At 47.6% G+C, this 216,059-nt stretch overlaps 12 protein-coding genes, 4 long non-coding RNA genes and 2 other non-coding genes across 71 annotated transcripts; 10 read left to right on the top strand and 8 right to left on the bottom strand.

Moving 5' to 3' along the window:
* The first annotated feature begins 1,288 nt into the window (after positions 1–1,288).
* ING4 (inhibitor of growth family member 4) lies at positions 1,289–8,905 on the top strand. 10 transcript variants are annotated; one of them, XM_070619018.1, is made up of 9 exons: positions 1,350–1,414; positions 4,630–4,701; positions 5,194–5,299; positions 6,695–6,861; positions 7,040–7,154; positions 7,321–7,429; positions 7,679–7,826; positions 8,097–8,158; positions 8,267–8,905. In XM_070619018.1, exons 4-9 carry the CDS (start codon positions 6,733–6,735, stop codon positions 8,304–8,306), a joined length of 603 nt encoding a protein of 200 aa, XP_070475119.1. In that variant the 5' UTR covers positions 1,350–1,414; positions 4,630–4,701; positions 5,194–5,299; positions 6,695–6,732; the 3' UTR covers positions 8,307–8,905. The 10 variants fall into 10 exon arrangements, with proteins under 10 accessions (XP_070475121.1, XP_008512182.1, XP_008512183.1 ...); XM_070619019.1 differs by lacking the exon at positions 1,350–1,414 and adding an exon at positions 1,454–1,503; XM_008513960.2 differs by lacking the exon at positions 5,194–5,299 and having other exon boundaries at positions 1,296–1,414; positions 7,040–7,145.
* Positions 8,906–9,704: 799 nt separating this feature from the next.
* On the top strand, positions 9,705–17,583 carry ACRBP (acrosin binding protein). 4 transcript variants are annotated; one of them, XM_008513955.2, is made up of 10 exons: positions 9,705–9,903; positions 10,226–10,444; positions 10,631–10,725; positions 11,226–11,343; positions 11,973–12,441; positions 12,911–13,043; positions 15,053–15,232; positions 15,355–15,522; positions 16,635–16,718; positions 17,243–17,583. In XM_008513955.2, the coding sequence occupies exons 1-10, from the start codon at positions 9,861–9,863 to the stop codon at positions 17,363–17,365; spliced, it is 1,632 nt and encodes a 543-aa protein (XP_008512177.1). In that variant the 5' UTR covers positions 9,705–9,860; the 3' UTR covers positions 17,366–17,583. The 4 variants fall into 4 exon arrangements, with proteins under 4 accessions (XP_008512177.1, XP_008512179.1, XP_070475109.1 ...); XM_008513956.2 differs by having other exon boundaries at positions 9,748–9,903; positions 10,286–10,444; XM_008513957.2 differs by lacking the exon at positions 10,631–10,725 and having other exon boundaries at positions 9,729–9,903; positions 10,226–10,458.
* A 1,235-nt stretch (positions 17,584–18,818) lies between these two features.
* LPAR5 (lysophosphatidic acid receptor 5) lies at positions 18,819–30,917 on the top strand. Of its 4 annotated transcripts, none has more exons than XM_008513940.2 (2): positions 18,819–19,123; positions 27,076–30,917. In XM_008513940.2, the coding sequence occupies exon 2, from the start codon at positions 27,291–27,293 to the stop codon at positions 28,404–28,406; it is 1,116 nt and encodes a 371-aa protein (XP_008512162.2). In that variant the 5' UTR covers positions 18,819–19,123; positions 27,076–27,290; the 3' UTR covers positions 28,407–30,917. The 4 variants fall into 4 exon arrangements, with proteins under 4 accessions (XP_008512162.2, XP_008512163.2, XP_070475110.1 ...); XM_008513941.2 differs by lacking the exon at positions 18,819–19,123 and adding an exon at positions 19,888–25,361; XM_070619009.1 differs by lacking the exon at positions 18,819–19,123 and adding an exon at positions 21,678–21,822.
* An 11-nt stretch (positions 30,918–30,928) lies between these two features.
* LOC139083330 (uncharacterized) lies at positions 30,929–32,503 on the bottom strand. The gene is made up of 2 exons (XR_011539968.1): positions 32,363–32,503; positions 30,929–31,297 (listed from the first exon to the last, which is right to left on the bottom strand). It is a non-coding gene; the product is annotated as an uncharacterized lncRNA (long non-coding RNA).
* Positions 32,504–38,716: 6,213 nt separating this feature from the next.
* Positions 38,717–66,532, top strand: CHD4 (chromodomain helicase DNA binding protein 4). Of its 15 annotated transcripts, none has more exons than XM_070618983.1 (40): positions 38,717–39,025; positions 39,864–40,041; positions 43,582–43,703; positions 43,902–44,117; positions 44,337–44,455; positions 44,577–44,818; positions 45,061–45,188; positions 45,452–45,587; positions 45,741–45,919; positions 46,117–46,356; positions 47,002–47,205; positions 47,322–47,527; positions 47,902–48,033; positions 48,114–48,210; positions 49,155–49,346; positions 49,832–50,032; positions 50,216–50,353; positions 50,615–50,736; positions 50,863–51,036; positions 51,425–51,566; positions 51,660–51,791; positions 51,903–52,020; positions 53,174–53,298; positions 53,634–53,871; positions 54,036–54,211; positions 56,748–56,928; positions 57,013–57,099; positions 57,186–57,274; positions 57,375–57,508; positions 57,854–57,998; positions 58,113–58,278; positions 58,544–58,641; positions 58,745–58,874; positions 59,381–59,452; positions 59,767–59,904; positions 60,161–60,269; positions 60,378–60,510; positions 64,655–64,850; positions 65,569–65,732; positions 65,914–66,532. In XM_070618983.1, exons 2-40 carry the CDS (start codon positions 39,942–39,944, stop codon positions 65,929–65,931), a joined length of 5,739 nt encoding a protein of 1,912 aa, XP_070475084.1. In that variant the 5' UTR covers positions 38,717–39,025; positions 39,864–39,941; the 3' UTR covers positions 65,932–66,532. The 15 variants fall into 15 exon arrangements, with proteins under 15 accessions (XP_070475084.1, XP_070475083.1, XP_070475093.1 ...); XM_070618982.1 differs by having other exon boundaries at positions 64,655–64,853; XM_070618992.1 differs by having other exon boundaries at positions 38,762–39,025; positions 45,780–45,919; positions 56,751–56,928; positions 64,655–64,853.
* On the bottom strand, positions 46,840–49,934 carry LOC139083326 (uncharacterized). Its single transcript, XR_011539962.1, has 2 exons — positions 49,806–49,934; positions 46,840–48,364 (listed from the first exon to the last, which is right to left on the bottom strand). It is a non-coding gene; the product is annotated as an uncharacterized lncRNA (long non-coding RNA).
* On the top strand, positions 58,318–58,459 carry LOC139083737 (small Cajal body-specific RNA 11). Its single transcript, XR_011540643.1, has one exon. It is a non-coding gene; the product is annotated as a small Cajal body-specific RNA 11 (non-coding RNA).
* Positions 59,258–67,351, bottom strand: LOC139083325 (uncharacterized). The gene is made up of 2 exons (XR_011539961.1): positions 67,005–67,351; positions 59,258–59,760 (listed from the first exon to the last, which is right to left on the bottom strand). It is a non-coding gene; the product is annotated as an uncharacterized lncRNA (long non-coding RNA).
* Positions 67,352–67,354: 3 nt separating this feature from the next.
* Positions 67,355–77,015, top strand: NOP2 (NOP2 nucleolar protein). Of its 3 annotated transcripts, XM_070618996.1 has the most exons (17): positions 67,406–67,535; positions 67,824–67,933; positions 68,729–68,857; positions 68,986–69,031; positions 69,209–69,297; positions 69,477–69,706; positions 71,034–71,089; positions 71,211–71,362; positions 71,460–71,659; positions 71,810–71,899; positions 73,009–73,096; positions 73,173–73,313; positions 73,906–74,045; positions 74,196–74,285; positions 74,472–74,594; positions 74,699–74,927; positions 76,242–77,015. In XM_070618996.1, the coding sequence occupies exons 5-17, from the start codon at positions 69,249–69,251 to the stop codon at positions 76,892–76,894; spliced, it is 2,241 nt and encodes a 746-aa protein (XP_070475097.1). In that variant the 5' UTR covers positions 67,406–67,535; positions 67,824–67,933; positions 68,729–68,857; positions 68,986–69,031; positions 69,209–69,248; the 3' UTR covers positions 76,895–77,015. The 3 variants fall into 3 exon arrangements, with proteins under 3 accessions (XP_008512160.1, XP_070475098.1, XP_070475097.1); XM_008513938.2 differs by lacking the exon at positions 68,729–68,857 and having other exon boundaries at positions 67,355–67,535; XM_070618997.1 differs by lacking the exon at positions 68,729–68,857 and having other exon boundaries at positions 67,381–67,535; positions 67,824–67,975.
* A 524-nt stretch (positions 77,016–77,539) lies between these two features.
* On the top strand, positions 77,540–90,732 carry IFFO1 (intermediate filament family orphan 1). 7 transcript variants are annotated; one of them, XM_070620564.1, is made up of 9 exons: positions 77,540–78,370; positions 82,508–82,568; positions 82,706–82,801; positions 83,602–83,742; positions 84,700–84,881; positions 85,003–85,123; positions 85,391–85,483; positions 88,226–88,356; positions 89,636–90,732. In XM_070620564.1, exons 1-9 carry the CDS (start codon positions 77,598–77,600, stop codon positions 89,733–89,735), a joined length of 1,698 nt encoding a protein of 565 aa, XP_070476665.1. In that variant the 5' UTR covers positions 77,540–77,597; the 3' UTR covers positions 89,736–90,732. The 7 variants fall into 7 exon arrangements, with proteins under 7 accessions (XP_070476665.1, XP_070476664.1, XP_070476663.1 ...); XM_070620563.1 differs by having other exon boundaries at positions 77,541–78,370; positions 85,388–85,483; XM_070620562.1 differs by having other exon boundaries at positions 77,542–78,370; positions 89,632–90,732.
* Positions 90,733–91,653: 921 nt separating this feature from the next.
* Positions 91,654–96,386, bottom strand: GAPDH (glyceraldehyde-3-phosphate dehydrogenase). The gene is made up of 12 exons (XM_070620569.1): positions 95,977–96,386; positions 95,666–95,706; positions 93,792–93,891; positions 93,603–93,709; positions 93,393–93,483; positions 93,150–93,265; positions 92,961–93,042; positions 92,568–92,719; positions 92,406–92,484; positions 92,218–92,301; positions 92,034–92,131; positions 91,654–91,927 (listed from the first exon to the last, which is right to left on the bottom strand). The coding sequence occupies exons 2-12, from the start codon at positions 95,686–95,688 to the stop codon at positions 91,858–91,860; spliced, it is 1,002 nt and encodes a 333-aa protein (XP_070476670.1). The 5' UTR covers positions 95,689–95,706; positions 95,977–96,386; the 3' UTR covers positions 91,654–91,857.
* A 2,226-nt stretch (positions 96,387–98,612) lies between these two features.
* On the bottom strand, positions 98,613–126,096 carry NCAPD2 (non-SMC condensin I complex subunit D2). 4 transcript variants are annotated; one of them, XM_070618978.1, is made up of 33 exons: positions 125,607–126,096; positions 125,268–125,569; positions 124,344–124,493; positions 116,792–116,867; positions 116,455–116,513; positions 115,807–115,988; positions 115,379–115,521; positions 112,635–112,762; positions 112,439–112,562; positions 112,110–112,257; positions 110,232–110,429; positions 109,747–109,881; positions 109,561–109,648; positions 109,299–109,479; positions 107,517–107,641; positions 107,016–107,252; positions 106,524–106,698; positions 106,182–106,266; positions 104,458–104,591; positions 103,993–104,125; positions 103,813–103,897; positions 103,568–103,735; positions 103,143–103,312; positions 102,227–102,338; positions 102,032–102,155; positions 101,796–101,951; positions 101,277–101,454; positions 101,099–101,193; positions 100,561–100,641; positions 100,231–100,414; positions 99,399–99,525; positions 99,145–99,300; positions 98,613–98,939 (listed from the first exon to the last, which is right to left on the bottom strand). In XM_070618978.1, exons 3-33 carry the CDS (start codon positions 124,468–124,470, stop codon positions 98,854–98,856), a joined length of 4,200 nt encoding a protein of 1,399 aa, XP_070475079.1. In that variant the 5' UTR covers positions 124,471–124,493; positions 125,268–125,569; positions 125,607–126,096; the 3' UTR covers positions 98,613–98,853. The 4 variants fall into 4 exon arrangements, with proteins under 4 accessions (XP_070475079.1, XP_070475078.1, XP_070475080.1 ...); XM_070618977.1 differs by lacking the exon at positions 125,607–126,096 and having other exon boundaries at positions 125,268–125,585; XM_070618979.1 differs by lacking the exon at positions 125,607–126,096 and having other exon boundaries at positions 109,299–109,473; positions 125,268–125,585.
* On the bottom strand, positions 116,065–116,391 carry LOC139083739 (small nucleolar RNA U85). The gene has a single exon (XR_011540645.1). It is a non-coding gene; the product is annotated as a small nucleolar RNA U85 (small nucleolar RNA).
* On the top strand, positions 126,072–127,362 carry MRPL51 (mitochondrial ribosomal protein L51). The gene is made up of 3 exons (XM_008513934.2): positions 126,072–126,411; positions 126,496–126,606; positions 127,047–127,362. Exons 1-3 carry the CDS (start codon positions 126,333–126,335, stop codon positions 127,241–127,243), a joined length of 387 nt encoding a protein of 128 aa, XP_008512156.1. The 5' UTR covers positions 126,072–126,332; the 3' UTR covers positions 127,244–127,362.
* A 15,073-nt stretch (positions 127,363–142,435) lies between these two features.
* VAMP1 (vesicle associated membrane protein 1) lies at positions 142,436–155,736 on the top strand. 2 transcript variants are annotated; one of them, XM_008513932.2, is made up of 5 exons: positions 142,436–142,767; positions 145,762–145,888; positions 146,091–146,249; positions 146,957–147,008; positions 147,408–149,603. In XM_008513932.2, coding segments are annotated over exons 1-5 (357 nt in total). In that variant the 5' UTR covers positions 142,436–142,765; the 3' UTR covers positions 147,425–149,603. The 2 variants fall into 2 exon arrangements, with proteins under 2 accessions (XP_008512154.1, XP_070475077.1); XM_070618976.1 differs by lacking the exon at positions 147,408–149,603 and adding an exon at positions 154,496–155,736 and having other exon boundaries at positions 142,596–142,767.
* TAPBPL (TAP binding protein like) lies at positions 148,219–157,910 on the bottom strand. Of its 7 annotated transcripts, none has more exons than XM_070618963.1 (8): positions 157,573–157,838; positions 157,171–157,447; positions 156,152–156,373; positions 155,736–156,008; positions 153,110–153,448; positions 152,189–152,491; positions 150,922–151,005; positions 150,296–150,730 (listed from the first exon to the last, which is right to left on the bottom strand). In XM_070618963.1, the coding sequence occupies exons 2-8, from the start codon at positions 157,229–157,231 to the stop codon at positions 150,663–150,665; spliced, it is 1,350 nt and encodes a 449-aa protein (XP_070475064.1). In that variant the 5' UTR covers positions 157,232–157,447; positions 157,573–157,838; the 3' UTR covers positions 150,296–150,662. The 7 variants fall into 7 exon arrangements, with proteins under 7 accessions (XP_070475067.1, XP_070475068.1, XP_070475064.1 ...); XM_070618965.1 differs by having other exon boundaries at positions 156,152–156,370; positions 157,573–157,822; XM_070618966.1 differs by lacking the exon at positions 150,296–150,730 and adding an exon at positions 148,219–149,809 and having other exon boundaries at positions 157,171–157,839.
* CD27 (CD27 molecule) lies at positions 157,802–164,727 on the bottom strand. Of its 7 annotated transcripts, none has more exons than XM_008513930.2 (6): positions 162,328–164,727; positions 162,005–162,136; positions 159,233–159,406; positions 158,847–159,020; positions 158,543–158,662; positions 157,802–158,286 (listed from the first exon to the last, which is right to left on the bottom strand). In XM_008513930.2, the coding sequence occupies exons 1-6, from the start codon at positions 162,461–162,463 to the stop codon at positions 158,165–158,167; spliced, it is 858 nt and encodes a 285-aa protein (XP_008512152.1). In that variant the 5' UTR covers positions 162,464–164,727; the 3' UTR covers positions 157,802–158,164. The 7 variants fall into 7 exon arrangements, with proteins under 7 accessions (XP_008512152.1, XP_070475072.1, XP_070475073.1 ...); XM_070618971.1 differs by having other exon boundaries at positions 158,931–159,020; XM_070618972.1 differs by lacking the exon at positions 159,233–159,406.
* LOC139083323 (uncharacterized) lies at positions 158,902–189,240 on the top strand. The gene is made up of 5 exons (XR_011539955.1): positions 158,902–159,039; positions 182,706–182,823; positions 183,500–183,608; positions 183,717–184,231; positions 188,656–189,240. It is a non-coding gene; the product is annotated as an uncharacterized lncRNA (long non-coding RNA).
* The last annotated feature ends 26,819 nt before the right edge of the window (positions 189,241–216,059 follow it).

The raw sequence follows: 216,059 nt of genomic DNA, 5'->3' as shown, positions 1-216,059 counted from the left end.
CCCTGCTCTCACCAACTCTTGAAAAGGCCCTGAGCGGCCCTACCTTCATCACAGGCGTGAGAACCAGAGTCTGCTCTTTCTAAGGATACATTCGCACTCATAGCAACAATCCTATGAGGTAGGTACTGTTATTCTCATTTTATAGAGAAGGAAATAGGCACAGACATTAAATTACTTACCCAGGGGTGTGACACTTATAATTTAGAGTGAAGTCGTCTAGATTCTGTTGCTGTATCTTACCACCTGCTCAGTAGTAAACGTGGGGTTTCGCCTTATCCTTCCTCATGTATTTGGTCTAAAGTACGTGGCTGAAAACTTCCATAAAACCTGCCATGTGACACTCGTAATTACCAAGAATGTGTGCATTAGAGGTGACAGTGACCTCCCAAACACTGTCTTACTAACACCGCTGTTGGCTTATGGGCTTTGAGCTCCGTTTCCCTAGTGTGGAGGCAGCCCTTCATGCACTCGATTGCCGTCCATCTCGATGAAAAACGTGGTTTTCTTTTACTGTCGGGTGGTGGCTGGCACCTAACTGGCCCGGTTGTGACAGAGCGCCAAGCCCCAATCCTCTCAGGATCACGGGGCTAGTTAACGTCATATATAAACTCGAATAAAAGGAGACAAAACAGGAGGGCAAGACCACAAGTACTCTGTCATTTTATATGTGAGAATGTGTTCCAGTGTTCAAGGACAGGAACCCTGACAAAAGGTGTGGAGAATTATAGCTTCATTGTGTGACCTTTATATTTATAAGTAGAGTTTATAAATAGTGAATTTTTTTCCAAGTTAAAAAATAACCCTGGGGAGTTGGTGTTCGTGCGACCGAACAGAAAAGCGGAGGGTCTAAATCTCGCAACACCAGCGACACCTCCCAACTTCCTTAAGAAACTAGCTACCTTGGAGAGTCTTGATTCGTGGGACCTGCGCTGGGCACCAGATGCATATTTTGCAAAAGGGAAATAAGATTCTTCAGTTGCTGAAAAAGGATATTTCTGTAATACAATCCTAAAGTGACAAGTGTTGTTTCTCTCATTACCGCAAATTCCCGTTTTGGAGGGAAAAAAAGTTTGATACAGAATGCAAAATGGCGACCTCCAGCGACGTCATGCCCGCCGCGGTCGCGTCCTGGGGTCGCAGTGAGGGCGGAAGCGGGCTAAAGCCGCCTCAGGGCGCTTGGTTACCGGCCGTCGTGGCTCCCTACGCAAAAGGGCAAGTTTCAACGTCGGGCGGATGTGTCCGGGCGGAGAACTTAGTGAGGGCGGAAGTCCTCCTTGTAAGGGCGGAAAGGCTCTACCCCAAGAATAATAGCTTCAGCGCCCGTCGCGTTTATGTCACTTCCGGGGCGGATCGGAAGTTGCTTTGTTTTGCTTCAAGATGGCTGCGGGGATGTATTTGGAACATTATCTGGACAGTAAGAGCAGGCTGGAGGAGGGGGTCAGGGGTCATAGAGTGGTGGGGGGCATCGGGGCTGAGAAGATCTATGGCCCCGAAGTCCCGGTGGTAAGAGGGTCACAATTGTGAAGGGGTTCTGTGAGAGAAAGGGTGGGAGGCTATTAAGAAGGAGGGGGCGGGGCAGCAGGGTTGAGGCCTCGCTTTGGGGTGTAGACGAGGGAGGGGATGCGCGGTGGGGCTGAGACACGTCTCTTGAACGGGTAACGGGCGTAGCTGGGAAGATATTTGCTGTCCCCATCTTTAGGGTCTCCAGCCTCAGGATGTTTTTTGTTGTTTTTTTCAAAATGGTTCCGAATCTGTCGTTTTGGTATATCACCCACCACCATTTGGAGCAGCGACAAAGACCTGCTCGCGGCTCCTCCGCTCAGTTGTTTCTCAGAAGCGGCTTTTCATGGGGATGGGGGATTGTGAGTGACCACTGTCATGTGATGAACTGGAACGTTTCTCTACTTGGAGTAAAAATCCAATTCCCACGAAATGGAAATCTGGTGTTACGTTTGCCATTCGTGTAACCCACCCCTTCACAAACCTGTCATCCTCTATGCTTACATTTGTCTTACAGTATTGAAAGTCATTCATTCGTTCATTTATTCATTGAGGTCCTGCTATGGGTCAGACATAATGGCAGGTACTGAGGATATACGAAAATGAGTAAGACACAGCCTCTGCCCTCAAGAGCTCATAGTCTAGTAGGAAACAGATTCTGCTAATAAGTAATTATAAAACATTGTGACAAGTGAAATAATAGAAATACATTAAAAGGACAGTTGGTGACACTGGAGAAAGAGGAACTAATTACTGGGGATGTAGGTAAAGATTTTCAGAGGATGTGATGTTTGAATATAGTCTTGAAGCTTGAGTGTTTGTTTGTCAGCGTGGGGAGGGAAAGGGAATCGCAGGTTGAGGGAAGCATCAGCAAAGGTATGATGGGTTTGTGGCAAGGTCAGGGAGAAGTGAGGTCAGAGTGCTAGGTATATAAGACTCAAAAGTCAGAAGACTGGAAAGTGAGACCGGCGAAAGAGGCTAGGGCTAGATTGTGCAAGGTCTGTTAAGCTAAGAAGCTTGCACTTTAAAGGTTTTATTTTTCCTTTTTCTCCCCAAAGCCCCCCAGTACATAGTTGTATATTTTTAGTTGTGGGTCCTTCTAGTTGTGGCGTGCGGGACACTGCCTCAGCATGGCCTGATGGGCAGCGCCATGTTCACGCCCAGGATCCGAACCGGTGAAACCCTGGGCCGCTGCAGCAGAGCGCGCAAACTTAATCATTCGGCCACAGGGCCGGCCCTGAAGCTTGCACTTTAAATAGTGAGGAACCAACAGCTTTTTAAAATAGAGTGGTTTTTATAAAGGAAGACAACTAATGTGTGATACACTGGAGCATGATAACATTGGTAATAGGGAGATCAATTAGTGGTAACAGTCCAGGTCAGAGATGAGGACTTGATCTCAGGGAGTGACATATGACAGGACTGACTGAATGAACAATGGAGAGAGAAGGAAGAATCTAAGGTGGCCTCTCGATTTCCTGCTTGGGAAGTGAGGTAGACAATATATCAACAAGACAGGAAATTCAGGAGTTAACAGCAATATATTTAATTCAGTTTGGACTTACGCATAGGAATGATAATTGTATCCATGAATGTGAATGAGATTGAGATCATTCAGGGAAAGCAAGTGGAATGAGAAAGTGAGAGGATTAAAGTGTAATCTTAAGAAAAACAGCAAAGTTTAAGGAATAGGCTAAGGAAACGTCAGTGTTGGAATTACCAGAAAGTATATGATGAGATTTGGAATCCTAAGAAGAAGAAAGTTACTCGAGGGAGAGAAGATGGTAGCAACTGTTGCGACGTAATATTTAGGATAGGACTGATAACAGATCATTTGAGCTGGTAAGTTGTTGGTGACTTAATCTCAGTAAACTGGTGGTGGCAGACCTGAGGTTATAGGTTAAAGTAGTGGAGGCATTTTAAAAGTTTGAAGTGGAGTCGTGGGAAGAGATTTTTCTTTTGTGAGAGAGACTTAAGTAATTCATGCACTTATTCAGGTATTTATTGAGGACCCTCTGTATACAAGTCATAGTTCTAAACACTAGGGAAATAGGAGAGAAGAAGACAGGCATGTCCAGCCCTTTGGAGGGCCAGGGAGGCAGATACCAAATAACTAACTACACAGTTAGTTATTTAATTAGAATTGGATAAATGCCAAAAAGGGTAGAGCTAGAATAACTTGACAGCATAATCCAGGGCACTTGCTGAAGTCTGGGGAAGTCAGGGTTGAGCTGAACTTGGAAGAATGAAGAGGAATGTGCCAGAAGGTTTGGTGGAGGTGGGGTGAAGAAGCCTGGGCAGTGTAGTCCAGGCAGAGGGGGCAGCATGTGGAAAGCCGAGTGGCAGGAAGAGCCCTGGCAGGTTCGAGGCACTCTGGAAAGGGCAGTATGATCGGAGCGGAGAGAGCGCAAAGGGGCGGCTGACATGAGTTAAGGCTCCTGTGAGGTAAGCAAGGGCCAGAAAGTGCAGAACAGGAATAGGAATAGTGCAATAGGAAGTTATTGGAGGGTTACATGCAGGAGAGTGACTTGATCAGATTTGCTTTTTTAAAAAGAACATTCTGGTTACTATATGGAGAGCATATTGGAAGTATGTGTATGATGACTGGTGGAGGATACAGAAGGGTATTTCTCAGTTGTGGGCAAGGAGTTTGGAGGCAGAGATTGAAAATAAAGGAAAGAAGGGAGTGGCCCAGTGGCGCAACATTTAAGTTTGGGGTGTCCCACTTAGGTGGCCCAGGGTTTGTTGGTTTGGATCCCAGGCACAGACCTATGCCCCGCTCATCAAGCCATGCTGTGGCAGGCGTCCTACATATAACATTGAGGAAAATGGGTGCAAATGTTAGCTCGGAGCCACTCTTCCTCAAGAAAAAAAAAAAGGGGGAAGGGCTGATTTGTAGAGTAAGGTCACTGAAGGGAGAAAGAGTGGGAAAGCTGTGAAGAGGTGGAGAGGTTAGCTCTGGAGAGGGGCAGACACAGGCTGTTCTGAGAAAGGAATGATGAACACTGTCACAGATAAATCCAGCGGTTCAAAGGAGGGAAAACCAAGTCCTGTTTTGGACCTGTACTTTGAAAGCAGCTATAAGGCCTGTGCAGTCCAGTGATCCTCAGTTTCTCCTCTTCTCCCTAGGTATTGAAAACCTCCCCTTTGAACTGCAGAGGAACTTTCAGCTTATGAGGGACCTGGACCAAAGAACAGAGGGTATGTACAGAGTGAGGATCCCATGTGTATGATGATCATTTCTTTTTCTGTTTGGTGTTACCATATCATCTGGTCTGATCTGGAGAACTGTGGCTTCTCTCTCTCTTTTTAACTCTCTTGCAATTCTTAAAAGGAGAGTAATGATGATCCACATTTCTGTATCAGCTTTTCCATAACAAATGGAGTATTGCAACAATGCCTCAAGAATTCAGAGATGCTCTGTTCTCTGTGTCTCCCTCAAGAAGAATACAAAAAACCAGAGTCCACTCTAGAATCATTTCTGTTCTGCATGTTCAGTATATTTACAGGAAGACTAGAATGTTTCTACTTCACTGGATTGTTAACGTTAACTATCACAAAATTCACTGTGGCTTTAGACTGCAACTCATGTTGGTAGACAGGAGCTTTCATGTAGGAGAAGTTCTTAAAAAGAATGAAAAAAAAACCCCAAAGCAGCAATTAACGTCAGGATCTCTACACTGTATTCTTCAGCCTTACAGAAGCACTAGATACCGTCTGTGGCCTTCCTTGGACATTGAGCAAGTTTGGCTGCATTGAGGCATTCACTTGGAGCCTGAGGCTACACTGCAGTGGTCAGGTTGGTCTCTTCAAGGTCAAAGATGTCTCCTGGAACTGTCCCCCATGCCTGCTGAAGGATATATAGGTCTGACTAAGAAAGCTTCCATCCTTACATAGCCATGTTCAAGGATGTAACAAGCTGGTGTTAGAATACCTAAAGCTGTCATTTAAGTGACTCTGGGTAAGTTTATTTGTGAAAAGTGAACATCATCTAAAATCCTGGAGAACTTGTCGTCTCCTGAGAACTGCCTGGCGATGCCGAGAGCCAGCTTGCTTTCTTTGTAACACAGTTCCAGCTCCCGAGTTCGTGCATGGGAAGACCAGTCGGAAGTTACTGAACTACATGCTTTCTCAGCGTCCTCCAGGGGCCTCGAATTAAGTGGAGCATGAACATAGCGTGTGCAGATCCTTCCTGTTCTCTGTTGCTGCTCTATGTTACAGGCATACTTTTGTCTCTTTCCATCGACATTACCTATGAGTCCTACCAAATATCAGGCAGTAGACATCTCCAGTCTCACTGTCTTGGGACACCACCAGCCTTCCAATATTAAATTGTTTAGAGTGATAGCTAAGATGAACAAACAGAAAAAAAGTGATGGGAAATATAAACAAGTTGCAGATGATGAGCAAAATGGGGTGGGCAGTAAGTAGAAAAACTGTTACATGAGTAAACTTGGACCTAACTTTAAATGATGAGATACAGATGTACAGGCTTGGAAACCGGCAGCAGCAGATGACCCAGCCTGGTTTACAGCGCTCAGAGCTATTGTGGGATTTTTTTTTTTTTTTTTTTTTTTTTTGAGGAAGATTAGCCCTGAGCTAACTACTGCCAGTCCTCTTTTTTGCTGAGGAAGCCTGGCCCTGAGCTAACATCGTGCCCATCTTCCTCTGCTTTATACATGGACGCCTACCACAGCATGGTGTGCCAAGCAGTACCATGTCCGCACCCGGGATCCGAACCGGCAAACCCTGGGCCGCTGAGAAGCAGAACGTGTGAACTTAACCGCTGCACTACCGGGCCAGCCCCAGTGGGATGTTTTTAAGATGAGAAACCAGGCAGCTTTTGAGACAAAATTCATGGTTCAAGGAGCAGCAAGCCCTACAAAGAAGCACCAGACATCAACAAAAATATACTTCATATTAGTGCAGTGTACAAAGAATCCTTCATTATGTTTCAATAATTTAAGTTCCAACTATGATAGCAATGTTTTCAGCACCTGAAGCCACCTTTAAAACAAATATTGTCAATACATTGCATTACTTGAGTACATGGCACAGTACCTATGAACGCTCAGTACATTTTAGTTCGAAGGTTATGATGGTCAATGGAAAAGGCCCAAGGAACAAGAGGAAGAAGTGTATTTCAACTAGCCACTCAGGGGCCATTGTGACCAGGCCTCTGTCTCTGTTGTAGACCTGAAGGCTGAAATTGACAAGTTGGCCACTGAGTATATGAGTAGCGCCCGCAACCTGAGCTCCGAGGAAAAATTGGCCCTTCTCAAACAGATCCAGGAAGCCTATGGCAAGTGCAAGGAATTTGGTGACGACAAGGTGCAGCTTGCCATGCAGACCTATGAGATGGTATGGCCCTGTTCATGGCTCCCCACCTACCTCCCATCTATTCCTTGGGGTCTAGACCCCTCCTTCAGCTGTGTTGGGATCTGTTTTGGGTCTGGGAGATCCACAGAATCTGCCTTAGCCTCTTTTCTTTCACTGAAACCAGCCATGTACCTCTTCCTTCTCCTTCCTTCCCACCCAGGTGGACAAACACATTCGGCGACTGGACACAGACCTGGCCCGTTTTGAGGCTGACTTGAAGGAGAAACAGATTGAGTCCAGTGACTATGACAGCTCTTCCAGCAAAGGCAAAAAGAGTGAGGAGGGGGGCGGGGCTGTGAGAGGTGGGGTGAGGATTCAGAGGGAGAAGAAGCCGGCTCTTCAGCTATGAGGGAGGGGCACCAGGTTGGAAAGAGGGGGAGGAAGGAGGACTTAACCCATCTTTCTGTTTCCCTGCCTTCTGGCTTTCCCCCTCTTTCCTAGAAGGCCGGACTCAAAAGGAGAAGAAAGCTGCCCGTGCTCGTTCCAAAGGGAAAAACTCAGATGAAGAAGCCCCCAAGGCTGCCCAGAAAAAGTTAAAACTCGTGCGCACGTGAGTGTATCAGGGAGCACTTTGCCAAATGACCTACTCTCCTCTTCTGCCGCCCCACTCCCACCCCACACTGTCGCTTGCCACTTTATCTTCTGTGCCAATAACTCTTCTCCTTATCATGTTGGTGTCTGCTGGAGGTAGAAGCCGCAGATCACTTGCCCCACCAGGATCCCCTTCCACCACCTTGGAGAGTCTCAAGTTGTAGCCTTCCTTCCTGCAGTGACACTTTCTCTTCCTTTTGGCACGCAGAAGTCCTGAGTATGGGATGCCCTCAGTGACCTTTGGCAGTGTCCACCCCTCTGATGTGTTGGATATGCCTGTGGATCCCAACGAACCCACCTATTGCCTTTGTCACCAGGTCTCCTATGGAGAGATGATTGGCTGTGACAACCCTGATGTGAGAGCCATTTTGCCTCATGATGGGGTCTTCTGGGGGACGTGAAGGGAGTGGGTACAAAAGGGGAAAAAAATGATTGAATAGTGGGACTTCAGGACATGAGGAAGGTGATTAGAGTTGGTTGGCCTTGGGACCTCCAAGAATTCTTCAAAGGGATAGATTCCTTAGGAGTAGTCCCTAAGGACTCCTAAGGAATCTGTTGGGGGCTTCTTTTCTTTCCTCTGCCCCACCCTGACCCCTGACTACTACTCCTTCTATCTTCTTTTCTAGTGTTCCATCGAGTGGTTCCACTTTGCCTGTGTGGGGCTGACAACCAAGCCTCGGGGGAAGTGGTGAGTGAGAGAGTTGTAGGAGTTGGACTGCCCCGCAGCTGAGTGGTAGAGGGCATTCTCCCTTTCACCCACTTTCTCCCTCCCCTTCTCTGTCATGTTCCTTTCTAGGTTTTGCCCACGCTGCTCCCAAGAACGGAAGAAGAAATAGATAAGGGCCTTGGATTCCAACAGAGTTTCTTCCACATCCCCTGACCTGGGCTAGTGGGGAGAGGAATGCCTGTGCTGGGGCCAGGGGGCTCAGGGGGAAGTGGATGGTGCAGTCACCCCTTCTCCTCCCCCTCCCCACTCCTGGTGCTGAGGCTGCATCCACACCCTGGTAGGGAGGGGTGCCGCAGCCATAATGGTATGTGCTCTCATTCAGCCCGCCCCCTTCAGAGGGAAGTGGTCTTGCCCACTGTCCTTTTGCCTCCATGCTGAGGTTGGTGCTGTATTTCTGAGGGATGGTCCTCTGAACTCCCCTTGCTTTGTATTTAAGGACTGGGGCATGGGGGCACTCCCCCAGCCCTCCTAATTCACTCCCCCGTGGGGGCGCTATGGTGTGATAAACTTTCTTTGTTCTCTTCCTGCTTTTCCCATGGGCTCCCCAACATCATCTGGGCTGTGGCCCTAGTTGAAGGGGTACCCCTTCCTCTGTGCCAAGAGGATTCAATTCATCCTGGCCTTGTGAATGGGAAAGGGGGCAAGGTGGAATGCAGATAACTCCCATGTAAAAGAATTTGGGTAGGTGAATAAAAGCTATACATGTTGGCCTGCTGTGTTTATTCTAGAGACACTTTTTTAGTACATGTGCTAAGCATTTTTTGGCATCCTCTGGGTTGGATAAGAGGTGAGAGGATGACAAGCCAGAAGTAGAACAAGACATGGGACCAAAAGTGGTACCTCTATACCAGAATCTACAAGTTCTCAACTTGGGAAAGATGAAGCGGACTGACGGGGGTGTGCTTCAGACCAGGGGTTTCCAAAACTTTTAAAATTGTGCATCTTTTCTCCATAAAACATCTTCTACTTAATTTCCAATAAATGCGTATTTGTATTTTATGCATGTACTATTATGCTGAATATTAGCTTGATTTCTTATTTTAAACACAAAATAGAAAAACATTTCCCCTACTCCAATGGATTGTCTCTCTCACCTCCCACTTGGAAACCACTTCCTTAGGCTAAGCCGTCCTTACACAAGCTCCTCACTCAACCCTGCCCCTGTTTCCCCCTTTGGCTCATTTCTTTCCTGGAAGCTTCCTTTCTAGTTCCTACCCAGGTAGGCCGTGACTTGGTTTTGTAGTTCCATTTCTGCCTGCCCCAGAACCCTGCCTTTACTCAAATCGAGGCCTCACCACCTATCGGGCACATTGTTTCTCGAAGCCTGCGTTCCGTATCTGTAAAATAGGATAATGATATGATCCACTTTATGGGATTACCTTGGAAGTAAAGTACGGTAATACCCATAAAGAACAACCCAGGGCCTACTCCCTCGAAGGTCCTGAGTCATGATATGCCATCATCATCCTCTGGAGCTGGAACGTGACACACCTGAGGCCCCATACAGAGCCGCGTCCGTTCCCGAGGCCCCGCCCCCCCGGCCCTTTGTGACGTCCAGGCCGCGCCTTTACTCCCTGAGGCTCGCCCGCGCCCGCCGGTGCTCTCTGCCTTGGCGGTTAGAGGCCGTTTTGGTCCGGGAAACGCGGGCGGATCCCCCGGGGCCATGAGGAAGCCGGCCGCTGGCTTCCTAGTCTCGCTCCTGAAGGGTGAGAGGTCCCCGCCTACTCAGTCTTCCTGCCGGCCTCAGCCCTCCGACCCCCAGGAGCCCTTCCTTCCTTTACGGTTTCTGAACCGCTTTCTCATGATGGTCGCGTTGGGTTTGCTCCCGAGCTTCTGAGCTCCTCCCCGGTCTCCCTCCGGGGTCAGACCTTGGCCCCTGCCCGTGGAATCCCCTTATCCTGCTTGGCACTGGCCAGACACCCCCTAGTTCCTAGTTTACACGGGGCCCCCCCGCCAGTCTGGGTCTGCCCGGGCCCGGAGCAGGATTTGGAGTTCGGTCCATCCATCCCTCTGTTCCCCGCCCCGCAGTGCTGCTCCTGCCTCTGGCACCTGCCCCAGCCCAGGATTCAATTTCGGCCTCCACTCCAGGCAGCCCTCTCTCTGCCACCGAATATGAACGCTTCTTCGCACTGCTGACCCCAACCTGGAAGGCAGAGACGACCTGCCGCCTCCGTGCCACCCACGGCTGCCGGAACCCCACCCTGGTCCAGCTGGACCAATATGAAAACCACGGCTTGGTGCCCGACGGTGAGGGCCCTACGGTGAGGGCCCACCTAGTGGGGCAGTCCTGTGCTCACTTGAGACAGAGGCGGGGTATGGCTGGCATCTTCCCTGAGCCCATACTCACTGCTCTCCAGACCCAAGGAGCCCACTGCCTTCTGGGAAGGAGTTCCCCCTTGGGCGTTCACCTTCTCCACCCCTGCCCTTTCTCAGGCGCTGTCTGCTCTGACCTCCCCTATGCCTCCTGGTTTGAGTCCTTCTGCCAGTTTACTCAGTATCGTTGCTCCAACCATGTCTACTATGCCAAGGTGAGGCCCAGGACAAAGGTTGGATCTGGTGTCCCAGGGCCAAGGGAGAGGTGGTGGCCGTGAGCAGTTGAGGAAGGGCTCCAGGAGGGCCATCCTTAGATCCTCCCTCCCTGCCATTTTGCCAGTATTTGCCCAGATTATACATGAATACAGTCTCACCTGGGCATTCAGACTGTCAGAACAATCCTGCCACTGCAAGAGAAGAGGGAAGAGGGATGGGAAGAGGCAAAGAGATAAGCCCTTCCGTTTCTTCTAACAGATCAATGATTTCATGCAAGTCAAATGCAAAAGAGTGAAGGCAGGGGTGTGGCCCAGACATGGAGTTCTGTCTTGCAGGGGAACTCTTTCTCAGGTCTAAAGGCTTCCACCAGGGACCATGTCCCTTCATCCCTGCCCAGGAACTGTGAGAGGAGACGTGCTGGAAAAGGGACTGAGGAATAAGCTGGAGTAGAAGTCCGTCCTCTGGGGAAGGCGTTCCCACTTTCCCTCTTTTCTTGCAGAGAGTCCGATGCTCCCAGCCAGTCTCAATTCTCTCACCTGACAGTCTCAAGGGGATTGACACTTCTCCTGAAATCCCACCCACCACAATGACCTCCCCCATGTCATCCCACATCACAGGTGAGACCCTCCCAGCAAGCCTTCCACAAATTCCAGAGCCCAGGATTCAAGGCATCAGTGGTAGGGAAATGGGGAGAATGTTGAGCTGGGTGGGAGGTGGCAGCAGGCAGCTATTTACATAAGGGAGAGCCTGCTTTGTATGAATACAAGTTAGGCCTTTCCCGCCCCAACATCTTCTGACATTACTTACAATTCTGCCCTGAATCCATTTTTCTTAGCTCCCAAAGACAGTCCTGCCTTTGGAAGTCCTCTGGGACTTTTATAAGGTGAAGTCTTCACTCTGGAAAGGATTGCTTAGTAGCTATTCAGAACACTTGGTGTTTCCTAAGTGAGAGGGACGAAAGGTGGTGTTTGAGGTGGCAGTTAGGGAAGAGGAGCACTTGTAGTGGAGGTGGAAAGGGGACACAGCCCACCACCACCGCAGTCGCCATGGTAATACTCTTTGTTTTGATATTTGTATTCTTTTCTGTGTTTTTTACTTGACTGTGTGAATAAGTGTGCTTTGGGCTGCTTTCCTCTGCCTCTGTGTTTCTGTGTGTGTCCCTCTGTGAACAAAGACACTCGGGGGCCAGAACCTGACTGACCATCCCTTTCCATTCTCTTTCCCTCCCTCCCAAACCGTGCTGCAGCCACAGAGCGCCCGGCCTTCCAGCCCTGGCCCGAGAGGCTTAACAACAATGTGGAGGAGCTCCTACAATCCTCCTTGTCCCTGGGAGGCCAGGAGCAGGGGCCTGACCGCAAGCAGGAGCAAAGGCAGGAGCACAAGCAGGAGCAAGGGCAGGAGTCCAAGCAGGAGGAAGGACAGGAGCAAGAAGAGCAAGAGGAGGAGCGGAAGGAGGAGAGAAAGCAGGAGGAAGGACAAGGGGCAGAGAAGGCACTGGAGGCCATGCCTCGGCTGCAGACAGACTCAGAGCCCAAGTTCCAGTCTGAATCTTTACCTTCCAGCCCTTTCTCCTTCACTCCTCGGGTGCGGGAAGTGGAGTCTACTCCTATAATGATGGAGAACATCCAGGAGCTCATTCGAACAGCCCAGGAAATGGATGCAATGAATGATATATATGAGGAGGACTCCATCTGGAAAAACCAAAGCCCTGGCGGGTACAAGAAGTTCCAGCTCCCCCGCCGGCCCTCCCCTTCCCCTGCCTTCTTTGGGAATGACAAGCCCTCTTTCCCAGCTTCGGCCTCCAGACCCACTCAGACCCTTGGGCTTTAGGCTGCCTGCCTCGCCTGTTGTGTGGCCATCACTGGCTTAAGCACTGCCCTGACGCCTGTTCTCTGTGTGACGTAGTGGGATGAGCCCTGTGCCTAGAGCCACCAAGACTTGGGCTCTCCTCTTGTCTCTGGCCCTGATTAGCACTGCAACTATGCGGAAGTTACTTCCCCTTTCTGGACCTCAGTTCCTCATTTGTAAAAGGAGGTCTTGGTTGTCAGGAGGCCTCTAAGGCCCCATCCAGCATGCCGAATGTGTATGACCAAGACCGCATGCTAAGGGGAGGGGGAAAGTGGATGTGGCTTTCTGCCCCAGCCCTCTGGCCCATCCCCAGCAGCCAGCGCTGTCTTCTTGCAGCCTCCTGCAGCTGCCACACGTGGAGGCCTTGCTTGTGCTGTGCTACTCGATTGTGGAGAACACCTGCATCATAACCCCCACGGCCAAGGCCTGGCAGCACATGGAGGAAGAGACCCTTGGTTTCGGGAAGTCGGTAGGTTCCCATGCTATTTAACAGATACATGCTCACTGGGCATCCTCTGGGTCTCAGAACTATATTAGGCTTTAGGAGTGGAGGATGGGCAGGAATACAGAAAGCATGAGGCATCATCGTTAGAGAGATTTCTCCAGGTGGGAATTCTTTCTGTGGAAGTACATCTCCAGCTTATTAAAGGAGGAAGGCTCAAGACCTGGTCTGGAATCCGTTCCCACCCGGAATTCCTTCTTGGGATCCCTAAGTTGTTAGGCTTGAGTCATCTCTTGATCTTCAATACTTGGCTTTGCCTTAAATGCAGCTCTTCTTTCCAGAGGGTTCAGAAACCCATTCCAGGGATCTGTAGAGAGATTCCAGTCTCAGCACCCAGCAAGTCTATTCCCAGGAAAATATCCTTGAAGTTTGCAAATAATACAAGTTAGCAAACATTTTTTGAGAGCTAGTGTGCCATCCACTCACTCAACAAATATTGACTGGGCACCAACTCTGTACTAGGTATGTGAGATGTTAGCAATGAGTACAACAGATCCAGTCCTCTGTCCTCTTAGCGTCTAGTGGGAGGAACAGACAAGGAAACAGGCAGAACAGTGTGACGGGATGAACACTGTGATGGATAACAAAGTGCAGAGAGAACAGATGGGAGCCCGACTGTTGTCCATGTTGGGAGGATCAGAGAATGCTTCTTAGGGGAACTGATGTTTCAAAACTGAGACCTGAAGATAAAAGAAGTTAACAAGGCAAAAGAAGGGGCTTAGGAGAAGGTTCCTGGTAGAAGGAATAGTATATGCAAAGGCTCTGAGGCGAGAAAAAGAAGAAATTTCATGGGGGACCAAGAATGAGCATACTGCTCCTGCCCCCTTCCCCCACTAGGGGATTCCGAGCATTACAAAGGGAGTGTGGAGATGTTGGAGAGAGGCTTTTTTTTTCATTGTAGGAAGTTCAGGAGTCACAGGGAGCTCACTGGATTTTAGGGCTTGGTTAAGGGAGCCCATTTTACCCGGAGCAGAGCAGCAGCAGATGGAGTCAGAGATAGCAAGGGTCATGATGTGAACAATCCCAAATGGCAGTCTGAAGCGCTTGTATTTAATTTGATAGGAAAAGAATTCAACAATCTTTGGTCAGGGACGTGATCATGCCTGCTTTACATGCTGTTGTAAGGAGGAGACCGGTAACTTAAGAGATTTTGTGCACTGTGACGTGCTGTACCCAGGGATGAGGAAGGAGGATGATGGGATTAACTGGAGATGCTGCTGAGCAAGACCCTCCTGATGATGCTGAGGATGCTCAGTCAGGGCGGAGAGTCCAGCTGGGAGACCGGCAACTTCACACTAAAGAATGTCTTTCAAGAACTTGGAAGTTTTGAACCTAAGTGCTTGGGTAGAGTATAGGTTTTGGGGTTAGAAGGACCTGGATCTGTGTCCCAGCTCCACTATCCATTAAACATGTGGTTTTGAGGAGGTTACTCAGCCTCACTGAGCCTCAGTTTCCTCATCAGTCAAATGGAGATATTATTAGTAGCTGTGCTAGCATAGGGTTCTTGTCCAGACTATATGAGATATGGTGTTTATGGTCATGATGCCTAGCACTGTCAGCTCTTTGTAAATATTCACATTGTCATGAGCAGAGAGAGGGAAAGGGAGGGTTATGAGTTCTTTTCAGATAGTCTAAGGTGGGGTGATTGTAGGTCACCCGTTGGTAGACATCTGTCAGGGACTTGGCAATGAGGATTTGGAGCTCCGGAAAGAGAAGAGAACTGGTGATAAAGATTTGGATGTCACCTGCAGAGAGATGAAGATTACCTGGGAGTAGATGAATCATCCAGGAAGAGGGTGAAGAAATAGAGAACTGAGGCAAGGTCCTTGAGGAAGGAACCCTTGGGAGCGGGGCAGGGAGAAAAGCCAGAGAAGCTTTCAGAAGAGCCTTAATGCAAAGACGCTCTGCAGAGATGGCTCTGGAGGGCTGAGACGCGCCAGGCTCAGCCTCAACTCTCAACCACATTCCTGCCTCAGGTCTGTGACAGCCTTGGCCGGCGACACTTAGCTACCTGTCCCCTCTGTGACTTCTGCTCCCTGAAGCTGGAGCAATGCTTCTCAGAAGCCAACCTGCAGCGGCAGCGGTGTGACAACTCCCACAAAACACCCTTCATCAGCCCCTTGCTCGCATCCCAGAGCATGTCCATCGGTACCCAGGTACTTAGCCGGGCAGCTGGCCATGGGGAAGGCCCCAGGCTCCAGGCAGGAGCGGGCAGTGGGAAGGGAGGCCTGCAGGAGGGCAGGGCTGTGCACCTCTCCCCGTCCCCTGTGCCACACAGGTAGGGACCGCAAAATCAGGCCGCTTTCGTGGGCTGGCTTTGTACGGTGGGCTCGGCATGGACTTCTGGTGTGCCCGGCTAGCCACAAAGGGCTGTGAAGATAATCGAGTCTCCGGCTGGCTCCAGACGGAGTTCCTTAGCTTCCAGGATGGGGATTTCCCCACCAAGGTCAGAGCCTTTCGCCAAGCTCAGCTCCGCCCCACTCACCCCAGTTCCTTTTGGTTACTTGCTCTGGGTAGCCCTGGGATGTGGAAAGGGGCTTGGACCCCTGGCTTCTGAGAACTAGTCCTCACTGGGCCTCCTGCCTCTCTCCAATAGGCACTCTCGCAATAGAGCAGGAGTGTGCTTGGCAAAGGAGTAGGAAGCCAGAGGGGTGGGAGAGCGCAAGACTGGGAGGCAGGAGCCAGAGCTTCTGGTCCCAGCTCTGCCAGCTCCCTGCTGAGGGGCTTTGGTCAAGCCCCCTCCCACTGTGGGCCAAGGTCATACTCATCTCTACAACACAGGACTAGGTGATACCTGAGGGGCTGCCCACCTGTGGCCCAGTACTTCCCAGCCTCCATCTGATGGGCTCCTTCCCTGCCTCTGCCCGTGCTTGCCTTGCCCAGTGGAATCCACTTTGCTCCCTCTCCCCAGAGTGACCTCCCCTGTGGAACTGCCTGTTGTAGCTGAGAGCCATGCCCTCCCTCCTGGAGGAATAGTCAAAGCAAGGAAAAGGAGGGGCAGCTTCAGAAAGGGCTGGTAGCTGAGCTGAGGCCCCTGCCCAGCCATTATCCCTGGGCCCTAGATCTGGAAGGGGTCTCAGATCTCATCTCAGTCACTCCCCTAGATTTGTAGATGGAGGTGAGGTCCAGAGGGAAGTGATTCACCCAAGGTCACACATTAGAGATTCTCCTACCCTCTCCTTCACTTACCCATCCCCAGAAGGCTTCCTGAGATTGGACCACTAATTGGGCCCCCTTCCAATGTTCTGGCTCCTTAGTGTCCCCCTTCCCAGGTCCCCAATCCTCATCTACTTTCCCAGCAAGCTGACCAGCAGGGCAGCCACTCCTCATTCTCCAGCTACTAGCTTCTTCCCAGCAACTGAACTGTGAGTGAGGGCACAGGAAAGGTGAGGGGACAAAGGCCTCTTCCTCAGAGAGGAGACCCCACATGTGGAAGGTCTGGTTCTCAAGGGCCACACCCCGCCCCTGCTTCTGCCACTATGGGCACTCTCTGGAGGGCTGGTGTCCTGTAAGGCTTCTGAGACCTCCCCATCTCCCTATCTCTGGTTCCTGGCTTAGATTTGTGACACAGACTATGTGCAATACCCAAACTATTGTGCCTTCAAAAGCCATCAGTGTCTGATGAGAAACCGGCATCAGAAGGTGAGCCCCTCACCCCGCCCCTTCCTCCTCCACCAGCCCCTCAATCAGTCACCACAGGCGGGTCTGTTCCAAGCCCGCCAGCCCCTAGCCCAGAGCTCTCTCCTCCACTCCTCTGGGCTTGGAGTAAGCAAGGCCCTCCCAGGCCGGAGGGGCCGGAGGGGTCAGGAAGGGATGCTGCGGATAAGAGGTGAGGGCTCTGAGGCACCACAGGAAGACCCCTCCCCCCAAGCTGGGTCTGGAATTGGCTATTGAGGTCTCAGTCTGCTCAGCTCTTTCTCACCAAGTCTGGAACAAGTCACTTCCTCCTCCAGCCTCAGCCTCCTCATTGCTGAAAGGAGGGGGTTGGGCTACTTGGTGTCTCTTGCAGCTTTAAAAACCAGCATCTGCCTTCCTTCTCCCCTCTACTGCCCTGTGCCGGTGCCCACCTGCCTCTGATTCTTGTGGGACTTCTGACACCTCCCTGCCTCCACACCTCTGGCTCCTGGCTCTGTGACACAAGCTGTGTGTATCCAATCCTTGTCTAGGTGTCCCGCATGCGCTGTCTGCAGAATGAGACTTACAATATCTTGAGTCAGGCCAAGAGTGAGGACCTTGTGCTTCAATGGAGCCAGGAGTTTAGCACCTTGACTCTAGGCCAAGCCGGATGAGCTGGGGTCTGTCCTGTCCCCACCCCAGCCCAACCTTTCCACATTTGCCATCACCTTTAGACCCCATCTGTTGCTTTGCTTCCAGGCTGCCCCTTATGAGTCTCTTACCTGGCCCCTACTCATGTTTTCCTTGGGTTGGGGCAGCAGTCCCAGAGAGATCCATGAGGGGAACTCCACCCACCTTGAAGGATGTCCTTACATAAAGTGTTTATTTTCAACCTGTGTGGCCTATTTTAGTTACGATCCTATCCTCAGCACTGCCACCCTACCCTATGGGAATCGACACCCCCTTCTCCCCCCCCCAGGTTTATGGATCCATCTGCAGGTGAGAGAACCTGATGGGAATGGTACTCAGGGGAGCAGCTATTTGCCGGGAGAAGACGCCCTAAGAAGCAGGGAGTTGGATTGAAGAAGGCCATGGCTGGGGTCTTAGGGATCCTGTGGGCTGTGAGAGCGTGTATGTCTTCATTCCTGAAGCCCTGGGCCCCATGACCTCAGATGTGAGTGCAGGATTGTCCCTCTGGAGGATAAAGGCCAGAGCCTGACTGAGATCATGTCCACGGGGACCAACCCCAGGGAAATAGGGCAGAACTTGTACTTTATCAGGAGGGAGGAAACAACTGGAGCTCAGGAAACCCCTGATTTGACCTCCAGCAATGGGCCAGATGACCTGCATGTTGATGTGGTTGCATCTTGACAGCCTACATTGAGGTGTGACACCAGCAGTGGCTTTTAATAATTTGGGATCTCCCAAAGTGTGTTCTGGAGACACGTGTGTTGGGAAACTGTACAATCTTTCCCTCTTCTATAGGTTCACAGCGATTAACGGCATTAAAAGAAAAATTTGTTTATCATGGAAAAGTTAAAATATGCACAAATATAGAAAGTCTAATGCACCTCATGCACCCTTAACCCAGCCTCCCTTATCAACGTGTGATCAGTCTTTCCATGGCATGTTAAAGGCTCTGAGAACCCCTGTAATAGAGAAACCTGTTTAACCTGGTATTTCCCAAACTCATTTGACCACAATATCCTTTTTCACCTACCACTAAAAAATCTTGAAGTTGTTTTTGTGTATTGAGCATGGACAATATGCCCAGCCCTGTTGATACAGAAGACGAGGGGTTCAGCCCCAGGATAGGGAGACAAGCGGCTCTCCCCTGACCCCACCTCACTCCACCCCCAGCTCACTGCCCAGGGGAAATAGAGGCAAGGAGGAGCCGTCCAGCTTGGGAACCGCTGTGATGGAGGAGCTGAATGCACTCTGCCATGAGAGAGGGCCCAGCAGACACTGGCACACAGAGGGGCCCTGGGCAGGATGAGGTATAAGCCATAATGGCAAGAGCGAAACCATCTACCGGAACCCATAAGAAAGAGATACCCAGGGGAGACTAGGGGGTTAGTCATCTGGCGGTGGTGGGTGGGTGTGCCAGGTAGGCTTCCTGGAAACTGTGGGGAGTGCATGAGTGACAGGTGGGGGCAGTGGTTAGTCGGCAAGAGTTGGGGCTTGGATTAAGTGCCATTATCTGCTGGAGTTTCTTCTCTGGCCAGTCCGTGAAGGCTTCTGAGGGCACTGCTTCCTCCTCTCTCTCTCCCTGCCCACTACGGGGTTGGGTGAGTGCAAGGAACTGGGATTTGCTGAGATCTGCCGAGGTGGGTGTGTCCCCACCCGCCCCAGGAGCAGGTCCTACCAGCCCAGCCCAGCCCAGAGCAGGCAGCGGAAGCGGCTGGGCAGCGGCAGAGCGACAGGGAGCACAGGTATGGGGGCTCAGCAGTGGGGTTGAACCTCACAAGGGCCGGCACCCCTTCTTTAGAAATGGGGAAGGTGGGTGGGGATGGAGATGAGGGTGAGCCCTGGGCCCTAAAAGACCTTTAGGAATAGAGTAAAAAGCTAAAGGGGGCTGCCTCGGACGGATGGACCTTCTCCAACAGAGGGCACAGCCTGCAGTGCCCCTGGAAGCTTGAAGCCCCCACACTGGGGCATCGCGGGGATGCTGGGCTCTCCTCTTAACGCTTTAGGCCCCTGTCATGCTGAACCTGGGTTTCCCAAGGCCACTGAGGCCCTCTGGGGACAGTTCCCAACCTTTTCCCTCTCTCAGTTAAAACTTGAACCCCCACACCCACTCACCCGCAAGGGCCAGGCCCTCTGCTCGAGGACAGTGAATCTGATTACACTCCACCAACGGGGTCCACTGGCACAGATGTGTTCCCATTGTTGTCCCTTCACAGCTAACCAGCGTGTTTTCGTGGGGTCTTTGAGACCCACTGCCTTAACCCAGTGTGATCATCCATAGAAGAGGATTAGATGAGATGGTCTCGAATGTCCCTACGGGTCTGATAGTATGTGGCTCAGGAGTGGCATGAAAGGGATGACATTTCAGATATTGAGCACAGGTTGGAGAAATATTTGAGGGTGGGCAAGGCCTCATGATACCATTCCATCACACCCACGAGGTCAGCTGCCTACCTATTACCCATATTTATGGGGGCCTCCCACCAGGTTGTATCTCCAGCTTCTTTTAGGGTGAGCTAAAATCGTAGCCCTAAGGGCAGATGGAGGCAAGGATGGAGAGGGAAGGAGAAACTTTCTCATTCCTGAAAAGTCTCACTTCCTGGCCACAGAGACATGAAAGCCCGGCTCTGTCTGCTGCCATCAGCTGTCCCCACCTGTCACCCCCACACATAGCCCAGCAACACGGAGACCTTGTATGGCCAAACCCACAGTGAGGGAGACGGCCAAAAGGATGAGAGCTGAAGGCAACGGGGCAAAGAAAGTCCTGCCTGAGTTTAGAGCAAAGCCAAGGAGGCCAAAAGGCTCCAGGAGATTTCTCTGAGGCAGCGGGACCCAGCCAGGCCCCAAAGCAGGGGCAAAGAATGTCCTGCCTGAGTTTAGAGCAAAGCCAAGGAGGCCAAAAGGCTCCAGGAGATTTCTCTGAGGCAGCGGGACCCAGCCAGGCCCCAAAGCAGGGGCAAAGAATGTCCTGCCTGAGTTTAGAGCAAAGCCAAGGAGGCCAAAAGGCTCCAGGAGATTTCTCTGAGGCAGCGGGATCCAGCCAGGCCCCAAAGCAGGGGCAAGATGCACACAGACCACTGAGAGCACATGGCTGTGCAGGCTCATCCTGTCTGAGTGACTTCTCTTGATTGGGACATTATTTCCTCTTTTCTAGCTCTTGAAAACAGGGTGGAGGGAGATGTGCAGGTGGCGAGGTAACATCATACATCGAGGAGACTATTGAGCTGTAGGCTGCCTTTGCTTTCTGCCTTTTCCCAGAAAAGTGTTGAGAGACAGAAGGTCAGAATACCCAGGGAGGGAGAAGACATGGTTGAGGATGATGTTGGAAAGGCAGAAAGAGACAGGCTCAGGTGGGGAAGGCAGGCGAGAGGCTGGAGGGGGAATTTTGGCTGGAGAAAGCAGAGCAGGGCTGGACCAGGGAGGAGGGAGGGTGGAGATAAGACACGACACCCCGGGGCCTGGCCAGAGAGGCTCCTCTCCTTGAGAAGAACGTGGTCCCTGGGGCAGGAGGAGGCCGCCCCCTCAGCCTGGTCACCTCATGCTACCTCCACCCCACAGACCCCCCAGACCCAGGACAAGCTGGTGAGCAGGATTCATCGGTGTCCCCAAAGTTGCTCTTGGACAGAGCTGTTCACAAAGCCTTTAAACTGTGTTGAGCTTCTTCTGGCGGCTCAGCACAGTTTGCATTCATTTGGGGAGTCTGAGTATACGGATGTTGAGAGGTCTTTGTAAGTCAGCCTGCCTGTGGCTGAGGCTGCATCCTCCCCAGGTTGCCTGAGCGCAGCGCGGAGGAAGTGGGCTTTGGGTGAAGCGCCCTAGGAGGTGGGATGCTGACGGGCCTGCCTCCAGCTGTGGCCTCCAGAATCTAAAATGAGGTTGGGGCTATTGTAGAGCCCATCTCTTGGGCAAGGAGGATGAAGAGATGTCAGATTCCTTCTTCTCAAAATTCTGAATGGTGTGAATTGCTAAAAAGAGGGGGTGCTGAAAGAGCAAGGAATTTGGTGAATGTGCTGGATGGTGGGGGAAGCACCTGGAGAGGGTGGGAGACAGGAGGAAGCTGGACAAAGCGCAGGCATTCTTTTCCCCTCCCTGCCCCCATCATTGTCCCTAATCGCCTGTTCCTTTCTCTTCAGCTCCCCTCTGCGTCATTGGTCAGATGCCAGAAGGGTAGAAGCCACGGGCAGTTTGTGTGGAGGAGAGCAGGGGAATGATCGTGATCCAGCCTCCTGCCCACTGTTACTGTCTCGTTCTCACTTCCTGCCTGTGGCAGAAAATAGCCCTGCCCCTCTGGCTTATCTCAGCAAAGAGCAGTGCCCAGCCCAGCTCAGAGGGCAATGGGACATGTCTTAGAGGCCCTGAGGACGTAAAGAACCTGGGCCCGGGATGTGCACGTGGGCAGCTGAGGTTGGAAACACGGGGGAGGAGGATGGCTGCATGTGCTCTGGTATGTGAGTGGTGTGGAGGGCTGTGACGTGGAATGGGCAGTCCCCGGTGCCTCCATGTGTAGATGCCTTCCTTGCCCCTCAGTGCCTTGGAGCTGGGATCTGTTTATGCACATCTGCATGTGTGTGTGCTCCGAAAGCTGCCTGACTCTATGTGTGTCTGTGTGAGGATATTGTCCCTCAGGTAGGGGCTGTGCCTGCTTCTCTTCCTCCTTTGGCCCAGTTGTCCGTGCCTCTGTGCATGCACATATTTGAGTGTTACAGGGAGTGTATTTACATTCATTTGCATATTGCTAGGGATCTTGTGTGCACATCCCTTAGTGTACATATGCCTGTGTGTCCTTGCACGTGTGTATAATGGTATACTTATGTTACCACGTCAGTATGTGTCGATGGTACTGGGCTGATGTGGGCCTCCGTGTCTCTCCTTCTCCATGGTGGAATGAAACCCCAGTGTCTGTTCTTTTTTGGGGCAGCTGCTGTGTTTTTGGCTTCCCATATTTTCCCCACAACCTGACCTCTTTCTCAAGACAGGACTGGGGAGAGGGCCTGGCTGCCCCTCCCCCACATCTAGAGCCCTCCTTCCATTTCCTGTTTGCCTCCTTTTTGGCAGTTTTTCCCATCTTTGCCATCTGGCCTGGCGCTGTGCCCATTCAGCTCCACTGACAGGAGCCCCAGGGAAGCAGGCGGATGGGGTGGGGACCAGGGCAGGGGCCTGGCAGCTCTCCACACTCAGCTTGGGCCATTCTGTGCAAGTCTGTCAGAAAGGGGTGACTTTTTGACAAATAGGCTCCACTATAAAGAAATGCCAGGACGTCTCCCTTTTGGAACAGAGTAAGGAGAGCATCGTCATTTGCTTTACGGGAGGATTCCTAACTTTAAGTAGCAGCTCACCTAATGCATTTTGGTCTGTTTAACATTGTAACTTTGTTGACAGGAAGACTTGGGATTCTTGGAAGATAATTATTCATTCACTCATTCAGTGTGTAGTATGTGCCTCCCAGTTGTGGGGAGCTGTTGATTCTCCAAGTAATGCTTAAGAATGATAAAGTGTTATTGTAATTATAGTGTAAACTGTTGTTGAAAATTTTTTTTTTTGGAGGAAGATTAGCCCTGAGCTAACATCTGCTGCCAATCCTCCTCTTATTTTGCTGAGGAAGACTGGCCCTGAGCTAGCATCCGTGCCCATCTTCCTCCAGCATGGTGTGCTGTGTCCACATCCGGGATCCGAACCAGTGAACCCCGGGCTCCCAAAGCGGAACATGCGAACTTAACTGCTGCGCCACCGGGCTAGCCCTGTTGTTGAAATTTCAATGCAAGCTGCTTCCAAACAGACCTTTTAAGGGCCGTGGTCCTTTCCCAAGTGAGTTATTCATGTGGACAAGAGAGTCAGGAGTGTGATAAGCAGCAGTTAGTTGACTGGACTGAGAGAGAGATGATAATGGGATTACAGAATGGGTGGGCAGGGGCAGGGGCAGCCGGTGAGTATCCCAGGGGTCTGCTAAGTAGAGAGAGAGGTGCGAGTGAGCTTGGGAAGAAAAGCAGTGGGAGATGTGGTCCACAGCCCAGACCTTACCATCTAGTTGGGGAAATGGAACAAATACACACAACATGAGGAGTTCAAAGCAGCAAACTAAGAGCTGAAGTAGGTAAGGGGAGATCAGAAGGAAGGGTATATTGTGTGTGTGTGACAGAGAGAGGGTTACCAGTGTTGGAAGTGGGACAAAGAAGGAAGTGGGTTATTAAAAAGTATGTGTTTCAATTGGACAAATGAGGAAGTCAAACAATGTATCTGTGGGCACAGATTTCATATAGGCGGCTGTAAAAGGGCAAGTGCCCGGGCGGCCGCCATCCTCACATCCAGCCGTCCACTCCTGTCGGAGGCAGACCGGGACAGCTTGGACTTTGGAGCCAGGCGGTCCTGGGTTTGAATCCTGACTTTGCTCCTCACTGACTGAGCTCTCGAGCTTCTGTTTCCTTTCCTGTAAAAATGAAGATAAACGCCGACCTCGAAGGGCTCTTGGAAGGATTAGAGATGGTGCATATGAAATACCTGGGACGTGGTGAATGATCAGTAAATGATAGCTGTGATTTTTCACTCATTTATTGAGGTAGCTGTTGGGGATACAGAGACGAATAAGTCACCGTCCACAGCCCCTCCCTCAAGGAGCTCACAGTTTAGTGGGAGAGGCAGACTTAAGAACAGCCAATTACCGTGCAGGTGGGAGCAGCTCTGACAAACCTGCACAGCAAGTGGAAGTGCCAGTGGGGAGAGTACATCTGCCTTGCAGGGACGAGGGAGGGAGGGAGTCAGGAGAGGCCTCGCTGAGCTCTAAGGGATGACTGAGTGGGCCAGGCGGAAAGTGGGAGGAAGGGCTCTCCAGGTTGAAGAAACAGCATGGGCAAAGACAGAGTCTTGAAAACATAAGGTATGTGCAAAATTATTATTAGTTTGGTGTGACTGGAGCAAAGGAGCACGGGAGGTGAGGTGTGTGCCAGGAAGACATCATGGTTTTATTTGCTTTTCAGCATGTTTAAGGCTTTTTTTTTTTTTTGGTGAGGAAGATTGGCCCTGAGCTAACATCTGTTGCCAGTCTTCCTCTACTTTGTACATGGGACGCCACCACAGCATGGCTTGATGAGTGGTGTGTAGGTCCGTGCCTGGGGTCTGAACCTGCAAACCCTGGGCCACCAAAGCGGAGCGCATGATCTTAACCACTATGCCACCGGCTGGCCCCATGTTTAAACATCTTTTATTATTATTTTCATTGTTGACAATGGTATTTTGCAGAGAAAGTGTTTATTTCCTTTAACTGTTCTGCTATACCTCTTACACGTCTTAAATTGCTGGTAGTTGTGGTTGCAGGGAGAACAAATGATCCAAAAACCCACAAGAAAACTTGTTATAGTCTGAGTTATCTAGGTCCCAGGTAAGAATTTAAGCAGCTCCTTTTGAAAGGAGTAAGTCCAGTATGTTGGGATAACGGCTGAGTGTCTCCAGACAACTTCTCTCCCTAAGATGGCATGTGGACACCCGTGTTCATAGCATTATTCACAATAGCCAGAAGGTGGAAAAACCCAAGTAACCATCAACAGATGAATGGATAAACAAAATGTGATATATATGTATATGTATATACACCATGGGATATATTGTTCAGCCTTAAAAAAGAACGCAGTTCTGTTTTTTTTTTTCCTGAGGAAGATTAGCCCTGAGCTAACATCTGCCAATCCTCCTCTTTTTTTGTTGAGGAAAACTGGCCCTGAGTTCACATCCGTGCCCATCTTCCTCTATTTTATATGTGGGACGCCTACCACAGCATGGCTTGCCAATCGGTGCCTTGTCTGCACCTGGGATTTCAACTGGCGAACACCAGGCCACTGAAGCGGAACGTGCTCACTTAACCGCTGAGCCCCTGGGCCGGCCTCAAGAATGCAGTTCTGATACATGCTACGACATGGATGGACCTTGAAAACTTTATGCCAAGTGAAATAAGCCAGACACAAAAGGACAGATGTTGTATGATTCCACTGCTATGAGGTATTTAGAACAGGCAAATTCATAGAGATAGAAAGTAGGACAGAGTTTACCAGGGGATGGAAGGAGCGGGGAGGGGAATAGGCAGTTATTGTTTAATGGGTATAGAGTTGTTGTTTGAGATGTTGAAAAAGTTCTGGAAATAGTGGTGATGGTTACACAACATTGTGAATGTACTCAATGTCACTGAATTGTACACTTACAGATGGTTAAGGGGCTGACCCAGTGGTGCAGCGGTTAGTTCGCACATTGCACTCTGGCGGCCCAGGGTTCACAGGTTTGGATCCCGGGTGTGGACATGGCACCGCTTGGCAAGTCATGCTGTGGCAGGTGTCCCACATAGAAAGTAGAGGAAGATGGGCATGGATATTAGCTCAGGGCCAGTCTTCCTCAGCAAAAAGAGGAGGATTGGCAGCAGATGTTAGCTCAGGGCTAATCTTCCTCAAAAAAAAAAAAAAAAAAAAGATAGTTAAAATGGTAAGTTTTAAGTTATGTCTGTTTTACCACACACACAAAATAAATGTCATCTGGGGCTTGCCATGGAGAGGTAGCTTCTGTGACCTTATAGCATTAAGGAAGGGGGGAAGCTGAGACCCTGTCCTGTCCTCTGGCTCCTCTACCTCTTGGCCATATCTTTTCTCTGTCAGCTTTTGCCTGAGGACTGCAGCTGCTGTGGTCTGCTCTCTCCAGCAGCGTTCTCAGCGGGCGGTACTTCCTCGCCACACTGCCCCGCTCTCTGGGCTTAGGGCTCCCCTTGAGCCCTCACTGCCAAACCACCGTCTCCCCCCATCACAGCACCCCATCTGAGAAGCTCCCCAATCAGACCCTCCAAGGCAGCATCTGAGGAAGCTCAACCCACAGGGCCTTCCCCTGCCTGGCAGGACTATGCTGGTGTGCGATCAGCCTGGGAGACCCATTATATTATTATCCCCACTTTACAGACGAAGAAACTGAGAGAGAGGTCAGACAATCAGGCTGAGCCCGGGTTGCTCTGGCCACAAACCCAGCCCACAAAGGAGCATTGGTGGATGTGATGAGTGAGGCTGGGAGTTTGCACTGTACACGGGAGCTTGAACTTTATTCTGTAGATAACGGGGAGCCAGCAGGGCACCTGTTCCAGGGGAGGTGCTCCGTGGCGCTGCTCCCCGCCTGACATGGTACCTGTTTATTTGCACTTCACTATGTCTCCCTTCGGTGGAATGCACAGTAGGTAGGGGCAAGGCTTCTGTTGTGTTCACTGCTGTGAACATTCCTGGAACCTTCTAAAGGCTCAGGAAGCATTGGTAGAAGAAAGAAAGGAAGGACGGGAGAGGTATTATTAGATAACAGCAACCTAAGCACTTTTGCATACATCATCTCGTTTAATCTAACAACCTCATGAAGGAAGGACCCCTTCTCCTTTTTTCCTCTGGGCTTATCTCTGTGCAGGTAAGGAAAATGAGGTTCAGAGAGATTAAATCACTCTTCCGAGGGCAAAAGCTAGGCAAGTTGACAAAGCCAGAATTTAAACCCAGGCAGCCTGCCTCCAGAGCCTGGGCATTTAACACTGTGCTATACAGCCCTGCTGCAGAAAGCTATTCTGGCCGCAGGGAAGATGAGGAAAAGATGTGAGGCTGAAAAAAGACTCCAGAGGCCAGCCAATTTAGCTAGATAAACACTTGTGTCCTTGGCCCTGTCCTTGCATAATCTTGACTTTTGGTACGTCTTTGTATTCCAGGTCTCCACTGCTGATGAAGTTGTGACCAAAGGCATCCACCCCCTGGCAGCCACCTGGGGCTGCAGCCATAGCCCACATTCCCATGCTCTGCCTCTGCTTGCTCTGGGACTGGCTCTGTGCAGCCTCCAGGCACCACCCTGGTGATGAACATGATGCTGGGACCCTAGTGTGCCCCATGATGCCCCCAGCCTAGCTCCTCCTCACACTTTGGCAGGATGTTGGCCAACTCATTGGCCAACATTTCTACCAACGACTCTGTTACCCTGTGCCCTGACCACCGGCCCACCCACCGCCTGCACATGGTGGGCTACAGCCTGGTGCTGGCCGCAGGGCTCCCCCTCAACGCGCTGGCCCTCTGGGTCTTCCTGCGCGCGCTGCGCGTGCATTCCGTGGTAAGCGTGTACATGTGCAACCTGGCAGCCAGTGACCTGCTTTTCACCCTCTCGCTGCCCGTGCGCCTCTCCTACTACGCGCTGCACTACTGGCCCTCCTCGGACTTCCTGTGCCAGACAGCGGGCGCCATCTTCCAGATAAACATGTACGGCAGCTGCATCTTCCTGACACTCATCAACGTGGACCGCTATGTCGCCATCGTGCACCCGCTGCGGCTGCGCCACCTGCGGCGGCCCCGCGTGGCACGGCTGTTCTGCCTCGGCGTGTGGGCGCTCATCCTGGTGTTCGCCGTGCCCATCATCCTCGTGCACAGGCCGTCGACCTGCAGCTACCGTGGCCGCCCGGTGCGCCTGTGCTTCGAGAGCTTCAGCGACAAGCTGTGGAAGAGCAGGCTGCTGCCGCTCGTGCTGCTGGCGGAGGCGCTGGGCTTCCTGCTGCCCCTAGTGGCGGTGGTCTACTCGTCGGGCCGGGTCTTCTGGACCCTGGCGCGGTTCGACGCCACGCAGAGCCATCGGCGGCGGAAGACCGTGCGCCTCCTGCTGGCTAACCTCGTCATCTTCCTGCTGTGCTTCGTGCCCTACAACGCCACGCTGGCAGTCTACGGGCTGCTGCGGAGCAACCTGGTGGTGGCGAGCACCGCGGCCCGCGATCAGGTGCGCTCGGTGCTGATGGTGATGGTGCTGTTGGCCAGCGCCAACTGCGTGTTGGACCCGCTGGTGTACTACTTCAGCGCCGACGGTTTCCGCAACACCCTGCGCGGCCTGGGCACTCCGCTCAGGGCCAGGACCTTGGCCACCAACGGTGCTCAGGGGACACTCGCTGAACGGCCCACTGAGACCATCCGCACCACTGGGCCGCTCGCCGCCAGTCAGGAGCTGCTCAGGCCCTTCAACCCCGGGAGGCCCTTTACCCAGCGCCCGGAAGATTCGGCCCTCTGAACGCACAGATCCTGCTATGGCGCAGTCACCTGACATCCCTACCCAATCGCACCTCTCACACGTGCAGACTTTCAGCGTGTGCACGTGAGGGAGGTGGATTGGGCATTTGGATTTCTGGGTGGCAGCTACAGCTCATAAATGCAGAAGAGAACAGCGTATGGGAGCAAGGAGCACAGGGAAGGAAGGGTGCTGGTGGAAATGTCTTCTTTAAATTGGTGGTGATAGTGACCATGGGGAGGATCCCATCCCAGTAGGTAGGAGGTGATGCTGTGAGCCTGCCAACGCAGAGGCAGAAGACTGGATGAAATGCCCTTGAGGGGTCATGAAGCACTACTGAGAGCTGGTAGATGGAGCAGAAAATGTGTAATCTGGATTTAGGTGGACCACAGCGGACTTATCGCCATGGATCCCGCCCACTTTCATTCCCGCTTGGGCTTCCCCTGCCCAGTATTAAGGCGTAATACAAGAGTTTAATGGATATGGACAAAATTTGTTTCCTTCTTGTTTAGTGACTTGTAACAATTTAGACCTGACACCCAGCATGGAGTGGTTGGGGGCTGGGCAAAACTGAGTTACAGGGTTTTTCCTTTCAGAGATCGTGGTCCCTGTTCTCCTTTCTGGGTGGTCCCTTCTCCTTCCACCCCACCCCCTTTTTGAGACCTCCATTCTAGGTCCTAAATTCTCTGTCTCTGCTGCTTCATCTAGAATAAGGGGAAAATTCTTTGTACTAAAGTAGCAGTTCTCAAGCTTTTTGATCTCAGACCATTTTACACTCTTAAAAATTGAGGATTCCAGGGGCCAGCCTGGTGGCGCTGAAGTTAAGTTCGCAAGTTCCGCTTTGGCGGCCCGGAGTTCACCAGTTCAGATCCGAGGTGCGGACATGGCACCACTTGTCAGGCCATGCTGTGGTAGGCGTCCCACATATAAAGTAGAAGAAGAGGGGCATGGATGTTAGCTCAGGGCCAGTCTTCCTCAGCGAAAAGAGGAGGATTGGCAGCAGATGTTAGCTCAGGGCTAATCTTCCTCAAAAAAAAAAAAAAAAAAAATTGAGGAGTCCAGAGAGCTTTTGCTTATAAATTGTTCTTTTGGTACTTACCATATTAGAAATTAAAACTAACAAGTTTTTAAAACAAATACACATTCCATTAGCTGCAAGAGCAAAAATGTCATCACATTTCATGAGGCTTCTGAAAACTCTACAGTGTACTTGTGAGAGAATGACAGTGAAAAGGACAAATGACATCTTAGTAGTAGTAGTATTATGAAAATAGTTTTGACCTCGCGGGCTTCCTTAAAGAGTCGGTCCCCAGATCACACAATGAGAGCTGTACCTATACCACGTGTAACTTCTTCCCAGGGCATTATATACACTGTTCTTTATTACTGTAGGACCAGGACAGTGCTCAACAGTCAACTGCTAATTGTTCTTAAGGCTTGGGGTTTCCTGGGTGGGCTGGCAGGTGCTGCACACCCAATGGCACACTACCTTGGGCTTCCTGGAGCAGCAGCCCTGAGGTGGGGGTGGAACAGGAGGAAGGGGTGGGGCTTCTCTGGGGAGGGAAGAGGGAACCGTGCCACAGACAGGAAAGAAGAGTTTACCGGGAAGTAAGAGTGTGATGGGAGGACAGGAATAGGCTGGCTGTTCTTAGCAAGCTGGAGGCCAGGGAGATGGAAGGAGTTTCTGGGCCACCTACTGTTTCCTTCCCTCTTTACTGAGTTGGAGTCAGGGGGCTGGGAGGGCCTGCAGACTTGGCACTATGACATCTAGAGACCTTGACATTAGTAAGGGAGTTGTTGTCATGCATGTGTCCTGTACACATTTCTGTCCCCCTGTCTCTCAATGCTGTACGTTTCTGTGTGTGTGTGTGTGTGTGTGTGTGTGTGTGTGACAGTGTCAGGGTTTTCCTGTGTATGTCTCTGTGTTTTAGTTTGGAAAAAGCCTTTTGTGTATGTCTTTATGTGATCTCTCCAGATGGTGATTTACAGGGGAAAAATGACCCCTGGTGGCCAAACCAGAGAACTGACCCAGATTTCTCAGTGATAGCTGTGATGTCCGGACCTTCCACCATCTGGTCCCAGGTTAGAGCACTGGGCCAGGCTCTCACCTCCCACTGCTCTAGAAGAGGCCTGGTGGTTAGCACCTGCACCACCTTACTGCATCCTTAGGGTTCAGGACCTGTGCCCTTCCAGCCCTGGAGCACCAAAGGTCATATCCAAACTGAATTGAATTGAACACAATTTAAAAAAATTACTGGAGTATTTATATGGAGATACGTGAATGAATTCTAAAGTAATTAAAATTCACATAGCAAGTATCTTCTAACATGCTATATAGTTTACTTATTTATTTATTATAATTTGTATAGTTTATTGTCTGTCTTCCCCCCCTGGACAAATGTAAGCTCCCTGGGGGCAGGGATGTTTGTTTGGTTGCTTCTCTGATGTATCCCCAGCATCTAGAACGGCACCTGGCATGATAGAAGTGCTTAATAAATATTTGCTGAATGATGAGCAGTTGAATGTTGTTGTGAAGTACTTTATTATCTAGTGGGGACCACAGAACAAGTCAACAATAATTATCATTCAAGACGGAACATGCAAGAACACAGGGTAAAGTGTGGCAGTTAATTTAGTGGGCAAGGGAAGCCCCTAAAGCTTCTTGAGGGAGGTTTTGCTCATCCTGACATGCAGCATGGGACAGACTGTAGGGAAGGGAGGTGGGGAGCATCTAAGGGGAAAGACAGACTGGTCAGGGAGCTGTTAAAATAGTCCAGGAGAAGTGTGACCGTGGCCTGCGGAGGTAGCTGGAAATGGGTTGTCTGCAGTGAGAAATCTCCGGTGTTTACGCTCTGGTGGACTCTTTCCCCACATTCAGTACATCCAAACGGTTTCTGTCATGAGAACAGAGAGGCAAGAATAGAATAAGGGGACGCTGCAGGCAGAGGAGGAATGAACAGAACCTGACAAGTAACAGGCTGGGGAAGTTTAAGAAAACCTTTAGCCACTGCCGTTTCCACAGGTTTCCCCAATTACTGAGTGGGCAGAAGGATGGAGACAGGATGCGGGAAATTCAGAGCCCTGACCTCAAGTCCTGGAGTTACCCCATTTGAGGCTTAGGAAAACCCAAAGGAGGAAAACAAGAAAATCTTAGCTAGAGGGAGAAGAGCATTAACAAGTTTTGAAAATACTCTCTGTATGCCAGGATCTTAGTTTAGGGCTTAAAATGCACTATCTTATTTAATTATTATAATAACCCTCTGAGTTAGGGGCGATTATTATCCCCATTTTACAGATGAAACCCTGGAGAAGCTGAGGTCTTAAGGTCACACAACCAGGACGCAGCACAGTATCTATGTGGCTCCCAACCTTCTACTCTTTGCAGTAGATCCTACTGTATCTCCCTTCCTGGTACTTCCCACCTTCTCACCCCCCGGCTCTGTTACATCCATCCCTCCCTGGTTTCCTTTCTTCTCCTTCCCTCCTCATGCAGGCCACCTGTCTCGACAGCCTCTCTCGCCTTGAATCTGGCTGTCTCATCTCTGCCTCCACTCGCAGTTCTTTGTCCATGCTCCTACCCACTTAGCCTACAGCACACCTGCCCCTTCTCTCTCCACTTGTCTTAGGCCCCTGTGCAGAACACGGTGTGGTGTGTGAGCGTTGAGAACTGGGCTCACTCAGGGTTCCAATCGTGTTGGGCCCTACAGTGCACCCCAGTGAGGGCGCAGAACTGGGGAGCTAGTTGGTGGCATGCACAGGCAGATGGCTCAGGCTTTGTGCAGTTGGCCATGACTCCCCTCTCCCCGCTGGGATGTACCCAACTTCTCCTAGGCAGCACTCTCGATTGTCCACCAACTCAACTGAACAGGAGACCTCCCTTGGTTCTCCTCAAAGTCCATCTCCTCTGTAGGATGGTCCCTTCACACAGTGAGAGTAGTTGGTGGAACAGTAATAATTACCGGTCTTGAGATAGAACAAATTCAGGAGAAGCAGGGCAGAGGTACGAGTTCCCAAAGGGTCAGCGATGCTTCTCTCTTAGTCTTGAACCATCTTGAGGGAAATCCCCATGGGGTTGCTGCCTGGGTTCCCATGAAAGAAATGGGGAGATGGAGGCTAGTCTCACACTCAGCCTTCCTTCTCCATTCTTTTAGGAGACCCTGGAGACCAAGGGAGGCTCGGCAATTCTCACCATGCTGTCCTTTCAGAGGGGCACCGAAAGCACTGAAAAGTGAAGTTTCTCACCCAGCTTGGGGAATCCCAAAGGCTCTCAGAACTTTGGAATCAAACAAACCCAGGTAATAATTTCAGCTCTGTCACTTCTTGGCAATGTGACTTTAACAAGTTAGTTAACCTCTCTGAGCTTCAGTTTTCTCCTCTATGAAACGGGGATCATAATATTTATTACTGGATTGTCATGAGGGTCAATGAGATCACCTTTGAAAGGCACCTGACAGGCATCCCGTAAGGGGGAGCTCTCTTCCCAACAAGAGCATGAGGAGGAGATGCCCTTGGTAAAGTTGGTTTGTGATGTCCATGGGGAGCGTTTCTGGAAGTCAGCAAGAGCTCCAGGTGAATCCTCACCCAGACAAAGCTCTTCCAGCTATCAAAACTAGGGCCAGGGGATGGGGGAGCAAGGCAGGCTGGGCGGGTTTCCATGGTGCTGGGTCAAGTGGACAGCTTCCAGGGGCAGTGACTGGCCTGTTGCCCTCTGGGGGCTCTCTCTCCGGGCTGGGCCTGATGTCCATCCCACAGACGGAGGAGTGGGTGGGAAAGTGCCTGAAAGGGAGAGGAGAGGGGGCATGGGATGAAGAGCCAAGCAAAGGAGAAAGGGCAAGAGAGGCGGCTGGAGGGGAAGTAAGGGCCCAGGCAGGCACAGGGTGGGGCTGGGAGAGGGGCCCAGGGCAGGAGGGCGGGAGGGCCTGGGAGGGAGAGTGCCGAGGAGGGAGGAGGGAGGGACAGGCAGGGAGACCGGCGGCGCTGACACAGCCTCGATGTGTGGAACGGGCTGGGGTTTGGCCCACAGGTCAGGCGTCTGGCAGTATTATGGGATGGAGAGGCCTTAGGAGACAGGGAGAGTATTATGGGCTGGAACAGCCTTAGGAGACTGGGGAATATTATGGGCTGGTGAGGCCGGGCTCCAACTGGAGGCGGGAGGAAGGGGTGCGGGGCGGGAAGGAGGGGTGGTGGTGGAAGGGAATATTATGGGCTGGAGGCCTCCTGCGACCAGAGGCAAGAGTATTATGGGCTGGCAGGGCCTTCGGTGGCCAGAGGGGGGAGCAGCGGGGGATGGCACCGGCTGCATGTGACTGAGGGGGGGCCACGTTGGGGGGGTGGCGAGTGGGGGTGGGGGAGCATATTATGGGATAGCTCTTTGTACCTACTGCGGGGACTGCTTCTCCAGAAGATATTATGGGATGTCGTGTGTGGGAGGGGGAGTGGGGCTGGGGGGATTATTATGGGATGGTGGTGCAGAATGGGGAGGGCCTGAGGAGCGCTTCTTCAAACCCCCCCCCACCTCTTACTCTCTTGCCATCCTCTCTAAGGTCTGCCTTCTGTCTCAAACGGCCCAAGCGGAACACCTGAAATCCACGCCCCCCCGCCAACATACACACTTTGGGCATCTCAACCCATCCTAGGCATCTCCCCTAACTAGCAGCCATCTCTGGGGTACGAGGAGAAAAGGGAAGCCCCTGGGGATGGGGAGAAGGCCCCAAAGCAGGGTAGTGGTGGCCAGTGGACCACACCTCCCACCTGCTTGGAGTCCCCTTAGCTGCCTATCTCGTTGGGCTACTCTCCTTCCCCTTCTCCCTCCCTTCTACAAAGTGGGGGCCCTTGGTCCTCATCCCCTCCCCCCTCCCCTCCATTTCCTCTCCAGCTCCCTCCACAGCCGTAACCAGTAAAACAGGCGGCCAGCTATTATGGGATGGCTGCTCCGGCAGCTCTGCAGGGAGGGGGCGGTCACCGCGGAATGTCTCTTGTGGGTGGCTATTATGGGATGGCCGCCTCTCTTTTTGGGGGGGTGGGGGCTAACAAGGAGAAGAATTATTATGGGATGTGCCCCGCACAGCTGGGTGGGGCTGTCCTGGGTAGGTGAAGCTCTGGGCAGGGGGGGATGGGAAGGAAAGGAAGGAAGAGGGAGGGAAGGAGCTGGGGAGGGTGGGGTGAGCCCTGGAGCCAGACCTGAGGCCTGGCAAGAGTAACTGGCTGGAGAGGTTCTTCAATGACAGCTGTTTGAAGGGGCCCTGGGGCAGGCCAGAGCTAGCCAAATCTGAACCCTGGACACCTGGGTCCTTTCACAGCTTGTGAGCTACTTGCTGAGTCTAGGGCCTGCAGTGCTTGGCTGGCAGCAAGAACACCTGGTGATCACAGCACCCAAATACTCTTCTCCCTCTTCAGCTGCCTGGATTTGAGCCTTGGGACCATAGCTCAGGTAGGGGGTTGGGCCAGGGGAGTTTTGCTGCCTTGCATCACACCCAAGGAACTGTTGGCTCCTGAAGGACAAATGCCTGTTGGGTCACTCCCCAATCCCCTATGACCTGCATCCTGTCTGGCCATCAGAGTGCACTGTCAGGGAGGCTTTTCTTCTTAGGTTATCTTCCCAAAGCCCCTTTGCTGACAGAGCAGGAGAACACTGGTCCTTAGACCTCCTATGAACAGAGTTTCTGGGGCTCACACAGAACAGAGACAGAGACAGAGGAACTATAGAGCATGTGCTGAAATCTCCCTGGACAACCCACTCTGAGTGTTATTCTAGGTTCTTTTGTACCATGGGATGGAAACAGAACTCTAAGGTAACTGGCTAGAGAGGTTGTTCCCCTGGGTGCATTAATCAAGAGATTATCCCACCCTTAGTCTCTGTGGACCAATCATGCTAGGGGTTTATTTATAATTGATCTGGGACAGTAGCATGGGGCCAGGGTAGGGAGGGGGAGCATAGAAGAATAAAGACCACAAAAGCAACACACAAACACACACATGCTAGCCCTCTCTGGAACTCAAGAAGAGAGGAAGGGACTTTAACTTCCTTGTGATGGTATGGGAGGCAGGGGTTGTAAGAGAAGCAAGGGGACGAGTGGGTAGAACCTGCAGGGATGGGGCAAAGGGCTGTAGTGGACAGAAGTTACCAGTGTTTGTAATCACAGGCAAGAGGCTGTGACTCCCCAGTTTTAAAACTCTCTTCCTGGTTTATATTATGAATCACTGTAGTGATGTGATATCTATATGAGAAGAGAAGGCTATGGGGCAGATGGAGATATTACAGAAGGGAATTTGAGGCCCAGAGGCAGGCTGGATCCCCTAGGGAAATGGGGAGACAGGAGGGCATAATAGGTATCTGGCAGCTCTATATACCAAGGAGAAGCTTCTTGAAAGGAGGTATGTTCACATTATGGTATCTTAAAAGAGCTGCCTCCTCTCGCCCAAGAAAGGAGCACAAGGTTCATTCTTAGTACTCAGAATAAGCATGGGGGAGGGTTTGCACAAATGAATGGGGCCCAGTCTTATGTCAAGAGGATTTAATGGGTGAAATGGCCTGCACGCCACAATCGATGTGGCAAAAGGATGCCCCAGGGAGTTAAGTCAGGTAGGAGCTGGTGGAAAGACTCATCAGCATCACTGGTGCTCTGCTTGCAAGCAGAGGGATGGTGATTTCCTGAAGCAAGCTCTTGTCTCTCCTGAACTCATTTCTCCTTGCCAGTTCTCCAGTCCTGTGGTTCCCAGAGGAGGGGAGAATCATCTGGCCAGGCCCTTTCTTTAGGGAAGTGAGATTAGAAGGGCAATGTAGAGAAGGTGTGAGGTTCATCCTGCTCACTTCTGGTCAGGAAGGGCCCCTCCTAGGAGGAAGTTCCCGTTTCTCTTCAACCTGTCCCACTGCCATAGGTTTTGGACTTGTGTGGAAAAGGCACATGAGGGCAGAGGAAAACATTATCTCTGGCCTGGGGGCGCTATGGGGCGGGGGGGGGGGTAGGATGCAGAAAGGCAGTGGTTTTGGGACATTGGGTTTCACTGAGGTCCTGTTTCTCTGGGGGTCAGGAAGAGGGAATAGTGTCAGGCTTACGGGCTCAGCTTCTCCAAGGGCCAAAAGGTTTTAAGATTGTGCTCTCTGACTTTCTCAGGCTGGGTCCCCAGGGTGGCTGCGGGGTAGGTGCAGTTAGGGAAGGGGATGGTATATATTGAGAAGCTACCTTGTAGCATAATTGAATGAAGTTTTCTTCATTCTTCATTCATCCTGGAATGTTGACTTGTACACGGAGAGGGGAAGATGGTGAACATTATACAACAAAGGGTTTTTTGGGGATGGAGAATGGGGCCTCAACAAGATGAGGATGGGGGCAGTTGGAAGTATTATGAGACTTCATGAATGAGAAAGTGGCGGAAAAATATGGGACATTGAGGGTGAGCAGAATTTGGTGTTCAAGAATGAGAATAACAATTCTGGCATGTTGATGAGTCTCTCAAGAAGGAAGCACATGATGATATAGGATTTCACTATTAGAAATGCTGGATGGATGAACATTGCTTTCTAATCAAAATCCCTTAGTAGGTAGGGAACAGATAAGAGATTATCTTGATCATCCATCTACCTCGTAAATCCTTTTGGAATACCTTCCAGCCTTAGAAGAACCACTAAGAACCTCTACTGGGATCTGATCTCTCCTGAGATCAGTTGGGATTTGTTTTATTCTCTGTAACAGGAAATTGGGAAATAGCTCTCGGTTATTCTCCTTTGACACTAGACATTCTGTCTCATCTCATACTTTGGTTGTTTATGCTTCTTGAAGGGAGGTGCCTGTGGTCCTTGCATTCCCCACGGTCCATGCCCAGCTCTGTACCTTGCTAGGTACTCTGTCAACATCTGTTGAATGACAGTGAGTAGCAGTGAGTAGAGGGAGGGCAGGTCTTGGCTCTTAGTATGTATATAGCAGGATCCTCAGTTCACATCATGATGGGATGTCCATTCATGGGAGTAGCCTAGGGGTGTTGATGAAAGGACCACCTGACCTGGGGAGGCTGGGTAGGGTGGGAAGAGGACTGCTGGAATGTTGAGAAATAGTCTTTAAATGGTAGTTTGTAATTATTATGGGATGTTCTGGATGAATTAAACTATATGTAAATGGCTCATCTGGCCAGCATGGTATTTGGTTGGTCTTACTTAAAATTTAAGAGCTGGAGGTAAGCATCTGGAGAATATCTGGATTTTGGTGGGATTGGGTGTGGCTGACTCTCAGTTCCTTAGTGTCTGGAAATGATGGGATGAGGGATGCTAGGGTCCATCCTAGACATCAAGAGGCTTTACGCCAGGATACTGCTTTGGCCCATTAAGGGAGGAAGTTGTGTACAAGTTGGGGCAAGGACAGGGTGAGGACAGGGCAGTGTGTGGGTAGCCTGCTTCACACTGTCAGTTAGAATAGACTGACAGCGCCTGGAGATGGGGGAGGTATGACTGTGAATATTATGGGATGCCTGGCTGGAAAGGTATGGGGCGGTGGAGAGGAGATGAAGCATTATGGGATGTAACTCTGGGTTGTGCTGAGTATTATGGTATGTCTGGTTGACCATGGGCTCCTTGCAATTATTATGGGATGTCAGGGTGTGGGTGGGGGAGTAAAATCATGGGATATCTTTCCAGTGTTTGAGGAAAGGAGATTAGATGTTCATCTGTGGGGTGACAGTAGGGCTGCTGATCATTATGGGATATCTCTGATAGGGGAGGAGTGGTTCTTATGGGTTGTGGAGCTAGAAGGAGTGTGTGAAGCCTGGGGGTAGTGGTGTGAGGTTCCAGACCCTAGCCTGCAGGGGTTGAGGGCAGCTCCAGGGGGTTGCTTATTATGGGATGTCAGTATAGAAAGTGGAGACTGATTATTACGGGATGTGTGTGGGAGGAGGCCGAAGTGTCCTTCGACGTGCGGGGGGGGGGGGGGGGGGAGTTCTGAGTATTATGGGATATCAACCTGGGGGTGGATGAAGAGTGGTTATTATGGGATGTCTGTGGGGGGGGGATGGGGATGAGTATTATGGGATGTGAGGCCGAAGTGCTGGGAGGGGTGCTTATTATGGGATGGCCATGGGGAGGGAGAGGTGACGAATTATTATGGGATGTTAGCATTGGGGCCAAGAGTGAAGAAGTTGGCAAAGGATGGCTATTATGGGATGTAGTGGGGGGGGGGAGGCCGAAGGGTTAGTTGCAAAAGGTCTGCGATATTATGAGATGTCAACAGCCCTGGCACATATGAGTATGGAGTGTGTGTGTGTGTATGTGTAGGGGGTGTCCATGTGTATTATGGGATGGGCAGGAGGTGGGTGGTTGCCCGGGTGACACGCGCGCGCGCGCTTGAAGGGGGCGTGGCCAATGGTTGCCTGAGCGACGAGGGGGCGGGGGTTGCCCGGGAGATCTAGGGAGGAGGGTGGCGGTAGTGGAGGGGGGGTTGGAGTTGGTTGAGGTTATTATGGGCTGTCCGTGGGGGGGCGGGGCCTGTGCGGTGGGATTTCCCGGCCGGTGTTTCGGGCCCTTTAAGAGGCGACGCCGGAGACGGAGCCATTTTCCCCCCTTCGGCCGCGGCGAGGAGGAGCCGGAGCGGGAGTGACACCGGGCCGGACCCAGTGCGACCTGCGGCGGCCTCGGGGTGAGGAGAGAGCGGGGTTCCCAAAGAGTCACCCCTCTCAGCCCGACCGGCCCCAAGGGTCATCCCTCCACCTACCCCTTCCTCAGGCGTCCCTCGACCCGCGGACCGCCCCCTGCTCGCAGCAGCCGACCTTTCCCTTCCCTGCAGGGCGCCCCCTCCCCCCCGCCCTAACCCAGAGTCTGGCCCCCCGCGACTCCCACCCCGGCGCGGGCTCCCACAATGCCCGGCGCCCGCCCCCTCGCCCTTTGCTCACTTGCCCCCCAGGACACGTGGCCCGGCCCCCTGCCCGGTGGGAGCTCCCTCGCCCTCCGCGTCCCTGCTTCGAGCCCCCAGGAGTGCCCGAGCCTCCACGCCCCCTCTTCCCCTCGGCTCCTCAGGAGAACCTGAGTTGTCCCAGAGGACAGCCTTTGGAGAGCTGCCCTGTCTGGGGACTAGCCCCTCCCCAGGCGCAGGGAGGCGCCCCCCCACCCCCAAGTGACCTTGTGTCCCCGAGCGCCTTGCCGCCTGCCGCCTCCCCCGGCCCCCCCCGCGCTGCGGCCACTCGGACCCCCTCCCCCCGTCACACCCTGCTCCGTCCAGCCTGGCTTCTCTCCTCCCCCCGCCTGCACCAGACTGCCCTCGGGGGCGTCGCTCCCGCTCATCTGGGGGCTCCAGCTGGGGAGCCGGCTTCCGGGCTGCCCCCGAGGAGTGTGGAACTAAGTTCAGCCTGACTGGCTCGGGTGCCCTGCTCGGGTGGGGGGGCCGGGGTGGGGGTGGGCGGAAAGAGCGGGGGGTGTGGGGGAGGGGGGCAGTGCGCGTCACTGACTGTTCTCTCTTTCTTCCCCCCTCCCCCGCACAGTGACTCGGGCCAGTGTAGAGGGCCCCAGGCCGCAGGCAAGAGCAGCTGGGCCAATTCCCTGGCCGGGAGCGGAAGGGGATGGCGTCGGGCCTGGGCTCCCCGTCCCCCTGCTCGGCGGGCAGTGAGGAGGAGGATATGGATGCACTTTTGAGCAACAGCCTGCCCCCACCCCACCCAGGTAACATCTTCCCCAGGGGCCCAGGGCAGGAAGGAGGCATTTCGGCCCTCCCTAGTACTCTCGTGAGGCAGGGTTGAGTTTCTCTCTCTGTCTGTGCAGTCTGAGGTGGAGGGCATCCGAAGGGAGTGGTTGCCTTTGCAGAGCTCTTGTGGGGGGTGGGGGGAGCCATGTGCCTCCTGGGCTCCGCGGGCTGAGATGCAAGCCTGCTGCACTGTCTGTCTTCGGGAATCCTATGCAGTTCCCAGTTGAGGGAGCTCTCTGAGCTGGCAGGCATTACCTTGTGTGGGTCCTTGGAGGAATGCAGGTAGCTGGGACTCCTTGGAGGCTGTGTGGTGGTGGTTGGTGGTGAGGGTTTGAGGAGGCCAGCAGAGCATGGGTGCTAGTAGGATCCTGTGCTTACTGCCATGGAGAGGAAAGAGGGAGTGTTGGTTGCTGTCTATCTGATTATTTTTAGCTTTTGATCAGTTACTGGTTTTCTCTGCTGTTTGAACTGTGTGAAGTTTGAATTGCGCTCCTCAGCTGGGATCTGCAGCGCTTTTAGCCAGGCAGACTGCTGGAATGTTTTGAGTGGGGAAATGATGGGGGCTAGGAGTAGGATGTAATAGCCTGACAAATAAGACTAGGAGGAGCAAAAGAAGGGAGGCGACACCCTTTGCACCTCTCATCCCCTAGCAAGTGGACATAATCCTGGATTTTTTTCCTAGGGGCTTCTGCCTCTGTGCAGGTAGCCTGGGGTTTGGGCTGGTGGTGTGACGTGTTGATGTGGGTGTATTGGGTGTTTTGCCTATCTGTGTTGTGGAGTGGCTCCTTAGACTGACCAAACCCATATGGTTATAACCACCCTGCCTCATTGGAAGAGCCCTTGTCTGTCCTTAAATGATGATTGATGTCATGCTTCTAAGTGGATGTTTCTCTTCTGTCTGTCTTTCCTTCAGAGCCCTTGCTAAGTCACTTACTTGTTTCCTTGACCTTTTTTTCTAGGTTTCTTTTTTCTACATGCCGTTTCTTTATCCTCTTGCTTATGTTTTTCCTTTAATTCTGGAGCCTGCTGGTCCTGTTTTTGTTTCCCATTGAACATCTTTCACTTCTGCCTTCTCTCCCCTCAGCTCCCGCGGCCAGTTGAGTTCATCTAGGAGAGATGTTTCCACATTTGGCATTTTCTGAGTTGGAAGACTATTTTAACCTAAGACCACTTAGGAGAGGGGTCAGTCTTATTACTGAGTCTTCAGCTGTTGGGGTAAGAAATTTAGGCTTGAGTCTCATCACTGTGTAGGGCAAGTGGCAGAGTTCTGTGTTGTTGCCTGAGGTGGTGGTGAGGTGATCCTGTCCTTTCTGTGAGGGGCATGAGAAATAGTAGTGCTATTCAGCCAGTGTTGGTTCCACATTTTGGCTTCCCATTGGCCCCTTGGTCTGGGGCTGCCCCTGTGTTGACTGGGAGCTGTACAGGCTCCCACGGTGAACTCTGCCCCAAGCTGTAGCATGACCCAGTTTTTCCATCTGCCACACCCCATTCCTGCCCCTTTCCCAAATCTTCCTCTATATCTCAGTTTGCCACCTGCCATGTCAGCATATTATCTGTTTGGGAAGTTTGGGGGTCTTATATGGATGGAACGGTGTCCCCTTTGCTTCCATGGGTTTATCCTTGTCTCCACTTCCAGCTTTTATGGAGGTAATGAAGAGGAAGAACCAAGAGATGTAGCTGATTGGGGTGGGGAGAGCAACATGAGGATAGCTGGGGAGAAGCCTTTAAGAAAAATGATTCTTTTCTGGTGAGATCCAGGCTGGTGTTCATTCCTAAGGGAATAGGAGGGGCTTTCTTGTGCCTGGCCTGATGCTAGGCTGAGTGGGGGAGCCTGATGGTGCTTTGTCAAGCTCATGTCTCCTGTTCCCGAGTATCTGCCTCACTCAGGAAGGGCGGAGCCAGAGGCATTTCAGGCTAGTTCTGGGTGTCAGGAGCTAAGAGCAGGTGTAGGATTGAAGGAAGCATGTTGTCCACCACTATCTAGACGCTGCTCCGTTTTTCTTGGTCTTGGGCATGATGACTCCCGTATGTTGGATAGGTGGCTCCCTCTAATCTATAAGAGGGAATTAGGATCTGTGGCCTGGAGTTTGCATAGGGGTGATGAGGAAACTGAGCGTCAGAGACTTCTTGTGGGCTCCCATTCCTCAAGGTAAATCTTTTGGGTATCAGAAATTTGAGAGAAGGTTGTATGCTCTGACCACAGCTCCGCTGAGCGTTTGTTAAATTTTAGTTCTTATGATTGAAAAAGTAATTGTGATAGAGGGAGTAACCCAGTCCTTCTCGTGGTATTACCCTTCATGTTTGTCTTGGGTTTCCTTGCCTAGGACAATAGAGTGACCTCTTGAGAACTGTGTCATTCCAGAGTAGCTGTTAGGAGAGGTGGTATTTGGACCTGGGGCCAGGTAATAATTTGGGAAGTCTTGTGTGAGGGTAGTCTTTCCCCGGCTACCTCTCTCAACCCACCCCCCTCCCCTGCCACTTCCTGTCTGTCCTATGTTGGCAGCTGGGTGCCCTAGGCTGGCTTCTGCGGTCAGGAGCCATTTTCCCTCTCTTCAGTGGGTGAGGCACTCCCTCCTTCTCTCCACTCCCTTCTCCACTCCCCCCCTCCTTGGGCGGGGGTGGCTTGGGAAGGAGAGAGAAAGGGAGGAGGGAGCTGGTGTGCTGGTGTGAATGTCTGTTACAAAGCAACCTGCCTCCTGGCCTTCTCCTCCCCCTGCGTGCCCCTTCCCACCTATCCCTGCCCAGGAGCTCTCAGTATTACCCCAGGCTTTGTGTGTGCTCCCAGCCAGGGGAGGAGGTGGAGCCAGATGGGAGGAGGATGGGGGGTGGAGGAGATGGTGACAGCTGGGCTGATTTGGGCCCCTGGGGAGAAGAGGCTACTGACCCAGGAGAAGCTGGGGAGGAACAGTAGGGCTGGAGATGGGGAAAGGAAATTACGTTTGGGAGTGGATATGATGTTGGGCTGGCAATTGAACTGGGCTCTTAGAGGTTCTCGTTGTCTTGAGGAGTGATGACCCAAAGGGGTTAGTGAAGGGTGTGGTTTTTGGGAGCCCTGAACTGACACTGTTCTGAGAAGATGGTGGGGGTGTATTCTATAGTTTTGCCTTCTAGGTAGGACCTTTCATTCTCATTCCCTGGTTTATAGAGTACTTGGTGGCCAGTTACAGGAGAACTAAACTGATTTCTCTTACTTGGTTGACACTGAGCAGCTTGGTTCAGCTGCACTGGTGAACATATAGAAGACTCCTGTTAGGAATGAGGGAGAGGAGGCAGGGGTCTGGACAGCTGCCCGAGGTGGGCCTGGTTTGGCCTGGAAGGCCTATTTCGGGTATATACAGCTCTCTCTTTGTCTGTTTTTGTCCTGAGTATCAGCTTCCTTCTGTGGAGAGTATAGCAGTTCTCTTTAGTGGAATCTGGGACAAGAGGTGGGGGAATAAAGTCTAAAGCCTCTGGATTAAGCTCTAACCTTTTGCTATTGATCTTTTCCCTGCCTACCTCTCTTTGCCAAATATATGTAGAAAACGAAGAGGACCCAGAAGAGGATTTGTCAGAAACGGAGACTCCAAAGCTCAAGAAGAAGAAAAAGCCTAAGAAACCGCGGGACCCTAAAATCCCTAAGAGCAAGCGCCAAAAAAAAGAGGTGAGTGGGTGACTGGATGTTATGAGGGACAAGAGGAAGAAGGAAGGAGCTCCAAGAAGGGTTCAAGGACTGGGGGTGTTTGTTTCTTCCTCTGGAGTGGTGGGTCGTGTCCTGGGGATGAGCCTCAGGGCTGTCCTGAGGTCAGCATGTGTGTAGCATGTGTGTGTCTGTCTCCCTCTCCCCCCTTCCCTGCTCCAGCGTATGCTCTTATGCCGGCAGCTGGGGGACAGCTCTGGGGAGGGGCCGGAGTTTGTGGAGGAGGAGGAAGAGGTGGCTCTGCGCTCAGACAGTGAGGGCAGCGACTATACCCCTGGCAAGAAGAAGAAGAAGAAGCTTGGACCTAAGAAAGAAAAGAAGAGCAAATCCAAGAGGAAGGAGGAGGAGGAGGAGGATGACGATGATGATGATTCAAAGGTGCCTGGACCTCCGTCCTCTTCTGTACTGTTAAGTTCTGTCCTTCGTTTCCCACTCTACTCCCACTCTGCTGCCCCTTAGAACATTTTCTGTCCACCTATTTCTACTGATTCCCTCTCAGCTTTCTTACCCTGGACTTAGAAGCCTTAGTTTCAACTCAGATTCCCTTAGCAAGTGTGGGTACTGGGTGTCAGGTCTTTGACTTTGCTCTTTCTGCAGGAACCTAAATCCTCTGCTCAGCTCCTGGAAGACTGGGGCATGGAAGACATCGACCATGTGTTCTCAGAGGAGGATTATCGCACCCTCACCAACTACAAGGCCTTCAGCCAGTTTGTCCGGTAAATAGGAGGTCTGCGGGGGAAGGGGAGCAGCATGTTTCTATAATCTCATCTCACTTTCTTTCCCTCTTTTGTTCTTAAACTTTTTCTTCTTTTCTGTTCTTGTCCATTTTTCCACCAGACCCCTCATTGCTGCCAAAAACCCCAAGATTGCTGTGTCCAAGATGATGATGGTTTTGGGTGCAAAGTGGCGGGAGTTCAGCACCAACAACCCCTTCAAAGGCAGTTCTGGGGCTTCAGTGGCAGCGGCGGCAGCGGCAGCAGTGGCTGTGGTGGAGAGCATGGTGACAGCCACTGAGGTTGCACCACCTCCTCCCCCTGTGGAGGTGCCTATCCGCAAAGCCAAGACCAAGGAGGGCAAAGGTGAGATGGGATTCATTGCAGGGGGGACTAGTGTGGGCTTAGGATGTTGAAGACACAGAAAGCATGGGAATGCTGTTCTGTTTGCCTGAAAATAGACGATAGGAGGGAGGAGTGAATCTTGTATTTGGGAAGCTGAACATGGGGAAACCAGCTGAGATGGAGAATGTATTTTTTTTCCCCATCTTCTGCCTTGTGCTGTATATTTGGATTATATGATCTTACTTGCTCTCTCATGATTTTAGGTCCTAATGCTCGTAGGAAGCCCAAAGGCAGTCCTCGTGTACCTGATGCCAAGAAGCCTAAACCGAAGAAAGTAGCTCCGCTGAAAATCAAGCTGGGAGGTTTTGGTTCTAAGCGTAAGAGATCTTCGGTGAGATTTCAGCCCATCCCTTTGGTGAGGGGGCCATGTCTGATAGAGACGGTGTTACCTTATCTCAGGATCTAGTCTTCACAGTAGGCACATAAGAATGTGGGGAGTTGGCCGCAGAACAAGGTGACAAGGCTCCATGTATCACAGTCTTGCGGGGAGTCTGGTACCACTAGTAAGGGAGTGATCCCTTCTGATCCCTGTTCCACCACTCTCTCCTTCCCCTTGGCATGAACCTCTACCCTTATTCCTTTTCATTCTGTCAGAGTGAGGACGACGACTTGGATGTGGAGTCTGACTTCGATGATGCCAGTATCAATAGCTATTCTGTTTCTGATGGTTCCACCAGCCGCAGTAGCCGCAGCCGCAAGAAACTCCGGACCACTAAAAAGAAAAAGAAAGGTGTGTTTCTCTTCTGTATCTGTATGTGATGGGATGGGGTGGAATGATTGGTGAAGAATCTCCCTAAGGAGATAGGGGTGGGGTTTATTGTGGGGGTGGGGGTGGGGGGGAGATTTTTTTCTAATAACTGGGCTTTCCCTCTTCCTTGCCCAGGCGAGGAGGAGGTGACTGCTGTGGATGGTTATGAGACAGACCACCAGGACTATTGCGAGGTGTGCCAGCAAGGCGGTGAGATCATCCTGTGTGATACCTGTCCGCGAGCTTACCACATGGTCTGCCTGGATCCAGATATGGAGAAGGCTCCTGAGGGCAAGTGGAGCTGCCCCCACTGTGTGAGTACCCAGCCATTGTGGCCCTTTGAAACCCTCAAGAGGAAGGGTGGGAGAGATAAAGCTCTTTTGGGCCTGGGTTGGAGTAGAAATGGTGGTGTTGCTGGTGTAGGCTTTGGGAAGCATTCAAAGGAATAATGGGTTCAGACTTGAGTGGGTGGGGGGTGGTAAGGATCTGACTCTGTGGTCCTTTACTACAGGAGAAGGAAGGCATCCAGTGGGAGGCTAAGGAGGACAATTCAGAGGGAGAGGAGATCCTGGAAGAGGTTGGGGGAGACCCTGAAGAAGAGGATGACCACCATATGGAATTCTGTCGGGTCTGCAAGGATGGTGGGGAGCTGCTCTGCTGTGACACTTGTCCTTCCTCCTACCACATCCACTGCCTGAACCCCCCGCTTCCAGAGATCCCCAATGGTGAATGGCTCTGTCCCCGTTGTACGGTGAGTGACTGACCCTAGCTAGGGTGAGAGATTTGAGAAGTGTAGTCTAGCAGAAGGGTTTACGCCTTTTATATGTAGGCATCATGAGGCTGAGGTCAGAGAGAGGTCGTTGGAGAACTATGGACCTTTCAGCCCCGAGATAGGTATCTTCCTTCCTCCTGTGGTCTTGGGTTATCTTTTTCCTGGGAAAATGTAGGCCTGACTTTGAACAGAGGAGTTGATGCTTTGCCAGTTCTCTTAAGGGGGATGGAGCAGTGTTCTTCTATCCCAGAACATTCGTCAGTGGCTTGACACCTAGCCTCAGGGTCTTGGTAGTTTAGAATGGTTTAAATAGGGCCACTTACTGCTTTTCGGTTGCATAAGTGAAGAATTCTGGGCTCTAGGTCTGTGGGTTTTCTGTGCTTCCATGTTCTGGGTTATTGTTGAAGTCTAGCTACTGGCTTATTAAGCATATAGGAGTGATAATGTCACACAAATCCTGGATGACGTCCAGAAGTAGAGAGAGAGTTTTATTATTTTCTCCCTAGAAGGGTCCTGGGATTAGATCTTACTTGAAATAATCCTTTGGTAAGGTTGAGGGTGTGAGCTGTACCGTCTTTTCCCCATGGTAATGATTTGGTGTTGGATCATCTCTTTTTCTCTCAGTGTCCAGCTCTTAAGGGCAAAGTTCAGAAGATCCTAATCTGGAAGTGGGGTCAGCCACCATCTCCCACACCGGTGCCTCGACCTCCAGATGCTGATCCCAATACTCCCTCTCCCAAGCCGTTGGAGGGGCGGCCAGAGCGGCAGTTCTTTGTGAAATGGCAAGGCATGTCTTATTGGCACTGCTCCTGGGTGTCTGAACTGCAGGTAAACCTGGCATAAGCTAGAGATGTGGGGGCTACAGTGAAGAGGGTAGTGAGAAAACAGCCTTGTGAAAGAGTGAATGCAACTCCTTGGTGAGTTATTTCTCTTTCTGCTTGTAGTTGGAGCTGCACTGTCAAGTGATGTTCCGCAACTATCAGCGGAAGAATGATATGGATGAGCCACCTTCTGGGGACTTTGGTGGTGATGAAGAGAAGAGCCGAAAGCGAAAGAACAAGGACCCTAAATTTGCAGAGATGGAGGAACGCTTCTATCGCTATGGGATAAAACCTGAGTGGATGATGATCCACCGAATTCTCAACCACAGGTACCAGTGGAGTTGGGCCAGACTGGTAGTTGTCTTGGGCTTACGGGAGGTTAGGCAGCTTATCATTGGGAGACTCTTGCCAAAGGGATTAAGAAAATGGACATCACCAGTAACTTAGACTTGGAAGAGATACACGCTCAATATATTATTATTAACTGACTGAATCCTTGTATTTGAGCCATAGGAGACTATAGATTAGAGTTAATTTCTGGTCCAAAGACTGGTATAGTAGAGGTTCTGAATGTATATGGTTTGTCCTTCCTAAAGGTCTGTTTTGGAACATAGGTTATTGGCAGTTTTTGAGAGCAAGGCTGACTTAGGAGGAGAAGAGGGTGGCCTTCTGGCTTTGAGGGTTTTTCTCCTTGACCTTGCAGTGTGGACAAGAAGGGCCATGTTCACTACTTGATCAAGTGGCGAGATTTGCCCTATGATCAGGCATCCTGGGAGAGTGAGGATGTGGAGATACAGGACTATGACCTGTTCAAGCAGAGTTATTGGAATCACAGGTGAGTGACTTTGGTGAGGAGTGGAGTTGCTTCTTATTGAGAAGAACGCTAGGCAGCTGTGTGACATTTGTCTTCTTTAGGGAGTTAATGAGGGGTGAGGAAGGACGACCAGGCAAGAAACTCAAGAAGGTGAAGCTAAGGAAGTTGGAGAGGCCTCCTGAAACTCCAACAGTCGATGTGAGTTGGGGTGGAAGAGGGAGGGCACCGTTGGTTGTAGGACCATGTATCTGTGTGCTCCAGTCCAGCGATGGTGCTCTGAGTCATGATCTGCAAGTAATAACTCCATAGCTGAGACGGCTTCATACGTCTGCTTCCCCACTTCTCCACATCTCTGGAAACGAGAGAAGATAATAAGATTACTTTTTTTTTATCCTTTGAAAAATAAAAACATAGGAGGAGGTGTTTTATATGATTGAGAAAGTGTTATCAAGGGTGGGATCACACAGCCAAGCTTTTATGAAACTTATATTGGAACCTGGGTTGCTGACTCTTAATTCATGGTTCAGTTCCTCTGGGTTTTATTTGTGTAATATAATGTGAGGATGGTTAAGGTTAAAAAGATGAATCTAGGGGGACATACAATTATTTACCTGGTGGATCTTGACTAGCAGAACTATCGTATTGCTAGGGAGGCTGTGATGTATCTTTCCTCAGAGATCTGTGGGACCAAGATCTCTGCTGCCTGATAGGTTAATTGCCTTGCTGTCGTGAGGATTCTCTTGTTTTTGAGCTAACTACTGCCAGTCCTCTTGTTTTTGCTGAGGAAGCCTGGCTCTGAGCTAACATCCGTGCCCATCTTCCTCTACTTTATATGTGGGACGCCTACCACAGCATGGTGTGCCAAGCATTGCCATGTCTGCACCTGGGATCCGAACCAGCGAACCCCGGGCTGCTGAGAATCGGAACGTGTGAACTTAACCGCTGCGCCACTGGGCCGGCCCCTACAGGATTCTAAATCAAACACAAAAGTTACAGTAACAATTGGGGATCTTTTTCCCCGCAATTTTTTGTGGCTCTCTGAAGGAGCATCTAGTGAGGATGTGTGAGGACCAGGCAGCTGTTGTCTCATGGAAGGAGGCGAATTTCTTGCTAGCTCTTGACTTGTTTATTTTATCCTTCAGCCAACAGTGAAGTATGAGCGACAGCCAGAGTACCTGGATGCTACAGGTGGAACCCTGCACCCCTATCAAATGGAGGGCTTGAATTGGTTGCGCTTCTCCTGGGCTCAGGGCACTGATACCATCTTGGCTGATGAGATGGGCCTTGGGAAGACTGTCCAGACAGCAGTCTTCCTCTATTCCCTCTACAAGGAGGTAGGAAAGCTGGGGCTGTTAGTCTTTTGTGTGGGTATTTTGTGTTCACGGTCTTTTCTTACTCTCTGAGGAGAGAGAAAAAGGAAGAAAAAATTGGTCGCTGACCTTGAGGAACATGCTTGAATGACAGTAAGATAGACACAGGTGCAGAGAGAAAGATTTGAGGGAGTGGTGCCTTGGGTAGAATCAGAGCCTCAGTCCTGGGGAAATGGATATGTGTTGCGATAAGCTGAATTGTGAGTGGAATTAGTATGAAAAGACTTAATGGAAGGGGTGACGTCTTAAGCTCTCTGTAAAGGCGGGCATGGCTTCGTGGAAAGGAATAGACAGGACATATGCATGTGTGGAGAAAGGTGAGAGTGGAAGCCGCAGTGCACATGTTAGTCCTCGGCTAGCTCTTGGGACAGACGGTAGAGGTGGGCGCTGAGGCTGTAGTGTGACGGGACCCTCAGTCCTTACCTTGCTGCTTCTCTTCTTCCTCCAAGGGTCATTCCAAAGGCCCCTTCCTAGTGAGTGCCCCTCTTTCTACCATCATCAACTGGGAGCGGGAGTTTGAGATGTGGGCTCCAGATATGTATGTGGTGACCTATGTGGGAGACAAAGATAGCCGTGCCATCATCCGAGAGAATGAGTTCTCCTTTGAAGACAACGCCATTCGTGGTGGCAAGAAGGCCTCTCGCATGAAGGTATCTCAGTTGGAGGGAGACCACCCTAGAGAGGGAATTGTTGCTATGGGTTTAGTTTGCCTCCTTTTGACCTGGTCCTTGGGGTGAGGCAAAAGGAAAACAGCTGGGAGGAGGAAAAAACTCTATGGACTTACTTATGCTGGAGGAGTTGAACATTAGTGACCAGGTTGCCTTCTTATGCAGAAAGAGGCATCTGTGAAATTCCATGTGCTGCTGACATCCTATGAGTTGATCACCATTGACATGGCTATCTTGGGGTCTATTGACTGGGCCTGCCTCATCGTGGATGAAGCCCATCGGCTTAAGAACAATCAGTCTAAGGTGAGGGGGTAGGGTAGGAGGTTATGGCCTCCAGTTTTAGTTTTCTAGTACTACCTACTCATTAAGGGGAGACCTAGGAGGAGGGGAAAGGGAAGAAGTGTCTCTGCCTCCCTCCCTTGTCATACCCTTGGTGGCCAGGCCTTAAAAGAGATGGAGGTAGGGGCAGGGGGCTTAACTACCGGGCAGTGAAATAGCTCAGAGTTTTGCGGAGATATGCTGGAGCCCTCTTTTCATTGAATTTCACCTCTCCATCTTCACCAGTTCTTCCGGGTCTTAAATGGTTACTCACTCCAGCACAAGCTGTTACTGACTGGGACTCCATTACAAAACAATCTAGAAGAGTTGTTTCATCTGCTCAACTTTCTCACCCCCGAGAGGTTCCAGTAAGTGTGTGTTGATCCACAATCGGTTCATAATTCTGCTTCTCTTTCCTGTTGCCCGTTTCCTGTGTATCACTTTCCTTTCTTCCTTTTCCCTCTCCAACAACTTTTTCCTTTCTCTTCCTGAAGCAATTTGGAAGGTTTCCTGGAGGAGTTTGCTGACATTGCCAAAGAGGACCAGATTAAAAAACTGCATGACATGCTAGGGCCTCACATGTTGCGGCGGCTCAAAGCTGATGTGTTCAAGAATATGCCATCCAAGACAGAGCTGATTGTGCGTGTGGAACTGAGCCCTATGCAGAAGTGAGTCAGAAGGGACAGAAGCATTGACTTCATTTTGCAAAAACAGTTAGACATCTGCCAGTCTGCAGTGTTTCTTATTCCTCTGCATGCTCCACTTCAAGGCATCTGGTGATGGGAGCAAGCAAGGCCTAAGGAAACACCTAATGCTGTGGGGTTGGGGCCCATATTCTTATTTAAATACCTTAGCTTATTTAAAATGGTGCTGGTGGTAGTGGTGGTGGTGGTGGTACTGATAGTACTGATACTGATGGTGATACTGGTGCTTCTTGTTAGGCTTCCTTAGTCCCAAAGTGAGATATGTTGGAAGGAAGATCTTAGACCTTGGGATTGTGTTGTAAGTCACATAATAGCTCTCGAGTCTGACTTATCTTTCTATCTTGCCATGTAGGAAATACTACAAGTACATCCTCACTCGAAATTTTGAGGCACTCAATGCTCGAGGTGGTGGCAACCAGGTCTCTCTGCTAAATGTGGTGATGGATCTTAAGAAGTGCTGCAATCACCCATATCTCTTCCCTGTGGCTGCAATGGTATGTCGTGCCACCTCTCATTCATCCCTGGGTTGGAACTGCTCCATTTGGGCTTTCTTTCAGTATTTTTTTCTTATTTCTTTCTTTCCTCAGGAAGCCCCTAAGATGCCTAATGGCATGTATGATGGCAGTGCCCTAATCAGAGCATCTGGGAAATTATTGCTGCTACAGAAGATGCTCAAGAACCTTAAGGAGGGTGGGCACCGTGTACTCATCTTCTCCCAGGTATTATGTGGGCTTGGCTGGGAGCTTTAGGGAACAGCAGTAGACAAGTCTCAGTGACATGGCAAAAGGGATTTTTATCTGACTGATAATTAAACTGTGCTCCTTTTCCAGATGACCAAGATGCTGGACCTACTAGAGGATTTCTTGGAACATGAAGGTTATAAGTATGAACGTATTGATGGTGGAATCACTGGGAACATGCGTCAAGAGGCCATTGACCGCTTCAATGGTAAGAGGGAAGGACTGGCTTCAGTCCAGACATCCTCATTCACTCGTGTCTTTGGACCGGTCGCTTGTTGTTCTCATGCATTTGCTTTCCTGTGTGGTTCTCTTGGGTCTTTGTCAATGGATAGGGAAGAGTAAAGCTTTTGAATATCTTGATTGGAGGAATGTATTGGACTATTCCTAGGAGGATTTTTTTCCTTTGATGTCTTTGTCCTTTCTGCTAGAAAGAAGAGCATTTTATTTAACCTTGCTCATTTTATCTTGAGGCCCAGAAAGGGACCAGGACTTATCCAAGCTCAAATAGCAAGTTAGTGGCAGACTTGTCCCAGTAGCCACTACTTTTTTCTTTGACTTTTTATTTTAAAATAATTTTGGATTTAAAGAAAAGTTGCAAAAAATTAATACCGAAAGTTCATGTATGCTGTTCACCCAGTTTCTCTTAATAATAACAACTTATATAACCACAATACAACTATCAAAACCAGGAAATTAACACTGGTGTCATACTACTAATTGAAGTGCAGACTCTAATTGAATGTCACTAGCTGTCCTCCTAGTGTCCTTTTCCTGTTTCAGGATCCAATCCTAGATCTCACATTGCATTTAGTTTTGTCTCTTCCTGTCTGTGACAGTTCTTTATTCTTTCCTTTTCTTTCATGGTGTTGAAACTTTTGATGATTACTGGTCGGTTATTTTCTAGAATGTCTATAAGTTTGGGTTTGTCTGATGTTTTCTGATGATTAGATTGAGGGTAGGTGTTTTGGGCAAGAATATAAGCAATGCTGTGTCCTTTTTAGTGTATCACATCGGGGGAGGACATGATGTTGATGACGTCCCATTACTGGTGATGTTAACCTTGATCACTTGGTTCAGGTGGTGTCTGCTGAGTTTCTCCACTGTAAAGTTACACTTTTTCCTATTGTAATCGATAAATATCTTGAAGGATATGTTTGAGACTATAGTAACATCCTTTTTCTCCTTAAACTTTCACGCTGATTTCTGTATCCATCAGTGGACCTTGCTTACAATGATTATCACTGTGGTGTTTGCCTAATGAGGTTTTTTATTTCTGACATTCCTTCTACATTTATTAATTGGAATTCAGGAGACACTTCTAATGGTATTTTTGGTTCCTTTTTTTTTTTTTTTTTTTTTAGCACCGGGTGCTCAGCAGTTCTGCTTCTTGCTTTCCACTCGAGCTGGGGGCCTTGGAATCAATCTGGCCACTGCTGACACAGTTATTATCTATGACTCTGACTGGAACCCCCATAATGACATCCAGGTGAGCAGAGTACAGTAACTTACTGGAAGTACACAGTACTCTCTGTGAGGACTCCACCATCTGGAATTAGTTGTTTCATGGGGAAACAATGGATTCTTTTTAAGTCTTTTACCTTATTGTAAGCCAGAACGTTTGGGTTAGCCATGGCCCTATTTTGGGTAACGTGATAGAGGGTGGTGTCTGGGGCAGGGGTGCAAAAGGAAGTTTTGTATGAAGGCAAGCTGCAGCTCCTGCCTTGTGCTGGATTTAGCTTATTATGTGTAAGTCAAGGCAAAAGTGAAAGCAGGAAAATATGGTTACTTCATTTTCTGGCTTCGTTTTGTGCCCAACTCCAGGCCTTTAGCAGAGCTCACCGTATTGGGCAAAATAAGAAGGTGATGATCTATCGGTTTGTGACCCGTGCGTCAGTGGAGGAGCGCATCACGCAGGTGGCAAAGAAGAAGATGATGCTGACGCATCTAGTGGTTCGGCCTGGGCTGGGCTCCAAGACTGGATCCATGTCCAAACAGGAGCTTGACGACATCCTCAAATTTGGCACTGAGGAACTATTCAAGGACGAAGCTACAGATGGAGGTACGTTAGTCAGAAACTTGTTTTGGTGTGGGGCTTGGCCTCTCTAAAGGGTATCTTTGATACCTAGGGTCCTGAGACTTGGACCTAGGGTCCTCTGGGACTTGCTTTTTCCACTGCAGCTGCTGAAGCTGACTTTGGGGGTATGGACTCCTGATTCTTTGTAGGAGGAGACAACAAAGAGGGAGAAGATAGTAGTGTTATCCACTATGATGATAAGGCCATTGAAAGACTGCTGGACCGTAACCAGGATGAGACTGAAGATACAGAATTGCAGGGCATGAATGAATATTTGAGCTCATTCAAAGTGGCCCAGTATGTGGTGCGGGAAGAAGAAATGGGGGTGAGTATGAGTCCAAGGCAATCTTGTGCTTGGTGATTAGTCTGAAAATTGGAGCTGAGACCAAGATGGTATGAGACAAGAGGAAAACATTTGTAGGTAAATTAGTAAGTACATGGATGAATTGATATATCTCTTTCCATGAAAATAAGTACTATAAAATGACCAATCACATTCTCTTCTTTGCCGTGCCTGTCAGGAAACTCACAGCCAAATTTCTCACTCAAAACAGTTATATTAGCTCTTTATCAGAATCTCATTTCATTAACCCTACAAATAAATTTTTGATTGCTGTTTCAACTCTCTTTGGAGAAAAAGCAGGAGGTAAGAAACATACTTAGACAGCCTATTTCCCTATGCTTTTTAAAACATTAGAATTGTTGTTTGCCGTTTTTCTTTCCTCTTCCTTTTCTTGGTCTTTTTTAGTAAAAAACAAATACTAAAATCATGATAAATGCATGGCTTGGATAATAATTTTTCCTCCTAAATGATAAAGTAGGGTATAAATGAAAAACATTTGCGTTCTCTTTAAACTATTCAGCTCAGGGGACTTTGAATTGGCATAGGTTTCTGGTGGTCTTTGCCATCTTTTCTCATCCTTGTAACTCAGAACCATCCCTCTTGCTGTGTTTTTCTGATACATACCTGTTGTCTTCTTTTTTGAAGGTGTTGCTACTAACCTCGGTTATGTGTAACTGTGGCTGAATAGTCTGATAGGTCTCTAGACTGACTGCCCTCCTGTACGGTGCTCTACGCTCTGTCAGGGCAGTGGCTGCATGTAGGAGTGATTGACTGGGGCAGCACTTTCTGAGCGGTTGGGAAGGAAGGGGTGGTATTCTCCCACCTGTTGATAATCTCTGTTCATGACGAATAGGTATACAAATGACCCTCTCGTGTAGTGGCAGCTGCTGTTTATAATATTTATAAATTTTACTTTTTGAATAAATAGTAATTCACATGGTTTAAAATTCAAAAGATACAAAGGTATGTCTTTTCCACCCCTGTCTGGCTGCCTAGTTCCCTTCCTGGGGATAAATGGTATTTTCACTTTCTTGTCTCTTTCTAAAAATATTTTATATGCATACAAATTACATATCTATCCATCCATACACACACGTATATATATACACACACAAACGCCTTTTTTCTTCTCCTTTTAAATACAAAATTAGTTTCGTATACATACTGTTCTCTACCTTGCTTTTGTCCACTTAAAAAATCTTGTAGAGTCTAAATCAGTACATAAAGAGTTCCCCCACCTTTTTCTTTTTGCTGTATAATATGTTCTTGTTTAGAAGTACCATTATTTGTTTTAAGAAATTAAGGCATAATTGATACATAACATTATATTTGTTTCAGGTGTGTAATATAGTGATTCTGTATTTGTATATATTGCAAAATGGTCACCACAACTACATATCCATCACCATACATAGTTACAAAATTTTCTTTTCTTGTGATGAGAACTTTTAAGATCTGCTCTCTTTAGCAGCTTTCAAATATGCAAGACAGTATCATTGATTATAATCACCATGCTATACGTTATATTCCCAGTACTTACTTATTTTATAATTGGAAGTTTGTACCTTTTGACCCCCCTTTCACCCATTTCACCCACCCTCAACCCCCATAATTTATTTAATTAGTTACATCATGATGGATATTTAGGTTGATTCTAGCATTATGCTATTGGCAGCAGTTTACTTCTAATGTAAGGGATCTGGAACCAGTTAGTGGCCTGAAATGTCTGAAAAAAATATAAGACTTTCAGAGGATCATAAACATTATTGGGACATAAGAGGATATATGTATGTAATTTTTTTTTTTTTGAGGAAGATTAGCCCTGAGCTAACTACTGCCACTCCTGTTTTTGCTGAGGAAGACTGGCCCTGAGCTAACATCCATGCCCATCTTCCTCCAGTTTATATGTGGGATGCCTACCACAGCATGGCTTTTGCTAAGTGGTGCCATGTCCGCACCCGGGATCCGAACTGGCGAACCCTGGGCCGCCGAGAAGCAGAACATGTGAACTTAACCGCTGCACCACTGGGCCGGCCCGTATAATTTTTTTCTTTTTTGCACACAGTTGGTAAACTTTGATGAAGTTTGTGAAGAACAGAAGGGCTTATGGCCCTTCTACTTTCTCTCGTAGGAAAATCTTTTGCAGTATTTCAGAAGCTTCTCCATTCTGCCTTGCTAAGGCTCTAATCTCTCTTTTCTACATTTTCTGTCTCCTAACTATATATGTATCAGTAAAAGGAGTTAGAAGAAAGCATACTGTCTCTTCATCCTTCTCTTGTGATAACAGCTCCATCCCATGTTTTTCTTTAGTTATGTTGACTGCTCATCTGTACATAATTATGAGGAGCCATGTCCTGTCAATTAAATTTCTTTTAAGTTCTTAGGTCCGAGCAGGCACACCAAGTATTTCCGAGTCCAGTCATGAGAAGGAGTTAGCAGAATGGGAACTGTGAGGACCAGGGGTAGCTGGTGGTGCTGACTTCAGCACTCCTGAGTCCTGGCCCTCCCTCTGTCCCAGGAGGAAGAGGAGGTAGAACGGGAAATCATAAAACAAGAAGAAAGTGTGGATCCTGACTACTGGGAGAAATTGCTGCGGCACCATTATGAGCAGCAGCAAGAAGATCTGGCCCGAAATCTGGGCAAAGGAAAAAGAATCCGTAAACAGGTCAACTACAATGATGGCTCCCAGGAGGACCGAGGTGTGTGTGGCCGGCCCCGCCCCCCACCCATGGGCCGTTCCACTAGAGCAGTGGGCCCCGCTCATCTGCCCTCTCTCCCTCCAGATTGGCAGGACGACCAGTCCGACAACCAGTCCGATTATTCAGTGGCCTCAGAGGAAGGTGATGAAGACTTTGATGAACGTTCAGAAGGTGAGGCCTATGCCTTTCTGCTGGTTAAAATACTACTTTGTCTTATACCCTACCGGTGTCCCTCATGCAACCTTTTCTTCTTGCAGCTCCCCGCAGGCCCAGTCGTAAGGGCCTGCGGAACGATAAAGATAAGCCATTGCCTCCTCTGTTGGCCCGTGTTGGTGGGAATATTGAAGTAAGTGTCATATAATTCTAAGGAAGGTTGGGTGAGTGCTGGTATTGGGTCTGGTGGAGTAAGACCTGCTCCCTCTCACCTAGGTTCCTTCTCCCCCTAGGTACTTGGTTTTAATGCTCGTCAGCGAAAAGCCTTTCTTAATGCAATTATGCGATATGGGATGCCACCTCAGGATGCTTTTACCACCCAGTGGCTTGTGAGAGATCTGCGAGGCAAATCAGAGAAAGAGTTCAAGTAAGTTGAGAGCTGGAATGACTGATGTAGGGCAAGAGCTTCTAATCTCTGGTCATTCTACAGTACTAGTCCAGGCTAAGCAGGGAAGTTCGCTGTTTCCTCTGCTGAATTTGGCAGGCAAAGCTGTTAGTAATAGGGTTCTTTGTGTTCCCTAGCTTCTCTGGAAGAGAACCTGGGGCATGGTATGGAGTTTGGAGATCAGCTTTCACTGTGCTGGTTTGGCTTTACCTCAACATGGAACCACAGTCGTGGTCTGGGATAATGCCTAAGTGGGGATGGGAAACAGTCCGATCTAGGGGTTGGCAGGATTGCTGTTTAACTCATTTCTCTACTTATTTTCTACAGGGCTTACGTCTCTCTTTTTATGCGGCATTTATGTGAGCCGGGAGCAGATGGGGCTGAGACCTTTGCTGATGGTGTCCCCAGAGAAGGCCTGTCTCGCCAGCACGTTCTTACCAGGATTGGTGTTATGTCCTTGATTCGCAAGAAGGTAAGCCCTGAGCCTCTCTCTGTTGTTCAAGGTTTCTAGGGGAAACTGGAGGGCCAACAGGAAAGGAGCCTAGAGCTGGAATTGGGTCTTCAACTTCTTGTCCTGTTGCTATAGGTTCAGGAGTTTGAACATGTTAATGGGCGCTGGAGCATGCCTGAACTTGCTGAAGTAGAGGAAAACAAAAAAATGTCCCAGCCCGGGTCACCTTCCCCCAAGACTCCTACACCCTCCACTCCAGGGGACACGCAACCCAATACTCCTGCACCTGCTCCACCTGCCGGTAAGTCTGCGGGCACTGTCCTTTTCTGTCCCTCTCTTCTTGTCCTGGCCTATGCTTTCTCTGCTCGCCTGTGCTCAGTTCTAACAGGGGCCTCTGGCAGGACACACAGCAATCTCTCCCTCTCAGTTTAGGAGGGCCGTCCTGAGAATAGGTCTGGCTCTTAAAGGCACGAGAGGACAATTTAAAATGAGACAAACTGTGAAGGCATGATCTTATCTCTGCTCCAGGCCCTTCTTCCTAATTAATTCTTTTCTGTTGGTTGCAGAGGATGGGATAAAAATAGAGGAAAATAGCGTCAAAGAAGAGGAGAGTGCAGAAGGAGAAAAGGAGGTTAAATCTGCAGCCCCTGAGGCCACCGCTGAGGTAAGAGATGGCGCTGACTGGATGCCACACCAAAAGCAAGTGGATAAGCCCACTCTTGGGTGCTGGCCTGCCTGCTTCAACTTTTGTCTTTCTCCTTTTAAAGTGTACACAGCCCCCTGCCCCTGCCTCAGAGGATGAAAAGGTCCTTGTTGAACCTCCTGAGGGAGAAGAGAAGGTGGAAAAGGCAGAGGTGAAGGAGAGAACAGACGAACCTATGGAGACAGAGCCCAAAGGTATCCACATTTTCAAGCACTGCAGATCCCTGTGAACCACAGTTGCTCTTGGACTTTAGCCAGGCTATAGAGGTGTCAGGAGGAAGTGACATACTGAAGAACCCTGCACCCTTGACTTTTTTTTTTTAATTTTTAAAGATTTTATTTTTCCTTTTTCTCCCCAAAACCCCCCAGTACACAGTTGTGTATTTTTAGTTGTGGGTCTTTCTAGTTGTGGCACATGGGATACCACCTCAGCATGGCTCGTTGAGCGGCGCCTTGTCCGCGCCCAGGATTCGAACCAGCAAAACCCTGGGCTGCCGAAGTGGAGCGCGCAGACTTAACCACTCGGCCATGAGGCCAGCCCCGACCCTTGAGTTTAAATTATGGAGTTTTCCCCTCTCTTAAGACATGTTTTATGACTTTAATGATAGCGATTGAGGTTTAGGACTGTTTCAGTTGGATATAGTGTGGAACAGAGGAGAACATTGTTTAGATACACTCTCAATGCTGTCTCTTCCCCCCAGGTGTTGCTGATGTGGAAAAGGTGGAGGAGAAGTCAGCAATAGATCTCACCCCCATTGTGGTAGAGGACAAAGGTGGGTGTTTGGAGAAACTGACTGTGGTTTAGAAGGACTCTAAAACTAGAAGCAAGGACTTTATCTTCAGGACACACCCACCCCCAGCCTCTTCATCTGTATCCATATAGCCATTTTATCCCAAGTTAAAAGATTCCTCTGTCCTCACATTTAGTTGTCCATGGGCTGGTGGCACCTTTTTCTGAGTTTGAGAGACACCTGTGTGGAGAAAGGGTGGAGGTAGATGGATGTCTTGTAGCATATAGTGCCATGGGTAAGGGCCAAGGCGCTGGGTTCTGTTGAGAGCTGACATTTTTCTTTTGCATGTCCTATAGAAGAGAAGAAAGAAGAAGAAGAGAAAAAAGAGGTGATGCTTCAGAATGGAGAGACTCCCAAGGACCTGAATGATGAGAAGCAGAAGAAAAATATTAAGCAGCGTTTCATGTTCAACATCGCAGATGGTGGTTTTACTGGTATGAAAATGAGGGCCCACTGGGGTTAGAAGGATCTAAGGTGAAATTAGGGTTCTTGTCAGAAGCCAGGGTATAGAGCCTTTACCTCTACTAGATGAGGGAATGCCAGGCTGATTATATATGCCTCTTGGTTCCGTGTTAGAAAGCCAGAGGCGTTACTATTAAGGTGGTGTCTGGGGAGAAGGAGTAAATAGCTTTTTGAATTCTCACAAATGTTTGCCTTTTTCTTCCCAACCTTCCCCAAATTCCTCCTCAGAGTTGCATTCCCTTTGGCAGAATGAGGAGCGGGCAGCCACAGTCACCAAGAAGACTTACGAGATCTGGCATCGACGGCATGACTACTGGCTGCTGGCTGGCATCATAAAGTATCCTTTGCCTGAGTCTGGGCTGAGGTTCTTGGAGCAGGTTTCTCATGGTCCCACAGTTTGAGGTTCTTACTTTCCTTTTGTTTTTCCTGAGCACTTTTCCAATAGCCATGGCTATGCTCGGTGGCAGGACATCCAGAATGACCCACGTTATGCCATCCTCAATGAGCCTTTCAAGGGTGAAATGAACCGTGGCAATTTCTTAGAGATCAAGAATAAATTCCTAGCCCGAAGGTTCAAGGTGAGCAGAATGGGGAGGAATGCAGCACTGACGTGACAGCCTCTAAAGTGCAGCAGGGACTCTGTTCACTTAGCCATGCTGGTCATTCTCCTGTATAACTTTTGGTATTCCGGGAAAGGCTTTGCTCCCAAGTATTTTAAATATTAGGGATCAAGACATAACAGACTTGAAAATAAACCAGCTGTTCAAGGGCTGAAGATGACTGTGCCTAATGAATGACACAGACTAGTGCAGTGGGAGTGCTGGGGGAACACTGTAGGCTGGAGTGTTCAGGAAAGATGCAGAGGTGGGACTGAATTGGATCTCTGAGGAGGTAGGGCTGTCAGTGGGCTGGCGGTACTAGAGTACCTGTGTGGATAGAGGGTGGGGTGGCTGCACAAAGGAGAGGGAAAGGTAGAGCTCCATTTTCAGAGTCACGAGGGCCAGTAAGCCCAGGACTGCAGGGACTCTCAGTCAGGAGTTCAGCAAATGTATATGGAGGCCACTTTGTGTGCAGACCATCAAAATGGGATACCATGAGACAAGACACGTGGCTCTTACACTGAGTGTAATTGGGAGAATAAGAAATATACCCTAATGAACCTTTAAACATTATGCGCCAAGCACTGAGTGACATAGGGACACAGAGAAAAATAAGGCACGGTGCCTATTCTCAAGGAGCTGTCAGCTTAGAGGCAAATGTGTGATCAAATGAATGCCATTCTGTGTACTGGGAGGGAGACTGCTGAATCCATGAGAAACTTCTCCAGAGGGAATTTGAGGAGTGAGGAGAGAGCTCACAAATGGCTTCATCATGGAGAATATGGCATTGGAATTAAGTTTTGATGAATGCAGTAGAGATTGTTGGATAGAAACAGAAGGCTTCTTGAACCAAAGGGATTAGGTTGGGCAAAGAGAGAGGCAGCAGAGCTTAGGCTGTTTGGAAACAGTAAATAGCCCAGCTGGGCTGTAGAAGATACTTGTGTTATGGTGGGAGGTAGGCTGGAGAGAGGTAAGAGCTAGAGGTCAGTAGGTGGGTTTTGGCACCAGATAAGAGATTTTGGACTTTACCCTGTAGTTAGTGGGCAGCCCTTGAAGGTTTCTGAAGTGTTTTATTATGACCAAGGAGAATGGAAACACAACACTTCATGAGGTTATAGAACTATCATATAGTCATGAGGTAGTAAAGACTGGGCTGTGATGCTGGTGCAGAAAAGGAAAAGGATAAGATAAAGGAAACAAAACACCGAAGAATTTACAGGATTTACTGATTTATTGTAGGGGTCAGGAAACCTTTTCTATTAAAGGCCCAGATAGTAACTATTTCAGGCCTTGTGGGACCTAATGGTCTCTATTGTACATAGTCAACTCTCATAGTGTGAGAGCAGCCATAGGTACAAATAAACAAGAATATGTTCTAGTAAAACTTTATTTATTGACACTAAAATTCAAACTTCATATAATTGTTAGGAAGTCACAAACTTCTTATTTTGACTTTTTTCCAACCATTTAAAAATGTAAAAAGCCATTCTTAACTCTTGGGCCATACAAAATAGGCAGCGGGCCAGATTTGGTCCACAGGCCATAGTTTGTAGACTTCTAACTTACTGGATTTGAGTTACAAAGGAGTGAGATGCCAAAAATAACTCAAGTTTTGAGCTTGAGTCACTGACAAAATTAAATTATCATTGGCAGATCAAGGAAATGAGAGGGAGCAGTGTGTAGAAAAGAATAAGTTCAATTAAGTCATTTGGTGTTTCAAGTAAATATCCTCCCACTCCCCCCTCCCCATAAACAAGTGGGATCAAAGAGTGATCAACCATACAGAGGGATCAGAACAATCAGTGCTTCAGATGCAGGTTTGAAAACCATCAAGTCATTTGCCTAGAGGTGCTGGTTGACGCAAGGAGAGGAAAAATCTCTTGGCAGAATACTTTAAAAGAACAGCAGCAAGCCAAGGGTTGATCCTGGAGAAAGCTCATAGTTTGGGGCGGGAGGAGGGAGTTGGTGAAGGAGACAGGGTATATAGAGATTGACAGCAGATGCTCTGTTTGGGGTAAATTAGTAGGCCCTGATGGAGCCAGGTCTTGTAGAAGAAAGAACCACCACCATTATTCTCACATTGTCGTTTTTTCCTGACCCCTAATGGATTCATTCTCTTTAAGAACCAGTAGATACTTCAGCAAATTAAGTCTCATAACTTATAAATCAACATTCTGTCCCTTGGAATATATTTTAAAGAACCTTTTCGAAGCTCCACCAGGTGAAATGTGCAAGAGTGTTTGTTGCAGTATGAATTTTGGTGGTGGGACCTGGAGGCAACCTAGATGTTTGACATTGGGAGTGTGGATAGGTAAAATGTGGATTCACATGGAGCATTAAGCAACAGTTAGAAGCAACACAATACATGTGCTATAACAACGTAAATGGGCTTTCTAAAAAGATATAGTGGGGAAAGGAAGAAAAAGCATTTTCTATGTACAGAATGTGGTTCTATAAATTAGAAATGTGCACATGAAACAATATTCAGTCTTCAAAAACACCCACAAAAAAACAGAGTAAGTATATTAGAAGGTTTGCCTATTGGGGAAGGAAAGGAATGAGAGTAAGATACGGAGACAAAAGAAAAGAAACAAAAATAATTTTAGAGTAACACAACTCAAATGATAGGATATGGTAGGTATATCCATAGGATGGAGTACCATGCAACCATTAAAAACCATCTTTTATAAAGAGCAGTTAATAATAAAGGAAGATTCTTACTATGTAACTTTGAAAACATTAGGTATGTCTATACAGTAGTCTCCCCTTATCCATGGGAGAGATGTTCCAGGACCCCCAGTGGATGCCTGAAACCACAGATAGTAGTGAACCATATATATACCATGTTTTTTCCCTATACATACATACTTATGATCAAGTTTAATTTATAAATTAGGCACAGTAAGAGATTAACAACAATTTGGGGGCTGGCCCTGTGGCCGAGTGGTTTAAGTTCACTCACACCGCTTTGGCAGCCTGGGTTTTGCCGGTTCGGATCCTGGGCGTGGATGTGACACCGCTCATTAGGCCATGCTGAGGCGGCATCCCACATGGCACAACTGGAAGGACCCACAACTAAAAAATATACAAGTATGTACCAGGGGGATTCGGGGGGAAAAAAAAGATTAACAATAATAAATAATAAAGTTGGCTGTGGGGCCATCATTAAGTAAAATAAGGGTTACTTGAACACAAGTACTGTGATACTGCGGCAGTTGATCAGATAACCAAGATGACCACCAAGTGACTCATGAGCAGGTAGCCTATACAGTGTGGATATGCTGGACAGAGGAATGATTCATGTCCCGGGAGGGACAGAATGGGACAGTGCAAGATTTCATCACGCTGCTCAGAACAGCTCGAAGTGTAAAACTTAGGAATTGTTTATTTCTGGTGTAAAACTTAGGAATTGTTTATTTCTGGAATTTTCCACTTAATATTTTTGGACTGCCGTTGACTGTGGGTAACTGAAACCTCGGAAAGCGAAACCGTGGAGAAGGGTGGGGACTATTGTAGAATGATCTCAATTACATAAAAAATATATATGCAAAGAAAAACTTCAAAATGTTAAATACCTCTAGGAGGTGGAATTATTTGTGACTTTAATTCTTTATATGTTCTGTATTTTCTTTTTTTTTTCTTTTTTTTTTTGAGGAAGACTAGCCTTGAGCTAACATCTGCTGCCAATCCTCCTCTTGTTGCTGAGGAAGACTGGCCCTGAGCTAACATCCCATGCCCATCTTCCTCTACTTTATATGTGGGACACCTACCACAGCATGGCTTGCCAAGTGGTGCCATGTCTGCACCCGGGATCCGAACCGGCGAACCCCAGGCTGCTGAAGCGGAACGTGCGCACTTAACTGCTGCACCACTGGGCCGGCCCCTGCTCTGTATTTTCTAAATTGAGTTTTTATCATTTTTGTGTAAAAGTGAATCAGTAAAGAGGTAAACAGTTTAAAAAACATGGACCTCCAAAGCGGGGGTAAAAAAAGCAATGCGATGTTAGACTGTTTGGGTTTGGGGGAGCCATCTGTCTGGTTCTTTATAGGTTCTGAGAGGCCCATCAGAAATAAGCAAAGTGAGGGTCGGTTCATCCTCTGTTTCCTCTTTATCCCTTGTCCAGCTCTTAGAACAAGCCCTGGTGATTGAGGAACAGCTGCGCCGGGCAGCTTACCTGAACATGTCAGAGGACCCCTCTCACCCTTCCATGGCCCTAAACACCCGCTTTGCTGAGGTGGAGTGTTTGGCGGAGAGTCATCAGCACCTGTCCAAGGAGTCAATGGCAGGAAACAAGCCAGCCAATGCAGTCCTGCACAAAGGTAGCCAGTGGCTCCCCTGCCTCCTCCAGACTCAGCCTTCTCCTCCCTCTGCTCCTCACCGACACACCTGCTGCGTGTTTCCAAGCCTTCTTCAGAGCCCCTTCCTCGGGGAGCCTAGCCTTCCTCCTGGGGAAGCTAATGTCTTAGAGGCAACCAAAGACAGTAGTTCTTTGCCTCTTTTAACTCTTAATATAGTCAAGTTCTTGGAGGTGGAGAGCAAAGCAGAATAATAGACTGTCATCTGGGCTACTTTAGAGGTGACTTCAGGTGCTTTAAGATCCTGTCACGTTCTAGACCCCTTTCAACTTTTTGTTTCTAAGTTAAAACATTGTGAGAGGGGTGGAGGATGAAATGAGGAAGACTGTTCTAGAGAAGGAGGGAGACACATCCAAAAGGTGGAGAAGAAGGACAGTGAGAAAAGGAAATAGAAACTTCTCTCAAGAAGTGGAGAAAATAGAGACAAAAGGGAGCAAGGGACAGTGAGGGTTAGGTGACTTTGAAAAGCACAGAATCATGGACAGTTGGAAGTGGAACATGAGGGACAGGAATGTGAGCATGGTGGAGGCCAGGTCAGATGATTCAGTGACAAAAGACAATACTCCAGCACTCCAGCACATTAGTCCCTTGGTCACTGAGAAGTGATGGGGGGGTCCCCTGTGGTAAGAAGGATCTTGGTCTTGACTGCCACAGCTCACCACTTTTTTTTTTTCCTGTGCAGTTCTGAAACAGCTAGAAGAGCTGCTGAGTGACATGAAAGCCGATGTGACTCGACTCCCAGCTACTATTGCCCGAATTCCCCCAGTTGCTGTGCGGCTACAGATGTCAGAGCGTAACATTCTCAGCCGCCTGGCAAATCGAGCACCTGAACCTACTCCACAGCAGGTATGACCATTTTCTTCTGGCCAACGGTTCGAGCAGAGCCGTTCTGGAACTTGTGACTTTGCTCTCTCACCCTAGCTTTACATACTGGGCAGGTGGGGCTGCCTTACCAGTGAGTTCCCGTAGGACCGGGTGGGTTCCTGTGGTCTGGAATTCTAACTCCCTTTGCCCTCTTTTCCTGTAGGTAGCCCAGCAGCAGTGAAGATCCACACTGATGATACCACCTCCACCGCTGAGCAGTGACCTTCCTCACTTTCCCTTGCCCAGCTTCTCATGTGGGGGCCTGAGAGACCCTCTCCTTCCTTCTGCCCCATCTTCCATGTTGTAAAGGAACAGCCCCCAGTGCGCTGGGGGAGGGGAGGGAGTGAGGGGCAGTGGTGCCCTTCCTGCTGGAGAGACTGCAGCAGTAGCGCCGGCGCCATCTGCAGGGAGCTGGCGGGCTGGCCTTCTGGGCCCTGGCTTCTCCCCACTGTAACGTCTGTTACACACAAACTGTCGTGGGACCCGCCAGGCTTGAAGAAAATGATCTGAATTTCTTCCTCCTTTTGGTTTTATTTTGTTGGTTTATTTTGTGTTTCCTTTTCTCCTTTTTTGGGGTATTCAGAGTGGGCCGGGCCCCTGGGCGAGACACAGCTACCTCTGTTGGCATCTTTTTAATACCAGGAACCCAGCGGCTCCAGCCACTGAGCAGATAGAATAAAATAAAGTGGAAAAAAAAAAAAAAAAGGAAAAGAACCAAAAGCATAAAAAACCACAGCAAATTTCTTGGTGAAAATTGAAAATAAAAGTTTCCTTGTATTTTAGTGCTCTGGTTCAGTGTGAGTGTAGGTCCAGGTGGATGAGTGTGTATGACAGGAGCCCTGGGACATGTGCAGTTTGGAAACTAGGGGGCTACCTTGTGTTCTGGAGTTCACAAAAGAGCCGCGGACCGCCTGCGTGCATGTGTCCCATGGCCCTGGACCAAGGATGAGCAGCACCTGTGGAAGATGAGCAGCTCCCAAACCGCCCGGGTCATACCTGCGCCGCGGGTTACCGGTTCTGTAACCTTGAGGAAGTGAACTACTATGGGCTGTCGATTTCTCATGTATAAAATAAAGATATCTTCCTAACAGAGCTGTGAAGATAAAACCAGTAAAGTGCTTGGAACAGTTTTTAATAGCTGCTAAGCACTCAGTGTTGATTTGAAGGAACGCTGAAGTTTCGTTAACTTGTGTGGAATCAGGACGCCAGGGGTCCTCCCACCTTCAGATGTGAACCTAGGTAGAGGAACCTTACCTCGCGGGCTGAGGGGAGTCTGGGGTCAAAGGTGAGGGTTTCGTAATCCAAGGCCTGGGAGTGGGCGAGTGGCGTGGGGCTCCCCCACCCCGAGACTGGACGTAGAGCGGAGGCTGCCAAGAGGAGGGCTCTGCTCTTAGGCCTTGGTTTGAAGGCAGGGGGCGGCTTTCAGGTTCCACTTCCGACTGAACTCCGCAGCGACGCGAAAAGCCAACGTCTGCGGGAAGAGCAGGCAGGCGGTGCCCGTTCTTTTCTCCGCTCCCGGCGAGCGTGAGCGCGGCGCGGCCCGCCTCCCAGCCTCCCCCGGCCGCGCCGCCGCCAGCCCCGCGCGCGTTCTCAACGCGAGCGTGCGTTCTGAGTTCCGCGGCCGACTAGGAGCGACCGGAAGAGGCGGGGCCGCCAGGCGAGCGCGCTCTGTGCGCCTGCGCGAAACGTTTCCGTGGAGTGCGGCGTCCGAACGCTGGTCTCGGAGTGCACGTGGAGTGCTGTCCCGCGTACCCGGGGGCGTCTCGGGCCCGGACCCACCTTCAGGTGAGCCGAGGCTTCGGGTGGGTCTGGAGGAAGTCGGGGAAGGAAGGGTGATTGCACTGACCGGGACTGCGGCGTGAGGAGGGAGGCAGTACATACAGATGGCCTGGGACCTAGGGTCCGGAGCTCCTCGTGGAGTAGGGGTTTGGTTAGGCCTCGAGGGGCTGTCGGGGGTGCTGGGTCGAGGTTCTGGTCGACGCGATGCCCTTTCCCACTCTAATACGCTAAGTGTGCGCTTTTCTTTTCCGTTTCCTACACGCGCGACTCTTCTCCCATGTTTCTTTTCCCCAGTACCATGGGGCGCAAGTTGGACCCTACGAAGAAGGAGAAGCGCGGGCCGGGCCGAAAGGCCCGGAAACAGAAGGGTGCCGAAACCGAACTCGCTAGATTCTTGCCTGCAGGTAAGGGTCAGGCCTGCTCCCTCCTCATCCTCCAGCTTTTGTGTAAGTCTTAGATCTGTATCGTAACCTCTTCCGTTTCTTAGTCTCTGTTCACTTTCTGTTCAAGTAGGATTGTATGAATTATTAGGAAATAAGAATGAATGAAACACTCACTGTCATCAGCCAGGAGTTAGGGAAGATGCTACAGGGATGCGAGTACTCATGCAAGAAGAGGTGCGGTTTAACATTGAGGGAGTTCGGAAGAAGGGGGATCCCATGCAGTTAGAGAATTTAAAAAAATTTTAAGAAGCTAGGTTTTGAAAAATGGGTGACATTTTAGCAAGTGGAAGTTGAGAAGGGGACAGGCCAGTCACTGAACTGCTTTGTGGAGGGGATGGAGATGGGAAAGCACAGATCTAGTTCCCACATGGTGAGTAGTCTGCTGCATGGAAGCCTGGGTGAGAGAAAAGAATGGACAGGTAGTTTTTGTTGGGCATTGGATAAAAGGTGCAGTTTATTGAGCTAATGCAAGTGCTGGGCACTGTACTGAACTCTTTGGACATGTATCACTTCATTTTCTTAGTTTCTTGTGAGAGAGGCATTGTTAAGGAAACAGATGTTTAGAGGTTACGTAACTTATGTATAGTTAGTTATTAAATGACAGGGCCGAGATTTAAACTTTTTATTTCTTGGTGAATGTTTGAAAAGCAGCTTGAAACAGTTGAAAAGATAAAAGCTACTGTGGTTGGTAATTGATTAAATTGAGAGTAAAGGAAAGGGGAGAAGGAAAGATAAATTTTGCGTCTGTGTTATCAGAATGGTGATGATGCCATTTATTGAAATCAGAAGTCTGGAGGGAGGCCCCGTTTGGATTTGGTTGATGAACAACCAGATGGAGATCATCTCCTTTTCATCTCTTACCCAGCTCCTGGTAAAGCCATGGGAGTGAGTTGCAATCTATTCCTTTTAATTAGTGTACTAATTCTTTCCCCACTTCTATTTCTTTTCTCATTGCTCTTTCTCCTTTCACCTGTAATCTTTTGCTCTGCCTCCTTTTTTTTTTTTTTTAACAGCTGGTGATGAAAATTCCAAGAGGCTGTCTAGTCGTGCTCGAAAGAGGTGAGTGTGGATGTCTAGACTTACATAGGTTAAATTGGTACTGCTCATCTTTAGCCACATCATCGCATGTGATCATGCTGATGGAATGGCTGTTTGGGCACTGTCACATTTCGCTGTCAGGGGAAATGGCAGAGCTTGGAGATATGTTCTATTTCCTCACTCCATATGTCTTTTCAGGGCAGCCAAGAGGAAGTTGGGCTCTGCTGAAGGCCCTAAGATGAATAAGTCTCCTGGGGCCAAACCGTTGCCTGGAAAGCTACCAAAAGGTCAGTGAAAATAGGAGCTGGGTGCTACCTGAGGGTTCTGGGTAGAGAAAGGCTTGCTGAGCATTTCTAGAGTGAAAGGAACAACCCGAGGACATTCTTAGGGGTAGAAAATACAGGCTTCATTCAGTGTGTGACTGCCATCAGTCCAGGATTCTTCAAACCCTTCGGGATCTCTGCAGGAGTTGTCCAGACACCTCGTAAGAAGGGACCGCAGTCCTTCTTAAATACTGCTCGAGGCAAGAAGCGCCCTGCACCAACCCATAGCAGTGAGGAGGAGGAAGAGTCTGAAGAGGATGGTGTGGGGAACCAGGGGGACCTCTGGGGCTCTGAGGACAGCGATGCTGATATGAGAGATGACTACGGAGCTGACTCCAACTCAGAGAATGAAGATGAGGATGAAGGTGAAGAGGTGAGATTTATCTGTTCAGGAAGGAAGCCTTGCCTTTTAGAGTCTTTCCACATCCTTGAGACTATCCCTCTGTGACAAGGATAAGCCTGAGTAGAGAAGAGGGACTTTAGTATTCCATCACTATTCTGCTATCTTACGTCCTCTCAGTACACCTGCAAGTTTAAAAGAGCTGTAGAATAGAGCGGGGTTTTTTTTTTTTTGGAGGAAGATTAGCCCTGAGCTAACGCCTGCCAATCCTCCTCTTTTTGCTGGGAAAGACTGGCCCAGAGCTAACATCCATGCCCATCTTCCTCCACTTTATATGTGGGACAGACACCTACCACAGCATGGCTTGCCAAGTGGTGCCATGTCTGCACCCGGGATCTGAACTGGCAAACCCCGGGCTGCCAAAGCGGAACGTGCGCACTTAACTGCTGCGCCACTGGGCCAGCCCCTGAATAGAGCGTTTTAAAACATGAGACTGCTCAGTGCTGTATACCCCATTGATGGGAATAAAAATGCACACACGATTTTCATGAAGCATTTGGTATCTGAGAACCTTAAAAAGTTTCTTACTTCCATTTAGGAAGATCATCCAGAATGTGGACAAAAATTTATTTACTGAGGTATAATAAGTTATTTGTGTGCTACACAATTAGTATATAAGTGTGTTATTAGAAAATTCAAGCAATATAGAGTCATGTAGAATGAAAAGCTTCCCATTTGCAGCTCTCTCTCACAATCCCCTTTTTCTCTACAGAGTTACTGCTGGAGATTTGCAGGCACTGTGTGGATCATAATGCCAAAAACTCCAGAAACTTCCAAAATACTCAATATGCTTAAATAAATTATGGTCCGTTCATATGCTAGATTAACACCTGGCCATTATGTCTGTGAAAATGCTTGTGATCTAATTGTGAATGAGGAAAGGCAAGAAGCAAAGTTGGAAATAGATTATGGTTTTAACTATGTGAAAAATATAGAGTAAGTCTGGAAGAAAATATGGCAAAATGGATGCCCGAGGGCAGTTTTTATTCCCCCTGTGTACATATGGGTGTGTATTGTTTGAAACTTTTTTCCCCCCAGAGTCAATGTAAACCTTTTAATGGAAAGGGAAATACACACAAATGTAGAAGATAATGTAATGAACCCTTTCAGCCCATCACTTAGTTTCAGCGATGGTTAACATTGTGCCTGTCTTATGTTCACTTCTCTAGGGTCTGTATTTTCTTGTGAGAGCAAGTGTTACATCTGCATTTAGGAAAAAATAAAATACAAGGGTAGATAGTACTACGTGGGGTGGTGGAAGGGCAGGCTTTCATTACCAGCCCCTTGTCTCTTTTTTCAGTTGCTGCCCATTGAAAGGGCTGCTCAGAAGCAGAAGGCCCAGGAAGCTGTTGCTGGGTGAGTTTTGGAAATTCTTAGGACGTAGAATTGGCAGTGGCTGGGATGAAGGAAACTATGAGGAAGGAGGGGTTGTCTTGTTTTGATCTGTGAATCACTCTATTCCTGGATCTGTTTCTAGGGGCCAGTGGATCGAGGAGGAGACTGATGAAGAGGAGGAAATATCCCCTGAGTCAGGCCCCAAAAAGGATGATGAGCCGGATGGGGGCCTACAGATCAACGTGGATGAGGAGGAGCCTTTTGTGCTCCCCCCTGCTGGGGAGATGGAGCAAGATATCCTTCCCGCACAGGCTGAGGGGTAGTGGGGAGGTGCTTGGGAGGGGGTTTCCAGGCTCTGGGACATCATGAAATAGTTCCTTAGCAAGTCCACATGCGCAGCCTCCAGACTTGCAGCGAGTTCACAAGCGCATCCAAGATATTGTGGCAGTGCTGCGTGATTTTGGGACTCAGCGGGAGGAAGGTCGATCTCGTTCCGAATATCTGCACCGGCTTCGGAAGGACCTGGCTATTTATTACTCCTATGGAGACTTCCTGCTTGGCAAGCTTATGGACCTCTTCCCGCTGTCTGAGGTATTGAATTGCCAATCCAGTGCTCCTTCTCTGTTCTTGTCTTCTCTCTTCTTACCTTGTTTAAGGAAGGCAGTCAGCCCTCTTGCTCTCTTCTTTGTGGCTGAGCTCTTTGGCCAGCCTGACTTGTCCCCTTCCCTCTTGCTTTCCCAGCTGGTGGAGTTCTTAGAAGCTAACGAGGTGCCTCGGCCCATCACTCTCAGGACTAATACCTTGAAAACCCGGCGCCGAGACCTTGCTCAGGTGAGGGGTGGGTTTGGAAATTTGCTTATTTCAGGGAAGTGCCAACTTCTGCTAACTGCAGACTCTCCCCCTGTCCCCCTCTAACTGGGCGGGGATCTTAGTACCTGAGTGTTTCTTGGTGCAGGCATGATCCCAGGAGGCAGACCTAGACAGGCATAGTGTCATCCTGGGTCTGTCTGACCGGCTCAGGGTTCGGGACCTCTGTGGAGTGAGAGGCTTGTCCCTTCAGCCTCTGGTCCCTGTGAGAGACTTGAGACATCTGTATCGGGAGGAAAGTGCTCCCTCTGAAAGAAATGGGAGGGAGTTGTCTTCCTTTCACATCACAGAGAAGCTGGTGAAACTGATTCCTGCCCCAAGAAAAAGACACACACACATGCACAAACAGTATTTTTTTTTTTAAAAGATTGGCACCTGAGCTAACAGCTGTTGTCAGTCTTCTTTTTTTGTTCCCCTGCTTTTTCTCCCCCAAATCCCCCCAGTACAGAGTTGTATATTTTTTAGTTGTGGGTCCTTCTAGTTGTGGCATGTGGGATGCCGCCTTACCGTGGCCTGATGAGCGGTGCCATGTCCTTGTTCAGAATCCGAGCCAGCGAAACCCTGGGCCACCGAAGGAGAGCGCGCAAACTTAACCACTCGGCCACAGGGCCGGCCCCCAGTATTTTAAGCTCATTGTTCCCAAGGGTTCAGGGACCTTAGGTTTAAGACCCTGTTCTAAAGTCAGTGGTGTGGCCCTGTGTGTTGTGTATCTCCTGGTGCAAAAACCACCTGATAATTGTCGTTAATATGTTGTAACATTAAATATTAGGATGTAAGGGGGCTGAGCCTCTTGGAAAATTAGAGCCCACTTCCAGGAAATAAAAGAACAGGACCTGGCAGTCTGCTCCATTGTGATCGAGTTCAGACCTTGAGTTAGAGCCTGGGGCTAAGGAAAGGACCCCATGGGATGGGATGGGAGAAACTGCATTCAGTGAGTCTGTGACGACTGTCCTAAGAGCTCTAGGAGTTGTGGTGCCATAGATCACCTGATAGGACCAGGTGACATATCTCTGTTTGTTTTTTGGGTACCGTGGCCTATGAGGTTTTAAAATCTTCATCCTTCTTATCTTCAGGCACTAATCAATCGTGGGGTTAACCTGGATCCCCTGGGCAAGTGGTCAAAGACTGGACTAGTGGTGTATGATTCTTCAGTGCCCATTGGTAAGTGTTCCCTGCCCAATAGCCCTTCTGCTCCTGCCCTTGTCGCAGCATGTCACAGATGGGTCTTCTTCCACAGGCGCTACTCCCGAGTACCTGGCTGGACACTATATGCTGCAGGGAGCCTCCAGCATGTTGCCTGTTATGGCTTTGGCGCCCCAGGAGCATGAGCGGGTCCTGGACATGTGTTGTGCACCTGGAGGAAAGACCAGCTACATAGGTATGAGAAGGGCAGGCAGTGGTAGGAAGGATTCGTCTGACTCTGCTTTTGAAAGTGGCTGGGGTCAGTGACTAGCTAGGCTCAAGGAACGGTGCACAGGCAGCTAGCAGAGTGGTGAGGAGCACAGGCTCTGGACTTGGCTTCATGTGTGCCACTTACCGCCCTTATGACCTTGGACAGGCCCCTGATCCTCTTTCGTCATCTGTAAAATGGGGTAGTAGTTGTGTTTGGGTTGGCGATTATGTTGTGTGGGTTGAGATATGTGTGCAGAAGTCCTTGGCACAGTGTTCAGCACGTAATTAGTCACAGACGTTTGTTAAACTGTTATTAGCTAGATTAAGTTCCTCTGTAGGACCAGAAAGATGTGCAGTAACAGTGGAAAAACCACATTGGCAGGCAGGCTCGCTCATCACCAGGGGCCAGTGCAGGCTGGGCAAGGCCTCTACAGTAAACGGGGCAGCAGGGCTTCTTGGGAGTGAAGTTTGCCTTGAAGTGATGACGCTTCACCTGTGGATTCCTGGGCTGGAATGTGGCCAGCAAGTGTGGAGGCACAGGAGCTGGCTGCTGAGCACTGCGCTGTCCCTCCCTTCAGCCCAACTGATGAAGAACACAGGTGTGATCCTTGCCAACGATGCCAATGCTGAGCGGCTCAAGAGTGTCGTGGGCAACCTGCACCGGTTGGGAGTCACCAACACCATTGTCAGCCACTACGATGGGCGCCAGTTCCCCAAGGTTGTTCTCCCCTCTGTGCGTCTCTCCTGAGGTGTCTTCCAATTCACTTGCCCCCTTCCTGACATCAGAATGTTTAAACTTGCTCCTAGGAAATAAATGCTGCAGTACAGGTTGCCAAAAACATCTGCTTTACCTACCCTCTTTCCCCAGGTGGTGGGGGGCTTTGACCGAGTACTGCTGGATGCTCCCTGCAGTGGCACTGGGATCATCTCCAAGGACCCAGCTGTGAAGACTAACAAGGTGAGGAACCAGGGTTGAGGGTGAGGAGGGGGTTTGGCACCAGCTGAGAGGTCTCTTGGCTGGGCCTTGTAGAACTGGAATGGGAGGTGGAGGACCGTTCTGAGCAGTCAGTAGCTCACCTCTCCTCCCCAGGCTGTGTTTTGAAATTCTGACCCCCTTGGGTCCCTCCTTCTTTCTCCTGGACAGGATGAGAAGGACGTCCTGCGCTGTGCTCACCTGCAGAAGGAGCTGCTCCTGAGTGCTATTGACTCCGTCAATGCCACCTCCAAGACAGGAGGCTACCTCGTCTACTGCACCTGTTCTATCATGGTGAGGCCTCTGTCAGCACAGGGCTGGGGGGCTGTTTGCTCCTTAGAGCTCCCTTCACTCCAGCTCTGCGTGTCCTTCCGTCTTTGTCTCCTTTACGTGTCCAGGTGGAAGAGAATGAGTGGGTGGTAGACTATGCCCTGAAAAAGAGGAATGTGCGGCTGGTGCCCACAGGTCTCGACTTTGGCCAGGAGGGTTTTACCCGCTTTCGAGAAAGGCGCTTCCACCCTACTCTGCGTTCTACCCGCCGCTTCTACCCTCACACCCACAATATGGATGGTTTCTTTATTGCCAAGTTCAAGAAATTCTCCAATTCTATCCCCCAGTCCCAGACAGGTAAGCAACGTGCTCTTTCTATGTTTCACGAGGCTGGGTAGTGACTGCAGGGAAGGGAAGGGCTTCTGCCGCTCTTAGCTCAGCCCTTGCATGCTTGGGTGAGATCCCTTTCATCCCAGCTAGAATCGGTCCCGAGCCTGGCCCCATTTGAGTATGTTTAGGCGTTCATATGGATGGAAGCCTTGTTCTCGATTCTGCCAAGTGGCTGCAGTTGTTTGGAATAAATGCATTCCCAGTGCAGGTTGTGGTTTCTGTTCCTTCTTGGCTGAGGGTTGCCTGACTCCTGATAGACCTCTGCTGGTCCAGCATCGTCAGCATTGGGTTGGCACAGGACTCCGCAGAACTATCAGCATTTCTCTGAGTCCATCACACTAATTGCAGATTGTTTTCTCAGCCATCTTGAGGAGTCTGGCCTGGATCTCAAGGGGAAGGGTGGGGTTTTCTGAAACAGGCTTGAGGGCTTTGCGTGCTGGGATATGATCCTGGGTCTAGTTGGAGGACAGGGAGGCGAGCTTCTCTGAATACAATCTGCTTGACTCGTTGAGTTGATTTTTTTTTTAAATAAATAATGCGCCTTATTAAAGTCACATCTGAATGTTAACAAAACAAAAACCTTAAGAAATAGCACAGTTTGGGGGCAGCCCAGTGGCATAGGGGTCATGTGTGCGCTCTGCTTCGGCGGCTCAGGGTCCATGGGTTTGGATCCGGGCACTGACTTGTGAACCGCTCAACAGACCATGCTGTAGTGGTGTCCCACATGCAAAATAGAGGAAGATTGCCATAGATGTTAGCAACAATCTTCCTCACCAAAAAAAAAAAAAAAAAAAATTTGCTGTAGCCTTTTTTTGTAATTTTAAAAGTACATATTTAATATGTCAGCCCTCATTTATGTCATACTAGCCTGTTTCTAGTTGCTGTGTGTTTTCTTATTTTCCTGCATCTCATCAAAATCCACATGAAAAAAATTGTCTTCTCTGATTTAAAAAAAAAAAGCCCAGTGCTTCAGGTTTATTCAGGATTCACCTCCTCCTTAGAGTGTCTTGTTACCTTCTGTCCTCAAGGGGGCAAGCTTCCTTGACAAACCTTTTGGCCCAAGGATGGGGAGTGATCCCTTCTCTTTAATACAAGGCTCAAATACAACTTGAGTGAAGGCCAGGTGATCACAGGGAATGTGAATCTAGGTAATCTGCTCTTAGCCACTGTCCCAATTGTGTGAAACACTTAATTTGATTCCTCTACTTATCTCTTCCACTCATGATCGAGACCTAGGGATGAGGCCCATTTCTCAAACCATCTGTTTAATTTTAATCCCAGGAGATTCTGCAGCATCCACCCCTGCAGAAGTAGACTTGCCTGACCTGAAAGCTCAGGTGACTCCCAAGCCTGAGAACAGCAGCCAACCTGCCAAGAGGGCCAGAGTGGCTGTGAAGGCAAAGCAGCAGCTGCATCCCAAGAAGGCCACCTTCCGGAAGCAGAATGGTGTCTCCAAAGGGGCAGACTCAGAGTTATCTGCTCTATCTTCTGTCACAAAGGCCAGGGCTTCCTCCAAGCTCCAGGATAGCAGCCAGCCAGCTGTCAAAGCTGAAGTGATCACGGAACCGAAGGTGTTGGGGAAACTAAAGCAACAGTCACCTAAACTGCAGTCCTCCAAGAAAGCTGCCTTCCCGAAGCACAGTGCTCCTCCCAAGGGCACAGACACAGCAGCACCTGCTATGCTATCCTCCAGGACCCAGGCCACTCTCAAGCCGGAGGACCGTGCTCAGCCCCTTGGGGATGCCAAAGGGGCTGAGAAGGTAAAGCAGCAGTTGTCAGAGCAGCCCTTCAAGAAAGCTCCCTTCCAGAAAGAGAATGGCACCCCCAAGGGAACTAAGACCTCCACCATGTTCCCCCTCAGTTCCAGCCAGCCCCCACCAGCCAAGAGGAGAAAATCTCAATCCAGAGGCAGCAGCCAGCCACTGCTGTCCTAGGTGGATGGCTGAGACTAGCCCAGGGTGGCTCATGGCCGTTGTCACTGGGTTGGAACTCTTACCTCTGTGAGGGTGGCTTCCCCGCTGTGCATATGAAATTTAATATAATTTCACAATCTCTGATGCTGTGTTTTTTTTGAGGGGACTGGATTTTGGCTTTGTTGCTTTAAGGGTAGAGGTGGAAGGGTGAGACAGAGATCCTCTGAAAAGAGGGAACAGTGTGGTGTACTGAGAAGTCGGGTCAGGTTCAGGCTCCTGAGATCCTTGGTCTCCCCAGGGACCCAGGGGAGGAGCCGTGAGTCAGAACTAGGGTGTTTGGGCTCTGGGGCGAGGACGGCGGTAGAAGTGTAAGGAAGTGGGCTTCCTGTCCCCAGAACCCATGGAATTCTGGGGGACCTGGGTTTAATGGTCCACTGCCACTCTGGCTGGATTCCGGGCGTGGGCCGGGTCCGCTCGGAGAAAGGCTGGCCGGGCCGCTCCGCTCTGGGCTCGGCCTCAGGCCCGGGAAGGTCCCGCTGCCAGCCTCGGATTGAGCCTTTCATTGGCTTCCTCTCTTCTCTCCCCCGCCCCTCTGACCTCTGCCCCTTCTGTCGGGCCGTCTGATTGGTTGCCCCGCGTCCCCCCGGCGCCTCATTGGCTCTTCTCCGTCGCCCTCCATCCCTGCTCCTGCACCGGGCTCCATCTCCCAGCAGAAGGCGCAGCCATGAATCCGTTATTCGGCCCCAACCTCTTCCTCCTACAGCAGGAGCAGCAGGGCCTGGCCGGGCCGCTGGGGGACCCCCTGGGAGGCGACCCCTTCGCCGGGGGAGGGGACGTGCCCCCGGCGCCGCTCGCCCCGGCCGGCCCGGCCCCCTACTCGCCGCCCGGGCCGGGCCCGGCGCCCCCAGCCGCCATGGCGCTCCGCAACGACCTGGGCTCCAACATCAACGTGCTCAAGACGCTGAACCTCCGGTTTCGCTGCTTCCTGGCCAAGGTGCACGAGCTGGAGCGCCGCAACCGGCTGCTGGAGAAGCAGCTGCAGCAGGCGCTGGAGGAGGGTAAGCAGGGCCGGCGGGGCCTGGCTCGCCGCGACCAGGCCGTCCAGACCGGCTTCGTCAGCCCCATCCGGCCCCTGGGGCTGCCTCTGGGCGCCCGGCCGGCTGCCGTCTGCTCCCCGTCGGCGCGGGTGCTGGGCTCGCCCGCGCGCTCGCCGGCCGGCCCCCTCGCGCCCTCCGCCGCCGGCCACTCGTCGCCCTCCACTTCCACCTCCACCGCCTACTCCTCGTCGGCCCGCTTCATGCCCGGCACCATCTGGTCCTTCTCTCACGCCCGCCGGCTCGGGCCGGGACTGGAGCCCACCTTGGTGCAAGGGCCTGGCTTGTCGTGGGTGCACCCCGACGGGGTGGGCGTCCAGATCGACACCATCACCCCTGAGATCCGCGCGCTCTACAACGTGTTGGCCAAAGTGAAGCGCGAGCGGGACGAGTACAAGCGGAGGTAGGGACCAGGAAGGTGGGACAGGGCTCAGTGTCTCATGCCACACACAGGGCCCGGGACTCGAAGTGGGTCCAGGGGAGGAGAGCAGTTGGGGCCCAGGAATCAGGGAGGAATCGGGAAAGAGAGTTCCCAGCTGTGTAAGGAGGAGCTTGGAAGTAGACAGACAGAATTGGATACTGGGAGACTAAGATCCACAGAGAGGGCAGAAGTCGGACTTGGGACAGGAGGAAGGATACTAAGAGCAGGATGTTGGGAGGAATTCATACTTTTGGTCTGGCTTTCCTTTCTGTCTCATCTAGGCTTCAGTGTTTGGATAACTGTAAACTGTGGGGTTTTGTGAGGTGAGAAAGGGCTGGAGGTCTGAGAGGTCACATCTGGGGTGCTGCTTATCCCCACCAGCCTCAGCCCTTGGAACAATTTTGTGATATCAGCTCCATATACTGATCACAAGTAAGAGGCAAAGGCTATAGCTCTAATCAGGGAGTCAGAGAAGTAGAAGGGGATGGTGAGGGAGGGGCTGGACCTTGCAGTGGATGATCCCGCCACTGCCCAGAGCTTCCCAGAGCTGTCATGGAAAGTGGGTATCCCCTCTAGTTCCATGTGAAAGGCTTTGGGGACCTCAGGGCATTGCTTGGAGTAGGTAAAAAAATGGGAAAGGGAAGAGTAAAGGGAATTCCCTAAGGAAAGGAGAAGTCACAGGGCTAGTGGGAGCTGGGAGAATCTGTGAGTGCAAAGAGCTGAAGCTGGAGGAAATGCAAACAGGGCCAGTGAAGGAACTGAGTAGGAAGAAGTTGGGTATCTGGACACACCCTGTGAGTATAGGGCAGCTGGGGGCAGGCCCAGTGCGTTCTGAGGATGAAGATTGGACTCTGCAGGCAACCTGGCGGGGCAGCAGGAGGGACCAGGGGAAGAGATGTGATGCTGGAGCGCTGGCTGTCTACCAAGTGATACCTTAGAGGGTTGATAAGCAGGCCCTTAGGACGGGAGCACGAGTGCAGCCAGCACTTTGTAGGCTCTGTGACTCATGCCATGGTTGGGGAAGGAGATGACAGGTCAGAAGGAGGCTTTGGTTTGGGGGCCTTCTTAACCCCTTAATCAGCTACTCTGACCCCTTGTGGGCAGGCCTGGGAATTCCCTTGAAGTGTAGCAGAGATTGGTGTCTCTGGGGACTGGCTGAATGTTCCGGGGAATTACCGTCTGGATCAACCTTCAGCAATCTGTAACCTGCCAGAGTCTAGTAGATCACAGCTCAGCAGGCTTTCTGAGGCTGAGTCCTGTCTTCATGCTGGCTTCCTTGGTTGTAGTCTGTATAAGTGTCTTTGGGAATCTCAATTAAAAACCATCATTCCAATGCCACCCAGAACCAGCCTGCCCCAGCCCCTGCCCCAGCCCCTGCCCCTTCCCCTGCCCCAGCCCCAGCCCCTGCCCCAGCCCCAGCCCCTGCCCCAGCCCCAGCCCCAGCCCCAGCCCCAGCCCCTGCCCCTGCCCCAGCCCCTGTCCCAGCCCCAGCCGCAGCCCCTGCCCCAGCCCCAGCCGCAGCCCCTGCCCCAGCCCCTGCCCCAGCCCCAGCCCCTGCCCCAGCCCTAGCCCCTGCCCCAGCCCCTGCCCCAGCCCCTGCCCCAGCCCCAGCCCCTGCCCCAGCCCCTGCCCCTGCCCCAGCCCCTGCCCCAGCCCCTGCCCCTGCCCCTGCAGGGGTTAACACAGTCAGCAGTGCAACATGGACAATTCTGGAATGCGTTCATTACCACAGGAACAACTGCTATTCTCAGGGGCATTTTTTTAAAAAAAAACTGAAAGAGTTTTTGTCCTTGGTCCAGCTGTCCAGGGCAGCAAAGAGTTATTCCTTGGGGACTGATGAGCTCATCACTCTGCAGCAGGCTGCTGCGCAGAGGGCCCCGCAGCTAGAGTTGGGTGGTACGTGACACTGGCAGTTACTCATTCTTCCACCCCAGATCCCCTGCCCTCTTTCTGTTCTCTTTATAGCAACACTGCAGCTCCTGTCTGTGGCCTGGAAGGCAGGGGCAAGGCTTGAGCACTAAACTGCGAAGGAATGAGGCCTCCTGGGTTCTATTTTCAGCTCCCTGGCCTTCTGTGACCTTGAGTGGGTCTCTCTTTCCTGGCCTCAGTTTTTCTGACGTAGGAATGGCCCCTGCTTTCTCACTTCGCTCCAGGATACTGTTTATTTGGAAGAGAGGTGTTCAGTAAATGTGGAATACACGGAATTGCACAAGTTCCACCTGTGCTAAGGGGACTGTGAGTGAGGCCAGATTTGAATGGAGGTCAAAACGAGCCTGTTTGTGGGACAGTCTGGCTGGAGAGCATTCTAGTGAGCTTCCAGGTGACTTATTTTCAGGTTTTTTTACCCTGTAACATTTATCAATCTTAATCCTTACGTGACTTCCTTACTTAAGTTTCTACATGAATTTGTTGAGGTCACTGTCACCGATGTTTCCTGCCCTTCCTGATGCATCTTGTCCAGGGTCATTGTTCCCTTGTCAGTCCTGTTTTCTCCCTCCAGGGACTCATGGACTCCAGGGGCGTGAGGGTACCACATCCCATGCCTTCATATTGTAGATGAAGAAACCAAGGCCCAGAAAAGATAGAGGTCTTATCTAAGAAAATATATAACCTGATGCTGCTGGAGCCCTTCACTAGCCCTGACTGTCTGAATGAGAATGCCAGAGCAAAAAGGAGAAGGATATGGGGGCCAAGCAGGGAGGGGTGGGCAGGGAGCCAAGAGGGCCCAGAGCCGGGCTGCGCCATGAACCGGCAGGGTGGTGGCCTGGCTGGCTGCCTCGTTCCTGCCCAACCGGGAGGGGCAGCCGCGCTGATGTCTAGGAGTTATTATTAGGAATACTGCAGTGCGGCCCTGAGCGAGGGACAGGGCAGCAAGGGGAGATGGGCCTGGAGGGAGGGCCCAGGGCAGAGGGCAGAGGGCAGGTGGGAAAAGATGGAAGGACGGGGAAGGAAGGATTGAATCCTGTCTACGGAACATGTTCTCTCAGGTTTTTATTTTCCTGCTGTCCTCTTTGCCACTTCTTAACCATCTTTCTTCTCCTGAAGTTTTTCTCCTGGTGCAGTTCCCCTCCTCTCTCAGACTGGGAGAAGCCTTTCCAGAATGTGACAAGAAGTGATAGGTTACATGAATGGGGTCTGAGAAGGTCTGCCATTCCAGGCAACCTTGTAGGGTCTTGAAATCCTAAGCAGTGGTATCGCCCCTCCACGCCGCCTTCCGCCTCTGTGGTGTGATGCAGTATGCACTGGCTGACCCTGGACTTCCCTGTATGAAAACCTAGCCCTGGGAAATAGACCTGCCTGTGGCCGAGAGCATCTTGTAGCCTACTTGTGCTCTTCGTCTCTGTGTTCTGCATCCAGGAGACGCCGCTTCTAGTTCTTTTCCACTGTATTAATGGGGCACTTTTTCGTGCTCCAATTTCCCTTTCTCTCTGGGTTTGGTGCTTAGTAGTCCTGGCTCCCGCTTTCTACTGCTTTAGTGCCTTGGGGCCAGCCGTGTGCCCTCTCAACAACTTACTTAGAGGGGGCTCTGGGTGGGCAGTTTCTGGAGCTTGTTGGGGATGGACTTTGAGCGTCTCCTACCAGGCTCTTGACCAACTCTGTTGATGCGGTGTGTGTCCTGCAGCTGCTTTTACAGGGTTAAATGGTACCACAAGAGGCAGGGCAGCGGGCTAGAGGAGCTCTGTTCTGGTGCAGGCAGGAGGCGGGAGACCGGATCTGTGCGACTGAAGGTGGGAGACTGGGCCGGGTGGGCCTGGTGGTCTGGTGTGGGCAGGAGGTGGGGGTGAGGCCAGCCAGACAGCTGGTTGGGCCAGGGCCTGAGCGGGTCGGGCACAGCGAAGGACCAGAGCCAGCAGCAGTTGCTCTTAAAAGTAGTTCCTGGTAGGTGGCCCGGAGGTTCCAGGCGGGCAGCTGCTGAGCTCAGCACTTGCCAGGCAGCGTGGAGCCACCCGACAGCTGCAGCTGGCCACCGCTGGCCGGCCAATGTTCCTGCCCACAGCTCCTCCCCAGCTAGGGAACCAGACCCAAGGGCTGAGGCCTGAGCCAGGTGGGGAACAGGGTGCTGTGGGGCCAGGGAAGGACTCTGCACCTACGTTCCTTCCCTTCTTCCCGTGTCTGCAGGTGGGAAGAAGAGTACACCGTGCGGATACAGTTGCAGGAGCGAGTGAACGAGCTCCAAGAGGTGAGGCGCCCGCCGCCTGTGCTTCCCTCGGACCCCACCCGGCCTTCAGCCTGGGGCCGGCTCCTGGCCCCTCCGTGTCTTTACCGTCTTCCTACATTGGCAGTGTGCTCATGGCAGCGTTCTCTCCCTGGCTGTAGGAAGCCCAAGAGGCTGATGCCTGCCAAGAGGAGCTGGCGATGAAGGTGGAGCAACTGAAAGCTGAGCTGGTGGTCTTCAAGGGGCTCATGAGCAACGTGAGCACAGTGCACGGCTTGCAGTCCTCCTTGTGGGGCGGGGCTCCTCTGTGCCAGTCTTAGGCTGTCTCAAAGCAGGCAGAGTGGCCCCTCTGGTTTTGGTCGCTTCAGTTCCTGCCCACTGCCCCTCCCCCAACTTTGCTCTGCTCCTGTTTCTTTCCCTGCCACCTCCCAGTTCAAGAGCAAAAGAAGGAACAAAAGTCCCGTGTTGTGTCTGAGAGGCAGTGAAGCCTCCATCATTACTAGAAGGTGTTAAGCAGTTAGTGAAGAACACGCAGATCCGGCTCTGCAACTTGCTAGCAGTGTGGCCTTGGGCGAATTCCTTCACTGCTCTGCTTCTCTGTCCCCATCTGTGGATGGGATGACAAGGGCATGCGCTCTGCAGGGGGATTATGGAGACATGGTGTCCCTAGGGCAGTGCTAGCACATGCGCAGTGCTAGATACGTCTTAGCTGTTGTTCTTGTTGTTACAGTGCTTTCTCCACTCTCATCTCTCCCAGTGGTCTCTCTTTTTCTCTGGGAGCATAAGTTCCAGGAGGGAGCCCCTGCGTGTCCCAGCACAGGGCCACACCCCCGAGGAGCTCCATCTGGCCAGGGAGCCAGTGGCATGGATAGCCCAATGTATGAGCAGATGTGGGGAGGGAAGAGTGATGCATTCTGCTTGGAAGAGTCAGAGATGTCTTCCTGGAGGAGGTGACAGTGATGTGTGACCGGAATGATGAGGAGGACCTTGCCAGGGCCTTATTGGTGTGTCTGGAGGGCTGGGTGCCTCCTGACTGCTCCCTGTGTCCCCCGGACAGAACCTGTCAGAGCTGGACACAAAGATCCAGGAGAAGGCCATGAAAGTCGATATGGATATCTGCCGCCGCATCGACATCACCGCCAAGCTGTGTGACGTGGCGCAGCAGCGCAACTGCGAGGACATGATCAAGATGTTCCAGGTGAGGGGTTGTGCTGCCCTCGGCCCGGGAAGGGGGCAGGCTTTGGCCCCGGGCTCCCTAGCCCCACCTCCCCAGGGCCTGAGCTCCTCAGGGGAGGGCTGGGGCAGGGGAAGAACCGCCCGTCACTGCTGGCCTGGAGCCAGGCCCTGCCCTCTTTCTTGGGGTCCTTACCTTGGCAACGGGGGCCTCAGTGGGATGAGGCTGGGGGGCAAGGAACGGCCTCTGAAGAGAGGTTTTGGAAGCTGTCTCTAATGCCATCTCTCCCCTCCTTCTCTCTCTCCTCTGTCTCTTCCTCTCCTCTCTCTTCCTCTCATCTTCTTGGCTTTCTCCACAGAAGAAGCTGGTTAGTTTGGCTCTCATGCAAGCTTTGTAATGTCCTAGTCCTAGTTTCTAAACCACCCAGGCCTTTGGCCGTCAGTCCTGACCCGCTGGGCTGTTCAGCACAGATTTCTTCTCCCCTTTCTATTTTCCTTGCTCTTTCTCCCTTTTTCGATCTCTTTTTCTCTTTGCTTCCTCTCTTTAGCCCTTCTCCCTCTGGCTTTCCAATCTGGATGTGTGATTCAGGTTTTCCTTTGTAAACACTGTGTCCTCCTCCTTCTTGCAGCCTAAGACTTTCTTTTTAGTTCAGTCATTTCATTAGAAAGAATTTTTTTTAGAAAAAGAAATCCTCTTTAGCCATTATGCCCATCTTAATGTGGTCCCAACAAGCCGTTTCTCCCCGTATCTTACTGCTCTATTTTCTGTTCTCCTTTTTCTTCCTTCTCAGTCTGCAGCTCTGTCCCCATCTGTGTCTGTCTGCCTGTGTTGGTGACTCTGGTGTTTCTGTTCCTGTCATTGTAACTGTGTCTCCTCTCTCTGTCTGCCCACCCTCCCGCTGGTTCATGCCTCTCCCCTCCCCCCTGCCCTGCCGGCACCCACCCGCCCTTTCTCCTCATGCACCCGGCCTCGTCTCTGTAGTCTCTGCACTTGTCTCCCATTAAGGTCCCATCCATGGGGGGGCGGAAGCGGGAGCGCAAGGCTGCCATCGAGGAGGACACCTCCCTGTCGGAGAGTGACGGGCCCCGCCAGCCCGATGGGGATGAGGAGGAGAGCACAGCCCTCAGCATCAACGAGGAGATGCAGCGCATGCTCAACCAGCTGTGAGTCCCTTAGGCCCATCCTCAGCAGCCCCCCAAGAGGCCAGAGCTCCCCCGCCTGCCAGCCCCCTCTGCCAGGAGGAAGGCCCCAACCCTCCTTGACACAGGGGTTCCCTGTCTCTAGGAGGGAGTATGATTTTGAGGACGACTGTGACAGCCTGACTTGGGAGGAGACTGAGGAGACCCTGCTGCTGTGGGAGGATTTCTCAGGCTATGCCATGGCAGCTGCAGAGGCCCAGGGAGAGGTAACCCCCGCTCCCGGCCTCGGGGCCCCTCCAGGGCTGCCTCTCCAGCCTGATGGCCTGTCCTTGCCTGCCGCCTCCACTCCTCACTGTTTTCCCTCTGTAGCCATCATCCTTTACCTGCTTCTCCCTCTTCCTTTGTCCTTTTCTTTTCTGTCTCTAGTTTCCTTTAACCTGACTTTCTCTCTCTCCCCTACCTTGGCCCTGCGGAATGCCCCCATCCGGTCCCTGCCCATTGGCCTCCCGCTGCTTCCTTTTCTACTCCAGCAGCAGGAAGACAGTTTGGAGAAGGTGATTAAAGATACCGAGTCCCTCTTCAAAACCCGGGAGAAAGAGTATCAGGAAACCATTGACCAGATAGAGGTAAGGACACGAGTCGAAGCTGAGGGACACGGGTTCCCAGTGGGCCATGACTAGGCTGCAGGTGCCGTGGCCTCTCGAGTCCTGCGGGACCCCAGGCCCCAGGGCCTCCCCTTTTCTTTCATGAGGAGGAGTGATCTCCCAGCTCTGGTGCCTTTAGACCTCAGGCCCTGGAGGGAGGCAGACAGATGTAGCTTCGAATCTCAGCTCTGGCGCTTACTCACTACCGCTAGAACTTTTTACAAGCCACTGCCTCTCTCGGCGCGTGTTCCTTTATTTGTAAAATGGGGAGCTGAGTAATGCCTCCCTCACAGGGCTGTTTGGAGATCATGCACTTGTCGAGCTGCAGGCCGTGTGTGTCTCACAGGAAGCGTGCCATCCTGTAGCTTGTTGTTTTCATTGCCTGCACTGTCAGGGCTGCAGCAGAGGCCACTGAGAGGGGTCTTGAACTTCGCTGCTTCTTCAGCTCAGCCTTTGAGCTAATGGGGGAATCTCCATTCTTATTCCCTAGCCCCGAGGAACCTTCTAGAGATGGCGAGTGGAGCTGGTGCTTAAACCGGGAAGGATGTGTGGTGCCCTGGATGAAGGGGGCTGTGGGGAGGGTCGGAGGGGATTCGTGAGCCCTCCTGCCTGTGCGGGAGAGGGCCCCTGCCTGAGCACTCTGACCCGGGGGCATGACTGGCGGCTGCTCTAACCCTCAGCCTCCCTTCAAGCCCACGTGGCAGATTTCCACTCTTCCTGAGCTCACACAGCCTGCGTTTTGAGAAGGAAGTTGAGAAATTATTTCCTACATGCTCATTCTCCCAACACACAACAAATAGTCCTGTTCCTTTAAGCAAAACCTTCTTTTGTTTCTGCCCAGGGAGACAGATGCTCAGTTTTAAGGCACAGCCAGATTGACGCTACGAGCCGAGGAGATGGGAAGGGAGAACTGGTCTCCACTCACTCATTTGCGCCCATCTCGCTGTCTTCCTCTTCTCTCCCAGGAGAGTGACCTTAGGAGAGATGTTAGCAGAGCTGACATGGTGGCTTAGGTGGCAGTGTTGCTCCTGGCGATCCATCTGGGACACCTGAGGTCCCTTTATCTCAGTGACCTGTGATCTCTCAGAGTCACCAAGATGGTGGCAAAGACCGTTTCCCATTGTTGGATGGGAAAGCCAAGGCCCAGGGTGGAGGGTGGGAGGGAGTTCTTTCTCCCCTATGTGCTGTCCTCTCTCCATCCGGTCCCAGCCCTCCCTTCCCCTCTGGTCACACAGTGGGTCTGGAGTTTCTGGTGTGGGGTGTTGCAGACACCTCCTAATGGGTGTGGTCATGTCCTGACCCCTCCCTGCTATAACTGTGTGAATCAAGGGGAGACATACCACTACGTGGAGACAGCTGGTGGCACTCCTAGCCTTGTCTTTTCATAGGATAGATCTGGTTCATTTCCTTCTTGCCCGTCCCATGGAGGGATGGGCTCCAGAGACAGCCCCTTCCACTCCGGCTCTCTGAGGTGGAGAAAATGGAGTGCAGGCAGTAGCTGATCTGAATAAGAGCTGGTGGCCTCGTATTTTCTTCCGAGATCGAACAGTCAGCTCGTCCCGCTCCTCTGGCTGGCTGCCGTGGGACCCCCACTGGAATCCCAGCTCTGGTACCAAGGCTGCCGCTCAGGCCATTCTCACTAGGGCTTCTGACCCCCGGCCACCGTCTCATCCCAAACGTTGCCGTCCTGACCTCTCTTGTATGCCCTCTGACCCATTTGTTTCCTTCTCCATGTTCCGTCCTGTCTGTCCCCTTCAGATGTGTTATGGGGTGTTGCCGTCCGATTCACAGGCTTCACGGCTCCTTCCCTACCCTTGCTCTTTGCTCCCAGGCAGCCAAGCAGTTTTATTCGGCCTCCCCTCTGTCCTTTGTACCCCAAACAAAGAGAGGCAGCAGACTGTCCCTGGCCCGGGCCTCTTATGGCCTTTGTGCCACCTCTCCGCTCTGCCTCAAAGCCTGCGGTGCAGGGTCGGGCTCTGGGAGGGAGGCCCTCATTTTTCACATATAACATTTCTCAAATCAAGATACATCTTAGAACCGGTAGGACATTCAGTGGGCAGGGAGTCTCTGTTAGTCTCTGAAAATGGCTTACAAGTGAGAAAATAAAGTAAAACGCAGAAATGGATGCTAAGAGAATTGAGCCCCTTTCAACACTGCAGACAGGTGTTCTTTGTGCCATGAGTCTTGTAGATGCTTCCCTAAGTTAATTAATTTCCCACGGAGGTGCTGGGTATGCACAGGCAGAGATGAACAACACCCATGGCCAGCCCTTCCAGGAGCTCCCATTTGAGTGAGGGATACAGGCTGGGTACGGCATTGTACAAGGAATGAGGGATGAGCCAATCCATGTAGGAACCCCAGGGAGGGAGCAAGGCTGTCCACAGATAGCCACCCAGGGCTCTCAAGAATGTCCCTCCTCTCCATCCTGCCCTTTTACATTCCTTTCCTCATTGCTCTCATCAGTGAGTCCTTTAAAGGGGTGCAGGACTGTAGCAGATCCCTTTGCATTCCTCTGTAAGCAAAGTCTTTTCCCCTGGAAAACTAGAAGGAATGATAGTGTATTGGGTGCCTTCGGCCTTGATCTGATTTATTTTTAAATGTGAGCCCTCTTGCACGGCTGCCTGGGACTCCTGCCAGGTGGTGCTCTGGGGGGGGTGTCAGTCTCCTCGGGGTAGGGGGCAGGGGCCCTGCTGACACCCTGGCCCTGCCCTGCCCCTGCCACAGCTGGAGCTGGCCACGGCCAAGAATGACATGAACCGGCACCTGCACGAGTACATGGAGATGTGCAGCATGAAGCGAGGCCTGGACGTGCAGATGGAGACCTGCCGCCGGCTCATCACCCAGTCTGGAGACCGGTGAGGGCCTTCCTGGAGTCTGGGCCCTGCCCCGCTTCCTCCGGGCCTCCCTCCCAGGGTGCATGCAGGGAGGGAGCGGTGGGCCAGAGCCCCTTGGAGGGCAGGCCCTGAACCCCCTTCGGCAGTGACCCAGTCACGTCTTGATGCGGGGCTCTTGTTGGAGGTCACTTGTATGTCTGGCCCAGCCTGACAGCTTTCTTTCCCTTGGAAGTGGATGATACGTATGTCCATTCTGGCGGATAGCTGAAACCTCCCAATGCCACCAACTCTGATGGTTCCACTGGTTAGAGGCAGCTAAAAACGCACGGAAGAGAAGGGGCGTGGGGCAAGTTTTTATCTAAAGTCAGGGCCATGATTCATGCATTTGACCCTGTGTAAGTTATACCTCCACAAAAAAGTCGATTAAAAAGTCACAAATACTTCAGATAGACATAAAGTTGGGGCCATCAAGTCAGTGCACTCAGCTCAGGTGACATCTCTCATACTGTGACTTTATTTATTTATTAAAAAATTTTTTTTTTGAAGATTAGCCCTGAGCTAACTGCTACCAATCCTCCTCCTTTTGCTGAGGAAGATTGGCCCTGAGCTAACATCTGTGCCCATCTTCCTCTACTTTATATGTGGGACACCTACCATAGCATGGTTTGCCAAGCAGTGCCATGTCCACACCCGGGTCCGAACCGGCGAACCCTGGGCTGCCGAAGCAGAACGTGCGCACTTAACTGCTGCGCCACTGGGCCGGCCCCTAAATTATTTTTAGGATTAGCACCTGAGCTAGCAACTGTTGCCAGTCTTCTTTTTTTTTTTTTATTCTTCTCCCAAAAGCCTCCCAGTACATAGTTGTATATATTTTTTAGTTGTGGGTCCTTCTGGTTGTGGCATGTGGGCTGCCGCCTCAGCATGGCCGGTGCCATGTCCGTGCCCAGCATCCAAACTAGTGAAACCCTGGGCCTCCGAAGCAGAGCTTGCAAACTTAACCACTCGGCCACGGGGCTGGCACCCATACTGTGACTATAGATATTTCTGAACTCTGAGCCTCCCAGAGTCCCCAAGATAAAAACAGGGACCGGTTCCCCCATTGGGCGGGGGAGGGGAGAGGTTTCTTCCTCCCCTCCCCACTCCCTCGCCCTGCATCTGCCCTCACCCTTGTGGTCCTCCTGCCCTTGCTGAAGATGTTACTCACCTGCCTGCCAGAGAACAAGGCCCGGGGAGAGACATGCCAGCCTCCTCAGGATCCCTGCCTTCCCCAAGGTGACAACTGGTGTTTTTTTCTAGAAAGTCTCCTGCTTTCACTGCGGTCCCGCTTAGCGACCCGCCGCCGCCACCGCCAAGCGAGACTGATGACTCCGATCGCGATGTCTCATCTGATAGCTCCATGAGATAGGGGCCTGCCTCCGGCTTGGCTCCCCTGGGGCCCCACCCTGCTGGGAACTCACCGAAGCAGAGGGTTCGGAGGTTCACAGAAGGGGAGCTGCATTTGTTTCGCTGCACCAAGCCTGGCCCTGGGGACTGGGGCGCTCTTCCCTCGGGCTTCCTCCCTTGGTCCTTGGCCTCTCCAGGGTTCTAGGGTGTCTGGAGCAAGGCTTGGCCTGCCCTTCCCGGGCAACTCCTGCCACAGCCGGGGCTCTGCTGCCTTCATGTGTGGGCCTCTGCTACCTTCCCATCTTTAAAATGCTGCCAGAGCGATTGTGGCCCCTTACCTTCTCCATCGAGTAAGGAATGTGATTGTCAGATATTCCTTCCATCCCTGTGGCCTAGAGCCAGCTCACTGTCTGATTCTGTACTGGTGCTAACTGGCCAGGCACTGGTATGAAGTGGATTAGGCTGGATGTTTTGTGGCTTGTGCAACACACGCAGTGGGAGAGGACTTCCCTCTGTGTCCTAAGTGGGGCTGGGCAGGGTGCTCTGTCCTCCCTCTGTCGTCCAAATGCTCCCGGTGCCTGCCTGTGGACGGCAGAGTAACATGGTACCACCCTTCCCTGTTGGAAGTGCCATGCATTAAAGGGGCCCTCGTGCCCTGTCTCGGCGGCTCCTCGGTCTGACTGGGTGCAGGACGGTGTAGGGCAATGGGCGCTCTTGCTTGTCTCCCGTCACTGCTGAGTGCGAGAAAGGCAAAGCTGCTTGTGCGTGCACATGGGTGAGTGCATGCACGTGTGCTCAGGGTCTCAGTATCTTGTTATCAGCCGACGCTGTGCCTCCTCCATGTTAGTCACACCCTGAGACCACCAGGCTGAGAAAGATGTCCCGGACTTGGAAAAGCTTGGAGAAACTGGAGACGTGACTGAGGCTACCTCAGCATAACTGCCGAGGAGGCTATGCTGAGCTGATGTTCGACTGCAATCGTTAATAATAATGACATTGCGAGTATTTATTGAACCCTCGTGTCACTGTTTCAAGCACTTTCTGGAGGTGGCTACGCAATCCCGTGAAGTCTGCACTGTTCCCACCGTTTTACAAACATGCAGGCGCAGACTGAGGGGGGAGCTCTAAAGTACCTGCCCAGAGTCACAGAGCCTCAAGTGGCAGCAGCAGGCTCTCAACCCGGGTCACTGGCGCCAAGCCTGTGCCTCACCCATGGTGATGATGGGAGTGTTAGTCATCCTGCCACTCCCCTGGGACTACAGGAGGCGCACATTACTCTTTTTCCCGGTTTATTTACTCTGTGGTACTTCCTGTGTATCAGGCGTGGTTCTAGCCCAATACATAATCAACCTAATATAATCCTTCCGAAGAACTTAAGAGCTGGGAACTAGCAGATACTGTTTGCAGAGAGTGACTAGGGCACAGAAAGGGAAGTAACACACACGAGCCCTCATAGCTGAGGCAGGGCTGGCATCTACACCCAGTGGTTGGGCTGCATGCATGCTGCCCACTAGGGCCCTGCTGCAGAGAAGTTGGGTAACCAGTGGAAGCCATATGGACTTGGGAGCCCAGCTCCAAAGCCCTGACTTCCTGTGCCGACGTCACCCTCCCAGGGCAGCAGCCAGGCGGTTCCTGTGTTCAGCCTGCAGCAAGTAGCAGGCTGGAGCCTGGTGAGAAAATGGTCTGGCCTTCTGAGGGGCTCGGCTGGCTCCCTGTAGCACCCAGAGGACAGATGGTTCCTCAGAGGAGCGGGGCCTGGGCACACCCCTCTGCAAGGGATGTTCAGTCCCCCAGCTCTAAACCTCCGGTTGTGTTACGCCTGGTCAGGGCACACCAGGCCCTTCCTGGGTACTCAGCAAGATTGGCGTCACCTTGGCACTAGCCCAGCTTCCCTCCCCTCTATCCCAGACCCCAGAATAAGACACAACAAGGAGCTGGCTGGGTACAGTGTACTTTATTGATGGTACATGACAAGGTAGGGCTCCCCAAGCCCCTCCCCTTCTTCAGGGGGGTCTGAGATGGAAACTGTGGAGGTCAGGAGACTCTCAATATGTTAGGGGGTCAAGTTGGGACAAGCATTCCCAGCAGCTGAGGGCCTTTCTCCTTCTCTTGCTGGGTGATTGGTGGTCCAGGGGGCTCTTACTCCTTGGAGGCCATGTGGGCCATAAGGTCCACCACCCTATTGCTGTAGCCAAATTCATTGTCATACCTGGAAGGAGATCAAGAGTTAAGGGTTATTTTCCTGAGCCAGCCATCAGAGGGCACCAGACTCTTAATCACTTCCTTAAGCACAGTCCTCCTCCCCAGCCACATACCAGGAAATGAGCTTGACAAAGTGGTCGTTGAGGGCAATGCCAGCCCCAGCATCGAAGGTGGAAGAGTGGGTGTCACTGTTAAAATCGCAGGAGACAACCTGGGGAAGAGAGGAAGGCCAAGTATGGGAACTCAGTCTTGCTCAGTAAGACCATGTGGACACCAAGTTCCCTGTCCTGTCAGTACCTGGTCCTCAGTGTAGCCCAGGATGCCCTTGAGGGGGCCCTCCGATGCCTGCTTCACCACCTTCTTGATCTCATCGTATTTGGCCTAATAGGGTAAAACAAGATGGTCACTCGAGTTCCAATCTTGCCCCTGTTCTACCAAAGACATAAAGTCCCAGCCCCCCGAAAGCTCTTCCAATCCATACATACAGCTTTCTCCAGGCGGCAGGTCAGATCCACGACTGACACGTTAGGGGTGGGGACACGGAAGGCCATGCCAGTGAGCTTCCTGTAGACACAGGGAAGCAGGATCAGCACCACTTCTCCTGGTTCCCCAGATCCCCAGGGCAGAAAGGCAGCAAAGAGCCTCACCCATTCAGCTCAGGGATGACCTTGCCCACAGCCTTGGCAGCACCAGTAGAAGCAGGGATGATGTTCTGGGCAGCCCCTCGGCCATCGCGCCACATCTTCCCAGAGGGGCCATCCACGGTCTTCTGGGTGGCAGTGATGGCATGCACTGTGGTCTGGAAACGTGGCGGGAGTGAAGGCCCTGCACCATGCTCAACACACTGCCCACCCTTCAATCTCCCTCCTCCTCCCCTTGGGAAGAATTAAGGGACAGAGTGACCTGAGCCAATCCCTCGGAACCCTCAATGTCCCACAGCCTCCATGGCCCCCAGAAACCAAGGCTATGTTCTAAGGAGAGAGCAGGATCCAGTCCTGGGTGAGAAATGAATGTGCTCTGGTCACCTCCTCCCCTCATACCATGAGTCCCTCCACGATGCCAAAGTGGTCATGGATGACCTTGGCCAGGGGGGCCAAGCAATTGGTGGTGCAGGAGGCATTGCTGAAAAGAGAGAGGCAACTCAGGGGCAAGCATTCCATCTTGTGACACATAGTACACTATTTGACCACTTCTCCATTCCCCTCTCAGCTCCCCGCTGCCATGCTTACCTGACAATCTTCAGGGAATTGTCATATTTCTCGTGGTTCACGCCCATCACAAACATTGGGGCATCAGCAGAAGGAGCAGAGATGATGACCCTTTTGGCTCCACCCTTCAAGTGAGCCTGCAGTAGAGGAGGCGTTATAAACCCACGTTCCATCTTTCCCGGTCCAAGTCAGCTCCCCCTGGTCATCCCGCTACACCAAATCCCAGGGTCAACTCCCCTCATCTTTAGCCTCCCTGCCACTCACCCCAGCCTTCTCCAAGGTAGTGAAGACACCAGTGGACTCCACAACATATTCAGCACCAGCATCGCCCCATTTGATGTTGGCGGGATCTCGCCTACAAGGGATGACAAGACACAGTTCAGGGATGTCGGGTACTATGTACCCAAGGTGGTCACCCCATTCTAGTGCCCCCACCGAGGCAAAACTTCTTCCTGTTTCGTCTTCCACACTTACTCCTGGAAGATGGTGATGGCCTTTCCGTTGATGACAAGCTTCCCGTGCTCGGCCTTGACTGTGCCATGGAACTTGCCATGGGTGGAATCATACTGAAACATGTAGACCTGGAGGGACAAGCGAGGGCATCAAGGGGCTGCGCTTCAGCCGGGCCCTGCTCCCCACACCCTCTGCATGGGCGGCACTTACCATGTAGTTGAGGTCAATGAAGGGGTCATTGATGGCGACAATATCCACTTTGCCAGAGTTAAAAGCAGCCCTGGTGACCAGGCGCCCAATACGGCCAAATCTGAGGGAGACAAGAGGTGAGAAGGCATGAAAAAGGAGGAGAGACTTCTAGCCTGCTATGTGTGTCAGCAGCCCTAGGCCAACTCATCCTCTTCCAGAGGGAAGGGGACGGCACATCCTCCCAGAGCCACAAGGTCTGATTTTATCTTCCTTGAGCAACCCTGCCAGGCAGGCTGGCCTCACAGCATGGTCATACAGTGACAGCTCCCCTCCTGCCCAGGAGGTGATTAGGCACAGACTTGCCCAACCCCCTAGCCACCTGGTCCTTCAAGGAGAAAGGGCAGTGCGGGCTGAACTGCTGCTGCCACCCACAAGTCTGTGCACATGCCTGGCACATGGCATTCATCACCCCCACTATCTGCCCTGGGAATGCTTGCTCCCGTCTGGCCCAACTTCAGGTTACACCCTCTCCGGAGCAAGACCTGTGCACTCAGCATCACCAAGCTCAAAGGGCAAGAGTAAAGGTCAGAAGTTAACCGGATGGGGAAAGCCCACCCCTCCTTGAAGGCCCTCCCACAAAAGGGAAGGACCCAGGGAACACGTGGCCTTTCAATGCCCTAAGCCAGGGGCTCTAGTTTGCTAAACGTCACCATCCTTCCTAGCTCTTTTCCAAAAATCAGGAGTGGTAGCAACAGATGTGTGTGAGAGGGAAGGAGATGAAGAGCGCAGACGCCCAGGCCCCCAGCTGCAAAAAGGTCAGGCAGCTATATTTAACCCCAGATTAGAGTGGAGTGGAGGATCTGATTTCTGGAAGATGGAACAGGGAGAGGGGCAAGATACCCAAGGCTCAGGGACACCCAATCCTCCCAGTGACCTTTACAGCCTGGCATTTAGGGTTGGGTCAGCTCTAGGCATGGACGGAAGAGCCGAGCTTTGGGGGGAGCCCCTGTGAAGAAAGGGGCTGCGCTGCAGGAGCCATTTTGTGGTGGAAAATTTCTAACTACTCATGACTCAGCTCCCCCAGCATGGCACTGAGCCACAGCTACCCCACGTCTCCGCGAGGAGAAAAGGACGCAAGAGGACCCCCATGCACCCGCGTTTTCGATTCATCAGAGAACCATCCAGGAAAAGTATCATCCCTGACAGGAAATTTAGTTAGTCGTTTAAGGGATGGTCCCAGGTTACTGTGCTCAGAGATCTGAGGTCCAGCTCTTTTGAAAGCAAGATCGGGGAAAACCTTGCTTCATCAGGTTTACCGGATAAAGGCGACTCCACCCCAAAGAGGCAGGAGTCGGAGGGTTAACCACAGGCAAGGGAGGAGGAGGAAGACTGAAGAGCTAAGGAAGGTTTCCTAACGGCGGTTCATTCATTTCCTTCCCAATTACAACATGGCGGCTGGGTTACCGCAAATGAGCCCTCCCAGCTGGTTATGCACCAAGCTATGCCTCCTGCATCCCCGCGCCGTGCCTGGGCCTGGCTAGGTGGGGGCGAAGGAAAAAAAGAAGCCCCTGCTAGGAGATTAAAGGGATGGGTCCAGAGCAAGAATTGGGGGTTCTCCCGTTCATCTGCGGCCGGTGGAGTGGAAGACTCCGGATAACTTGTCCCTGCAGGGGCGGAGTTAGAGCAGGCGCGACAGCTGGGGGTGGGGGACACGAGGCCCTTTGAAGCAGGAGCCTCTGCCAGGTCTGAGCGCTGACCTTGAGCTCTCCTTGGTGGTGGTGGGGGGGGGGCGACCATCCCATCCACCTCCCCTAGAGCTTGCAGACCCGCGATGGGCAAGCTGGTGGGGGCCGCAGGGCTCAATGCCCCGCATCCTACCCTATCCTCGAACTCACCCGTTTACTCCGACCTTCACCATCGCGTCGCGGGCAGGCGGCTGCGGGGACAGGAAAGGGAGCATTAGCGCCCGGGGGCGGGAAGCGCTGGGATCTGGCCATCACCCTCCCCGCCGCTCCCCTCCTCCCCCTCCCCCAGGCCTCCATTCCCCTCCAGCGCTTCGGCACGTCGCGCCCCTGCAATGCGGAGGCCCGGCCCGGCGCCCCCGCCCCTGCCCCCGCCCCGTGCAGGCTGCTCCCGGCCTGCGCAGCCCTGTGCGCTTCTCGGAACGCGGCCGAGCCTTCGGCGGCCCCGCTTTGCCTCTTTTTACCTAGCAGTGCGGAAGGGAAGCGGCTGTCTGTCGAACGAGGAGGAGCAGAGAGCACAGGCGCAGGCTGCGGTCCCTATTTATAGAGGCGGGGCGGGGCCGGAGCGTGGGGAAGAGGCCCGCCCCCCCACCGGCCCTGCCCGAGGGCGCCCGGGCCTGAGCTACGTGCGCCCGTAAAACCGCGAGTAGCCGGGCCCGCGTGTTTTTTTCAAACTCGCCTCGCTCTTCCAATGTGCACGCACCACGCGTGTGGGCTGGGGACGGATGGGGGAGGGGACTGAGACTAGCTCATTGGAGGAGGTGATCGGTGATGGTGTCTAGGACGGGACTGTGGCCTGCAGGAGACTGTGGGCTCGAGGACAGGGGTCCTGGTGAGAACTGAGAACATCGAGGAGGCCAGGGACGTTCAAGTTGCTGCACGGAGGAAACGGGAGGACTTTAGGAGCTGGTGGGAGGGGGAATTGGAGCCGGAGCCTGGGGCGGTTCGCTACTGCACCCTGCCACGCCCTCCCCTTTCTTGCCAAGGCTGAGAAACGGGACGGCTGAGGCACTTCTCCTCGAGGGTCTTCGGTAGTGAAACAGGAACTGCCAAGTGGAAGGCTCAGGAGGGGCCAATCCGCCTCCCGCGGGGCCCTTCCCGGCCCCCGCTTCCTTCTCCCCATCCCCTGGTTCCCGCCTTCTCTGGGCTGGGGGCCGGGGCTGGGCGCTGGGCAGTGGGGCCTGGAGAGGAAGGAGCCTCAGGAGGAGGCGTGGGGTGGGTGGGTGGCGGGGGAGAGGTTCTGCACTGAAGGTCTCTCTGTCCTGCAGCTCGGGCAGCCTGGAGACCTGATAATTGGGGCAGACAAACCAGGCCCCGTGTGCACCAGATGCTCTCCCCCAGGCCGGGGCCCCAGGGGAGAACGAGATCACTGTGGAGGGCTGGGCGGCGCCTCCCACAAAGTGTCTCCTGGGAACTCCGCGTGCCGTGCCGCCCAGGCTGGGAGACAATGCCCCTTTCACCCCCTCCAGCCCAAGGCAGAGAGCGGGACGTGAGGGCGGAAGTCCCTCCCCATTCTGGGACGTGCAGCCCAGCCCTGGAGCCAGGGCCTCCCCTTCTCTGGCTGCGCCCAGGCGATGTTGGGGGTAGGGTGAGGAGTCCAGAAGAGGAAGTAATTGGGAGTCTTGGGTACATGGTGGGAACAGGCCCCTAGCCCCTTCCCACATGTGAGGGAGAGGAAGGTATCCAAGTGAGGTCAGGGAGCCGAGCTGTGCCGATTTGTGAGCTGAGGATGGAGGAAAGGCTGCTTCTGAGCACTTGAAAAGAGTGAAGGTTTCCAAGGGGGTGGGGTGGAATGGACCGTGCCCATCAGCAGGTGCTGGGGGACAGGGATCCTGGGCCCTCTTTGCTGGCCCAGCGTAACCTGAGACCGGCCCCCTTTTCTAGCTGAAAAGCCTGTGGCTAAGTTTAGCCGGCCTGGTGATAACCTTTGCTTAAAAGGCAGAGAGCACACTGTCGCGCACCCCGACTCCAGCCCCAGTCCCTTCCCTTTCTGGGATTGCCACCGCTGTGCCTGTGTCTGGCAGCCATCCGCATGGTTGGTGCCCAGGCTTTTCACGACCAGCAAGAGCAGGGCCATAGGGCACCTACTGGTGAGGAGATGGGAAGGCTGCACTGCAGAGTCTGCTGGAAGTGGAGGGCTCAGCTGCTACTGTGCCATTCCCGCTTAGGCTCCACCAGGACCCTTCACCCTTTCCTGAGAAGGGCCTTAGGAGCCCCTCCACGCTCCTGTGCCCCTCAAAGCAAGTGTCTGAGGTACCATCTTCCCCTTTGCCTCATGCTTGTCATTTTTCATTATTGTTCTCTGCCAAAAAAAGAGGGAGCTCCGTGCCCAGAGAGTATTACTGACGCAGTCTGCTGTTGTCATGACAGCAAAGACACCCGTGTTGTCATGACAGCAGGCTCACTGCCTCCTGTTCCAGGTGACTCAGCAGAGACGACTTAGGGAGTTGGAGGGGGTGTACAGCTCCAGGTGGCAGCACACGAGCAGTGCCTGCACCTGGGGGCTGGACTTCCTGCAGACCCTGGAACACAGTGAGGAGTCCCTGGGAGACACACACTGTCTAGAGCTGGTGGGGATCGTGCCCTGACCTCCCATTGGCCTGGCCAGGTCAGTCACCCATCTTTAGAGGTGGGATTAGGGAGCACAAGTGGGAGCGGTGGACGACACCAGCCCCTGGTCGAGAGCAGGGTTTCTCAACCTCAGCACTACTGAAGGACATTTTGGGCTGAATAATTGTTGTTGTGGGGTCTGTCCTATCCATTGCAGGATATCTAGCAACATCCCTTGCTTCTACCCACTAGATGCTGGTGGTACCCCTCCCTCCTAGCTTGGGACAACAAAAAAAGTCTAGACGTTGCCAGATGTCCTCTGGAAGGCAAAATCACCCTCGCTGATCTGGAGTCTCGACACTGCATAAATTCTGCATGCTGGAGCAATCCTGTCACTTGTGCAGGGTGGCGAGGTCGAGAAGGGAAAGATGAGGCACTCTGGGGCCCCAGGAGTCCTGGGCTCTTCTCTTTCTGGATTGATAACCCTCTATGTGCTGCCTGCGTCTGGGCTAATGTGAAAGATGAAAAACAAAAGCTTACGGAAAATGTCTAAAAGTATATAAAAACATTTATTCATTAGAAAACAAGGAGACTGGTGAACATACATTGCCAGGAAAGCAGCTGAACTCGGTTCAGTTAGGGAAGTGTAAGAGAAAGGCCTCACGTCATACAGACCACTTATGCAGTAAAAAACAAGGAGACAGGCAAACCAGTATTTTACAAGGGGAATGGAATGCCAGGTCACCCACACGATTCCCTGCACAGCAGGGATGGGACAGGCTAGCCGACCCCTAGGACCTGTGCCTGCGAGCTGATGCTCGGCGGATCGGGGTTGTTTTCTTGGGTGTCTCATCTTCTGTCATCTCTGCTGAAAGCTCTGTTCAAAGAATTGGAGGAATAAGAAAAAGCTGAGTCACAAAGATGGTGAAAACAGACCTCAGAGAACAAATGGGACAGCCCCAGGCCACACTGCAGAAATAAAATGCTCTCGAGGGAGCAGGTGGAGACTACACAGCAGCCCCCTCCAAACCAGCCCCCACAAGCTCTGTCCCTCCCGGGCCGGGCTGGAGGGAGTGCCCCACCTTCCTCGCTGGACTCATCGCTTGAGAAGACAATTCTGGGTTTCCTTTTGGAAGCTCGCTGCTGGGTGTTTGGACGCCGACGGGCAGGGTGGCGGGGCTCAGGGGTCACAAAGTCATTGTCTGAGGCTGCGGGGGTCAGATGCTGGTGCCTGGAGACTAGAGAAGGCAGAGGCATGAGTCCAAAAAGAGAAGAACGAGGAGCCTCCATCTGAGGGGAGGGCCCGCTCTGGCCCCCGCGGGGCTGCCCCACACACCAGTGGATTGTTTCTTGGCTGATGGGGCTCTCTGGCTACCCCCTTGGCCGATCTCCAGTTCCTCCATTGCATCCAGCCCTCTGGTGTGACAGGCCCGAAGCCTCTGCTCAAATTCATCTATTATAGCCTGGAGGGAAAGCGAGATTAAGAGCAGGCCTGGAAATACAGTTATTTATAGGATTAAAAAGAAAACAAGGCCATGAAAAGACATGGAGGAACCTTAAATGCATATTGCTAGGTGAAAGAAGCCAATCCGAGAAGGGGACATGCAGTATGATTGCAACTCTATGATGTTCTAGAAAAGGCGAAGCTGTCCAAACATTGAAAAGATCAGTGGTTGCCAGGGCTTGGGAGGAGGGAGAAGTGAATAGGGGAGCACTGAGGATTTTTAGGGCAGTGAAGCTATTCTGTCTTGTACTATGTGGTGGACACAGGTCATCATAATTTTGTCTGAATCCACAGGACGTACACCCCCAGGAGAGAACTCCAGTGTGAACTCAGGACTCTGGGTGGTAATGACGTGTCAACACAACTTCATCGATTGTCAGAGACGTGCTGCTCTGGTGGGGGATGTTGATAATGGGGGAGGCTGTGCATGGCGAGGGGCAGGGGACATTTGGAGGAACTCTATACTTTCCACTGAATTTTGCATTGAACCTAAAACCGCTCTAAAAAATAGCCTATTGAAAAGAGAAATAAACACAGGCGCAGGAACTGGAGACAGAAAGAACGTCTCAGGGCACTATGGTTACTTGGTTGCAGTGCAGCTGGGAGGAGTGAGGCCACGCCCGGGTGGCCCCCAGAGCCTCGGAGCGCCAGCCCGGCTGCTCACCTTGCCCTCAGGCTTGGCCCCACGCCGCAGCTTGCTCACAACTGACAGGAAAGCACTGAAGATGGACTCATCTGACAGTTTATCTCCAAAGCAGTCAAAATTGTCCAGCATCTTTCGGAGGCCTCGCTCTGTGAGGGGCAGCTGTGACACGCAGTAGGCCAGGTCCCGGTACTGCCGCTCGGTTCTGCAAACAGGAAAGGCTTTGTAAGGAGCAGTGAGGCGCGGAAGTAAAGGCCCATCCTTCCTCATCGTCCGGCACAGCCCCAGTGATGCTCTTTTCCCTTGGGGCTCCGCTCAGCAAAGAGCCCTGCAGGCGGGTGGGCGGCATACCGGGCTGTGCGGAAGCGCTGACACAGCTTCTCCACCAGGGTCTCGGTCTGCTTGTCCTTGGTGATGTAGGAGAGGAGCTGCCTGCAGGGGGACAGGTGGATGTGCCGTCTCCCAGGGGCGGCTCCCTCCCCGTCACTAAGACGACCCGTGCCCTCGCCTGGAACCAGCATCTGTTGTCCTTCAGAGAAGAATCTCCTCTGCCATGGCCCACGCCTGCCTCACCGTCCCTCCCGCCTTCTCCATGGCCTCCTGAGGAATGTCCACGGTGAGTGGAAATCTATAGCAAACAGCTGCCATCTATGGATACTACTATGTGCCTACCACCACGTTAGAACTTCATCTTATCGAATCTTTTCAAGAATGAAGGGGCAAGTATTATTGGTCTCATTTTATACATGAGGAATAGGCACAGAGAAGTTAAGTTATTGCTGAAGGCAATACAGCTAAAAAACTGCAGAGCTAGAATTCAAATACAGGGTTGTCTGATTCCCGAGCCCGTGCTACATGAAAACGTGCCCCGAGGCCCAGGGAATTATACTTCATGATGGTGTGGAAAGGCTCTTCCTCCACCCCTCCCGCAGGGTCTGACAGGCGGCTGATGATATCTGGAAGGAGATTATAGATTGCGTTGCCCTGTAGGAGAGAGAGTCATGTCAGGGGGAGGTGACCCTCGTGTTCCCTCGGCAGCAAGGCCTCAGCTGCTCGCTGCCTCTCACCTTGTGGGAAAGCTCACTGAAGAAGTTCTTGGCCAGAGCAGCGATGTGAGGCGCGGGGTCGATGAGCAGCACAGCCATCTCGCTCACCTGGCCCTTCACCTTCACCATGTCCTTCAGGATCAGGAGGGTCATCACCAGCCCTGCTGTTTTCCGCACCTGCTGAGCTGGGTCCCGGAGGCTAGGAATACAATCTCAAGTTACTGGGACCAAGACCGTGAGCTACACCCTGACGCTAGCCGGAAAAGCCCTCAGCAGGGATCTGTTCCCTTCTTCGTGTGCCTTTCTAGAAGCAGTTAGAGAGCTGTCTAGAGTTGCAAGCTGGGACTGGGGCAAGAGGCCAAGTTTGTAGCCAAGGCTTTAGACAGAGGCATCAGTCCCTTTGGGGCCATACTTAGCCAGGGCCTGTACAGGTCAAGTATCAAGTAGAGGTTCAAAGAATAGAGCCTAAGTGATTCTAATCCGGACTTAACTACAGCCTCCTAGGCAGGGCCTGCTAAGGCGTGGTGAGGGGTCTCTTACCGAGCATACAGATGAGGTGTCCAGGGGTCCACCAGGTTGGGGAAGCGGATGGCCAGATCCCCAGTAGCAACCATGAGGTTAGACCGGACAATGGGGAGTGAGGACTTTTCTAGCATGGTGAACAGAAGACGAAGCTGGGAGTCACAGAAAGTGGCACTAGGGGCAAGGAGAGGATCATCAGGGAAATCGTACCATCCCCATCCTCCTTGGGAGGCGGTATCACGCCCAGGGCCTACCTGATCATGCAGAACTTGCCCAGGGCAAGTGAAGCGGCTACAGAGAGCTCTGGGTTGCTGTAGAGGCCAGGGTTGTTGCAGACTTTAAGCACCAGTGGAACAAAGGCAGCCAGGATCTGTCTGCCTGTTGGAAGAACAACTCCAGGTTGGGATAGGTTATCTCAGTTGGGGAGAAGGGCACTCAGCAGTTCTTACCATCTAACAGCTCCATCTCACAGATGCTACGGATGAGTTCCGCCTCTGTGTCATCAGCAGTGGCCCCGACCAGCCCCATCTCCTCCTCCATGGTGGTCTCAGAGCCTGTGTTCTAACGGGAAAGAAGCCACAGATCATGGGTGATCAGAAACTTTTTTTAAAAAAATTAAAGTATAACTGACAGATAATATTATGTTAGTTTCAGGTGCAGAGATGACATTTTTGATTCCAGCTTAAACTTCATTTTGCCTGAAAGGATGTGAGGAAAGGCAATTCTACAAAACCACTCACAGAGTTGTCAGATATGTCTGTAAGAGGAAGGACTCCTGAACTAAACAAGAAAAGAATTACATCCCTATATTTGTTTTTAAGTTACCAAAGCATACTCCTACATTTTTTAAACTCATCCTTATAAAAGTATATAATTTCCTATATACAGTAAACAGAAGGATTATGCCAGACAATGGTTCAAGGTCACAGAGGTCAGACCTTATGCCACTGCTGCAAGGCTCTGTGCCTTATCTGTCAACAAGACACCACTGCCTCTAGTGGAGAGAACACAAGGTCCCCATCAGGTGGCAGGCCTGGGAACCAAGGCTGATGGGAATGGGGTGGACGCATGCCTGTTCTAACAAACGCTGCCTCGGGAGGAGCCTGTATTTTATGCTGAGGCCCTCACTTGACACTCTGTAATTACCTAACCCTCCCCCCCTTCCTTGGGTGGCCATGGGCAGATGGCGCCATCTTCGTCCTCACTAATCTTTCCCACAGAGGAGCAGCAATGAGGCAGTGCCCTCTTCATTTCATTTCATTGGAGAGATGCAGAGACTCCCAGAGGAAACGACAATGACCAGAGGTCATGGAACAAATCTGGGAAATGCGTGGGACACGAACCCAAACGCCCAGCTCCATTCACCTTCTCCTTTGGATTTTTAGTCTTATGCTCCTGTTCCTCCCGAAGGACTCGGCGCCGGCAGAGCTCTCCGCTCACAGCCTGTTCCAAATGTACCAGCTGCTGCAGGGCCACATCCCCGGCCAGGGAGAGCAGGTTCATCAACAGGAAAGCGGGGAGCGTGGGTGTGTCCTCTGGGGGAGCGGAGAGGGAAGCAAGGAGAAAAGATAGAAGCAAGTCTCCCAGGACCCTGCACCCCGTGTTTACTGATCTTCCTCTCGCTCCTGTGCTACAAAAACTAGTGAAGAAGAAGATGGGGGTGGGAGAATGGCGGTATGACTGTACCACAATGAGTGGGAAGTGCAGTGGCAGTGGCTTCTGGCCCGGCGGGGAAAGCAGCAGAAGCTGGCTGCTGCCCACTCGGCCCGTCGCCCCTCTTGCCCACTTACGCAGGTCCTCCTGGGTGGGGTTCTTCTCCTCCAGCTTCTCCTGGGCCTGCTTCGCACAGCCCTGCAATATCTGGGCACAGATCCCCTCAGGGCCCTCTGCCAGCTGGTAAATGAGCGTCACTGCCACCTCTTTGAATGGGACCCAGAGTGGGTCTGGGTGGACAAAGCCTGTATAGAAGAAGGGAGAAGTTGCCCACTGCAGTCAAAGGACCCAAGTCTGCCCCAGGCCCTTTGTGAGAGCTCACCTTTTGTGACCATCTCCCGCAGTCGCTCAAACAACCTGTGTTCCTGAGGTAGCCGGAAGGGAGGGTAACGTTTGCCCAGAGAAGGCTGTGGGGAACCGCAAAGATGGAATGTGGGTGTGTGTTGAGGGTGGATAAGAGGACCCCCGCTCTCCTCAGTTTGGACATAGCCACCCCACATACCTTTCTCCTGTCAGAGATGTTGGCAATGGCATGGCATACCTGCTGGGCCAGCCTATAGTCCTGTGGAAACTTCTCCTCCAGCCCTATGCTCACCAGTGTGTCTAAGTTGCTTCCCACAATTTCTGGTTTTCCTCTGGGGGAAGGAAGCCAGAGAGTTACAGCTAGTCATGCACAGGCCCCTGGATGGAGGAGGTTCTGGCACCCAACAGCAGGCTTCAAGAACCCTGGAGCACTAGAGAGAGGCTACGACACCGGGCTGGCCCCTTGGATCTCTCCTGCTCTCTGAGTCCCACTATCCGTGATAGACAGGGGGTCTGCTACTGTCATTCTTTTATTTTCCACTTAGGTAGCCAAGTCACACGCAGAGCTCAGCTGGGCCTCACTGCCATTACTGAAGAAAAGGGCCCCCTCTCAGACCCTTGCTTCCCTCTCTCATCCTACCACCTGTCTGGACCTGAGCCTCACCGTGCCATCATCCCAAGAAGCATGACGGAGGAACAGCGCTCCAGGGGAGAGCAGGGGGCCTTCTCGGTTGCCCGCTCCCACAGTAGTTGGGTCACTGCTGGTCTCAATTCATCCTTCTGCACAAACTCACAGAGCTGAAGAGAAAAGAAAAAGGGCTCAGGGCAAACAGTAACAGTTGCCCCTTCCTGGGCCCACTTCTCTGAAGAGAATATTGAGAACCTGAAGCAGGTGTGAGCAAATTTAGGACTAAGAAAGGGTGGAGGTGGCGCCAACAGCAGGGGCTCGGGCAGGTCCTCCTGTGCCTGCCTTCCAACTGTGGTCACTGAGATGGCAAGCTGAAACTGGCCTGGTTGAGTTCTGTGTGCATCTGTAGTGCTGAGTACATTCTGGAGATTTCTAGTAGGTCTTCTTGCAGTTACCATAAACTCAACATGTCTAAACTGGAAGCCACCATCCTTCCTTGCCCTGTCATGTTGCCAATAGCACCAACACACTCTTAGTCACATTTGCTTAAAACTTCACAGTCGACTAATTTTTTTTGACTCACTTAGTCCTACCTCTTGTTCCTTTAAAATCTGTCTTCCATTAGGTAGAATTCTATAGCTTTTCCTCCCACCCCTGAGTCCAGCCCCTTGTCACCATACATGTACAGCAGCCTCTAGGGACCTCCCTGTCCCTGGCCTCCTCTCCTGTCCGTCTCCCAGACATCCGGTCCATCACGCCACTCCCCTGCTCATCAGTTAGAAACAACGCTCCTTTGCCTGCTGTAGGGGCTGCTGACCAGTAGCCTATGGGGTCTCAGGCCAGTTGCCACCACCAGGCTCTTTTCTTTTCCTCAGTGAGGAGAAAAATACCTCCTGCAGTAGCACTCCTCCCAGTGGAAGCTGGTGCTCAGCACCACTTCCACCTTTGGTCCCCATAATCCAAACACTTCAAAGCAGATTTGCCTCACTAAAATGCTGGGGTCCCTGACAAGGTTCAAGTCCCAGACTCTTGAAAGGCATCCAGGGGCCTTCGCAGTTTAGTTCTAACCTACATTCACACCTCTATCATCTTTTCTAGATAACAGTTTTGAGCCAGAACAGTTTTCTCATTCTAAAACATAGGCTGTGCTCTTTCTTGGCTTTCCTTCCTTTAATTCTCTAAATCCTACTCATCAAGAGCCAGCGTAAGTCCCACTACATTCAGAAAGCTTCCTTGACCATCCTCCCAACACCGCTTTCTTTCCCACTCTGTGCTCGTCAGCATAACACACAAGTTAAGAGTATGTTTTCTGGAGCTCTTATTGCCCGAGTTTGAATCTCAAACTTTGCCACTAACTAGCTGTAACTAGCCAAGTTCCTCCACCCCTCTGTGCCTCAGATTCCTCACTGTAAAATGTGCGTAATAATAATATTACCTCACAGGGTGGTTGTGAGGGTTAAACAAGTTCATGTAAGTGCTAAGAACAGTGCCTGGTGTATGGGAAGTGTCATTATGGCTGTATTACCGTTGCTAGTCTAACCATTACCTGTGCCACTGACTCTGGCACTTAATTATCTATCTGTTGCATTGTTCTACAAACAGACAATATTCTACAGCTGCCAAGTAGACTAGGTTCCTTTTAAGCTGGGAACTTGAAAGAAAATGATACTTCTTTGTGGAGGTGAGTAAATTGTTGAACACACAGCAATCACTCACTAATACTTGTTGAATGACTAAAGAGAGGAAGTGAAGAGACTTACAATTTCCTCAAGACACTGAATGGTTCCAACTGAGGCATCCACAAGTAGCAGAGAGAGATTCTGAATCAAAGCCTGGGCCTTGGCTCTGTGGGAGAGGCAGAGATCAGGGGTCATTCAAAGACTGATAATTCAAACCTGGCAAAGAGGTTATTAGGGCTAATCCCAGCATGGTGTCAAATAACCAGGTAGGATGGGCTTCACTGGAAATTCAGTCCAGGCTCAGCCCCATTACAGACCTGCCTGTGGATTCAGAACTGCTCTAGAAGGATGGCCCCCCATTCTTTCAGGAGACTAGAACACTGACCTCAGAAAAGTCAGCAAAGGCAGAAGTACGCCATATACCTGGCAGAGTCCCCTTTGGGGTTGAGGTAAAGTTGGCGGTAGGCATTAAGCACAGCTTCCCGGACACCAGGCTCCTTAGACCAGATAAGAGGCAGCATGTGGCGCACTCCGAACACGGCCTGAGGTACCCCAAACTGGAACACCATCACGAAGAATTCAATCACCTCCTGTACCACTGAGAGGAGAGACACAAATGTTACCCATCTGCTTGGCAAAACTCTCCCAATACTTAGAGATAGAACCTTTCTTAACATGGCAACATGCAAGTGGAGGCCTTCCTCATCTTCCCTGAGAACGTCGACTCCTCCCATAATCTATAATGCCCTATCATGAAATACTACACGTGTTAAAATAGATAAGCTCCATGGGCAATACAAAGCAAATGAAAATACAGAATCCCTGACTTTTAAAGGACAGGTATCAATAAAATATGGACAAGACTGGTTTTTCCAACCCCAAGACGCAGTCCTTACACAAAGGGGCGTGGCACACCTGTGGCTGTATTTTCATACATCATCTTGCTGATGATGCCAATGGCCTCTGTGATCTTCTGCGAGAAGCTGTAGGCGTCCTGCAGATACTGCACCAGCATCTCCTGCTTCACCAGTTCATCCTTCTCCCAGGATTTCTCAGGCTCTGACACACTGGGCTTGTCTTTACCGTCAGTCTGTCCTGGTCCCATGTTCTCTGCAGACTCCTGGGGATTCTTCTGTGTGGAAGCTGCTGGGTCTAGGAGTTAGAGAATTACAGGATGGGTTTTATTCAAGGGTATATGGGGAAATCCCATATATGGTTTGGAAATACCCTTTCACATCCTATGACTATCAATCTTAGGCCTGCGGGCTGCTTCCCCTCAGGAGCAGAAGTGTAGTCAACTCCCCTCTGGCCTCTCGCGGCACTGGATTCTGTTTGCCTGTGTCTGGCATAAAGTAAACGGTCCATAAACACTAGTTGAAATGTTCTGTCTGTCGACTGAAGAAGGAAAGGAATTACCTTTGAAGATAGCTCCCAAGAGATTCAGGAACCTGGTCTCCTCTGCCTCCTCTGGGTCCATTTGACTGAAGGCTTCAGACTTCTGGAAGTGGCCTATGGCTTCTCGAGTGAGAATGATGGCCCGCCTGAAAGAGCATGAACCTGTCACCACATGGCACCCATGAGAGTGTGACTGCAGCCTGATGTAAGGGAGCCTACCTCATGATCCCATCCGAAACCCAGACCCACTGCCCCGAGGAAAAAGCTGAGAGGCACCTACACTAAGGGGTGGAGCTCAAAACACTGCTCCTATTTCCAAAGTGACAAGGCTTTACAGACAGTCTTCGAAAAACTCAAATAAGGCTTTTTAAATAAAAAAAGTCACAAACCTACTCCAAACGTTTGTTTAAAAACTTTGCTAAGTGAAAGTCTGGAAAAAATAAACTTTCAATAATTGGTTAATCTACAGTCCATCTATACAATGGGATTTTACTAGCTATAAAAAAATAATGCAGTAGCTATTTATGTATAAATATTAAACAATCACTGAGACACACAGTTAAGTGAAAAACACAAGGTGGTAGATCAGTGGGTAGAGAATTCCATCACTTGTGTAAAAAGCACATATGCTTGCCTGTATGTCTGTACGCTATATATGTAGAAGGATGCTCAGTAAACTCCTAACATCATTTCCCTGGGGCAAGGGGAACTAAGCGGCTGGGAAAAAACAGATTTGGAAGAGATTTTTCATGGCACGTCTTTTTCATAATTTAAAATTTTGTGAATGTACTAATTTTTTAAATTAGATTTCTGCTTTTAAAAAAATTATTAAAGTTAAACCATGAAAAAAGTTATTTTAACAAGTTTTAACATATGTCTAAATTAGTAATTGGAAGCAAAACTTCAGTTACTAAGAACTTAACCCAGCATCAAATGTTGAAGATTTCGGAAGAAGGAGATGACAGCTTTAACATGAGAAGAAACCTCTTCCTAACTGATGGGAGAAGATACTAGAATGCTTGGAGGAAGAACCAGCAGTTATAAAACTACAGTCTCTCGTTAAGCTTTGGCAGAGTAAAGAGAGACATAGGGAGTTGGAGAGCCAGGGAGCCACTTTCTCTTTAGCCTTTTCAACAGCTCAATTAGCTAGGAAGTAGAGAAGTGACTTGTGGCTGAGGGTTAGGAGCACCTGCGGACAGCTGTCAGGACTTCTGTTGCCAAGCTGTTCCAGGTCTAGGGTCAGAGAATCAGTGGGAGAAATCTTTTCTCTAAGAGCAGGATTCATATCAGGTTGATTTAAAGATTAAAGTAGGATTAAGCAAGGGTGATATTATTTATTAGCTCACAGAACTTATTTTTCATTTTATTTTTCACAGAATTCAGAATTAGGAGGCCCATTACAAATCACATGATCCAATCAATTTCTTCGTTTACAAATAATGAAACCAAGGCCCAGAAAATTTCAGTAAGTTACTTAAGCTTACACAACTAGAATTATACTTAAAGGCTTTCCCCTTCAAATAAAGGAGGACTTTTGTCATATTTAATTATAATCTAATATTGTTTACATTTAGTTGTTTTAGTAGTTTCTTTAAACATTTGTAAAAGTAGAAAAGCATGCTTAACTGTGGACTATGCCTTCGGTATACGTCCGGTATTCGGACCATAACTACAATGAGAACGCCTGCCATCCTCCAGTGGAGGCATGCCCTAAGCGAAGTTCATTTTAAAGAAATATGGTTTCTCAAAGGTTGACTCTAAATCTAAACAGCTCGTGAGAAAATACGTCATTCTTTCACATACTTGTAACTAGCTTTGGCAAGCAAGCGCCGGATGCGTCCTTTCACCTCCTCAGTGGTCTCTGTATTAGCAATTTCCTCAGGAACCTCCTCTTCCTCCTGGGGAAGCTGTAGCAGCTGCTGCAGGGTCGACTTCAGCTCTGGCAGCATGGCTTCCCACTCCTCCTCTGGGTCCAGCACTGCGGCTGAATGAGAAAGTCTCCCTGAGCCTCTGACTGCAGGGAGGCGACTTGTGGGGCGAGGACTCCTATGCAGTAACTACTCACAGGCAGCTGCAATTCGCCTCTGGGCCCTCATCTCTTGTAATTTCTGGGTTTCCTTCTGCAGTGGTCCAGCAAGGTCAGTATCACTAAGCTATCAAGGTAAAATGAGTATCAGGGTCACCAAGTCCCATAACTTCATCCCTGTTTCCATTTAATGACTTCTCTTTCAGGTGAACTAAGCCTACTTACCTTGCAGGAAAAGGGATTATTGGCGAGAAAACTTGCCAGCAGCTGGATGGCATTTTTACATACTAGCACCGACTTGTCTGCCAGACGTCCCACTGCTAAGGCCACCACTGCCTGGAAACGTGTGAGGGGGAGAGCCTATGTAGGGTAGAAAGAGAAGGATCAGCTTACATCCCACCTCATCCATTGTCCTCAAGACGATCTTGAAGTAAAGTCTAAATGAGCAACCCACTCATTGAAAAGGAACTTTTCTGTGGGATCTAAAATGGTTGAAGAGTACTCTTTGTAGGGGTTAAGACAGTACAGTGCCTAAATGGAGCCAGGCATCCTTGTCCTTGGGAGAGGGAGACCTTTATTACTGGTAGTAACAACCTGAGTTCTAGACTCTTCTTTGCAACAGGTATTTTTCTTTGACACTAGATTCCTCTTTTCTTTGGCCTGGACATAGAGGGGTACCACATGTCTTTATCATGTAGAAGGTCATTCACCTTCTGCTGGACGATTCGGGTGAAGAGTTGCAAAACACGGCTCCGCACAAAGGAGTTGACATCATGGCCATGGGCTTGCAAAGTGTCCAAGAACTGATCTCTGGTGTCTCGGGCTGCTTCCTCCAGTTGATCACCATTCAGAACCTGCAGTACCATCTCTGCCATGGCTGCTAGCACAGCATTGCGCATCATGTAATTCTAAGAGAGAAATAAAGTGGCTATGAGCCTGTGCACTCCAATACGATCTCTCTTTTCCCTAAACTCTTGTGCCTGTCCAGGCACAAAGAAGGGGAAAGGCCTTTAGTTAAGATTAAACTTGTCTTAGCCATGACTTTCTCTGGTCAACTGCCTAGGTATTCACCCCCAAGGTCACTGGAAAAAGCTGAATCCCAGGGGGGCCTTGTTTGCTCAGAGGAGAACACAGGGACAAAATAAACAAGAGCCCAAAACAATTTTTCCCCATAAGGTTCACTCAGGTAACCATGGTGGGAGCTGAATGTGAGATCATATCTACCCACCAACATGCATTTGGAAAGCATTAATTATCTTTCATCTGAGGTCTCAAAACCTTTAATCCTTACTAATAAACACTTTCCCTCCCATTCCCCTTCTCACATTTTACAGACAGAGAATGAGACACAGAGAAGCAGAAATCAGCCCTAGGGTGCCAAGCAAGTCCATGACAGAATCTGGTGGAGAACGGGGCTGGGGTTTTTACCAGGCCAAGAGCCAGAGAATGGGGTCTTGCACAAGAGGCTAAAGTAAATTAGAGGAGCGAGTAGACTGCTTTGTCCTTGATATTCACCTAGGAGCGCTCTGCATCTGTTTGGGAAGCAACCAGGTTAGCATTCAGGAATAAGAGGGAATTGAGAGAGATGACATAAGTTGATCTGAGAATGCTCATTGTTTGCAGAAAGCAAGGTGAGCCAGATGGTAGGAAGAGGCTTCATCCTGAGGAACGGACGGGACTCGAGTCACAGCTGAGGCCCTCTCACTAGATTTCAGCTGTGGAACTATCATCTCCTCTACCAGACCTGATAAAACCAATGTGATATTGAAATAGGGTTAATAAATGGCTCTTTATTCAATAAACTTCATCTGCTTCTCTGCAGGAAGGAAGTGCCACAGTGATGAGCTTAGCCAACTTGACTTCATGTGAAAGCTACCTTCCTGTTAAGAAACAGCCATTCAAGAATGGACTTAAAACCCCTAGAAAGAGGGGCGTGGGGGAAACGGGTGAAGGTGTTCAAAAGGTACAAACTTCCATTGCTGAGATAAACTCTGGGGATGTGATGTACAGTAGGTGACTACAGTTAACAATGCTGTACTGTATATTCGAAAGTTGCTAAGAGGGTAGATCTTAAAAGTTCTCATCACAAGAAAAAAATTTTATAACTGAGTTGATGGATGTTAACTCATGGTAATCATTTACAAATATACATAAGTCATTATGTTGTACACCTTAAATACAATTTTTTTTTTTTTTTGAGGAAGATTAGCCCTGAGCTAACAGCTCTGCCAATCCTTCTCTTTTTGCTGAGGAGGACTGGCCCTGAGCTGACATCCGTGCCCATCTTCCTCTACTTTCTATGTGGGATGCCTGCCACAGCATGGCTTGCCAAGCAGTGCCAGTCCGCACCCGGGATCTGAACCAGTGGACCCTGGGCTGCTCAAGCAGAACGTGTGCACTCAACTGCTGCGCCACCAGGCTGGCCCCTTAAACACAATATTATATGTCAATTATATCTTAATGAAACTGGAGGAAAAAAGGCTAGCAGTACACACGGATAATATAAAACATTCAAAAATCACTCACATATAACTTAAAAAAAAACAAAACAAAACAGAAAAACCTGAGATCCCCAGGGGACCACCTACCTCTCCATCCAGATGATCTATCAAAATGCACATGCTGGATATCAGGATGGCTGGGATGCGTTCTGCTAGTTCTGTCAGGAAGGCTGCAAAGCCCTTTGCCCCTGACGGGTCTCGACTCAGCTCTTGGGGACACTTCTGTCCAATCTCTCTATACAGGGAAAAAAGCACAGCCACAGCAAGATAACTCAATTATTCAGTTCCCAGAAAGGGAAGGTAAGACTGTTATCTAACATCTAAGGAATCTAGCGTTGCACAGAGAGTATTTCCAATCTTTCTTTATCTTCTCCCAGAGAGAAAGGAGACTTAGAAGCTTAGGAAGGAAGAGTCACCTTACAATCTCTCCCACTATGCTCTTCATTCCATAATCAGTCGCCCACAGACTCACAGCTGCCACCAGTACAGATGCCAGGTGTTCAAAGTGCTGCAGCATCTGGATGATCTTCACAGTGGCACCTGTGGAAGCACTAAACATGAGAAATTACGGGCAAAACGAAAAAGGTGAGGCAAAGCGGAGGGCTCACTTACTGAGCATATGGTTATAACGGGTCAAGGCTACACCGAGCAGGCATGTGATGGCTTCCCGGGTGGGCCGGTTCTTCTGGTGACTAATGGTGGGGTTCTCCAGGAGGCGGTAACAGCAGCCAGTAACCAAACTGAGAAAAGAGAGTGAGATGATGGAATCAGCTGTCTGGACTCAATTATATTGGGGCTGCATCATTCATTCTATCTCTACTGTCCCCAACGTTTTCTTCATTTAATCACCTTCTACACCAAGTTGCTTTGCTTTGCTGACCCCAGATAGGTACTCAGGCCTTCAAGATGATCATCATTCAACCAATTATGATGCCTATCAGACCCTGAATATACACATGATAAAAGGCTGGACAAAGTCACCAATGACTTCTCATTGTTAATAGAAAGGTCAATGAGTCCTCATCTTTTTTTTCCAAAGACTTTATTTTTCCTTTTTCTCCCCAAAGCCCCCCAGTACATAGTTGTACACTCCAGTTGTGGGTCCTTTCAGCTGTGGCACATGGGACGCCACCCCAGCATGGTCCGATGAGCAGTGCCACGTCCATCCTCAGGATCCAAAGTGGCGAAACCCTGGGCCACCGAAGCAGAGTGGGTGAACTCAACCTCTTGGCCACAGGGCTGGCACCAATGAGTCCTCATCTTAAATGACCTTTCAGCTGCATCTGACATAGTCAATCACTCCTTTCTCCTTGAAACATGCTTCATTCGGCTTCCAGGATGCCAGACTCCCTTCTCAGTTTCTTTGGCTGGTTCCTCCTCATCTCCTCACACTCTTAATGCTGGAGTGCCCCAGGGCACAGTCCCTGGATTTCTGCTCTCTTCTAGCTATACTCGCTGACTTAGTAATCTCATTCAGTCCCATGGCTATAAATACCATTTATATAAATATGTTGTATTCCCAAATATGTACCTCTAGCCCAGACCTCTGTCTTGTACCCCAGATCTGTACATTCACCATCCGAATCTGACAACATTACCTGGATGTCTAATAAGCACCTCAAACTCTGCATGTCCAAACAGAACTAACTGTCCCCACAAAACACATCCCCATAGGCTTCCCCATATTTCAGTTACTAGCAACTCCATTCTTCCACACGTTTAGGCCCAAACGCTGGGTGAGTCATACTTGACTGCACTCTCCTCAAACCTCACACACACTCATCAGCTCATCCTGTAAGCTCTCGCTTAAGAAAAAAAAGTACAGAATCCAACCACTTCTCCCACCTCCACTGCCACTCTGTGGTCCAAGCTACCGTCATCTCTTGCCCAAATTACTGCAACAGCCTCCTAACTAGTCTCCTGTGCCCGTTTTCCCCCTACACAGTCTGTTTCAACACAACAGCCAGGACGACACTGTAAAAGTGCAAGTCAGTGACCACCTCATTATCCTGCTCAGAACCCCGAGGGGCCCCATTTCACTCTGAGAAAATGCCAGTCATCAGAATGATCTGCACAGTGTGGCTCCCCACTGCTCCCCGGACCTCACAGCCTATCCCTCCCACCCTGTCTCAGCCGCCATCTCTTTGGCCTCATTGCTATTGCCTGTACATGCTGGACACATTTCCTCCTCAGGGTCTTTGTACTTGCTGTTCCCTTTCCTTGCCCTTGCTCTACCTCCAGATATTCTCATGGCTCTCATTACCTCCTACGGGTCTTTGCTCAAATGTCACCATCACAAAGAGGCATCATTAGAACAGCTCATTTAAAATCACAACCCTCATACACTGCTAGTGGGAATGCAAACTGGGGCAGCCACTATGGAAAATAGTATGGAGATTTCTCAAAAAATTAACAATAGAAATACCATATGATCCAGCTGTTCCACTTCTGGGTATTTAGCCAAAGAACATGATAACACTAATTTGAAAAGATATATGCACCCATATGTTCATTTCAGCAACATTAGCAATAGCCGAGACTTGGAAGCAACCTAACTGCCCATCAACGGATGAAGAGATAAAGAAGATGTGGTATATATGTATACAAAGAAATACTACCTAGCCATAAAAAAAGATAAAATTGTGCCATTTGCAACAACATGGATGGATCTTGAGGGTATTATGCTAAGTGAAATAAATTAGACAGAGAGGACAATTACTGTATGACTTCATTCATATGTGGAAGATAAACAGATATGGAGAACAGGTTGGTGGTTAGTAGAGGGGGAGGGCGAAAGGGGTGAAGGGGCGTATGTGTATAGTGACAGAGGGAAACTAGACTTTCGGCGGTGAACATGATGCAGTCTACACAGAAGTCAAAATATAATGATGTACACCTGAAATGTATATAATGTTACAAACCAATGTGACCTCGATAAAAATAAAATAAAATTACAATCTTCTTCCATCCAACTTCCCATCTCCTCCTCTATTTTTCTCCATAGTAATAAATCATAAAACATACTATATATTTTAAAGATTCTCTTCTGCTCCTTAGTATACACTTTAAAAGGGTTGAAACTTTTGTTCCCAGCGGCTATAACGATACCAGCCATGCACCTAGCAGATTCTCAGCAAACACTGGTTCATGAATGAATAAATGGGCATGGGAGATGAGAAATTCACAGCAGTTTCTAACATTTCATTATCTACTTCCTAACAACTCACTGTTATGGGTATTGTTCTATGTATTACAGAGAACTGAGGCATGAAATGAAGTGTTTAAAAGGCATATCTAGCAACAGAGTCCTCACTCCTCACAGTTCAGTTTTATCTGCAGCCATCTTCACTACCCACCTGACAAATTCCTCTTCAATTACTGAGTGGTTCCACAGGTGACGAATGTCCAACTGGAGCAACTGTGTTAAAAGCTGAAGAATTGGTTGTCTCTCTTCTTCCCAGTCAAAGCCATGGGCTGCCTTGGCCCGAGTTTTCTTACCCTAAAAAGAAAAAAATCATGTATACATTTAGGAAAAAATAAGGAAACAAAGAGGGTCAAGATCTGCTACGCTGAGTGCAGGTCGAGACCCGGGAGAAGGTGATACAGAAGTGTCACACGTTCCAAAACATGAAAGAGCTGCTTGTCAGGGAGGGCTATGTTGGGATAGTTCTGAGCACTTCCTCATAAACCCGAAATAAGGGCAAAATCACTGGATTCCCTCTTTCCCACCAATTCCCTTATCCCTCCAGGCCCCTTAATAAATGAGCCAGGAACTCCAAATTACCTTCCCACCAGTGCCCAGGTCCACAAGACTCGTCTGGCTGCTCATGGTCTCAAAGGACTCCAGGAGGCGGATCAGAGCATAGCAGTTCATTTTGAGGGCATTGAGGTGGGCGCTTCTATCGGCCACACTCAAAGTTGCGTCATCCAGGACAGCGGGAAGCTCCTGGGAGTGGCGGGAGACCACTGCAACGGGCAGAATCTGGAGTCGGTTTCGTTCACTTTCCTCGGATACCCCAACTTCAGAACACCCAGTACTTGCAGCCATCAGATTACCAAAGATCTGTGTTTCATCTCTCAGTGGCCACAAGACAAGCTAAGTCCTTTGGGACCCCTGACCCCATACTCTGACATGCCCTGTCCCCACTCTCTCACTCCAGTTACCAGAAGTTCTCCCTGGCAACTGGAAAAATCACCTCTACTAAAGAGAGGTAGTTCAAAAGTAGGAAGAATTTCTTGTTGGTCTGCCCTTACAGCGAACACACATAACTCTGTATTGCCCACCAAGATTACAGACCTTAACAGGTCAAAGGTCCCCGGGCTTAGCCAAACCAACTGAATCACCACAGCCTTGATATCATCATGTGGCTGATTAAAGGTAGGAGACAGCAAACAAACACCTTCCATCCCCATCCCCCTGACCCACAGACACCTTTTATCAGGAATTCCAGAGTGTCTTCCTTGAGGCCAGGATCTATACTTCGAAAGTGACTATGAGGGAAAGAAAGTGCCGGGGTGAGACAGGACCCTGCAGAGCCGTTCCAACAGATCAGATCCAACCCGAAGAATCTACCGCTTAAAAATACATGTGAAATTGCCCCACTGAATAAACACGGTGGCAAGTTGGGGTAAATGCTCATCAGCAGAGATATCAGCACCCAGAACCGTTTATGAGTGAACCAATAATCTGGAATTTCAGGACTAGCATGCAAAGTTAGGGCAAATAGCCACCAGTTCTTTTTAAAGTCGTAGCCAGGTATTTCACTTACTGTAGAATGCTGTAGATAGTATCAAAGTGCTCCAGCATAGCCAGGGGCCCCTGAGCTCGGAAGGCAGCCTGAAATGCTATAAAGATGAAAGAAACTAATTAATACAGAGGGGAGAGGCCTTTCTGGTAAATTCTATTCATGGCAGACAATGGAGTTAACTGCTTTTTAATTTTTTTTATTTCATTTTTAATTTTTTTTTAAAGATTTTATTTTTTCCTTTTTCTCCCCAAAGCCCCCCAGTACATAGTTGTATATTCTTCGCTGTGGGTCCTTCTAGTTGTGGCATGTGGGACGCTGCCTCAGCATGGTTTGATGAGCAGTGCCATGTCCGCGCCCAGGATTCGAACCAACGAAACACTGGGCCGCCTGCAGCGGAGCACACGAACTTAACCACTTGGCCACGGGGCCAGCCCCTGGAGTTAACTGCTTTTATTAGTAGAATCTCAAGAGGAGACAGTTCATTTCAACAGAACAATATTTTACATTTTGTCCTGTTTTACAGTTAAAGTCTTACATGAATTTTCCCACATCTCTGAGCTAAATAAAGCAGACAGCATTATGCCTATTTTATGAGAACAGAAATTAAGTGTCAGAGTACTTATGTGACTTGTCCAACTTATGGTAGTTAGTAGTGAACACAAACTCAGGGTCTTTTTTTCCAAAAATTTTGAAATTACAGAAGTGGCAAAAACAGTACAGAGTTCCCGTGCTTTCATCCAGATAATGTTAACATGTTACATAACCATAGTATAAGGATCTATTCTAAATCAAGAAACATTAATTAATTCAATGCTATTAACTACTCTACAGCCCTCATTTGAATTTTGCCAGCTGTACTATTTATGCCCTTTTCTGGTCCAGGATCCAATCCAGGTTACCACAAGGCACTCAGTTGTCATGTCTCCTTAGTCTCCTCCAATCTTTGTCTCTTGTGATCTTGACACTTTTTAGCCAGTTATTCTTTAGAATATCCCTTAATTTGGTCTGTCTGATATTTTCTCGTGATTAGATCAAGGTCATGTGCTTTTGGCAAGATTATCGTGGAAGGGAGGTTGGGTCCTCCTGATGCATCAGCCCAGGAAGTGCAAGATATAACTTTGATCACTTGGTAGTGTTTACCAGGTGTCTCCACTGTAAAGTTACTATTTTCCCCTTTGCAATTAATGAGTATTTTGTGGGGAGATGCTTTGAAACTATGCAAATATCTCATCACATTTTACCCATTAATTTAAGCATCTTTTGATGATTCCTGCCTGCTATGATTATTACTGTGGTGTTTACTAACTGGTGATTTTTCTATCTCCATCATTCCTTCTACATTTACTAATGGGAAGGATGACACTACAAGGATGAGCTGTTCCTTTCCTCTTGTTCATTTATATAAAAATGGACTCATGGATACTTCTCTTATCCTGTGTTTTAATCCATTCCTGTTACTATTTATTTTGTTGCTCAAATTGCCCCATACTTGACCACTAGGAGCTCTTCAACTTGGCCTGTGTCCTTCTGACATGCTCTCTTCACTAGTGCTCTCTTACTTTCTTGTACCACAAGACGTTTCAGCTCATCTTGTGCTTTCCCTGACCCTGTCCTGCAGTCAACATTCTCAGAGGAGTCCTGGTTCCTTTCATGGAGAATGGTAAGTAGGAACCAATTCTAGGCACTGAATAGGCTCACTGCTATTCTGTCATTGCTTTCAGGCACTCTCAGTAGAGAAAAACATGTATGAACACACACACACACACACACACACAAAGCTTACACACCTCTAAATCTATGTTTATCACTGTATATATTGAAAAACACAAGTTCATTTATGTATTTGCTTAATCCTAGTATACACATAAAGCAGCTTCAGAATTGCTAACCTACATTCCTGTAAAAAATAAATTTACTAACTAGCTTACAATAATTGTGTCAAGTTCTTTTGTATACAGTATATAGTCAAAATATTGCTTCTCAAAGTTACTTGGGTTAGTTCTTTTCTTCCCTCCTCCTTCACTGTGATTGTGTCAAACATTTGTAATAGATTTCGGTTCATTTGTTACTACTTATGTTACATTTTGAAAACCCAGCATCTTTTGATTCTCAAACTCAGTGCTCTTCTCATCCTGGCTCTACTGCTTCTGGATAAAGACTTCAGTATGAAGGAGAGTAGTCTAATTACGCCTTATAACATCTAAGAGTGGCAAGGCAGTATAGAGGTTAGAGAATTTTTGAACCAAGTTGTATACCTAGGCTCTTTCTGTGAGGGAAAGAATGCCACCAAATTCTTCTTTTCTGCAGTAGCAAGCTGGTTCGCCTGGAAAGTAAAGCTTGAACCTTGTACTCCATTATCACTGCTGGCACGGAACTGATTTGTTACACGTTACGCTGTCCAAATAGAACCCGGTCCTCCACGATTTTTAACAAGCATTTTATTCCTCCACTTCCTCCTGACTCCCCAGCACTACACTCAGCAAGTTCTCCTCTTTTTTCACTCTTCTTACCCTCTGCCTCTCCCCCTGCAGTAGATGACTGCTTTCTACTTTACCAGAAAGAATGAGACCCAAAGCATGGGCTCCCTCATGTTATCCTGCCTCCCTAGCAACAAATCATTCTGCCAACGTCTTCCCAGTCTTTGCTTCAGTCTCAGGTGAAAGACTTTCTCCTCTAAAGCTAACCTGTCCCACTGTCCCAAAGATGTACCTCCCCTCGCTTTCACCTTTTGTTTTATCCTCTCCGGGGACTGCTCTTATCCTGCCAGCACGCTCAGGCCTCCCTTCCTTAAAACAAACAAAAATGCTCACCACCTTTCATTTGACCTTGCTATCATATCCCTTTTAAATTTTGTCTAATCTTTCTCTCAATTTCCTGAAATCTAGTTTCTGAGATTTACTGACCCAATGACTATTATCTCAAAGATTACCAATTACCCACTTGTTATTACAGCGAATGACTGCCTCGGTCCACGTCCCTCTTTACGCCTCTGAGACATTACCCGCTGATCTGGTCTAGAGTCATACTGCTTTAGGTTTACGTCTGGTTTGAACATTTACTAGGCCAAGCTACTCAGCTTCCTCAGTCTCAGTTTCCTCTTTTGTAAAGTGGGAGTAATAACAGACCACACCTTTTAAGGCTTTTCAGAATTTTTTTGTAAAGATGAAGTGAGGGGATCCATGTGAAGCAGTCAGAACAATACTTAGCACATAATGTAACTCAGTGTGTGTAAGCTCTTTACCACTCTTAGAAACCTTCTGTAATCTAGAAAATACGGAAAAATCGAAAAGGAAAAGAAACAAGCATTATTAACATTTGGCTAATTTTTTTCAGTGTATTTTTTGGGCATAGTATTTCCATTGTTGAGGTCATATCACATATTCACTGTTCTGCTTTTTAAAATCTATATTCTAATAAGGACATTATAAAACCTTTGTGGACAATTGTTAATGGTAGTATAACATTCCATTGAATGTATATATCCTGATTAACTTACTATTCCTCTATTGTTAGACATGATATTCCTAATTTTTCCCACTAATTAACAACACGTTTGCTCCCCTGGCAAATCTGGATTAAATCCAGTTGACTGCTTACTCCATTCATGTAACCACACAAATAAAAATGGCTTGGAAAAAACACACAACCGTACTGACCATTCTCACTTTAAACTTATGACCACTAACCTCCAGTGGGCCCTTACTTTTTCCTGGTAAGCCTATTACAAATTCCCAGGCCTATTCACTTTCTTCTAGGCAATTATTTCACACCTTTCCAGAGCTCATAACATCAAGACCTTCTTCTCCAACTCACCCTCAGCTAAAGGTTTCACTTCTCACCTCACTGAGAAAATAGAATTGGACGTTAGAGAACTTCCAACTGCCCCAAGCTCTGTATTTCCCCATACTCCCTGCGTCTGTGCCCATATACTCTGCCTTCTCTTTTGCTACTGTGGATAAACTGTCAATACTGTAATAAAATACAAAAAAGTGGGAAAGAGAAAGAAACGAGCACTGTTAACACTTGGCTAATTTTTTCAGTCTATTTTCTATGTATAGTGTTTCCACTGTTGAGCTCCTATCACACATTCACTACTCACTAAGAAAACCCTCTCCTCCCGGGCACCATCACCTACTCCTACCCACTAACAGATATTGCTCGAGCAATCGCTCCCTCTCCCTCCTGCATCATCAGCTTTTCCCTCTCCCATCATTCCCAGTCAGCACATACACACGTAATGCTGCAAAAAACCTTCCTTTGACTCTAGCCCCGCCTCTAGCTTCCACCTCATTTCTCTGCTTCTCCTTAAAGCAAAACAACCAGCTACCTCAACTCACCATCACCTTCTCCTCCCATTGTCTCCGAACCTATTCCAATCAGGCTTTCACTCCTCTCAAACAGTCTCTCTCAAGGTTACCAGCAATCGCCACATTGCTAAGTCCAGTATTAATTTGCAGTTGATCTCTCCTTTCCTTTCTGAAATCTTCTCTTAATCTGCCTTCCATTTTGCTCCTGTGTTCACTTTCTGCCTCCATGACTGGTCCTTAGTTGCTTCTACTGGTTCTTTTTCTTTTTAAAGATTTTACTTTTCCTTCTTCTCCCCAAAGCCCCCCAGTACATAGTTGTATATTCTAGTTTTGGGTCCCTCTAGTTGTGCTATGTGGGACGCTGCCTCAGCATGGCTTGAAGAGCGGTGCCAGGTCCATGCCCAGGATCCGAACCAGGGCAGCCCTGGGCCGCTGAAGCAGAGTGTGCAAATTTAACCACTCGGCCACGGAGCTGGCTCCAATTGGTTCTTTTTCATCTTCCCAGTCTCTAAATGTTGCACTGTCTCAGGTCTTACATCTTCAGATGGCTTTTCTTTTCCATCTACATTCTTTCCATTCTCATGGCTTTAAATGCTCTACGCACATTGAATATTAAATCCCAAATGGTTATCTTCAGCTGGCACCTCTCCCCTGCACTCCACAATCATCTAACCTACAATCTGAACCTGCTCCTCTCACAGTCTATCCCATCTCAGCAAATGCCAACTCCATTCTTCTAGCTGCTCAAGTCAAACAGCCTTGTTATCCTAGATTCTTCCTTCGCTAACCCTATAAATCCAATGTATCAACATCTTGTTGGCTCTACTTTTTTTTTTTTAAGATTTTATTTTTTTCCTTTTTCTCCCCAAAGCCCCCCCAGGACACAGTTGTATATTTTTCGTTGTGGGTCCTTCTAGTTGTGGCATGTGGGACGCCGCCTCAGCGTGGTTTAATGAGCAGTGCCATGTCCGCACCCAGGATTCAAACCAACAAAACACTGGGCCACCTGCAGCGGAGCGCGTGAACTTAACCACTCGGCCACGGGGCCAGGCCCCTCTACTTTCAAAATATATTTTGTGATCACCCCCACTGCTATGATCCCAGTCAAGCTACCTGGTATCATTGTATCAGCCTCTTAATTAGCCCTCTGCTTCTTCCCTTGCTCCTTATAGTCTCTGCTCAACTCAGCAGACAGTGACACTTTTAAAACATCAGACTATATCTCTCGTGTGCTTATAACACCCAAAGGCTTTCGAACTCACTCACACCGGAGCTCAAGTCGTCATCATGACCTATCAGGCTCTAGATAAGAGCTTCTCCAACGTAAGAGTGCATCCCAATTACCTGGAGACCTTCTTAAAATACGGATTTTCTGATTCAGTAGTTCTGGGGTGGGTCTTCATCCTGCACTTCTAATACACTTCTAAATCATGATAATACTGTGGGTCTGAAGACCACATTTTCAGGGACAAGATTCTAGAATAATTTGCACCACTTCCCACTTGACCTCTTTTTTTCCCTAGCTTACTCCACTCCAACCATATCGGCATTTTCCCATCTCAGGCCTTAGCACTGTCTCTCCTGTCTGCTTGGAACGCCCTTCCTTGAGAATCTGCATAGTCCTCACTTTTAAGGTCTCTGCTCAAATGTCTCCTATCAGCAAGCCTTCTCTGATCATCCAACATAAAATGCCAGTCCCTACCCTGGCACACTGTATCTTCTTTATCTTGCTTTATTTTTCTCCTTGGCACTTACAACCATCTGACATACTCCATATTTATTTATTACTTGATGAGAGCCCCCATATTTATTTATTACTTGGTGAGAGCCTTGAGAGAAAGAACTTTGTCATCTTGTCTGTTTTGGTTACTCTTGTATCTCCAGTGCCTGGAACACTGCCTGGCACATAGCATATCATCAGTAAATACCTGTTACACAAACTAAATGATTGTATCTTGTATATTTACAGTAGAATTTCTATTTAGGGTTCTAAACACCAAAAGCAATGCAATTGTTATAAAAAGAATGCTTAAAGACAGTGATCATCCATTTTAAAAAATAATGCATTATAATAACTGAAAACAGTTTGATATAGTGTACAGCATGTGCAATTGGTGATACACATATCCACGCAATATGGAGAGAACAGTGTATCTGTGGACACTGTTGGCTGACCACCCATCAGTGGACCTCCACACTCTGCCTTGTTTCTTGCTTACCAAATGCTGTTATGTCCAGGTTTGGGGAGGCTCCTAGGTAATAATCTCCATCAATTTAGCCAATCTGGGTAATTCCATTTCCCTTACCAGTAATTAGTTAGGGCAATAGGCAATGGTCCAATTCTGGTTGGGAGGCTTCTGGTAAAGTTTTAAAAAAAGGAAAGAAGAAAAAGAACAACAGAAAATCCCCTTTTCTACCTCTGGACATGAGAGCAAAGAGCTGCCACTTGGCAACCATGATGGGGAAGCCAAGAGGAGACAAGCTGGAGTCACATTATCAAGCTGCTGCATTAACTAACCCTTCTTGTAGTAGGAGATAATAAATGAAGTAGGTTATTATCCCTACCTTTACAGATGAGGAAACCGAGATATACAGAATAAGTGACTTGTCCAAGGTCAGAGAGGTAGAGCCAGGATTCAAATTCAGGCAGCCTGGCTCCAGACTCTTAACCTTTATGTACCTCTCCAAAGCAATCTAACTGACACAAGACCATTTCCAATAAGTACAGTGACATTATGGGGTCTTGATGATAATGCATAAATTAATTGTTCTTGGTCATCTATAGGTTTCAATGGGTAATTGCACTGTACATATACTGTAGTGTTGCAGCTGTGCATACATATTACGGATTTTTTCCCATTATTGAACACTCTTGGAAACAAGAGATCTAGACTCAAAAAGTGTTCAGGTCAGGTCAGGTCCCAGACATTCTGAGAAAGCTGTCTCCTCCTATAATTCTTAAATCCACTAGGACTTTATTTTGGCATATGGTAAGAGGTAAACATCTAAAACAATTTTTTCCCCCCAAAGTAACCATACACACCAAGACTGTTTACTGAATAAGTGAGAGAAGGTAGTCAATGAGTGTACTCTTCCTGCATGCCACGTACCCCATGCAATGCTAGGGAGAAAACAGCAGGGAACAGGAAAGACGTGTTCCTGGCCCTCGTGGAGCTTCGTGGTGTAGTGGGGCAGACAGATGACGTAATTACATGTGGGATGGTTGTTTTGAAGGGCTAGGCACAGCAGCAGCTACGGAGTCTTACCTCTAAGCTGCAAGGGAAGATTTCTGATGGACAGTACCTCTTGAACAACATACTGATTCACCCCTCCACTTTTCAACAATTCCTCTGGGGCTAAGGGCAGATGGAACTCAAACAGCTGGGGAGACATCCTTCTCCCACTGGCTCACAGGGCTGGAAACAAACAGCAAACAGGTCAGGGTCTGTATTTAAGGCCTGTCTTTTTATCTGTTCCTATTATTTCACCCCCTCTTCCAATGTATAATGCTTCTTTAGTCTTACATCCAGCTGATAACATTATTGTAGAGGATGGGAGATCAACCCTGAACTAGAATCTAATTCTGGCTGTGACTCGGCCATTGGTCATGTCACTTAACCTCTTGGGCCTCATCTGTAAAATGGGGTGACTAGTCCCTGACTACTTTACAAAGCGGCTCTGAGGATCAAATGAGTCAAGGGGTATGAAAGCGTTTAAATAACTGTAAAGTGGCACATCAATGCGTTAAACTAGCATTAGTATTTCCGTTTTTATGGGCAAAACTTCTTACGTACAGAATGTCTCACCTGAGGCCAGAACAGTGGCCCAGCATGGGCTAGTGGGTTTCCTGGCTCCAGATAAGAGGGCATTCACATTTATTGCTTGTTTACTCTGCACTGGATTCGGTTAGGCTATTTGACTCTATCATATCTGATCAAATTCTCCAAATCCCAATCTCATGGGGTGCGTAATAATGCAACCCAATCTACAGATGAGGAAATCGAGCTAAGAGAGGTTAAGCGATCTGCCCAAATTCCGCTGCAGATGTCAGACTGTTTCCACCAGATCGCACCCCAGGGATCCACCCAGCAGCCCTCCCGCCTCTCGAGCGCTGTCCAGGGCCGTCAGCTGCCCCGTCCCCGATTTCCCCAGCCTTTCACTCCCCGCTCCCCACGAACACCACACCTTACCGGAGAGCTCCCCCGCCGTTCCTCCGACTCGGCTCGTGGGGCTGAAGTAAAGGAAAAAACACGGAGTGCACAACATCCACCAATCAGCTAGGCAGCACTCAAGCAGGCAGAGAAACCGGCCAATCCCCAGCAGCCAGAGGCAAAAGCCCGCCTCTAGGCCGGGCGCCGCGCGGGCAGAGCCGCCAACGTGGAGTTCAAATCTCAACGGCCGCAAGGGGGCCAATCGCGACGCTCGCCGCAGACACCGGCCAATCACAGCGCAGGAGCGGGAAAACCCGGGGGCGCCTCCGGGGGGGCGGGGCCTAGGCTCGGCTCCGGCCCCGCCCCCCGACCTGCGGCTGCCTCCTGCCTCCCGGTCACGCTTTGCCCCGGGTGCTGGGGAGGACGCCCGGGCAGTGCCTGCCAGAGACGCCGCGTATCTAGCTGGGCGGTGGTAGTGCCCCTGGGATGGTGACCCACTCAGTCACCCCCGGGACAGGCGGCGTGTCCAGGCCGGGAGTTAGAAGGCTTAGGCTCTAATCCAGGGTCCGCCATCTCGTCTGCTGTGTGATGTCCAGCACGTCACTTCACTCTCTGTGCCTCAGATTTCCTCCCCTGTAGAACAGGGCAAATACCAGCTACAGCGCAAAGCTGCTGTGAGGCACAGAGACAGAAGGTCTTGGGTCCAGGTTCTGGAGTCTCATCTCCCTCACAGTTGAGGGACGTCCAAAGAAACAAGAAAGGGTGAATTCTCTTGAAATTTAGTTTTGAGGTGCCCGAAACGACGACGATACGACCCCTCAGCAAGTCTGGCGCTCCAGAACTTCCGGCGGGCAGACCGGAAGCGCCTAGGTGGGCGGGGGTGGGTGGGTGTGTCAAGGCCTCCGGAACACAGGGGGCGGGGCTTGAGGCTGGGGTGGGCGGGGCCTGCGCCCGGAGCTCCCTGGGTAAGGCCCAAGATGGCTGCCTCCGCGTAGTACGCGTGTGAGGCTGGCCAGGACCGTCCCTGTCGTCTCCTAGAAAGCTACACCTGGCTCTCACTCTTCTGCTCGTGCGGCGTGCAGTTGTAAGGGAGAGACGAGAGCCATGGCAGGGAGCCTCTCTTGGGTGGCTGGCAGGGGCCTAGGGGGCTGGGTGCCCCTGGCCTGTAGAAGCTTCTTTCTGGGTAAGTGGCTGACGTAGAAAAACGTCCCGAGAACTGCTTCTCAGTAAGCGGCGCAGATTCATTCCTTTTCTTCCCCATCCCTAGGTGTTCCTGGATTGTTCCATGTAAGGGTCACCCTCCCGCCCCCCAAAGTGGTTGATCGTTGGAACGAGAAGAGGGCCATGTTCGGGGTGTATGACAACATCGGGATCCTGGGTAAGACTCGACTCCATGGTACAGGAGTTCAGAATGGCAGTTATGCCGTAACGACTATCTATCTTTTTTTCACCTGTGTGGGAATAGTACCTTCCTCAGTCGTAAGGGCTAACTCTGTGTGGCTGTTTACGTTGTGTTCCGGACTGTTCTGAGTGCCCCACATATATTGACTCATTTAATCCTCATAATAACGTTTTCACTTTACAGGTGAGGAAACTGAGGACAGAGAGGTTAAGTAATTTTTCCAAAGCTAGGAAATGGCAGTGACAGAATTTGAACCCCAGGCAGTCTGGTTCCAGAGTGTGTGCTTTTGATACTGTGGTGTAATGTGTCTTTTCTATAGGTGCTGCTCAGGAAGATGCAACTGTGTGTTGAAGGCTTAGCTGGTGGAGGCTGGGTTCTCTCGTCTTAAAACTAATATGTTCTCTCACATTACACAGGAAACTTTGAAAAGCACCCCAAAGAACTGATCAGGGGCCCCAGATGGCTTCGAGGCTGGAAGGGGAATGAATTGCAGCGTTGTATCCGAAAGAAGAAGATGGTTGGAAATCGGATGTTCATTGATGACCTGCACAACCTTAACAAACGCATCAGCTACCTCTACAAACACTTTAACCGACATGGAAAGTATCGCTAGAAGAGAAAGCTGGCAACTGTGGAAGAGGCACATCAATCCCCCAGGAGAGGGGGGACAGTACTTTACTTTATGAAGAAAGGGATTTGTAGACTCTGTAATAAAATGGGGCTCCTTTGGAATCTGCTGTCCACACACTTTATTTTCCTCCAGATGCTGCTTTTACTTGTTACATAGACTATGCATTCTGACCCATCCCTAAGTCTTAGAGTCTTAGGTTTGGACTTCACCACTTGCCCTTTGCAGTCTAGCCATACCTGTGGTCTTTAAAAAAGAAAGGTTGTTGTTGGCATTTTTTGTGGTAGTTTTTAATTGCCCCATAGTGCTGTTATGTTAATGTGCTTTTAAAAACCTTTCCACACTGGGATGGAATGTAATAGAAAGTGGAATTGTACTTCTATACTATTCTCATAAAAAACTATTTATTGGATACCTCTTCTGAGCTGAGAACTGTAGGAGAAACCAGAAAGCATAATGTATCCTCCCCATCTCCCCATGTGGTTTTCTAGTTAGGGGTATCAAGTTATATTCTCACATGTGCTTTAATATAAGCCATTAAGTACTATGTGAGTGGTTCACGTCGGTGGTTCCCAAACCTGACTGGTTGTCAGAATCATCTAGGGAGTTTAACAGTTTCACTGGCCTGGGCCCTGCCCCCAAAGATGTCTAATCTGTAGAGCTGAGCTGAGTCTTATGCATCTATGCGTGCTTTTTAAAATAATTATTAAAAAACCTATCTATACATACAATAGAAAATTTAAAAATTACTAAAGAGTAATCAGATGACAAGTTTTCTCATGGCGTGTTTGAGTTTCTCAGAGGTAACCACTCTTACAAGATTCTTTTTAATCCTTCTGGATGTACACTGGGCATATAAAGTTTATGTTGTCTATCTGTCAATCTACTTTAAAAATGATTCCATGCACACTGTTCTGTACCTTTCTTTTTTGCTTAATATAAGTTGGATGTTGTTTCATATCCTCACACTAGGTACCATAATGATTTAGCCAGTTCCCTTTTGATAGATGTTTAGATTGTTTCCAGGCTTTTGCCTTTTCAAAGTATGATTCCTTTAATTTTAGGTAATTCTAATGTTAAAAGCCCTCAGGTGATTTCACCCATGTGCGGAAACCACTCATGTGGACGATAAGTGACCTAGATGAGCGAGTGTATTTGGCCTAATTGGGAGAGGCTTCATCGAAGAGGCTGGATTTCAGTAAGCAGAGAGAATAGAGCATTTCCAGTGGGAAGGCAAGAGTGAGTGTCGGTGCGTGGTGAGAGAACGTAGGTGTGTGGGGAGATGGCGAGGCAGATCTAGCTGTGATGAAGCATCGTATGACACTATCTGCTTTCCTTTCTTTTAGAAATGTACTTGGCTGTGAATCAAATGTTTAACATTACTCAATTGAGAGGAGAAAAGTGTTGCTACAATTTCTAGAATCGTGTATTGATTAGGGTTAAATTTAAAACTCCAGTGCCTAAAGTCAGCTTTCAGTAAATATTTGCGGACTCGAATAAGGAAAGTATTTGATATGCTGCTTTTAAAGAAGTCTTTTATGTGGATTGAAAGTGCGATTTGTGTTCCTTTGGAGGCTTTTTTAGGTTGATATTGTTAAGTCTCTGGTATTAGACTTGATTAAGAACATGGCTATTGGAATCAGACAAGTGGGTTTAAACTCAAACCTACCACTCTATTTATGTGACCCTAGGCCAAATAGTTAACTTCTATGAGCCTTAGTTTTTTAAGCCTGTCAAGTAGGAATACAATACTTTTCTCAGGGTTGTGTGAGGAATAAATTAAATTATACACATAAAATATTTAGTGCAGAGTTTGGCAAGTGTAAATGGTAATGACACTCCTCTGGAGTGTGTGTAGTTGTCAAGAATTAGAAAAACCTGAAGAAATGAATGGAAATAGGTTTTAAAAATGATTTTAACTTTTTGTTTATAAAAGTAGTATTGCAAACTAAAGAAAATGAGTTACTTATAGATACAAGTTGGGATTTGAAGGTAGAGGAGTTAGGGTGATTAGGTCTCTTATTTGATCCAAATTCTTTAAAATAAGTACCTATTTCAATTATCTGTTTTTACGTAACAATCCACCCGAAAACTTAATGACCGAAAGCGATAGTTTATTAATTCTTATTGTCTGGGTTATCTGGACTTGGCAGGGCAATTCTTTTACTCCATTAGGTGTGGGCTGGGGTTGGTTGTCGTTGCATTCAGCTGGGAGCTTGGCTGGAGCTAGAATGTCCAAGATGTCTTCACTCACATGTCTAGTGCCTCACTTGAAGTGTCTGAAATTCCTTTTTCATGTGGTCTCATTATTCAGTGGTCTAGCCCAAACTTCTTCACACAGAGGCTTTATCCCAAAGGGCAAAATGGAAGTTGCAAGGCTTGATAGACATAAGCCAAGAAATCACATCGTGTCACTTGTGCTGCATTCTATTGATCAAAGTAAGTCACAGGCCACCCCAGCTTTGAAGGCTATGAGGAAATGCACTCTGTTTTTGGATCAGAGAATCAGCCTGTAATTACAGGGTTGTGAGAAAGCATTGACAACCATATCTGCAAACAATGTACCTCAGTAACATTTCATGTCTTTTTTGGGACTTTATCTTCTGGAAGTCTCAATAGAAGTGAAACCAGGGGGCTGGCCCTGGGGCTGAGTGGTTAAGATAGTGCGCTCCACTTTGGCGGCCCAGGGTTTCGCCAGTTCGGATCCTGGCGCAGACATGGCACTGCTCATCAGGTCATGTTGAGGCGGCGTCCCATATAGCACAAGCAGAGGCACTCTCAACTAGAATATACAACTGTACCAGGGGTCTTTGGGGAGAAGAAGAAGTAGAAAATAAAAAGATTGGCAACAAGATGGTAGCACAGGTGCCATTTTTTTTTTTTAAAAAAGTGAAACCAGATTAATAAGTACTTGTTAAATTAAGTGAAAAGTAGGGGCCAGCCCCATGGTCTAGTGGTTAAGTTTGGCGTGCTCTGCTTTGGCGGCCTGGGTTGGTGGACCTGGTTCCTGGGTGTGGACCTAGACCATTCCTTGGCAGCCATGCTGTGGCCACCAAGAACACAAAATAGAGGAAGATTGGCACAGATGTTAGCTCAGGAACAATCTTCCTCAGCAAAAAACCTTTAAAAAGTTAAGTGAAAAGTAGGTTTTGGAGAAATGAGTGATAGTGTGAAATAAATAGGAGAAACCTCCACTAAATTGGAGTGGAGAAGGCCTGTAGGGTGAGCTCTCATACCCTATCATACATGTCCTAGTTGTACGTCCTTCTAGTTCTTCTACATGGGGTTCTGCCACAGCATGGCTTGATGGGCAGTGTGTAGGTCCGCCCAGCATCCAAACCAAACTTAACCACTGCCGCTAGGCTGGGCACTGCTTGCGTCTCTGACGGAAAGTAGAACTAATTTACTACTGAAGGAAGATGTCTCTCCCCTTCAGGCAACAGCCCAGCCAATGAGAAATGCCACAGCTCAGCCAATGAGAAATCATTGCCACCCTGAACTGTTACTTTCTCCCAATGGACATTTCTTTAAAACAGCCTCTCCCTGCTCCTTTTTCTCCATAAAAGCAAACTCCCATCCTTTGTTCTCTGGATTTGTCTATAGTTCACCATGGCATGCAGATCCTGAATTGCAATTCTTTTAGCTAATCCCGAGTAAACTCATTTTGAAAGTAAAATAATGGGCGAATTTGCTTTTTAAGCTAACAATGGGTATATATGTGAACTTATATTATGATCCTGGGTCTTATGGAAATGTACGTATGAGAATGTCAGGTCTTCTGATATGGGAGTGAGTTTTCAAAGGGATTTCTGGAGAGGAGCTGGATGTAAGAATGGAGAGGTTGGTGTGAAATATGAGTGGTTCAAGGATACTTTACACGATTTGGTGGAGCCGGAGAGGAGAAAATCACATATTTGAGACTCTGCTAAGTGCAAGGGGCTCTGAAGAATATAGGTACGTATTTTTAGTAGAATATGTAATTATTGGCAAGGAGGAAATTGACAAATTCAACAGACATTTATAGAACACTTCCTACTGTGAAGACACAAAATGTCTTGTTTTCAAGGACAGAACAATCTTGTTTTCTGTGTGAAACTATGTAACATTTTCATTCAATAAACAATGAACCATTATGAGCAAGGTTATTTGGAGAGACATAAGCCACTAAGTCAGGGTTGGTTCCTAACTCTTAATAGCTTTCATTCTACTTAAGAGATATGTATGTCTGCAGAAAATGAATTTGCATATGATAATTGCATAGGAAAATTAGAACATTCTGTGAGAGTTCTTTTCTGGCTAGGGGAGGTCAGAAAAAGTATTTGTTGAAGAGATGACATTTGGACTAAGTCTTGGAAAATTTCAGCTGATGGAAATGGGAAATCAATGTTAAGTATGGACAATAATACTTACGGGGAGAAGCTTTGAAGAATAGGAAAGAATTCCAGTGGGTAAGGGGAATGAGGAGAGAAGGACAGCCTTCTCATGGAGAGATAGACATGGGAACAAAGGTGGAAATTACTGACACAGGTCCATAAAACTAAGTTAATGATCGTTAACACACAGGTAGGCTTTCTCTAATAGTAGGAAATAAGTTTCGATAGGAAATCTAGGAGTCTAGGACAGGAATAACTAGGAGTCTTGAATGCAACCATGATGAACAGCTTAGATTTCCCCCCCACCCTCGTAGACCGGAGCTATTTGATCCTGGCTACATGATAGAATTCTTCTCAGAGTAAAACAAAACAAAACGAAACAAAAAACTAAGACCAATGAAATCAACCTGGGGTCCCAAGCATTCATGTTTTTAAACATGTTCCAAAAGATTCTAAATCAGGGTTGAGTACCACTGCTTTGGAGAATGGAAAAAGGAAAGGGAATGACTCTTAAGGTCACTTTACTTGGGTTTGTCTGAGCCTCTGAACTCATATTTTTGCTTTGATTTTACTTGTCTCTGTGTCTGTCTTCCCTATTAGGTTGGCCTCATCCCTGTTGAGGGCAGGGACTGTCTTGCACATATTTGCTTACTGTAGTAGTCTAATATCTGGTCTCTGTATACTGGCTCTTAATAGGCCCTCGATAAATATGTGTAGAAGGCCTTCATTCAACAGCCGTTTATTGAAGGCCACCAGTAGGTGCTAGGGATACAAAGAAAAAAAAGATACAACTCCTGCATTTAAAGAATTCTATCTAGCACAGGAGGCAAAGAAACCTAGTTATAAAATTCATTATATCACAACATTTAAAGCTTGTTAATACCTATGTACATAAATATAGAGAATACGGACACTTATACTGCAGGAGTTGGGGTAGGGAAGGCTTTCTGGAGGAGGGCGTTTCTGAGTTGGCTTAACAGAGTGCAGGCTAGCAGTTTTCCAGGCACATGAAACAGAAACAAAGGTCCAGAGAAGAGAGAGAGCATGGCGTGTATGAGAACGCTATGAATGATGTTTATTGGTGGAGCTCATGTGTATACAAAGATAGGGCAGGAGGTGGAGGCAAGAGTTGCATCGTTAGGAAGACTCTAAAGAACTATTAAGGCTTAGCCTTTAGTAAAACGGTGCAGCCACTTTGGAAAACTATTTGGCAGTTCCATAGAAAGTTAAATAAAGAGTTACAATAAGACCCAGCAATTCTACTCCTAGATATATACCCAAGAGAATTGAAAACATGTTCACACAAAATTTGTACACGAATTTTGATAGCAGCGTTATTCATAATAGCCAAAAAGGAGAAACAACCCAAATGTCCGTCAACTGATGAATGGATAAACAATATGTGGTATATCCATAGAATGGAATGTTATTCAGCTGTAAGAAAGAATGAGGTACTGACACATAATAAAGCATGGATGAACCTTGAAAACATTATGGTAAATCAAACAAAGCAGTCATAAAAGGCTACATATTGTATGATTCCATTTTAATGAAATGCCCAGAATAGGCAAACCCACAGAGACAGAAAGTACATAAATTGTTGCCATGGGATGGGGTAAGGGGTGAGGAATAGGGGATGGTTGCTAACAAGTGTGGGGTTTCTTTTTGGGGTGATGAAAATGTTTTGAATTAGTGGTGATGGTTGCACAACCTTGTGAATATACTAAAAAACCATTTACATATATACTAAATGAATGAATTATATGGTATATGAATTATATCTCAATTAAAAAATGGAGTGGGAGACCTGAAGATTTATTTCTAAATTAAGCTTTGTTTTTTAAACCTCAAAGTAATGCATGCATATAGTTAATCAAAAAGAAGGGAAAGTTCTGTGACAAAAAGAACAGTCCCTGGCTTCAGCCTAGTTACCCTCTAGACTACCTTCCCAGAGTGAAAGGCTTTCACTTCTTTGAACTGTTCTAGTGTTTATCATCATAATTTGAAATAGTGCTCCCTACTGCTCTTCATGGTTTATCAGCTTTAGACATCTATTAGCTTCCTGTTATGAAAGATGAAGGTTCATCTCTTCATGATTATCTCAGTTGATATGGAAAAGGGAATTAAAAAATTCAACTCTATTTATGATTTAAAAGAAAACCTGTTAAACTAGGGACAGAAGGAAAATTCCCTAATTTGGTAAAGGTTATATACTAGAGATCCACAACAAATATTTAATGAACATGTATTCCCTTTGAGATCAGCGATCAGACAAGGACGCCCACTATCACTGCTGCACCTTAGTAACTTAGTGCTGAAGGTCCTAGTCAATGTTGAGTGAAGGAAAGAAAGAAAGAGGGTGGGAGGGAAGGAAGGGAGAAGAAAGGAGGAAAGGACGAAAATAGATATGAAGATTGGGAAGAAAAAGATCAAACTGTGGTCATTTATAAATTATATGATTTTCATTGTCTGGAACAGGAATCTTTAAAATTTAGTGCTGAGTGGAAAAAAGAAACAATGAGATTTAAAACATGGTTATCATTTATGTAAATTAAAAATACATGCACAGAAAACAATACACATTTTGCAAAAACACAAAATTATAAATATCACTTTATAATGTGTGGATGGCTGGGGAGGGGAATAAGGAAAAAGGGAATAAAAAAATTAAATGAGGCAGGTCCTTCTATGGATAAGTGAAGATCATGTGTCATGAATTGAAGAGTCTGATTAACTCCACCTTTTGTACCTGAGGTCCCTCAGAAAAATAATGTTCTATGTTTGTCTTTAGGGTGATTTATACTCTAAGAAACACACTTTTATTTACTCCTGTTGGTTTCTTAAACTTACCAGCATTTATAATGAGTCAAACATTTTAGCACACTCTCAAGTCACTTTTGGTATTCCCACCACCTATCACACATGTATGTGTAATGAATATGTATAACATATGTATACTGTTTGTTGTTGGCTTTGGGGTATATACGCTAGTTCGAGGTAGCTATATTAGTTTTCTGGGGCTGCTGTAACAAAGTACCACAAATTGGGTGGCTTAAGCAACAGAAATTTATTGTCTCACGATCCGGAGGCCAGAAGGCTGAGATCGAGGTGTCTGCAGGTTTAGTTCCTTCTGAGGCTCTGCAGGAGAATCCGCTCCATGCCTCCCTCCTAGATTCTGGTGGTTTGATAGGTATCTTTAGTGTTCCCTGCCTTCCAGACGTGTCAGCCTGATCTCTGCTGTCGTGTTAACATGGCATTCTCCCTGTGTGTGTGTGTCTCTCCAAATTTCCCCATTTTATAAGGACACCAGTCATACTGGAGTAGAGGCCCACCCCACTCCAGTATGACCTCATCTTAACTAACTACATCTGGAACGACCCTATTCCCAAATTAGGTCATATTCTGAGGTACTGGGGTTACAAAAATTTTGGGAGAGCACAATTCAACCCATAACAATAGCCCTCGATCTCCCCAAGGCATTCTTATGCTTTTGTTGTTGTTGTTAGTCCTTGCAATTCATGAGTCCTTATAGCTTCGATAGATTCTCCAGTTTTGATTTTGGAAAAGGGAGACAGTGGCCTCTATTAGTTAGTCCTCTTGTCAGGAAACTGCAGTTACACTTCTCAGTTCCCTCCCTTCTAATAGCCCTTATCCCTCACTCCTCTTCATTATAGTTATATCAGCATTTTGGCTTAAATTGTTACTGAAACCAAAGTGGGTTCCCTCCTGGTGAGTTAAATCAGCCACTCCATCAGAAATAGTTGTCTTACAAAGTACAGTATATTTGCAGCAAATAGGAGACCATGAGGAATCATTTCCAAAGTCATGGTGTCCCAGGACAAGGGGAAGCAGGGAGCTGTTATTTTGGATGGGGAATGAATATTCAAAAGGGAGAGGCAGATATTTGCTTGCGCAGGCTTACTTGGAAAACATGCTCCCACATACACTGCAGGAGATGGTCATAAGGCCTAAGCTCCTCCTGGAAAGATCTTAGCATTAAAAATAAGGCAAAGGTCACAGGCCTGCTCTTGTGGTGGGGCATGGTCTGGTGGGGCTTGGTCTGGTTCAGCGTGGTTGGTGATTGCATCCCTTAAACAGTTAAATGCTCCTGAATGCACCCTTGAGTTCCTCGGGGCAATTAGTTGGTGACAAAATCAGTAGACAGTGTTTACATTATTAGGGCTATGTAAATATTGTTTGCTGCTGAGCCAAGTGGTATACTGTGGGATAACATGTTTCTTATAAAAAAAACTCTTTATATCTTTATTGAGATACAATTCACATACAATTTACCCAAATGGCTTCTAGTATGTTCACAGAGTTGTGCATCCATCACCACAATTTTAGAACATTTTCATCATTACCTGAAAATGAAACCCCATGTCTCTTAGCCGCTGGCCTCAATTTCCCCTCCTTCCCAGTTCTAGGCAACCACTAATCCACTTTTTTGTCCCTATAGATTCTTGCCTATTCTGGATATTTCCTCTAAATGGAATCACACAATATGTGATCCTTGTGACTGACTTCTTTAACTTAGCGTAGTGCTTTCAAGGTTCATCATGTTGTAGCATGTATTAGCACTTCATTCCTTTTTATTGCTGAGTAATGTTCCATTGTATGAATATACTACATTATATTTGTCCATTTATCAGTTGATGGATATTTGGGTTGTTTCTACTTTTTTGCCTATTCTGAATAATGCTGCTGTGAACATTTGTGTACAATGTTTTGTGTGGATATTTTCATTTCTCTTGGGTATAGACCTAGGAGTGGAATTGCTGAGTCACATGGTACCTCTGTGTTTAACTGTTTGAGGAACTGCCAGACTTTTTCCAAATTGGCTCCATTATTTTTCATTCCCACCAGCAGTGTATGAGGGGTTAATTTCTCTACATTCTTGTCAATGCTTGGTACTATCTGTCTCTTCGATTATAGCCAATCTAGTGGGTATAAAGTGATATCTCAGTGTGGCTTTGATTTGTATTTCCCTGATGGCTAATGATGTGGAGCATCTTTTCTTGTGCTTATTGGTCATTTGTAAATTTTTTTTGAGAGATCTCTATTCAGATCCTTTGCCAGTTTTCAAATTGGGTCATTTGTCTTTTTATTATTGAGTTGGAAGAGTTATTTACATATTCCAGATGCAAGTACTGTATCAGATATATGATATGCAAATATTTTCTCCCATTCTGTGCATTAACTTTTTACTTTCTTGATCACATCCTTTGAAGCACAAATGCTTTAAATTTGGTTGATGGCCTGTTTACTTTTTCTTTCGTTGCTTGTGCTTTTGTGGTTGTGGGTAAGAAATCATTGCGTAATCTAAGCCCTTGAAGATATACAGCTATGTTCTCTTTTAAGAGTTTTACAGTTTTAGCTCTTACATTTAGGTCTTTGATACATTTTGAGTTAACATTTGCATATGGTGTGAGGTAGGGATCCAGCTTCATTCTTTTGTTGATATCAGGTTGTCCAAGCACCATTTGTTGAAAAGACTGTTCTTTCCCCATTGAATGGTCTTGACACCCTTGTCCAAAATCAATTGACATAAATGTGAGGTGACTTCTATTTTGCATTGAACTTTTTGTTTTTCCTTAAGTTAATAATTGCCTCTTTTTCTTTTAAATAACTTTTATGTATCTAGCTCTAATTTCTTCCATATGTCCCATCAGATCTGTAAAATACTTGTTCATATTATTTTTCAAATATTGGAACAGGTCAGAGACTTTATCAGTTTTTTTCTCTGGAGACTGTTCTGCAGTATTTTCTATCCTACTTCAGTCAGGACAAGTTGTTTCTGGGTCTGTGGCATAGCTTTCATTCCAAGCATTTTCTTTCACCACTTTTGTGTGTGAATCAAACATCCCATTGCCTAGATCTATTGCCTTTCTCTTTCCTATTTACCAGAGCACATCTGGTAGTAACCTACTTGGAAAGAGAGGTAAATTTTTGACTCCTTACATATCTGAAAGATGTCTACATTCTACCTGCATCTTTTATTAATAGTTTGGCTGGTTGGAATTCTAGGTTAATGATCACTTTTCTTCAGAATTTTAAAGTCTCTGCCACATTGTCTTCTCTCTTCCAATAGTGCATTGAGATGCCATGTTGATTCCTGTTCCTTTTATTTTCTCTTTTTGAAAGCTTTTAGGATCTTCTCTTCTTCCCTAATATTCTGAGATTCCACAAAGATGTGTCTTCATGTGATTTTTTTTCTTTCATTGTGCTAGGCACATAGCACACTATTTAATCTAGAAAGACTCGTTCAATTCAGGAAATTTTTCTTGTATTTCTTTTATAATCTCTCCCTCTCTCTCATATCCTGTTTTCTCTTTTTGGAACTCCTATTAATTAGACGTTGGACTATTTGGCTTGATTTTCTAATTTTCTTATTTCCTATCTCTATCTCTGTTGGCTCTTGCTCCTGGTACCTTGTGCCTTATTTGTTTGCAATTTTTGACCACAATTTATATTTCTTGGAACACTAGCTGTGGAATTTCCCCAAGGCCTAGATTGAAAATGAGCTCATCTGGAGAGGATTTGCATTGCTTCTGCCAGGTGCTTGGTGGCACTGTCAACCCAGAACCACTTTAAATTCTTCTTCTTCTTTTTTTTTTTTTTGAGGAAGATTAGCCCTGAGCTAACATCTGCTACCAATCCTCCTCTTTTTGCTGAGGAAGACTGGCCCTGAGCTAACATCCATGCCCATCTTCCTCTACTTTATATGTGGGACCCCTGCCACAGCATGGCTTGACAAGCGGTGCCATGTCTACACCCAAAATCTGAACCAGCGAACCCTGGGCCACTGAAGTGGATGGTGTGAACTTTGCCGCTGCACCACCAGGCAGGCCCCCCACATTAAGTTCTTGCCATTTTGTTTTTAGGACCAAAAAGGAATTCAGGCAGAAAAGCCACAGCTTGTGGTTATAAATTCTCTGTAAATAGTTAAAAGAAAAACAAGATCTCCAGTAGGCACCTAGGTTCCAGAAAAGCAATTTTTTAGGCAGTTCCCTAGGGGCGGTTTGGGTATTAGCATACTGTAAATCCACTCTTACAGGAGAATATAGTCCTTTGGGGTTCCAGCTTTATGGTAGGAGCCTTTTATTAGATTTCCAACCTGGGGCAAGCCCTGGGAGGCCACCACGCCTAAATTCAACGGTTTAGCAGTGCCCTCAAGGCAAAACAGACTTCAGTGCTCAGCTTACCTCTCCGGGTACCAACCTTTACTTAGTTGTTGGTCATTACAGAGTCTTTACTTTCTTGCCAGCTCAAAAACACATTTTTTATGGCACCTTTTTGGCAAAGGACGTAGAATTGTTAAAACAACTTTGGAAAAGAATAAAGTGCGAGAAATAATTCTACTCAATGTTAAGGCTTATCATAAGCTACAGTAATTAAGACAGTGTGTTATTGGTGGAAGGATAGACTCATAGATCAATGGAACTGAATAGAGAACCCAGAAAAAGATTCACATAAATATGCCCAACTGATTTTTGACAAAGGTGCAAAAGCAATTCAATGGAAGGAGGACTGCTTTTTCAACAAATGGTCAAGGAGCAATTGGACATCCAGAGACAATAAAATGAACCCCAACCTAAACTTCACACCTTACACACAATTAACTCAAAATAAATCACAGATTTACATGTGAAACATAAAACTATTCAATATTTAGAAAGCAAAATAGGAGAAAATCATCAGGATCTAGGCCTAGGCAAACAGTTCTTAGACTTGACACCAAAAGTGTGATCCATAAAAGGACAAGTCGATAAACTGGATCTTAATTAAAAACCTTTGCTCTATAAAAGATCGTTAAGAGGACGAAAAGACAAATGATAAACTGGGAGAAACTACTTATTTGACAAAGTACTTTATCTGGAATATTTAAAGAACTCTCAAAACTCAACAGTAAAAAAACGAACAATCTGATTAGAAAATGGCCAAAAGACATGAACAGACCTTTCAGCAAAGAGGATATATAGATGGCAAATCAACACATTAAATATGTTCAACATGATTAGCGATCGGGAAAATGAAAATTAAAACCACAAGGATATATCACTACATACCTATCAAAATGGTTAAAATAAGAAATAATGACAATATCAAATGCTGGTGAGGATGTGGAGAAACTGGATCCTTCATAGACTCTTGGGAATCTAAAATGGTACAGACACTCTGGAAAACATTTTTGCAGTTTCTTATAAAACTAAACATGCAATTACCTTACTACTTGGCAATTGAACTCTTGGGCATTTATCCCAGAGAAGCAAACATTTTTGTTCACACAAACCTGTACGTAAATGTTCATAGCAGCTTTATTATTATTTTATTTTATTTTAAATAACACCCTATTCACTCTCTCTCTCTCTTTTTTTGTGAGGAAGACTGGCCCTGAGCTAACATCTGTTGCCAATCTTCCTCTATTTTTTTTTCCTCCCCAAAGTACCAGTACGTATTTGTATACCCTAGATGTAGGTCATTCTAGTTCCTCTATGTGGGACGCCACCACAGCATGTCTTGATGAAGGGTGCGTAGGTCCGAACCCAGGATCAGAACTGGCAAACCCTGAGCTGCTGAAGCGGAGTGTGTGAACTTAACCACTTGGCCACAAGCCGGCCCCTAGCAGCTTTATTTTTAATAGCCCCAAACGGGAATCAGTCCAAATGTCCTTTAATCAGGCAAATTGTTAAACAAATTGTTATAAATCTATACTATGGAATACTACTCAGTAATGAAAACTATTGATACATACAACAACTTGGATGGATTTCAAGGGCATTAAGCTGAGTGAAAAAAGCCAGTCTTAAAAGGTTACATATGATATGATTCCACTTATGTAACATGCTTGAAATAAAGTTATAGAGATGGAGAACAAATTAGCAGTTGCCAGGGGTTAGGGATAGAGGTGGGTATGGCTGTAAAGGGGTGGCACAAGGAAGCCTTGTAATAATGTAATAGTTCTGTATCCTGATTGCGGTGATGGTTACAGGACTCTGCACATGTGATAAAACTGCATAAAACTACACACACGCATGAAGGCGTGTAAAACTGGTGAAATCTTGATAAGCTCTGTGGATTGTAACAACGTCAATTTCCCGGTTTTAACATTGTACCGTGGTCATACAAGATGCTACCATCACAGGAAACTGAGTGAACGTGTATAGGGGAACCTCCCTGTACTTTTTTTTGCCACCTCATATAAATCTATAATTATTATTTTTTTAAGTTTTAAAATGCCTTAATTTTTCAAAAAAAATTAAGCCATTGTAAGTTTTTTTTCAGGGGTGAATTGGTGGGGATACTCAGGTGTTCATACTGCCAGAAACAATTCCTCCCATTCTTTTTCTCTTTGAGGGTTTATAATTTGTTTTCAATTTTTACAAATTGTCATTTTGACGTAGTTTCAAGAGGGGGTGGGATAAACAGATATGATCAATCCATTATGTTTCTAAGAGTAATTGTTTAAGGGTTTTAAGCCAGGTTGTGGCATTTGGATAGATCACCCCGGTGGTTTCTCAGACAGTGGATAGGAGGGAGAGCAAGACTAAAGCAGAAAATTACATTTCATTGATTTTTAAGAGGCACTTTTTTTCATTTTAATATCTAAATTGGGATGTTTCACTATAACTATTAGCCAGACAGCAGTCATACTGTATTTGTCATACCTACTCATAAGAATCAAAACTTGCCAAATGGGCGTCTGAGGCTTGGAAGAAAATTCCAGAGACAGAAGAGGAACACTTTTTTAAGAAATGCTGCATCACCAAAGCCCTCGATGCCACGCCCAGAGGACTAAATTGTGTGGAAAATCATGGACATCCAAGACTGAGTCAAACAACTGAATCGTAAGAGTTAGCTTCTGAACGCGAAGTTTGTGGAACAGTGTTAGCATGTTATTCTTTTCTATTTTCCTTTTTATGTATGCGCGAGAGTGAAATATGGTAATCTATACTATATAAATCTACACCTTCAATAAATATAAAATGAAAATTCTAAGTGATAAGAAAGCATTGCGTCACAGGTTATTTGCTACCTTTTTTCTTAGCGGGACATAAAATAATGGTGAGTTTCATAGCTTATGGGTCCAGGCAAGGGCCAATAATCTGAAGTAGGACAGAGAGCTGAGAGGAGAGAATTCTTGAAACTCTAAGGAGAAAAATCGCCTCGACGTGGTGAATTATTAGAGGAGGGGTAAAGATGAAGTGGAAGGAAATCTAGGATGGTTCCAGGTTTCTGGTTCAGGATTCTGGGCAACCGAATCGACGTGGTAACCTGTCTGGTAGGATAGGAGTAGGCTTTGTGGGGGGAAGTTCAATTCAGGATACACTGGCGAGGGGCTTGTTGGCTGCGTCGAAGGAAACGGACGAACGAAGCCTTCGTATTTGCTTTGGTCCGACCGAACCCCGCGCCCGAGACTTGGTCCCAGGAGCCTCGGCTCTACCTGGATGGGTTCTGCCTCCACAGAGCCGGCTGTCCGGGTCCGGCAGGCAGAGGCCATCGCTCGCCAGGTGTGGGCGCCAGAGCCGTGAGCGAACGCGGACGCCCAGCCCCTCCCAGGCATTACGGTCGGGGCGACAGCCAGCCGGGGCCCTCCCACGGCCGTCGGCGAAGGCGGCGTGATTGGCTGGAACGGCCAGCGCCCGGGGGCCGTGGGCGGGCCCGCAGCTCGTGAACTGCTGCGATTGGCTGGGAGGCCCCAAACAGGCCTAATTTAAACAGTTGGCCCCGCCCCTGCAGAGGGTGGTGTATATTTCCGCCCCGCCCGGTCGCTTAGTTAGACAGGTAAGCAAATCATAGTTGTAATAGCGGGATGAGAGGAGAGCTGTGATTGGCCAATTTGGAGGGACAGGGCGGGCTCGGCCTTAGCCGGCTTCGCCTCGGCTGGGCGCCTGTCCCGGGCGCCGATTGGGCCGCGGGCCTGTCAGCGTTTTCCGGGAGGCGTGGCCAGTACTAATAAAGACTGGGAGCGGCGCGGCCGCTGCAGTCGCTTCCGCCGCAGCTGGGGCTCCAGCTGGTTGTTTGCAGGCGGAGCTCTGGGGTTACGTCCACTTCAGCCGCAGCGTTTCCTCTGCCAGGTGTCTCGCCGCAGCCTCGGGAGAGGAGACGGACGCCTCCCCCATCTGTCAGAGAAATGTGAGTTGACTGATTTGGGGGCTGGACACCTTGCCAACTCTCACCCCCAGCACCGGACTCTGCAGGACGGAAAATGGCGCATTGCAGCAGCTGCAGCGACGCGGGGAACCTCCATCGCGCGCGGCCCCAAGACCGGGCCACCCCCCGGGAGGGAGGCAGTACCCCATTCCTGCACCAGCCATAGCCAGCATCCCACGGGCGGGGCAGGGGCGTGGGGGTCCCACATTCATTGCACCTCTCCTCTCTCCTGCTGGGCGTCTCATTCCCGTCTCGGTATAGTGGAGCTCCGGGGAAGGCGAAGGTGGGGCGCAGAGACATCGGGTAGGGGGCTCGAGGCCCTTTCTCGTCGTCAGATTGAATCTGTACTTAGGGCCTCTGGAAAGACAGTCACAGGTGCACCTGTCAGTCAGTAGCTTGGGCTACCCTGCTGTCTCTGGGTTTGTGTATGCCCCTCACCCCAACTGTGGCGTGTACCCCGCCTCTTGGCAGTGAGCAAAGCTCCAGAAACTTATCTGCCAGTTCTCTGGCGCCAGGTGAGCAGCTCAGAAAGACTCAAGGGGCAGTGACATGTGATTCCAAGCAGCCATTCATCGCAGGGCCACCCGTATAGGAGGTGTTTTCCTGTTACTGAGTCTTAGCCAAGTATTTGGAAGAGAAATAGAGCTGAGGATCCCTGCCTTCTCCCAACACATTCAATATAGTCTCTGACCATCTTTATCACGACCCCATCCCAAGATCCCGAGGGAGAGCTACCGCTGGACAAATGAAGTACTTCCCTGTTAGGACCACAATATGTTTAATGGAGATTTTTCTTTTTTATTAACTGCCTGGAGTCCTCTCTGATCCTAGATATATTTCTGTCATTTCTCTTAGTGACAGAAAAGGGAAAAGATTTACTTATGTTACGTAAATGTTGTAACTATCCCTGAGTATTTTATTGCTGAATGTTCCCACCTGCCAACAAAGAGTAAGTGAAATGGTCCCTTCAAATGCTTCATAACCATTTCGCTTTTTATCTATTTGACTTCTGCTGCAGTTGTAACTGTATATGATATTCTGTGCATTTTGACCAAGCCCTAGGATTTCATTTGTTTTCATTTTGGGGAGGGGGATCCATCTCAGCTGACTGGTTCCCAGTAGCACCCATGTGGGATGAATGGAAGAAGATGGAAAAAGCATCACGGGGTCTCTGACCTTAATCTTGTTGTTGGTGCCACCATCCTGGACTGCTTCCAAGACCAAACACCGGCTGCTACCTGCTCAGTGAATTTTCCACCTTCAGTCAGAGAGCTAGATTGCTTAGCTCAGTGGTATCACAAGAGTCCTGTGGCTTCCATAGCTTTGTATCTTTCTTTCCTTTGCCTCCTTTGTGGCTTAGAAAGAAATAAGAAAGTGATTCCTTAAATGGGGTGAGTTGGGTGTAATCTGCTAGTAGAACCTCTCTGAGTGGTTATTCTCTTATCTTTTTATTTATTTATTTATTTATTTTTAGATTGACACCCGAGCTAACGACTGTTGCCAATCTTTTTCTTTCTTCTTCCTTCTTCTTCCCAACACACCCCAGTACCTAGTTATATATTCTAGTTGTGAGTGCCTCTGGTTGTGCTATGTGGGATGCTGCCTCAGTGTGGCTTGATGAGTGGTGCCATGTCTGCGCCCAGGATCCAAACCAGCGAAACCCTGGGCCACCGAAGCGGAGCGCATGAACTTAACCACTCCGCCCCAGGCCGGCCTCTCTCTTTTTAAACTGAAAGTAATTCACTTAGGGAGGAGGAACTTCTGGGTATTAGTTCTGTTGTGAGTAGTCAAAGTATTTCCTTTCTGGTGACTTTGTGGTGGTTTAATCCCTCGTGCATTTGCTCTTGGACTGCTCCCAGGAGGTATGTTTGGTGAGATTCTGCCTGTTTGAGGACTTCTTATTGTAATTTCTATTTTCCATCAAATTTGAGAGATCTCCTTCCTGCCATTGGGTTCTTCCTTGGGAAAGAAAAGTCTCATGCCTTTGTTTAGATTTCTAGGAATTCTTTAGGAGGTGAACTTAGCCTCCACATGTTGGGACATGGAAAGGGGTTTATCTTGAAGACGCCACATTAGATTAATCCGTTCTTGGACTAAGGGAGAGAGAGAAGGGTCTCTGTGTGTAGTAGTGAAAACCAGGATTTCTCTTTGGGACGTGCAGAACTAGAGGAGTCTCCCAAGACTCGGTGCCAAATCCAGAAAAGGAAGGGACAGAATGTCCATGATGCGTGTACACTGAGGACCGTTTCCCATGGTTTTGCTTCGTGTCGATGCTCTTGGAACAGTTTCAGAACTAACGCAGTTGCTTTGGGCCCCAGTTCTAAGTGAAACTCCCATCTTCTGTGCCAAAAACAAAGCAAGCAACAGTCCTGATTCACTCCACCTGCGGAGGCCTTGCCTTTGGTGATTCTTGAGTTGTCCTTATAGCAGCCCTGATATACTAATCATTCCTGAAACATAGCTGATAACTAGATCACCTTAAGCAGAGTCTGTCAGCTTGCCTTTTCTTTTTATATTCCGGCCTTGTGAAAAAGAGCTGTTCAGTCCACAGGCTTGTCCTGAGAGTTTAGTCTTTTGTATGAATTTCTCCTAACCTGGATTGGAGGTTTCCAGTTTCACTTCATGTGAAAGGCTTCTGACAGTTAGGGAAATGCTATTTAGGCCAAGGCTGGCACATTTGTCCCTGTGACCATTGTGCCAGAAGATGTGTTGGAGTTTGGATCAGAGGATAGCCCAAACAAGATCTTGATGCCACCCTGGATGTCCCTAAGCTCTGTCTAAATGTTGTTACAGGATCTTTCTTCTTTTGCTTTTTCCCATCTATGCTGCAGCTCCCTACTTGATATTGCCAAGAGCTGGAATCTCTTGTGTTTGCATATAACCTGATCGCCAGTGCTGTGGTGGTTTGGAATGAGAATATATGTGACCCTTTCTTGTCTCGGTTACTTTGTGTCCTCTGTCCACTTCTCTCCACAGGTCTGCTCTGGCTCAGCCACCCACCGAGGGGGCAGAGGAGACTGCCCCAGGTGGGGGTCCCCCTGGCCCTCCTCCTAATGTGACCAGTAACAGACGACTACAGCAAACCCAGGCACAAGTGGAAGAGGTAGGTGGAGAGTTTTTTCTCTGACAATTTCCAAGTCATAGAAGTTTAGAAACTTTTCTTTTTCATGGAGGGGTAGTTATAGGCTCTGGGAGGCACAGCATCCTTAGAGTTACGTAGGGCCAGACCCAGGATTCCTTGGTCCTTGTTCTTTCCCCTGTCTCTAGCGGGGAGCTTAGCAGCTTTGTTTCTGTGCCCCTCTCAGGTGGTAGACATCATGCGTGTGAATGTGGACAAAGTCCTGAAGAGGGACGAGATACTGTCAGAGCTGGATGACCGAGCTGATGCCTTGCAGGTGGGAGCGTCGCAATTTGAGAGCAGCGCTGCCAAGCTAAAGAGGAAGTATTGGTGGAAAAACTGCAAGGTGAATTTTCTTGTCCTCTCCCACTTCTTTTCCTGGGCCTCAACTCACAGAAGGCAAGGAAACCCTCAGGTTCTACATCCCTTCCCTCTAGTGGCTCAGGATCTCTGCCCTGCAGAACTTTTGGGGGAAATCTCGAAAGCCTCCTTGAGATGCATTACCCTGATCTGGCCACCAGGGTAGGCTAGAGTATTCAGAATCACCTACTGGGAGCCAGTGATAACCCTGAGGAGTTTGGAAACGGTTAGCAAGGTGCTTTTCCCCAAAGGACCCCTGGAAAAATTCTCACCTGGCCCTTCCTCAGACACATCCCACATCGACACAATGGCTGGGTAGATATGTATGTAAATACCTGCGGCTTTTAGGAATGAGCTGAACACTTCACGATGAAAATGAACCAATTGACTAAAGATCCCAAGTCTGCACCTCCATTGGAGTTCCTTTCAAAGCCTTCAGGCAACAGGAACTAAGCAAAAAGGAGCAAGCTGTAGATGCTCCGAGGTTTCTGAGACTCTCAGCTGTGGTGCAGGGGTTATTGTCTGACGGGAAGCAAGAGGGTTGGGCCGTCCTCAGAGGCCTGCACATCTTCTGGATGGGTGGTTTCTTCCCCTGTCCCAAGGATGGAGCAAGTACTGTTCCTACATCTCGAGTCTGGGCTCCATTCCTCCTTCCCCAAATCCATGGGCCCATTCTTCTCAATGTTTCCTCAGATGATGATCATGCTGGGAGCTATCTGTGCCATCGTCGTGGTAGTTATTGTAAGTAAGTATCGCTGAGGTTGCTGGTGGGGTGAAGAGGTGGGAAGGTCCTGGAGTCTTCTCCCAGCCCCGCCTGCCTGGGGAATGGGGCTGCTCTGACTGAGGTATGGAGATGGCTGCTGTGGGATCATCACCTGGTTCGGGAGGGAGGAAGGGCAAAGACAAGGGACTTCCTTGATGGACAAGCCTTCCCTCTACAAGATATTGTGGGAAGACGGTCCTTCTTGTTCTGAAGGAGTGGGGCTGTGCTGTTTGTCACTGGCTTGGGTCAGCGGGAGACCATGGGGATAGAACGCCCACAACAGAAAGACCTGAATGTCTAGTAACTTGATGTAATTTTCCCTCTTGTTTTCTCCTGTCTCTTTCTCTTTTCCATCTGGGACTTCCTGATTCCTGTGTCCAGTCTACTTTTTTACTTAAGAATGTGCCACCCCTTCCCTGTTCTCCATTGCCATCCAAACTCATGTCCCCCTCCCTCTGTTTGCTCTCTCAGTGAACTTCCCTGTCTGCCTTCCTCCATCCTAGCCCAGGCTTCTCCATCACCCATTCCTCCTTTGCTGTTGCTTTCATTTGCACGATGTCCCTCAACGCTAGAAATGCTGCTTGTGGCGCAGTCTTGAAGCAACTACTTGAGGAGCAACAGCTGGTGCCTCCTCCTTGCCTCCTTCTTATGTGCTCACAAGTTCCCCCAAAGCCAAAAAGAGGTGGAGGCCAAGGGAACGGGAAGGAGCGTAGCTGAGGTGACATGCCCAAGACAGTGCCAAGAGCAGGAGAGGAGAAGGATATCAGTGCCTACAGTGTCACCAGGAAAGGCCAGGCCCCTGGCAGGAGGAAGCTGTAAACAGCTGGGAAAATGGCGGCTCCTTCAGGGCTGCCCTGATCCCTTGGAGCTCTTCTCCTCTGCCAGGCCTGAAGGGGGGCCCAAAGTACATCTTGGTCCTGGTGGCATACCCATTTAGATCAAGATTGTCTATGTCTTCAGGGATCTTGCAGTCTTTTACTTTGTTCTCCAGAGACCTGGAGAACATGTATTAATTACAAAAATACCAGAAAAAATACCAAAATAGCAAAAATACCAAAAAAAAACCCAACCTCATTCCCATCCTAGAAGCAGTCCCAGAAGCTCATAACTGGAAGGGGCTGTCTCTTGTCCACCTTTTCTGCAGAATTCTGGATTGTTCATGAGAACCCCAAATAATTTCATAAAGCCAAAGTTTGAGACACTCAGTTAGTTTTAATTGTTGGCTTAGATAAAGAGGGAGTGCTTGTTAGTTATAGAAAAACAGTGAGTTGAGGGCCTAATTTGAGAATAACAAGCTCGGGGGAACCCTCTTGCCCTCTTGTTAAGGAAGGTCCTGTTCCCTTCCCGTTGATAAGGGAGTGTGAGGGTGTTAGAAGTGAGGATCTTGGACTCTCAGGGACTCCTTTCCTCCACACTATCCCTGTGTACTTGCCAAAGAGAGGGATGAGGCAGGAGGTCCTCCCTGAGGCCTGGCCCATTCTGAGTGTTGACAGAAGTCTTGGGGTGGGAGGCAGGGCAGTCTGCAGACAGGTGTGCTCGTGTATTGCCATGTTGTCATGGGGCCTCTCTGTACTTCCTAAGGTATGTTCCTCTTCTAAACCCCCCGTGCCCACCTGAATTCCACTTTGCCTTCTTTCCTTTCCTCCTTTTTGCATGGTTTCTGGGTGCAGACGGTGGAGCCTGAGGATGGGAGCTGCTCAGCTTGTCTTGGGAGCCACTGCTGGGCTTCAGGACACGGTGTTGAGTGGGATAGACTGAGGTGTGAGGGGAGGAGGGCAGGCTGGGAACAGAAGGGGGAACGCCCATGACCCTTTATTCCTTCCGTCCTCTGATCCACAAGCAGGAAGAGGCTGAGGCCAGGCTGGGCTGAGTCTGGATGCTCACTTTCCATGCAGCAGCATTTCATTGCGCAAAACCATCCTTCCTCTCCCTTTGCCCCTGTTTCCCACATTCCCTTCGTCCTGCCCCAGGGCGGGACTGAAGAGCTGGAAGAAAGCAGTCAGTGTACCCTCCCAACGGCCCCCCTCGAAGGTCTCCACTCTCCTCTGGCTCCTCCTTGCCTAATGCAGGGGGTCACCGCTGGAGAAGAACCACCACTGTCCTGGATGTGTCCCAAGCCTGGAGCAAATTCGCCCTCTTGGCCCACTCAGCCCTCTCATAGGAATTATTTCCTGGGTTTCCATCCCTCTGAGGCACACCAGAAGTAGTTGGCTTTGTTCTTTTGGGGATGTCACCCCTTCTACTTTCTTTCTCACCCCACCCAGTACCCTCTTCTGTGTCTTTGCTGTCTCCCTTCCCTCCCACCACCCATGTGCATGAGCAGATATGCAACGAAACCCCGGGACTTTGCAGTCAAATGAAGCCGAGCTTCCCACATCCCCTCCTTCTTTGGTTTGCCATGAGATGATGTGGGGTTTCCACTGTGTGTCTGTCGTCACCTCTTTGTCTTTTTCCCTAACCCCAATCTCATACTTGTATAGAATGATAACAGTTGTGTTTCCACCAAAGGCATGTGGCTTATTTATCAATTTCATGTATTCTGAACAAAGGCAAAAAATACAAATTCCTACCACTAAACTGACTTGATTGTTGTTTGGGTCGGAGTAACTGAGGAGGGGCGGGGGAGTGTTGTTTCTTTCTAGTAGTCTGATGTTACTTTAGGCTGGAAGGGCTGGCTCCTGTGTGCTCTGTGGTCTTCTCGAGATTAAAGACCTGTGTGTTGGCAGAGGAAGTGGTCTCCGCTGTCAGCATTCATACCTCAAGCAGCCAGACTCTTCTAGGTGCTAGTGAGAGGAAGTGATGACAGGAAGTTGAGTGGGCATCTCACACTGACAAACACTGCAGGTTTCCTCAGACTTCTCCCATTTACCTCCTTCTAGGTCCTCGGCCTGCCCGGCCTGCCCCAGGGGCCAGGCCCAGATGAGGCCTCCGGCAAACACACCCTGTTCCCCATCCTCCTTATATACAGTTTTCTGGTCCCAAGTTGCACTGTAGTGACCAGGCACATTTTCGAAATGAACAAGCAGAGAAATGTCTTTCCTGCCCCTCAGGGAGTGCGGAGTTTGTAGGTATCCTGAAATACCCAGCACCCGTCTAAAGGAGAACCTTAATTGCAGCTCAGGGTTACACAGAGCAGCCGAGCTGGAGCCCCAGGGCTGCCTCTGGGGGCCTTTGTTTCATACCTGGAGCACTTTGCAAGTTGGAGCAGCTAGGCTTGGGGACAGGGGTCAGTGGGGCCCAGCGCGGGAAAGACAGGAGAATGAAAAAGCTTTGTCTCCAAGGCCACAGGGGGCTTTTATTTGGACAGAGTTCAATATTTGGGTGCAGTGGCCCAACCCTCACCGTCTTGCCCCCGTCCCTCACTTGTTCCTTTCGTAATTTTTTCCCCTTTTCTTTTCCTACCATCACACCTCAAATCTGGCTCGTGTTTTAACCACCGAGACATCCTGCCTTCCTGCCGCCCTCTTGTCTCTTCGTGTTTTCTCCTTGGTGGTCAGCCCAGGGACACACTGAGGGAAGGCAGACGCCTGCACATACCCAGAGCCAGGGCCCCCATGATCTGTGCCTTCTTCATCCCTTTCTTGGGGCCTTTTTGAGCTCTGGGACTTGGTTTAGAGTCCTCCTGGGAGAACGTGACTACTCTTCCTTTTTACTGTGAGGCAGGAGAGTGTCTACCCAGAGGGCCTCAGACCTTGGTGAGGTAGCTAAGAGAAAACAAGAAGGAACGAGGTTGGTTTCATTTGGGGTAACCCCGGGAGCGGAGGGCTGTGTGTGGGGCTGGCTGGAGCTCGGGATGCTTGGGCTTCATGCCAGGTCTGGGGGGGGGGGCTGGTGAGGGCAGGCTGATCTACACGTCGTGTGGGTCAGGGGCAGTTGAGGGTGACCAGGCTCTTACCTTGCCGTCTCTGAAGCCCCAAGAACAACAGTGCAAGAAGGAAGAGGCTGCTGGCCACAAGGATTCCAAAGGCCATCCTCCGCTCTGTAGGTGAGGGCAGCGTGGGCGGGAGTCAGTGGGCAGGAGTCGTCTCTGAGCCCGCGCCCGCAGTGCCCACCCCGCAGGAGGGACAAAGGAGTGTGTGTTTGAGAGTGAGTGTGCGTCCGCGGTTGAGGAGCTCGCAGCAAGTGTTCTGTTCTCAGGAACTGGGCGCACAGTACCATTCGTACTTGCTCAGGGTTGTTGGATGTTTGTGTGTTATTCCACACAGAATTCTCTACCTCTTCCCACCTTGGAATAACGTTGGTTTTTTTTTAAATTGCTTTGCAAGAGAGATTTAGGTCAGATTAGTTGTTGACAGTTAAACTGGAATTTTGTAAATAGCTGTGGGATGTTGTGAGCTGAGACAAAACCCCAGTTTCTGGGAAGCTTAGTCTAGTGAGCCACCAAATAATGCCCAATGCTCCTGGCCGTTTGCATTTCTAGTGCTGATTCTTTCCTATTCGACATCTTTCAATGACATTCTGTGGCTTCAGGATGAAGTTCCAGCTGAAGGCCCATTGTGATCTGCCGCCTAATGGCAGTAGAGGGTCTCAGGCTACAGTGGAGGAATCGGGCTGCCTATCTCTCCCATGTTCTCTTTAACCGTTTACTTTCTCATCTGTAAGTGCCGGTTGAGCTGTCTCTAAAACGGAGGCACGATGATGCCTGTGATCACACATCGCAGTGCTGGGTCTAGACTGTGGTTCATTGAAGGCTCCGTTGTGGACGCCCCTCTCAGGCCTCTGAGCCGCTTCTCCTTTCCCGCACGCCCGTGGCTCCAGCTGCGCAGTTCCCCAGCTTCTCTTTGGGCTGTTTTATAATCTGGCCTTCACGCATGCCATTCTTTCTACCTTGGGTGCTCCCTTGCCCCTGAGCTAGCTAACTCAGCTCACATGTCTCCCCGGGCCATCATCCCTGACTGCCCAGTCTGACTCTCCCAGACTCCTGAGGGCAGGATCAGGAGTTACTCAACGCTGCTCTCCAGCTCTCGGCACCCTGGGACCCTGGAACCTGGGGTATAATGAAGTCTCAGCGTGTGTGGTGGCCCTGGCTGCCACCTCGGGAAAGAAAAAGCCGGGACTGTGAACAAAGTGCTGTGGGAAGCAGAACAAGGCCAAAGCAAGCTCGGGGCAGGAGAGCCATGAGCCCAAGTGTAGAGGTGGGAAAAGGAGGGTACTCCCAGTACCTGGTGGGGCAACCGAGGTGCTGGCCTCAAGGGGCTCTTCCAGAGAGATGTGGGTGACCTGGCAGGTGTAGGTGGCGCCTGCAGAGCCAGGTTCTGCTATCAGGGAGGAAGAGATGGTGTAGGTGCCCGCTGCGCTTTGTCGGAGGCTGGAGAAGGAGGCACCAGAGACTGGGACCGGGGTTCCCCCCGGCTCCTCTCGGGTCCATGTCACAGTCACATCCAGAGGGTAATAGCCAGCAGCGGTGCAGGTGAGGGTGGGTGGCAGAGCCTCGTTTGCCAAGCTTAGTCGTACTTTGGGGGAAGCTGAAAGAAAGAATGAAGAGTAAGATTCCAGAGGGACTCAGTGGGACAGCAGAGTTGCCTGAAGCCTTCTCTTCCTGCTGAGAATGAGAATAGATGTGGAGGCTGAAGTTTCTTCTTCAGTGGCGTGCAAGGGGAGTGTGAGGGGCCCACCCTGGAGGCAGGCCATCATGGGGACATCTCCCACAGGTAACTGAAAAGCAACGGTAAAACCAACTCAAGGCTGGCTTGTTACTTATCGTCAGAATAAGCCAGTGATTTTAAAGGATGTCAGTGACGAAACACTGCTCCCCGTCAGGACCATGCCTGCTGCCCCTCCTCGGTTTGCTGCTGCTCCTCCTTAGGATGTGGTCCCAAAGGACTGGGGTGATTGGAGACAGCTAGCCATGGCAGGGCAGCAGGATCCTGGGCTGGGGAATTTCTTGGTGGAATTATCCTGGGGTCTGACAGGAAACAGTCTGATGCTGTCTGTGCTTCCTGGATGGCGGTGCTGTTTAGGTTGTGGGGTTATGCAGTCTGCCTCTCAGGAAATTGCCCCTGTATTTGGATTCCATTCTGGAAAATATTCCCAACAGGCCCATGCCTTCCCCTCTCCCCAGGATGCCCCTGTCCCGGCCTCACCTTGGACGTGGAGCTGGATGATTTGTTGAGCTCGGTACAGAGTGGTGGTGATCTGGCAAATGTAGGCCCCCTCGTCCTGCAGAGTGAGGCTGGGTAGGGTGAGGGAGGCATCCCCAGCCATGAGTTGCTGCTCAGGCTCCAGGGTAGCGCCCTCCCTCTTGGCCTGCCCCTGCTCCGGGGTCCAGCTGTATACCAGCTGGCCACTGCCCTTATGCTGCAGGCGCCACTCCACGCTGGTGAGATCCAAGCCTGGGGCCAAGGAGAAGCCACAGTGCAGGGAGGCTGAGGACCCCAGCAGGAAATTCAGGGACGGGGTCTGTGTTGTCACCTGGAACTCCACTGTGGTGAGAGAAAGAGTGGTGATTATGGGCTGCTTGCTCCTTGAGGTCACCTGATCTCTGAGCTGTGGGCATACACCTGCCCCTGCCTCCTCCCCTGGGCAACGAGGCCGGTTGAGTTCATTTCCCATCAGATGGAAGCACAAAGAAATGGGGCTCTGGAAAGGCAGCGTGGCACACGTGGGAATCTTAGCTGTTTTGGAGCCACTTGCCCTGGACAATCTGATGAAAGTTACGGAGTTCTAACCAGGAAAATACACATGCAAAATCATGGGTTCCTGTTGACCCTCAGGTGAGAACCTCTGGAGTCTCAGAGAAAGCTTTGGAACCCTGGTTCTTCCTCTGACTAGCTCTGGGACCTTGTGCAAGTCAGTGTTGCCAAGTCATCTGCTTAAGGCAAGGCTGCTGTGAAGACTAAATAGGACTAAGAGTTTAAAAAGCACTCAGTGGCCTATTTGTGCTAAAAGTGCTGAACCTAAATCTAATGAGGAATAGTCAGACAAATCCAAATGATGGGACAGTCTACAAGACAGCAGGCATGGACTCTTCAAAATGGCAGTGCTCTGGGGCTGCCCCGTGGCCGAGTGGTTAAGTTCACATGCTCTGCTTCAGAGGGCCAGGGTTTCGCCAGTTTGGATCCTGCGTGCGGACCTAGCACCACTCATCAGGCCATGCTGAGGCGGCGTCCCACATGCCACAACTAGAGGGACCTACAACTAACATACACAACTATGTACTGGGGGGCTTTGGGGAGAAGAAAAAATAAAAAAAGTTTTTAAAAAAATGGCAGTGTTCTGAAAGACTCTTCTGGAGTTAACAGAGGCTAAAGGCACAAGACACCTAAATGCAATGCATGTTGGACTCCTGGACTTAAAAGAACCCCAGAAGGCTGTAAAGAACATTATTGGGGCAATTAGAGAAGTTTGATTTTGGACTTTATATTTTACAGTATTGTGTTAATTTTTCAATTATTTACTTCTTAAGTTTTTTTTGTTGAGGAAGATTTGTCCTGAGCTAACATCTGTTGCCAATCCTCCTCTTTCTGTAGGTGAGCTGCTGCGACAGCATAGCCACTGACAGATGAGTGGTGTAGGTCTGCACCTGAGAACTGAACCTGGGCTGCTGAAGCAGAGTACGCCAAACTTAACCACTAGGCCACCGGGGCTGGCCCTTATTGTATCACTTTTAAAGTGTGTTAAGTATGATGCTCAGTGGCTATCAAGCAGTGTTGGGGGAAGGTGGAACAGATGGCCCTGGAAGGGAGAGGTATTGCTGATAGTGTTCAGAATTGCCAGTGTAGGGTAATGGTGAGAATATGTTCCTAAATTCTCCACACACTGCACCCCCTTAACCTGCACCCTGGCAGCCCACTCCCCAACCTGGTTTGCTGTGAGGTGATGGTTTTGTGATTATGAAGGAGAATATCCTTGTCTTTGGTTATAAATGAACACATGCTATATACATGGAAGCATTTGGGGTGAAGTTTTGGGATATCTGCACCTGACTTTCAATTGTTTGGGGGGAATATGTATAGTTGTAGAAAGAAAGAATGGCAAAATGTTAACAATTGGTGAATCTAGGTGACTGATATACAGGTGTTTGTTATATTATTCTTTCACCTTTTCTGTAGGTTTGAAATATTCCCAAATAAAAAGGGAGCAATATCTATCCATGCCAGGACTATGGTTGACAGTGGACAGACATGAGGACCCCTCTTTTCCAATAGAGCAGGATAAATTGAGGTTGGACCACAGAAAGGTTCAAGTATTCGGGGGCTTTCTGAGGATAGGAGGGTAGCCCCCTAATCATCTCTGGACTTGACTGTCTCCTTTTGGAGGCAAAATATTGGATTCGATGAACTCTGGAGAAACCTATCATCATGGTCTCAACGTCCTGTGCCCTCCGGGATGTGCTGGGTTGGAGAGGGCAACGACTGGGTTTTACTAATGAGAGATGACGAACAAGTTCCTCGTCCCCGTGCTTTGCTCTAATCATCTTGAGCACTGGACCAGGCTGGCTCTTCAGTGGGAGAAAACTGGTGCTTGGCTCAGTAAGATCCCTGCAGAGGGCCTACGTAAATAGAGCACCATGTGTCTCATTTCCTCAGGCAACCAGTGAGGGGAAAACCATCCCCATCTTGTGTCCTTAGGAAGAAAGCACTGAGGCCTAGGGGACACCCTGAAATGACTGATGTCGATAGAGGTGGACTTGTTCCCTTCCTTCTCCTTCTATCCTCCTATCTGACCACTTAGAAAAACAAAACTTTCTGCTGCTTTTAATTTTCTCACCTGCAGTCTGCACGGTCCCCTGGGGGCCCAGGGGCAAGTTCCATCTGTGGTGCCGGAGAGCCCCATTCTCAGTATCCCCAAGAGTCTTCATCACCATGGAGACACTAGGTCCCCCTCCAGACACCTGCACATTGGTGATGAACCAAGCTGCCGTCTCAACAGTGGCCTCTTGTCTGGCCTGGAGAAAATAGCGGGAGATCTCACAGGTCACGTCCTTCCCGTTGCAGTCGGCGTGGAGCAAGGCCTCAGCCTGGGGGATCTGCACCAGGTTCACTGGGGAGAAGGGCGGCACGGAGGGCTCACTGGATTGAGAACACCCGGGCCCATGGGAAGCAGGTGCTGGTGGGTGTATTTGGGAACTGGGCTGTCCTAGTGGAGGGAGCCCAGGACTGGGACACAGGGTGGAGGGCTCTTACCTGAGGCCTCGAAGGTAACAAGTGGGTCGTCTTTGGCCACTGTGCCCCCTTGGAAATCAGTGAAGCCTTCCAGGGAGCCATCATCCAGCACTGGCACCTGCCTCAGCACGAGCAAGGCCTTCACCATGTTCCCACTGCTGGCAAAAGCTCCATGCTGCCGCCCACCTTCCTCCGCCAAGAAGCAGTCTAAGACCACGTCCACTGCCCGCCACTGCCTTTCTGCTGCAGGGAGAAGGCTGGTGAGCGCCCTCTTGTCAACAAAGTTACCTCTGTATTCACTGATCCCGTCACCAAACTGTGGGGTCATCACAGGGTAAAAGTTGTGTTCCAGGGTCCTAGCTGTCTCTGTCTCCCTCTCTTCTCCTGTCATCCCCCAAACCAGCTTTCTGGGAAGCACCTGCTACTCCAGGTACATACTTCTTGGTGTGAATTACTTAAAATCCTGGATTTGCCTTGCTCAGAGGGGTTTCTGTTTTTACTCTCTTTCCCAACTATTGAATGGAAAACTCTCCAGTCAAGGGACTTCTCAGCAAAAGCAAATAAATGAGCAATATTGCCACTGGGGGAGGAGACGGATGTTGTGCTGCTGGGGACGTTGGCAGCCTTTCCTGCCAGCCCTCGTGGTCTCCGCTTTCTGCTGGTACGGGTAGTCATCCCCTCCCCCATTCCGGGGTCACCCCTACTTATTTCCTGGCCAGGGAACCCCTTCCTATTCTGAAGATGTCGGTCCCAGGCAGAGCCTCTCCCATAGGACAGCACCGCCCCCCCTTCCCCCCCCCCCCCCGCCCCAATCACCGAGGAGGCCCCTCTTCTCTTCATTTGGCCTTTTCCCCACAGGGTTCTCAGCCTCCCTCTCCAACACGTTACTTTGCCAATCGCTGAGCCTTTGTCCTCGTGGGCTTGGAAGGCGACTGGAAGCCATCCCCGGCCCCTTTCCCCTCCGGAATCTCGAATCTCGGGGAGGGTGGCTACCTGGAGCTCCCTAGCCCCACTCCCCTCCGCCGGCCCTCCCCACTCACCGGGCTCGGCCGCCGCCAAGAGGGCCAGGCAGAGCAGCAGGCACCCGCCCTCGGCGCCCATGAAAGCAGCGCTCCGGCCCGCGCGCCGCCCCTTCTCCGCGGCCGGCCGCCGGCAAGGTCCCGGCCGGCAGAGGGGCTCTCCGAGACCAGGCGGGCCCTCAGCCTGCCGCTTTCTCTTCTGTCCTTGGCCTGCTTCTCTTTCGCTTTCACTTTGAGGAAGTGTCACCGCGGCTGCCTTTGCCTCCGGGTGAAGCCATTACTTGCTGGTGCCAGAGACCTGTTTACAGTTCTCTTTTCTTTGCAGGTCCCTCCCCACCCCCACCCCCACCCCCGCCCCCAAAACATGCCCTGGTGATTTCAAGACCTGACTTCACTGCATGCACCTGTGTGCTCCCCACTAACCCCAAGAAAATGGAGATGAAGTTCCGGAAAGGGGGGCGGGGAGAGCGAAGCGAGAAGCAGGATCCCCACTAGCCTGGGGACCTGTCCTTTTCTGTTGGTGCCGCCTTGGGCGCCTGCACCAGGTCTTCACCGGAGAAAGCTCCTACTTCAGATCCCTGATCCGAGAGCGGAGCGTGGGAGTGGCCTGCGTGGTGAGATTGGGGTTTCAGAGAGAGCTGGAGAGCTGCAGTGTGTGACAGTCTGTCACTTTATTTTGCGAGGTTCTGGGTCAGCGATACAGCACGCGGGGCTTTCATAGGCGGAGACGTGTTTTCCAGCTACAGCGCCAGCCCTCCTGCGGCGCAGGGGTGAAACTGGCTGGGCCAGGACACACCCGGGCTCCTGCTTCCCACCCTCCACCTCGTTGCCATGTGTCCTCGTCACCGCCCGTCTCAGAAAGGCACTTTCTCAAATCTGCACACAGGAAAGGGTCCTGCTGAGAGGATGGTTTTGAGGTTGCGGGTGCCAGGTCTCATTTTCCCCGGTGGCCAGTGGGGTGGGGTGGAGGCTAGGGCTTTGTTGGAGTGATGACCCCCTCCTCCTCTGTGCTGGCTCAGGGGTACGAAGCTGGCTCTGGTTTTCGGTAATCCTCCTGGATGGGGAAGGCGCTGCCCTCTTCCTCCCTGGGGCAGCTGTAAGGACCAGGCTCTGCAACTGCTGGACTTTCTCCTTTGTCTGCAGAAGGAGAATCAGATGAGTCTTGGCCGCAGTGCGGGAAGGGGTGAGGGGAGAAGAGACGAGCAAAGGAGGGGCAGCTGAGGGAGGGCTGGCGGGAGGACACCTGCTAAGAGGGGAGGAAGAGTAGGCGGGAAGCAGGGTTGGTAAACATGGAGCCAGGGAGGCTTCTGCGAGGTTCGGGCACGGGTGGCAGAGCTGAGATGGTGGGCTGGGGTGTAGGGACAAGACTGGAGACCTGTATTTTGTCTCTTACTTAGTCCATATTTTCTTTGTTGATGGAGGAACAGGGCTCCGACCATGGTGAAAGCAAGAAACATTCCAGAGAAGATCACAAAGATGCGGATGCAATCTGTGCTGCACAGAGACCTTTGGGCTGTGATAAGCGAGGGCCACACAGTTTTTGGGGAGGGCCTAGCCCTTGACTCCCCTCAGCCCAGCCCTCCTGCCACCTCTCCTCTCTCATCTCCACCCCCTCCTCCCCCGCCCCCACCCCCCCACCGTTGGACCCAGCCCTTCCCTAATCCCTAGGCTCTGCATCTCCCTATTCTTGCCCTTACCCCGAGGAGCTTTCTGGCTGGCTTCCGTCCTGGACTCTCCTGTATGCCTTCTCTCTGGGAGTGGGGAACGGGGAGAAAACTCACGTGGCCAGTGGGTTGAGAGAACTGGGGCAGGCAGCTGCCTGAAGTCAGCCAGAGTCTGCACGTGCCGGACTGTCCTGGCCTCCGGCATCTCTGGAAAACCATAGACAGGGTGAGCAGCAGCGGGGAAATGCACAGGGTGCAAGGTTGGGCTGAAGGCCAAAGAGGACGAAGAGGTGCTGGATGAGATGGGAAGGCGGACAGGCTGACCCAGCGATTGATGTGGGGGTGGGTGCCCTGGAGAGGGTGCTGGTTGCGGTGCGACCTTACCCCTGTGACTGCTCAAAGTGTTGCCTGGCACTTACTTTTGGCATAAGGTAAGTGGGTGGGTTGTGGGCCTGGGGCCTGAGATGGGCGAGGGGTCAGCGAGGGGTTTGCAGGAGGATCACACTCGGTACACTCCTTGTCTTTGCACTGCCAGCCCTTGGGGCAGCCACACTCGGTGTTGGCGGTGAGGGTGCAGTTTCGAATGAGAAGACCTGGGGACAGAGGAGGGCCCGAGGAACACAGATGCTGAGGCCTCAGAGAGCTGCAAGGTTTCTCCCAGCCGCTGTCCCAGGCCCACCGCCAGGGACATGCTGCCCTTTGCACTCCCACCCCCTCCCCACAGAGGCCTGCCCCATCTCGCTGTCACCCAGTGCCTTTGCCATTATTATTATTGTCGTTAAAGAAAAAACTTGGACCTTTTAGAAAATTCCTGGTTTAGAAATAGAAACAGCTTACATGATTTTCTCTCTTGCTCATGGATTCTTTTATAACTTCGTATTGAAGTATGCTAACGGTGAGGTACACTTGGTATAAGTGTGAAGCTTGAGAATTGGTACAAATTGGACTCAGAAGTGTAGCCAGCACCACATCAAGAAACAGAACATGACCAGCAATGTTCCCTTCCGGTCACTAATCCCCCAAGAATAGCCACTCGCCTGACTTCCTAACACCACAAGTCAGTTTTGCCTGTTTTTGTGCAAAAGACATGGAATCATGCGTGTGTGGCTCATTCCTGTCTGGCTGCTTTTACTCAACTCGTTGTGAGGTTCATCTGTGTTTAACGAGTGTAACTGCAGATTGCTTCTTTCTCATGCTGTATCATATTCTATTGTATGATTATACCAGGATTTATTCGTCCATTCTACTGTTAATGGGCATTCGGGTAGTTTCCTGTTTTTAGCACTTAGAAATAGTGCTGCTGTGGTCCCCGACAGCTTTTTAACTTTACTAGAGAGTTACTTGATTACTGACATCCTTTACCTTTAAAACATACATTTTATTCAAGCGTAGAGGTTGGGTGCTGGTGGCTGCCCATCAGTTATACTGGGCGAAGTGGGCGTGAGGGGCGCTGGGCTGGGCTGGGCTCACGGCTGGTTGGGGTTGAGCAGAGGAGAGTGATTTGGGGAAGGCAGCCGTACCCAGATGGGGGCCAGGCTTGAACGGGAGCCTGGTGGGCTTAGGGCAGCACACTCGTGGGCACCCAGGGAGAGGAGCCCTGCCAGTTGGAAGAGGGGTGCAGAGAGGGAGGTGGGAGGATGCCAAAGACTACTGTCGACTTGCATGATTTCTTCAGTGAATGCCTTTGGTCAGGAAAGGGAAAGGGACACAAATTCCTTCTTCCCATCCTTATCTCCTTATGGTCTCTTCTTCCTGAATTCTGACTCCTAGTTGCTACTAGAATTTGGTTTCTTTGTGGCTTACCAGGAATTGTGAGCCAGCCTGGACAAGGATCTGCAAGGAAGGAACGGTGATGGGGAGGGAACAGTGGTGGTGGAGAGGGGAAGAGGCAGGTAAAGGTGAAGAAGATCAAGGAGAGGCGACCATGAGAGTCTCTGCCCAAAGGGAAGGAAGGGGTTAAAGAAGGGGCTGCGATTGGTTAAAAATGGGTGAAATGCCATTGTTTTCAGTGATGAGTATCCAGAGAGCTGGGAGTTCTCTTCCCCATGTATAACCTGTGCACAAAATGCCAGGCTGATTTCAGGCACTTCTCCATCTTACAGATGGGAATACTGAGGTCCAGGGAGGGCCAGACTCATTCACCCTCCTCCCGGTCCCCTCACTGCTGGCTGCTCTCCCTGGAGCCCTGCAGTCAGGGGCTGCCTGAGTGCTCTGTGGGTCTGTGGGCTGCGTCTCCCAGAGAAGGGTCACGGGCTGGGCTGGGCTGGAACATGGCAAAGGGAGTGCGGGCCAGCTTGGTATTGGGAAAAGGCCTTCCCTGCAGAGGGAGTGGGGAGGCTTTGACTAAAAAAGTTCCAGCCCTGCTGGCGTGGCTGCCAAGAAGAGAAAAGCATCCGTTAACGACCATATTTTTAAGTTGTGGACTGAGGAATACTTCTTGTGCGTTTAAGATGTTGCTCATTTGCAATGGCAAAACCTTTTATTTAGTTTTTAGAGAATACGGTATAAAAAGGCCTGGTGAGGCCAGATGCGCTTTACAGGCAGGTAGTTTAACAGTTCACTTAAGTTGTCCTCAGAAGCGTCCTGCTGGAGAACGTTTATTCAAAGAAGCCTCTCTAAAGTCTGCTTCTCTGTGTATACTGGGACGTAATTTCTGAAATTCTAGCTAAAATAGAGAAATAATAAAAGCGTTCGTAACAGCTTCAGATATTACACTTCTTAATTTTAAAAAAGATGAAATGACAAAATAAATAAAAACACAGGCCACATGCATACTCATTTTCCTAAATTGGCTTTTGTGCAAAAAAAAGGTTGTTAGCCACTGGCCGGTGGTGTTATTTCCTTAGAAAGGTGTATTCCAAGTTCCAAACAAACGTGCACCTCAGACACAACCAGTTCATTGGCGGGGGTTGCTCTGCTGAAATCTGGGGTCCTAGAGCCACTTCCCCCTCTTTATTGTCTTGATCCTAGCCGTAGACCCATTCTCAGCATCCCTCAAGTTCTGCTGACCCCTTTCCTGAAACACTGGAGTTCTCCCCACATCAATATGTGCCCCGTCCAGGGCGCCCTGGTTCCCAGCGTTGACTCCACTTGTGTAGCCTTGACGTGACTGAGGCTCCGACTCCCCCTCCTCTTTGCTTCTCCTCACCCAGCTCTGCCACGTTGCTCCCCCCAATGCTTGCCCATCTCACCAGAGTTACAGTGCCGACAGCTCTCACAGTGGGGCCGGGCGTGGTAGTCTGGTGAGAAGGAAACCCCTGGTATACATGAATCACACTGAGTAATCCTTCCGTGCCCGTCACAGTCCTCCTTGAGGAACATTCCTGTGGGCAGAGGTCCAAGGTCAAGACCCAAGGAAGGCTGCTTCTCCACCCTCTTCCAGGTGGTGCCTTTCAGGCACTGCAGGATTCCGCTCCTTGCTTGAGCTCAGGCTCGCTCTCTGCCTCCCTTCACCCCAAACCCAGTCCTCTCCCTCCCACACTCAGCCAGCCCCTGGCAAGGTCTCCTCTCTTACCTGGCTTGCACATCGGGCAGCACAGTTCTCCCCGAGCCCAGTAGTGCTTCTCTGGACAGCTCTTGGGGGCTGGGGTAGCTGAGAGCCCCGCCAGGGTCCCCAGAACCCACAGCCAGCAGGGAGGTGGCCGGGCCATGGCTCCTGCCCAGGGAGCTCGTCCTGTGCTCTGGGTGCTGACTGCTGGCCTCTGGAGCGGGCACCTTCCCACCTGGGTGCTGGTGCTTCGTCTTCGCTCCTCCTGGGCAGCAGCTGCAGGTGGCAAACCGACCTTTGATGGCAGTTGAAACTCTGTTGTGGCTGTTTTTTTCTCACAGCAGCAACCTCCATCCCCTCCCCCTTTTCCGTGCGCTGGGTTCTGGGTGTCAGGGAGAGTACTAAAGGGCAAACTCTTCAGAAGACCTGCTGCTCTTTAAAGCGCCCCCTCCAACGTGCCAGCCTCTCCTCGGCCTGTCTCTCTTGTGCCCATGAGGAACTGAACTACCTGCCTGTTTTACAAAACATTGGGTGTGGATGGTCACTCGCCTCTCCTCTTCATGTACTTGTGCACAGGATGCCCACGTTGCCCGCCTGTTCACAGCTTACCAGCTGGTCTGCATGTCCCCTCTCCCATCCCCCCATTTCCTTTCACAGAAGTTTTGAGAAGGAAGGGGAACCAGCACTGAGTACAGGTCCCCAAACTTTTCTCTGAAACTCATGGGGTCAGATAAGTTTCAGAATTCAGAATTTTTCAGACTTTGGGAAACTAGCACCACAAGACACTCTCACGGGGCTAAGGTGGCACTCACAATCAAGCACATTTCTGCAGCAACATTATTGAATATTTAAGCTTAAGTCGGTGGGGGAGGGGGGGAGGATAACTAAAACTAGCCTTGCATCAACTGAGGTCTGGTTTTATGGCCAAAAGAGTTTGCTACGGAATTGTTCAGAATTGCAAACAAGGGACTTAAACCCGTGTCTCTCCTCTGCTGGACTCTGCTACGTATGATCTCATTTCGTCTTCCTGCCAGCCTGGGATACAGGTATCACCACGACCCACCTGGCTTTCCCTCCTCACCCACTATCCTCTTATCCTCCCTTCCCGCCTCTGGCTGTGTCAGTCAGTCACTGGTGTCCTGGAGCACCCGGGGCATCTCCTCTCCCAGCCTTGAGCACTTGGGATTAAAGGTCGATTCCTTCGGGTCATCTCTTTCCTATTTCCGTGGTTCTCCTGGGAAGAGTGATCTGGGGATACTGGAAATAGCCGGACTTTTCCCTTGAGTCGTGGGAACACATGGGTCAGGCAGCCTCCGCCTCCTCTTTCCCCAGGCTCTGAGCAGTGGGGGGCCTTCTTTCTCCAGGCCGGTTTTCATTCGGGGGCTTTGTAGTTGTTTCCACACTGCTCATAAAATGTCACACCCCTGTGATCTCACCTGCTAGGTCTCTTCTCTGTCTCACTCTTCCGTTTCCTTTCTCTTCATTTTTTCCATCCTCCTGCCTTTCTCCTACCCTCCTCCTCTTTAAGAGAGTCCTCTCAAGCGGGAAGCCGCACATGGGTGTGATGTGAAGAGTTACTTACACAAAACGGTTGTTTCCATTATCCAGCCGGGGTGCCTGAGTTCCCACTCAGCGAGGGTTAACTTTGGGATCTGAGGATTTTGCTGTCGTGAACAGTCCTGTCCCGTTCCCAGGTTGTGGTCAATATCTTCATTGGTAATCTTGAATCTTAAGGTGGTCACAGGGAGGTGGGGCCCTGTGGGGATGGATGAGACCCTTGGAGAATGGTGAAGAGTTGGGGACCTTTAGGGAGAAACTTGCCGAAAGGAGAATCAGAGGATGCTAAGACGACTAACAATGTTGGCTGGACCCTGAGCTGCTGTCCCACACGAGGCCTCCATTCTCTGTGCCAAGACCCATCTCTCCCTTCTGCTCGTCACTTCTCATGGGAGGAGGGCAGGTGTGGATCTGCCCGGCTCTCCTGGAGTACCCCTGGCCAGGAGGAGGAAAGCCAGGTTTCCGGACCTTACTCTTCGTCTGGCAAATGGAATGACCTCATCTCCACCCTCTGTGCTGTTTGCATCAACTTCTGGTAAGCCTTGGGCTGTCGTAGGCTGGTTCCCTGGACAGGCCCTTCCTCTTGTCCACAGGCCGTGTGAGTGCCACCTGCTGACCTCGCCCTTAAAAATCTTCCATCACCACTTGCTCTTTTGGGGTTCAGCTTCTCCCCATGTTGGCTGGCGCAGAGATACACGGCCTCTTCTCAACAGCTCCCTTCCTTTCCTGCATGTCCAGAATGCAGAATCCACAGAATCGCTTCTCTTTTGATGACTTCCATTACTTTTTTTTTTTTTTTTTAATGACTTCTCTTACTTTTGAGAGGGCCTGACCAAACCCTCAGTCTGGAGCAGTGGCTGTAGCCTGGATGTCAGCTGGCTCACCCTGCTCCTCAATATCTAGATAAGATGCTCCTTGTCTTCCAATCAGGGTGGGTCCTGGGAGAGTGGGGAGGAGGAGGCGGGGCTGTCGACTGGCGCAAATTCCAGTAGGTTGTGGTCACCTCTGGTTCTGGTTCCTCTTTCAGCTGTAGTCTTGTTCTTGCCTCTCTGCTCCTGGCTGGTCCCTTACCCCTGCCCTGCCACAGGCCCCAAATTTGGGAAACAAGGCTTTCTTAAATTTTCCTCCAAACTAACTGTAAACAGAAGGCTGTTAAGGGTGGCAGAGTCGTTACTGAAGCTTTATATATCCTAAGGATACAACTTAAAATTGCATTGTGGATAGTCTTGTTGTCAATGGTCCTTCCCATCCCAGAGATTTGTCAGTGGTCTGGCTACCCTGCAAAGCGGTAAGGGCACTGACCATCTTGCTGACGCCTCTCTCCCCTCCACCCTCCTTTTTTTGTCATTGAGTGCCTTTCAGAAATCTGTAAGGCAGCAAACCTCATCTCTCTTCAGCCCCTAGTCTCAAACTCAGCCTTGGCCCTTTGTAAATCTATAACCAGTTAAAGTACTGCAGGGAACTAAACTCTCCAAGATTTTTCCTCAGAAGGAAGTTCTGTTATATTACGTAGGTGTTAGAAATCACTGTTCTTGATCCTTATCAACCAAGCCCCTTAGTTTTTCTCACCTTCTTCCTCCCCCATTCCATTCCTCCTTCCTCCACGCCTACTTTCTTTGATGACCCCCAGGCCACCCCCCCCCCCCACCACTTTAGACCCTCCTTCCCAGTGAGCATTTGAGAGACCAATTGGGCAGGACAAGGGGGTGAGCTGGTTAATGATGGTCGGGGTACTCACCTCTCAGTTCTGTAATTTGCATTTCTGGGACTCTTCAGTCTGAGTGACACAGGGGACTGACCTTCCAACCTCTGCCCACTGTTCAGTGTCTTAGCCCCAGCTCCTACTGTCTCCTAGCACATAAGGCACTCAGCAAATATTAGATGGTCCAGCCCCAGGCTTGTTCCTTGATCGTTCTATCCACAGTTACAAAATTGAAATTTCAGGGGGCCCAAGACCCTTTGACATCCTAAATTCCACTCCTTATTCACCTGACAAGTATTTATTGCATTCTGTTCCAGGCACCAGCTAAGTAATGGGACACAGAGATGGAAAAAAATAAACACGTGGTTTCTGCCCTCATGGAGTTGACACACTAGTGAGAAAGTCAGACATTGATCACATGACCTCCAAGACAAATGTAAAATTATTGGTCATGGTCATTTTGCAGCACCATGGAGGGGAGAGTCGGGGTGCGATAGAGGTACCTGTCGCCTAAGAGGGGGACCTGAGGGCTAGGGAGTGCTTCGACCAGGAAGCAAAGCTTAGCTGAGGTACGTGGGCACTGACAGCTCCCTGCCCTGTTGAGAAGTGCCTCTTCCTTCGTGTGGGTGTCTAGACACCGCTCTAGCCGCCTGCCTTTGACCACTTCTCTTCTTTGATCTATGGTAGTTTTTCTTTTCTTATATCCAGATGGTACAAAACAGGGATGATCTGTTCCTTGAAGGCTTGGTAGAATTTACCTGTTTGTATTTTGAGGACAGGTTTTTCGCTACAGATTTTCATTCAGGTTTTCAATTTCTTCTAGAGTCAGTTTTGGTAGCTTTTATTTTTCTGGGAGATTATCTGTTTAATCTGTTTCAGATTTATGGGCATGAATGTTTAAAATCACCACTAGATCTGTAGTTATTTTCCCTTTTTCACTCCCAATATTATTGATAATTTCCTCATTTTTTTCTTGATGTATTTTGCTAGAAATATGTCTAATTTATTAATTGCTTCAAAGAACCACCTTTTGATTTCGTTGTTTCCCTGTTATTTCTTTGTTTTCTGTTTCATTTTACACTCTAGTCTAATTTTTTAATTATTTCCTTCCTTTTACTTTCCTTGACTGTATTCTGCCATTCTTTTTCTAACTTCTTGAATTGGATGCTTGGTTCATTAATTTAAAATTTTCTTTTCTAACATTTTCATTTAAGGCTATAAACTTCCCTCTAAGAACTACTTTAGCTACGTCTCACAAATTTTGCTACATTGTAATTTCATTGTTGTCAGTTATTTTTTCCATTATTATTTATTTTTGACTCATATATTATTTATAAGTACATTTATTTATTTTTAAATTTTTTAATGTTTTTTTTTTGAGGAATATTAGCCCTGAGCTAACATCTGCCGCCAATCCTCTTCTTTTTGCTGAGGAAGATTGGCCTGGAGCTAACATCTGTGCCTATCTTCCTCTGCTTTATATATGGGATGCCTACTGCAGCATGGCTTGATGAGCAGTGTGTAGGTTTGCACCCAGGATCTGAACCAGCAAGCCCTGGGCCACTGAAGCAGAGCACGCAAACTTGACCACTACGCTACTGGGCTGGTCCCTATAAGTACATTAAAAAATTTCCAGATTTATGAGGTTTAAAATTTTTCCTTTTTCTTAATTTTAATTTTATGTGGTCAGAGAATGTCATCTCTGTGTAATATGGTAGGTAGACTATTGACCACTCCAATGTTGCCTACAGCCCTGGAACCGAATATATTATGTTACATGGCAAAGGGGAATTAAGGCTGCAGACAGAATCAACGTTGTTGGTCAGTTGACCTTGAGATGGAGAGATTATCCTGCATTATCCGTGTGGACCCAATGTGATAGCAAGGGTCCTTATAAGTAGAAGAGAGAGGAGAAGAGAGAGAACCAGAGAAGTGTCAGCACGAGAAGAATTCAGCCTGATGCTGCTGACTTGGAAGATGGAAGAAGAGGGCTGTGAGCCATGGGTTGTGGGAAGCCTCCAGAAGCTAGATGCTCCCTCCTTTGGTAGATGTCAGAGCCAGAGGCCGAGGAGGCGAAATGACTTGCCCTTTGTGGCAAAGTTGGGAGAGAACCCGGGTCTCCTGGATCCCAGTCCACTGCTGACTATAGCATGTACATCCTGGGTGCTCCGTCCCTGGGGGGGCCTGAGTTGATGCTTGACGAGACCTTTGGAACTCAGCCTGTGCACGTGTCTCAGCTGCCCTCACTGTCCTTTTCTGCTTCCTGTCTCACAGGGCCTGTTCCCTGCCCTTTCGCCCTGTGAAACCATTCTGACTTCTTTTCTTGCCTTTCTTTTTCTCAGTTGAAGTTTAATTATACAAGTAATACATTTGTATCATTTCTTTATAGAAAATTAAACCAGTAAAATCCGTCAATTCCACCAGTAGTTATATGCACATGTGCCCCAGGAGGCATGTGCAAGAATATTCAAGCACCACTATTTGTAACAGAAAAAGAAAAAGAAAAAAAGAACTAATATGTCCATAAGTGGTAGATTGAATAATAAATTGCAGCATATTCACCCAATGGAATATTTACCCAAGGGAGCACTTTAGATGAAGGAAAATGAATGAGCTACATGCAGCCACATGCACTAATATTGATGAGTCTCAAAAACATAACATTACACAACAGTGTGAATGTACTTAATGCCACTGAATTGTATGCTTAAAATGGTAAGTTTTATGTTATATATATTTTGCCACAATAAAAACAAATAAATAAATAAAACGATATTTATTGAGCGATACTGAGTGAAAGAAGCAAGCCACAGAAAAGTGCATGAGTAAAAATCCATATATATAAAAGTGAAAAAACAGGCAAAACTAAACAATTTGTTGATTGGGGGTACCCACACAGATGGTAGAACTAGAAAGAAAAGAGAGTGTGGCCACAACCCAGAGCTGGCTCCCCCTGTTGGGGAAGGAAGGGCGTGATCGGACAGCTTCTAAAGTTCTGCCAATGTTCTGATCTCAGCATGGGTTTTCATATTTTTATTTCTAGATACTGTTTTGTATATTTGATATAGTTTACTATAACATTTTAAAAAATATAAATTATATATATATTACATAAATAAAATGTCTGATAAAATCAACTACAAAACCGCTTTGAAGGCTATGCAGTCAACCTGGGCCACCAAGTATTCTAATAAAGAGCCTGGTTGATGGACTCACGATTCGAACTGAAAAAACACACCTGAAACGGCTTGACCTCGAGCACCTTTTTCATCTAAGTCAGTCACTGAAACCAAATATTTGAATTTAGATCCAGATCTACCAGTCACTTTATATAAAGTATCGAAGCATGATATTTAAAAAATTATGAAACACATTAAATCACATTGCTCTTACTAAATATATTATTACTAAATATTGTTATATTGTACAAAATTTTATGTATTAATATTTTAGTGAAAGCGAAAAAATCTTTCATGTTGTAAATAAGTAAAAATAATATTATCTTTAAATATTGTTTTCCCCAACTTTATCTCATCCTTTTTTATTTAAAAAATTAGAAGTGAAAATGAAAAAAAAAACCCGAACAATTATAGATAAGACTCAAATTCCCTTTGATCAGCCTTCTTCTCCCCAGCCCTGGTTCTCTCTCTGCCTCCTCGGAAGTAGTCACCATTTCAGATTAGCAAGCGTTCTTCCAGAACTTTTTCTAAACAAACAAGTAAATTATATGTGCATGTGTCTTATTATTTCAGGAACATTCATGGCTGAAAATGAGAGAAGATTCCTTCCCCTTGTTAGGCTGTATGTTAATAACCAGGTTCTTTTTATACAGGAGGGAGTGAAAGTTCAGAGCCCTGGGAGACAGACATCTATCAGCAAAAAATTAGACGGATTTTCCAGCAGTCTCTTTTATTTTCTACTTAAAATACTATTAAGCATGGGCCAGCCCTGGTGGCTTAGTGGTTAAGTTTGGTGTGCTCTGCTTTGGCAGGTGTTGATCTATGCTGCATGTCTGTCAGTGGCCATGCTGTGGCGGTGGCTCACATGCAAAAAAAAGAGGAAGATTGGGAACAGATGTTAGCTCAGGGTGAGTCTACCTCAGCAAAAAAAAAAAAAAAAAAAGCAATAATCAAATATATCTCACTCTGATCTCAGCCCTTCACCTACTAAGAACACTCTGCTTGAACTTCTAAGAGCAGGGAAGACCCCCTGTCTCTGGAGAGGTGGGCAAAAAGCCTCATGTACGGCATGGGATCACTGCTTTTCCCTGGCAAGCAGCTTACCCCCTCTTTCATACCTGAGATGACTGACAGTGAGGACACCCAACTTTAACTTTTCCTTTCTTGAGTGGGGCATGGTAGGCTACCTCTCTTCTCTAAGGGAAATACTACACAAGCCTGCAGTAATTCTCCCAACACAGGGCAAGAAGTATAGCCTAAGAAATGAATCCTGCGTCACTTCTCTCCACTTGTTAAAAAAAAATGTGTGCTTAGAAATGAAACAGCCCAAGCCTGGCGATTCCATATTCTTCTTGTGTTGTCTTTTTTTTTTTTTTTTTTTTTGCTGAGGAAGATTTACCCTGAGCTAACATCTATGCCAGTCTTCCCCCATTTTGTATGTGAGGTGCCGCCGCCGCATGGCTGCTGCTGAGTGGTGTAGGTCTGTGCCTGGGAACCGAACCCTGGCTGCTGAAGTGGAGCACACTGAACTTAACCACTAGGCTACTGAGGCTAGCCCCTTGTGCTGCTTTTTAAAGTCCATCTTTTTCCAGATAAAGAGAGGATTGTTAATTGGCCTAGCATCTCAGGCTGCCGGGTGAAATTCTCCAAGGACCACAGGACACAGGTTCTGAGTTTTGTTTTTTTCATAAATGATATATAGTATTATATATCCTTGTAGAATTTGCTTTTTAAATCTGATAATGTGTCTTGTAGATCATCTTATGTTATACATCTAGATCTACTCCTTTTGTTAAATAGAGAATGGATGTACATAAGCTTTTTAGCCATTCTTTGATTCATGAATAGATTTTTTTCCCAACATTTCATTGTTACAAATGGTGTTGCAGAAACGTCTTGTCCTTCCCTGAGCACGTGGGAGTGTCTCTGTAGGATGAATACTGGGCACTGGAATTGCTGAGTCAGAGGGCATGCCCGTTTTTCACTGTAATAGACACTGGCACGCTGCCCTCCCAGTGGCTCTGCCATGTCACATGCCCACCAGCAGTGGAATGAGGGCACGAATTTCCTCACATCCTGCCAGGCTTTCATATTAACAAACCATTTTTGACAACCTAATTGGGGAAAAATGCTGTCTCATTGTCCTTTCAGCTTCCATTGCTCTGATTAGCAGCGAGGCTGAGCATCTCTCCGTGACCACTCGCCAGTCGTGTTTCCTCTTTTGTGACTGACGCCTTTTTGTCCTTGCTCAGCACCAGTGTGCTCGACTCCACTCTTGGCTCTTTCCTACAAAAGTCCTCTGATTTGTAACCCAAGCTACAGGGCCTCTGCCAACCTGTGGGTCCCTTCCAATGCCTGCCCTCTGCGCTAGGGGCTGAGAGAAGCATTTTGTGCTAGCGGAGGTCATTCAGACTTTCCCAGGGTGGCATCCCTTACCTTGTTTGTAAGGTGGCAGCTGGGACTTGGGTGACCCCTAGACGCCTCTGCTTCAGCACTAGATGCCTCCCTAGGACTACACTGACCTCCGGCCCAGACTGAAGGGCTCCGTGGTACATGTTGGCTCTTTCTAAAATCAGATAAAATTCAACATTTTAACCATTTTATAATGTACAGTTTGGTGGTTTTTAGTATTTTCATAAAGTTGTGCAAGTATCACCACTATCTAATTCCAGAACATACCCATCTCCCCTAAAAGAAACCTCGTAACAGTTGGTGGCCGTCCTACTTCCCTCATCCCTTTCCCCGGCTCCCCACTAATCTATTTCCTGTCTCTGGATTTGCCTACTCTCAACATTTCGTAGACATGGAGTTATATACAATGTGGCCGTTTGTGTCTGGCTTCTTTCACTTTAGCACAATATCTTCAAGGTTTATCCATGTTCTAGCATGTATCATCAATACTTCGTTCCTTTTTATGGCTGAATAATATTCCATTGTATGGATATATCACATTTTGTTTACCCACTTATCAGTTGATGGATGTTTGGGTTGTTTTCATTTTTGATTATTATGAATAATGCTGCTATCAACATTCATGTACAAGTTTTGTGTGAATGTATGTTTTGAATTCTCTCGGGTATATACTTAGGAGTGGAATTGCTGGGTCATATGGTAACTCTACTTTTAACTTCTTGAGAAACTGACAAACTATTTTATGCAGCAACTGAGCCATTTTACATTCCCGCCAGTGATACGTGAAGGTTCCAGTTTCTCTTCATGCTTACCAACACATGTTAATTTCCATTAAAAAAAATTATAGCAGGGGCCAGCCCTGTGGCTGAGTGGTTAAGTTTGCACGCTCTGCTTCGGTGACCCAGGGTTGGGATCCTGCGCACGGACATGGCACCGCTCATTAGGCCATGTTGAGACAGCGTCCCACATGCCACAACTAGAAGGACCCACAACTGAAATATACAACTATGTACTGGGGCGATTTGGGGAGAAAAAAAAATTATAGCTGCCCTTGTTGATATGAAGTGATATCTCATTGTGGTTTTGATTTGCTTGTCCCTAAGACTAATGATCTGAACATCTTTTCATGTGCTTATTGGCCATTTGCATTTCTTCTTTGAGAAATATCTTCAAATCCTTTGATCATGTTTAAATTGGACTATTTGTCTTTTTTGTTGAGTTGTAAGAGTTCTTTGTGTATTCTGGATACTAGGCCCTTATCAGATAATATGATTTACAAATATTTTCTCTATTCTATGGGGTGTTTTTTTACTTTCTTTCTTTTTTTGCTGAGGAAGACTCACCTTGAGCTAACATCTGTGCCAATCTTCCTCTATTTTTTTTAAGTATATAGGCTGCCAGCACAGCATGGTTGCTAACAGAGTCGTGTAGGTCCATGCCCAGGAACTGAACCTGGGCCGCTGAAGTAGAGCATACCGAACTTAACCACTAGGCCACCAGGGCTGGCCCTTCACTTTCTTGATAGTGTCCTTTGATACACAAGATTTTAAAATTTTGATAAAGTCCAATTTATCTATTTTTTCTTTTGTTGCTTGTGATTTTGGTGTCATATTTAAGAAACTGTTGCCTATTCCAAGGTCACACAGATTTACACCTGTTTCTTTCTGACAGTTTTATGATTTTAGCTCTTACATTTATTTCTTTGATCTATTTTGAATTAATTTTTGTACATGATTTCAGATAGGGGTCCAACTTCATTCTTTTGCCTGTGGATATGCATTGTCTCACCATTATTTGTTGAAAAGACTATTCTTTTCACATTGAATGGCCTTGGCTCCCTTGTCCAAACCAATTGATCGTAGATGTATGGACTGATTTCTGGACTCGAGTCTATTCCGTTGAGCTCTCTGTTTGTCTTCATGCAAGTACCACATTGTTTTGGGTACTGTAGCTTTGTAGTAGGTTTTGAATAGTGTGAGTTGTCCAACTTTGTTATTTTTCAAGATGATTTTGTCTATTCTGTGTCCCTTGCATTTCCGTATGAATTTTAGGATTAGCTTGCCTATTTCTGTAAAACAAGGCAGCTGGCATTTTTACAGGGATTGTGTTGGGTCTGTAGATGAATTTGGGAAGTACTGTCGTCTTAACACTGGTAATCCTTCCAATCCATGAACTCAGGATATTGTTCCATTTATTTAGGTCTTTAATGTCTTTCAACATTGTTTTGTAGTTTTCAGTGTACAAGTCTGGCACTTTCTTCATTAAATTTATTCCTAAGTATTTTAGGCACCCCTGGTGGTTAAGATTCCACGTTCTCACCGCTGTGACTCCGTTGGTTTCCTGGTAAGGGACCCACACCACCCATCTGTCGCTTGTCATACCTTGGTGGCTGCATGTTGCTGTGATGCTGAAAACTATGCCACTGGTATTTCAAACACCAGCAGGGTCTCCCTTGGTGGACAGATTTCAGCAGAGTTTCCAGACTAAGACAGACTGGGAAGAAGGACCTGGCCACCCACTTCTGAATAAATTGGCCATGAAAACCCTATGAATAGCCGCGGAGCATTATCTGATAGAGCACCGGAAGGTGAGAGGATACTACAGAAGAGGGTTCTGCTCTCCTGCACACAGGGTTGCTAGGCATCAGAATCAACTTGACAGAACTGAGAACTAAGTCTTTTATTCTTTTTTGATGTGACTGTAAGTGGAATTGTTTTCTTAGTTTCATTTTCGAATCGTTCGTTGTTCACAGAACATGTTGACTTTCAAAGAAGGCAGTTGTTTTCTCCACCGGGTTGGAAGATGATATGTTGGGGTGTAGGTGTGTTGCTATTACACCTGCTGGGCTATTGCTTGGGCTTACCTGTGACTTATCTGAAGTCACAGATGGAGAGTTGACTTTGTGACGCAAAGGAAAACACGTGTGACTCATCTTTCCCACACTCCCTTTGCTGCTGACGTCTCCCTCGACTGGGAGAGGAAGACAGTGGGTTAGTGCTGGGGCCTCCCCCTCTCTCACGTTACTTCTGCTGACTCTTCTCTCCTTCAGGGATTTTGGGGGCACCTTCAAAGGCATTCCCAAAGGGCAAGGGCTGAGGCAAGGGCTTCTCTTTTACCTGCAAGTGGGGCCAGAATCCTCCCTCCTTTGATGGGCATGTTGCCCATAGAGGAATGTTGAGCGTGACAGGCACAGGCAGGGTCCTGGAGGCTGGTGGGGTCAGAGGAGTCTGGGGAGAGAGAATAAGGGTCAGCCAGATGGGGAAAATCTGAGAAGTGGAGGACCATTCAAGGTAAATCTGTGCTGCCTGGATCATGTCCAAGGCCATTTCTCTGCTCGATCACTTGTTAGCTGGGACAGTTGCTCAAGCTGTGAGTCTGTTTCTGCTGTAACATGGGGATGCTGAGGCTTACCTCACAGGATGGGTGTCAGCAGTTAAGTGTGGTAACATGGGGCAGCACCTTCCACAGGGCTGGATGCAGAAGGTGCCAGTAAGTACCTTGGAGTATGAGTTGATCATCAAGCTCCTTTCCTTCTTGGGGCTGGGGCAGTGTGAGAGCTCAGGATTCCTGAAGTGGCATAGAGCTCGCAGCGGAAGGGAAAGAGTGGAGAAATCCAGCAGGAGGGAGATATGGGACAAATCTCACCTTAACTAGAGCTTGGAGTTAGCAATGACAGCTTTAGCATGGGCGGTGGAGGCCTGGGGCTGAGGAGCCCCCATCACATTTTCATGCCAAAGGAATCAGCCCGGCTGGCTGGGGACGGCTGCGAGAAGCAGGGTATTGCAAGTTTGTGTTTTGATATTCGAGGGCACAGAAAAAAGTCTATGCATAGTCACTGGAATTTTAAGCAAATATTAGTTTATGAAAGTAATCAATTTCAAAATCTAGTTTTCTTTATGCTAAATTCAAATTACAAATTTTGTTATTCTAGTTTGAATCTACAAAAAATTTGAAAAGCTTACTTATTGTTTTTCTTTAATTTCAACCTATAGATTTTGTTTGACTATTTATAATATAGTAAAACAAAGACAATGACCTTGACTTTTGAGGGGCATTTTTTTATTGTGCTAAAATACGTATAACACAATTTGCCATCTTAACCGTTAAGTATACAGGTCAGTGGTGTTAAATACATTTACACTGTCGTGCAACCATCACGGCCATCCATTCCCGTAACTCTTTTCATCCTGTAAAACCGAAACTCTTATACCCATTGAACAAAAATTCCTCATTCTCCCCTCCCCCCAGCCCTTGGCGACCACCATTTTACTTTCTGTCTTTATTATTTTGACTACTCTAAGTACCTCATGTAAGTGGAATCTTACAGTATTTGTCTTTTTGTGACTGGCTTACTTCCCTTAGCATAATGCCCTTAAGATTCATCCATGTTGTAGGATATTGCAGAACTTCCTTCCTTTTTAAGGCTGAATAATATTCTATTATATGTATATACCACATTTTGCCTATCTATTCATCTGCCAATGGACTCTTGTGTTGCTTCCACATTTTAGCTGCTGTTTAATACTGCCGTGAACATGGGTGTACAAATCTCTCTTTGATATCCTGCTTTCAATTCTTTTGGGTATATATCCAGAAGTGGAATTGCTGGATGATATGGTAATTCTATTTTTCCTTTTTTAAAGATTTTTATTTTTCCTTTTTCTCCCCAAAGCCCCCTGGTACATAGTTGTGCATTTTTAGTTGTGGGTCCTTGTAGTTGTGGCATGTGGGATGCCGCCTCAACATGGCCTGATGAGTGGTGCCATGTCCGTGCCCAGGATTCGAACCGGCGAAACCCTGGGCCGTCGAAGCAGAGCTCGTGAACTTAACCGCTTGGCCATGGGGCCGGCCCCTGGTAATTCTATTTTTAATCTGACTAACTGCCATAATGTTTTCCACAGTGGCTGGGCCAGTTTACATTCCTACTAACAGTGCACAAGGTTTCCAGTTTCTCCAAATCCTTGGCCACATTTGTTTTCTGCTTTTTTGATAGTAGCCATCCTGATGGGTGTGAGTTGGTATCTCATTGTAGTTTTGACTTGCATTTCCCTAATGATTAGTGATGTTGAGCATCTTTTCATGTGCTTATTGGCCATTTGTCTACCTTCTTTGGAGAAATATCTATTCAAGTCCTTTGCCCATTTTTGAGTCCAGTTGTTTGTTTTTTTGTTATTGAGTTATTGGAGTTATCTATATAGTCTGGATATTAATCCCTTATCAGAGATGTGATTTGCAAATATTTTCTCCCATTCTGTGTGTTGCCCTTTCACCCTGTTGATAGTGTCGTTTGATACACAAAATTTAAAAATTTTCATGAAGTCCGATGTGTTTATTCTTTTGTTACCTGTCCCTTTGATGTCATATGTAAGAAATCATTAGCAAATCCAATGTCATGAAGATTTTGTCCTGTTTTCTTCTAAGAGTTTTATTGTTTTGGGTCTTACATTTAGGTCCTTGATCCATTTTGAATTAATTTTTGTATATGGTATTAGGTAAGGGTCCAACTTCATTCTTTTGCACGTGGATATCCAGTTTTCCCAGCACCATTTGTTGAAAAGACTGTCCTTTCCCCACTGAATGGTCTTGGCACCCTTGTCAAAAATCATTTGACCATATATGTGAGGGTTTATTTCTGGGCTCTCTATCCTATTCCGTTGGTCTATATGGTTTGTCTTTATGTCAATACCACACTGTAGCTTTGTAGTAACTTTTGAAATCAGGAAGTGTGAGTCTTTTAGTTTTGTTCTTTTTCAAGATTGTTTTGGCTATTTGGGGTCTCTTGAGATTCCATATGAATTTTAGTATGGGTTTTTCTATTTCTGCAAACAATGTTATTGGAATTTTGATAGAAATTGCATTGAATCTGTAGATTGCTTTGGGTAGTATTGACGTTTTTAACAATATTAAATTTCTAGTCCATGAACATGGGATATGTTTCCATTTATTTAAGTGTTTTTTCTATTTTTTTTAAAGTAACCATTAACCACAACAGCAACAACTCATCTTTTTGTTTGTGTGAGTGTGTGTGTGTGTGTGTGTGAGGAAGATTGGCCTTGAGCTAACATCTGTTGCCAATCTTCCTCTTTTTTTTTTCTTTCTCCCCAAAGCCCCAGTACATAGTTGTATATCCTAGTTGTAAGTCATTCTAGTTCTGCTATGTGGGACGCCACCACAGCATGGCCTGATGAGTGGTGTGTAGATCCACACCCAGGATTGGAACCGGTGAACCTCAGGCTGCCGAAGTGGAATGTGCGAACTTAACCACTCGGCCACGGGGCTGGCCCCCTGTTTGGTAGTTTTCCTTGTACAAGGCTTTCATCTCCAGGTTAAGTTAATTCCTAAGTATTTTATTCTTTTTGGTGCTATTGTAAATGAAATTGTTTTTATAATTTCCTTTTCAGTTTGTTCATTGTTAGTATATAGAAATGCAACTGACTTTTGTGTGTTGACTTTGTATCCTACTTTTCTGAATTCATTTATTTCTTATTTAAAAAAAAATTTTTTTTAAAGACTGGCACCTGAGCTAACATCTGTTGCCAATCTTCTTTTTTTTTCATCTTCTTCTTCTTCTTCTCCCCAAAGCCCCCCAGTACATAGTTGTATATTTTAGTTGTGGGTCCTTCTGGTTGTGGCATGTGGGATGCCACCTCAGCATGGCCTGATGAGCAGTGCCATGTCTGCACCCAGGATCTGAACTGGTGAAACCATGGCTGCTGAAGTGTAGCATGAGAACTTAACCACTGGGCCAGGGGGCCGGCCCCTGAATTCATTTATTAGTTCTAACAGGTTTTTTTGTGTGGAATTTTTAGTGTTTTCTACATATCAGATCATATCATCTGCAAGCAGAGGTAATTTTACTTCTTCTTTTCCAATTTGGATGCCTTTTATTTTTCTTACCTAATTGCTCTGGCTAAACTTTCCAGTACTATGTTTAATAACAATAATAATAATAATAATAATAATAACAATGTGGCAAAAGCGAGTATCCTTCAGGTGGTTTCTGATCTTAGAGGAAAAGCTTTCAGTCTTTCATCTTTGAGGATGGTATTTGCTGTGGGTTTTTCATATATGGGTTTTATTGTGTTAATGTGGTTTCCTTCTACTCCTAGTGTGTTGATGTTTTTATCATGAAAAGTATTGGATTTTCTCAAATGCTCTTTTCTGCATCAGTTGAGATGGTCATGTGGTTTTTTCCTTAATTGATGTGGTATATTACATTGATTGATTTTCATGTTCAACTATCCTTGCATTCCAGGAATAAATCCCACGTGATCATGGTATATAATCCTTTTAATATGCTACTGAATTCTGTTTGCTAGTATTTTCTTGAGGATTTTTGCATCAATGTTTGTAAAGGATATTGGGTTGTAGTTTTCTTATAATGTCTTGTCTGGCTTTGGTGTCAGGGTAATATTGGCCTCATAAAATGAGAAGATGTTCCCTCCTCTTCAACTTTTTAGAAATTTTAAGAAGGATTGGTATTAGTTCTTCTTTAAATACTTGGTAGAATTCACCAGTGAAGTCATCAGGTCCAGGGCTTTTCTTTGCTGGGAGATTTTTGATTACTGATTCAATTTCCTTACAGTCATGTGCTGCATAATGATGTTTTGGTCAACGATGGCCTGCATATACAATGGTGGCCCCATAAGATTAGTACCATATGGCCTAGGTGTATAGTAGGTTATACCATCTTGGTTTGTGTATATACTCTATGACGTTTGTACAACCACAAGATCACCTAACAATGCATTTCTCAGAACGTATCCCAATTGTTAACTGATGCATGACTGTACTAATTGTAGGTCTATTCAGATTTTCTAGTTCTTCATGATTTAGTCTTTGTAGGTTTTGTGTTTCTGAGAATTTGTTCATTTTATCTAGGTTATCCAATTTGTTGGTGTACAATTGTTCATACTACTCTCTTATAATCCTTATTATTTCTGTGGAATAAGTAGTAATGTTTCCACTTTCATTTCTGATTTTAGTAATTTGAGTCTTCTCTCTTTTTCTCTTAGTCCGTGTAACTAGAGGTTTGTCAATTTTTTCGGTCTTTTTGAAGAATGAGCTTTTGGTTTCGTTGATTTTCTCTATTCTCTATTTTGCTTATTTCTGCTCTAATCTTTATATTTCCTTCCTTCTGCTATCTTTTGGTTTAGTTTGTTCTTTTTCTAGCTCCTTAGTTAGGTTGTAAAGTTAGGTTGTTGATTTGAGATCTTTCTTGTTTTTTTAATGTAAGCATTTATAGCTATAAATTTCCCCCTTAATTCCACATTTGCTGCATTGCAAAAGCTTTGGCATGCTGTGTTTTCATTTGCATTTATCTCTAAATATTTTCTAATTTACCTTGTGATTTCTTCTTTAATACATTGGTTGTTTAAGAGTGTGTTCTTTAATTTCCACAATTTTGTGAATTTTCCAGTATTCCTTTTGGTATTGACTACTAAATTCATCCTGTTGTAGTCAGAGAAGATACTTTATACAATATCTATCTTTTAAAATCTTTTGAGACTTAATTTGTGGCCTAACGTATGGTCTATCCTGCAAAATGTTCCGCATGCACTTGAGAAGAATGTGTGTTTTATTGTTGTTGGGTAGAGTGTTCTTATATGCCTTTTAGATCTAGTAGGTTTATTGTATTGTTTAAGTCCTTTATTTCCTTACTTATCTTCTGTCTGGTTGTTCTACCCATTATCATGCGTAGGGTATTAAGTCTCCAACTATTATTGTACCATCTATTTCTCCCTTCGTTTCTGTCAGTTTTTGCTTCATATATGTTGATAGTCTGTCATTAGGTGTGTAAATGTTTATAATTGTTGTATCTTCTTGTTGTATTGAACTTTTTTTTTTTTTTTGGTGAGGAAGATTGGCCCTGAGCTAACATCTGTTGCTACTCTTCTTCTTTTTGCTTGAGGAAGATTGTTGCTAAGCTAACATCTGTGCCTATCTTCTCTATTTTGTATGTGGGACACTGCCACAGCATGGCTTGGTGAGTGATGTGTAGGTCTGTGTCTAGGATCCAAACTGATGAACCCCAGGCCGCCAAAGTGGAACATACAAACTTAACTGCTACACCACGGGACCAAGCCCACTATATTGAACTTTTTATTAATATGTGATGTCCTTTTTTTGTCTCTTGTAACCTTTTTTTGATTTAAAGTCTGTTTTGTGTGATATTAGTATAGCCACCCCTGTTCTCTTTTGGTTATTATTTGCATGGAATATCTTTTTCCATTCTTTCACTTTCAACCTGTTTGTATCTTTGGATCTCAAGTGAGTCTCTTGTAGACAGCATATAGTTGGATCATGGGTTTTTATTCATTCTGCCAATCTCTATCTTTTGATTGGAGAGCTTATTCCATTTACATTTAAAGTAATTACTGATAAGGAGGGTCTTAGTTCTGTCATTGCGCTATTTGTTTTCTATATGCCTCATAGCTTTTTTGTCCCTCATTTCCTTCATTCCTGTCTTCGTTTGTGTTAAGTTGATTTTTGTAGTGAAATATTTATATTCGTTTTTCATTTCCTTTTGTGTTTATTCTATGGCTGTTTTCTCGGTAGTTACCATAGAGATTACATTTAACATCCTAAAGTTATAACATTCTGGTTTGAATTTATACCAGCTTAATTTAAAAAACATATAAAAACTCTGCTCCTTTACAGGTCCATCTCCACCCCCTTTCAGTTGTTGAAGTCACAGAATTACATTTTATACATTGTGTGCCCCCAAACGTAAATTAATAATTCTTTTAAATGTGTTAGTCTCTTAAATTATGTAGAAAGCCAGATTTGGAGTCACAAACCAAAGTGTCAGTAATACTAGCTTTTACACTAATAATTGTTATTTTTTTCTTTGACTATTAGTCTCTTAAATCATATAGAAAACAAGAAGTGCAGTTACAAAGCCCCTGTGGTGATAATACTAGCTTTTATAATTTCCCACATATTTACCTTTATTGGGATCTTTATTTCTCCCTACAGCTTTGAGTTATTGTCTGGTGTCCTTTCATTTCACCTTGCACGCCTCTCTTGAGCATTTCTTGCAGGACAGGTCTAGTGGTCATGAACTTCTTCAGCTTAGTTTGGCAATGTCTTAATTTCTCCCTCACTTTTTAAGGACAGTTTTGCTGTGTATAGCTTTTGTGGTTGATAGTGTTTTCTTTTAGCACTTTGAGTATATTGGCCCGCTGTCTTCTGGCCTCCAAAATATCTCATGAGAAATCTGCTGATGATCTTATGGAGCATCTCTTGTATGTGACGACTTGCTTCTCTCAGGATTCTTTCTTTGTTCTTGCTTTTTGAAAGCTTGATTATAATGCGTCTTGGTGTGGGTGTTTTTGAGTTCATCTTACGTGGAGTTTGTTGACCCTCTTGGATGTTTATATTCATGTTATTCTTCAAATCTGGGAAGTTTTCAGCCATTATTTCTTCAAATATTCTGTCTGCCCCTTTCTCTTTCTCTTGGCCTTCTGGGACTGCTATCTTGCATATGTTGATCCTCTCGATGGTATCTCACAGGTTCCTTAGACTCTGTTTGCTTTTCTTTTCTTTTTTTTTTCTTCTGTTCTTCAGATTCAATAATTTCCATGGTCTCATCTTCAAGTTTTCTGATTCTTTTTTTTGTCTGCTCAAATCTGCCTTTGAATCCCTCTAGGGAAATTTTTGGTTGTACTTTTCAGCTCCAGAATTTCTTTTGGCTTCTTTTTAGGTTTTCTATCTCTTTATTGATATTTTCATTTTGTTCACACATTGTTTCCTTGCCTTTCTTCACATCTTCCTTGAGTTCTTTGAACATCTTTAAAACAGTTGTTTTAAAGTATTTTTTGAGTAGATCTACTATTAGATCTTTTTCAGGGACAGTTTCTATTGATCTATTTTTTCCCTTTGTATGGGCCATACTTTCCTGTGTCCGTGTATGCCTTGTGATTTTTTTGTTGAATACTGGACATTTGAACCTAATAATGTGGTGACTCTGGAAATTAGATTCTCCCCCTTCCCCAGGGTTTGCTGTTGTTTGTTGTTGTTGTTGTTTTGATTGTTGTAGGCTGTCTCTATGCTGAGGCTCAGCCTGAGGGGTAAACCTAAGGTCTTCTCAGGTCTCTTCTGAACCTTTCCCTGTGCAGGTATGGTCACTTTCTCATTCCCCCATATATGCAGTTGATTTTGAGTGTCCTAGCCTTTAATGTCTGGCTCCTGAAAGGGGAAAAAGTGAAAAATGAAGAGGGAGATGAAAAGGGTACCAACTCTTTAAGTCCCCTTGAAGTCATTTTAGCCACAGAGGGAGGACCTTGCAACAATTTGAGGAGGTTCAGCAACAATGGCCACCTGCCTTTTTGTCTGCACCTCTGTGATCAGAAGCAGCAAGCAGCCATCAGAGTACAGATTCCCGATATTTAGAAGACAGGGTGCTGTATGCCCTGGTTCCCCCAAGCTGTGTGCAGAGTACTCTGGGAACATGTGTATAGCTGTCTGGCGCATGGTTGGGGTTAGAGGATGGGTAGCTGCTACTGTGCTAATAGCTGAAATTGGCCAAAATTAACCATAATTTACTGTTCAAGTCTTCCTTTGGAAGTTGCAAGCCTTTGACAGACTCTGGAGTTCCAAAATAGTTACATCAGATGGATTCTGCCAGTGCACTTGTTGTCTGGGAGGGGAGCCAGATTCCACTGAATTCCTGTAAGTATTTTAAATTTTGTACCTAAATTTCACATATTTGATTTTCTTTTTAAGTACTCAGAGGCATGACTGGACAGCTTATGAGCCTAACAAGAAAAAACTTCTTAAATACTTAAATACTTTCTGTAAGTCTAATAAACGTTTAGATACAGTGAATCATAAGTTCCCTCAAACATTATAATTTTGTTTAAAGTCAACACTTTTTACACCCTTCCACATAGAATCATTAATTGAAATTCAATCACACATTTTTAATAGAATAATGAGGCTAATCTTATAGCTCTTCTATATTAAATTCTTTTAAGCATTACGAAAACTTTAAATACCGAATATACATGAATTGTCCCAATGATTAAAACTTATTTTTTTTTTTGAGGAAGATTAGCCCTGAGCTAACTACTGCCAATCCTCCGCTTTTTGCTGAGGAAGACTGGCCCTGAGCTAACATCCATGCCCATCTTCCTCTACTTTATATGTGAGACGCCTACCACAGCATGGCTTTTGCCAGATGGTGCCATGTCTGCACCCGGGATCTGAACTGACAGACCCCTGGTCGCTGAGAAGCGGAACGTGTGCACTTAACCACTGTAGCACCAGGCCGGCCCCTGATTAGAACTTATGTGAAACTTAGCATGAGTTTGAATTGCTCCATCACTTTTGATTTGTGTCAACTGAGGTTTGACCAGAGAAGCGAAACCACCCTGAGTGATATGGGATAAGGAACTGGAGAAGGAGTCTGGAGGTCTGTTGCCTCTGCATCTGTGGTAGGCGTGACATCACCAGAGGTCAGTTGGGGAGAAATGCTGGATATGAAGTGGGGAGGAGCAAGGGCCACGTGGGATCTGTATCTGTCCCTCAGCACCTCTATTCTTGATGATTTGGGTCGTCTGCAGAAGGACATGGCTCCCTTTGCCGTGGAGATGCGCACGTGCCTGGCCCAGGCATTGGAGAAGCCGAAGATCTGACAGGAGCTGGAGGCCCTCAGGACTGGCCGCTACCCATGCTGACAAAGTGAGGCAGCAGGGCAGAGACAATGTGCGTGAACTGCTGCGGCTCCAGCACCCCACACCGACCTCCAGAGCACAGTGGCTGCGGCTTCAGTTCTGCCTTTCTCTCTTTCACACCTCACACATTTCTCTTGTGACCAGCCCTAACCTGGAACCATCCACGGGGGGATTCCCAAGAAACGTGGTTTCATTTTAGCTAAGCTGACGTAGTACAAAGCCTCCACGTTAATTCCAAACCTTCCTGGAGTTAAAAGGACACCTGTCCACTAGGGAACAGTTTTGCTATCTCAGGTGGACAATGTATGACCGTGATCTGTGATTACCATCTCAAGAAGGCTCAAGTTGTCCATTTGTCAGAGATTTGAGGCTGGGATGCCCGACTGGAGCCCGCATACGTCTAGGTGAGTCTTCTCGATTGAGTACGCTAAAGTCCCTTAAATGTTTTAAATTCTCTTTATGAGTTTAATATTTTTGATTTTGTCTAAGTCCATACCCTTTTGGTGGGTTTCGATTTGCATCCTGCCTCTGGATCTCAACTGCACCCTCACCTCACGAGAGCACATGGTAGTCTGGGCTCCCCACGCAACCTGCAGCTACTCTTGGTAACTCTTCCCTCTGGCCTAAGTGAATATGATCCTTTCCTTATTCTTCTTGTCTGAGTGGGCCACTAGAGATGTTTTAACGACATGGACATCTGCATACCTCTGCTGGGCTCTGCTCACAACCCCTAAATCGGCTAATGACTCTGAGCACCGGGTGAGTCCCCTCAGGGCCCCAGGAGTAGCTCTAGGGAATGGAGAGCAGAAGTGTGTGTGCGGCGTTCCCCCAGGATCAGGATCTTCACAGTGCAAATTACACATCCAGGGCAGACCCCAGGGACGAATGTGGGGTTCAGGGTCACCTCTAGGGAAAGGACTGAAGCCGGCAAGAACCATACACAAAGTTTGCACTAAAGAGAGCGACAAGGACCCCCGGGTGACACTGGGTGGGGGTAGAAGGGCTTTGTGGGCCAATTGCAAAACCAGGAGCTTCGAGCTTTGGCTCAGGGCTAGAGGAACTTCTCTGCTCTCCACAGTCGCGGCGAGGCAGGACGCTCGGTTTCCCATCTGCTTGGGCTTTGGGTGCCCCCTTGTGGCGGAATCATGATTCTGGTCTTCAGAGGGTCCCATGACCTCTCAGGAACTCAATCTTCTGTCTCCAAAGCCATTACTATTAAAACTTAAGGGTAGAGGTGCCAGGTGTCTGACATTCCCCCAGAATTGTCCTGTGTCTGCAGAGCAGGCTGGGTGTTAAGCAAGTCCTAGGGGTTTGGGGAAGCCCCTAAGGGAGGGACACTGATATGGGTGGAGTGACTCGGTCCCAAGGACACCAGTTTGTGGCTGTTGAGGAATCTGTCTTTAGTATAACCCAAAAGAATGCACTAGAGAATTATCTGATCTTAAAAGCCCCTGCACTTTCCAGCCTGTTTTAGCTCACACTCCAGACCAGTGGTTCTTACTTAGACTTTTTTGGGGTCAAGGGAATCCTTTGAGAATCTGAAGAAAGATGTTGATCTTCCTTTAGAAAATGCACATGTACACAATATTGTGACTAGAATTTCAGGGAGATAGGGGACTATCCAGGGATCCCAAAAGTTTGTAAAACAGCCTCCAGTCTAGACGTCTGCTTCTGTGAGTGTCTCAGAGGCCTGACTCCCTTGGGAGCTTTGCTGCCCTTCTGAGGAGAATGACAGTGTCACTTAGGGACGAGATCTCTGGAGAGGGAAGTGGGAGTCAGGGTAAAATTTCTTCTCATGAGAGAAGTAACGTTAGCCGCAAGGAAGCTAAAATGCTGCCTTTTGTCAAGAAATAGGCATTGCTTTTGTGAAAATATCCAAGAAAGACAAATAACAGAGACAGGTCATTCACATAATGAGATGAAGAGCAAGCCACTCTCTGGAAGGGTTTCCTAAAGCAATTCCTCTTAAACTCTATTTCAGATGGTCTGAAATGTTTCTGAAAGGTTTCCAGGGACAAGGCAAATATTTAAGAGATTCTAAAAACTCACAATGGTCCATTTCTAGAAGAAAGCTTAAATAAATTGATCCATGTCTCTTTAAGACACCTTTAAAATCCCTTTAAAGGGATTTTCTTTTGGTTAGATGCTATTCATTCGCTCACCGAATATTTACCTGATGCATCTTGGAAAAGAGAATTTTAGAGTTGGCAGAAACTTCAGGCATCTCTTATTCTAATTTCTTTATTCTCAAACAATGTGAGGACCAGAAAGGTAAAATGCCACTCATTCCTTCATTCATGCATCCGTTCAGGTTTATCGATCTCCTCCTCTGTGTCAGTAACTGGGCTTTGTATGAGGAATAAAAGAGGAAATCACTGAGGATAATCTAATGGGGTGGAGAGGGGTATAGACAAACAACCATGATTCAATAAAGGTCCGTGCTTTCATGGGGGCTATTCACGAAGCAGGGGAAGCTTAGCAGAAAAACCAACTATACCTGCGCCAGTGAGATGACGTCCCAGAGGAGGGAGCATTTGAGCTGAGACTTGATGGATGAGTAGGGGCTTGCTAGCCAGGCTAGCTGTGTTCGTTCCAGGCTTTGGAAGTGGTGTGAGGTTGGTTAATGCAGCATGGTGCCAGGCCGAGGCGAGGCGGGGCCTGCATTCAGCCTGCACACCACCGGGAGGAAGGGGCACCTTTTCCTCGTTGGTGCAGAGGCACAGTATGGCTACCGGTCCTGAGATGCGGGCGAAGGCGTGGAAATGTGCCAAAGCAAGGTGTGTTCTAAGAACCGTTAGTTCAGAACTGCTAGTGTAAACGCACAGCGTGAGAGGCGATGAGTCTGGACAGGTGAGTGAGGCCAGGTCATGAAGGGCTTTGTGACCATAAGGCTGGTCGGGGTAGTGTTGGGAATGGAACCGGGTGCCTTCCTTCCAGACCGTTACTCTTTCTGCAGCACCAGACTGCCTCTAACCGGATGCTGAACTCTGCGCTGGGTGCTGGTGAGGATACAGTGAGGAACGTGCATGGGCCTTGCCCCGGGTTATAATCAGGGAAGAGCAGAAGACCTGTGGACAGAGTGTTAGCAGTAAAAGGTGAAAAGAAGCAAACAGAAGGAGAAGGAGGAGCACAGGACACAAACTCAGCACCCAGGAGTGACTTGCCTCAGGTCCCATGCTGTCAGCCAGGGTGCAAGGTCAGGGCTGTAGGACTTCAAAGTCTTAAAAATGCCCACACTCTTCAACTCGGCAGTCCGTCCCACTCCAGGAAGCTATCCTAGGGCAATAAAGGAAGAGGTGTGGAAAGATTTGGCTATAAGGACGGTCTGTGAAACATTTTTTATAACAGCAAAAAAATTGTTTAAAAAGGAAATAATCTAGGAGCCAGCCCCGTGGCCTAGTGGTTAAGTTTGGCGTGCTCCGCTTTAGCGGCCTGGTTTCGGTTCCTGGGCATGGACCTACACCACTGGTCAGTGGCCATGCTGTGCTGATGTCCCACACACAAAATAGAGGAAGATTGGCAACAGATGTTACCCAGGGCGAATCTTCCTCAAGCAAAAAGAGGAAGATTGGCAACAGATGTTAGCTCAGTGGGAATCTTTTGCAGCAAAAAAAAAAAAAAAAAACAAAAAAGGAAACAATCTAAATGTCTAACAATAAAAGATTGGGTAAGTGTATTGGATTAATAGTGAAGGAATATAAAATAGCTATTAAAATGGTGTTTTTAAAGTATATTTATTAATAGGGAAAAAGGTTCAGTATGTTATTGAATGAAATAAGCTGATTAAACCACATACTGCATCATACAGTTTTTATAAATGTATAGAAGAATTTATACCTGGTAGGGCGTAGTAAAGAATAACTTAAAGAGATGTGGTGATGGGTGACTTTGATTTTATACTTTTTGCTAACCTGAATCTTCTAATTTTTTCCTATAATGAATGGGTCTCACTTATGCAACAAGAACAAAGTTATAACAGAGGATTTACAAAGAGTTGCTGTCTCCTCCTCTGTAAGACAGGGACACCTGTTAGGATTAAATAAGATAAAGCATTTAAACATTCGGCACAGGGCCTGGCATATAGTTAAGCATCATTAAATATTAGCTACTGATGCTACTGTAGTAACCACAGCATCATCTACAGGACTACTCTAATTACTAGTCCCATTACAACAACGGTACTACCCCCACAACATCACTGTCACTGGCTGTAGTTCAGGGCCAGGGGCTGAAACCACGGAAGGGACAGGCTGGGGCTGTGATTTCAGTTTTCAAGATGCAGTCCAAGGTAAGAGGCTTTGCTCTAGCAGCGACATTTGAATGGGAGGCAGAGTTAGAGGTTAGAAAAACAAAGGAGAGGCTCAGTTATCAGGCTGGCTCCTGGCCTTGCTGATATCAGGTTCAGTGCCAGACTGCTGGGCTGGAGCTGAAAGTGTCTCTGCTTCAGTCAGGGAAGCCTCAGGCAAGGGACTCCTCAGCTTCACTATCATTGCCACGAAGGCCCGGTCACGCTTGCGTTTGTCCATATTGCATCTGAACGCAATCCAATCGAGAGTCCTGCTCCTCCTCGCTTGAGTCCACCCCAGTGAAAATCTCGCCCATCAAAAAAGATCACCCTGACCCTTTGTGCCACTTCATCCAAGCTCTTACCCAGCTAGGGGTTCTCCTTCCAAAGCCAGATCTCATCCAATCTTAGCATCACTTCCCTAGTCTGCAATCAGTTGGCAGTACTCAAAATTATCTCCCACGTGAGGTGTTAGATCACCCCACAGCATCTTAGCCTGTCAGCTACATCTGACTTGTGACTGTTTAATTGATTTCTTAACAGGATCCCTAAATCTTAATACTCCAAAGATAGAAGATTATGCATTCTTTGTCTCTGACAACATTTTCTGGGAAGATTTGCAATGTCGCAGGATGCAGAAGCACCTGAGAAGAGCTTGATTTTTTTTTTAAGAAGCTGACATTTGTTTTGAAGTATAATTTACGTACAATAAAATACACAGATTTTAAGCGTTCAGTTTAGTGAATTTTGACAATTATGTACACCCATGTTACCACCATTCCAATCAAGTTATGGAATATTTTCATCACCCTGGGATGATTTCCAATCTATCCCCCCCAAATATAACTATTGTTCTAATTTTTATTATCGTAGATTAGTTTTGCCTGTTCTAGAATTTCATGTAAATGGAATCATTATTTTTGTCTAACTTCTTTCGCCCAACATAATGTTTTAGAGATTCATTCACGTTGTTGCCTATATCCGTAGTTAATTTCGTTTTATCATTGAGTGTATTCCATTGTGTGAATATACGAAAATTTGTTTATCCAGTCACTTGTTTTTGAAAATGTGGATTGTTTCCAATTTTTGGTTAATATTAATAAAGCTTCTGTGAACATTCTTATACAAGTATCTCTTGGATAAATACTTAGGAGTGGAATAGCTTGGTCATAGTCAGGTGTATATTTAACCTTCTAAGAAACTCCCAAAGCGTTTTCCAAAGTAGTTGTAACGTTTTAAACTTGTACCAGCAGTTTGTTAGAGTTCCAGTTGCTCTCCATACTTGCTAATATTTGGCGTTGTCAACCTTTTGAATTTTAGCTACTCTGGCAGGTGTATGGTGGTGTCTCATTGAGAGACCCTGGGGTTATTTAGAAGTGTTTTGCTTAATTTCCAAATAGTTGGGGATTTTTTGATGTCTTATTATTACTTATTTCCAATTTAATTCTGTTAAGGTCATAGAACATAGTCTTTTAAATTCAACATAATCCTTTCGAATGATTGAGAGTTGCTTAAAGACCAGCACATGATATATTTTGTTGAATGTTCCACGCACGCTTGAAAAGAATGTGTAGTCTGCTGTTGTTGAGTGAAGTGTTCTGTGAATGTACATTAGGTCAAACTGATGGATAGTGTTGTTCAAATCTCCTGTGTCTCTCCTGATTTTTTTGTTAGTCTGTCAATTACTGACAAAGGAATTTTAAAATCTCCAACTGTGATTGTCTATTTCTTCCTCTATAAGAAGCAGGGTATTTTTGTTTAATTTATTTTGAAGCTTTGTTTTAAAGTGTGTAAACGTTTAGTATTATTAATTATTAACACAATTCTTTTTAGTGAATTAACTTTTTTCATTGTTACGAAATGGCCTTTAAAAACATCTCTATGTACTTATTTTGAAACTGACTTTCTTATGCTTAGTGTGTATGTGGTATATATTTTTCTATCGTTTTGCTGTTAACCAGTCTGTATCTTTACATTTTGAGTGTGTCTCTTGTAACTAGCACATAATTTGGCCTTGCTTTTTAAAAATCCAGTCTGACAATCTTTACACGGAGTGTTTAGTCCATTTATATTTAATACAGTTATCAGTATGGTTGGTTTAAGTCCACCATCTTTTTATTTGTTTTCTACATGTATTCTCTGCAGTACTGCCCTCAGACAAGCAAGGCTGTCCAGGGCCCCAACTTCAGGGGGCTCTGTGCTTTGAAGTGCCTTCCTCAAAAATTTCTAAGTCCCTCCAGTGCCTTGGACCAGCCAGCCTGGCAGTGCCTTCTGGGCAGGGTGTCTCCAGACCAGACCTGATCCTGTGTGGTTCCCTGACACCAGAATGGCGCTGGTCCACTGGTTTTGGGTGATTCTCAAGTTGGACACAGGGCGAGTTCAGGGCTCTGGGATGTTGACATAGCTTGTTGCCGGCCTCTGGGCTTGAGTCAAATGTGAGGGCCTGCAGGTTGGCTCTTCTCCGTTGGTAATATGACTGTGGTGTCGCCTCCACTCTGTAGTGCTCACGGGGGCAGAGGTGTGGGCAGGCGTCCTGCACGCTGTGTCACCCCCCATACTCCAAGGGCAGTCAGCCTACCCTCTTTTTAGGCTCTGAACTCTGGGTCCTCTCTTGCCTCCCATTGGTGTGGTGACATCATGTGACTGATTCTGGGTCAGTCTTTTTTTTGGTAACAGCTTTGAGATATAATTCACGAATCATACAATTCACCCTTTTGAAGTACACAGTTCAATTAGTATATTCATAGAGTCATGGAATGATCACCACAATTTTAGAACATTCTGGTCATCCCCAAAAGAAACCCTGTGGCCATCAGCAGTCACTCCATATTTCCCCCATCTTCCCAGCTCTAGGCAGCCATTAAGCGACTTTCTGTCTCTATGGATTTGTCTATTGTGGACATTTCATATGAATGGAATCATATGATTTGTTGTCCTTAGTGACTGGCTTCTTTCACTTAGCATAATGCTTTCATGGTTCATCCACGCTGTACCATATATCAGCACTTCATTCCTTTTTATTGTCAAATCATATCCCATTGTATGACTATGCCATATAAAATTTTTTTAGAAAACAGTTTCTACAGATATAATTCACATACCATACAATTCACTCATTTAGCATGTACAATTCAGTGGGTATTAGTATATTCACGGAGTTGTGCAATCACCACCACAGTCAATTTTAGAACATTTTCATTATTACCCAAGAAAGAAGCCCCGTGCCCCTTAGCCATCACCCCTCATTTTCCCTCAAACTCTCCTAGCCCTAAGCAACAGCCAGTCTACTTTTCGTCTCTATGGATTTGCTTATTCTCAGCATTTCGTATAGATGGAATCTTACAATATTTAGTCCTTTGTGACTGGCTTCTTTGACTTAGCATAATGTTTTCAAGGTTCATCCAAACTTCATCCAAGGAATGAGTTGTACTTCATTCCTTTGTATTACTAAATAATATTCCATTGCAGGGGTACAACACATTTTATTTACCTGTTTATCAGTTGATGGACATTTGGATTGTTTCCACTTTTTCTCTATTATGAATAATCCTGCTATTAACATTCATGTACAATGTTTTGTGTGGACATAAGTTTTTATTTCTCTTAGGTGTATACCGAGGAGCAGGATTGTTGGGTCATATGGTAACTTCATGTTTAATCTTTTTAGGGACTGCTAGACTGTTTTCCAAAGTGGCTGCAAACATATTACATTCTCGCCAGCAGTGTTGGAGGTTTCCAGTTTCTCTCCATCCTTGCCAACACTTGTTATTATCCGTCTTTTTTTTTTTTTTATCATAGCCGTCCTAATCAGTGGTATCTCATTGTGGTCTTTACTTTATTTCTCTGATGTCTAATGATATTGAACATCTTTTCTTGTGCTTGTTGGCCTTTGTATATCTTCTTTGGAGAAATGTCTATTCAAGTCCTTTACCTACTTTTAAATTGGGTTGTTTGTCCTTTTATTACCATGCTGTGAGTTCTTTATATATTCTAAATACAAGTCCCTTATCAGATATGTGATTTTCAAATACTTTCTCCCATGCTGTGGGTTGTCTTTGCACTTTCTTGATGGTGTCCTTTGAAGCACGAAAGTTTTTAATTTTGCTGATGTCTGATTTATGTTATTTTCTCTTTTGCTGCTTGCGCATTTGTTGTCGTATCTAAGAAACCATTGCCTATCTAAGGAGTGATGTAGATTACTGTTACATTCCTTCTAAGAGTTTTATAGTTTGATCTCTTGCATTTAGGTATTTTATCTACTTTGAGTTAATTTTTGTATACCGAGTAAGATGAGATTGAACTTCTTTCTTTTGCATGTTGATATCCAGTTGTCCCAGCACCATTCGTTGAAAAGACTGTTTTTTCCCACTGGAATTATTTTGGCGTCCTTGTCGGTCGTGGGTCAGTCTTAAACCAGGCCTGATGAGGGGTGGCTGCTCCTTCTATGACTGGCTCCTTGGAGCCTTCTCCTAGTTCAGGAGTCAGCTAAGGGTCGGGAGGAGTTCATGTGCTGATCTGGGGCTCTGTTCTTGTTCCTTCTTTTCTGAGGGTGCCTGTCAATTTCCAGCTGATCTGACAGCACCAAACTCTGACTTCTTAATACGACCGCTGATTTCTTCTTGAGCTCTATCCACCCCCGTGTACCTCATAAAACCTGTAAAAGCCAGGTAAATACGGATCTCACCCAGTGTGTCTTCCCTCTTTTAAGCACTAAATCTCTTTCAGTTTGTGCTCTTTTGATCACTCTCCAATGTCTTCAAATAACTATTTTTTATATTTTGTCAGTATATATATATATTTCTATATCTATCTGTATTTTCCAGTACAAGTTACTCTGCCATTATCAGAACACAGTCTGATCTTTCAGCCTTGTTGTCAGACTTCAGCTAGTCTGTGTACGAGAATATTGAAGGACCAGCTGTTTCCTGGACTTTCTAGTCCAGAAAATTCTGGCAGAGCCTAGCTCTTAAAGGGAAATCAGTTCATTCATTCGTCCTTCTAACACTCACAGATTCTCTCAGCACCTGTGAGGCATTAGGCTTTATGCTGGGAGCAGGACTGTCTGAGACGTGATTCTTGCCTTCAGGAAGCTTACGGCCTAGTGAACAAACAAGCAAACATCGGTGTGGTGTTCATGACGCGCACGTCCTGTCACACTGAATCCTCACTGCAACTCTGTTATTTCCCCCCCGTACAGATGTGGACGCGCTTTGCCCACAGCCTCTGGTTCTTGCCCCACTGCTCCCGCTGTGCCTGGTCTTCACTCAGGACGACCATTCCACTGCTGCCGCCACTTGATTTTCAGCCATCAGCTCCTTCCACTTTCACTTCCCTTTCTATCCATCTTAGATCGGACAGGCTACTACTATTTCTGCCACTCTTGTCGATATTATAAGGTCCCTTGCCTCTCTGACCTTTAATCATACCTTTGTGGAAACACCCCAATCCTTGATGAACTGAATTATTTCCTTCTCTTTGTGTGCAACTGGGTCTCTGAGTCCCAGCGGGCAGGCTCGCAGGTCGGCTTAGATTGGTGCTTCACGTTCATGGTCACCACCTGAGCCCTCAACACTGCCTGGTGATCCTGCTACCTCCTTCTGGCCGACCTGCTCTTTCCCTCCATGCAATAACTATTCACACTTCCTCTATTCAAACTTCCAAGTCCTACTTCATGATGACTTGGTGTCCATCTTCAGCAAGAAACTAGATGCCACCAGATTTACAGATGCACCTGCATTTGCGTCTGTCCTCTCTCCCTCCCCTCCTTTACAATGGACAAAGGTCCCTGCTCCGGTCTAAGGCCAGTTCCTCCACGTGCACTTGGAGCCTCATTTCCTGCGGCCTGCTCAGGAGTCTCGTGCTCTTGCTTATTCCCTCCCTTCTGAGGCTTCAACCTCTTCTTCTTTACTGGCTCCTTCCCCCTAAATTTTAAATATGCTCGATATTTTCAACACCTTCAAAAAATACCTCCCACTGAATATTGTTAGGATGTCAGTTCTTCCTAACTGGATCTGTAGATTCAACACGATCTTGATCAAAATCCTACAGAGTTATTTTATGTCTATTGACAAATTGATTCTAAGGTTTATATGAGAGGCAAGAAGACCCAGAATAGCCAATTCAATATTGAAAGAGAAGAATAAATTCAGAGGGGTGACACTACCTGACTTCAAGGCTTACTATAAAGCTACAGTAATGAAGATAGTTTGGGATGGGCAAAAGAATGTGCAGATAGATAAACGGAACAGAATGGAGAGCCTGGAAGTAGACCCACACAGGTATAGTCAACTGATTTTTGGCAAAGAAATAAAAGCAATTCAATGAAGAAAGGATGGTCTTTTCAACAAATGGTGCTGGAAGAACTGGTCACCACATGCAAAAAAATGAGTCTAGAACAGACCTTATACTTTTCACAAAAAGTAACCCAAAATGGATCATAGGCCTCAATGTAAAATGCAAAACTATAAAACTGCTAGAAGATAATATAGGAGAAAATTAGGTGACTTTGGTATGGCAATGACTTTTTTTTTTTTTTTTGCTGAGGAAGAGTGGCCTTGAACTAACATCTGTGCCAGTCTTCCTCTATATTGTATGTGGGATGCTGCCACAACATGGCTTGATGAGTAGTGTGTATGCCTGCACCCAGGGTCTGAACCCACAAACCCCAGGCTACTGAAGTGGAGTGCATGAACTTAACCACTATGCCACTGGGCCAGCCCTAGGCAATGACTTTTTAAATTAACACTAAAGTACTATCCATGAAAGAAAAAGTGGATAAATGAGCCTCTGTTAAAATGAAAAACTTCTAGTCTGTGAAAGACTTAAGAGGGAGAAAAGACAAGCCACAGACTGTGCGAAAACATTGGCAAAACACAAATCTGATAAAGGACGTGTATTAAAAATGTACACAAGGGCCAGCCCCAATGGCCTAATGGTTAAAGTTCAGTGCACTCCACTTTGGCAGCCTGGGTTTGGTTCCCAGCATGCAACCACACCACCCATCTGTCAGTGGCCATGCTGTGGTGGCAGCTCACATTAAAAGAAAAAAAAAAAAGAAGGAGGGTACTGGCCTGGTGGTGCAGTGGTTAAGTGCCCACATTCCGCTCTGGCAACCTGGGGTTCACTGGTTTGGATCCCGGGTGCAGACATGGCACCGCTTGGCATGCCATGCTGTGGTAGGCGCCCCACATATAAAAAGTAGAGGAAGATGGGCATGGATGTTAGCTCAGGGCCAGTCTTCCTCAGCAAAAAGAGGAGGATTGGCTTCAGTTAGCTCAGGGCTAATCTTCCTCAAAGGAAAAAAGAAAAAAAAAGAAAAAAAGAAAAAAAGAAAAAAAAAGAAAAAGAAAAAAAAAAAGGAGGAGATTGGCAACAGATGTTAGCTCAGGGCAAATCTTCCCCAGCAAAAAATAAAAATAATTAAAAAATATATATATACAAATAACTCTTAAAACTCAACAATAAGAAAACAACCCAATTTAAAAATGGGCCCCAAAAATGGTCAAAAAGATCTGAACAGATACCTTGCCAAAGAAAATATAGAGATGACAAATAAGCATATGAAAAGATGCTCAACATCATATGTCATTAGGGAACTGCAAATTAAAACAACAAGATACTATTAGAATGGCTAAAGTCCAAAACAATGGCAACATCAATCCCTAGTGAGTATATGGAGCAACAGGAACTCGCATTCACTGCTGGTGGGAATACAAAATGGTGTAGCCACTTTGGAAGACAGTGTGGCAATTCCTTATAAAGCGAAACATCGTCTTACCATATGATCCAGCAATTGCATAGCTTGGTATTGACCCAAATGGGTTGAAAACTTATGTCTACATAAAACCCTGCACACTTACGTTTTAGAAGCTTTGTTTATAATTGCCAAAACTTAGAAGTAACTGAGAGATCCTCTTGTAGGTGAATGGATAAATAAACTATGGTACATCTAGACAATGAGGTATTATTCTGCAATAAAAAGAAATGAGCTATCGAGCCACAAAAAACCATGGAGGAACGCTAAGTGCATATTGCTAAGTGAAAGAAGCCAGTTTGAAAGGGCTACATACTGTATGGTTCCAACTATATGACATTCTGGAAAAAGTTAAACTATAGAGACAGTGAAAACATCAGGGGTTGCCAGGGGCCTGGTGAGGGAGGGATGAACAGGTAATCACAGGCAGCTTTTAGGGCCATGAAACTACTCTGTGTGATACTATCCTGATAGATACATGACATTATACATTTGTCAAAACCCACAGAACTGTACCAGGCAAGGAGCGAACTCTCATGTAAACTATGGACTTCAGTTAGTAATAGTGTATCAAGATTGGGTCATTAGTTGTAACAAATGTACCACACTCATGCAAGCTGTTAATAGTAGGAGAAACTGTGTGTGTGGAGGGGGAGGAGGAGTACATGGAAACTCTGTACTTTCTGTGCAATTTTTCTGTAAACCTAAGCTCCAAGAAATGAAGTCTATTAATTAAAACAAAACAAAAACCATATTTCCTCAATTCCATGTCCCCCTCCAGCTACTGTCATTTCTCTCCTCCCGTAATAGCCAAGCTTCTGGAAAGAGTGTAAGTAACACAGAAAATAATAATGTACGTTTATTGAGTGCTTACCATATGTGCTGGACACTTTGTGTAGATTGTTGTATTTTCTCCTCACGACAGTCCTATTGCATTGGTATTATTTTTACAGATTTGGACCCTGAGGTGGAAGAAGTTTGAGTAACTTGACCAACTTCACACTGTTAGTAAGAGGTGGAAGCAGTGTTTGAGCACAGGCTGCTGGACTTAGGGGCAGTGCTCTTAAATCACTCGACTCAAGGCCTCCATTTGCTCTTGAGGGTCTCGACATGGCAAAGCGCTCTGGGCCCCGATGTGCTGTAGTCTGTGTAAATGGTGCTTCCTGGAGCATAATTTGAGGGGTGCCATCTGTAGTTGTGACGTGTGGTAGCCCTGCTCACCTCCTGCCCAGTCTTCGTCTCGCTCCACCTCCTCTCTTCATTGGATCCATTCTTGCTAAGGTCAGTCACTGTATGTTAATAAATCCAATGGGCTCTTTTCTGTCTTCATTGTATTTGACATCTCAGCAGCATTTGACATAGTTGACCACTCCCTTCTTAAAACATTTTTTTTTTTTCCCACACATCATATTTCCTTGGGTTTTTCCTATTTCTTTGACTATTCCTTTTCAGTCTCCTCGCCAGCTCTTCCTCGTCTATCTGACCATTAAATGTGGGAGTTCCACGGGGTCTTGTCTTAGGCCCTCACACGCTCTACAGGCGATCTTATATACCCTTTTGCTTCAGTTATCATCCATATATGCAGGACTCTCAAATATATGTCTCCAGTCTATTCAGCACCAACGTTTAATTGTCTCACGGGCACCTCATACTCAAAGGGTCACAACTGAATCCTTCAGGTCCTTTGCCATCCTTAACCCAAACCTGTTCCCTTTTATTTTACTTTATGGATGAAATATACATCCTAGCAGAACAATGAAAGTGGGTATGGATAGTTTAATGAATCATTATAACGTGAAGTGACTATGTCACTATCGCCTACATCAAGAGATGGAGCATTACTGGAAGCTCAGACGTCGTGCCCGCGTCCCTCTCTCAGCGTGATCAACTTCCTTCTTCCTAGAGCAGTGACTACAGGGTCTTCAGTGATAAGAATTCCTTTGATTTTATTGTATCAGTTTCACCACTTACGTATGCCTCCTTAAACAATGTAGTTTACTTTTTTAAACTTTATGAATGAAATCACACTGTAGGTTTTCTTTTCTGTGTTGCTTCTTTTTCTCAACAACATGTTTATGGGATTCGTACTTGTTGCCGTGTTTCACGGGACTTCATCCATTTTGCCTACGATATAGCGGTCCGTCGTGAGACTATGCTGCTACTTATGATGACGAACATCCGATTTATTTCCAGTTTTTGGAACTGGAATTATGACCGCTGCTTCGATTGACCCTATTGTGTATGCATCCTGGTAATTGTATGCGTGCATCTCTCAGGGTGTATGCCTAGGAGTAGACTTGCTGGGCCATAGAGTATTGCTAGCCTTAGTAGATGAGGCCAAACTGATTTTCAAAGCAGCAGAACCCATTCACACTTCCTGGACAGTTCGCGGTGGTCCTGGTCGCTCCGCACGCTGATCAACATTAGTACTATGTGCTGTCAGAGTTTTGAATTTTTGCCAATCTGGCGTATATGGTTTTATTTGTGTTTGTCTGATGTCTAATGAGACTGAGCACCTTTTATGTGTCTCTTAGCCATTTGATTACCTTTTTGGTGAAGTGCGAGTTTAGCTTTTGTCACCTGTGTGCCTGAATTCTCATTGTTTCTTGAATTTTTTCTGGGTAATTCCTTACTGTCTTGTCGTCTCTCTGGTGCTTTTTCCATGATTTAAAAAAAATACTCATTTTCAGCCAGAGGTTTGGACTGAAAAACCTAGTCTGTTATTACTGGAAACTGGAAGTTCTCTGTTGTTTTCTTTAACAAAGTATTTTTAATGAAATATTTCTGGCATATAAAAAAGTGTGGATTATAATATAACTAATCACACATGTAAGTAACCATGACTCAGCTTAAAAAATGAAACATTGCATATAAAATTGAGGCTCTTTGTATATCCCTTTCCCCTCTCTTTCTCCCCAGAAATAGCTAATATTCTGAATTTGGTTCAGTATTGCCATGCACATTTTGATAATTTTTCTATGAATATCTCTATAATCTATATATGATATTTTGCTTGTTTCTTAATTTCATAGAAATAGTATTAAACTATGTGTATCTTTTTACCAAGTGGCTTTTTTTTCAGCACCTCTCTCTCTATCGCATGCCATAAATGAACATGGGTAAATTTCAAATATATATGTATATATGTTATATATATATATATGTACATGTAATATAAATACAATATAATAGTAAAAATGAAAGAAATAAAGGTACATGTATCATTACCCATGTTGATACATGTGGTTTTAGTTATTTCATTTTTACTATTGTATTGTATTTATATTCCCTTGTATAAATATACCCCCAATGTATATGGTCATTCTGTTGATGGATGTTTATATGGTTTTCACTTAAATTTTTTTTTCTTTTTCTGCTGGGAAAGATTTGCCCTGAGCTAACATCTGTTGCCCATCTTCCTCTTTCTCTCTCTCTCTTTTTTTTCCCTAAAGCCCCGTACGTAGTTGTATATTTTAGTTGTAAGTCCTTCTGGTTCTTCCATGTGAGCTGCCACCACAGCATGGCTATTGACAGATGGGTGGTGTGGTTCTCTGCCCGGGAACCATACCCGGGCCGCTGAAGTGGAGCATGCCAAACTTTAACCACGAGGCCATCAGGGCTGGCTCTGGTTTTCACTTTTTAAACTATTACAAAACAATGCCCAAATTAACATTCTTGTATATGTTTCTTTGTCCATGTGAGCAAGAGTTTCTTTAGGTTATTACCTAGAAATGGAATGGGTATTGTATGTAAGGATATATATCTTCTGTTTTGCAAGATATGGCCAAATTGTTCTCCAAGGTGATTTCATTCATTTACATTCCCGTTAGCAATGCATGAGAACTCTGGTTACTCCAAATGCTTGCCAATTCTTAGTTTCATCAGATTTCTTAATTTTTTCTGAATCTGATGTGCATGAAATAGTATATTGTTATTTTAATATGTATTTTCATGGCTACTGCCAAGGTTGAGCATCTTTTCAAAATATTTTTTTGACATTGTTTTTCTTCATTAGTGAGTTGCTGGTTCATATTTTTTTTAAAAAAATTATTGGGTCATATTGGTTTATAACATTGTGTAATTTCAGGTGCACATTGTTATGTGTCAGTTTCTGTATAGACTGCATTGTGCTCACCAGCAATAGTCTACTTTTTATCTGTCACCATACATATGTGCCCCTTTACCCCCTTGGCCCCCTCCTCCTTTTCCCTCTGGTAACCACTAATCTGTTCTCTTTGCCCACATGTTTGTTTATCTTCAACATATGAGTGAACTGGTTCATATTCTTTGCTTGTTTTTCTGTCAGATTGTTTGTCTTTTTCTTACTAATGTATTCTTTTTTAAACATTCTGGATAGTAATTCTTTGTCAGTTATATGAATTGTAAATATCTTCCCCAAGTCTGTCCTTTGTTTATAATGTCTTTCAATGGACAGAAGTTTTACATTTTAATGTAATCAAATTTATTAATCTTTCATTGTTTTCTAGTTCAGTAAATGACATTACCACCCATTCGGTTGCTCATGCCAGAACTCTGGGAGTCATCCTTGTCCTCTCCCTCTCTCTTACTTCCCACATCCAGTTAGCGAGTTCTATTTATTCTACTTCTCAAATATCTCAGAATACATCTTGTTCTTTTCATCCCCACTACTACCAGCCTTGCCCAAGTAACCATCACTCCTTCACGAATGATAGCAATGGGCTCCTCTCCTCATATGTCCACACCCTTCCTGTCTTGTTAACACCTAGTCCATTCTCCCCGCTGTAGTCAGAATAGCATTTTAAAGTTACATATCTGATCATTTCATTCCTCTGCTTAAAAATCTTTAGTGGGCTTCTGATCCAAACTGAAATGCTGTCAAGAGTGTTGCGTCCATCTGTACAAGAAAATAGCTGGAAAAACTGCACATGAATGACTTTTCCTGATCTCATCAGAGAATTGAGGTCATAGGACAAACAATTAACCTGGAATCCAGAGAGAGACAGGCACCTACAGGGAGAAATAGGATCTGAGCGTTTGCTTACCTGAGAAAGAGGACTAAACTAGAAATTTTTAACAAATTAATAAAGGCCTGCCAATTAATAAAGCTGCAGACATGAAGAGGTTTGCACTCTCTTTCAGGCTTTTCCTCTGGGAATCCCACCGATCACCTACAGGAAGATAGGGGACATGGGGGAGAATCCTGAGAAAGCCCCCCTCCTCCACCCTCTGTGGTGCTGGCTGGGTGCAGGGAACAGATAGCAGCCACTGTCAAAATGCTACCCCTCCAGGACAAGCCTTAATCCGTAAGGGGAAGGTCATCAAAACCCGTAGGCTGAGGGCACTGATGGAAACCCACTGAAACTGGAGGAGGGGGGCAGGGGGAAAAAGAGGCTCTTCCCTTGAGGGAGGACAGGAATACTTGTGAGCCCAGCAGTCCATCTGAAGGAGAGGCAGGAACACTTGTGGTGAAGGCCACAACCCCAAGATTCATAGGGCCTACCTAAGACTGAGGCTTAATCATAACACCAGGGAACAGATACCCTCCTCCACTTCCCACCATCACCTTAACAGGCATCCAGTCAAAGTAACAAGGGGATACACCTGAGAGAGCTCGCAAGAGAAAGGCTGTCTCTGGGGAACAGCACAAAAGGAAGATACAAAGCCAAGTGGGGAGACAAAAACAAGGTATGACTAGAGAACTTGAAGCCCCTGGTTCACTGGGTAACCACAGCAACAGCGGACTTCAAACCCAGCCTATCTCCTGACCAGGTGAACAGAAACACCACACTAAAGGGCTGGCAGAGGGAAAGCAATGCTCATCTTCAAGCATAAAGAATAATCACATCAATATTTACTGTGCAATACAGCACATCCAGCTTTCAACAAAAAATTGCAAGGCATATAAAAAGGAAAGATAAGACACAGTCTGAGAGACAAAGAATCTTTGGAATCTGACTCAGATGTGACATCAGACATGGAAGTTAAAGCAGTTATGATTAGTATGTTAAAGGCTTTAATGGAAAAGGTAGACAACTGCTAAGACCTGACGGATGATTTCAGCAGAGGAAATGATAAGAATCAAATGGAAATGCTTGAAACAAAAGCGTGTTCATAGAAATGAAGAACACTTTTGACAGGCTCATTGGTAGACTCAACATAGCTGAGGAAAGAATCAGTGAACTTGAATATAAGTCTACAGAAATTACCCAACCTGAAATGCAAAAAGAGAGAAGAGTGGAAGAAAGAGTAAGGAAGAGAGCATCCAAGAATACCAAGTGGTTTAACCTGCACATAACTAGAATTCCAGAAGGAGCAGAAAGAAAGGACAGGGCAGGAGAAATATTTGAAGAAATAATGGCTTAGAATTATACATAATTAGTGACAGACACCAAACTACAGATCCGAAAAGCTCAGAGAACACCAATCAGGATAAATAGCAAAAAAACCCAAACAACCTCCCTCGACCCCAAACCCCACAGTGAGGCATATAATGTTCAAAGTGCTGAAACCAAAGAGAAAGAAAATCCTGAAGGCAGCTAGGGGTGGGAAAACACATTATTTACAGGGAAACCAGGATAAAAATTATGGGAGAGTTCTAGTCAGAAGCCATGTAGGCAAGAAGAAAATGGGGTAAAATCTATAAAGTGCTGGGAAAAAATATTGTCAACTCCTGATTCTGTACTGAGCAAAAATATCCTTCAGTAGTGAAGGAGAAATTAAGAGTTTATCACATAAGCAAAAACAGGAAATTCATTGCCAGCAGACATACTCTACAATAAATGTTAAAGGAAGTTCTTTAGGAAGAAGAAATACAGTAAAAGTCAGAAACTTGGATTTGTACAAAGGAATGAGCATCAGAAATGGAATAAATATAACACTTTTTCTTACTTTTAATTGCTGTAAAAGATAGCAGTGTTTAAAGCAATGATAGTAACAATATATTGTGTGATTACAGCATATGTGAAAGTGAAATATATGATGACAGTGGCAGAGGGGATGGGAGGTAGGAATTGAGAATATGCTGCAGTAAGGTCCTCATACCACACGTGAAGTAGTATAATACTGTTTGAAGATGGACTCAAGTATTTAGAAGTGTATATCTTAAACCCTAAGACAACCACTAAAATGGTAACAAAAAAGGTACAAATGGCAAGTCAATGGAGGAGATAAAATGGAATAAGAAAACATGCTTAATTAAACCCAGAGAATGCAGACAAAGAGGAAAAAAGAAAAAAAAGGATAAGTGGAACAAATAGAAAACAGCAAGCAAGATGGCGTATTTTAATTTGACTCTGTCAATAGTCAGTTTAAATGTGACTTGTCTAAACATACCAATTAAAAGACAGAGATAAATTAGAAAGCAAGACCCAATTATGTGTTGTCTACAAGAAATTCACTTTAAATATAAAGTGTTCAATAGGTTAAAAATAAAAGAATGATGAAAGATTTCTTGAAAACACTAACTATAAGAAAGTTGGCTATATTAATTCAGATAAAGTAGACTTCAGAACAAGAACAGATCAGGGATAAAGGGGGACATAACATATTGATAAAGGGGTCATTTCTCCAAGAAGACATAATAATCTTAAATGTGTATGTGCCCAACAATAGCTTCAAAATACATGAGGCAAAACTAATAGATCTAAAGAAGAAAGAGAAAAATTCACAATTATAATGGAAACTTCAACACCCCTCTCTCAGGAATTGATAGGACAGGTAAGCAGCAAATCAGTAAGGATATAGATACTTGAATAACACCATCAACCAACTTGACCTAACTGACATTTATAGAACACTCTTCCCCACAATAGCAGAATACACATTTTTCTTAGATGCGTATGGAACATTAACCAAGATAGAACATATTCTGAGCCATAAAACAAATGTTAATGCATTTAAAATAACATAAATCATACAAAACATCTTCTCAGATCATAACAGAATCACAGAAAAGTATCTGGAAAGTCCCCAGATATTTGGAAACTGAACCACACACTTCTAAATCATGTATAGGTCAAAGGGAAATCTTTGAAAAAGTGAAAAATGAAAACACAACATGTTGAAATGTGTGGAATGCAGCTAAAGCAGTGCTTTGAGGGAAATTTCTAGCATTAAACACATATATTGGAAAAGAAAAAAGATCTAAAATCAATAACCAAAGCTCCCACCTTACGAGAAAGAAGAGTGAATTAAATCTAAAACAGACAAAAGGAAAGAAAAAAAGATTAGGGTAGATCAATCAGTGTAATAAAAGACAACAAAGAAAAATCAATTAAAACAAAAGCTGGCTCTTTGAAAAGGTCAATAACTTGATAAACCTTTATAGAGGCTGACCAAGGGAAAAAAAAGAAAGAGAGGGGAAGAGAGAGAAGATACAAATTACCAATAATAGCAATGAACACTGAAGCATCACTACTGATCCCACAGACGTAGTAAAGGAACACCAGGAACAGCTTTATGGCTGGACATTTGATACCGTAGATGAAATGGACTGATTCCTTGAAAGACACAAACTACCAAAACTACCCAAGTGGAAATAGATAACCTGAAAGAAAGTGAATTTGTAGTTAAAAATCTTCCGATAACTAGAACTCCAGGCTGAGATTATTTCACTGATAAATTATACCAAACACTTAAGAAGGGAGTAGTGCCAACTGCATAGAATCTCTTCCAGAAGATAGAAGAGGGAACACTTCCTAACTAATTTTATGAAGCCAGCATTGTTATAATACCAAAACCAGGCAAAGATATTACAAGAAAAGAAAACTACAGAAGCCAATGATCTTTATGAACACAGATGCAGAATCCCTCAACAAAATATCAGCAAATCAAATCCAGTAATATATAAAAAGGATAATACATCATGACCAAGTGAAACTTATCCCAGAAATGCAAGATTGGTTAAATACTCAAAAATCAATCAATGTAATATATCATATTAACAGCCCAAAAATGAAAAACCATGATATGATCATCTCAATGGATGCTAAAAAAGCATTTGACAAAATTCAACATTCATTCATGAAAAACTTTTAGCAAACCAAGAATAGATGGAAACTTCCTTAATCTAATAAAGAATATCTATGAACAACCTACAGAAAACATCAAACCTAGTGGTGATAGACCGAATGAAAATTGCAAACAAGACAAAGATGTCCTCTCTCAGCACTCCTGTGATGTAGCAAGAAATATATGTTTGGTCTCTGCCTCCAGTTTCTGACACAGATCTTCTAAAACCCTTGGATTTTCCTGAGTGATGGGGCTGCTAGGAGCATCTTTTGTTCTCATCTTTGGTCTTTGACCCTGGTTCCTGACACAGGGCTCCTAAAACCCTTGGAATTTCCTGGGTGATAGACGTGTCTTTTGTTCTAATGAGGTAATTTTTGGTGGGCTCCTGGATAGCTTCAGGATGGGAACTGGTCACCAGAAAGATTAAGCCATGGTTAGAAGCTTAGAACTTTCAGCCCTCCCAACCCATCCTCCAGGAAGGGGAAGGGGCTGGAGATTGAGTTAATAATTGATCTTGTCAATGTGATGAAGCCTCCATAAAACTCCCTAAACTGTGGGGTTCAGAGAACTTCCAGCTTGGTGAATGCATCCATGAGCTGGGAGGGTGGTGTAGCTCAAGCTCTCTGGGGACAGAGCTCCTGTGCTCAGGACTCTTCCAGGCCTCGCCCTATGTCCCTCTTTATCTGGCTGCTCATTTGTATCCTTTCTAATAAACCTGCAGTAGTAAGTAGAGTGTTTCCCTGGGTTCTGTGAGCTGTTAGAGCAAATTATTGAACCTGAGGATGGGATTATGAGAACCCCTGATTTGTAGCCAAGTTGAACAGAAGTGTGGCTAACCTGCTAATTCTGGGTAGTTAGTGTCAAAATTGAGATAAATTTAAGGACACCCAGTTGATGTCTGCAGAGAGTTGGAGAATTTCTTGGTGTGGAAAACCTGTATGTTTGGTGTCAGAAGTGTTGTGAGTAGAAAGAGATCCTATTAATTGACGCCAGAGAAGTGGGATTTGCTGGAACAGCCCTGGGTCACAGAAACATGTGGTTTAGGAAGAGAAGGCATGCCAGGGTGGGAGATGAGGAACCTTTGATCCCTGAATGGCTACCTAGTCGCTCATGGTCTGAAACTGCAGCTGCGTTGCCATCAGTTACCAGTGGAATTTAGAATGGTGGCAGACCTGCTTCCCGAGGAGCTGGCTCGTTGGATACACATAGAAATGCAAAATAATAAGTGTGCTAAGGATATAGTACCTTGGTTACTGTTATCGGTAACAGCTAAAGTGAAAGTAAAAGAAAGGTGCCGGACCAAGCTCAGATTTAGGTCGGTCTGAGCTTTGTCTATTAGCCTCAAAGGCGCTTGCAAAGGGAAAAATTATGCCAGGACAACAGAAAGTACCTCTAAGGCCTCTGGTCACCAAGAAGGTAGTCGAAGTGGGGGAAGAACAAAGCCAAGAAACTACTGAAACTGGGGAGATAGTGTGAAGGAGTTGTTTCATTTTGATGATTGGTATCATCAGCTTCCTGAAGGACCTTTACTGAAGTGGATTGTAATTAACGAACTCCGGGGCTGTGTCTTTCGTTCTGAATGCTGCAGAGTGGAAGAGCATGTTTGAGTTGATGCAGGACCCACGGTTAACTATTGAACAATCACACATGGCTGTACATGATCCAGGAATACACAGGAGGTTATTCTAGAGGGAACGGCCGGCCTGGTGAGCTGGATAAAAGCCGCTATAAAGTGTGTTTACCCTGAGAAGAAGGGCTACCCAACTCTCCTTATAAACGCCAAGAGGAACACCCCAGATGAAGCAGCTGATATGCTTCATATACAAGCCATGTGGGACTGGGTTGTGCACCCTGAATATAACCATTTCCCAGGTTTCGGTAAATGCTGTGATGAAGGGAGCCCTTTTGTCTCAGCACCCCCTATAACCTTCCAGCTGCAAAATTGAACAACAATCGCAGAAGCCCTGTCAGATTTGCTGTCTCAGCTTCCTTTTACCATTCTTACTGAAACCCAGACCATTAAAGTAACAAGAAAATGGGGAGAGGGGCTGGCCCTGTGGCCAAGTGGTTAAGGTTCACTGGGTGAGATCCTGGGCACAGACCTAGCACTGTTTGTCAAGCCATGCTGAGGCGGCATCCCACATAGCACAACCAGAAGGATCTACAACTAAAATATACAACTATGTACTGGGGGGCTTTGGGGAGAAGAAGAAGAAGAAAACAAAGATTGGCAATAGATGTTAGCTCAGGGTCAACCTTAAAAAAAAAAAAAACTGGGGAGAGAGAGAAGGGAGCATCGAGAGACTGTCCCAGAAGGGTAGAAGTCTTTTGATGGTTACTGAGGAATGCGATGAATGATGGTGGACTTCCATGGTGTTGAAACAAAGGTGTGTTGATGCAGCCCTATTGAAGGCTGGGTGTACCAATGGGACCCCCTGCTGGTTGCCCAACATTAAAAGGACCCAAATAAGTTTATTCCATTTACCCCAGTTTGTAGGAATTTAAAAAGCTGGAAGGCAAAGATTACAATGAGACCTATGTGGGGTGATGGTTAGACAGTTTAATCAAGGTAAAGGTTGACCAGGAGGCCGGGGTCTTCTTGGGCCCAGCCCTGGCTGGGGATCCAAGGCTGTATGCACATGTGTGGGTGAAGTGGCTGGGGGCCGGGGGGTGGGGGAGACTTTCCTGGGACTCCTCGACACAGGAGCCCAGTGCGCTGTGATTCCACAGCCTGTTGGTGAAGTCTTACAGGGCTAAGGTTAGATTGGGAGGATGGGCAGATGCAACAGCTGATGGAATTAAGGTGAAAGTTTGGATGAAAATTGGGATTTCTGAACAAACGCCTCCTTTAGCTGACTGTATTTTCGGGGTGAATATCACGTCCTGCTGGGGATTGCTTCCCCTAGCTAGTGGTGTAACAAGTCCACCCTCAGGGCAGTCTTGATTGTGCTTATGGGAACGACTAGACCTGCCTGGGCCCATCTGGTGGTTCATGTAAACAACGTGCAACATTTGATGGGCAGAAGCAGATTACCACTTTTTTTTAAATGATGTTATGAAGTTTTTTCCTTAGTTTTATTGAGATACAATTGACATCCAGCACTGTGTAAGTTGAAAGTATACTGCACAGTGACTTGACTCACATATATCGTGAAACGGTTACCACAATAAGTTTAGTTTAGTTAACATCAATCATCTCACACAGATACAAAAAAAAGAGAAGAGGAAAAAGTGTTTTTTTCCCTTGTGATGAGAACTCTTAGGATCTTCTCTCTCAGCAATTTTCACTGTTAGCCAGGGTCACCACGCTGTACGTTACATCCCCAGTACTGATTTACCTTATAGCTGGAAGTTTGCGCCTTTTGACAACCTTCAGCCAATTCCCCTCCCCCACCCCTTGCCTCTGGAAACCACAAATCTCTTTTTCTATGAGTTTTTCTTTTTAGATTCCACGTATAAATGAGGTAATACAGTGTTTGCCTTTCTCTGTCTGACTGATTTCACTTAGCACAATACCCTAAGATCCACCCCTGTCGTTGCCTTTCTTTCGTATGAATAGAAGCTGGCAACACATCCCGGTGTGGAATACGCATTCTCCAAAATCCAAATCAACCCACCAAAAGCTGGGGCGGTAATGACAGTGGTTTATTTTTAGTTGCTTGTGGAATATCCCGGGTAGGTCCTACTGAGGGTATTCCTGAGAACTGTATTATTTGAGCAGGCCCTTGGATCTATGCTGGGTTTATTAACCAGCCTCGGTTCGTTATGCGAGTCACCATTGCATTCAAATCAGTCCTAGGCCGCTCTTCAGTTTCTGATATTACCATGATGTCATCAGTATGGTGTATTATTATGCTCGGGACCTGTATCAGGTCCAAATCCTTTCTGACCACATTATGACGGTAACCTGGTGACCGCAGATAACTCGGTGGCAGCACAGTAAACGTAAATTGGGCTCCTTACCATGCGAAGGCAAGCTGCGGTTGACTCTTCATACTGAGACAGGGAAGAAAGCATTTGTAAGATCAATCACTGAGTACCAGTCTCCCGTAGCCTGTTGTATTTTTTGTAGTACTGTTGAAACCACGCCCTGAGCTGCTGAGGAAGATTCCCCGGGAAGCAGACCCTGCACATGGTGGACAAATGGATTACCCTGGGCCAATGCTGGTGGCCCCCGGGGCTATAAATGGTCCTAACAGGAATAGACACCTACTCTGGATGGGGCTTATGTGAGTGGGGACCTGAATAAAAGCAGGCTATGTCTGAATTAGCAAAAGTGGTAACTCTCTCCATGCCTTTGGGCCCTTGTGAGCCCCACTCAGATGTGATTTTAGAAGTGTCTGGCACTCACACTCATGCAGACTAGAGTTTATGGCAAAAGCTTTGAGTACCTGCCAGAGGTGACCATTGAGATTTTGGACTAGAAAATTTCAGATGAGGCTGCCTGGTGAACACCATTTGAGAGACAGTTACTCGCTTGCAATCAGGCATTAACTGAGACTGCCTCAATGATTGGAGGACATAAAATAGTCGTGAAACCTGAGATACTCATAATGTCTGGGGTGATGTCAGAGAAACACTCTAGTAAGTACCCAAAAGAGTTCCACAGCAAAATGCACGTGGTTTATACAGGAGCATGCTACTGGGGGACGGCAAGGAGGCATCCACCACATCCATGAACAGGTAACCTCTTTCCCTCTGGGACCGACTTTCAAACCACCTGAGGAGCTGCTAGAACCTACTGCCACGTGGACAGCGCCCTGTGAGCAGCTCTCAACTCACCAACAAGGAGTCGCTTGGTTGACAGATCAGAGTTCCAAATGAATGGACAGTATTCTGTTTGGAAAGCCAACAATTGAGACCGTTGGATGGAAAGACTGATTGAAGAAGGTCATCTCTCTTTATTTTTTTTTTAAGATTTTATTTTTACTTTTTCTCCCCAAAGCTCCCCGGTACACAGTTGTATATTTTTAGTTATGGCTCCTTCTAGCTGTGGTACGTGGGACACCGCCTTGGCATGGCCTGATGAGCGGTGCCATGTCCACGCCCAGGATCTGAACTGGCGAAACCCTGGGCCGCCGAAGCAGAGCGCACAAACTCAACCACTCAGCCGTGGGGCTGGCCCCGAAGAAGGTCATCTCTTAAAGGGCTGAGTTACATGCTGTTCTCTGGCAGTGATGAAAGCATTGAACAATGGTAAAAGCCCCTATGTTGGGTTTTTATGGACACATGGGGCAGCAGCCAATGGCCTGGCCATATGGTCAAAGTAGATAGGCAATGGAAAACTGGACTGTATGGGACACGGCCCTGTGGAAATCACTCTGGGAATTTAAGGGGTGGATTAAAGTAGGACATGTCAATGCTTTCCAGATTCAGAAAGTGATTGGAACGGACAAGTGGACCTCTTGGTGCATTTCCTTGAGGTGGCCACCTGGGGGGGCTGCCACAATGCAGAGAGGGGCTGAATGTAGACACATTTCTCTTGCCCTCTCTGAGGCACAAAATGCCAACAAGAACTGTTGTGTCAGTCAACAAGGGAGACAGAGACTGCAGATGGCTCTGGGGAAGATTCCCCGGGAGGCAGACCCTGCACATAGCTGACAAGTGGATTACCCTGGACCAGTGTTGGTAGCCCCGGGGGCTATAAATGGTCCTAACAGGAATAGACACCTGCTCTGGACTGGGCTTTGCATACTCAATGGTGGATGCAAATGCTCAAAATACTATTAAAGGATTGGTACCTTTATATACGGAAGATACCAATTTGGGCCACTGATTACATTTCTTCATACCAAGGGACGTACTTTATGGCCCATAGTGTCCAACAGTGGACAAGGAAATAAACATCAAATGGACAACTCATGTTGTATGTCATCCTCAGAGTACCGGTCCAATAGAGAATTGGAACAGGTAGTTGAAACATTTGCTGTCTAAAATGAGGGGAGATAAAGGCATGAGGGGCTTGCTTACACGCCTTCCAGAGAGGGGGCTAAGGGAGAGTCCACACTGGATAGATTCCCCCCGATTTTCTGGGGGATCTAGGAAAGAGGCGGTGGGGGAGGATGCTGGTACACCTATGCAATTTTCCCCCACATCACTGCAACTTCCCTTTTTCCTTCCTGATGCAGTGGTCCCAGGACCAGGGATGCTACTGTGGGTGCCGGGAGCAGGGATGATTCCTAAGCAAGAAACTAACTCAGAATTCCTCAGGGCCTGATAGGGTGGGTTGTACCTTCACCCAATCGGGCAGAATTGGGGCTGACTGACTGCTTTGTGTTCCCTAGTGGTTGAAATAGCCCACTAGTTCTGCACGTGTGTCACCCTTCCCTATATGAACGGGAGTGGACTGAGGGGGAGGCCCTTGCTAGATTAGTATTACTGCCTGCAATCTGGGCCAGCACAGTGGCTGAACTAATGTCCTTTCCAAAGGTGGAAATGTTTGGATACAAATAAATGGAGAGCAGGAGAAATAATAGTTGAGGGTAAAGGAATGAATAAGTGGCTAATGAAATGAGGGAAATCCAGCCTAGTCTTAATAGCTCAAGAGGCTCAGAGCAAGAGAATTTTATCTCTTAGCACAGTTATACCGGATGCCTGGAAAGGGCGAAGCTATATGTTTGCTGAGACAATCCCTGCTTTGTAACCTGACAAGGTCAGATGGCAGCCTGCAAACCTGAGTGTCATTGCTCTGGGAAAAATTCTGCTGATATGATACGATGGTGAACTAGACTAAGATGGAACTCTAGGAATGTGCCAATATCTTTTAACCCCTATTTTTCAGGCTATGTCTGTTACAAAGGATATCATTTGGGAAGGAATTTCTGAGAACTGCTTCCTACTGGGACTTCAAACCGTGTGCTGTACAGCTCCCAACACACTGATGGCTCTGTAACTTTAAATCTTGATTAAATCCTTAGAAAGGTCCCTGGTTGTGATGGACAAACTATAATGGCAGCATGCCCAACATGCCACAGTGTGCTATCCACAAACACTTATCACCCTTGTTTTTGTGGATGGAAAACTATTAAGCAAAATAGGGAAAAACAATGAGTCTCTGATGGGATTAAAGCTGTGGGCATCACATGGTGGATGTGAGTTCTGGGAATGGCCCCACACTGAGACAAGGAAGGCTGTGGGAGGCTTTGTGGCATAGTCAAATTAACTCCATCCAGGTGGGACTATGACTCATCTAACCCCAGCATGGGGGAACACAACATTTTTGAGTGCAAAACATGTATCCTAAGTGTACTTGGGCCCTTAGTATACAATGGCAGCAACATGCATGGTGGGTTGAACAACACTGGCCCACAAGACAGAAGACAGCCTCCGGGGGCATAGGTGCTGGTCTAGGTATCCTGGGACTGGCTGAATTTGCTTTTAATGAGGAGTGGCATTCAGAGGAAGAAGATCTATTGACCAGACTAGGCAATTAGAGGGAATTCTCTTTAGGAGGAAGGCAAACGATGAGAGTCAACCTGGAAAGATAATGAGGCTTTAGCAAAGTGGGTCAGGGCAACTCGACAAATAATACAGGATAATGCTAGAACCCGGTGTTGGGAAAGGGCTGTTTCCGGACCCAACAGAGTCTCTCGACTGTTTTAATACAGTGGCCATGGGGCAGTGGCCCTTGATCCTAGCTGCTGAGACTCAGGGGGCACACCCATGGGAATGTTATGGCCTTGCAAACTTATGGAAATTCTCTGGGGTACTTGTCTCACCCCAGAATAGGTCAAAATATGACATATTCTGTAAGTATAGTTAGTAGGGATAGAGACTACCCTAAATACCACTCATGGAATGGAAACCAGTCTCAGACAAGCCTGTGAGGTGGGGCTCGGTGATTGGCTTTGACCCCAATTAACTTGGAACCCACAAATAACCCAATCACGGCCAATTATAATGACACCTGTTCTTAATAATATCTGGTATACAGGCAAAGGTAGATTCTGTTGGGAAGGCAAAGCAAATACCTCTGTGGTCCTTACTGATTTATTCTGTAATGAAACTGAATTGTACCATGGTCATTCTGCAACATGGTGCCATACCGGTGTTGTTGGTGATTCAACTACCTCACGTAAATAAGTCTTATGATAATACTGATACTGATGATCAAATGCTTTGGGAGATTGAAATAGAGCCTCCTCAGGATATAATACCAGTGGAAAATTACTGGCCTGAGGAAGAACTGGATCTAGCTACCCATTAGCTAATTTCTGCACTAAATAGTTCTCTGCACAAGCTTATCATAAGATACAAATAGCAGTAGATCAAGGGGAAGAAAGAGTAATCAAATTAGTACAAGAATATAAAAATGTATGTAATTGTGTATGTAACATATTTGTTGTTTCTTTTCACCCCTCTGTACTCCACACTGTCTTCTCCAAATGTTAGGCATATTTGTGTTGGTACTATTGCTATTTCTGTTCTATAAATGTTACATCAAATGTAAATGCTCTGACAGGTCTGATCATTTTGCTGTAAGGAGGCTGTGGCCAGAATTCCTATTCAATATCATACTGGAACTCCTAGCCAATGTAATAAGGCAAGAAAATAAATAAAAGGCCTACAGATTGGCAAGAAAGAAATAAAACTATCTTTGTTTGAAAATGACATGATTGTCTATGTAAAAATCCCAAAGAATCTACAAAAAGATTCCTAGAACTAATAAGAGAGTTTAGCAAGGTTGTAGGATGCAAGGCCAATAAACAAAAGTCAATCGTATTTCCATGTATCAGCCATAGACAATTGAAATTTGAAATTTTAAAAATATAATTTATACTAGTCTCCCCCTTGCATAGAAATACTTTGATATAAATATAAAAAACTATGTGCAGGATCTGTGTGCTGAAAACTACAAAACACTGATGAAAGAAATCAACAAAGATGTTGAATAATATACTGTGTTCATGAATTGGAAAATGTAATATTGCAAAGATGTTAATTCTTCCCAATTTGATTTATCTATTCAATGCATTCTCAATCAAAATCACAGCAGGCTTTTTTTCTTTTTGGTGGTGGGAGGTGAGAATCAGCAAGCAGATTCTAAAATTTATGTGGGAAAAGAAAGGGAACTGAAAGGCACTAAAAAAAGAACAGTAGTTGGGGAAATTACACTACCCAATTTCAAGACTTGTTAGGAAGCTACAGTAATCAGGACAGTGTGGTGTTAGCAAGAGGATAGACACGTAGGCCGATGGAGCCAATAGAGAGCCCAGAAATAGGCCCACACAGATATTGTCAACGGAATTTTGACAAAGTTGCAAAGGCAATTCAATGGAGAAAGAACAGTCTTTCAACAAATGGTGCTGGAACATTGGACATTTATATGCAAAAACGAAAAGCAAAACAGAAAACTTCAACACATAGCTCATACTTACACAAAAAATGCTGGCTCATAAGCTTAACTTTAGAAAGTAAAGCTGTAAAACATCTAGAAGAAAACACAGGAGAAAATCTGTGTCCTTGGGTTTTGTGATAAGTTTGCAGATACTACATCAAAACCACAATCCCTAAAAGAAAAAATGGATGAATTGGACCTTATCAAAATGAGAAACTTTTGCTCTGTGACAGAAACGTTGAGAGAATGAGTAGAGAAATCACAGGCTGGAGAAAATAATTGTAAATCTCATATCTGATAAGGACTTGTATCCAGAATACTTAAGAATCCTTAAAACTGAATAAGGAAACTAATGACCCAATGTAAAAACTGGCAAAAGACACTTGCAAATAAGCTATATGGATGGCAAAAAAGCATATGAAAAGATGGTCAACATCATTTGTGATTAGAGAAATGCACATTAAAATCACAATAAGGTACCACTGCTCACCTACTAAGATTGCTAAAGTCAACAACAAGCCACGTGAAACGCTGTGGGACAACAGGGACTCTCACTGCTGAGGGAAATGCAAAAATGGTGCAGTCACCTTGGAAGGCAGTTTGGCAGTTTCTAAGCATGAGAAAACATCTGGCAAACCCAAATTGAAGGACATTCTGTAAAATAACTGATTAGTACTCTTCAAAACTGCTAAGGTCATAAAAAATAAGGAAAGACAGAAACTGTCACAGATCAGAGAAGACTGCAGGGTCGTGACCACTGAATACAGTGTGGTATCCTGGATTGCGTCCTGGAGTAGGAAAAAGACATTAGGGAAAAAACTGGTGAAATCCAAATACAGTCTGTAGTTTAGTTAATTAGTATTTTAACAATGTTAGTTTTTTAGTTTTGACTAATGTGTCACGGTTATGGAAGATATTAAAATAAGGGAAGCTGGGAGGCCAGCCTGGTGGCGTAGTGGTTAAGTTCTCATGCTCCACTTCAGCAGCCCAGGGTTCAGTGGTTTGGATCCCGGGTGCAGACCTATGCACCACTTATCAAACCATGCTGTGACAGGCATCTGACATATAAAATAGAGGAAGATGGGAACAGATGTTAGCTCAGGGCCAATCTTCCTCAGCAAAAAAAAAAAAAAAGAGAGAGAGAGAGAGAGAGAGGAGGATTGGTAGTGGATGTTAGCTCAGGGCTAATCTTCCTCAAAAAAAATTAAAAAAAATATAAAGGAAGCTAGGTGAAGGATATACCAAAGCTCTCTGTATTACCTTTGCAACTTTTCTGTAATTCTAAAATTATTCCAAAGTAAACAATTTATTAGGAAAAGAAACACCACAGTGAGAAATACACCCACTAAAGTGGCTAATATTAAGATGACTGATAGTACCAAGTTTTGGCGAATATTTGAAGCAATAGAACTCTAATGCCTTTTAGGTGGGATTGTAAATTACTTCCATCATTTTAGAAATGTGTTAGCAGTATTTGCTAAAACTATATATATTTCTGTCTTATGATTTAGCAATTCTACTTCTAGGTGTATACTCAAGAGAAATGAGTGCCTCTGTCTATAAAAAGACATGTGCAACAATGTTTGTAGTAACTTTATTCATAATTGCTGAAAACGTGAAACAACCCTTAAATTGGAAAGGGGCAGCAGAATGATAAATAAATTTAGGTATATTCATACAGTGGGACACTACACAGCAAAATTTTACAAGAGAAACCAAACTACTGATACTAGCAACAAGGATACATCTCAAAAATGTGACATTTGTCAAAAGAAGCTAGACACAAAAGGGTTAATACAGTATGATTCCATTTATATGTAGTTCAAGTACAGGCAAAACTAACTGATGAGAAGCAGTCCTAAGTCG

Source organism: Equus przewalskii, chromosome 5, assembly GCF_037783145.1.
Source record: "Equus przewalskii isolate Varuska chromosome 5, EquPr2, whole genome shotgun sequence".
NCBI classification, from domain to species: Eukaryota; Metazoa; Chordata; class Mammalia; order Perissodactyla; family Equidae; genus Equus; species Equus przewalskii.
Note: the sequence above shows the minus strand (reverse complement) of the source record. Positions and strands in the feature narration are given on the sequence as shown.

What these genes read in the sequence shown, in the direction of transcription:
- ING4 (XM_008513958.2), top strand. Translation starts at nt 1,378, where the DNA reads ATGGCTGCGGGGATGTATTTGGAACATTATCTGGACA. An exon ending in TTCCAGCAAAGGCAAAAAGA is followed by an intron (nt 7,155 to 7,320) that starts GTGAGGAGGGGG and finishes CCTCTTTCCTAG; the next exon opens with AAGGCCGGACTCAAAAGGAG. An exon ending in ACCAAGCCTCGGGGGAAGTG is followed by an intron (nt 8,159 to 8,266) that starts GTGAGTGAGAGA and finishes GTTCCTTTCTAG; the next exon opens with GTTTTGCCCACGCTGCTCCC.
- TAPBPL (XM_070618962.1), bottom strand. Translation starts at nt 157,231, where the DNA reads ATGGGCGCCGAGGGCGGGTGCCTGCTGCTCTGCCTGGCCCTCTTGGCG. An exon ending in CATCCAGCTCCACGTCCAAG is followed by an intron (nt 152,492 to 153,109) that starts GTGAGGCCGGGA and finishes TCTTTCTTTCAG; the next exon opens with CTTCCCCCAAAGTACGACTA. An exon ending in CACCTCGGTTGCCCCACCAG is followed by an intron (nt 151,006 to 152,188) that starts GTACTGGGAGTA and finishes CCTCACCTACAG; the next exon opens with AGCGGAGGATGGCCTTTGGA.
- GAPDH (XM_070620569.1), bottom strand. Translation starts at nt 95,688, where the DNA reads ATGGTGAAGGTCGGAGTAAACGG. An exon ending in TCATTGACCTCAACTACATG is followed by an intron (nt 93,710 to 93,791) that starts GTAAGTGCCGCC and finishes TTGTCCCTCCAG; the next exon opens with GTCTACATGTTTCAGTATGA. An exon ending in CTACCTTGGAGAAGGCTGGG is followed by an intron (nt 93,266 to 93,392) that starts GTGAGTGGCAGG and finishes CCTCTACTGCAG; the next exon opens with GCTCACTTGAAGGGTGGAGC.
- IFFO1 (XM_070620568.1), top strand. Translation starts at nt 77,598, where the DNA reads ATGAATCCGTTATTCGGCCCCAACCTCTTCCTCCTACAGCAGGAGCAG. An exon ending in TCAAGGGGCTCATGAGCAAC is followed by an intron (nt 82,802 to 83,601) that starts GTGAGCACAGTG and finishes TCCCCCGGACAG; the next exon opens with AACCTGTCAGAGCTGGACAC. An exon ending in ACATGATCAAGATGTTCCAG is followed by an intron (nt 83,743 to 84,699) that starts GTGAGGGGTTGT and finishes TCGTCTCTGTAG; the next exon opens with TCTCTGCACTTGTCTCCCAT.
- VAMP1 (XM_070618976.1), top strand. An exon ending in ATTGGTGGAAAAACTGCAAG is followed by an intron (nt 146,250 to 146,956) that starts GTGAATTTTCTT and finishes ATGTTTCCTCAG; the next exon opens with ATGATGATCATGCTGGGAGC. An exon ending in CGTCGTGGTAGTTATTGTAA is followed by an intron (nt 147,009 to 154,495) that starts GTAAGTATCGCT and finishes CTCTTTCTGTAG; the next exon opens with GTGAGCTGCTGCGACAGCAT.
- NOP2 (XM_070618997.1), top strand. Translation starts at nt 67,828, where the DNA reads ATGGGGCGCAAGTTGGACCCTACGAAGAAGGAGAAGCGCGGGCCGGGC. An exon ending in ACCTCTTCCCGCTGTCTGAG is followed by an intron (nt 71,660 to 71,809) that starts GTATTGAATTGC and finishes TTGCTTTCCCAG; the next exon opens with CTGGTGGAGTTCTTAGAAGC. An exon ending in ACTGCACCTGTTCTATCATG is followed by an intron (nt 74,595 to 74,698) that starts GTGAGGCCTCTG and finishes TTACGTGTCCAG; the next exon opens with GTGGAAGAGAATGAGTGGGT.
- ACRBP (XM_008513955.2), top strand. Translation starts at nt 9,861, where the DNA reads ATGAGGAAGCCGGCCGCTGGCTTCCTAGTCTCGCTCCTGAAGG. An exon ending in CCCTTGGTTTCGGGAAGTCG is followed by an intron (nt 13,044 to 15,052) that starts GTAGGTTCCCAT and finishes TTCCTGCCTCAG; the next exon opens with GTCTGTGACAGCCTTGGCCG. An exon ending in ATGGGGATTTCCCCACCAAG is followed by an intron (nt 15,523 to 16,634) that starts GTCAGAGCCTTT and finishes TTCCTGGCTTAG; the next exon opens with ATTTGTGACACAGACTATGT.
- MRPL51 (XM_008513934.2), top strand. Translation starts at nt 126,333, where the DNA reads ATGGCAGGGAGCCTCTCTTGGGTGGCTGGCAGGGGCCTAGGGGGCTGG. An exon ending in CTGTAGAAGCTTCTTTCTGG is followed by an intron (nt 126,412 to 126,495) that starts GTAAGTGGCTGA and finishes CCCCATCCCTAG; the next exon opens with GTGTTCCTGGATTGTTCCAT. An exon ending in TGACAACATCGGGATCCTGG is followed by an intron (nt 126,607 to 127,046) that starts GTAAGACTCGAC and finishes CACATTACACAG; the next exon opens with GAAACTTTGAAAAGCACCCC.
- CD27 (XM_008513930.2), bottom strand. Translation starts at nt 162,463, where the DNA reads ATGGCCCGGCCACCTCCCTGCTGGCTGTGGGTTCTGGGGACCCTGGCG. An exon ending in CTGTCGGCACTGTAACTCTG is followed by an intron (nt 159,407 to 162,004) that starts GTGAGATGGGCA and finishes CTCTGTCCCCAG; the next exon opens with GTCTTCTCATTCGAAACTGC. An exon ending in ACAAAGAAAATATGGACTAA is followed by an intron (nt 158,287 to 158,542) that starts GTAAGAGACAAA and finishes CTCCTTCTGCAG; the next exon opens with ACAAAGGAGAAAGTCCAGCA.
- LPAR5 (XM_008513940.2), top strand. Translation starts at nt 27,291, where the DNA reads ATGTTGGCCAACTCATTGGCCAACATTTCTACCAACGACTCTGTTACC.
- NCAPD2 (XM_070618978.1), bottom strand. Translation starts at nt 124,470, where the DNA reads ATGTCTCCCCAGCTGTTTGAGTTCCATCTGCCCTTAGCCCCAGAGGAA. An exon ending in ACCTGGGCACTGGTGGGAAG is followed by an intron (nt 115,522 to 115,806) that starts GTAATTTGGAGT and finishes TTTTCTTTTTAG; the next exon opens with GGTAAGAAAACTCGGGCCAA. An exon ending in GTATGAAAATACAGCCACAG is followed by an intron (nt 106,699 to 107,015) that starts GTGTGCCACGCC and finishes CTCTCCTCTCAG; the next exon opens with TGGTACAGGAGGTGATTGAA.
- CHD4 (XM_070618981.1), top strand. Translation starts at nt 39,942, where the DNA reads ATGGCGTCGGGCCTGGGCTCCCCGTCCCCCTGCTCGGCGGGCAGTGAG. An exon ending in ACGATGATGATGATTCAAAG is followed by an intron (nt 44,118 to 44,336) that starts GTGCCTGGACCT and finishes CTCTTTCTGCAG; the next exon opens with GAACCTAAATCCTCTGCTCA. An exon ending in TATGGAGACAGAGCCCAAAG is followed by an intron (nt 58,875 to 59,380) that starts GTATCCACATTT and finishes TCTTCCCCCCAG; the next exon opens with GTGTTGCTGATGTGGAAAAG.